Source organism: Ictidomys tridecemlineatus, chromosome 5, assembly GCF_052094955.1.
Source record: "Ictidomys tridecemlineatus isolate mIctTri1 chromosome 5, mIctTri1.hap1, whole genome shotgun sequence".
In the NCBI taxonomy this organism is placed as follows: Eukaryota; Metazoa; Chordata; class Mammalia; order Rodentia; family Sciuridae; genus Ictidomys; species Ictidomys tridecemlineatus.
In genome coordinates this window covers 199,870,246-200,114,038 of record NC_135481.1, presented here as the reverse complement: position 1 = coordinate 200,114,038, position 243,793 = coordinate 199,870,246, and the positions used below count along the sequence as shown (strand labels likewise).

The 243,793-nt window shown below is 55.0% G+C and overlaps 14 protein-coding genes, 2 long non-coding RNA genes and 2 pseudogenes across 68 annotated transcripts in view; 8 read left to right on the top strand and 10 right to left on the bottom strand.

Moving 5' to 3' along the window:
- Positions 1–3,238: 3,238 nt before the first annotated feature.
- On the bottom strand, positions 3,239–4,936 carry LOC144378225 (uncharacterized). The gene is made up of 2 exons (XR_013439930.1): positions 4,801–4,936; positions 3,239–4,382 (listed from the first exon to the last, which is right to left on the bottom strand). It is a non-coding gene; the product is annotated as an uncharacterized LOC144378225 (long non-coding RNA).
- Zbtb46 (zinc finger and BTB domain containing 46) lies at positions 4,868–79,765 on the top strand. Of its 6 annotated transcripts, XR_013439926.1 has the most exons (6): positions 5,409–5,603; positions 23,075–24,044; positions 39,965–40,246; positions 41,497–42,408; positions 43,067–43,111; positions 44,690–53,062. XR_013439926.1 is itself a non-coding variant. In XM_005325337.5 (5 exons), exons 2-5 carry the CDS (start codon positions 23,108–23,110, stop codon positions 58,920–58,922), a joined length of 1,797 nt encoding a protein of 598 aa, XP_005325394.1. In that variant the 5' UTR covers positions 4,868–5,003; positions 23,075–23,107; the 3' UTR covers positions 58,923–62,197. The 6 variants fall into 6 exon arrangements, 5 of the variants coding, with proteins under 5 accessions (XP_005325394.1, XP_077908331.1, XP_077908332.1 ...); XM_005325337.5 differs by lacking the exons at positions 5,409–5,603; positions 41,497–42,408; positions 43,067–43,111; positions 44,690–53,062 and adding exons at positions 4,868–5,003; positions 54,246–54,421; positions 58,521–62,197; XM_078052206.1 differs by lacking the exons at positions 41,497–42,408; positions 43,067–43,111; positions 44,690–53,062 and adding exons at positions 54,246–54,421; positions 74,879–75,228.
- Positions 34,892–39,968, bottom strand: LOC144378224 (uncharacterized). The gene is made up of 2 exons (XR_013439929.1): positions 37,694–39,968; positions 34,892–36,186 (listed from the first exon to the last, which is right to left on the bottom strand). It is a non-coding gene; the product is annotated as an uncharacterized LOC144378224 (long non-coding RNA).
- Positions 62,348–65,996, bottom strand: Slc2a4rg (SLC2A4 regulator). Its single transcript, XM_021726324.3, has 7 exons — positions 65,671–65,996; positions 65,229–65,374; positions 64,264–64,373; positions 63,659–63,846; positions 63,492–63,592; positions 62,993–63,415; positions 62,348–62,909 (listed from the first exon to the last, which is right to left on the bottom strand). The coding sequence occupies exons 1-7, from the start codon at positions 65,830–65,832 to the stop codon at positions 62,798–62,800; spliced, it is 1,242 nt and encodes a 413-aa protein (XP_021581999.2). The 5' UTR covers positions 65,833–65,996; the 3' UTR covers positions 62,348–62,797.
- Positions 66,577–69,807, bottom strand: Lime1 (Lck interacting transmembrane adaptor 1). 4 transcript variants are annotated; one of them, XM_021726424.3, is made up of 6 exons: positions 69,672–69,807; positions 68,027–68,140; positions 67,795–67,852; positions 67,642–67,693; positions 67,155–67,528; positions 66,577–67,058 (listed from the first exon to the last, which is right to left on the bottom strand). In XM_021726424.3, exons 2-6 carry the CDS (start codon positions 68,122–68,124, stop codon positions 66,855–66,857), a joined length of 786 nt encoding a protein of 261 aa, XP_021582099.2. In that variant the 5' UTR covers positions 68,125–68,140; positions 69,672–69,807; the 3' UTR covers positions 66,577–66,854. The 4 variants fall into 4 exon arrangements, with proteins under 4 accessions (XP_021582099.2, XP_040131531.2, XP_040131532.2 ...); XM_040275597.2 differs by lacking the exon at positions 69,672–69,807 and adding an exon at positions 69,410–69,548; XM_040275598.2 differs by lacking the exon at positions 69,672–69,807 and having other exon boundaries at positions 67,642–67,690.
- Zgpat (zinc finger CCCH-type and G-patch domain containing) lies at positions 69,574–85,106 on the bottom strand. Of its 2 annotated transcripts, XM_005325405.4 has the most exons (6): positions 84,426–85,106; positions 71,923–72,056; positions 71,526–71,681; positions 70,662–70,781; positions 70,173–70,578; positions 69,574–69,994 (listed from the first exon to the last, which is right to left on the bottom strand). In XM_005325405.4, exons 1-6 carry the CDS (start codon positions 84,938–84,940, stop codon positions 69,856–69,858), a joined length of 1,470 nt encoding a protein of 489 aa, XP_005325462.2. In that variant the 5' UTR covers positions 84,941–85,106; the 3' UTR covers positions 69,574–69,855. The 2 variants fall into 2 exon arrangements, with proteins under 2 accessions (XP_005325462.2, XP_077908337.1); XM_078052211.1 differs by lacking the exon at positions 71,526–71,681.
- Arfrp1 (ARF related protein 1) lies at positions 84,762–93,946 on the top strand. 16 transcript variants are annotated; one of them, XM_078052215.1, is made up of 9 exons: positions 84,762–84,901; positions 85,697–85,794; positions 86,210–86,297; positions 86,513–86,595; positions 90,561–90,662; positions 90,770–90,851; positions 91,097–91,167; positions 92,151–92,251; positions 92,321–93,946. In XM_078052215.1, the coding sequence occupies exons 2-9, from the start codon at positions 85,702–85,704 to the stop codon at positions 92,406–92,408; spliced, it is 708 nt and encodes a 235-aa protein (XP_077908341.1). In that variant the 5' UTR covers positions 84,762–84,901; positions 85,697–85,701; the 3' UTR covers positions 92,409–93,946. The 16 variants fall into 16 exon arrangements, 14 of the variants coding, with proteins under 14 accessions (XP_077908341.1, XP_077908342.1, XP_040131515.1 ...); XM_078052216.1 differs by having other exon boundaries at positions 84,771–84,901; positions 85,701–85,794; XR_013439927.1 differs by lacking the exon at positions 84,762–84,901 and adding an exon at positions 85,155–85,332 and having other exon boundaries at positions 91,057–91,167; positions 92,321–92,528.
- Positions 93,947–95,573: 1,627 nt separating this feature from the next.
- Positions 95,574–128,884, bottom strand: Rtel1 (regulator of telomere elongation helicase 1). 16 transcript variants are annotated; one of them, XM_021726409.3, is made up of 35 exons: positions 128,582–128,875; positions 127,634–127,861; positions 126,754–126,952; positions 126,314–126,407; positions 125,574–125,655; positions 125,286–125,346; positions 121,621–121,696; positions 120,847–120,931; positions 118,565–118,630; positions 117,385–117,538; positions 108,569–108,607; positions 108,424–108,502; positions 107,394–107,491; positions 105,893–105,948; positions 104,343–104,417; positions 104,171–104,252; positions 102,490–102,622; positions 102,273–102,386; positions 102,146–102,186; positions 101,904–101,989; positions 101,676–101,753; positions 101,312–101,389; positions 100,873–101,019; positions 100,676–100,791; positions 100,357–100,480; positions 100,094–100,244; positions 99,844–100,004; positions 99,240–99,332; positions 98,171–98,369; positions 97,830–97,970; positions 97,071–97,187; positions 96,580–96,804; positions 96,332–96,475; positions 96,067–96,208; positions 95,574–95,840 (listed from the first exon to the last, which is right to left on the bottom strand). In XM_021726409.3, the coding sequence occupies exons 2-34, from the start codon at positions 127,733–127,735 to the stop codon at positions 96,090–96,092; spliced, it is 3,615 nt and encodes a 1,204-aa protein (XP_021582084.2). In that variant the 5' UTR covers positions 127,736–127,861; positions 128,582–128,875; the 3' UTR covers positions 95,574–95,840; positions 96,067–96,089. The 16 variants fall into 16 exon arrangements, 15 of the variants coding, with proteins under 15 accessions (XP_021582084.2, XP_013214103.2, XP_021582083.2 ...); XM_013358649.4 differs by having other exon boundaries at positions 98,171–98,372; positions 128,582–128,874; XM_021726408.3 differs by having other exon boundaries at positions 98,171–98,372; positions 128,527–128,615.
- A 3,846-nt stretch (positions 128,885–132,730) lies between these two features.
- Stmn3 (stathmin 3) lies at positions 132,731–139,559 on the top strand. 3 transcript variants are annotated; one of them, XM_078052221.1, is made up of 6 exons: positions 132,806–132,885; positions 135,305–135,400; positions 137,149–137,244; positions 137,510–137,685; positions 138,686–138,877; positions 139,174–139,559. In XM_078052221.1, the coding sequence occupies exons 3-6, from the start codon at positions 137,163–137,165 to the stop codon at positions 139,231–139,233; spliced, it is 510 nt and encodes a 169-aa protein (XP_077908347.1). In that variant the 5' UTR covers positions 132,806–132,885; positions 135,305–135,400; positions 137,149–137,162; the 3' UTR covers positions 139,234–139,559. The 3 variants fall into 3 exon arrangements, with proteins under 3 accessions (XP_077908346.1, XP_077908345.1, XP_077908347.1); XM_078052220.1 differs by lacking the exon at positions 135,305–135,400 and having other exon boundaries at positions 132,731–132,885; XM_078052219.1 differs by lacking the exon at positions 135,305–135,400 and having other exon boundaries at positions 132,772–132,885; positions 137,068–137,244.
- A 1,938-nt stretch (positions 139,560–141,497) lies between these two features.
- LOC144377683 (small ribosomal subunit protein uS10 pseudogene) lies at positions 141,498–145,034 on the bottom strand (annotated as a pseudogene).
- Positions 145,035–145,328: 294 nt separating this feature from the next.
- On the top strand, positions 145,329–173,907 carry Gmeb2 (glucocorticoid modulatory element binding protein 2). 4 transcript variants are annotated; one of them, XM_078052208.1, is made up of 10 exons: positions 145,329–145,491; positions 153,642–153,826; positions 159,944–160,041; positions 160,693–160,820; positions 166,018–166,121; positions 167,482–167,639; positions 169,846–169,917; positions 170,165–170,302; positions 170,539–170,661; positions 171,175–173,907. In XM_078052208.1, exons 2-10 carry the CDS (start codon positions 153,696–153,698, stop codon positions 171,813–171,815), a joined length of 1,593 nt encoding a protein of 530 aa, XP_077908334.1. In that variant the 5' UTR covers positions 145,329–145,491; positions 153,642–153,695; the 3' UTR covers positions 171,816–173,907. The 4 variants fall into 4 exon arrangements, with proteins under 4 accessions (XP_077908334.1, XP_005325388.1, XP_077908335.1 ...); XM_005325331.5 differs by lacking the exon at positions 145,329–145,491 and adding an exon at positions 145,710–146,631; XM_078052209.1 differs by lacking the exons at positions 145,329–145,491; positions 159,944–160,041 and adding an exon at positions 145,710–146,631.
- Positions 164,812–165,469, bottom strand: LOC101967663 (large ribosomal subunit protein eL30 pseudogene; annotated as a pseudogene).
- Positions 173,908–185,029: 11,122 nt separating the features above from the next.
- Positions 185,030–198,997, top strand: Helz2 (helicase with zinc finger 2). Of its 3 annotated transcripts, XM_005325329.5 has the most exons (18): positions 185,030–185,096; positions 186,111–187,171; positions 187,522–187,705; positions 187,778–187,885; positions 188,361–188,878; positions 188,977–189,618; positions 190,458–191,238; positions 191,382–191,457; positions 191,606–195,260; positions 195,376–195,665; positions 195,775–195,936; positions 196,020–196,167; positions 196,260–196,376; positions 196,444–196,636; positions 196,775–197,128; positions 197,404–197,560; positions 197,645–197,812; positions 197,898–198,997. In XM_005325329.5, exons 2-18 carry the CDS (start codon positions 186,162–186,164, stop codon positions 198,020–198,022), a joined length of 8,688 nt encoding a protein of 2,895 aa, XP_005325386.4. In that variant the 5' UTR covers positions 185,030–185,096; positions 186,111–186,161; the 3' UTR covers positions 198,023–198,997. The 3 variants fall into 3 exon arrangements, with proteins under 3 accessions (XP_005325386.4, XP_077908319.1, XP_077908318.1); XM_078052192.1 differs by lacking the exon at positions 185,030–185,096 and having other exon boundaries at positions 185,144–187,171; XM_078052193.1 differs by lacking the exons at positions 196,775–197,128; positions 197,404–197,560; positions 197,645–197,812; positions 197,898–198,997 and having other exon boundaries at positions 196,260–196,515.
- A 167-nt stretch (positions 198,998–199,164) lies between these two features.
- Fndc11 (fibronectin type III domain containing 11) lies at positions 199,165–204,850 on the bottom strand. Of its 2 annotated transcripts, none has more exons than XM_005325328.4 (2): positions 204,198–204,850; positions 199,165–202,726 (listed from the first exon to the last, which is right to left on the bottom strand). In XM_005325328.4, exons 1-2 carry the CDS (start codon positions 204,357–204,359, stop codon positions 201,716–201,718), a joined length of 1,173 nt encoding a protein of 390 aa, XP_005325385.2. In that variant the 5' UTR covers positions 204,360–204,850; the 3' UTR covers positions 199,165–201,715. The 2 variants fall into 2 exon arrangements, with proteins under 2 accessions (XP_005325385.2, XP_077908317.1); XM_078052191.1 differs by lacking the exon at positions 204,198–204,850 and adding an exon at positions 202,923–204,112.
- Positions 204,332–214,177, top strand: Srms (src-related kinase lacking C-terminal regulatory tyrosine and N-terminal myristylation sites). 2 transcript variants are annotated; one of them, XM_078052189.1, is made up of 9 exons: positions 204,332–204,613; positions 206,673–207,298; positions 210,499–210,620; positions 211,010–211,176; positions 211,793–211,973; positions 212,056–212,214; positions 212,836–213,017; positions 213,104–213,260; positions 213,492–214,177. In XM_078052189.1, the coding sequence occupies exons 2-9, from the start codon at positions 206,817–206,819 to the stop codon at positions 213,683–213,685; spliced, it is 1,644 nt and encodes a 547-aa protein (XP_077908315.1). In that variant the 5' UTR covers positions 204,332–204,613; positions 206,673–206,816; the 3' UTR covers positions 213,686–214,177. The 2 variants fall into 2 exon arrangements, with proteins under 2 accessions (XP_077908315.1, XP_021581997.2); XM_021726322.3 differs by lacking the exon at positions 204,332–204,613 and having other exon boundaries at positions 204,892–207,298; positions 211,832–211,973.
- Positions 214,178–216,329: 2,152 nt separating this feature from the next.
- Positions 216,330–225,841, top strand: Ptk6 (protein tyrosine kinase 6). Of its 4 annotated transcripts, XM_040274811.2 has the most exons (9): positions 216,335–217,383; positions 219,199–219,320; positions 219,836–219,996; positions 220,354–220,507; positions 220,909–221,070; positions 222,202–222,383; positions 222,704–222,857; positions 223,197–223,365; positions 223,452–225,841. In XM_040274811.2, exons 1-9 carry the CDS (start codon positions 217,154–217,156, stop codon positions 223,462–223,464), a joined length of 1,347 nt encoding a protein of 448 aa, XP_040130745.2. In that variant the 5' UTR covers positions 216,335–217,153; the 3' UTR covers positions 223,465–225,841. The 4 variants fall into 4 exon arrangements, 3 of the variants coding, with proteins under 3 accessions (XP_040130744.2, XP_040130745.2, XP_013214040.2); XM_013358586.4 differs by having other exon boundaries at positions 223,197–225,841; XR_005729176.2 differs by lacking the exon at positions 223,452–225,841 and having other exon boundaries at positions 216,331–217,383; positions 222,202–222,857; positions 223,197–223,334.
- A 2,210-nt stretch (positions 225,842–228,051) lies between these two features.
- Positions 228,052–229,249, bottom strand: Ppdpf (pancreatic progenitor cell differentiation and proliferation factor). The gene is made up of 5 exons (XM_005325326.5): positions 229,091–229,249; positions 228,818–228,897; positions 228,646–228,723; positions 228,460–228,556; positions 228,052–228,384 (listed from the first exon to the last, which is right to left on the bottom strand). Exons 2-5 carry the CDS (start codon positions 228,870–228,872, stop codon positions 228,270–228,272), a joined length of 345 nt encoding a protein of 114 aa, XP_005325383.1. The 5' UTR covers positions 228,873–228,897; positions 229,091–229,249; the 3' UTR covers positions 228,052–228,269.
- Positions 229,250–242,736: 13,487 nt separating this feature from the next.
- Positions 242,737–243,793, top strand: part of Eef1a2 (eukaryotic translation elongation factor 1 alpha 2) — an 8,956-nt gene continuing 7,899 nt past the window's right edge. Inside the window, exon 1 of one of the 2 annotated variants that reach the window (XM_078052186.1) lies at positions 242,737–242,964. The gene's annotated coding sequence lies outside the window, so the exon portion shown is untranslated. The remainder of the gene's footprint in view (positions 242,965–243,793) is intronic. The other variant, XM_078052188.1, reaches the window with a different exon arrangement.

The following is a 243,793-nucleotide window of genomic DNA, read 5'->3' as shown; positions in this document are numbered from 1 at the left end:
TTGAGGTGAGGTGCCCTTCTCCCCACTTCACAGCAAGGGTACCTCATCCACACCCTCACCTGGTGATGCTAACCTGGATCACCTGGGTAAAACTGTGCCTGCCAGGTATCCTGGCCACAGAGGTCCTCTCTGTCCCTTTCTTGGCCCTATTCTTTAGAAGAGATCCCAAAGCCCATTCCACACTGCAGGTGTGTGTGGTGCTAATCACCTGTTGGAGGGGGAGAGCCTGCAGGTACCACTGCAGGTATCATTGGAGGCTGCAGGGAAGGTTTATTTTTCTAGCACTTCTGGCTCATCCTCTTTTCCCCACGCTCACTCCGACTTGGGTGTGGCCCAGCACAGGCAGCTCTGGCCTTTATCTGACCAGTGGGTGATCATATAAATGAAGTTGAGGCCACTTGTTGGCCCCACTCAGGCCTGGGCCTCTGTGCACCCACCAGGGGACCCCATTGGACCTCTTCTGGTGGGAGGGGAGGGTCTGCATCCCTGGAGAGAGGCTCCATCCACAGGCCTCTGGGGGCCCCAGTCACAAGCCTTCTCCCTCTCCCAGGCCCCAGCTGGGAGGGAGGGCCACAAGGGTCCTGGGTAAGTGCTTCCCCTCCCCACTTGGGGAGATTCCTGGCACACAGTAGGTTCTTAGCAAACATACCCTGTCTTTTCCATTCTTCCCAGGGCCAGCCTGACCCAACATGCTGACACAGCTCCCAGTACCTCCTCCCCTAGTGTGTCCCAGCCTGAAGGGCTGGCTGTCCCCAAAGAACAGGGACACAGGGTGAGCCAGGTGTCCCTTCTCCTGCAGTGCTATCTGCCTAGTGATCACCAGCCTGTGCCAGGAAGGCCCCTGGGGAGGCCAGGACTGAGCCCAGCCCCCATGGTCCTGCCAGTGCAGACTCAGATGGAATTTCAACCCCAGGCTCGCACCTGCAAGGGGCAGCAGTGCCTCCTTCTAACACCGCCAGGACCCATTTTAGGGTTGTAATGTGCCCAAGGCTCTGCTGGGGCTGAGGACAGAGTCTAGTGGACTCCATGAGGAAGGGGGTGGGTGTCAGGTGAGTATCTCCTCCAATGGAAGTGACCCGTCATGGGGACCATGGGATGAATGAGGAAAGGGGGCTATGAGGAGGAAGAGGGGCAGCCAAGCCAGGGCCAGCACCCCAGAGAGAGGCCTGTTGGGGATCCTCCCAGGGTCTGTGGTCAGGCCAAGCTGTTGGCACACCCTCAGAGGAGAGACCCACGCACAAGCCCAGCTCCATGCCTCAGCCTGGTCACGACCCACTTGAGGACACCTGCTTGGTCCTGCTAGGGCCCTGGCTGCTTCCTACCACTGTGCTGGGCTCAGCCACGGCAGCAGGCACTGTCAGGCTGCCCTTCCCCTCTGTCTGCTGGGCTCTGGGACCCCAGCCCCTTCACTTTCTTCCCCTACCCTCCAACACCGCTCTCTGTTCTGGGGCCCTTAGCACCTCCCCCGCCAGGCACAAGGCAGGTGTGGCCTCACCCTAACCTGGCTGGAGGTGGGGAAGCCTGGAATGCAGAGCTGTGGTGCTGGGCCGGTGGTGGGAGCAGGGACTGGGAAGGAGGGCTGACAGTTGGCAGTACTACTTTGGAAGGACGGCTGGGGGTGAGTGAGTGCTTGGAACAGAGATGGGGCGACAGTTGGCGGTGGCAGCTGGAGTGGCAGTTGGGGCTTGGCAGGGGCACAGGACTGCAGGGCAGTTGGGGTGGGGCAGCCACAGGGTTGGCAGGTAGCCCCTGGCCCAGAGCAGCTCTGGAGGGTGGTCTTGGGGAGGCCTGGGCATGAGGGCAGGGCCAGCTGGCCCTGGACCTGGCCAAGCTATGCCTAGGAGGAGGCCCACCTCACTCCAGCCTGGGTGAGGCACTCTCCCCAGCCCATGGGTGTGGCATAGCTGCAGCCCAAGGCCAACCTTCCATCCACAAGCAGGACCCAGGATGACGTGGAGTGGGCGGTCCCCTGGGCAGCCCAGTATCCTCAGCCCGCAGTGGGTGTCTGCTTCTCCGCCCTGCTCTCTGCCTTTCTCTCTGGGCTTCCAGCAGAGGCCTGGAGAGGACAGGGACAGGTTATGGGCAGTTCCCTGGGAGGGGGCAGGACTCCCAGGGCTGTTGCCATGGGGACGGCTGAGCAACACCACTGGCTGGAGAATAAACAGGCAGGTTCTCTGACCAGTGACTGAGACAAAGAAAGGCACAGAAAATCCTGCTGGAGTGGCTGGGGAAGATGGGGATGGTGAAGGCCCTGGCAATGGCAGAGAGGGTGGGGTGCCCCCCAGGACACTCGGAAGGAAGACAGGAAGGGATATTTGCTGTTTCTTTGTAATTTTCTCTTCCAAAGCTCCTCCCAGTGCGTTCTTCACAAAAGCAGCCCCTGAGAGGAGACAGGCACCTGGCACAGGGCTGTACCCCTCCCTCCTCCTCTGCCCTACTGCAGCCCACGATGGGGGTGGGAGGCAGGCAGCCAGCTGGCGGAGCGTGGCGCAGGGGTCTCTAAGCTCAGGTCTGCAAAGCTGTATGTGCAGCTCGCCAGCCATGTGACTCTCCCACCGAGGCTGGCTCCTATGGAGTCAGTCCAGGTCCCCGGGGCCAAGAGGGCACATTCTGAGGAGCTGGCATCAGCAAGCACACCGGTGGCAAGAGCAGCTTCTACACACTGCCCCACACCCTGGCTCCTCAGAACGCCTGGCCCGTTGCTGCTCACTCCTTGCAGCTTTGGGGTGTCCCTAGGCAGGACCAAACATGCTCACACAGGTGGCTGGAGTGGCTTTCCTAGATGACCACACCACACAGTAAGGACAAGAGTGATCTGCAGGGCCTTGGCTGCCCATTTGCTTGCCTGTCTTGTCCATCCATTTGTTGAGGGCAGGGACCATGTACAATCCCTGGAGGCCAGGATGCCTGGGGCAGAGTGCCTCTGAAGCCCATCACATACACCCATCCCCTCGATTTCCAGACCTGCCTTCAGGGCGGAGCGGCCTGTGTCCATGAGAAGCCTGTGGCTGTCAGGCACCAGCAACCAGGGACTGCAGTGAGAGAGGGGTGATCCAGTCTGGCATCTGTCTGCCTTGAGTCTGGTTCCCAGCAGTGCTGTGGGTGCTGGGCCTGATGAAGGCAGGGCTCCTTGGCCATGCAGCACACTGACCCACCAGAACACACATCTAGGTGGCACACAGTCCAAGTGATGTATCCCCCACCCTGCTGCCCAGAGGCTGAAGTTGCCATTTTCTGCTTTTGTTTTTAAATATAAAGAAGTTTATTATCTCTCGGAACAACAAAGGTGTGGAAATGGGGTGGCTTTAGGCATAGGTTGATCAGGGCTGTTTCTGGGGCTCGATCTTGGTTTTGCCTTTTCAAAGTGTTGACTTTATGTCCACGCTGCTTGACTTGCTGTTGGCTCTTGGCACAGGAAAGTGAAAATCTTGGTCTTTAGTCACTGGTGAAGGGTGCGAATCAGAAGTGGGGTCCCTCTGTCCTGGCTTGTCCTAAGACCCAATAAGAGCAGAGAGGCAGCCCTGGCCTGGCAGGTGGAATGGGCCTTGCAGTGGTGAGACAGACCTCATTCTCACCTGCAGCCTCTTGAGCAATGACTGAGCACCAGAATGCTCTGGCAAGGCAGCATCCACTGCTCTACAGTCCTGCATGGAACATGGACATGGCACCCAAACACTGTCATCCTCCCCACCATTTTGGGAAAAACGGGGTGTCTCTGAGCAAGGAGATGACATAAGAGGTCTCTCCCTGCTTCACTTCCTCCTATGGGCTCCAACGGAGCTCCAGGTTAGGGGGTAGTAGGGGCTGAGTGGCTATGTGCAGACAGTGTCCTCTGCCTCCTCAAAGGGAAGAGGCAGGTGACCAGTCAGAACCTCTTGGAGGCCTAGAGGCAGCCACTTCTCAGGGTGACTGTGCCCAACCCCCACTTCCTAAGGGCCAGAGACACTTGGGTTCATCCCAAGTGGGTCCTCCAGCAAAGAGGCTGGGGATGGTGTTTCCTGGACCCGCAGTGCCAGCTCAGGCGGCTGGCGAGAGAGGCTGGGGCGGGGGCGTCTGCACAGCCTTCCCCAGGCGCCGCGGAGCAGTGAGGGAGTGTCCCAGCCTTCCATCGCTGGCTGCCAGACCTCGGCTCGCCCTTGCTCTCTCAAGGAGAATTTCCCCCAGCCTGCCCTCCCACTGCCGCCGGGTGAATGCCTCCTTACACATTCAGAGAAAGCCTCCATCATGGCCCGTCGCCTCCCACCTCCCGAGGAATTCCGCGGCGCTGGCCCCGCAGGGAGGCAGGGCGCGGACCGCCGGGAGCTTTGCGATTGGTTGACCTAGCGGAGCTCGACTCCTTGGCGTGGCTGGCCGGCCACAGGCTCACCTCCCTTCCCGCCGTGCTGGGGGGGAGGAAACGAGGTGGCCTTTACCCCCGCGCAGACCAGCCAGGAATGCGGGGCCGAGCTCCCCATTCTGTCCGCCCGAGGGCAGCGGAGGCGAGAGGGGGAGGCGCTGGTCTCACCACGCCACTGGGGGCGGGGGTGGGAAGAGACACATCTGGGGCGGCACAAATAGCGATCGGATTGCCGGCTGGAGAATCCGAGCAAAACCCGGAGCAAAACCCGGGCCGTTTGCCTTCCGCCCCTTCCCAAGCCCCGCGCCCCACGGGTCGACTACACCACGAAAAGACCTAAGAGCCACTGCTCATAATTGGCCAAAACCCAGCCCCAGTGGCGGGCATAGCCACGTGGCCAGCGCCCCAAGGTGCGCCCATCCCCGGGTGCATCGAGGTCCCTCGATGGTGGGGGCGCGCGGTACCCAGGCTCTCCCGGGCATTGCGCCACCGGCGGCCTTGGAGCATCTGGGCGTCCTGCGCTCCGAGGCTCGTCTATCCACCGGTGCTGGTGAGAAAGTCGCGAAGTTTGCCAGATGCGCGCACCTCGACGGCGCGTCGGGGTTCGGGGACGACCGGTGACCGGAGGACCAGCGCGCTCCAGGAACAGGCGCGTAGGCAACGCCAGGTGCGCTGTCCCCAGGGCCGGGCGCCCTCGCCCAGCCGGCCTCTCCCATTGGGTGGTCTCCCCGCTGCCCGACACCCACGGGGAAGGGACGCGCGGGCCGGGGACCCCCACAGCGCCGCCCCAGTGCCCGCCAGCCAGGGGAGGGGGCTTCCCACAATGCCCAGCGAGCTTCAGCCGGCACTTCCGCTGTCCGGCCGCCACGGGGGGGGGGCGTGCAGACCGACTGCCGCGCTGCCCCCGCCAGCCCGCTGCGCGGAGTCGCCGGGCGAGGGGCGGGGCGGCGGCCGGCGGCGGGGGCGGGGCCGGGGCGGTGGCCGCGGCCCGGAGCAGCGCGGGCCAATCAGCGGCAGGCGGGCGCGCGCCGGGGGCGGGGTCAGGGTCCGCGGGCGGGGCGCGCGCGGGCGGCGGGCCGCGGGGCTGGAGCGGCGCGGGGGCGCGCGCCGGCCTGACGGACGGACGGACGGACCGGCGGGCGGACCGAGCAGCCCCGGCGAGCACGCAGCTCGGACCCGCCCGCACGCAGCGCTCGCCCGCGGCAGCGGCTATCACCGGCGCCGGTCCGGCGGCCCCGGCGCCCGCCCGCGCCCCATGGGGTCACAGGTAAGCGGCGCCGGCTCATTGTCCGCGCGGCCGGGCCGGCGTACCGTGGCGGGGCCGGGCCGGGCCGGGCCGGGACGCTGTAGCCCGGCCGCTCCGAGCCTGGCGCGCCCCCGCCCCACCGCCCGCCACGCCCCGCCCCGCGGGGGCGCCCTACCGGGGGCGATGGGCGCCCGGCGGAGACTATGGGCGGCGCGCCGACCCCGGCCGCGGGTCCCGACCTGAGTGGCGTGGGCGGGGCGGCGGGGGGCATGGATCCCCGCGGGGCTGAGAGCGGAGGTGGCGGCGGCCGCGGGCTGCCCGGCCCCTCGGCCCCCGGCACCTCCTGCCGCCGCGGTCCCTCCCCCGTCACCTCCGAAAGGGGAATTTTCCAGCTGGTAATTTCTGCTGCGTCAACGCCCGGCCCCGGGAGGCAACCCGGGGGCGTCCCGCGCCCCCCGCCCGCGCCGCTCCGCTCGTCCTCCGCCCGCGCCGCGGAGCCGCACCCGGACCCGCCCGCGCCGAGTTTGCCAAGAGTCGGAACTGCGGGAGGTGGGAGCAGGCAGGTCTCCGCACCCTGCGGGGCCTTGGGGGTCATTGTCTTCCCAGAAGCCGGACGCCGGCCCAGTCTCCATTTTAATCACGGGCCGAACCCGGGCACAGGGCCCTGGCGCCGGGCGGCAAGGGGCGCGCAGAGAAGACGCGGCGCGCGGAGCGCACGGGGAGCGCGGAGGGAGAGGGGTCCGCTGCGAGCCGCGTCTTTGTTTCCCTGTAAATAGACATGTCAGTTTCACCGGGTAGCGCAAGACAGTGTCTGACAACTCAATCCCAAGGGCAAATGGGGAATTTTCTGCGCCAGAGGGAGGGCTCTGGCCAATTGGGGTTCCCCCGTTCCTCCAAGAATTTCACTGTTTGAAAGATTAAAAGGAACTATATACAATAGGGCTGGACTGTGGAGCCCGAGGGCAAGCCAAATGGGGCGCAGAACAGGTAATTTCTTACATCGAAGAAATATAAACAAAAGAAAGTTTGACTGAGATTCTTAGGGAATTTCAGTGGCATTGGCGCTACAATCTCAGCGGAGCTCTTGGCGAGGGTTATACTGGCAAGATTGTTATCTGCATTGTTTAAAGAAATGCTAATTAGGAAACGGTTCACTAGCAGCCGGTGCGGACACCTGTGCTTGGAGTGCTCCTGTGCCTCAGAGTGGTATAGTTGCAGAGTGTTTCCCGAAGGCTGTGTCGTCGAGGCTAACTTTCCGTGTTTGGTAACACTGGTGGATCCACTCTGTTGCTGGCCTTCGCTTTACCAGTGTAAGGCAGTATTTCCACTCAGCAAGAGTGGAAAATAGTTTGTTCATCAAAAGGAGACATATAGACGCAAACGGTAGTATTTTATCATAGGATTCTTACATTTGTTATAACTTTGTGATAGTATTAGATATTTTGAAAACTTTGAGGTCCCAGTCTTGTTATTACCGAAAAGATCAGGTGAAAAATGGGAATATTTAGGCGAAAGCTTTTTAGATACAAGTAGGAATTTAACACTGTGTCCCCTAAAAAGCTTGTGATTGTTTCCATATCCTTTACTGAAGGGAAGAGGGGTTATTGTGGATTTCTCTTAAGAGTAGTGGAATACCTCACTGGAATGTCTAGAAATCCAAAATTCAATGTTGCCTCAGGCCTGCCTGGGGACAGCATTTAATTAAGCCTCTCACTGACAGTATCCTGCATGTAAGAGTTTTGTTTTTCGTAGAGAACTTTTGTTCAGGTTTAGCTGCTTTTGCCAGAACATAGGTTGTCCTGGTACTCAGGCTTCAGTCCCCTCCCCTTTCTGACTGGGACTGGTTGGCTGTTACATGGGGGCACTTGTCCCCTTGACATTGTATCCCCACTTGAATCATACCGGGGTCAGGTTGTCCCATGGCCTGTGGCTTCCCAGGTCCCTTGGTCACAAGTAGCACAGACATTAAGGCAAACCAGGTACAGTGGTAGCACTGCTCCACAGGTGCAGAGAAACGCCACAAAGCATGGACACTGGTTATTGTCTGGAGATGTTTTATTTACAAACACTGTTAAACCGAATTAAATGTCAATAGTGAACTTCCCAGCACTGTCCTTATGTGGGGTTCTTCAAATTAGGGAAATTGGGCCACTCTGTCCCTGTGGTCTGTGTTTCTGGGGCGGCTGCTCAGCTGTGGTGCTCTGTGCTTCATCAGAGGTCTTAGACCAGCCTCCAGGAACTTAGGAACCCACTTAGTGCATGGTGCTTAGAGTGCACCACCAGCTGGGGAATTTGAGCTGACTCTCTCACGTGCCACCACTTTCTGTGCTCAGGCGCCCTCTTAGCTGCTGGTATGAGAGGAAAGTTCTAGAAACCATTGCTCCCTTACATGCCCACACTAGTGTTCCAGCACTTACTTTGGGAAATTCTGTTTGGGGGACTGTATCTTCTTGCCCAACTATTGTTCTCATAAAAAATGTGGACTTGGGCTGGGGATGTGGCTCAAGCGGTAGCGCGCTGGCCTGGCATGCGTGCGGCCCGGGTTCGATCCTCAGCACCACATACCAACAAAGATGTTGTGTCCACCGAGAACTAAAAAATAAATATTAAAAATTCTCTCTCTCTCTCTCTCTCTCTCTCCTCTCTCTCACTCTATCTTTAAAAAAAAAAAATGTGGGCTTTATCCTCTGCTCTGATGTGTGTGCTTTACCATAAGTTCTCTGGAGTGATGCAGATTCTTAGTTCCCCTGAGACTCTGTGCCTTTCTGTGGGGGAAGAAAGAAGATCCCTGTGGTCGCTGGAGTTTCTGAGTCGCTGCACCCCAGGAAGAAGTGGAAGATGCAATAGCATCATGATCAAGGCCACAGACTTACGTCTTTGACGTCTTTGAAATACGTCCTCTTGTTCCAGTCTTGGTTTCCTGCCTCTGGCTGCAGCTCTGGTTTTGGCATGGCTGGAGCTTGTGCGGAGCCTTGGGACTGAGACTGCAACCTATGGGTCTCCTCCCTTTTGGCGGTTCTCAGACACTTTGCCTGCTTTTGCACTCTCAGGTGGTACTGTGGTTTGCTAGTGGTGGGAGAATGTACCTGACCATGTTGCTTGTAGGTGGAAAGTGGAAAGCCCTTTCTAACAGATGAGTTCTTCTATGCAGGGTTAAAACTAGCAGGTTCCTCAGATTTGATCTGAGTCTGACTTTTGTAGGATTTTCTGTTGGATGTTGAAATCAGCAGTACCATTTAACTCTAACTTAGATTTTAAAATTACTATGTTGTGTTTTTGGGGTGTTTAATTTTTTCCCTCTGGTGCTTGGGATGGAACCCAGGGCCTTGGGCATGTTAGGCAACATGACTTGGATTAAACTGGGCCTTGGGGGATGGCTGAGAACCTCAGTGTATTTTTCAGCAGCACTGACAGCGCTTTTTGTGTTTCCACAGATGTACCTTTGAGCTGTGTTAGAGATACCCAGGGTTTTCCTGACCACTCCTTGGGGTTCTTGAGGTCCTGCTGTGCACCAACCTTCAGGTCGGGTTGGGGACAGAGTGCCAGTGGTCTGTGGGCATACGGCAGGGGGCACTTAGGGACCACTGATGTGATGTGGTCAAAGAGGTGGGAGAGAGCCACCTTGAGGACTGGAAAAGGATAGAGTGGACACAGACTGTAGGGTGTGGAGGGGCATGTGTCTGTCCAAGGCACCTGAGCCAGGGCTCCAGAGAACTGCATCTGACATGTTTTATGAGTGTGGTCTGCCCATGAGGGCAGGCTGGAGGGGGCAGCTGTGGGGGTGGCATGAGAAGGGATGTGTTCTCCACTGCACCATTCAGAGCTCTTGCTGCAGCCCACAGTCCCTTCCCATGAGTCATACTGGGAGACCCCTCATCCTTTTTGGAGAGCTTGCAGAAGCAGTTCCTTCCCTGCCTAGAGCTGGGTGCTCAGGTGCCCCAGATGGGCCCAGTTTTTCTTGCTTTCCCTGTCTGCTTGTGGCTCTCTGATTTGCTAACACCTCTGTCTTTCCAGCTGCCTGCAGGTCGCAAATGATCCATGAGTGTGTGTGTGAAAGATGGGTTTTTTAAAATGTCTTAATTTGCACAAAAGTTGGACAGCGTCACTGCTTTTACGGGACACAGATCGACTTCTGTTTATGAGACAGTTTTGTTTCATTCATGGCTTTATCTCTCTCCTTCCAACCACTGCAAGAAACGAGGCCTCTCTCTCTTAGTGGGAACCCTCTCCTTCACCAGCAGCGTTCAGGTGTGCAGGGGTCTCTGTAGAGGTTTGCAACAAGGCACCGCCTGCATCTTGGGCTGGGATGGCAGGCGCAGGTCTGTGTGCTGAGACAGGCCCTGCCTCTCGTAGGTCTGTCAGATGCATACCTAAAAATGACCTTTGAAGAGAAAGTCTTAGTCTTCATAATCTTGTCCTGGTGCAGCCCTTTTTGATTTTTTTTTTTTTTGACCGAGTCTTGCTAGGTTGCCCAGCTCGCCTCAGATTTGCAATCCTTCTGCCTCAGCCTCCCGAGCAGGTGGGTGACAAGCATGGCCACTGCTCCAGCCCTGCCTGTTTGGATTTTTTTTTTTTGGTACAAGGGATTGAACCCAGGGTTGCTTAACCACTGAGCTACATCCCAACCCTTTTTTATATTTTATTTAGAGACAGAGTCTTCGCTGAGTTGCTACTTGCCTCACTAAGTTTCTGAGGCTGGCTTTGAACTTGTGATCCTCTTGCCTCAACCTCCTGAGTGGGTTTACAGGCATGTGCCACATTCACTTGAATCTTTTTTTTTTGGTGGTGCTAGGGATTGAACCCACAGCCTTGTGCATGCGAGGCAAGCACTCTACCAACTGAGCTATATCCCCAGCCCTCCTTTGAATCTTAAGATAGGTTTGTGATGTGCTGTTCTCATCGACCCATTGAGCACTGAAGCCTGAACAGCAGCATGCTTTGATTTAGGAAGTTCAAAATCAGCTTAGGAATTTTGGTAGGAAGCAGAAATTACACAGCTTCATTTAAAGGTGGAGAATGAACTGACTGAAGAGGTGACCCTGCAGGTGAGAATGGTGCTCGGGTTCGTCATCATCCTCTGGCCACAGAATGCTGCCGTCTGCTCCAGGGGAGCCTGCCTAGGTGAGTGTAGACCAGCTCAACTTCTGAGGTGTTCCTCATGCCTAGACTCCACCTGTGAGGTGGTCACCCATCCAAGGAAGCTGCTGCTCGCCTGATACCCTGCCAGCTCGTTTGTAAGAGGCACGTGTACCACCCAAGCCTCCTTCCACTCAAACCCCCACCTTTCTAGATGTAATCTGGTCATTCCCAGCTCCGGGGAGAGGTCCACTCCCTGGCTGACATGCCTATTGACAAAGAAAATGAAGCAGTCATGCAGACTGTGGACATGCATTTTTGAGAGGACAGAGTTCGGGAGAGGAATCAGGATTGGAAGATGCAGAAAGGAGAATTGCTTCGGGGAGTGTCTGGCCAGGGCACAGTGTCCAGCATGGCACCTGTCCTCCCTCACATTGGTTCCTGGATGGCGGTAGCCATGCTCCCTGTGCTTTTTCACTTTGCGTCTCCTGAGCAGCAGTTACTGGCAGGCTGGGCATCTTCCTGAGGACACCTCACAGCTCCAGGTGCTGCCAGTCCTGCTGGGGAACTGAGCCCAGTCTCGGCCGGTCAGGGGACCTGAAGAGCTCGAGCCCTGGAGGGCCTCTGCCTTCTCCTCTTGGACCCCTCGGCTCCACGCCTGGCTTTGTGTGTGCACACGCAGGTCAGCTTGGGGCCTTTCTGACTTCGGTGATGGAAACTGAGTCCCGTGTGCCATACCGCTGAGCTACATCCCAGGCTTTATTTTTTTCTTTTCTTGAGGCAGGGCCTCACTGAGTTGCCCAGGCTGGCCTAAAACTTGAATCCCCATGCCTGAGCCTCCTAGTCGCTGGGATGACAGGTGTGGTCAACATGCCCGGCTTCTGGGGAGAAATTTCTAAAGCTTCCAGCAAATTCCCATTGGGGTCTGTTTACACTTGAGAAGGCTGTGTCCCTGGTGAGCACCCTAGGTCACTTCAGGGCTCCCAACTCTGTGTGGCCCTCACGCTCCACCGGGACCCTCTAGGGCCCTTGGGTTTGATACTTCAATCTCCCTGCCTGATTCAGACATGGCGCCAGTGCTCTCCTGGTGTTCACAGCAGTAAGAATTCACAGTGGAGTGGAGTGGCAAGTGGATTTTTCCTATGGAAACCTTATGTAAGAGAGAGTCAAAACGCCGTTGTTTCTCACCTTGGCCAGTAAATAGGTGGCTCTTCCTGACCAGGAAGGCTCAGGCAGGCCACCACCTGCTCTGTGTGGTTCACAAAGTGCTGTGTGGCCGTTTGTGATTTTCCAGCTCTGAAGGGAAACTAAGGAAGTCAGGATATTGAAAACTTCAGGGGCAGCTGGGTAGCATGGTGCATACCTGCCATCCCCGATACTCAGGAGGAGAAGCCAGATTGAGCAATTTAGCAAAACCCTATCTAAAAATAAAATAAAAAGGGCTGGGGATTCAGTTCAATGGTGGGGATGCAGTTCAGTAGTGAGGCACCCCTGGTTAATCCAGTGCCCAAAGCCAAAACCAAAACAAAGCAAAACACCAAACAGAAATTCCTCCACAGTTACTAAACATGCTAATGCCCTTGTCTGAAGCAAATGAAACATTTTAGGTGAATGTCACTCTTTGCACTTTAAATGTTTCTGTTTAGCATCATGTTGTTAAAAATGTGTCTGGGGGCTGGGGATGTGGCTCAGTGGTAGAGTGCTCACTTTGCACATGTGCGGCCCTGGGTTCGATCCTCAGCACCACATAAAAATAAATAAAGTAAAGGTAAAAAAAAAAAATTAAAAGTGTGTCTGTATGTCATCCATTGTCGCTTTTGCCTTTGGTGGTACTTGGGTGGATAGGTGACAGGAGAGCTCATTCCTCATTGCTGGCTGTCATATAGGAAATGTTTGTGTTATTCTGTTGCTTTGCTTGAAGACTGGCTCTTTATGCTCAGGTGTCTTGAATTTTTCGGAAACCATCAGACCTGAACCCCTTGAGTGGCCCACTAAGCAGCTGGACAGAGGGGTTTTCCATGTCGGGTTCATGTAGACTTTTCCAGTCTTTCTCTTGTGTGCTGGTGGAGGAGACAAGGAGGCACTTCTAACATCCGCTGTGGTCAAGGCCCTTTTCACAGATGCCCAGGCTTTGGAGGAAGTAACCCTTTGGGAGGTGGTCCTGCCAGATCCTTTGCTTCTTCTCTTGGTCTGGCATCTTGATCACTATTGCTGTTTTTTAAAATCTGCTTAGCATTGTGGAAATTGCCAGAGATCCTGGGAAAGGGAGAGTGGGAGGTTCCAAAATCTCTGCTATGTGTGGCTTTGCGAGGCTGTGTCCAGTGACAATTTTTTTTGGGTGGAGCAGAGTCACAAATGCTCACCAGCACCTGTGCATGGCCTGCAAGTGCCTAGAAGTGGGGCCAGGGCTGAGAAACATGCCTTCACTTGGGTGAGGGCTGTGGCCCAGCATAGTGCCTGCCCCTGTGTCCGTGGGCTCCATGCGGCTGATGGCGAGCTCATTCTTTATTCAAGCAGGTTTCTCTGCTTCGCAAGGAAAGCACTGTGAGCACTGAGCTTGATACCTCCTTGGGCCTGTGAGGCAGCGTAGGAAACTGCAAGCTGGCCGGAGGCCATCTGTTGCTTGTGTAGTGCAGGCTGTGTCTTGGGTCTGGGGCAGCCTCAGTCCACCTTCCCCTGCAGAGCTACCCCCAGAGCAGCCGGCCAGTGTTGCATGCATTGCTTCTCAAGCAGGTGACGCGCTGCACATCTGTCCCATTGCAGCCCATTTGGAAGGGCTCTGACTCTGGGCATCCTGCACTCGGAGTGACTTTGCCACATGTTTCCTGTGTGACTTTGCATAGCACACACCTCCCTTCAGGTGAAGGTGGCCTGTGGAGAGCCTCATAAGACTCACCCTTAAAGCAGGACACAGTAGCACATGCCTGTAATTATAGCCACTGGGAGGCTGAGGCAGGAGGCTCTCAAGTTCCAGGCAAGACTCAACAACTCAGTGAGGTCCTGTCTCAAAACAAAAGTAAAAAATGGCTGTAGGGGACCGGGCTACAGCTCAGCAGTAGAGTGTTCGCCTAGCATGCGGGAGGCCCTGGTTTCTATCCTCAGCACCACGTAAAGTAAATAAATAAAAATAAAGGTATTGTGCTCATCTACAACAAAAACGTGTTTTTTTAAAAAAATTAAAAGGGCTGGGGATGTGGCTCTGTGATAGAACCCCTGGATTCAGGCCCCAGTACCCTCAAGAAGTACTGAATCAGAATGTGGTGGTGGACTGTGGCCCAGGATGAAAACCACTAGCCTCCCATCTCAGATGGCCTCTGCTGTGCTGTGGGGCAACTGGGGTGCTGCAGACCGCTGTTCATATGCTTCCTGTGGCTGACAGACCGAGGGTCCCCGGACGGTGGCTGAAGATGGCAGAGATTTACCTGGTGTCGGTCAGCTTCCGCCCTCCCGAAGCTCTGGGGAGGACCCTCCCTGCCCCTTCCGGCTTCAGGCCTTGGTGTGCCTGGCTGGTGGTCACATCTCCCAGTCTGCCCTGTCCTCCCCTGTGGGTATCCATGCTCCCCTTTCCTAGGGGTGGCAGTCATGGTGTGTTAAGTCGGGCTCATCTGAACTCACATCTGCAGAGACCCAGATTCCAAGTGCGGTCACATTGGACGGTGTGGGGTTCAGGCTCCCACAGACCCGCCTCACTGACACATTTCCATAGACCTCACTCAGTCTGCCTGGGAAGGCTTCTCTGGGTGTCATGAGCTGTTCCTTCTCAGGGCACCATGTCCCTGACAGAGCTGTTCTTTACAGCAGAGGTGCAGGTGACCACCATATTAAATAGTATGTCCCTTGGCAGGCAGGGTTCCTGGCGACGTGGCAGCCAGCAAACCGGCAAGCACCCTGTCGGGGGCAGCAGTGATGCGGAGACTGCGGTCTCAGCCTGCAGGGGGCTGTAGAGAGGCAGGGAGGGCCGGGCCTCCCACACTTCAGTGGGGGTGAGGAGAGAAGAGCCAGGTGTCTGGGCTGGCTTGGAGTAACTGTCACCGCCCCTTCTGCCTCCCTGTCTAAAGCAGGACTGTGTCCCCTCCTCCCAGCACCCCACTTGCATGGCTAATTGCCCTCGTGCCCTTCCTTCTCCCTGTGGGTTGGACCCAGAACCTTGTCTGTTTCTCTCCCTGGCCCTGGATAGCAGGTGAGACCAGTGCCCTTCATTTTTTTGGTACCCAGGGTACTTAACTACATGTCCTATCTCGAGCATGTTTTTATTTTTTATTTTGAGACATGGTCTCCTTAGGTGGCTTAGGGCTTCACGAAGTTGCTGAAGCTGCCTTTGAACTTGGGATCCTCCTGCTTCAGCCTCCCGAGTTACTGGGATCACAGTTTGCATGGCCAAATCTCAGAGCTCAGTAGTGCCTGACAGGTGGCCATGACCAGCCCAGAGCCCTGCCCTGGGAACTGGAGATGCCTGCCAACCCAGGCGGGTGGGGTCTCAGGCCTGGAGAAGTCCTTCCCTGAGGAGCCTGCAGGACATGCATGGGCTCCCACCTACCCACCGTCCGGTCTGCAGCACCCCGAGGTTTCCCACTCTATGTGTCTTGTCTGTGGCCTTGGAACAGAGGGGGGGCTCCCAGAAATGCTTCACTAGGCATGAAGTATCGGTTGTAGCCTGCCAGAGCTGCCCACAGCCCCACTGAGGAATTTCCTTCTGCTTTCAGAAGTAAGAGAACTGGGCTTTGGCTCCTTCTCTGTGAGGGGAGAAGAAAGCAGGTCTTTCCCTTGTCCTCTGGGGAGACCCCCACGGCAGTTCCCACTTCTAGGTAAAACCCACCGGTCCATGGGACTTATCACTTCTAGGTGAGGCCCCCCCATGGCAGTTCCCAGTTCTAGGTGAGACCCCCCCTTGGCAGTTCCCAGTTCTAGGTCAGACCCCCCCATGGCAGTTCCCAGTTCTAGGTGAGACCCCCCCCCGTGGCAGTTCTCAGTTCTAGGTCAGACCCCCCCATGGCAGTTCCCAGTTCTAGGTGAGACCCCCCCATGGCAGTTCCCAGTTCTAGGTGAGACCCCCCCCATGGCAGTTCCCAGTTCTAGGTCAGACCCCCCCTTGGCAGTTCCCAGTTCTAGGTGAGACCCCCCCCGTGGCAGTTCTCAGTTCTAGGTCAGACCCCCCCATGGCAGTTCCCAGTTCTAGGTGAGACCCCCCCATGGCAGTTCCCAGTTCTAGGTCAGACCCCCCCCGTGGCAGTTCTCAGTTCTAGGTCAGACCCCCCCATGGTAGTTCCCAGTTCTAGGTCAGACCCCCCCATGGCAGTTCCCAGTTCTAGGTCAGACCCCCCCCGTGGCAGTTCTCAGTTCTAGGTCAGACCCCCCCATGGTAGTTCCCAGTTCTAGGTCAGACCCCCCCATGGCAGTTCCCAGTTCTAGGTCAGACCCCCCCTTGGCAGTTCCCAGTTCTAGGTGAGACCCCCCATGGCAGTTCCCAGTTCTAGGTCAGACCCCCCCATGGCAGTTCCCAGTTCTAGGTAAAACCCACCGGTCCATGGGACTTATCACTTCTAGGTGAGACCCCCCCATGGCAGTTCCCAGTTCTAGGTGAGACCCCCCCTTGGCAGTTCCCAGTTCTAGGTCAGACCCCCCCTTGGCAGTTCCCAGTTCTAGGTCAGACCCCCCCTTGGCAGTTCCCAGTTCTAGGTGAGACCCCCCCATGGCAGTTCCCAGTTCTAGGTGAGACCCCCCCATGGCAGTTCCCAGTTCTAGGTGAGACCCCCCCTTGGCAGTTCCCAGTTCTAGGTCAGACCCCCCCATGGCAGTTCCCAGTTCTAGGTGAGACCCCCCCATGGCAGTTCCCAGTTCTAGGTCAGACCCCCCCATGGCAGTTCCCAGTTCTAGGTGAGACCCCCCCATGGCAGTTCCCAGTTCTAGGTCAGACCCCCCCATGGCAGTTCCCAGTTCTAGGTGAGACCCCCCCATGGCAGTTCCCAGTTCTAGGTGAGACCCCCCCTTGGCAGTTCCCAGTTCTAGGTGAGACCCCCCCATGGCAGTTCCCAGTTCTAGGTGAGACCCCCCCTTGGCAGTTCCCAGTTCTAGGTCAGACCCCCCCATGGCAGTTCCCAGTTCTAGGTGAGACCCCCCCATGGCAGTTCCCAGTTCTAGGTGAGACCCCCCCATGGCAGTTCCCAGTTCTAGGTGAGACCCCCCCATGGCAGTTCCCAGTTCTAGGTGAGACCCCCCCATGGCAGTTCCCAGTTCTAGGTGAGACCCCCCCATGGCAGTTCCCAGTTCTAGGTGAGACCCCCCCTTGGCAGTTCCCAGTTCTAGGTGAGACCCCCCCCATGGCAGTTCCCAGTTCTAGGTGAGACCCCCCCCGTGGCAGTTCCCAGTTCTAGGTCAGACCCCCCCATGGCAGTTCCCAGTTCTAGGTCAGACCCCCCCATGGCAGTTCCCAGTTCTAGGTCAGACCCCCCCATGGCAGTTCCCAGTTCTAGGTGAGACCCCCCCTTGGCAGTTCCCAGTTCTAGGTCAGACCCCCCCATGGCAGTTCCCAGTTCTAGGTGAGACCCCCCCATGGCAGTTCCCAGTTCTAGGTGAGACCCCCCCTTGGCAGTTCCCAGTTCTAGGTGAGACCCCCCCATGGCAGTTCCCAGTTCTAGGTGAGACCCCCCCTTGGCAGTTCCCAGTTCTAGGTCAGACCCCCCCATGGCAGTTCCCAGTTCTAGGTGAGGCCCCCCCTTGGCAGTTCCCAGTTCTAGGTCAGACCCCCCCATGGCAGTTCCCAGTTCTAGGTGAGACCCCCCCTTGGCAGTTCCCAGTTCTAGGTGAGACCCCCCCATGGCAGTTCCCAGTTCTAGGTGAGACCCCCCCTTGGCAGTTCCCAGTTCTAGGTCAGACCCCCCCATGGCAGTTCCCAGTTCTAGGTGAGGCCCCCCCTTGGCAGTTCCCAGTTCTAGGTCAGACCCCCCCTTGGCAGTTCCCAGTTCTAGGTGAGACCCCCCCATGGCAGTTCCCAGTTCTAGGTCAGACCCCCATGGCAGTTCCCAGTTCTAGGTGAGGCACCGACCTGTCAGAGCAGTCCCCAGCCCTGGAGAACCTGAAGTTCCTGTTGGCCGTCCTTTACTGGGGTCCTGACACCTGGGAGGTGGCTTGGTCTTCAGGTCAGAAGGTGTCGGAGGGCAAGCACCCGGACTCTATTGGGTTCCCAGCCTCTGCTCCTGACAGGAGTGTGGAAGGGTGCAGTTTTCCTCCTAGCTGCTGGATCTGACTTTCTGGTGGGATGTCCCACTGGAAGACTGCCACTGGCCTGTGTGGAAAGGGCTTGGAGCAGGTCTCCTAAGTCTTTTGGTGGGCCCTCCTCTTCTCTTGCCTGTCAACCTCTGAGCCACCAGGTGACGAGCTCAGGGCTCCTGTGCTTGGGTTTTCTGTTTTCTGCTTGTTGAGACTTGTGGCTTTCTTATCTCACTGCTATACATAGCATGCCTGGGATGAATTGACCTTTTGGGTTGTTCCCGGGGGGTGGAGCCCAGGAGCAGAGCTGGTGGGTCAGAGATGGACTACATTGGGAGCCTTGTTCCTGCTGCAGGCTGTGCAGCAGGACCAGGCATGGGTCTGGGTACACCACCAGCTTTGGGTACTTAGGATCTGATGTTGCTCTTTGCTACCTTCATAAATTCAGATGTTGTGGTGCTCTCAGAGTCTAGGACATTGCACTTGGTCTCTTTAAGTCCTGTCCAGAGCCCTTTAAAGTCATAACATTAAGTTAAACCAAAGCTGGACACAGGGGCATACATCATCCCAGCCCCTCAGCAAGGTTGAGGAAGGAGGATTGCAAGTTCCAGACCAGCCTGGGCAATTTAGCAAAGTTCAACATAAAATAAAAGGGCTAGGATGTAGCTTAGTGGTAGAGTGCCGCAGGGGTCAGTCCCCAGCACTCATCTCTGCACACAAGGTTGAGCCCAGCTGCCAGTGCCAGGATTCATGTTGACCTTAAAAGAATAGAGAGGACATGGGGCTGGGGTTGTGTCTCAGTGGCACAGCGCTCACCTAGCATGTGCGAGACGCTGGATTTGATCCTCAGCACCACTTAAAAATAAATAAATAAAATAAAGGTATTGTGTCCAACTACCACTATATATTAAGAATAGAGAGGACAAGGGGCTTGCTCGGCACCCCTTGACTGAGGCTGCGCCATGTGCCCCTCAGCCCCACGTGCCCCCAGATGCCCTCAGTTGCTCTCTGTGTCCCCAGGTATCCCTGGTGGCACCCCCATACCCCATCTGGGCCTCGAGGCCAAGCAGTGGGTGAAGTTGCTGAGGGAGTGGCCTGTGCTAGAGGCCTGCTGGGGGGCTGTGCTGCCCACCAGGTCACCCTGGTGCCCCCACTGCTCACCCCCCTGAGGAGTGCCATCGGTGGGTCCTCTGCCTTCCTGCTGAGCTGTGGAGTTGTCTTTTTTCCTAACTTTCTTCCTTTCTTGTGGGTGTGTATGATGCTGGAGATGGAGTTCAGGGGTACTCTACCACTGAGCTGTACCCTGTCCTTGGTATTGTGTATTTTGAGACAGGGCCTCACTGTGTTGCCGAGGCTGGCCTGGGACTTGGGTCCTCCTGCCTCAGCCTTTGCAGTAGCTGGAATCACAGGTGTGGCCCTGCAGAAAAGGGTAGTGTTTACAGAGTCACTGCTGCTTATGCCTGGCCTCCTGGGGTGCGTTGCCACAGGACCAGACAGGCTCTTCCAGCGGGAGTTTCTTCTTGATGGGTTCTGGCAGCCAGCTCTGAGGCCGAAGTGTTGAGGGGCAGCCCTCCTGAGGGCTGCAGGCCAGGCCCCTCATCTGTGGCCCGTCCTCTAGCCCAGCCTCTGGCTGTCTTCATGCAGCCTTTCTGTGCATCTGTGCCCACAATCCCCCTTTGCATAGGGACCCCTGCCTGCCTCACCCCACTCAGTTGGGAGAGGCCTAGATTCCTTTTTGGAGCCACAGTGCAGGCCTTGCACCCTCCACCCTGCTCCAGCCCAGCATGAGGGAGGGTCCTGCTCCACCTGGTGGGGCCCGGGGCATGCTGTAAGCTTCCCTGTGCTGCGCCGTCTTCCACTGCCTCATGCTATTCACCTCCAGCCCTCGACCTAGGACCAAGGACCTTGCCATCTTGTTTTATTTTTATCAGCACTTTAAAAAGGATGTTTTGAGATATTCTTGGGTTAAAAATGTACAGTTTTGGTATTGCAGGTTTAATGTGATGAAGGCATGGTAGTTTTTTGACCTGATTGTGTACATGGAACCTGTGTGGTATTGAGGCGTGGTCCCTGGGCTGAGAGGCCCCAGCTTCAGTAGCGGGGCAGGGCAGCTCAGGCAGCACTGGACAGCAGGTGTGCTGCTAGTTTAAGGACAGAGTGGCTGGGGCACCCAGGAGGGCTTCCTGGAGGAGGCAGGGCCGGTGTCTGGAGGGGTTTCTGCTGCCTCTGATAGGGCTGAGCTGCCCTTCAAACTCTGTGACCCGAGGGTGAAAGTCAGCTTTAGGAGCCAGGTTCAAGGCCAGGAGCACCTCGGAGCCCAGGCAGTAAGAGCTGGTCTCTTCTTTTTCTGGAGCCCTGCCCCCAATGGACACACCAGGCACAGGGCCTGAGCCTGGTCACTGGCTAACCCTGAGGAGGATTTTCTGGGCCAGTGCCCTGGGCTGATCCTTTTCCGTCTTCTTCACCTGAGGGCCTGGACCTGGGCCACTTGCCCATGGGGCAGAGCCCGAGTCAGGATGTGAGGGTCCTGGGCAGTGGCTGCCTGTGTGGGCAGGTTCCCCTCATAGTAATGGGCTGCGGCTTGAGCCTCACTCCTGTCCTGTGGCTCCTCATCCTTGGATGTCCCAGTCATTGAATGCTGGCCAGCTGGTGCTCTCTGCTTCCTGCCGTCCTGCCACTGCTTCCTGAGCAGCCCAGGCTCAGGGCTGGAGGCAGCCCTCGCGCTCATGCTGGGAGCCGCCAGCTTTGCTAGCTCAGCCATGTGGATTGGGCTTTTCTGCACTGAAAGGCCAGGCTGGCCCTTAGCACTCAGACTTGGTGGGCTGCCTGGGTGCCCGCCTTTCTCCATCATGGAGTCAGTCCAAACATGCTTAGGAATGCCCAGGGTCACTTCTGCCTCACATTCTTCGTTGGTGGGGAGTCTGAGGCTGCAGTCAGGCCTGGAGGCCACCAATGTCAGAGCTGAGGCTCCGTGGGGTGCTGTGAGACCACCTGTGCCCTGCAGCACAGGTGCGGTCCCTGCCTCTCCCTGTCCTCCACAGCACCTTCATGCTGACTGGGCCCCTGCTGCTCACTGGCCTCAACTGGAGTCTGCCTATAGGTGGGTGGTGTCAGGCTGTGGGCCCTGCTGGAGGTTAGGCTGAGCCCTGGGACTGGGCTGGCTCCCCGTCTCACCTGGGCTGGTGTCTGTTAATGATATCGGACTACGTCATTTAAAACAATCTGAACCCAGGGCCTTGTACCCCAGGCCAGCGCCCTGCCACTCAGCCACATCCCTACCCCTAAGGATGCTGCATGCAGCCATGAGCGGAGGCCATGTGGTGCCTGTGAATCGTACCTTATGCCGTCACGTGGCAATGCACACGCATCTCCGTCTTGAGCTTTCCAGAACAGCGCAAGCTGTGAGCACCCAGGAAGTGCCTTGAGAACTGAGCCCTGCCCAGCTGCCAGGCCGTGCCAGGGAGCTGCTGGGTGAACGGGGCATAGCCTCCCTGCTTTTCCTCCTGCGGACAGCCTGCTGGGGTCTGCTGACCCTGCAGACCAGGAGGACACATCCCAGGCTGCCGCACAGTCAGCTGAGAGGAACCCTGCATTCCCCCCCTCCTCTCCCTCCTCCCCCTCCTCCTCCTCCTCCTCCTTTCTTCTTCTTCCTTCTTTCTTCCTTCTTCTTCTTCCTCCTTCCTCTTCCTCCTCCTCCGCTTCCTCCTCCTCCTCCTCCTCAGGGTCTGGCTAAGTTGCCCACCTACAACTAAAAAATAAGTTTAAAAAAATAATGAGGCTGGGGATGTGGTTTAGCGGGAGCGTGCTCGCCTGGCATGCGAGGGGCGCTGGGTTCAATCCTCAGCACCACATGAAAATAAAATAAAGATGTTGTGTCCACCGAAAAATAAATATTAAAAAATTCTCTCTCTCTCTCTCTCTCTCTCTCTCTCTCTCTCTCTCTCTCTCTCTCTCTCTCTCTCTCTCTCCAGTCACTGGGTGTGGTAGCCTTGTAATCCCAGGGACTCCAGGGAGAGTGAGACAGGAGGATTGCAAATTCAAGGTCAGCCTCAGTAATTTAGTAAGACCCTGTCTCAAAATAAAATAAAAAAGGCTTGGGATGTGGCTTAATGATAAAACGCCCTTGGTAGAATCCCCAGGACCAAAAACAACTCCAAAGCAAAGGAACACAAAACAATGACTCTAAGAAGAATGGACTTTTTCCTGAATGTGCCTAGTGACCAGACCCAGGGAGGAGTCGGCCTTCAGGCCTGGCCAGCAGGGGGCGCCTGAGGCCATAGCTCCTTGTCCCCTGGTCTGGGCTCTGAGTGTGAGATGCAGTTTGGGTGGGACAGACCTGCATGGAGGTTAGAACAAATCACCTTCCTGGTGGAGCTGCTTAGGGCCCAAGGGAAAGAGCGCCCCCATCCTACATCTGCATCAATATTCTGAGCACACAACTCTGCAAAAAGTCCCTGCTAAGCAGTCTTCAGGCACAGTGGCCATGCTCGTCATCTTGGAGTCTTGGGAGGCCAATGCAGGAAGATTCTCAAAATAAAAATAAAGTGGGCTGGGTGTTTGGCTCATTGGTAGAGCACTCTGAGTTCAATCCTCAGTACTGGACAAAAGAAAAAAAAAAGAAGAGGGATGTCATTCTTGCAGGAAATAAAATAATGCAGCTGCGACTCCTGGGTTTGAAGCGAGGCACTGACGTTTCTGGTGTCAGTGGCATGGCTTGCGGAGCTGTGGTCCGTCCCTCCACATCAGTTAGCCTGAGCACATGGAGCCACTGGCTTAGGCCTCTGAGTTGCTGGGGTTACAAGTGTGCCCCATGGCAGCCCACAGTTGGGGTCATTTAGCCTAGATTTTCAGTTTAGCCGGAGAGTTGGCCCATCTACTTACTGAAGGGTGACCTTATTAATTCTGGGTCACGTTGGTTCTGTGTGGGGATTCTTTTCAGCACCGGTGTCCATTATGAGCCTGGAAACGGGCCTTAGATGTCCTGCTGGGTAGGGTCAGCGCCCACTTGCTGCCTGCTACCCTTCGTGGGGAGGGTGGATGCCTCCTGCACACCTGTGCTCCAGGTGTGTGGATAGCCTCGCTGGCAGTGCTCATCCCCTCTGTATGCGGGGTTTTCGTGGCCACTGTGCTGGCTGCTGGCCTGTACCGTGGCCGGCCACAGTCCCTGTCCACCTGGGCTGCATGGGTAACTCTTCTGTCTTGCCCCACAGAGTCTGTAGAAGAGGCAACACCAAGACTTCCCAATGAACAACCGAAAGGAAGATATGGAAATCACGTCCCACTACCGGCAGCTGCTTCGCGAGCTCAACGAGCAGAGGCAGCACGGCGTCCTGTGCGACGTGTGCGTCGTGGTGGAAGGCAAGGTCTTCAAGGCCCACAAGAACGTGCTGCTGGGCAGCAGCCGCTACTTCAAGACGCTCTACTGTCAGGTGCAGAAGACGTCTGACCAAGCCACCGTCACCCATCTGGACATCGTCACTGCCCAGGGCTTCAAGGCCATCATTGACTTCATGTACTCAGCCCACCTGGCCCTCACCAGCAGGAACGTCATTGAGGTGATGTCTGCCGCCAGCTTCCTGCAGATGACGGACATTGTGCAGGCCTGCCATGACTTCATCAAGGCTGCTCTGGACATCAGCATCAAGTCGGACGCTGCCGACGAGCTCGCAGAGTTTGAGATCGGCGCCCCGGCCGGCAGCAGCACAGAGGCGCTGATCTCTGCTGTGATGGCTGGCAGGAGCATCTCTCCGTGGCTGGCGCGGCGCACAAGCCCCGCCAACTCTTCCGGAGACTCAGCCATTGCCAGCTGTCACGAGGGGGGCAGCACCTATGGGAAGGAGGACCAGGAGCCCAAGGCCGAGGGCCCCGACGACGTGTCCTCGCAGTCCCTGTGGCCTGGAGACGTGGGCTACGGGCCTCTGCGCATCAAGGAGGAACAGATATCGCCTCCTCACTATGGAGGGCGCGAGCTGCCTTCTGCCAAGGACAGCACGATGCCGAGCTCTGCCTCAGAGCCGGGAGCCGGCGACGGCTGGCAGCCCACGGGCCGCAGGAAGAACCGGAAGAACAAAGAGACGGTGCGGCACATCACGCAGCAGGTGGAGGAGGGCAGTGGGGCCGGCTCCCCCTCGCCCGCCTTCCTCCCCACGCCCGGGTGGCCCTTCGGCAGCCGGGACTCAAGTAAGCGTTTCCTTTGCCACGTCAGGTCCACACCCAGTGCCCGGCGCCCGTGGCCTCGTGGCCATGGGTGGAGTGGCGTGGTCACTGGTGCATGCTGGGGGCTTTCTGCGGTCTCCCCGTCTCATAGGGAGTCAGGGTTCCCACGGGAACATAAGTGACGGGGCTCAGGCTGGGGCGACTGGTGTCTGGGAGCTGCTGCCTGTCCGTTCCCATCGTGCTCCACCAGTGGCCACCCGGGGCGGGGCTCCTCCAAGGCCGGGGACCAGGTGAGGGGTCTGTGGGTGGATCGGTGGGGAGGGTCCTGGGGAAGCTCTTCAGCCCCGTGTGGGGTGTGGGTCCAGCTGCTTCCTCTTGTTTATGGTGACTGAAGGGGTCATTCAAGGGGTCACTCGCCTGTCATCAGAGTGCCTGTGGGACCCAGGCTGTCCCCTCAGCTGCTGCAGCAGTGCTGTGGCCCTGGGCCTGCCGCAGGATGCAGGATCCGTATTTGCTAAGTGTGGTTCCCAGCCAGGCTAATAGGGGCTGCCGCATGCTGGGGGCTCCGTGACCCGCACAGGCCCTCTGCCCTGCTTTCCAGGGCCCTGCAGCCACGCATGGGAGCTGGGCTTCAGCCTGCACGGCCATGTGCTGTCCGTCTCCCAGCATGGAAGACAGTGAGCTCCCTGTTCGTGCTGGGGCTGCTCCTGGTGCCGAGCACCCCGCAGTAGCCTCTGCCTGTGCTGCATGTCCTCTGAGCGGCAGGTGGGGCTCCCACTGTCATTCCTCCCAGGCCCAGGCCAGAAGGGCACTGATCAGAGCACAGGTGGCCATTGCCTTCTCAGGGAGGCTGCCAGGATGGTTAGCATGCACCTGGGTACATGTGAGTGCACAGAGGGGTTCATGGGGCAGACACCATGGGGCCCAAAGCCTGCAAAGGTGCAGCCGGAGCCAGGCGAGCTGGTGGGCGGGCGGGAGGGCTGGCTGGGTGGGTGGACACAGGCCCTAAGCTCCTCCTCTCCTTAACGGAAGCCTCGGGAGCTGGGAGTGCTGTAGAGGGTTCCTGAGGCCAGGTCTCCACACTGGCCGGATCAGTGCAATAAAACGTACACGGCATGAACCTTACTGGGTGACCACTTGTTCTTTTTGGCATTGAGGATTGAACTCAGGGGCGTTTAACCACTGTGCCACACCCCCAGCCTTTTTATCTTTTACTTAGAGACAGGGTCTTGCTGAGTTGCTTAGGGCCTTGCTATGTTGCTGAGGCTGGCTTTGAACTCACGATCCTCCTGCCTCAACCTCTGGAGCTGCTGGGATTACAGGCTGGCGCCAGTGTGCCCAGGGACATCACAACCACTTTTAAGTGCACAGTTCACTGGGAGGTCACACTATTGTGCCATGTCATTGCTCTACATCCAGAACTTACTTCACTGGGTGCTGGGGTGGAGCCCAGGAGCCTGCTGGGCCGATGCTGTGCCCCGAGTCCCCTCCCCCCAGCTCAGTAGCACTTTTTTATCATCCCAAACAGAATTCTGTCCACCTCACAGGACCTGCCGTGGGCCCTGTCAGAATCCACCAGCTGTGGAATGCTGTTGTTCACCACGCACTCTCTGTTCCTAGCCTTCACACTGAGCCTCCAAGGCAGGGCCCAGCTCACCACGTTCAGCTGAAGTCGATTTAATTCAGGGTTTCCCTTTTCTGTGGGGATGTCCTGAGCACAGTGGATGTAGAGCAAGTCCCTGGCTTCCACCCAAGATGCCAGTGTCACCTGTCCCCCAGGCGTGACAGTGCAAGGGTTACGTGACATGGACAAATGTCCTGAGAAGGTCCTCCACCACTGGTGCTGAGCTGAATAGAGTCAGGTGAGTGTCCCTGCTGTGCCTATGGGGAGGTACCCACAAGAGCAGACACGTCAGTGACTCACTTCTGCTCCTAGCTTTGTTTTACAATCGTCTACAGCTCTGACAAAGCCCCTGGAGAGTGACTAGCCTCCATGGGCACGGTCTGACATGCACAGACGCACCAAGGCCCCCGTGGGTGGTGAGTCGCCTGCAGGTGACAGTTCTGGGGGCCTTTGTGTCACAGAGCTGTCAGCGGGTTAGGAAGCAGCACGCCCCTCACGCCTGCTGGCTGGACGTCTCCACAGTTGGGGAGCAGGTGTTTCCAGATTCCAACAAGTGACTGCGGCTGTGGACTTTCCTTTGCGTCTTCAACCCTTAGGTTTCCAAGGCAACTGTGAGCCGCTCCTGCCAGCAGATTCCCAGTGCTGAAGCGTGGGCGTGGGATGTGGGCCTGGGCTGGGCATGGGACCTGGTGGCCAGTCGTTCCTGAGCTTCTGTCCTCTGCTCTGGCCCCCCGCCTGGGATTCAGAGGTGTGAGTCGTAGTCCCTTAGGGAGGTCAGCTCATTTTCTTTGAAGGTTTATTGTATCCTAGGGAGGATTCTCCCCTCTCCCTCCACCTGGAGGAAGGAGAAAGGCTCTTTCCTAAGGAAACGTGTTGGGTGGTTACTGCAAGTCGTCGGGGCATCGGCCAGATCGTGGACGCCCAGCCCTCCTGCCAGCTCACTCACCCTTTCTGCTCTGTGTCCCCTTGGCTTGTGGTGCCCCAGGACCTGTTGGCCATTAGGAGCAGTTCTCCAAGTACAAGGTCCCATGTGTTCTGACCTAGCCGCTCTGAAGACAGAGTATTCCACTGTCCCCCTGTGAGAGCGTCTGGGACAGCACTGGGCAGGACAGAGCCGCCATGCAGCCCTGGCACAGTCAGGGCTCTGGCCAGGCCTGCCCTGCTGGCGTCAGCTTTCTGGGGCTCTGCCTCACTGCCCCGTCTGCAGAGGACAGCGACCTCAGTGGTGGCCGGTGGAGAGGAAGCTGCTGATTCAGGAATGGCGGAGGAGCAGCCCAGGGCCCCGTCCAGGGTTCTGCAAGACTGAGGTCCTGTAAGCTGAGAGCTGTGGCACACACCTGTCACCCCAGGAGCCTGAGGGACGGAGGTAGGAGGCTCCCAAGTTTCAGGACAGCTTGGGCAACTTAGCAAGACCCTGTGTCAAAATAAAATAAAAGGCTACGATGTAGCTCAGTGGCAAAGTGCCCTTAGGTTCAATCCCCAGTACTGAAAAAATAAATAAAGCCTTGAGGTTTTGTGTGTGTTTTTGTTTGTTTGATTGGTTTTTTGGTACTAGGGATTGAACCCGGGGTACTTACCCACTGAGCCAAATCCCCAGTCCTTTTTTGTATTTTGTTTAGAGACAGGGCCTCGCTAAGTTGCTGAGGCTGGCTTTGAACTCGCGATCCTCCTGCCTCAGCTGTCGGAGCTGCTGGGATTGAGCCTTTAGCTTTTTTCTAGCTAGAGCACAGTTGTGGTTCTGTAGAACACACGTCTGTGCTGAACTTCAGTGGTGTTCAGTGACGTTGGAACTCGTGGCATCGGGACTTTCATGACCACACTGGGACCACAGAACACCCAGTTGGTAGGTGGGTCCCTGGAGGCTCCCGTGTCACCCTTGTCATGGCAGCCTCCAATCCTGCTTGGGGTGGGGAGTGGGCAGCGCCAGCTCCCAGACCTGGCTCCTCTTGGCCTCTGCCAGTCCCAGCCTCCTTAGTCTCCCTTCCAAGCTCTCTTCAGCCTCCTGGTGCTCCTGCTGGAGATGAAGTGAGGGAAGCCAGGGGCATCAGAACCTGACCAGATCACACAGGCGCAGACTGACCGACTTCCAGAAGCTGTGGGCCTGTGGGTTTGTCTCTGTGTTGCATTGGGTGCAGGCTTCGCGAAGCAGCTATAGACAGGAAGGGCTCACTGAGCCAGGTGCAGCCTGCAGGGCCCGGTCAGGCTGAGCCGGCTCCACTCTGCCACCTAGGTGAGGATGCACTAATGGTGCTGAGCAGAGGGACAGGAAGGCAAAAGCAGGAGCCAGATGCTCGTGGGGTAGAGGGGGCATCTGCTTCACATGGGAGCAGGCAGGTCGCTGCTTGTGCCAACTGAGCTGAGGGTCCAGTGGACTCTGGCCTCTCATCTGGGGTGGGTGTGCTGAGCTGGGGCTCAGGACCTCCACTCTGGCTGTTCTGACTGAGCCACAGGGACTTCTGCTGCCTACCTGCTCCTTCAGGCTGAGCTCACATGCAAGGGCCTGTCGTTGCCACTTTCTAGGAAACATGATGCATACAAGGGTGAGTCCTGAGGGGTCTTGTGGGCATCAGCTCAGCTTACTAGTGGCCTGACTGCTCAGCAGAGCACCTGGCGGAGCTGGGAGGACGCCTGGTCCCCAGGCAGAGGCAGATCAGCCTGGGCTGAGGAGGGGCCAGGCTGGCCTGCTCTGGGACACCGCCTGGCTCTGGCCTGCGGACAGTGGGAGGTACAAGGGTCAGGAAAGTCGCCCTCTGCTGAGCAGCACTTTGTGGTAGTGGCTTTTGTGATACTGGGGACTGAACCCAGGGCCTCTGCATGCTAGGCGAGCACTCCACCACTGAGCCACCTCCCCAGCCCCTTTGGCTTTTTATTTTAGGACAGGGTCTCACTAGTTGCCCAGGCTGGACTTGAATTGCAGTCCTCCTGCCTGTGCCTCCCGAGTAGGTGGGGTCACGGGGTCGTGGGTCACTCCCAGCACATCTGAGAACTCTTGTCACTGCTTTCTTGGAAAATGTGAGGGTGAGAAGAGCCCAAGTTCAAGGCCAGCCTCAGTAAAAGCAAGGCGCTAAGCGACTCAGTGAGACCCCGTCTCTAAGTAAAATATAAAATAGGCTGGGGATGTGACTCAGTGGGTAAGCACCCTGGGTTCAATCCCTAGAACCCCCCCCCAAAAAAAAAAACTGTTTGGGGGGTGCACAGCGGGTATGTGCAGCCAGTGTTGGGCACCCTAGCAAATACTGTGTGCACACAGGCGGACAGAGATGCATGTCACTCAAAAATGTCTTTGAGGCCCCTCAGAGTAAGCATGCAGACTTTTATTTAATATTTATTTTTTAATTGTAGGTCAACACAATATCTTTATTTTATTTTTATGTGGTGCTAAGGATCGAACCCAGTATCTCATGCATGGTAGGCAAGCGCTCTACCTCTGAGCCACAACCCCACCCCCATGTGTTTTTGTTTTTTTTTTTTTTTAAAGAGAGAGTGAGAGGAGAGAGAGAGAGAGAGAGAGAGAGAGAGAGAGAGAGAGAGAGAGAGAGAGAGAATTTTTAATATTTATTTTTCAGTTCTCGGTGGACACAACATCTTTGTTGGTATGTGGTGCTGAGGATCAAACCCGGGTCGCACGCATGCCAGGCGAGCGCGCTACCGCTTGAGCCACATCCCCAGCCCCTGTTTTTTTTTTTTTAAGTATTTTTTTTTGGTTGTAGTTGGACACAATACCTTTATTTTATTTATTTATTTTTATGTGGTGCTGAGGATGGAACTCAGAGCCTCACATGTGCTAGGCAAGTGCTCTACTACTAAGCCACAATCCCAACCCAAGTATGCATACTTAAATATATGTTAAAATTAAAAAAAAAAGAAGTCTGAGGACTGGGTGTGGTTCGGTGGTAGACTGCGTGTTTAGCATGTGTGAGGCCCTGAGTTTAATCTTCAGCCTGTAAAATTTTAAAAAAGGTCTTGGAAACAAATGTGCCATATTATGTCAGAGAAGTCCAAACCACCAACATGACCAGCACCCACAGGTGCTCATGCCCACAAGACCCCGTCCTTGTGTGGCCTTTGTCCTGACAGGGGCACTTGGTTGAGTTTGGATTTTCCAGCCAGAGGCCAGCTGTCCTCCTAGTCCCAGGCCTGCCCTCTCCCGCTGAGCCTGCTCCTTCCTGGAGCACCTAGCACAGGGTGTGAGTCTGGCACCTCAGGACCCCAGCTGTACCATGCATGTTTTGGGGGGCAGCAGGCGGCCTGCAGGCGTGAGGCAGCTGAGCTGTGGCAGGCCTAGTGGCTTCACCCAGCACAACTCTGCCACTTGCAGAGCCCAAGGCCACCTTCACAGGCTCCAGGGAGCAGCCCGGCCAGGCCCCCCAGCTTGGCCATGGCCACAGCCCTCCTGCCTTGCTCCCATCCTCACTCCTCCTCTGCCTCACTCCTCCTCCCCACCTCCTCCTGATTCTTCTTACCTGCGGGGTCTTGTCCACGGCAGGTGATGGTGTCGCAGGCTCCGGGGACTTGGATATGAATCCTTAGCACACGGTGTGTTCACCAGCAGGTGTGCTTCATGGGAAAATGATCTCTCACTCTTTGAGATGTGACGTGGCCAGTTGCAGGTCCATGTGTACCAGTTGAAGACTTTTTTGTCTTTACCTCGAATATTGTACTGGGAAACTTGAGGAAAGGGAGCAGAGCGTACCTGCTTCTGGGTTCCTGGGTGCACTCTGTTTCGCTGTTTTTCTTTATTGAACATCCATCCGCACACCCCAGTCCACCTCATTTTCAGGGCTTTCCGAAAGGTGGGCAGCATGCACTTCAGGTTTGTCTCTGTCAGAGTCCAGTTTGCATTTGTAGGTGGATTTCATGCACAGGAATGTGCCAGTCTCAAATTCATGTTGAGGAAGTTTGTGCAGACATGGAGCCCAACCCCACTGAGGGGGAGAGGTCCTGCCTGGAAGCCTGTGGGATGGTGGCCGGTGTGTCTGGGGTGGACTTCGCCCTTGGGACAGGTCCCTGTGTGTGCCAGTGAGTGTGGCTGTGTGGGCTGCGTCTGCCTCCGGCTGGGTGCCCCTGCTGCTGTCCAAACACCCTGCCTTGCCTTCTTCAGTCTCAGGGTGACCAACATCAGAAGTGTCTTGGCTTCTTCTTTCTGTCTGTCTTTGGTGCTAGGGATTGAACCCAGGGGCTCTCTACCACAGAGCCACATCCCAGCCCTTTTCATTGCTTTTATTTTGAACCAGGGTCTCCCAGACTGGCCACAAACCTGACTTGCCCACCTCAGCCTCCTGGGCTGCGGGAGCCCAGGCCTGCACCACCCCTGTATTTTGATGGGCTCTGACAAAGGTGTGTAGACCAGCAGAGGGTGGGTGACCCCAGGTTCCCTCGGTCCTCGGGCTCTGAGCAGTGTCCTGAGCAGCCTGGAGCCACCGAGAGGCGTGTCCCAGGGCTTTCCCCTGGGTCTGGCTTTGTGTTTCTCTTCCACGCTGAGGTGCGGGTGCAGAGGAGCCCCGCAAGGCCTCGTGCAGGCCCCATGATGCTGTGCCTTGCCGGCACTGGCAGCCCCTCTCACCGGCCAGTCCACAGGCCAGGTGGGGCCTCCAGCTCTGCCTCTTCTCACTCGCTGTGTTCAGCTCTGTGTGTCCAGCTGCCATCCAGCCACACTGTGGGCAGGACCCCGAGTGGCCCTCGCACCCCTGCAGCCTGGTCTCCGTGTCAGAAGCCCCCTGTCTTCAAGGCTGCTCACTGTCTGTGTGTCAAGGAGGCACAGGATCCCGGCCGCCCAGTTCTGTGGCCTGGCTGTGGTGCTGCTGGCTCGTGGTCGCCTGTGGGTGGCCTCCATCCTGGTTTTGGCTGAGGTGGAGGAGGCTGCGGGGAGCCCACTTGTCTTTGGACACCTGGTTTGGCTCCTCGTCAGTGAACACGGAGGAGCGGGGTTGTTAGCCCCTGGCCAGGGGTGCTCCTCCTGGGAAGCAGCCAGCAGCCTCCTGCCGTTGCTTGTCGCATGCCCACCAGCAGCGTGCAGCTCCACAGGTTCCATTGGCACCTTTGGATTTCGTCCCCTCGGGGGAAGAAGCGTGGGTCTCTTCAGGGTTTCCATTTCCTTGGTGGCTGAGTGTGTCAGTCAGTTTTCTGTCACTGTGACAAAGTACCTGAGATAAAGGACTTATTTTTTTTTTTTTTTTTTGAGAGAGAGAGAGAGAGAGAGAGAGAATTCTTTTTAATATTTATTTTTTAGTTCTCGGCAGATACAACACCCCTGTCTGCATGTGGTGCTAGGATCAAACCCAGGCTGCATGCGTTCCAGGCGAGCGCGCCACCACTTGAGCCACATCCCCAGCCCCAGATAAAGGACTTATAAGGGAGAAGGTTTGTTCTGGGTTGCGGTTCACTTGGCCCCTTGTTTTGAGCCTGTGGCGGCACAGTGCATCGGTTGTGGGTGTGAATGGAACGGGGGCTGCTCCCTTCCTGGTGGCCAGGAAGCACAGAGAGACCAGGAACCAGGTCCCAACATCCCCGAAGGCTCCGCCTCCCCCAGTGTCCAGCCGGGAGACTCTGCAGCTCTGTGCAGCAGGGGGGTTGGGCTCTTTCACAGCTTCTTGGCTGTTCACAGAGCTCCTTCTGCTGTCTGTTGTTCCTCCTCGGGCTGTGAGGTGCTGAGGGCTTGTCCTGGGCTTGGTGGCCATCTGCTTGTTTGTGGGAAGTGTCCACTCGTCTCCGTCCATTCATTTTCGCTGATCCTGCTGTTCTTCATGCAAGTCCGACACCGGGTGCAAACGCTTCCTGTGTCTTTTGCTCCTTGTCTCATCCAGCAGTATTTTAAGAGCGGCAGTGTTGTTGACCCTTTTCTTTTTGGCTCCTTCTCCTTTGGTCCTAGGACCTCTGCCCAAGTCACCAACTTCTCCTGAGTTTGCTTTTTCCTAGAAGTTTTACAGACTCGAGTGCAACGTGAGCTCCTGTGACTTGAGTCACTTTCTGTATGTGGCATGAGGTTGGCTTGCGGTTGGCTTTTGGTGCGATTGTGCAGTTGTCCTGATGCCACTCACCAGAGCATTGGCTTCTCCCTGTTGGAGCTCCTAGCTGAGGTGCTGAGTGCGTGCACGGCCACCTCTGTGTCTCCAGATTTCCCAACTGCAGATCCAACATGGATTCAAAATATCAAAATCAGGAAATCAAATCTCTGCCGAACATGCACTGACTTCTTCTGGTCACTGTCCCCTGAACAGTACAGTGTCCCACCTGTTTACACTGCATTTCCGCTGTGTTAGGGATCACAAGTCATCAGAGCTGGCCTGATGGCCATGGGAGGGAGGCCCTGGCCCTGTGCAGACCCGGTGCCACTCTGCCAGGGACTTGAGTGTCATGGGCTTTCTGTCCTGGGGCTCCCAGACCAGTACCCTCAGATACCCAGGAACAAACGCACACAGGAGAAGAGAAGTCCTCACATGATGTGAAACACCCTGATAGGATTATAAGTGAGGAAACAGATCTGATCTGGACCTTCAGAAATAAAGAACAACTTAAAAAAACTCACAAGGTGGAGGTGACTTCACGCGTCTCGAGCGTTTTTCTGCAGTTGTGTTTCCTGAACCTGGTGCTCGGTGGTGGTGGGAAAGCCAGTGTTTGGCTGCTCCTGAGGCTCCATGTGGCTCGAGGGGGGTGTCTGCCGTGGGTTCCACTCCTCAGACCCAGCCAGGCCAGGGAGCCTGTGGATGGGCCCCTACTCAGGTGGGGCATCCTCAGACCACAGTGGATTTGGAGAAGTCTGGAGGGGACTCCTGCAGCTGCCCTGCACCTCATGCGCCCTCCCTTAGGCTGCCCCTGATGCGGATCTCGCTCCTGCCCAGGGCCTCCATGCAACTCTGCGCAGTGTTTCCTGCTCCTAATCTACTTATTGAACTGACCCAAATGAGCCAGTTTTATCTTTTGAAAGCTCTGATTGTGGTGGTGATTTCTTTCCATCTAGGGGTCATTTATTTATTCATTGTTGGTGCTGAGGACTGAGCACAGGGTTGCTATGCCACTGAGCCACACCTCCAGTCCTTTTTCTTTTCCTTTATTTTGAGATGGTTAGGCCCTCACCAAGTTGCCCAGGCTGGTCTGGAACTTGGCTCCTCCTGCCTCAGCCTCCCAGTCCCTGGGCCACAGGTGTGTAGGGACCTCTGTGCTAGGCTTCAGCTGGGTTTTAGTCAGGTTCCCCACACACCTGTGACCCGAGGACCCGACCAGAACAGCTGTAGAGGAGGGAAAGTTTGCTTGAGGCCTCACGGTTTCCGAGGTCTCAGTCCATGATGCCGGCTCCGTTCCTCGGGGCTGGAGGTGAGTGGAAGAGTGGCAGAGGGAGCAGCTCACATGGTGACCAGGAAGAGAGAGGCTCCACTCCCAGACACCGAGCCGTGCCGCCGTGCCCCCTCCTCCAGCCGCACCCTCCACCTCAATCGCACTCAGTTAGTCCCTGTCGGGATTCGTTCACTGACTGAGTCAAGGCCCTCACAACCCCGTCGTTTCTCCTCTAACCTTCTTGTACTTGCTCGCACGTGAGCTTCGGGATGCTCCCATCAAGATGAACAGCAGAAGACAGAGAGAGCTGTTTCGGAGGTGGGAGTCACCTCCAGAAGAGACGCTGTGCTGAGGTGGCAGTGTCGCCCACAGGTGGCCTCCAACACTCGGGCACAGGTCTCTGTGTTTGCTGCTCTCCAGTGGGAGGTGACACGGACCCTGCCCAGCTGTGGACAGTTGACGTGGTCCCATCTGGCTGCTGTGCAGGTGACACTGCTGGGCTCATGGCTGTCTGGGAAGGAGCTGAGGGCGGCCTCTGCGCCCCCTGGGGCCGTCTCCCCTCCGATTCCCAACCATCTGCACTCTGTCGGAAGCAGTGGGGCATGGCAGGGAAGCCACCGCCCCAGCCCCTCATCTGCAGCTGCAGCCCTCTGTGGGCCCAGCCTGGCTCAGCCCTGGGGTCTCTCCCCAACCCTCCCTTGTATCCCTGGGGAGGAAGACCCTCATGAAGCAGGCACGCCCCAGAATGGACAGCAGCGGGGACCGAATCCAGCAGAAGCAGGGACCCTGTGGCTGAGGAGGGTCGGGGCCTGGGCAGGCCTGCCCGGCATGGTGGGGCCAAGCAGGAAGGGCCCTAGGGTAAAGTGAGGGAGAGGCTCAGGAGCGCCCCAGAGAGTCAGGGACATCAGAGGCCAGCGCTCCTCCGGGGTCCCAGACTGCCGCGACCCCTCGCCAGCAAGGAGGACACGACACAGGATTCTTCTTTCAGCAGTTTATTCAGGCCTTTAATTATGTGTCTCTGGAAGCTTCTCTTCCTACTACTACTACTACTACTTCACCCGAGCGCCCCAGCCTTGATAAAGCACATCAAGCCCCAATGCACAACTGCCACGTGGATCTTTCTCACAGGGTGTTTTACAGCTACGTGCCAACTCTCCCAAAATAAGGAGTTGTTTATCACAGGCCACGGCGCTTATCAGCGCCACCTTGTAATGGCGACCACGGTCTGCTGACACGGCTCACCACAGTTCCCCCTTTTTGTTTCACTAAGACAATACAGGCGAGAGTAGAGGTCCAATCCCACTGTGCAGAATGGCTGCATAGTATGGCTCAGCCCTAAGGAGGGCCCTTCCCCAGATCTGACTCCATATCAGCCGACACCTTTTTTCGTGGGGCGGGGCGTGGACGCGTCAAACCCGCATGCAATAGGACATGCTCCCCTTGAGGTCCCGGTCCACTGCGGGATCACTCAAGTGCAGTGCCTTGCCTCGCATCCTGTATCGTGACGATGGTGAACAAAAGGGGGTAGCTGGGACTACCTCTGTAGGACAACCACAATTAAGTTGGCGACACCCTGAGAGAAAGGCACGGGCTTTAAAGCCATAGCTAAAGACCAGTGTGGAAACCCTTCTGCGTGCAATGGCAACAAGACCTGCAGAGTGCAAGGGCTTTCCAGCACTAGAAGAAAGACAAAAGAAGGACATGTCGAACCCAGTGCAATGTTAGAATAACTTGGGGTGCAACGACCATGTCAAAGGCCCTAGTGTGGAAACCCATCTGCGTGCAATGGCAGCAAGGCCTGCAGAGTGCAAGGGCTTTCCAACACTAAGAGAATAACAAGGAAAGACATGTCAATCCCAGTGCAATGTTATAATAACTTGGGGTGCAATGACCATGTCAAAGATTTACTGTTTAAGATGCGCAAGCCAGACCTGAGGCGAGTTGCCATTTTCTAAAGCTGCAAGAGCTTGTATGATCATAGCCTTATCGTGAGCACTGCGGGCCTTAAGGCGACAGAGAAACCCCAAACAGAGGAACATACCGAAGCAACACATTGCACCAAAAATGCCTACTCCCACCCACTCCTTAAAAAAGGAAAAAGCAGAAGAAATCCAACGGGTGAATTGTCCCAAAGTCACTGGTACGACACGGGTGTTGTTCAAAACAGCTATCTGAGTCAGTTGAGACTGGATCAAATTTTCTGCCACCATGGACCAATTTCCGGCCAAGTACTCTCCGATGATGCGGGAAGCGTTTCTGAAATCATTAAATCTGACAGAAGTTATGTACAAATGCGCACGTTGGTCAACACAGCCCAAAAGCACCATGTCAGACAATTCTTCTACCTGAGCTTGAAGTAGGTCTATTCTTTGGTTAGCAGCTAAAATCCCTGACAAAAGATGTTGGTTAACTTTATTTTGAGATTCGAGTATGGTGGAAGTTTGTTGAATAACATTATTAATAGTGGCAGCAGTTTGTACTTGGCTGGCCATGGCTACTCCGGCCGTAACTGCTGCATGATTTTGAGCAGCCTGTTCTACTGCACCCTCTAACATGAATGCTCTCCAATCTAGATATTTTCCCGGGGAGACACAGGCTCGGACTAAGCCACCCCAATCTGAGGGGGTCATGCAGAATCTAGTCAGTCCTTCCACCTGAGTAAGAGTGAAAGCAGCATCTCTGCCATAAGTACGGACGGATTCTGCCAAGGTTTTAATTATTTTAAAATCTAAAGGCTCATGATATCTTCCCCTATTATTGTCCTGAAAAACTGGGTATGCTAGTCCCATGTCTGTATTAACTGTTCTCCAGACTTGAGAATGAAAAGTCCTCCCGGAGCCTTGGACTCCTCCCACGTACGGGGGCAGAGCAATGGGTGGATCTATGGGTGGAACATCAGGTATAGAGCCCTCCTCTAGGTTCTCAACTTCCTCCCCAGAACTGGATTTATTACCCTTCTCACAGCAGGCTTTTACATCTGTTGTTTCCCGTTTTTTCTTTTTTACCTTAGTCTTACGTAATTGTTGTAATAACTTGTCCAATTCCTCAGAACTGTCCGAGCTACTTGTGTCCTTGGGAGTTTTTAACTCAGTCAAGTCCGGATAGAGCCTTCTCCTCTGTTTAACTTCAGACTCCCTTGTCTGTTCACCACTCTTACTCCTAATACTTTCTGCTACCTCGCTATGTGACCCCTCTGATTTTTCTTCATGCAATTGCTCAAGAACGGCCTGACCCTCGCTCACAGCTTTCTGGCATTTACCATCCATTATACACCCCCTCACTAATTTCCAAAGCGGAATGGTACCGCCCTTTAAAGTTCCTTGTTTGTAAGCGAAATCCAGATCTTTCCCTAATTTGTCCCAACTGGGAATCGTGAGACTCCCTGAAAAAGCAAACCAAGGAGCTACAGAGTCAGTCTCTTCTAAAAACCTCTGTAATGTGCTCCGCTTCACTTTAAGTCCCTTAGAACGCAGTAACCCGTCCAAGGCCAGCAAAATTGGGCTTGAGGAAGTAGCACCCATACTGTTCCAAGCAGTATAAAGAAAGTGAAAATACAAAACCCCGCTCTCTCCTTATTTACAGAGGAGCATCTTATTTTATTATTTTTTCCCCGCTCTCTCTTTATCTACAGAGGAGCGTCTTATTTATTATTTTTTCCCCGCTCTCTCTTTATCTACAGAGGAGCGTCTTATTTTATTATTTTTTCCCCGCTCTCTCTTTAATTACCAAGGAGCGCCCCGCTTTCATTTGCAGATTCCCACTTTACCTGGGAACTTACCGGTGCACCACCCTGACTGCTGAAAGTTCTGGATCCTGGGTCCGAGGAGGTGTTCCCCGTCCGGGCCACCAACTGCCGCGACCCCTCGCCAGCAAGGAGGACACGACACAGGATTCTTCTTTCAGCAGTTTATTCAGGCTTTTAATTATGTGTCTCTGGAAGCTTCTCTTCCTACTACTACTACTACTACTTCACCCGAGCGCCCCAGCCTTGATAAAGCACATCAAGCCCCAATGCACAACTGCCACGTGGATCTTTCTCACAGGGTGTTTTACAGCTACGTGCCAACTCTCCCAAAATAAGGAGTTGTTTATCACAGGCCACGGCGCTTATCAGCGCCACCTTGTAATGGTGACCACGGTCCGCTGACACGGCTCACCACACCAGACCACTAAGAAGGGCGTGCCGGCCCTTGCAGCGCCCTTGCTGGGACCCCGGAGGCACCAGGCGCAGCTCCAGACTCTGGCCGCGGGGGGCCACCCTGGCTGCTGTGCTTCTGGACCCTGTGGTGAGGTGGAAGATGTGCTCCTTGCTGCTTTCCTCCCTCCCTCCCTTTCCTTTATTCATTCGAAAAACATTCACCGAGGCTGTTGCCACGATCCAGGCAGATCCAGGCACCTGGGGGACACTGTGACAGAAAGGCGCAGCGCACAGTGTGCCCGCTCCGGGGGTAACCGTGACCGGAAAGGCGCAGCGCGCACTGTGCCCGCTCTGGCAAGACAGATGGGAAGCCCTCTGGGCCAGAGCCATGATCAGAGGTGCTGATCACGGGCTGGGCTCAGCAGGGCCTGCGTGAGCGTGCGTACAGGAGCGTGCACGTGCGTGTGTGTGTGTGTGTGTGTGTGTGTGTGACTCGTGTGCCACATGCGGCACATGTGTGGTGGCAGCACCCACGCTACCAGTACACGCTGCATTTCTGAGTCAGCAGTTCTCAGGGCCCTAGGATGGGCCACCTCGGCTGCCCTTGGCCCTCATCTGGGAGGCACCTGTGGTGCTGTGGGGACTCGTGTGCAGAGTGGCCTGGCAAGGCGGGCAGCAGGCGGAGCTGCTGGAAGATTTCACTGGACGTGGGACAGTGCCTAGTGCAGGCTCCAAGCCGTCATCCTGGGCCCATTCGTCAGCTGGTTCTTTGGTCATATATGTCTGCACTGGGACGGGAGGGACCCAGGACGACAGGTAGCAGGTAGCGCTCTGCCATGAGCCGCAGCCCAGCCCCAGTTTGTTAGGTTTTGACATGGCCATTAGGGACACTTGCCCCGCTTTGGCCTCCCTCCCTCCCTGTGGGTACTGGGGACTGAACCTAGGTGCACTATCACTGAGCCATACCCCAGCCCTTTTAATAATTCATTTTGAGATGGGTCTGGATGAGCTGCCAAAGCTGGCCTCGTGCTGGCCGTCCTCCTGCCCCGCCTAGTCCCTGGGATGCCAGAGTGGCCACTGTGTGGGTCGTCTGCAGTTTTACCAGGTGCACAGGGCTTCTGGCCCACGCCCTCGCTGGCACTCCTCACGTTCTGGGTTTTGGGGCCCACACCTCAGGGGTATGACGCTGTACCTGGCTGTGATGGGCATTTGATGTCTTTGGATACGTGTCTGGTCAGACCTAGTGCCCTGGTGTTTGTCTTTTGAATCGCGAGAGTCCTTTATGCAGTCTGGGTAGGATTTCTTGTCAGAACATGGCTTGGAAATATTTTCTCCCCATTTGATGGGTTGGTTGTCTTCTCACTTTCCTGAGAGCAGACATGGGACATAGGAGGTTTTGATTTTGATGAAATCTAGTGTATGTTTTTGCTGCTTGTGCCTCTGAAGGGCAGGGCAGGGGCCGTGGCACACAGGTGTGGACCTCAGAACCCTCACCAAGCCCAAGCTCCCTGGATTTCTCCTGAGCGTTGTGGCTGCAGCTCCGATATCCAGGCTGGATGCTGGTGCTGATATCTCCTCTTCTTTGAGGTGGAGTCCTGTAGCTCCGGGCATTCTGCCTGGGTCTGAGTCCTCGTCCAGGGTGGGTCTCTGAGCAGGGCTGTGGCCTGAAGCCTGGGCTGTGACGGTGAGGAGCTGCCAGGGCACAGCAGGTCGGGGTGGCAGGGTGGGGCGGGATGGAGCACTAGGCCACTACAGAGCCCTGGCAGGTGTCCTGGTCATCGGGACTGGGTCCACATCTCACAAGCCATGGTCAGCAGCAGGTTGTGGCCCTCCCCTAGACTGGCCGCGTTGTCCACTAGGAGAGTCTTGAAGATTGCCATGTCCTCTGACGTGTCCTCCTCCCACCCACAGGTGCAGACCTGACTGTCACTGAGGCCAGCAGCTCCGACAGCCGAGGGGAGAGGGCCGAGCTGTACACGCATGTGGACGAGAGCCTCCTGGGAGAGGCCAGCTGCCTGGGCCCACCCCTGACTCCTGAGAAGGATGAGGTGCTGCACCAGGCCAGTGCGGTGGCCGGTCTGCGGGCGGCACTCATGAGTCAGAGCAGCCTGCTGTCTCTGAAGGCCGACGTGCTGGGGGACGACGGCTCCCTGCTGTTCGAGTACCTGCCTAAGGGTGCCCACTCGCTGTCTCGTAAGTCCAGTCCCTGGCCTGTTGCTGTGCTTGCTTCCGCGTCCATCATCCCATCACGAGGGTCAGACCCAGAGAGCATGGAGGACAAGGGTGGGGCTGCCCATCACCCAGTGGCTGAGGGCTGTGGCTGCTGCCGTCCCTCTAGGCATCTTGGGAGGCTGCACAAAGCCCGAACTGGCCTTGGGGTCCCCTGGAGCCCTTGTGTGGTCAGGCAGCAGGAGAGCCAGGGAGGTGTTTGCTGTTCACGCTGCAGGCCTGGAAGGCTCGGGTTTCTGTGGAGCACCAGGCGCCCTCTGCTGGGCGCTGGGCCCAGTGGGGGAGGTGTGCAGCCGAGCTGCGGCTGCCGAGGAGGACAGCAGGCCACCCGCGTGCTCGTTCTTGTTAGATGATGCCGTGGCAGTGAGTGTGGGAAGAAGCTGGGTGCTGTGTCCTCCCTCAGCGCTGTGGTGGGAGGTGAGACCACGCGTGGCAGGAGGTACGGCCGCACCTTGCAGAGGCCCCTGGTGCCTGTCCCTGGTGGGCAGGAGGTGTTACCTGAGCAGCTAACACAGCCTGCAGCAGCAGCCCCAAGACTGGCAGCGCACGCGGCCCCAGGCAGTGCCGTGCCAGGAGGCTCTGCCAGGGGTGGAGTGAACAAGGGCCTGTCCAACACGGGGCGGGGGCACACCCCAGGCAGCAGGTGCTGCGCAGGGCGGGCGGGCGTGTGTGTGTGGAGCCGCGTCCTCACCTGGTGCCGAGTCCCCTGAGTGAAATAAAGGAGGGTGCCGGTCGTTTGTGGGGCTTTGGAACATGTATCTTTGTTTTATTTTCACTGTTTTTAAAGACAGTATTTTTACAACTTTGTTTTCATGAGGACTGAAATATCCTGAGAGTTTGTGTTGGTGTAAGGGCTGTGTATCGCTATGGCTAATAAATGCTGCCTGGAAGGAACGCCCGTGTCCTCTTTATTCCTGTGCACCTGTCGGGTCTGGAGGGTGGGGCGGGGCAGTGTGTGGCCACTGGGCTCTGGTCTTGGACACGCTGCTGAGAAATGGAGATGGAGCCATTTACATAGGTGCTGGGATCTGCCACAGAACGACATCCACGGGCACCGAGCAGGCAGACGGAGTGCGCAGTGGACCGAGTGTGGACTGGTCAGTGAGGAGAACATGCAGTGAGTGGGCTGTGTGCAAAGCGTAGACCGCCAGCGGTCCTGTCTGGGTGGTCCTGGAGCGTTCTAGAGAAGCTGAGTTAGTGTCCTTGTTTCATAGGACTGACCAGACGGGCAGCAGGCGGGGGTGTCGGCCTGGTATGAGGACTTCTGCATGTGAGCAGCCTGACTCAATGGCCTACCTGTTACGGTCATTGTTCCCTGAAAAGGAGCCATGAGCTGTGCCAAGTGGCCGCTGTGTACAAACAACCCACGCAGGTCCTCGGCCAGCGCGTTGCCTCCGTGGGCCTGGAGAAGGCGCCGGAACGTGGTAGCTTGGATCTCACGTGAACACCAGCCGCCGGGTACAGGAGGGTGTGGCATCGTCCCTTCCCATGGTGACACGAGAGCACAGGCGTCCTTTGGAGCACCGGGAGCTTCGGCCAGTGACACCCACAGAGCTGCATGTGACATGGTCCTGCCTCCCTGCAGGAGGCCGCCAGGCTCCTGGGGGCTCATGGCTGTGGCACTGGAACTGGGCTATGGCTCGCCCTGGGCTGTGGGCAGGAGCATCTGGAGGGCAGAGGCAGAACCTCCGTTTTGGCTTAGAGAACGCTTCCTTCAGCTGTTTAAACAAGGCATCCAGGGCCCGAGCTCGAGTCTGGATGGTGCTGGGCCCTTGCCCTGTGGGGCGTCCTGCCCTGTGGAGGAGCCGCAGCATCTGCCTGGAAGCCCCTGTCAGATCAGCCTTGGAGGCCCGAGGTCCTGTGCTGCGACTTTCTGTGATGAAACCCTCTGTTGAAATTGGTTTGCTCCTGGGAGGCTGACCCCGAGCTCAGATGAGTCACCAACGAGACCCCTGCTGCTGGGTTTGCCCAGCTGAGGAAAATGCCCACACTGGCCCTGCATGAAGACCCTGGCACTGTCCCTGGCCAGCCATGCACTCTGGGGACCTGCATGGTGCTCCTGGAACTCTGGTCTCTGGTGATCCTGCATCCCGAGCCAAGCGGCTGACGCTGCCCCTCCATCCCAGGTGAGCCTCCAGGCAGTGCCAGGTGGCCAGGAGCAGGCCAGGGCGGGCGCCGTTGAGGCCCAAGCCTGGTGCCTCAGGCGCTGGGACGTAGCCTTCCTCCTCCCTCGGCCCCTTTCAGCTCGTGCGTCCTTGGAGGTGAACCCAGCGTTAGCTATCACTAGGACCGCTCCACTCCCCGGGGACACAGGAAGCAGAACTGTTGGATTTAAAGTGTTTCTTGAGTCACTTGGGCGCCTGGGTGGGAGGACCTGTCAGGGGTCCCACGGTCAGGACCAGCCAGGCAACCCTGCGAGACCTGTCTCTGTGACCCTGTTCTGAGGATTTCTTCCCCAAAAAACATTTGATTCACATGCAGGAGGTTGAGAACTCGGATTCCCACGGCCGAGAGCAAGGCCATCTCCGGGGGGCCTTCTTGCATGGGGTCACCGTTCCTGACCATCTGCCTTGGCCCCAGAGGTCTGGTGGGTGGACGTGCTCCTTCGTGTCCCTAGCCACAGGGGAAGCCTGGAGCCACCGCCTGGATCTGCAGGTCCCCTGCTGCTCTTGGTCCTGCTGCGCAGGTCATCCCCGCAGGGTGGCTTTGGGTGCTGGTGCTCTGGTAACGGCTCTTCTTCCACGCGTCTGTCTGTTGGGAATTAATGACAGCCTTCCTTTCCAGGTGGCCGGTGACAGGTTGTCTTTGTAGCTGCTGGACGGGGACCAGGTGAGTGAGAGGGGGTATCAGTTGCAGAAGTGTTGCCCACCTTTCTCACACCACCGGTCAGTAGCTCGTGGGCCTCTGGCTCTAGGTTGGCATCTCTGTTGACCTGGACGTGGGTCTGAGCAGAGCTGTCTAGACCTGGCTCCCGGGGTCCCCTCTCGGGTCCTGAGGAGCCGCCGCCAGTACCCGGCATTCCTCCCACAGGCTGGGTAGCCTTGCCCCACCTGGAGGGCCGCACTGGGGCGCCAGCACTGTGGTCTGGGGCGCTGGGAATGCCTGTGGAGTCTGCTCAGGGTCCCTGCGGGACAGACGCTCAGCTGTGCACCATGGCTCCCAGGCAGGACGGGCCTCCAGTGCCCTGAGCCCTGAGTGGGGCTGGGTGCCTGGTGTGCGGGTCCCTGTGCCCACTCATGTGCAGCTTTGATATGTGGGGCAGTTAGGGACACGGCTGTGAAGCCCAGTCAGGGAGGGGCAGCCTGGCAGGGGTGGGCACACCTCCAGCCTCCAGGCCACCTGACCATGTGGCTTGTGGAGTTGGGGGACAGAGGAGGGGCACAGGGGCATGTGGAGGTGGAGTCCAAGAGGTCTGCCTGACTCCCCGGAGGGACCTGAGGGCCCGGCCAGCCGGGTGTTGTGCAGGCCTCTGCCCACGCACCCCTCAGTGCTGATGGGCATCACCAGATGCTCCTCTTCAGAAAGTGCCATCTGCCTTCACGCATGCGGTCGACATCACCTCCTTACTCAGAGCTGGGGCTCCCCTTTGCGCAACAGCAGGTGGCTCAGGGGGGTCCTGGAGTAGCCAGAGTGCTGTCAGGCAGGGTGGGCAGCTGTCCCTGGGAAAGGCACGTCCCCTCAGCCTGGCGGACAGCCTTCCCTGTGACCGGTGCAGACCGCCTTCAGGCCGCCGCAGCTCCCTGCTGATGTGTCTCTGTGCCATGATGGCAGCTCTGAGGACAGAGGCTGGGCCCGCCAGGGCAGGTCCCTCTCAGGCTCTGGTGGCCATCTGCACTGAGCGTGTCCTTACTTTGTGGGCCACCATGAGTCTGTTCACTGTCACACCGAGATTTTTGTGTCCCGCCTGGGCACCTTGGCTGGGGGCATGGGTGATCCCACCTGAGGTGGGGTGTGTGGTTGGGGTGGTGGGGAATGGTGTTGGAGGTTACCAGCTGACCATAGGGAGGTACCTCTTGGGACCCACACGCAGGCCCAGAGGTTTTGGTTGGTGTTTGAAAACAACTTGAAATTTAGATGGTTTCCAGAGAGCCTGAAAAAACAGGCTGTGTGATGAGTGGTAAAAATGATAAGGGATGTAGGAAGCTGTGTGTGTGTGTGTGTGTGTGTGTGTGTGCGCGCGCACTCTGGGGGCCCTGGGGTGTTTTATACTGAGCTGTATCCTCAGCCCTCTTAAAAACTTTACTTTGAGACAGGGTCTCCCTAAGTTGCTGAGGCTGGCCTCAATTTACAATCCTCCTGCCTCAGCCTTCCAAGTAGCTGGGATCACAGGGGTGTGTCCCACACTGGGCAACGTTATTCCTTCTTGGAAACAGAACTTCAGTAATGAAAGGTTGGTTTTCTCTTTAGGTCTACTAACTGTCAAGTATCTGCTCCATATCTGCAAATTCATTTTCCTGGTATTGCTGTCTCCTTCGCACAGGGGAAGAGTGTCCCCAACTCCAGAGCCTATGGGTACACCAGGAGGGCGTGTAGGTCATAAAGATCGAGACTCCACTCACCTGGGGTGTGGACTTACTAATTTAGATTTTGGGTTTTTTGTTTTTTGGTTTTTTATATTTTGTTTTATATATTTTTAGTTGTTGATGGACCTTTATTTCATTCATTTATTTTGTATGCCATGCTGAAAATCAAACCCAGTGCCTCACACATGCTAGGCAATTGCTCTGCCCCTGAGCCACAACTCCAGCCCATAGACTGCACTTTACATTGTCAACTTGGCGATTTGTCAGCTGCTATAAAAAAAAACACTTGTTTTAAAGAAAGTGTCTTTGAAGAGAAGTGGGGCTCACAGGTCCGGCCCGCCTGGCTGGTCCTGGGCTGACCTCCGTGGCGGATGATGGGAAAGTGCCCACCCAGAACTCATCACTGGAAGCCTGACCCACACAAAGCCAGACACACAGGCACTGGAGTCCTGGGGAGCAAGCCCACGTGGGGGCCGGGCCTGGGGAGGGTGGGAGGGCGCCCACCTGGGTCTCTGTGGGTGCTGGAGCTGACCCACAGGCTGAGCCCTCGGGACACAGGTGGAGGTGGTGCTCAGGCTGCCCACCACTGGGGCACTCAAGGGGCAGAACCCACATGCAAGAGACCCCCACATGCGCACACAGACCCTCGGCCTCTGAGCACACTCAGAGCCACATTCCAGGAAGTCCAGCCGGAATGTTCTAGAAGGTGCATCAGGCAGCATTTCCCCAGAAGCACAGAGCAGGAGGAAGCCAGGGTCATGTGGGCAGGGTGGAGGGACAAGGGAACATGGGGTGAGACCCACTCTCTGGGAGTAAAACTCAGCCTGCATGGAACCATTGAGCCCTCACGGGACCTCAGCCATTGCCAGGATCCACGGCAAACATCTGCCTTCACTGTGTTTGGAGAAGGACTTCTTCCCTGTGCCTCAAGTGCCCATCATCCAACTGAAGGGTCCAGTGTGTGCCAGGTCACCCACTGACCAAGCCCCACTGGGAGCCAAGAAGGTTCTTGGTTGTCAGACAAGGCCGATGGATCTGCAGCTGACCTGCTCAAGAAATCAGCCAGAAATAGCAAAAGATGGAGAATTCCAAGAGAATGGGGATCTGTAAAAAAGAATCGAGTGGAATTGTGGATTTGGAAATCCAGTGTCTGAGCTGGGCAGAGCACAGTGGCGCACGCCTGTAATCCCAACGGCTTGGGAGGCTGAGGCCGGAAGATCTTCAGTTCAAAGGCAGCCTCAGCAACAGTGAGGTACTCAGCAACTCAGTGAGACCCCGTCTCTAAATAAAATCCAAAAAAAGAAAAAAAAATAGGGTTGGGGATGTGACTCAGTGGTCACGTGCGCCTGAGTTCAATCCCTGGTACCTACCCCCCCACAAAAAAAAGTGGAAAGAGAAAATACAGTGTCTGGAATTTAAGCTCACAGATAGTCTGAGAGCAGGCAATGCAGAAGGTGGGTCAGTGGCTGGAGACAGATGTGTGGAAAACAGGAACTCAGAGGAAGAAAGAAAGGGCACGAAGCTGCGAGGCGCGGCCGGAGCTCTCGAGGTGGAGAGAGCCACTGGGATGCTCCAGGACCGAGGAAGACAGCGTGGGCTCAGGAGCTGTGAGCACCAAGACCAACCAGCCAGCCACAGAAGCAGCCACAGGTACACGCTGACAGCAGCCAGAGGAGACTTTCCCTCCAAGAGCCGCAGTGCTGGGGCTGCAGCCCTGAGGACAGGCGGCCCACCCGGAATGGCGACGGCAGGAAGTCTGCTCACCGCTGGGGGCATGTGCAGGGCCCCGTCAGGCACCTAGGGGGAGCCAGAGAGCTCACCTCCTAGTCAGGTCTCCAGAGGGAAGCACCCTCAGCCCAGGGTGACAACAGCCCAGGGTGACAACAGCCCAGGGTGACGAGATTGGGTTGCTGACTGGTTGTTCAGTCCTCGCACAGTCTAGCTGGTTGTGGCCAAAACACAGGTGCAACTGGGGACTGTGACAAGAAACAGAGCCATTCCTGGCCATGGGAAAGGGGCGGGAGAGGAGGCTCAGTGATGCCCAGCACCTCCATAGCTGGCCCTCAAAGGGGGCCCGAATACCCAGGAAAGAACTGGGTGCCTTCCTGGGCAGGAGCTCTGACCAGAGTGTGTTGTGCATGAATGGACACATCACGGCAAGTCCCTCCCGGGGGCATACTGCACTGCTCCCATCAAAGTAGAAAAACAGTCCTTGGGGGCTGCAGTTGTGGCTCATGCATGAGGCACTGAGTTCAATTCCCAGCACCACATAAAAATTAAATAAAGGTGTTGTGTCCACCTACAACTAAAAAATAAATATTAAAAAAAAGAAAAATGATCCTTGGCCTTTTTGGGGGGAGGTGCATAAGGGGCCTTGAGTGTGGCTGAGGTGGTTCTGTACTCCTGGACTCACGTGATCCTCCTACCCCAGCCTCCCGAGTGGCTGGGATAGAAGAAAGTTGTGCACTACCATACCCAACTTTCTTTTTGGTTTTAGCCTTTAAAAAAATATTTACCGCTTATGGATGACAGACTATATAGATAAGAACACAGGAAAATATAAAGCAAAAAGATAAGCCATGCAAACACCAACCAGAGAAAGCCATGCAGCAATATTAATGCCAAAATACACTTTAAGGTGTCACAGCCTGGTCTGGTGGCCATGCCCGAAATCCCAGCGACTCGGCAGGCTGAGGCAGGAGAATTGTAAGTTCAAAGCCAGCCTTAGCACTTAGGGAGGCCCTGAGCAACTTACCCAGAATACCTCTCTAAATAAAATATATAAACACACAAATGACTGGGGTGGGGTGGCTCAGTAGTAGAGTATCCTTGGCTTCATTTGCAGTACAAAAAAAAAAAAAAAGGTAGCAATTAAATAGTGAACTTGACTTTCCTATATGTGTCCAAAAATAAGTTCAGTCTTTAAGTACATGGAACAAAAGTCAGCAAGAAGCTAGAGGGAGCTGTGCACAAGTGCATGGTCATAATCGGGGGTTTCTGACACCTTGTCCGGCTAGCCAGGCTGCCCTTGGATTCAGCTTGCTGACACGTTGTGGCGAATCTTGTATCTGAATGACCAAGGAGCGGCTTTAACACAGGTGCGGGAAAGGGTTACCAAGGACAAGGCAGACCAGCCGTGTCCCAGGACTGAAACTGCAGGTGGCTGGAGCTGGGGTCAGCCAGAGGAAGATGCTAGAACTTCCCAAAGGTTCTGCTTGAGGCCACAACTGGACTGAGATCCTGTGTCACTGGACGCCACGGAGGTGGTGACATTTTGAGTTGAATGACAGTGGAAGTAAGAGCACCTCAAAACTTCAGAGCACCCTGAGACAGTGCTCAGAGCTCTGCTGCCCTGAGGAGAAAAGGAGAAGGCTCTGGATTCATATGTCAGGAATTGAAGAAGAGCTGAATACAGTGGAGTGCACCTGTGATCCCACTGGCTTGGGAGGCTGGGGCAGGAGGATCATGAGTTCAAAGCCAGCCTCAGCAACTTAGTGAGGCCCTAAGCAAGTCAGTGAGACCCTGTCTCTAAATAAAATACAAAATAGGGCTGGGGATGTGGCTCAGTGGCCAAGTGCCCCTGAGTTCAATCCCCTGTACGCCCCCGCCAAAAGAAAAGAAAAGGAATCCAAGAAGAGAAGAGTGTGGGGTCAGCACTCCACCCCGTCCACCCTGGTACCAGACACCGAGGAGACAAGTTGCTTGATTCAGGGTCTCGGGGGCTTCAGCCCAGGGTCACTGGCTCCATTGTTTCTGGGCCTGAGTGAGGCAGGTCAAGGTGGCAGCACGTGGAGGAGCAGCGCTGTCACCTCATGGTGGCCAGGAGGCAAGGAGAAGGGAAGGAAGGGGCTGGGGACAAGACGTAGTGCCCAAAGGCTCATCCCCAAGGACGGGGTCTCCACCACTCCCCAAAGTGCGTTCAGCGCTGAGCCCACCAGAGGACTCATCCACGATGGGTGCCGTGGGAGCCTCACAGTCCAGGCCCCCCAAGATCCCCTGCTCTGAACACTGCCGCACCGGGGACCAAGCCTTCAGCACTGCAGGCCAGGCCACGGCAGACACCAGTGAGACCGAGCAGGCCCTCGGCATGACCAGCTGGGCGCACTGCACCTGCCCGTGGTCCCATGGCAGGTTTGAGGCCCTGCCTCAGTAGGGTCAAGGTGGGGTCGGCTCAGTGGTGGAGACCTTGCCTACGTCATGTAAGGCCCTGGGTTCAGTTCCCAGCACCAACAGAACAGCAGCCGTGCCTTGGGGCAGGTAGGTGCTCAGAACCTTCAAGGAGCTTTTGCAAATCAGCCTATGGGACTAAAGGAGAAAAGGGAAGGGAACCTGTGATCCCAAACCCATGGCATTCATAGTAAGAATTCCCAGCCTAGTGGAATGGAGAGAAGTGATCCCCGGTGCCTAGGGAAGTCAGAGTCGCCCTCAGGATCCTCCCGACAACTGGCCCGAGCCACCTGGCTGCAGGACTTGGTCTTCAGTGGCAAGAAGCGCTGGGCTGCAGCAGAGACCACCAGCTGAACTCAGATTTTGTTTGGGGGGATCTCAGTGGTGGCGGTGACATGTGATTCTGGGCAGTGGCATCTCTGAGTCACCGTGTTCAGTAAGGGCAGACCATCAACTCCCTGCAGCGTGGGGTGGTGGCTGGCTCCCGGGGCCGGGAGGCGGGGCCCACCTTTCAGCTCACGGTGGGCTTCTGGGGATGGGGCCCTGTGGTCACCTGAGGAGCTCCCACACTGTGTCTGTGACCTCCACCAGGTGAACACTCATTGTGGTTGGCCAAGGTCCTGGGCAGGGAGGTGTGTGCAGAGTGGGCTCCTGAGGACAGGCCCTCTGGGGTCTCCTGGCAGGCCCAGTGGCCTTGGGAGCTGGTGGTGCCCACCCCCCGCCCCAGTGCAGACCTGCTGGCGGTGGGGGCAGGCAGGAGTTGGTTTTGGTTTTGATTTGGTCTTTTGCAGGACTGGAGACGGAGGTGCTTTACCATGAGCCACATGAGACACTGTTTCAGTCAGCTTTTTCACAGCCATGACCAGAAGAGCTGAGGAGAACAATTAGAGGAAGAAACACTTATTTTGGCTCATGGTTTCAGAGGTTTGGTGCACAGGAGGCCAGCTCCATCCCTCTGGCCCGAGATGAGGCAGAATATTGCTAAGGAGGGCATGGAAGAGGAAAGCAGCTCAGGAGGTGGCAAACAGGCAGAGAGCTCTGCTCCCCGAGGACCACCCAGAGACCCCCAGGCAGGCCCCAGGGACCAGCCCCCCAGCCACACCCGCCTGCCCTGAATCTCCACCCAGTTCACCCTCACCTGAGTTCCTGATGAGGTCCAGGCCTCTTAGTCTTCTCCTTGCTTTGTCTCACTGAGCTGCTTGGGGACATCCAGCGTCTGAACCAGGACAGTTGCCCAGGCGTCCTCAGATCCCTGTGCACAGTCGTGAGCCCCTATCACAGCACAAATGGGCGAACGCAGGCAGCACAGAGTGTTGGGATGGGGGGCCTCTGAGGCCGCTGCGCAGTGTACTGCTGAGTGTGTGGGCGTGTGGGTGCACAGATAGGTGAGGCCTCCCTGAGCTGGGTCCTGGGGTGCATGCACTTGCCCACGATTAAAACCTTGAAACAACTTGGATACATTGTAATTCCGCCTCATTCTAACATAAAACTGTGGACGCCTTGGAAGTCTTTGAAGTCAACTATGGTCCTTATTTGGACCTGATTCTGAAATACTGTAGAAGTGCCCTCTTTGGAAAATGATGACTAGATGAAGAATTAACTCTCTGGAATGGAACCCTGGTGTTCGGTTTGGTTTAATGGTCTTGCATGTTTTCGTTTATGCCAAGTACTCTTTTTTGGGGGGTTGGGGGTTGAACCCAGGGGTGCACCCTAGCTCTGTTTATTTTTATTTGAGACAGGATCTCACTGAGTTTCTGAGGCTGGCCTGGAACTTGGATCCTCCAGTGTCAGCCTCCTGAGCAGCTAGGAGCAAGATGTGGCTGCCATGGCAGCTTATGGCAGTGACTCTTTTACTATGTGGCTTTTTAATGTTTATGACAATGAAGCCGCACGTCTTGGTGCATTTGTGCTGCCACAACACAAGTCACAGGCTGGATTGTTTATAAAGGAAAGAATTTGGGGCTGGGGATATAGCTCAGTTGGTAGAGTGCCTGCCTCTACCATTCTGGAGATGGAAGTCCACGGGGGAAGGACTGAGTCTGAAGAGGACTGCGTTCTTTTTATTTATTTACTTATTTTTTGAGACAGCCTCACCTGTGGCCCAGGCTGGTGTAGAACTTGTGGACTTGAGGGGTCCTGCGTGCTGGGACTGCAGGTGCAGCTGTGGCCAGGCCTATTTGCCTTGTCAGCCCAAGGTGGAAGCCAGCGGGGAAGCCCTGCGTTTGCGACCAGCCCGCTCTCACGGCAGCAGACACTCCCAAGACAGCTTGTGTTTGTCCTTTGGCTTTGCAGTGCTGGGATGGAACACAGGGCCAGCACCTGCTAGCCAGGTGTGCCACGTGAGGGAGAGGCCCAGACCTCTCACGGCCCTGTGCCCGGTGCCGTGTTGTTGCTGGGACTATGATTCCAACACTGCACTTTGGGCCACATTCCAGCCTTAACACTATATGATTTGGGAATTTTCTAAGAGATGTAAGCTGTAAGTCACAAAGAAATTACAGGGGATATTAGTTGTTTCCAACTAGGAATTAATTTATCAGACACAGTGGCACTCTCCTGTGACCCTAGCTGCTCCAAGAAGCTGAGGCCGAAGGATGGCAAGTTCTAGGCCCCTGGGCAACTCACCAGGACCTTGCCTCAGATAAAGAATAAGAAGGGCTGGAGATGTGGCTCACTGGTAGAGTGTTTCTGAGGCTCTGGGTTCAATTCCAGTACTGAGAAGAAGAAAAAAAAAAGGACACTGTTGTAATCATCACTGGCTGGGGCGTGGCTCGGTGGTGCAGCAGCTCCTAGCTGGCGAGACACGGGCAGTGACATGCTGCTGACTGCACACAGCAGGTACATGGTGGCCCCAGTGCCCACTCCTAGTCTCCTGGACCTGTGACGGTGACCCTATTTGGAAAATGGGTCTTTGCAGGTATGGTTAAATTAAGTATCTCAAATGAGGTCGTCCTGGATTAGAGTGGCTCTGAATTCAGTGACACATGTCTTTATAAGAGGCAGAAGAGGAGACCTAGGCTCAGAGGAGGAGCCACCTGATGATGGAGCCATGTGGCCATCAGCCAAGGGGTACTGGGGCCCAGGAGCCCGAGGGGGCACGAGGGGCCCCCTAGAGTTCACACCGTGGTGTCCCAGGTCTGACCTCCAAAACTGAGAGGCTGAATTTACTTACTGTTTTGGGCCACCCAGAGGCTCTTTGTTACAGCTGTGAGCCTGAGATAACCTGTCAAGAAAAGACCAGAAAGCGTTGCGGCGTTAGCTTCAGAAGCCACAGGTACGGAGTGGCGTTGTGTGCCAGGCCTCTGCTCTGGGCAAGCCCTGCTTAAGCCACAGCCAGGAAGTTCCAGGCAGTTTTTATGAGAGAAGAAATAGTGCTTCTGTACAGAGAAAGTGTCGATTTAGCACGCAGGTCTGAATTACTAAATAGAAGGCTAAATATATGGTAAATCAAAATTCTAATTTTCATGATTGTAAAACCAGAATAGGAACCATGGCTGTGTTCCCCAAAAAAGTTGTTTTAAGTAAAACAGTGTAGAAATTCATGTCCTGTTCCCCTCCCACCTAGAGGGTGTGCGTCACCCACCAGGTACGGCAGTGGGGACACAGGGCTCTGAGGAAGAGCAGTCCTTCCTGGTGGAGGTGTGGCTGGAAAAGGGGAATATTTTTGTGCCTAGTTCACTGGACCACATCAAGGACAGAGCCCAGTGGTCAGGGAGGACAAAGCAGGGTGTGGGCAGTGGCTGGACAGAGGCCTGTGTCCTGTGGGTCGCCTTGCTGAGCGCCCGCTCTCTTTGTACCGCTGGTGTCAGCCTGTTGGATAGACTCGCCCTAGCTGAGGAAGTGCGCATCATCAGCAGACGCTGGGCACCAACTTCCCCCGGGAACCTGCTTTCGGGAGGGTCTTCCTGGAGTGTGCCCCTCTGGAGGAGCCCCACTGCTGCGATCCTGCCTGCACAGGCACCAGGTGGACAGGAACAGTTGCAGGGCTGCGGGTAGATGCTGCCCAGGACCCGTCTTCAGAAGGTGGTGGGTGGTACAGTCATCTCCAGGAACCGCAGTAAGCACTGTTCTCGTGGGTGAAAGAGGGAAACACCTTGAACGCCCAGCAGCCGGGTCTCTGGCGGGTCTGGTATGTGCAGACCTTTGGCAGATGCAAGTCCGAGGCTGTGCGTGGAGGTCACAGTGTGTCGAGTGGGTGCTTTGTGTGCGGAATGCCTTCTGGTCCAGTCCTGACTATATATGGGTACAACCGGAAGATGGTGCACTGTTGGCTGTGGTCATCTCAGTGCCTGTCTTACCTTAGAGGCCATGCTGAGCGTGGTCCCCCTCCAGTCCCCAGCCACCATTGCCACACCCACCAACACTGAAAGCTCCTGATGTAGGGACACGGTGTACATCTAAGAGAGAGGCTCAGAAGCAGAAGTCTTGTGGACTCCTACTCTCCAGGGGACCTGATGTTGCTTTAGGGGCACAGACAGGGACCGTGGCTCTGGGGAGTGGCTCAGCTATGAGCTATGGTGTCCACACAGCCCACCTTGGAGGTGCCAGGTGTCAGCTCAGGGCTTTCTAGGCCTAGCAGGGATGAACTCTCCCCTCAGTTCTTGGAGAATCATGTGTCCCTGGGACAGGGGCTACTGTCTGTGGGGCACAGGACTCTGGCTCACGGTGGATCTTGCAAGGATCTTCCTGATTGGACCTGTGTGAGTCCAGGGCCAGTGCTCTTGGGGGCTGCTCTGAGCTGGCCAGTTTCTGAATCCCATGCTGAGGCTGGGGTCTGAGCAGCAGAACCACACTGGAGCCTCTGAGGGTCCCTCAGCAGAGTCAAGGCCCAGGTTCTCTGGGACAGTGCAGTGTCCTGGATAGATTAGACCCCTGGTTGTTTTCCAGCAGAGGGGTGTCTCCTTTTCCCTCTGTGTTTTTTGGCCCATGCCACACTATGGTGCTGGCTTCTTATCTGCCTCCTGGGAGGTCCTGATGTCCAGCAGCATCTGAGGGCATGGGGGAACATCTGAGGACATGAGGAATGTATGAACAGAGACAAGATGGCATGTGCTGGGTTGGTGGTCCACAGGGCTTGCTGCTGCCCATGCCTGGGCCCTTGGTCAGCCCTCATCAGGGAAAGGTGGCTTGAGTGGGCCTCCATTTTGCAGAATGCTCCTGAGAGGTGGGCACCAGCCTCCCTGGGCTTGGGTTGTGGGCCCCTTTTGGGTGGACGGCACGTGGAGAGGAGGCAGCCGGGTGACCCTTGCACTGACGCCTCTGCTCTCTTCCAGTGAATGAGTTCACGGTGATCAGGAAGAAGTTCAAGTGCCCCTACTGCAGCTTCTCGGCCATGCACCAGTGCATCCTCAAGAGGCACATGCGTTCCCACACCGGGGAGCGGCCCTACCCCTGTGAGATCTGCGGGAAGAAGTTCACGCGCCGTGAGCACATGAAGCGGCACACGCTGGTGAGTGCAGGGCCTGGAGCCGCGGTCTGTGCTGAGCTGAGATGTCCTGAAAGGCGGGCAGTGGGGGTGGCTATGGGATGCCTGGACACTCTGCAGCGGGGAAGCCAAGCAGGCCACCATGGACAGCATTCGCCAAGGGGTCACTGCTGCCGGCTCCGGGCTGCCTCACTCGCCCTGTAGGGTGGGGCCAGGCTCTGCACCCAGCTGGTGGCTGTCAGGGAGCAGATGCTGGAGAGTGGACCAGCTCAGCTAAGAGCGACAGAGAGGAGGCTGTCTGGAGATAGAGAGGAGATCAGCCTAGCGAGACGGACCCCCAAGGCCCCGAGCCCTGACAGGGGACAGCCCCAGGTGTGATGCCATGGGATGCTGCCCTGGGATGGGGATGGTTTGCAGGCTGGGTCACCTGGAACTCACCAGCTTCATGGGCAGCCCTGCCAGGCGGCAAGGGCCGAGGCTGGTTCAGGCTCTCCGTTGGCCTCTGCTGCTCGAGCCTGGTGGGGTACTCTTATTTGAGGTGAGGACAGCTGGGAGCTCCCCTGAGGTTGGGGTCCCTGAATGGCTACAGAGCCCACAGAGGGATATTCTCTCGGGTCCCCCATGTGTCCCTCTGTGAGGTGGGGATGCCTGGATCAGGAAGAGCCCTTGACCATGAAGGGAGGCCAGAGGCAGACCCATGTCCACGAGAAGCCATGAGGTCTTAGCAAGCTGAGTTTAGAATTTTTTCTCTAAGTGAACGATTGCTTCTGCTTCATCTAATTAATAAGCCACAGAGATCACTTTGCAGACTGACACGAAATCTAAAAGGCACATATGTACCTATTTAGAGGAACCACATCTTGTTTCACACTAGCAAATGCTGGTGAGTCTCAATGAGGGTCATTGCATTTGTCTAGAGAACCCACGGGAGGGCCTTGAAAAATGTACTTAAAACATTTGGGGCCAGCTGCAGTGGCCATGCCTGTAACCCCAACTCTTCATGAGGCTGAGGCAGGAGGACCTCTAGTTGTAGGCCAGCCTGGGCAATTTAGCAAGACTCTGTCTAAAAATAAAAAATAAAAAGGCTGAGGATATAGCCCAGTGGTAGAGCGCTTATCTAGCATGCATGAGGCCCTGAATTCAATCCCTAGTGTTAAAAAAGTAGAATATACAAAACAAAAACAAAAACAATGAAGGTGGCCCACCTCTTCCTGAGGAGAGGGTTATTTTCTCTGGGTGCCCACTCTGAGAAACAGGGCCCTGCGTTAGGAGATGGTCTGCGGCCTCCTTGTGCACAGTAGCCCTCCTGGCACCTCTGCAGGGCAGACCCAGCAGCAAGGAGTGGGAACCCTCTGTACCTGCGAGGGCTTCAGGTCTGGATGGGGTGGGCCGGCCCTGCTCCACAGCAGCACCACCAAGGGGCCCAGCACCCTCCCCGAGCAGGAGTGTGAGCATCCACGAGTGCCTGGCCATCTGCCTTGGGGACCCCGACCCCCCGCCGGGCCTGTTCCTGCCCTGTCATCCCCATTTGCACAGTTCCTATGGTGACTTGGTCTGGCCGTTTTGTTCCCCTGTGTGGGGGGCAGAGGGAGGCCCTGAATCTAATACAGAGCAAACAAACCTACAGAATGCTGGACCCAACCCAGAGGTCTAGACCCTGCTGGTTGGGCTTTTGAGGAGGCCAGGGGGCTAGCACCCAGCTCCAAGGGCCACCACCAGCGGTTCCTGAAGGTCTCAGGTCCCATGTGATGACCTGCCCATGCCACACTCTGGACATGCAGGTTGTCACGGCAGCCTGGCAGCTGTCACTGGAGCCTTCCCCACTTGGGGTTTGGTGGAAGTAACAACCCTGCCTTCAAGGAGGTTGGGTTCAAGAGCAGTGCTCTGTGGGACCAAGGGCCTGGGAAGCTGAGGCCAGTGAGGGGCAGCTCACGAGGCATAGCTGCAGGACCGCAGTGATCGCTTGTCAGATCATTGCAAGCAGAAGAAATATGAGCTTAGCCAGGCCCGGTGGCACTCGCCTGTAATCTCAGTGGCTCTGGAGGCTGAGGCAGGAGGATCAAGAGTTTAAAGCCAGCCTCGGCAAAAGCGAGGAGCTAAGCAATTCAGTGAGACCCTGTCTCTAAATAAAATACAAAATAGGGCTGGGGGTGTGGCTCAGTGGTTGAGTGCTCCTGAGTTCAATTCCTGTTAGCACCCCCCTCCAAAAAAAAAGAAAATGTTAGCCAACTTTTTTTTGCTGTGACCAAAATACCTGACAAGAACAACTTAGTGGAGGAAAAAACAACAACTTAGAAGAGGAAAAGTTTATTGTGACTCAGGGTTTCAGAGGATTCAGTCCATGGTGGGCTGACTCCATTGCTCTGGGCCCAGGATGAGGCAGAAACACCATGGCAGAGGGCATTGTAGAGTAAAGCTGCTCAGTTCACGGCAGCCAGGAAGCAGAGAAAGACAGCGGGTAAGCCTCCCAGGGCATGCCCCAGAGACCCTCCTCCAGCCAGGCCCACCTCAGGCAGTGCGTTCACCATCCAGGACCCAGCCACTGAGGAGTCCGGATCCTCAGGGTCCACCTCTGACTACTGCTGCGCAGGGGACCGTGCCTTCAACACATGAGCCTGGGACGCTCTCAGCCACCCCAGCAGGACCCCTCTCCCCCACAGCCTGGCTGCAGTCTTTGTGTGACAGGACTTTCCTGCAGGCTGTGGAGAGCTGGCTTCAGACACCCTCTGGACAGCTCCCTCCCTGTGTGCAGCCAGCTCTCACACAGCTCCAGCTCTTGCCCATGGAGGGTGGGCGTCTGCAGGACACAGAGGGGCCGAGAGAGTCTGGAGGTCTGGGGAGGCTGCTGGCACTTGAGGGCAGAAGCCTGGCTAGCACCAGGTCCAACCAGAGGGTGGACCAAGACTCGCAGGTAGCCTGCCACATGTAGGCCCACTGGCCTTTGTTCTTGAAAAGTAGGGTCAGGGCTTGGTTGTGACCAATCCCTCCAAGCCCTCAAGTTAGCCAGGGGTGCTGTGGTTCTCCACAGACTCCAGTGCCCATGCTGAGGTCTCCTGCCCCCTTCTGCAGAAGGCATTCCATCTGTGTGTCCTCAGGTCCTAGGGTCTTTGTGTCCTGCTCTCTTGAGGACCCTCTCCCAAATGCTGTTGCTCCCTGTCAGGCATAGCCCTGGTCAGGGACACTGATCCTGTCCCTTCCTGGCCAATGTGCCTCTTCTGCTGACCTCAGTTGCTAATCTCTGTCCTAGGCTCTCAGTTGACCTCAGGCTCCAGCTGGGGGAGGGAGCTGTGCCTTTTCACCTACAAGGAAATGGTCAGGAGAAGCTGGGGTGTGGACTTGCCCCCAGTCTGTTCCCAGTCCACCACCATCTCCTGGGACTCCATCCCAATTCCCCTTCCCTCTGTCCTTCACTCTTTTTTTTTTTTTTTTTCTTTTTGATTTCCTTGTAGTTGTAGATGGACAGAATGCTTTTGTTTATTTTTATGTGGTGCTGAGGATCGAACCCAGTGCCTCACGCATGCTAGGCAAGTGCTCTACCACTGAGCCACAGTCCTAGCCCTTGTCCTTCAGTCTTGACCCACGGCTCTCCTGCTGCCCAGCCCATCAAGCCATGGGCCTGGGCTGGACTCCCAGAAGCCAGATTCAACCTAGAGCTTTTGGTCGCCGCTGTGTGGGGCTCCCCACCCTTGACCAGCCTGAGCTGGCATCGTCTTTTCCAGGAGGGGCACAGGAATGCTCCACACGCTGTCTGATGAGAACTCAGCGTGTCCTTGCAGGGACTCTGGAGGAGGGAGCAGTGTGACCTTAGAGAGAAGTATGTAGCAGGGCCTGTGTGTGTGTGTGTGTGTGTGTGTGTGTGTGTGTGACCTGGCCCTGCTGGGGCTGCGGGAGGACACTGCTGCCCCTGGTGTCAGCACCCCTAGGGACAGGGCTTTTGGGTTCTGTCCCCAGTTCTGACCATGTAGACTCTGGGCAGCACCCTCAAGCCTGGGCTTGAGGGTCCCAGCAGATCTGTCACCCCCAAGTCATGCCATGGCTATCCTTGCTCATATGCCTCTTTAGGGCCTGGCAGAGACTGCCCCTGGGGGACCTCACCCCTCCACTGACTGCCCTGTCCTCCCAGGTCCACAGCAAGGACAAGAAGTACGTGTGCAAGGTGTGCAGCCGCGTGTTCATGTCTGCAGCCAGCGTGGGCATCAGGCACGGCTCCCGGCGCCACGGTGTGTGTGCCGACTGTGCTGGCCGGGGCGCAGCCGTGCAGTTGGACCATGGGGGCGGCGAAGGCTCCCCCGAGGCCCTGTTCACTGGTGATGGGCCCTACTTGGAAGACCCCGAGGACCCGAGAGGGGAGGGTGAGGAGGAGCTGGGAGAGGATGAGGACGACGACGTGGCAAAGTGGAAGGACGATGTAGGGCTGGCGCCCGAGGACACGCTGTTGGGGGACGACAAGGAGGACGAGGACTCACCACAGGGCCCCCGCAGCCCCACTGCAGGGCCTGAAAAGGACTTCGCCTGGATCTCCTAGGCCCTGCCCCGGGGGGCAGGGTCTGATGGTGGGGTGGTGGCTGCGTCGCTCCGTCCACCTGTGTGTGTGTCTTAGTGGGTCTCAACACCCGACGGCAGGGCTGTGCCCTTCTCAGCCCCTCCTCTGGTCCTCCCTGCATCCAGTCCCACTCCCACAGACACCGGCCATGGCCTTGCGGTCAAGGGAGAGCGCCTGCTCCTGCCTGTCCTGGGATGCCTGGAGTCCCCAGCAGGTGCCTGCAGGTGTGTGCCGGGTCTGGTCTGGGGCTTGCCTCCAGAGCATCAAAGGAGCCCTGGGTGGCTGGCCAGACCCTGGATGCATGATGGCCAGGCTGGCCAGGGGCATGAGTGCATCCTCGAGGCCACAGGTCTGAGTCCATGTTGAGAGTTTTGCATACACCGAGCTGCATCCGTCCGCAGCACTGCTCAAGCCCTGCAGCCAGGTGGCTGCCTGTGACCCCGCAGTGGCCCTTTGCCCTCTTGGCTCCTGCCACACAGTGGCAGCCTGTAGAACCCAGGTCTGGTGCACAGAAAGCCCTGCGATCCTCTTACCTCTGGGCTTTGGTGCTTAACAAAGCAGCTGCAGATCCTCGGGATCCAGGGCTCCAGGTGCTCTCTCTGGTGGTCCCGGAGGCTGGGGCCTGAGGAGGCCGCAGCTCCTCCCATGCAGGACTCCTCAGTCAGGGAGGAGACCCCTGGCCAGGCTCCCCATCTCAGGCCCAAAACAGTTCTGCCATGAGGGCCTCAGCTCTGGGTGCACTTCCTTAGAGAGCCTGGGCCCCTTGTCCACCCTGGGCTTGCTCCAGGGCTCCTGCTGACCCCTCTTGGGACGGGCTGGAGCCGGACTCCTGCCATCGTTGCTGCTAACACTGGAGGTGGGTGTCCTTGCTGCAGTGTGCTGCTTCACCTCCCTGCCTGGGTAACCAAATGTTAAAGTAGTTGGAGACATCGTGAGGTAGCTGCAGAAAATTCTTATTTTTTGCATTGTTTTTCGCACTTGGCAAAACTGCATAGGGTTGTTTTTCCTTTGGCTTGTGAAGTCCTCCTGCTGTGTTTTGAAGGAGCTTCCCATGTGTTCTCCTTTTTTCCTGAGTGAAAAGCAAAGGCCCCCATGGTGGGCATCTCTGTGCATCACCCAGCGTTGAGGTCCTGGAGGCAGGCTGCCAGACCCACCCTAGAACAGACGTGGCAGTCTGGGCCCCTCCTCCGGGCTGCTCTGACACCACAACTAAGACATTCCACCCTCTCCTCCTCCTGTGCACCCTCTCAGGTGAGGTGCAGGCAGGTTGACCACTCCCCACCCTAGGCCAGGGCTCCCTGGGAGCTGAGTGTGAGCACCAACTGAGAGAGAGTTTCTAGTTTCTCCTCCAGACTGCAAGCCAGATGGCTGTTACCTTTTTCCTGTCACATCTTCCTCAGTGGAAAAAGGAAAACCCCACAGAACTATGACTTAGGTCCCAGTGGTCACCTGGAGCACATCTCCTGAGAACATTCCCTAAGCACAGCTGTCTGGCAGCTGCTGCCAAGGACACACAGGGTGGGCCTGTGTGGGCGCAGGGACATGGTGCTGCCCTTGAGGGCCTGTGTACGGGGAGGAGTTGCAGTTCTCTCTCTTGTTTTTTCAAAGTAAAATCAGCCAGTTTCTACCAGTCACAAGAGGCTGCTCCCCCTGCTGCCATCCAGCCCTCCTGCGCATACATCCCTCCTTGGCAAAGCCATGAGTTCCTGAGCCAGTCCCTGGCAGAAGCTCAGACCCTCCTACACAGAGCATGGGGGCCTTGGCTTGTCACCCATTCTCCCACTGCCATGGCGGGGTCTGGGGTGCTCCCAGTGGGGCAGTGTGGCTGACCCCCTGATCAGGGAAGCTCCAGCTGAGCTCCCAGCCCCCTTCAGGGCTCTCAGAACTTTGTACCTTTTCTCCCACTTTTTTAACACCTTTTCTATACACTGATTTTCTTACAAGTTGCATTTGGAAACCAGACCTTTGCTACCAGCCTCTGGGTTTTGTACCGGTCCTCCCTCTCAGGCCAAACTGCCCAGGGCCCCTGGCCCACCTCCCCCAGGCACCTCTGCCTGGCACTCAGGATGTCTTGCTCTCTGACTGGCTCCCGCTCTGGATGCCTTTGCTGGCCTAGGGGCATATCCTTGAAATTATACTGTACCGGAAAACCAAGGGTCCCCATCTGTCCACCATCTTCCCCGTCTGCTGTGTGGCAGGTCCGCTGTTCTCAGTTTGCTAGTTGGAGAGTGGAATTTCAAACCCAGATGAACACATCCATCTCAGGAGGCATGGAGGGAAAAGACGTATGTAATGAAGGTTTTTTTTTTTTTTTATGTGACTGATTTTTTTTTTAATCAATGTTCAAACTAATAAATATTTTTTTATGAAGAGGAAAATAATGTGTAGATTACATTTCACATTTTGTATTTTTGTTGTTGTTGTTGTTTGTGTCTGTTTATACCTTGGTGTTTGCAACACCAAAGTGGAAGATACAGTCCATGGTGGTGGGGGTATGTGAATAGGGAAACCATGATTTTTGTATGGAGCTCTGGATCCTGGCCAGGTTGTTTGGACTCTGGGTCTGGGCAATAGGATGCTGCCAGGACTCTCCAGGGCCTGACTCGGGACACAGCTATGCTTCCAACTTTGCACATCTTCCTTTTTAAGAAAGAAATCTGAGAAAATGCAAAACTGGAACTTTTTGCAATATTATGAAAGATAATCTTCGGCTCATTTTGTGACATGTGCAGCTCTTTAAGAAGCCATACTTTCTAGTGGTTGTCTTTTGTTTAGATTCTGTTGTTTCGTACGCGGCCCTTTTAGAACCACTTGTAGTGAGGGTGCTGTGTGTGTGCTTCCCTTAAATATTTATTTTTTTCAACATGCTTTCAACCTGTCATCAAAAACAGAAGAGACAAAAAAAAAAAAAAAAAAAAGGCAGTGTTTGGAGACTGTTGATTTTTTTCTTGGGATGCTCTATTATACTGACTTTATATATTATTATAAACCTGTGTTTGTACTGGAGATGTGTTTAATATTTGGGGAGGTTTTTTAGTCCATTGGTGGAAAATCACAGCTGCTGCCGCCTAGGTCTTGGTGGCCAGAGGCCAGGCCAGCAGCCAGCATCACCTTCTCTTCTCTACAGAGGGTCTGGAGTTTCCTGCTTGCCTCCACAGGCTCCAGGCCTACCTGTGGGGTTCCTTTCTGTGACGGGATTAGCATAGACATTCTTGCAAAGCGATTACTTTCAATAAATTGGGAAATTGCTGCTCCCAGCAGATGCCTCCTGTGTTTCAGATAGCCCCCTCCTCGGCCTCATCTTGGATACAGGGGGCTGGATTGGAGACCCCCAGCCCTGTGGCCTCCCCCGATCCCTGCCCACAAGGTCCTGGATCCATTCCTTCCCTCCAGGAGGCAGACTCAGCTTCTGGAAAAAACCCAATTTTTAATTTTTCTCCTCGCCTGGTGGCCCAGACGTGAGACACCTGAGCTTCAGAAACATGGAAAAAGTCAGCCCTGGCCCCTAAACCACTGCATTAGGTGCGAGTATGGAAGTCCCCTTCTCAACACCCCTCAAAGTGCCTCTAGGACGGAACCCTACAGCTGGCCTGCCAACATCTTTGGCCAGTCCTGGGCCAACAGGCAGGGGGGCAACAGTCCTGGGGCCAAGGGGACAGTGATGTTATTTGGCTTTAGTGCAAAAACGCTGGCTTCTTCAGAGGCACTTTGAATAGCAGGACCCCTTTCCCCACTGCTGGGGCCCAGGGTCACCATCTCCCCTACTGTCTCCTGCCTTAGGAAGTAGCCCCACAGCTAGAAGAGGCAAGGCCTGGTGATTGCCCAGGACAGGAGGCAGGACAGCAGGGCCAATGGGCTCAGTCCAGGAACCGCTGACAAGCCTTCTTCCAGCGGCAGGCTGTGCACCACAGGTCCCGGTGATCCGTGCCGTACACCTTCCGGCACTTCTTGGCATCACCTCGGGGCTTCCTGGGGGGACAGGTGGGAGATGAGTGCTGTCAGCTGGGACTCTCCCCACCTGGCACCTGACTGGGCCCGCAACCCACACGCACCTCAAGCTGACACCAAGCTTGGAGGGCAGGGCTGGTGCAGTGGCCCGGCCCTCAGTGGGCTGTGGGTCCACATGGACGGGTGCCAGGCAGCCCTGGGGGGAACTGCAACTTGGACTTCGCTCCTCTCCAGAATGCCCTGAGACTTGTTCCCAGCTGCCATCTGTTGCCTCCCCAGCATGGTGGGCATGGTCACCGTGGCATGTCTTGGGAGGAGCTGCAGAGCTAAGCAAAGGGGGCAGGGGCAGGGCCAGAGGCCGCAGCAGGCTAGGCAGGTCCAGGTCGGGGAAGGCAGGGGGCACAGGGGCCTCAGGGGACGTTGGGGCCAGGTTAGACAGCCCATTGGTCAGCATGTCCACACCAATGTCCAGCTCAGTGTAGTAGAAGTCCTCCTCACCATCACTGTGCTCAGGCTCTGCCCGTCTCCTGCTGGGGACACAGCAAGAGAGCTGAAGCGCTGGCCTGGCCTGGCCCCACCACCCGGCCCCCGGCCCTGCCGCACCCCAGGTGCACCAGGCGGATGTGTCTCTGAATGGCGGAGGCTGTGCGCAGCACCTTCCCGCAGCTCTTCCACAGGCACTGGAACACCACCTGGACCGCGCTCTGGGCAACAGGGTGTGTGTCAGGAGCAGCACTCGAGTCCACCCGCCCTGGGCTCCCCCAGCTCACCTTCCGTTTCCTCTGAGTGGGCTCCCCAAACAGAAAGTGGGCTGCCTCAGGGGGCAGTGGGGGAGATGGTGTGGACGGGGAGGACTGGTCGCTGGCCTGGTCCCAGACCCAGTCTCCACTGTTGCTGCTGCTGCTGTAGCTGCCAGTGGGCTGAGTCAGGGCCTCCCTCCAGGGTTCCAAGTCAGGCTCTGCAGGAACATGCACCTCAGGACCTCTGGTGGGCTTGAGCTGCTCTGTGGGGAGCTGCTGCCTGCTGTCTGCCTAATGATCTGCAGTCCCTAACTCAGCTGCCACCTATTCAGGTGAGCTTGGTGGGCAGAGTCTTGGAGAAGATGTTGGTCACAGGGGCATGGGGAGACATCCCCCAGCATAGCAGAGAAAAGGGGGTGCCTGGCATGGTCAACAAAGTGGAGGTGGACAATCCGCAAAGGCCTGGCTTCAGTGAGAGGCACTGAAGATCCATATAACCACTTCAGAAAGAGAGCTGAAGTGTGGGTGGCAGGTCTGAAGACTCTGCTCGATCCCAGAAACTGGGTGGCTGTAGGGTCCTTGAGGACTCTGTCCCAGGCCCTGCCCCCACCTGAGCACAGACTTCTGAGACACACCTGGACTGAAGGATACAGCAGGGGCCCCCAGATAGAGGGGGCTAGTAGACAGGCTTGTAAGGGCTGCCGCGGCCAGGACCTCATCTAGCCGAGCTTTTCCTGGGGGGGATCTGAAGGAGACAGGGGCAAGATATGGGTGGGTGGGGCCCAACAAGTACTCTAGGCCCTTCCCCTGACCCAGCTACACTTTCAAGGCCTGGGCACGTGTTCCAGCACCAGGCTGCCTCACTCCTGGCAGAGAAGGAGGTCTGGCTCCACCCCCAGCTCAGGTTGCAGAGCCCCAAATCACCAGGAACCACCGGGAACAGGGCTGGGGTCTCTCTGAGGCTGGTGTTCTCTACAGCCTGGGCTTTGTCCCCTGCACCTTCAGGATATACTGGGCACCATGTCTCACTGGTGGGCTAGGACTGACCCCGACCCAGCCCCCATCACATATTAACCAGCATTGTGCGTTGTGCAACAGCAGCTGTGGGCCCCGGGCCAGGCTTAGGAGGTGGGAGCAGCCAGCAGTCGGCAGCAGCCAGGAGGGAGAATGGGCTTCAAGCACAGGCCGGTCCTGGGCCTCAGCGGGATAGGACAGGGCCCGCCCTTGCTGCGCAGCCAGCCAGAAGTGTCTGGGCTCAGGAGTGGGGGAGTGGCAATAGGAGCCCCAGGGATTCCTGGACAGTAAGCCCCAAGCAAACTGCACAGCCTCTTCTGCACAGAAACTGACAGCCGCCCCTCCCAGTTCTGCGATGGGACCCCCAATGTAATTGGTCATTTATGTCCAACTCCTCCAGGGTTGGAGAGCTGGGGGAAGAGAACACAGAAACCCAGTTCCAGACCCTGACCTATTCTCTGGCGAGGCCTCCCTCGGGAGGGTCGGGAAGGCAGAAATCCGTGCCCCACCCACTGCCTATGCACACACCGACGCACGTGTGCACACACCCACCTAGGGCACGAACCCCCCCACCCCAGGGGCTCACCTCTGCGCTGGCACCGGGATGTGCACCGACGGTGTCGGGAGCCCAGCCGCCCCCGCCCACGTCCCCGGGGTCCCTAGGTCTGCAGCCTGCGGCTCCTGCGGCAGCGCGAACTCCAAGGCCGCAAAACCTCCGCCCATAGAAGGTCCCTGCAGACGGAAGAAACTCATAGAAGAGGCAGCCCAGGCCCACCAGCCTGCACCGTGGATCCACTTGGCCCCCGCCCCACCGGCTGCGGCCGATGTGGATAGCATAGCTCCGCCTCCGGTCCCGCCTCGGCGCGGGCGACCGGGAGCGTCTCCCGGCCGCACGGCCGGACCTACGGACATGCAGGGGCCGACGCGGTCACCCCTAGCTGCCACGCCCTCGGGGCCCAAAGTTTGCGCAGCCCCGACGCCATCTTTGCAGCCAGAGAAACTTTGTTGGCGCCCCCGCCCACTGGTACCTGTGGCGGCGCCGGTACCGTCACGCGCGCGGCGCGCGGGCCCGAGCCCTGTGCACTCAGCCACGGCGCCTCGGCCCGTAGCGCACTGGGGTCCCGACCGCCGGCGCGGAGCTGGGGGCGCTCACAGCCCGGACCCGGACCTGGGGAGAGCTCGGCTTCCATGGCCGGCCGGCCGCCGAGGCTGCAGCGGCGAAGGCGGACTCTCCGGAGGCGGCCCCGGGCCGGGCCGGGTTGGCGGGGCCGCCGACCCCCGCCCTGGATCCCGTGCGGCCCTCTCGGTGCCGCGCCGCCCCGAGGCCGCCCGGACGGCCACGCCCCCCGCCCCAGCGCGCGCGCCTATTGGCCGGCGGGCGTATCAACACTCGGTGGCCGGGGCTCGGCGTTCAGCCTCCGACTGGCCCGCGTTGGGATCTTGCCCTCCTCTAGCCCGCGCTCCCGCGCTGGCCAGGAGAGGTGGCCTCCCGGCGCCCGACGGACCCTAGCCTGTCCAGCTCCGGGCGGGCGCTCTAGCGCTCCGCCGCCTGGGAGGGCCGCTTCCCCACTGGTGTGTTGGAAGAGCTGCCAGAGACAGAAAGGGACCCTGTCTCCTTGGAGCAGGTTATTCTTTAACGCAAACTGCCCATCTCCCCCGACTTATGTAACTCTAGGGGTTGGTGGCGGAGCCCAGGGTCCAAGTCCCACCCTGGCAGCCGCCCAGCAGGCTTCCCTGTCCCCAGGACTGGAAATCACAGCGAGACGGTTTGCCTTCCCCCTGCCCGCCAATGGTTTTGGAAACCAGAACAGCCTCAGGTACCAGAGCTTGGGCATCTGGGTGAGACCACCTGCAAGACCAAAAGGAGCCATGGATCCTTCCAGAAGTCCTCACCGCAACCCTCCCCGCTTTCAAGAACAGCAGGCTGCGAAGCATGCATGTCCATCCTTGTTTGATGGAACTTTATTAGGATGTAGGCCTTCTCTGGAGCAGGGAGAGGACATGTGGACGGTGGAATAGAACCTCACAGGCTAGAAGCCTTGGGATCTGGGATTTGTGCTGTCAGCTGCAGGGGCAGAGCTCACTCTGGAGAAAGGAACATAGTAAATACTGGGTGTTCAGGGGTCTCCAAACCCTCCAGAGGCAGAAACGGGGGCCTGGCACCTGCACATATCCACTGTGTTACCAGGTAGACAGGAGGGGTGACTCCTGCTCAGGGCCCCATCTCCTGGATGCTCTCATACACATTTTCCAGGGGCCTGCTGTCCATGCTCAGGTCCCTGAGGGGGAGGGTCTCACAGGTCAAGTCATTCCTTGGGGCCAGAATCGATCCCCCACCCTTGAAGTCTGGCTGGTTTTTGATGAGTCCTGGGTCCCTGCTTTCGGACTTGCAGACCCTGGAGTACAGGATGTCCACCTGGAGAGAGGAGGGACCCAAGGAGCGGTAAACACCAGCCTCTCTGCCAAGAATCTGCCAGCCCCACCTGCTGTGCACAGCCCAGGCCCACTTTACCTGAGCAGTTGGGATCCTCTCAGCAGTCCCCTGCTGCAGTTCTTGGGGACCCTGACCTGTCCCCTTGAGCTTCTGGATGCAGGAATATTCAGCCACCAGAGGTCTGGCCCCAAGCCCAGGCCTGGCACAGCCGATGGTCAGCCGTGTCCCTGCCCACACCACAGGGCTCGAAGCCAAACTGGCTCTGGGGATTGCAGCCAGCCCTATGTTGGAATAAGTGTCCTCAGGGCCAATGAAGGGTGAAGGGGAGACAGGAGAGGCCTTAGGCAACTGCTGTGGTGGGAAGATGGAGGGGGCTGCCTGTGGCCTGGTGCTGCTCCTGGGCACTTCCAGCCAGTGTGGGCGCAGGAGATCCATGCTGGCAGGCCGTGGGGCTAGGGGTGGGGTTAGAGTAGAGGTCACTTAGGGGTGGGGAGCTGGCCTGGCCCCAGAACTGGGGAGACACCCTATGGCCAGACCCACCCCATTAACCCTCCTGGAGGCTCACGATGCTGCTGTGTGGGCCGCGGTACAGCTCCTGCAGCCTGGTGCCGGACCTGCTGAGGGAGCAGAAGCGAGTCTGTCTCAGCACTGACTGAGGGCAAAGGTCTGGAAGGGACCCTGTGGCCCCACCCTGGCCCCACCCTGGCCTGGCACTCACCACTTGCACTGGCATCATGCTGCCCTGCAGCCTGGCCCGATGCCTCGGCACCCGTGTCCTGGGGGCAAGAGCATCATTAGGCCAGGGGCCACAGTAGGTACAAGGGTGGTCAGCAGCTGATGCAAGACCAATGTAGAGGTTCTCACAGAGCCTCTGCACGGGCCTGCCTGTAACTCCTGTCTGCACAAGGAGGTGGTGAGGGCCCACAAGGAACCCAGCACAACAGACATACCTGTGGCAGGCTGTGCACAGCACCCACAGCCAGAGGAGCAGGGAGAAGCACCCTAGGACCCAGAGGGTGGGCAGGGCCAAGGGCACTGGTTGCCCCATCCTGTGAGGCAGGGGCCTGGGGGCAGAAGAGAGGGGAACTGGGGCTGGCTTGAGGATGGGGCACACAAATGGCAGCCCCACTTGTGCCCCTCCCTCTGTGGGTGGGCTCCTCCCCCTGTTCTGACTCAGCATACCGGAAACACCTGACCTTACACAGGGGCACCCACCCTTCCACCTCTAGCTTGGAACTCCTGGTGAAAAGAAGTACTCTGCCTGCACTTTCACCATAATTGCAGGTGGTCACGGTGATGGCAGAGCATGGCTAGGGCAATTGTAACCTGGCCAAGATCATGCTGTGGTCACTGCAGCCCAAACCCATGATCTGGGGGAAGTCCCTGCAGTTTCACCCCTGGGCCTATGAGCCACAGGTCACAGACCTCGCCTACCCACCCTGCCCAGCTGTGGCCCCCCTTGTCTTAGGTGATGCCCCTAAGCCATCATAGTAGACAGCTTGGACCTTGAAGTGGAGTAGGAGAAGAGGCCAGCTTCAGGCACTGAAATGTCCTCCCACCGCTCTGGTCTCTGCCACCTATGCTGGATTGATGTCAGCAGAGTTGCCTGGGGGATGGGTGGTGGGTGACAGGTGGGCCCACCAACTATCTGTAGGAGTTAGGGGAGATCCAAGGGGTAATCTTGGAGGTTGAGGCCAGTCTACCCAGACTCAGCAGCGGGCTTCTTGCACGGGCATGTGGGAGGGCCCAGTCTGACTAACTAGAACACAGCCAGTTCCCAATGCTTTGACCAGGCCAGTCCAAGCCCTCCCAAATGCAAGGAGCGCCCCTGAGGGGCTTGGGGAATTGCCCATGCTGGAGGGCAGAGCAGGCACTTACCAAGGCCACCACGCGGCTCCTCCACGGCCCTGTCTGGGGCAGCCAGGAAGGTCTTTGTGGGCCTGGTAGAGCTCCCCACCTCACTTCCTGTTGCAGCCTCAGAGCACCTCCCCAGCAGCCCTCAGCCCTGAGCTGCAGCTGCTGCTGCACCAGGAGTCACCCACCTGCTAGGGCCCCTCCCTTGGTCTAGTCGTGACTCAGTGTGCTACCCTGGGCACTGGGTGGCCATCCCTATATTCTGAGAGCCCAGCTTTGCACCCTACCACACCCACTGAAGTGAACACTCGCCAACAAGAAGTGGGGAGAGTAGATCAGCTAGACAATCAGTGGCCACCAAATTTGCACTGACCAAACCCACTTGACCAGGACCACCTGCCTAACAGTGCTCCTGAGGGCCAACTCCACCCAGTGAAGTAAGCACAGGGCACCAAAGGACACCCAGGGTTTTTACCCACCTCAATCAGAAAAAGAAGGGAGAAGGCCACTCTCCTGGGCCCTCTGACCCTGGCATGGGCTGTGGCCTCATTCAGGACCCCTGAAGCCCAGCCTGTGAGTTGCCATGAACCTGTGTAGACCCCTCTCTCCCCAGAGACCCCGTAGCCAGCTGAGTCTCCACTGATACTGTGACGAAATCATTTTAATGTCCTTGCTAAGGATACGCCCCAAGACACTGGCAGGTGGGCTCTGCAGGCAAGTAAGTGTCCAGAAATGACTGACCCTCCAGAAGGACATCTTCACTTGGCAGTGTCCAAATACTCCAGGCTGGTGAGGCTGATACGAATCCTAGAAGTGGGCTGTCCCCTCTTGAGAGGTATCCTAGGTGTCAGAGTGACAGCTGGTTTTCCAGCCAAGGCAGCCGGAGTTGGGGTCCCAAGACCCATCCACAGTGCATTCGAGGCCTCTAGAACTCTGTCATCTTCCTGTGGGTGTCTGCCTTCCGCTGTTCCCGCTGCAGGCCTGCCTCCTGAGCTCGGAGCTGCCCCAGCTGCCGCTGGGCTCCTGCCAGCTTCTCTTCCAGCTGGGCTGCTGCTACGCTGTGCCTAGGAACGGCCTGCTTGTCAGCATAGCTTCCTGGCCCATTGACACCACTGCTGTCATGGCCACTGCCCGACCTCTTACATCTAGCTTTCTTCAAACCAGCAGGCACCCTCAGGTCAGGTGACCTCTCGCATATGTCCTATAGGGATGGCCACCCAGCGCCCAGGGCCCCACACGTACCGGCCAGCATTCCGGGTGAGGGCCTCCTGGATGCCCTGGATGTCCCGCTGGGTACGCACAATCTTCTCCTCAGTCTGGAAGAGCCGTAGGCTCAGGGCCTGCTTGGCGCTCTTGCTGGCATGGTACATGTCCTGGCTCCTCCTTCCTGGGGGGCCCGCCCCAGCCTCCAGGGCCCCAGGAGCCTGGCTCTGCAGCTTTTCATTCAGGAAGTCAAACACGTTCCGAGGGGGTGGTCGGCCCCCAGGCCCACTCCCACTCCCCTGGCACCTTGGGGGCCTGCTGGCACCAGCATGGCTCCGCTTGGTCCTCTTTTGCAGGATCTCTGCACACTGGTCCAGCGATTTCCCTCGAGGCAACACCACAGCATGAATAGGCTCCACCCGGCCTTCAGCATGTCTGCCTAAGCCTGTGAAGAAGTAGGGCTGGTGCTGCAGCTACTGACCCTCAGCTGCTCTCCAGCACCCTTGCCCCCAGGTAGCACACACTCACCCTTGCCAAACTCATATCCCATCTTGGCGAGGAGTCTGGAGCCAATGCCACGTGTGTGTACTTCCCAGCCAGCAAAGGCAGAGCTGCAGGTCCCAGTGTCTGCAGTGCCTGATTCCACCACTGCAAGAGACAGAGGGCAATGGCTCAGCTAGGCCAGAGGACAGTGAGTGGTGACCTGTGCTCTGGCCCGTGTTCCCCAAGAGTTCAGCTCCCAAGCAGGATACCCATCTCTTGCCAGGATTCACAAACCTGCTGTGGGTGTTCCTGGCACCTTAAGCAGGTAAGTTGACTGTACTGCAGCCTATCACTGGTTGCTGAGGATAGGGGTTCAGAAATCACCAATTCATGCCATAGGTTCCCAGGGACACCTCCCTGTCACCATCCTCCCGAGCCCCTCAGGAGACTTGAACATTGCCTACCAGCTCCCTTTCCTGATACCTCCACCCAATGTATCTGGACACACACCCTCTATCTGCCAGGTTCCCTTCCACCCCCACCCACCAGGCAACAGGTCCTCAGCCTCGAAAAGCATTTGACAGAGCCACCCTTTCCTGTCCGTCACGTCTACCCATCACTCCCTGTTGTCTCTTTAGCAGCTCCAGCCCCAACAGTCCGTCCTCTCCCACAGCAAGGCCAAGACCTTGCATCTCAGAGCTTGTAACTGTTGCACATGCTCCTCAAAGCCAAAGGCCAGGTCTCTGGCCCTACCCCAGGACCTCTGCTGTGGTTACCCAGGCTGAGCTGACCTCACTTTGGCCACTCACTACAGTTGTCCCCTTAGCAGGGTGCTTCTCAGGGAGAAAGCTGCCAACCTTGCTCCAGGCCCCCACCATCCTGGCTCTGGGCACCACGCTGCCGTTGTACCTCTGGCATAGCTTGAGTCAACCGCATCACCACTGTCTGAGTCTGATGACTCTGCAGCCTCCGTGCGCAGCGGGGGCAGAATGCTATCTCCCTCCACCACAGCCTCTTTCAGCAGCAGTGAGTCAAACTTGACTGTATAGTAGCCATTATCTACATCTGAGGAGACAAACATGGGCTGCAGGTCAGCAGCTGTCATGAGCAGGCCACAGAAAGGAGCAACAAAGGAAGGGGGAAGTGAGGCAGAACTGAGGCCAGGCCAGACTTGCTCCTCTTGGGCCCAGTCAGGGTCTCAATGTCCAAAGAGATAGAAAGTGGCCACAGGAAGCAGAGAAAAGACTTTTTAAGAAGGGCTTTATTCAGAAGCACCCTATCAGGGAAGTCCCCACACCAGCCTCACCAAGGATCCGAGCTGGGTGCCAGAGGCCATCCTGGTGCTTGGCCAGACACGTAGAGCCAGCCTGCAGCAAGCTCAGGTCTGGGTCCTGGAAGGGGCGCAGTTCATCCACAGAGACCACCTGCCCATGGGAGAACCTGCAGAGAAGGCCACAGGAGGCAAGGCTCAGGCATGGCCTATGAGGGCAAACAAGCCCAGGAACACCAAGGTCATCTGCCTGGTGCCCAGAAGGGAGAAACAGACAGGGAAATAAACACACCAAAAAGAATATACTTTTTTTCCATCTCTCTCACATACCTTTTTTAAATTTTTTAAGTTGTAGATGGACAGCGTGACTTTATTTATTTTTTATGTGTTGCTAAGGATCAAACCCAGTGCCTCACACATGCTAGGCAAGGGTTCTGCCGCCGAGCTACAGCCCCAGCCCTCTCTCATATACTTTTTTAATATTTTTTTTCTAGTTGTAGATGAACACAATACCTTTATTTTATTTAATTATTTTAATGTGGTGCTGAGGATTTAACCCAGGGCCTCGCACATGCTAAGCAAATGCTCTACCACTGAGCCCCAGCCCCAGCCCTCTCATACACTTTTGCATGTGCATATAAATACACACTTTCCCACAAGCAAACACAGACTTTCACTCATGCACACACACATAAACACACACATGCATAACCATATACACTCATACTCACAGACATACCTACATATGTGCACACAAATATACAAGCACATATATATATTCCCATGTATCCATATACATAAACTCACACACTATATTTACACGTGAATAAACACACACACGCACAAACAATATACTCATACACACTAAACATGCACACTTGAAGTCTCTCAGGATGCGCCTGGTTACTCTGAGGAGCAGATTCCTGGTATTGTTTCCAGCTTGCTAGGCTAGGGTGACAATGTGGCAGAGGGCTAGTGACTTTGGCTCACCATGATCTCCAGTTATGAAGTTCCAGACCTAATAAGTACTCATAGCAAACATGGTATAGGGTGGACGGGGTGCATGCATGTCCTGGACCCAAACCCACTAGGACAGCCTAGTCATAAGTAGCAGTGCTGAGACTCATATAGATATATATATTTAAGTACTGGAGATTGAACCCAGGCATACTTTACCACACAGCTATATCCCCAACCCTTTTTATTTTTTTCCAGTTCTTATTATTTTTTGTTTTGAGACAGGGTCTCATTAAGTTGCCCTTGGGCTTGCAATCCTCCTGCCTCAGCCTCCCAACTTGCTGGGATTACAAACCTATTCCACCACATTCAGCAGTATTGCAACTTTTAGATATCAGTACACCAGTAAAATTAAAACCAAAACCAAAACCAAGTTAGAGAAGAGAATGAAGAGGAAATGTGGGGACAGACACAGGACTGCAATCTTGAACCTGCCAAATAAAGACATGAAAAAGCTAACCAGCAGCCACCACTGCATGTCATCATTTCATACAGGAAACTGTTAACCCCACAGGAGCAGCTGAGGGCTGGCATTCACGTCAAAACAGAGCCAGGGTTGTCTTCCTAGGCAGGAATCTGTGGGTGGGAAGGAGGGAGATGGACAGGCAGTCTCAGTAAGCTCCCCGAGTTGCACAGTGATGGTCTGGGGTGCTGCTTCTCACCCCTGGCTATCCTGGTAAATAGGGCATTGCCATTGAGCAAGCAATACCAGCAGCTGTGACACAGCTGCAAGAGCACTGTAGTGGAGGTACTGGCAGAAAAGTCTCACTCAACCAAGGACTAAAGGGATGCACTCGAAGCAACTCCTCGCCAGGTGAGTTCGGCACACACTCCCAATGTTTGACCATCAGTCAAACCTTTTTGGAGGATCCTTTATCACTAGTAGAGGCCTTAAAATTTGGCACAGATTGAGTGCTCCTTATCCAGAATACTTAGGACCAGAAGTGTTTTAGACTTAGATTTTTTAAAAATTTGGAACATTTACAAAGACATAACGCGATATTTTGGGGGTAGAATCAAGTTAAACAAGAAATTCATTTGTTTCATATAAACCTTATACACACAGCTTAAAGTAATCCTACACAGTATTTTCAGTGTGGCTGATTTTGAACTGCTACCTGTTCACATGAGGTCAGGTGTGGAATTTTCTACTTGTGGCATTATGTCCACACTCAAAATGTTTGGGATTTTGGAACACTTCAGATTTTGAATTTTCAGATCAGGGATGCTCAATCGAACAAGTGCTTTTATGAAAGGATTTCCAAGAATATGAAAAACCTAGAAATAATCTAAAAATTTGAAGCATGGGGAATAGTTATGGTATGTCCATAAGGCAAAAACTAAGAGATGGACAAACTGACCTGTGGAACAAAGGAGAGCAGCAAGAGCCCCATGCACATAGGAAACCTAACAACTGAGGAGTACCGCAAACATGCTAGGGAAGGATGAACTCTGGATTCAAAATCTGAGTTTTCATATATAAGACCCCCAAATTGATGACCAACATCAAAATGTCCACAGAAACACATTCCAGATGAAGTAAAGACTTAAACCTGAGAACTCGAAAAAGATCTCGAACTATAAAAAGATCTAAGCTCAGCTAGGGCCTGGTAGGGACATCACTGAACACTTCCCACAGAAATACAAGCCTAAAACTGGAAAAAATTGTCAAGACTCACTGGAAATTGATGAGAGCACACATACACTGAAAAGAGATTAGTGACAACCCGCTCAGCTCTGGTGGAAATGGGAGGAGACAGCTGCTACATTTGGCCCGCTCCTGGGTTCAGAAAACCCATGATAGTTCTTTCAGCTTGGGAAAAAACTAAAAGCTGCAGAGCAGATGGGGGCAGAGGCAAAACCCAGGCCCTGGCAGCTACATGTGGCAGTGCTGGCAAAAACCACTGGGGAAACAGCTCTAATCATGTGGGGTTGTGACTTCAGCTGCAGTGAACACCAGCTATGTGTTTAACAGGGAGATCCCCAGCTCTTGAGGGAAATGCATGTGTTAGGAGCTCCAAGAGAAGACCGGAGAAACCGGGAGAGAGAACAAGAGGCTGGGTGAACACGGAAGGTGCTCCCCAAACCACAGGGCCAAATGGCTGAGGTAAGAAGCCCTTGGTGCTAGAGGTATCTGAGTACCACTCCTGCCTAAATCACAGGTGACCATGGAGCTTTAAGAAGATGCAGCCCCCTCCCCGCCACACATATGTGCACGCACACACAAAGATGCAGCTCTAGGAAACCAGGCTAAAGAGCAAAAGCACATCTTAAATAAGCAGTGGTGACAGAGGCTGCACATTACAGGGGAGGCAGATTTTCTGATTTAAGTCCAGAAAACTTCACTAAAACAAACTTAGGAAAACAATTCAGAATCCAGGTATAATATATCACCTGCCTTCTGGCTCTGCTCTTTCTAATGAGATGTCATTGAATTTTCAACAAAGTTATGAGACAGGAAAACAGGAAATGTGATCTAAATTTATGGAAAAAAGCAATTGATAGAATACAACCGAGTGAGTCCAAATGCTGAGTTAAACAAGACCTCAAAACAAATATTGTAAGTATGTTTCAAGAATTAAATGATAATGATACTCACTCAAGAAACAGAATATCTTAAAAGAGGAAATTATATAAAAAGAATCAAATAGAAATGCCACAGTTGAAAAATATAATCACTGAAACAAAAAATTCGCTAAATAGAGGAGAATGATTGAGACAGGCAGAGCACAGGGGGCTTCCAGGACAGTACAACAATTCTGTGTGGTGCTATAGCGCCGGATCATGTTGCTACGCATTCGATCAAATCCACTGAACATGCAACACCCAGATGGAGCCCTGTGCACACTGTGTCTGGGTGGTGACAACGCAGGTGCTCTGGGGCATGAGGAGCTGGCCATGGGGGTTGTGCCTGCCTGGGGCAGGGGCATGCAAAGAAATTTCTGACTTCCATTCAATTTTGCTGCAAACTTAAAACCTCCCTAAAAAACAAACAAACAACAACAACAACAACAACAAAAAACCCCACCAAATTGGGGATAAAAAAGGCATCTCAGAAGCCCATATAAAAACATCAAGCAAGGGGTTGGGGCTGGGGCTCAGTGGTAGAGCACTTGCCTAGCATGCTTGGAGGCACTGAGTTTGAGCCTCAATACCACATAAAAATAAGAAAATAAAATAAAGATATTTGGTCCATCTACAACTACCAAAAAACCCAAACAATAACAATTTTAAAAAACAAAACAACAACAAAAAAACATCAAGTAAACCAGTACATGTGCACCGGGAGTCCAAAGGGGATGAGGCACCTGATGTGTGACTGCAAGGCCTTCCTACCCGACATCAACTCAGCTTCAAGAGACTTTCTGAGGCTAAATGGTACAAAAGCAACGAGATCACATCCAGACATATCAATAGAAGGGCCAAAGTCAGAGAAGCATAGCAAAAGAAAAGTAACTGTTTCTGTACAAAGGCACAGTGGTTCAGTTCATAGATGTCTGCTCATTGGAAACAATGGAGCCAGAAGGCGATGTGATGTTGTATGAGAATGCTTATGAAGAAAAAGAACTGTCCACCAAGAGCTCTGAAGGTGACCTTCAAAGATGAAGGTGACCATACTCCAATATTCAGATGAATCAGGCGTGAATAAAAAATTACAAGGCATGCTGAAATAAGAAAATATAGCCCATTAACAGGAACAAATAAGTTAACAGAAACTACTTCTCAGCTGTGTTAATTATACCAAATAACTGAAGGTAAGCATGGATGATGAACCAAAGGAAGTGTAAGAACAAGGTACGTTGCCCCAAGGTAACCCAACAGAAGGTACCCACAGACAGGACATCATGGATGAGCAGTGTACAATGTCCCAAACACCAGCTTCAGGGAAACCCTGAAGCTAAACAGTAGAATAGCCAGAGGAGTTGAGCTGGCAGATGAAAGAACAGAAAACCTGGAGGCAGGTCTACTGAATGAGAGAAAGGAGAGTCCAGGAGAATGAGCAAGGCCCCAGGAACCCATGGCACACCACTAGCCCCACACACCAACACTCACAAGGCAGGAGCTTCCGGAGAGGAAAGAGGAGAGCAGAAAGAGTACTCTGGAAGATGTGGAGATAATGACTGAAACATTCCACATGAGATGAAAGATCTGCATCCACAACATCCAAGAAGTGCAATAAACTCCAAATCTTTTAAACTCAAAGAGGTCCAGAATGAGACTCATTACAAGCAAACTGCTGAAATCCAAAGACAGAGAATGCTGAGAAGTGCGAGACAGGAGGACTCAGCATGTCCAAAGGATCCTCCAGAAGATTAACAGCCGGTTTCTCATCAGAAACTGCTGAAGCCAGAGGCAGTGGAACATCATTTAAAGTACTGAAAGAAAAAAAAAACACTACTGGATCAAGAAGTCCATATCCGGCAAAACTATCCTTCCAAAATGATGAAGAAATAAAAGACATTGCCATATTAAAAAAGCTAGAAGAAATGATTGTAAATATTTTTTAAAATAAATAAATGACAAATGTTACAGGGGATATCACATGGCACCCCATTATTAAGTACAATTTTATTTTTTTAATGTGTCAGTTAAAATATTAATTTAGGCTGGGCATGGAGGCACACACCTCTAATCCTAGCTACTCTGGAGATCAAGGCAGGAGGAAACCTGGGAAACTTAGCAAGACCATGTCTCAAAAAATAAAAAGGACTGGGGATGTAACTCAGTGATAGAGTACCCATGGTTTCAATTCCCAGTACTGCAAAATACATACATATATACATACAAAAATTACAGACCACTATCCTTTATGGATATAGATGCAAACACCCTCAACAACACAGTAGTAAACCAAATTTAGCAGCACATTCAATATACACGACGACTAACTGTGATTCATCCCAGGAATGTAAGGAAGAGCTCAATGCATGAAAACCATTCAGTATAATACACCACATTAGTAAAAGAGGAAGTAAAAAAAAAATAATAATCATATCTGTTGATACAAAAGAGCATTTGGAAATAGCAAACATAACTCAGGGAATGTCCTAAATTTGATGAAGAGCATCCATGGAAGACCCACAACTAATATCATATTCAATAGTAAAAAACAGAAAGCCTTCCCCCCTAAGACCAAGAAAAAAAGGAAGAAAAACACAAATACACACATACTCTTACCACTTTTATTATACAATGTAGCAAGTTCCAGTTAGAGCAATTAAGCAAGAAAAAGAAATAAAAGCCATATAAGTTGGATACAACTAAAATCTCTATTCAGAGATAACATGATCCTATAAACAGAAAATCTTTAAAAATCACAAAAACCTACAAAACCACAAAAAACTCCTATTAAAGCTAATAAACAAATTTTAGCAAAGGACACAAAATCAACATACAAAACTCAGTTGTATTTCTACACATTGGAAATGAACAATTTAAAAATGTAATTAAGAATATTAAATAAATTCTATTTATAAGACCATCAAAAGGAATATTAAAAATAAGTTAAACCCAAAACATGTAAGATCTGTACATTACAAAATATAATTGGAAGAGAATACTGCTAATACTGTTAACAATCTTATTAAGATTGGTCTATGTATTCAATCCCTATCAAAACTCCAAATGCCAGGCTGGGGTACAGCTCAGTGACAGAGCACCTGCCTAATATGTGCAAGGACCTGGGTTCAATCACACACACTCTCTGATACATGCTATAACACAGATGAAACCTGAAAATACTATGTTAAGGGCCGAGGATGAGGCTCAGTGCTAAAGTGCCCAACCAGCATGTGCAAGGCCCTGGATTCAATCCTCAGGACCACTCACATGCACACACACTGTGTTAAATGAATCCAGCCAAAGAACAAAGGACAAATGCTGGATTATTCCACTTGTACAAGGCACCTAGAAAAGGCAGATGAAGAGAGACAAAGTTGAGGTTCTCAGAGGCTGGGGGAGAGGGTCCTGGAGTTACTTACTCAATGAGTACAGTTTCTGTTTGGGAAGAAAATGTTCTGAAAATAGATAGTGGTGGTAATGACTTTTTTTTTGGGGGGGTGGAGGGTGGGTATGGAATCCAGGGCCTGCATATGCCAGGCAAGTGCTCTGCCACTATGCCACATCCCTAGTCCTGACAGTGATGATTATGATATACTGTGAATGTCAATTAATGCTACTCAATTGAAGGCTTAAAAATGGTTAAAACAGGACCCCTTGTCATACACATTTTACCACAACATTTAAAAATTAATAATGTAACATGAAAAACCAGTGAATTGTATGCTTTATATGGGTGAATTGTATGCCATGTCAATTAAATCTCAACAGAATTTTGTTTTGCTTTTTTTTTTTGGTAATGCTATGGATCGAGCCTAGGTTCTCACACACGCTAAACAATGTTCTACAACTGAACTACTATCCCCAGTCACTCAATGTAATTTTTTTTTTTTTAGTGAAGGAAAGAACAAAATATGGAAATGAAGAACAAGATAAAGAGAGAAAGCAACAAATATTAAAGTGAAGAGTTAGTATGGACAACAAGACTACACTATGTACTGTAATTCAAGAAAACTTTCCTGATGGGCTGGGGTTATGGCTCAGTGGTAGAGCGCTTGCCTAGTGTGTGTGGGGCACTGGGTTGGATCCTCAGCACATTAAAAAAATAAAGTTAGGGCTGGGATGTGGCTCAAGCGGTAGCGCGCTCGCCTAGCATGCGTGCGGCCCGGGTTCGATCCTCAGCAGCACCACATACCAACAAAGATGTTGTGTCCGCCGAGAACTAAGAAAAAATAAATAAATGTTAAAATTCTCTCTCTCTCTCTCTCTCTCTCTCTCTCTCTGTCCCCCTCTCTCACTCTCTCTTTAAAAAAAAAAATAATAAAAAAAAGTAAAGTTATATGTCCATCTAAAATATATTTTTAAAAAACTTTCCTGAAATGAAAAATATTTGTAATTACCTATGTTGAAAGACTATACCATGCTGACAGTATCACTTTAGTATGATTCACAGTGAGATGCATCTTGGTAAAACTACTGAATTTTACAGGGAAAGAAATATGTGAGCCAAAATTTATACCCAATAAAACTGGCCTTTGAACATAAAGAATACAAACACAACTTTTCCAATAAGCAGCTCTCCAGAAATGCCACTCTAGGAGCCCACCACTCACCTAGAGATAGATGAGCCTCAGATAACCAAGTAACCCAACTACCCAACATGGATTGACGGCACACACAGCATAGGCCCTTGCAGAGCTGAGATGATGGGCTAAGATGACCACACACTACATAATGGAGACCTAGTGCCATCGTAAAACACAAGAATGCAGGTCGTGAATAAGAACACTTCCCACAGTTTTCAGTCATTGCAACTAGTGCTGTTAGTCCAAGTGCAATTGCTCTCAGAATGCTGTGTACCTACAACAGGATGACAAAAAGCAACGAGAGGAAATTTGGAGTCTATGATCCCCTGAGCCCCTGAGAACCAGAACCCTGGGGTAGAGAAGGAAATTCAGATGTGATCCAAAAGAGACTGAATGAAAATGCTAGTTGTTAATTTGAATTGTGAATACCTATATGAACTCACATGTATTTTACTCTTAAAAATACAGGTGGATAGGTGGGTGCACTAGAGCATGCCTGTTATCTACAATAACTTGGGAGACTGAGAAGGATCAAAAGTTTGGGGCCAGCCTTGGCAACTGAGGAAGACCCTGTCTTAAAATAAATAAAATAAAGGATTGGGAATGAAGTTCAGTGGTAGAGTTCTGGGTTCAATCTCTAGTACCAAAAACAAACCCAAAACTGAACAGGTGCATGGTCTTGTTATCTCAGGCAGCCTATATACATATACATCCACTGTTTCCTAGCTCTGCCACCTAAAACATGTAGAAACAATGACCAGCCTGCATTCGTATTATGCACGATGAAGGTCTAGAAACACCCCCTCCCATGAAGGAAACCATCCGTCCTGGAGGCTGGGCAATGCAGGAAGTGCACTGGTGGGTTGAGTATCCTGACCCAGACAGCAAGGTGGCCATCAGCATCAGTGGAGGCCAGTCAAAAGGATGCAGAAGTCAACTTGAAGAGGGTCCTGCTGGCCAAAGGCAGGCCAATTTGCAGGTAAAAAAAGGATCAGAACAGCAGCAGATCAAAATTCATCAAATGCATTTAAATTCTTGAGTTCATAAAAATATTAAATTTTTTTAAAAGTTACTTCATCACCTTCTCATTATAAAAACGATTCAGCTCTTTATCTTCAAAACTAAGTAAACAAGACAGAAATGTCAAGCATTTATCCCTTCTCTATACTGGGTGGTCAAGTGGCACCCCAGGTGTGTGCTCTCTGCACCCCTTCCATTCATATGGCCAGCAAATGACCCTAGTGATAAAAACAGTAACACCAACAGAGGTTGGACCTGAAGCCTGCAGATGGCAGGTGCAGCTATAATCAGGGTCAGAAAATGGGCAAGACTAGATTATGGCGGTTATACCACAGTCAGACCTGGTTGATAAGCCATATAAATAACAAATACAGTTTTTGAGGGAAGAGGCTGTTTAGGATTGAGGTGCAAAGCGGGGGCTTCTAGGATTATTGACAACTGGTAGTTTTTGATCTGGATGGTGACAGCCAGTTCAAAACATTTCTTTATATTCTATTTGCTTCCCACATCTGAATTTATTTCAGAGTAATGAGCTAAAGAAAGCCACTTATGCTTGTTACTCTTCAGGTACTGTTCTATATTCTTTGTAGTCCTGTACGTGAATTCATTCTATTCTCCCAGTAACTACAGGGATACTTCTCACCTCCATTTTTTAGAAGAGAGGAGAGAGATCAAGCTATAAAAATGTGTGGAAAGGGGCTGGGGATATAGCTCAGTTGGTACAGTGCTTGCCTCCCATGCACAAGGTCCTGGGTACTAAAAAAAAAAAAAAAAGCGTGAAAGGATGCTCACCTCATTAGTAATCAGACAATACAAATTCTATCCAGATGCCACTGTCCAGTTTTCAACAGGCACAAATCTGAAGGTCAGACAGTATGACTGTGGGCAATAAGAAGAGCACTAAGAATGAGGCACTTCAGGAGGTGAGAAAGTGCGTGCTCTCTGCACTGACCCAGGCACATACTGACTCTCCACAATGCTTACATGCTGGGGAAATGTTTCTTGGGTGCAAAATAACATGCACTAGGATAGTCACCACTTGTTGTTTGCAATAAATGAAAGCTGAACACCATCAAAGCAGATAGAATAAGATGTGGCATACTCATATGAGGGAAAGTAACAGTACCTGAACAGAAAAGTTTCATAAATATCAACTTGTTCATCTCTCAAAACATACTGAAGCTGGACACAGTGCCCCATGCCTGTAATCCCAGTGGCTCAGGAGGCTGAGGCAAGAGGATTGCAAGTTCAAATCTAGCCTCAGCAACTTAGAGATGCTAAGCAACTCAGTGAGACCCTGTCTCTAATAAAACACAAAATAGGGCTAGGGATGTGGCTCAGTGGTCTAGTGCCCCTGAGTTCAATCCCCAGTAACACCCCCCCCCCCCAAAAAAAGCACAGTACATACACCACTTACAGACAGACATCTGTAGAGGATCATCATGTACTAGAAGGGTATATACCAAGTTTGGTGACAGCAGTCTCTCAGGAGGAGAGTAAAACAGAGAGATTGGGGGTAGAAAGGTACTTTATATTATTGGTACCATTTTATTTCTTTTATTTTAAAAATTACAAGCTGGGTACAGTGGTACATGCCTGTAAGCCCAGCTACTGAGGAGGCTGAAGCAGGAGGATAAGTTTGAGACCAGCCTCAGCAAAATAGCAAGACCCTGTCTCAAAATAAAAATTAAAAAGACTGGGGCTGTAGATCATTGGTACAATCCCCAATATCTATCTATCTATCAATCAATCAAGATGGAGATGCAGCTCAGCAGTAGAGCACCTCTGGGTTGAATTTCCAGTACTTCAAACCATCTTCATCATCATCATTATCATTGTCCAAAACAAGTCCAAGAAAACAACTTAGCCTGGGGTGCTGGCGAGGCAAGTGTTTGTGAGATGCTTCAAAGTCTTCAGATTGGACCTAAAGCTGACAGAGGAAGCACTGGGGCTGGTGACCTTGGGCAACTTAGTGCTTCAGAGCCCATCTCTCCATCTGTAAAATGGAGTGACTGCAGTGGGGGGGGGGGTGACGTTAGCACTGCAGGGCTTACCTATAGTGTTGCTGCATAGGTCAGTGAGCATGTGCAAATCTCTTGGAACAGCACCTGAGCCAAAGGAAACAGGCCAGCAGCAAACTAGATCTCCCATTGTAGGGTACACAATGCAGGAACTTGGTAACCCCCAGAGACAGTGGCAAGAAGATGATCTAGCTGCTGGTTACACAGACATGTCCACTTGGTGAATATAGATGACAGGCACCTTTGTGCAGGGGTGGGAGAGGAGGGTGGGGAGAGAGGAAGAGAGGGAGGAAAGGAGGGAAGAAGGAAATGAAAAAAATGTGCCAAGAGTCTACTAAGAAATATGATATCCAGCTAGGTGCAGTAGCATAAACTTATAGTCCCAGTCATTCAGGAAAACGGCAACTTAGCAAGATCATATGTCAAAATCAAAATCAAAATGGGTGAAGTACAATGTAGCTCAGGGCTAGAGTCAACTAAGGTTCAATCCCACACAGCAAAACAAAACAAAAAAGTCCAGTAGTCATCCTGAACTACTGGCTTAAAAGAAAATCAACTATGAAAAGTTTTAGTGAATACTCCTTCTAAAGATGAAGTAAAAACAAAACTATGTGTTAAGGGAAAAAAAAATAGACACCATGGCAGTAAATGAGGGCATTTGCATTCGATGAGGTGATGCCATCCCATTCCTGAGATGTAAAGATGCGGACATTATTTATTCAATATCCTCATCAAGTAGATCATAGGTGCACCCTGAAACACTTACGGGCAAAAATAAAAAAGGAACTTCTGGAATTTGCTTTAAAATAGTCCAGGGGGGAAAAAAAGGTAGAGCAAAGGAAAATAGATGTAAAATTGGAAAATGTGATAAATAATGAAGCTGGCAGTTGTCACTGCTCTAATCTTGTGCATGTTTGAAAACTCTTGTAAATCCCGGGGTTTGAGGTGCAAGTCAGTGGCAGAGCGCTTGCCCAGTATGTGGATTGATCCTCGACACCGCCAAAAAAAAAAAAAGCTAATTTTAAGGTTCACTCTGGAGAGTAAAGTGATGATGGGCAGGTATTGTTCTTTACAATATAAATCCAGACTTATTGATTTCTCCAAAAAAAAAAAAAAAAAATCCAAGTAAACATGAGGCTGGGGCTTGGTGGTAGAGCGCTGGCCTAGCATGGATGAGACACTGGGTTTGATCCTCAGCACCACATAAAAACAAATAAATAAAATAAAGGTACGTGTTCATCTACTACTAAAAAAGAAAATTAAAAGAAAAATAAAAGTCCGAGTAAACACCTCACCCCGACACCGCTGCAACTCCCCAGGCAGGGCAAGGCCTCACCTGCAGCTGTCCTTGAAGCGGCACTTCCCCTCCAGGAAGAACGGGCAGGGCTTCAGGGACTTGTGAGTGGGGTAGAGGTAGAGCACGCGCACGCCCGCCGAGCCGTCCTCGGCCGCCTCGGTGCCCACCACCATGGCGTTGTGATACTCCAGCGTGCCCCACGCACTGCGGTAGGGGGCGTTCACTTTGGCGCCGCTCAGCTCTCCCGGGTCCGGGTCCGGGTCCGGGTCCGCGCGCCCGGGCTCCGCGGGTCCCGGCCCCGCCTCTCCCTCCGGGGCCATCTCCGGGCCGGCGGGCACCCCCGCGGCCTCGGCGTCCAGCGCGGCCAGCAGCTTGCTCTTGCGGACGGACACCAGGCTGGCCTCGGTGAGCCCGATCAGCTCGCGCAGGTCGGCCTGCAGCTGTCGCAGGTCGGCCTGCTCGGCCGCCTCCAGGCCGGCCCCCAGGGCCAGCTCCACCTGCCGCAGCTGGGCGCGGTAGGTCTGCAGGGCCGTCTCCAGGCTCTCCTCGTCCATCTCGACGGCCGCGCGGGTCCGGGGAGGGGCGCGGGCGGAGCGGCGGGAGCGCGGCCAGGGGTGCCGGCTCGGCCGCTCGCCCGTAACGGCAGGCTCGCTCAGGCGCACGGCAGCCGGCCCCGCCGCCTCCCGCGCCGCCGTCCAGGGCCCGCCGGCCTCTACGCCACCGCGGTTGCGCCCGCCTTCCGCCCGCCGCTGGCACTTCCTCCCGAGCGCCGCCACCGCCGGAAGTGCCCGCGCGCGGGGGCCGCCGGGACGCGGCCTAGTCCCTGCCTCGACCCGCGTCCAGTCTAGCGCCGCGCGGGGCGTCAACGCGGGGTCGGCCGAGTCAGGACCTCAGCGGCAGAGGCTCCAAAGTCGCTGCGGAGGCTGCGGCGTCGGTGCGGGCGCAGGTGGGCCGCGGCGGCTGCGGCACCAGAACTCGGCCCCGCCAGTGAGCGCTTCGGGAACTGGCTGGCCCTGGGCCGCGGCTGCAAGTTGCAGGCGTGTTCCCAGGACGTGGTCCAGAGGGAGAGAGGCTTGGGAGGCGGAGACGGAAGGGACAGGAAAGGGCCTGGACTCTGAAAGGCCGGCCATTGCCACCCGCGGAACGAGCTGCGGTGGGAGTGGTCGGGGAAGAGCTGGGTCGGGGTCTTCCAGAATGGCCGGGAACGCCCGGACTCGAGTTGAGCTGCCCGCGGGACGCACGGACCGTAGGGGAAGCGGTGGGGAGTGGGGTGCTGGCGGTGCGCACCATGACGTCTCTCGGGTCCCCAGGCAGGATGTACACACTGCTGTCCGGGCTCTACAAGTACATGTTCCAGAAGGATGAGTACTGCATCCTGATCCTGGGCCTGGACAACGCCGGGAAGACGGTAGGTGCCCGCCTGCCCGGCCCCTCCCTGCCGGGGTCTGCTGGGGGTTATACCCATAGCTGCTGTGCACCACAGGGCCGTGATCACCACCAGATTCTTGAAGAGCAGCACACGGATCTGTTTGGTTTCTCTTTTTGTTTTTTAAAGGTTAGACCCATAATCCCAGCAATTTAGGAGGCTGAGGCGGGAAGATGGCAAGTTCAGAATCAGCCTCAGCAATTTACCAGTCCCTAAGCAATTTAGTGAGACCCTGTCTCAGAATTTAAAAAAGGTGGGGAGTGGAGTGGAGACGTAGCTCAGTGATAAAGCACCCTTGGGTTAATGCTCTAGTACAAAAAATAAGTAAATAAAAAATAAGAGTATTTGAGAAACACACGTGGAAAACTGCCTTAGCTGCCTTTTCCTTTCTCCTCAGACCTTCCTGGAGCAGTCGAAAACCCGGTTTAACAAGCAGTACAAGGGCATGAGTCTATCTAAAATCACTACCACCGTGGGTCTAAACAGTAAGATGCACCTTAAAGCTGTGGATTTAGGGGTACCCCTAAGGATGCTGTTATGGGCACAACTCAGCCCATCAGTGGCCAGAGCCCTGTGTGTTAGGCTGCTTCCCAGACCCCTGTGGGTGGCACCAGAGTGTTTTGCCCTTTCTCTAGGAGAGCTGGGACTTGGTGTGTCAAAGACTAATGTCATGAGCTTGCCCATTCTCTCTTCTCCCTAGTTGGTACTGTGGATGTGGGAAAGACTCGCCTCATGTTCTGGGACTTAGGAGGACAGGAAGAGCTGCAGTCCTTGTGGGACAAGGTAAGACATATAAGTCTGTCCCCACAGCATTTCTTTGCAGATAATAGCCCTTGGTCTTCCTGTGTGAAAGTCCATTATCCACTTTTTCCCCTGAGAGTTCTCTCTGGTTCTGTCCCAGGTTTCCCAGTCACTCCCTGTTTCATTTCAGCCAAACATGCTGCTAGAGTCATCACAAAAGTGGCAGCAGGGGATTCTTGTGGTGGTCAGCACAGAGCACTTCCTGGGGGAACACAGAGAGCTGCAACCTGTCTTTTGGCAGTTAATGATGGAAAGGGTTGCTCTAAACCAGCAGGCCAGGAATGGGGTTTACCTGGGCATTTTAAGGCATATGGCTCAGGACCACGTCAGTTCTTTTTGAGCATTTTGGGGAACAGTCAAACTAGGAATAACTTTGGGGTAAGCCAACACTTACCAAGACCAGAGAATGTTCAAGGCCCCAGCTAGGGCTCAAGCTTGCTGGGAAAATCAGGCAGCTGGCCTGGTCACAGAGTCATCAAGGCATCTGTTTCTCAGCATAAGAGAAAAAATGGGAGAAGCAGGAGGTCTCTTCACCACCACCATCGCCTGCCAGGTGAAGACTCACCTGTTTCCTTCCTGCTTAGAGTAATTTTGTTGCCGATCACCACAGGATACAGGCAAAAATGGCAAGAATCAGATGAGGGGTGGGCACAGAACCTGCATCTGCAGGTGGATCCGGCTGTCTTAATTCTAGCTCATTATACATTTTTCTCTGGTAGCTTTTTCCCCATACCAGGGAGTATCCTCAAGCAGACAGAAACTGCTTCCTGTTTTGATGTAGGTTATGGGCATTTCTGAGACCCCAGTGTGGTACCCCTCTCCATACACAGCCTAGATTATACTGTGGGTTCAGCTCAACCTATGCCAGGCACTGGGTCCGGTACTGAGCAGGACAGACCTGGCCCTTCCCTTAGGGAACTCCTGTCCCATGGGTTGGCACTGTGGGTTTAGGGGAGCCCAGTGCTATAGTGCAGATGTCTCAGCTACTCTCACACACAGTATCCAGCCAGGCATGGTGGAACATGCCTGTAATCCCAGGGAGGCCGAGACAGTAGGATTCCAAGTTCAAGGTCAGCCTCAGCAATGTAGCAACACCCTGTCTCAAAAAATAAAAAAGGGGCTGGGGATATAACTCTGTTGTTAGAGTGCTTGTCTCACGTGCCCAAGGCCCTGGGTTCAATCCCCAGCACCACTCAAATAAAATAAAATAAAAGAGTTAAGAGATGTAACTTAGTGGAAAAGTGTCCCTGGGTTCAGTCCCCAGACTGCATAAAAGAAAAGAAAATACAAAAACCTGAAGACCTGCACCTGATTCTGACCTTGGTCTCCTTTCTTGGATCCCATCAAAGTGTTCTGTCCTACCCTGACTTCCAGTCAAGAGGATGGTGTTGGTCCTGTGGCCCGAAGATGGACAGAGAATAAGCCAAGTCAGGGTCTTCTCATCTGCAACTGGGGAGCCAGAGTCTCAGGAATGGAGGCCAGGATGGGTTGGGCATAGTGTGCACATTGGGAATCTGTGCTGGGAAGGCAGCAAGGAGGGTACAGGACTGAGCAGGGGGAAACGTCACTTTGGGTGATGGGGTCAGCAGGGCCTTGGCAAGCTGGGAATACAGGAGGAGAGTTGCTTGTCACAGCTATACCATGTTGGACAAAGATGACTAGGACTCCTTCTGTCACCGGTGTGGACAGGTGTGACCTGGTAAGATTGCTCTTAGCAGCCAAAGTGGGTCCTGCAATAGCCAAAGTGCCTGCCACTGGGTAGCAAGACTGCAGTGGGGTCCTGTGGCTAGCTGCGTACCACTTGTGTTCATATCTTTGCTCTGGGGAATGGCTCTTCTCAAGAGGAGGCTGGCCCAGGAGAATGTGGGCCTGTAGTCTTGGCACCTGATCCTGGGCTGTGTTCATCTTTGTTGCCACCAAGGGTCTGAGCCCTTGTCCAGATGGCTCACTGGGTTTCCCTGCCCCTGCCAACTGGTGTCAGTTACCTTGCCAAGGTAGGGTCTCCCAGGCAGCCACGGTTTATGACTGAGCAACTCTATGGAGCACTTGCTGCTTTAGTGAGTAGACCTCCAACCCCAAAGAGCCCTCAGTTATGGGGACAGTCAGCCGTGTCCCCCATAGGTTACTGGGAGGGACAGGAAGGGGCCTATATTCCACTGTGGTCCCTGAATGCTGTGACCTCCTTGTTGGAGCCCAGTACCTCAGGTCTCTAACTGGGAGTGCTGATTTCATCCTGAGGCCTGGTCCCCTGCAGGCTGCCGCTAGGTGAATACTGTGGCTGGCCCAGCCCTGCGTGAGACTGTCCAGGTGTGGGGCCCATGCCATGATAGTGGCTTACAGGAGCCTCTGGGGCTGGTGTGACATATTGGATCATGGGCTGACATCTCATGGTGGGAGTACCCATTGCTGCTGAGATTAATTTGACTCCAGAGTTCCTCTGATTTCCTTGAGGACCACACCCTGTTGAGCTTCAGCCCTGCTGTCACTGTCAGGCTGCATCCCTGGTGGTGGTTCTCTCAGCCTTGGTGAGTGGAGCCTGTCCCATTAGGCTTGTGCTCTGCCACCACAGTCACCGCCTCTCACTCACCCAGTGCTACATCCCTGCATGGGCTAGCCAAATCACTTTATCCCCAGCAGCTGCTCTGGTGGACCTTACATAGGCACCAAGGCCTCTACTCCTTGTGCCTGCTGCTTGCCTCTGCTTCAGGCCCTGTGTCCATGCTGTCCACAAGTTGGCACACATGCATCTCAGGCCACGACTTCTCACACAAGCAGGTGAGCTGCTCTTCAGCTCTGGCTTGTCCTTACCTGTCTAGCTGACCCATGTTTGGGTATTTCCCTTTCTGGTTGTTCAGGGCTTTCTTACATGGCCAGAGGTGTGTTGCATCTGTTGGAGAGCTAATGTGCCATTCCCATCTGGCTGTCTCTGAGCCATTCATCTTGTGCGTGGTAGGTGTTCAGGGTGGCTCTGAGTTCCAAGGTTTGAGACCCAGTTATCCTATCTGTGTCTTGCTCATGCACTTCAGGTGCTACTGGGACTCACTGGGCTGGCTATAGACCCTCTGGTAGAACCTGCCAGCTCTTGAGTCTGTAGCAAGAGGCCAGCCTATTGCCCAGCCCTCCTGGAGATGGCAGCCTGTGTGCCAGGCCTAGCTCCAGGCCAGAGCAGCTCCTGTGTATGGGTCTCACTGTAGAACCCAGGAGGACATCTGGAACTGAGCCTCCTGCTTCTCAGGTGCAGTGGCTTATCTGTTCCTGGACCAGAAGCCCTAAGGTTCTTGCAGAGCTAGCAGCCTGCTCCTTCTCCAGTTATTGCCCACCTGAAGGGTGCATGTGACCACTGCCTTGTCTTGTTCTTCAAGAGCACATCCTGGTACTCGTCAATGCCGAGTACCATAGTGCTGGGACAGGAGAGTTGATATAGCCCCAGGTGAAGTGGCAGGCATGCTGTTATCTGTGCCACAAGGATATGGCAGTCTCCCAAATTGTGTTCTGCTTGGGATGAAAATACACCTGCTGAATCTTTGGCTGTTGCCATGTAGACCTGCACCTCCTGTGTCTGCCTTGCCCTCTGTCTTGCCTCAGTAGTGCTGCCCACTGGTCACCCTTGGTGAGCCCAGGACTGGCCATATCCAGCCTGCAGAGGTCTGAACTCAGTAGGGCTGACTGTCCTGGCAGGGGCAGGGCAGCTTTGTAGGTTTCTCCGAGTGCCTTGTCAGAAACATGCCTGTCCCTCTTGCATCCCCATTGCTGTGCTCCCCCTTGTGCCAAGTGCTACATAAACCCCCAGGTGCACTCCTCACGGAGACCAGGCTAAGATCTGGACTTCTCCCAGCCCTGTCTCTTTAATGCCACCATCAGCCACGGCCCCAGGTAGGTTCTCAGGATAGCACCTAGGCAGGAGAAGGATGACTCCATCATCAGGGTCAACAGGCCTTTCTCTAAAGGGCCTGGATGTGTGTCTACAACTGAGCTCCCCCAGCTCCAGAAAGCACCCCAGCAGATCTTCCCCTTGGGGCTGCACCTGTTACCTGACTGTGGCCCCTGAGGTGAGAATCTTCCTTTTATGGACCCCTCCTGATGTCCATGACAGGGAGCTTGGCCAAGTCCACCCTTGGCAGGGTGGTGGCTCCAGCCATCTTCCATGTCTTCCCAGTACTATGCAGAGTGCCATGGTGTCATCTATGTCATCGACTCCACTGACGAGGAGAGGCTGTCTGAGTCTAAGCAGGCATTTGGTGAGTGTAACCCAGATAGAGCAGAGACAAGAATCTATGTCCCAGGGCTGTGTGGGGAGAAGTGAGGGGAGGTCGGATCTAGCCTGGACATGGTCCAGTCTGGTTCATGTTTTTGGAGCTGGCTTCCTGGCATGTGAGGGGAGGGTGAAAGGAGAGTTGGTGCCACTCTCCATGCTCGTGGACTCCGGGCACTGCCTGCTATCAGGATGCAGGGTGCAAGGTGCTGCCTGTCGTACCCTCTCCAGAGAAGGTGGTGGCAAGCGAGGCGCTGGACGGTGTCCCCATCCTGGTGTTGGCCAACAAGCAGGATGTGGAGGTGAGCCCCACACAACTTCTCTGGAGTCCCTGTGTCCCAACTATAAGGAGAGTGGTGTGTGTGTACCCTCATGCTGAGAGCGCTACGTCCTTCTGGGTGCACAGAGCTCTTGAGCCCCTCTGTCTCATGTGCTCAGGACCTCCAGCTTCCAGAGCCCAGTTCCTCTCTGAGTGTCCTGGAGCTCTCATCACTAGGCAGACCCATCCTCGCTGTAGGCGCTCTCACCCTGCTGTAGGTACCACCCTCTTCCCTAGGGAAGTGCCAGGATTTTGGTGAGGGGAGGGTAGCACCCCAGAGACATATTCCTTCTGTGTGGGCATCTTTTCCCCTCTGGAGGGTGACTGTGCTCTGTCCTAGAGTGGGACTGGGGAGACCCAGGTGAAAGCTCTGAGCTCAGAAGTTGTGGGGGGCCCTTGAGTGAGAGTCAGCTCTGACCTCAGCCTGTCGCCACCATCATTGGAGCCAGTGTCTGTACCAAACCTCCCCCGAGCCTTTGGGACCCCTTGGAGGTGATGCTGCCATGGAGAGGCTCTGCACAAAAGCAGCTGCAACCACAGTGGCTGCCAGTGTCTGGAGGGCCAGGGAAAGCATCACTCTCCGGAAGTGCCTCTGCCCCTTCCCTAGCCTGTTTCACATGGCCTGTCTCCCTTGATTCCTTGCAGACCTGCCCCACCAGCCCTGCTCCTGCGTCTGGAAAACACTAATGGGGGTTGTCTGTCACGGGGTGGGGTCTTCTTTCAGGGAAGGGTGAGCGGAGAAGCCACCCCATGGCTGACACTGCCACTTCCCCCTCCCTCACCCTGCCCACCAGGGCCACTGAGACCCACTGCCTTGCTACCTGGCTTGTGTCAGCTCCCTACTTGGAGCCCACATTCTCACTGTGGCTGCTGTAGGGACTGCTGTCAGGGTGGGGGTGGTCCTTGTCATGCAGCCTGGATGGGGCAGGCATGGGGGCTGCTTCTTAGGGCCTCCTCTTCCCCCAGACTTGCCTCTCAATTCCTGACATCAAGACTGCGTTCAGTGACTGCACCTGCAAGATTGGCAGGCGAGACTGCCTGACCCAAGCCTGCTCTGCCCTCACGGGGTGAGTGGGCCTCCCCAATAGGGGCCTGGGCATGGAGGCCGACTCTGCCTCACACCACTGTCTCTACAGCAAAGGAGTGCGCGAGGGCATCGAGTGGATGGTGAAGTGCGTCGTGCGGAACGTCCACCGGCCACCACGGCAGAGGGACATCACATAGGCACGCCTGAGCCCTGCCTTGGATGGCCCTTCTGCAAGTGCTGAAGAAGCTCGCTCCCCGCCATGGGCTCCTGTGCCATGGGGCTGGGGGTTGGGTTTGCTTTGCCTTTTGCTTCCTTCATTTGCTCTGTGTTTTCTGTAAGACAAACTCCTCTGTCTGGAAAACTGTAGGCATCCAGAGGCTTCTGCCAAGAGGCGCCGGGCAGCTGGGCCCACCTGGCTCCAGGCAGGCCACCACAGGCTGGGAGCCCTTCCCAGTCCAGGCATGGAGCTGGGTGAGGCCCTGGTGGACAGGCTGCCCTTGAGGCCTGCCTGCCCATTCAAGGTGGGGTTTTTAGGGAAATGGGTTGGAAATGAGGATCTGGCTCTGGTGGGTATTCTGTCCAGCTTTCCCATGAGGAGGCAGGTATGGCTATGCCTCATATTGGAGGTGGTCTGGGGCTGGTTTTAACCTTGAGAGGATCTGGTCCACAGCAGGGCCCTAGGCTTTGGTGGAACCTTGGGTCGGAGTGGGGAACCTTCCTAGGTGGCCGTGCCCACTGGTCCATTATCATCTTGCTTTAGTCCCCAGGGAGGGATAACATGGAAATGCTGGGAGGTCATGCAGGTGTGTGTGTCCTTCTTACCCTGCAGGTTGGGTGGTGTTTCTGGAGATAGCACTCTGCCCTTCTAGTGCAGCCAGGGCAGCAATGCAGTCAAAGCAGCTCCTGTCCATCCATTCCGTGGAGCAGCCCAAAGGCCAGGTTCCCTTCTGTCTGGCAGAGTGACTGTAGCAAGGAACTGTACCATGGGCCCTCAGGGTGGGCAGGTGGCAGATGGGAACTCCCCAGGCAAGTAAGGAGCCATGACTGCATCCTGTGGGTGTGGAAAGCAGCCCAGCCACAGTCCAGAGAATTGGTGGCTCTTTGTCCCAGATCAGGTCACAACCAGACTTTATCTTGGAGGGGGTGGGAAATGGGTGTCTAGCTGTAGTCCTTGATAAAGTCTCTGTTCCCACCCTTGCAGGCCCCAAAGGGTGTTCTGCAGGTTGATTCTTAGGACCTGAGGGTCTCCAGCCTCAGGAAGGACCTGGCCACCCTGGAAGGGGAGAGGGTGGCAGACCCAGTTCCTTAGGCTCTCTGGATAGGTCTGGAGGCCACCTTGTTTCTGAGAAGACAATGGGATGCTTGAGGTCCTTGTCCGGGCTTCTCATGGGAAATCCCCTTGCACATTAGAAGTGGGTGGGACTCAAAAGATCAGGGTAAAGGGGTCCCTCTAGCACAGCGAGACGTCCTGTGGGTGCTGCCCCATCCTTCCTCTGCTACTTAACCAGAGCAAGACTTGGGGGAAATAGGTATTTCACAGACCTTCCTGTGGATGGTATGCCCTGGTGTTTCAGGTATGGGTGGGAAAGGCGGGCCCAGACCCCAAGGTCTGCTGAAGCACCTGGGCAGGGTGGAACTTCCCACCAGGTATCTCTGCCTGTCTTTGAACAGAAACATGACTTTAAAGCAACAAGTCTTACAAAATGGCTTTTTAAAATAAACCTTAAGAAGTCTCCCTTGGTGAAGTTGGGGTCTAGAGGCAGGGTGAGGGTGTGCGGCAAGACATAAATAAGGTGCTGCGGAATAGAGTGTGCCACATCAGCAGAGTGTTGACTGCAAAGCCATGCCACTCTCCCTGGGTGGCAACCTGTTTTCCAGCCACCACAGCCTCTTGGAGATGCCCTGGGAAGCCACCAAGTCAGTCATAGTATACTCACATTCCTTTGTCTCCCTGCAGGAGGGTCAGAGTGGGCACATGGGCCACCAGTTTCACAGACCAACAGTAAACTGCAGAGTACAGGACAAAGATGGAATATAAAGCCCAGGCAGCACAGGGGTGGGGCAGCCGCCCAGCAGCTCCAGGCCAGGGTAGCCAGTGCAAGGGTCCAGGGGTCTGCCCTATCTATAGAAAGAATTGGGAGGAATAGGGAGGTTCAGTCATGAGGTGTAGTAGGACAAAGGTTAGCATCTGCATCTCAGAAACCTGGGCTCTCTGGGCCTGTCCAAGGAAGCAGTGGCCTTTCCAAAGGGCAGGGAATGTGTGTCCAAGATTCTTCTGGGACTTCTCCAGTGGAGCTCAGCCTAACTTGAATCCTATTCCTCTGCAACCCTAAAAAGCTTAAAGGCTTGGTGGGAACTTGGAGTTCCCAACCCTGTGAAGCTTCTGGAGGCCCTCCCTAGCTGCTGTGCCTTCCAGGCTGCTCTCCTGGTTCTGGGCTGGGGGCAGGAGAGGGTGTAACTAGTGCTCAAGACATGTCCTGGGCACAGGCTGGCACTGTATGGTCCCAGGGAGGGACCAGAACTGATGTGTAGATTCTCATGCATCTGCCAGAAACCTGCATGCACAAAGGAGCCAGGGTGTCAAGGCACATTTATGAAATACAGCCAGGCAGCACTGCCTCAAGCTCCTGCACCTGCACTTGGTCCTGGCTGTGTGAAGAGGATAGGGTTGGGCATTGGGTCACACCAGTTCCAGCTTAGGGAGTGCCCATCAGGGCAACAGGACCAGTCTCTCCAGTGTTCTTGTCCTTGCTGGAGTGGACATTGCCAGTCCACGCCCCCCAAGCACAGGTAAGGGGCCACTGCCATGTGCTTGCTGCAGCTTGCCTGCCAAGCAACAGGAAAAAGCATGCCAACCTGTGGAAATGCTCACTTCTGTCTGGCCACTGTCCTTGTGCCTGGTAAGGCAGGAACCCTCCTGGGTGGAACCCAAGATGTGATTGGTAGGGGATGAGGGGGCTGCCCCAAAAGGACTTCCTGCAGGGGTCTGGAACCTGGCCCAACATGCACACCCTCAGACTAGGTCAGCTTGGGCTCATATTCTCTTTCCTGAAGAAATATGCTCCTGAGAGCTTGAGAGGGTCCCCAGGGCAGGAACAGGACTGGCCAGAGGAGACCAGGTCTCATCACCCTCCACAGTCCAGGGCAGTGACCCTGACTTGCACATGCTGCAGGCCCCTGGGGGAGCTGAGTACAGCCCACACAGCTGCCCTTCTGCTGGGGGAAGGGGACAGGGCTAAGGCCCTGACCAGGAGCAGGTCTGGGGCAGGTCTCCTCTGAGAGTACCAAGGGCACCCTCCCTGCTACTCAGATCTTCAGTGTATCCTCAGATACCCCAACAAGCAAGGTCACACAGACACCTCTTGGCCACTGTCAGCAGTTTTATTTGCACATAGCTGACAGAGGCCCCTGGGGAAAGTTACAGAGAAGAATTTCTAGCAGACCTATCCCAGGCCCCATGTGTCTGAGGCCTGTAGGGATGACTCCTGGACCACACCACAGCTGGGACAAGCTAGTGTGGGGGCCACAGCAGGGCACAAGGTTGTCCACAGATGTTCACTGGAGCTTGGGCCAGAAGACCTGTGTGATATGCTTCCTGGCAGCAGCATGACAGGACACCTCCTGGAGGCCTGTGGAGACATCAGGTTGCTAGGCATGTCTGCTGAACACCACAGCCTAATGAAGGGCCTTAATTTCTTCCTACCCAGCCCACCACCTGAAGTGCCATCACCAGAAGTGGAAATCAAAGGAGAGGCACTGGGTTCTCTGCCCGGAAACCTGGTACAAGGGGCCCGGGTGAGCTCACTTGCCCTCCCAGTGCCATCCCCCCACACTTAGCAGCCTCATACAGCTTACCCCACCCAGGATTTGCATGCCCATCAGGAGGCCTGGTGTTGGTCTGTGGTGGTGCCTTTGGGCACTGCACTTCCCACTGGCCTCTGTCTAAGGAAAGAGATCTTGCTTTGGGTCTTCCCTGGTTTATCCACCTGTGAGGGACCTGCAGAAAGGAGCAAGTTGGAGGGGTGCCCAGTGCTGCCCTCCTGCCTTCCCGCTTTCCCAGGGCTGCAGGTGCCTCAAGTGTGACAGAACGGGCAGAGAGAGTGCCCAAACAGGTGCCCACCTGCTTGAGGTGCTCCAAGGGTGAGCTCAGGGGAGCTCTCCTGAGGACTCTGCAGTGTTGTCACTGTGGTGGGCAGGCCCATCAGTTCTGCACAGGTCTGCACAAAGTGCTGTTTGTGGTGGGGACGCACGAACATGCTGAACCCTGCGGGGAGTTTTGCTCAGGCTGTACCTACCCTGCATGGCCAGGCCCACACCATCCTCTCCACAGCCCTCCTGCCCTGCCCACCCCACCCTGGGGCCACTTGCTCTGCAGCAGGGGGAAGTCCTCAGGCTTTGAGGTGGTCAGCGCAGCTAGCACAGCCAGAACCTTGTTGAGGTCATCATCACGTTTATATGCCTTCAGTGCTGCCAAGAGCTGGCTGCAGCCTGCAGATCCTAGGGCCTTGCGGGCATCTGCCAGGTAAGCACTCACAGCAGGCTGGCCTCGCTGTTCCTCTCTGGACATGACTTGCGGACAGCTGCCCAGGGCTCCTGATCAGGGGTAGAATGGCTCAGAGGTAGTGTTGGGCCTCTGGGGGTCCAGGGCTCCCCCTCCACTCCCTTTCCTTCCAAGAACTCCTGCAGAGCCTAGTGCTGGTCAGAACAGTGGGGGCATAATGGAGAGCAGATAGGAGACACCCCTGCCAGAGGCTCCAGCTCTGCTCCAGACTGTTCTTGCTGCAGCCACTCAAACCAAACTAGAGCACAAGCCTCTTTGAGAACTGTACACCCTACCTAGGTCTACAGGAGTCAGGTACCTGCAGGGGTCAGCCTGGCCGACAGGTGGGGCCCACCCTGGTTCAGGTGCTTTCCAGGATCCAGCTGCCCGGACACACCCTCAGACTGGGTCAGCTTGGGCTCATATTCTCTCTTTCCTGAAGAAATATGCTCCTGAGGGCCTGAGAGGATCCCCAGGGCAGGAACAGGACTGGCCAGAGGAGACCAGGTCTCATCACCCTCCACAGTCCAGGGCAGTGACCCTGACTTGCACATGCTGCAGGCCCCTGGGGGAGCTGAGTACAGCCCACACAGCTGCCCTTCTGCTGGGGGAGGGGGACAGGGCTAAGGCCCTGCCCAGGAGCACAGAGCCATAGGTGCAGGCACCAGGACCTCCACCCCCCACCAGCCCAGACTCCTATGGATGAGCCTGCTCTGAAAAACCATAGGGTGGGCTGCTCTTTGGCACAAGCAGCAGCAGGCACTGCCCCTCTAGGACCCAGCTCACCTCAGCTCGGAGGCAGGAAAAGAAGGTAGAGAAGTGCTTAGCATCTAGACCTGGTACGTGCACCTGGCTCCCCAAGTGCAGGTCTCTCCTGGGAGGCCTAGGCCCAGCCCAGTGCATAGGAACAGGGCTTGCCCACATAAGTGCTTCCATCTTATGGTAATGCCATCAGCCCCCATGTAGGAGCAGGGAGGCTGGGCCAAACAAGAGCACAGATGCCCACTCTGACCACCCAGGGTCCCAGGTACCACCCATCCTTGGGGTCAGAGGCCGAGGATCCTGCTTGGTAGCTCACCACTGTGGTCCTGGGCTGACTGTGCATGCTGCCCATGGGAAAGACTGTGCTCTGGCTGGCAGCTGCAGCTTTGGCCTGTTAGCTGGAAGCAGATATCCTCAAACTGTTGTTTGTGGTGAGGCCGCACAAACTGGTAGAACCCTGTTAGGAAGGGAAGCTGCCTGTGCCCATGTACTGTGGCTACTGAGATGGAGGTTTGAGGGGCTGTGGGTGGCCTACCAGTTCCCTTGTCCAGAAGGTAGGGACAACCTTAGGCCCTAGAAGCCCTCTGGCAAGTGCTCCCCACCCGCAATAGCTAAGGTACTCCACCCATGGCAAGAGGGCTCTGCGAGCCAGGGCACCTTGAAGCAGGGTGTGCTTCTTGGGGTCCTTAGCAAAGAGGCTCCCAAGGCAAGCTGCCAGGGCTTCGAAGTTGTCAGAGCCCTTGTAGTCCTGCAGGGCCTGGGTGAAGGTGTCAAAGCTGGCTTGACTCAGGGCCTGCTTCACGGCAACCATGAACAGCTTGGCTCTGCCCGCCTGCACACCAGCTGTTGGCTCCTCCTGCTGAGCACATGCAGAGAGGACCTATCAGGGCCAGCCCCATCCTTTCTGCCCTTGGTTACTGCCAGGAGAGGCCTGCAAGGGTCCACTGCACCTAAGCTCCCTGCACCTAAGGCCCACCACAGGTACAGGTGGAGCTGAACTCAGAGGGCAGCTTGCAATGAAAGCTGCTTCTCAGCAGGCTGTGCCCACTTGATTTTCCTCCAGCCATTTTCTATTTATATATTTATTTTGAGACAGGGTCTCACGAAGTTGCCCAGGCAACTTAGGATCCTCCTGCCTCAGCCTGCCCGGTTCCAGACATGGCCACCATGCCCAGTTAGGCCTCACTTCTGCACACCTCAGACCCACGTGGTTCTATGAAAACCAAGGCAGGGCTGGTCCAGGCTGTCCCACCAACCCTGCCCCACCCTTCCTGGCTGCACCAGCCCTCCTGGGGCACTGCTTGATTCTTCCTAGAAGCTGAGGGACATGACCAAAGCAGTTGCACTTGGGCTTTTAGCAGGCAAAGGGCCCGTCTCAGGTCTGACTTGGTGGCTCTCATCTGAGACCTGGAGCACACTGCACCTGCTCACACGAGGCAGGTCAGAGTCTGTACTCAGGGATGGCAAGGGTCTCGATGTGCTCACCACCATATCTGGAGGGGGAGTGGAATCATGGCCAGTTGTAAGACCCAAAACAAATGGGCTCAAGGGCTAAACTAGATCCTGGCTAGAAAGGAAGAGGGGCTCTCAAGACACCCACAGAAGGAACTGCAAACTCCAGCCAACTATCATCACTGCTGCCCAGGAAGTCCACCTGTTGGTGCTGACTGACCCACACCCTTCTTGGTTGGGGACCATGGGCACAAGAGCAGGACAGCTCACATACCGGGCTGACCAGCCTAATCTTCCTCCTTCCTCCTCTCGGCATGTCGGCCAGCCTCTTCTCACGCTGGAGGGCTGGGGCAGTGTGACCCGGTACCTGAGGGGGACACAGCTATGGTCCCAACCCCAAACTTGAGGGTCTCCAGGAGCTCTGACAGTGTCCTGAACAGAAGCCCTGCAGGGGGAGGCTGTCATGCTCAAGTCCTGGTGGCAACTGGATTTGGGGCAAAGGCCCCTAGGGGCCAGAACTCAAGATCCCACTCTAGCCCAGGCCCCGAGAAAGCCAGCTTTGGGTGCAGCAGGCAACAGGAGCCACTAGGCTGTGCCAGCCTGACCTGCCAGGGAAGCATAGCATGGCAGGGGGCATAATCAGGACCTCATTGCTTGGGGCTGAGGGCATAGAGTATAGCTAGGGGTGCTGAAATCCCCCATCAACCCACCAGGAAGGGGATTTACAGAGGCAGTGGGAAACATGCCAAGGTCAAATGGGCAGGACCTGGGCAGGTTTCAGAACCCCAGTGTTCACTCCCAGGCACTCCTCTGCTCCAAGCCTGCACCTCCCCTCAAGGGCAAGCCTCAGCACCAAGCACTGGACCCCATCTCCGCACCTCTTCCTCCCTGAGGTGGGCCTTATCTGCAAGTGCCTCAGCCCTCTGCTCACTGTGCTCCAGGGCAGCCAGCAGTCCCACGGGCCTCCGCTGGGCTGGGACAGGCTCCTGCTCATACTCCACGCACAAGCTGCTCTCGGGGTTCCCAGAGGATGGCAATCCTACAGAAGCATGAGAATGAGAGCAAGGCTCACAGGGCCAGGCAGGCTGTGCCTCTGCCCATGGTGGCCCCGAACCCAGCCCTATTAACCTGTGGACCCGGGCCTCAGGCTGGGCACATGCACATCCAGACTTGTGGCTTTCCTGGCAGAGAGGAGGGTGCTGGGCAACCTGGCCGTGGAGACAATCGCTTCTTCCCCACCCACACCTGGGGCTGCAGCCAGTGGGGCCCGTGTAGGCATCTGCAGACCACAGGGCAGGTGGGGCCTGTTTCTGTGACTCTTCAGAAGAGGAACCCCAACCCCTCCCTGGGTAGGGTACAAGGCACGGCCAGCTGGGCATCTGGGAGCTCACAATTTTCTGAGCGACACGGAAGAACTGTGCCACATCCCGAATAACGTGGCCAAAGTTGTTGTACACCTTGAGGTAGGGGCGCACCCAGGAGGGCAGCTGGGCTCTGGCGTCAGCACTGGCGAACCTAGAAGGCATGTGGCCTTCAGCCAGGGTCCTCTGCTCTTTGACCCACTTCACAGGGCTCCAGTTTCCAAACAGAGGCTCGCTGTCTGCCAGGAGGAGTCCCCCAGCACAGAACCCCAAGGGGCTCACACGGGGCTGAAAGGCCCAAGGCCCACAAAGGGCCTCCAGTGGCCAGGGGGAGCCCTGCTGCACGTACCTGTGGTCGCACAAGAAGACGGCCCCATAGTCATGGCGGTGCCTGATGACCCGCCCAATGGCCTGGTTCACAGCCCTGGACGCCTGCAGTCGATACCACTCCTGCCCAGAGAGGAACTGCAGGGGCAGGGGCGCCTGGTCATTGGGGCTGTCACCAGTCCCCTGCCCTAACCCAGCCCTGGCTCTGTGGTGTCTCACCTGGCCTCCAGCCCTACTCTGGCTCCTCATCTCATCCAGGAACTGCATCTTGAGAACAACCCGGGGGTCCATGCGTGGTGGGTATGGGAGGCCCGTGACAACCACACCTCGGCCATTGGTGTCTGAGAAATCCAGCCCTTCACTGGCCTAAGACACAGGCCCAAGAGCTGCCTGGGGCAGTGCAGACTCCTCACCCCCGATGCCCCCACCTGAGCTCGGGGCTCTTCCCAACAGTCCCTCTGTGCCCCAGCCCACACAGCCCCATCTCTCAGGCATGGGTGAGATATAAGGAAGCCCCCTCCTTGCCCCAGCCGGGCCCATCACCAACTTCCCCTGCTCAGAACCTCCTGTGCCCTGCCAGTGCTTGCTTGGCCTATCAACAGGTCCCAGTGGCCAGCAGGGCCCATGGCAGGGGGAGGATGCACCACAGAGGCCTCACCTTGCCCCGACATACTGCAAGGAAGGTGGCCCCACTGGACCCAGGGGAGGCGACCTGCTTGTAGTAAGCATCGATGACCTGGAGGAAGAGGCTGGTCAGCCTGAGCCTTAGGCCTGGACTCCTCTGCCACAAGGGAGACCGGGATCCCATCCTCCAAAATTGGGGAGCCAGTAGGTCATACAAACACCATCACTGCTGGTTCCCCACTGACCCATGCCCAGAACCCAGAGGCTGCCTCGTATTTCCCAGAAAACACAGGGACCCCACAGCCAGGGTGGTTGTGGGGCCTCAGACACCAGTGAAATGTCAGCGGCTCTCCAGGCAATACACCCAGGGAGGTGGCAGACCCTGGTGGAGCACAGACCTCTGAGAAACTGCCTTTGCTTCTGGGCTCCACAAAGAGAGGCTTGAGCACCTCCATCTTTCTGGCCAAGTCTCGGGCCTGTAGGAGGAAAAGCCAGGTGTGCACAGGCTCATCAGCACACTGGTCAGACTTGGGCAGTTGTGGGGCTGCAGCTAGTCTTCTCAATGCCCTGGATCTGCCTGCCACCTTGACCAGACTCCCTCCCCTGAGGATGCACAGGGGATGTACCTGCCAGAACTCCAGGCTTTTCTCCATGACGGGGTAGGAAGGGAAGAAGACCAGGAGCCCATGGGGCACCACACGGGCAATGTTTCCTGGAAGCATGGTGGCCATGGTCAAGGCAGAGGGCCCCACAGCTCTTGGGAGAGGGGACTGGGTGTGCCAACTCCAAGTGGGGCTCTGACAGCATGGGAGGGCTGGACACCAGGGCTTCCCAGAGAGGGCAGACTCCTAGGTGGAGTGGCACTTACCCAGAGCCTTCCCCAGGGAAGACAAGCACTCTTCAGAAAACCTGCAGAGCCAGGGAGGCTGCTGTAATGAGGACCAGAGCCCAGCTATACCCCACCACCCTGTGAGGCCCAGACAGGACCCCCTTACCGCTTATCAAACGCGGAGCTCAGCTGGGCTCCATCCGGGCCTTTGGGAATAACTCCCACCCACAGCTGGTGTCTGTCGATGACGTGTGGGTTCTCCAGACAAACTGGGAAGGGTCTGGAGCCGGGCAGAGGGAGCAGTCAGTGGGTGGCCCTGCGGGCAGCACCCCCACACCCAGCTGTCCCCAGCACTTTGGTCTCTGGTCAGGGGTGACCCATACATCTGCATCTCCAGGGCGAAGGAGGAAAGCGGGGCCAGTGTGCCGCTGGTGAGGATGAGGGTGTGGACACCCTGGCGGGTCAGCTCATGCATGCTGTGGCCGGGACTGAAGCACCAGTAGCTCAGCACCTTCCCTGTGAGGAAAGGGGGTGTGAGGATGGGACATCTATCATCTTTCCCACCTTCCTACAGTCACACAGGCACAGGGTGCAGAAGTCAGAACAAAAAGGCTCTCCTGAGGTTAGCTTAGCCTGAGAGCTCGGAACACGAGGGAGCAGGAGGCAGGTCGAGGCGAATGCTAGGAGACCCCTTGGGAGAGACCACCAATCTCACACCCAAACTTTTCCAAAGCCAAATGTGTGGCACAGGGCTCAGAGGCCCTCTGCTAAAACACAGGGAAGGAAGCAGGTCCAGCCTCCCAGGCATGAAAGACCTCTGCAGAAGCCAGGGAAGTGAGTTTCCAACTCTGGGCAGTCAGGACAAACAAGGTCACCACCCCAGAAGCCAGCAGCTTCCCAGAGTGCCTGACCAAAAGGCCCTCGTGGTACAACGCCACTGCTTGCTCCCAGCACTCTCCAGAACGAGGAGTGAGGGCAGACAGCCCAGGGCAGGACCCTTTCCTGAGCTTAGCAACATGTTCCCACATGAGCTGCCTCACATGGGGACCACCAGGGATACCTGGCAAGGACCCACCACAAAGGGTTGATTTCTCATCGACACCCCAACACAGGAGACTACTTTTTTTAACTGGATTGAACCCAGGTGCACCCCACCTCTGAGCCACATCCTAGTCCTTATTACTTTTTATTTTGAGACAGGATCTCACTAAGTTGCTTAGGGCCTCACTAAATTGCTGAGATTGGCCTTGAGCTTACAATCTTTCTGCCTCAGCCTCCCAAGTCCCTGGGATCACAGGCGTGCGCCACCATGCACAGGTCAGGGAGGCGATTTCTAAAAAGCCACATGATTTGAGTGGAAGGAGAATACACTACTCAGGCCCTCATTCTAGGTAACCCTTAGCTTCACAAATGCCACCCCCTACTCAGAATGCGAGAGGCCATACTTTGAGGCTGTGAGGATCAGAGCTCCTGGCCACACCATGGCTCTAGGCTACTCTGGACCCCCCAGACCTTTCTCCCCGACAGCAGTCAAACTACAGTACCCACACAGAAACACCCACTGGCTGCTTCTGCTGAGGCATTGACCCCAAATGAGACAACAGCGGGAAAAACAGCAGCCCCACACAGGGAAGGGCACAGAGGCCCAGGAGCCAGGGAGGGTTGCAGACACAGAGAGGCACACCTGGAATGTGGGCCCAACACTTCTTGAGTTAGCAGCACCCAGGGGCCCCAGGCATGAATCCACTGTTTCCTGGCCACAAGGACTGACCGTCTCACAGAGGTGGGGCCAGCTGTACCCCAGAACCCCTGTGCTCCAGACACCAAGCCAGGGGCATACTGCACCAGAAGCAGTGTGTCCTAGGAAGGTGAGAGGCCTCACTGGTCCCTGGGTTTGTCACTGTCCGCCAGCGGACAGACAGGTCATGTGCCTTCAGCCTCCTCCAAGGCCACTCTGGCTTTCAGTGAGCAAGTGAGGTGGCCACAGGCGTGGCTGACTGAGGTAGGCAGTTCCAGTGTGTCTGAGGTCAGTGGGGGAGTGGGTCCAAGCCCATAGGCTGGTACCTGGCTTTTTGGATGCACTGGCGCTCCAGGTGACTGACCGCTGAGCTGCCCTCCTGTATCCTGTGTCAGGATGAATGTGCACCTAGAGGGACAAGCATGGACAATGTCCTGACCCCTTCCTCACATCTCTGTGGCACCACCATGCTGCCCACCTCCTGGAGGGAGCTCCCACCTTGTAGGCCTGTGAGAACCCAGGCCATACCATGGAACCAGGGTTGCCCTCTGCAGAGTCCATACTGAACACGACCTAAAAGGCAAGGAGTCCATCACAGGGCCAAGGGCCAGGGCCGAGAAGGAAGCCTCTGTTGTGCTGGGAAGCAGGCCCTTGGCCCAGCGTGCAGGAATACCTGTGCCACCAGGATGATGGACAGGCACTCAGGACCTCCCTGGCTCACCTGCCCAACAACATCCCAGGATGAGGGGCAGCACCCTCCACACCAGGTTGACCGCATGCAGGGAACACACAGCAGCCCCACGGGGCCTTTCCTCTTCTGCCTTGGCTACCCTCTACCCTACATCCCAAATCAACCTAGAAACTCAAAACATTCCAGTCAAGACTATAACAGGACTCCTATAGGACATTAGTGAGCTGACCCAAAGTCCACCTGGTGGAGAACCTCAGAGCTGAAAGGCATGGGAGAAATTGTTCTGGCCAAAAAGGACAAGGTGAAGCACAGGACACCTGTGGGCGGGGCAGCTGTCTGTGTAAAGAAGTGGGCTCCGGCCCTCTGGGAGGGGCCAGCCCCAGCAGGGGCAGGCCTCCTGCTCACTGGCCCCCACCACAGAAAGCAGTCAGAAGACAAATGCACTGTGCAGATCAAGGGATCAACACTTGCAGTGACAAAGCCCTATGGAGCTGGCATGCCCAGGACAGTTCACAGAAAAGGCACAGTGAGCAACCGGCTAGCAAGGCTCCAACCAGCACACCTAGGTCAGCAAGGGAAGTGGCTTTCAAGCGGCAGGACGAACTGGGCAGCTCCCCCAGAGGAACACTTGTGCCTCGGGCTCCAGAGGATGCCACCCAACAGTCAGAAACCACAGAGAAGGAGGTAAGAGAACACCCCTGGGGGGCTTCTGGGACCTGGAGATGGAGAGCAGGCTCTCAGGCACACCAGGGAACCAGGCCTCAGCCAAGGTTGCTCAAGGGAGGCCACCTGCCCGGCACCAACGTGCCCAACAGTGCAGGCAAGGCGTCTCCGGCAACTTGGGGGTGTGCCCATGACAGCACTCTGTGGCATGAACACCAGGGTGGTGAGATTCCTTGTTCTTTGGGGCTCTGACAGAGCCCCATGCAGACTGCTCCCAGCATGGGTGCGCTGCCCTCACTTCCAGTTTCCGGTTAGACTGCAGATACCCAAATGGTCTCCTGTTGTGCTCAGCACTGCCCTTAGTGGGAGCCCCTTCTGTCTGTGGGAGAACCCCCAGGACACTGCCTCTGGCCTGATGCCCACCAGGCCTGCCCTGTGCCCACCTCCAGCAGTACCAGGGAATACCAGCTTCCCCCCAGGGCTACTCTGGACATGTCTGGCCATTCAACAGTCAAGCACAGCCAGACAGGTCCTCTATCTCTTCCCCTAGAGGCTCAGTGCATTCAGACTGAGAGGAAATGAGCTTAAGCATCTGCCAACAGAAACACGTGGTGTGGGGGCCTTCATCCAGGCTCTGACCCCCTGCTGACTTCCATCTGGAAAGGGGCCCATGCAGTCCAAAGCAGGTTCCTACCTGGATGATGTCTGCCAGCTTCTGCAACCCTACCGTGGTGGCCAGTGCTCCGGAACCTGTGGGCAGCAGGCAGAGGCACTTGTGGATCTCACAGGGCCACACTACCAAGCCCTGCCTCCTGCCCAGTGGGGAGAACAGTTTCCCAACCAGCATCAGGCACAGGACATGGGAAGAGGGCAGCTGTCGTGCTCTTCCCAGAGTGCGAGGGAGAAGCCAAAGGGTTCTGTGGAGCTCGAGGAAGGCTCTGTGGTCAAGCACATGTAGAAGCCACCCTTCCTCAGTTCCCAAAGGTGCAGCAGATTCAACAGGTCCTGCATTTCAAACTTCCCCAACACCTGCTTAAAAGGGAGTGTAGCCATGGAACCCTGGGAAGCCCTCTGCTCCTCACAAAACAGCAGAAATGGGACTTGGGTGGTGTCAGGGAGAAGCCAGCAAGGTTCCCAGCTCATAAGCCCAAGGTCTCTTGCTGTCTCTTTTTAAAAGGAGACTATCTGGTGGGTGCAGTGGCTCACACCTGTTATCCCAGCAGCTCAGGAGGCTGAGACAGGAGGATCAAGTCCAAAGCCAGCCTCAACAACTTAGTGAGACCTTTTTTAAATTATTACTATTATTTTCTAGTTGTGTATGGACTCAATGCCTTTATTTGTTTTTATGTGGTGCTAGGATCGAACCCAGTGCCTCATATTAAGACCCTGTCTTTTTTTAAATTTTTTTTTAATTTTTTTTTTAGTTTTAGGTGGATACAATATCTTTATTTTACATTTATGTGGTGCTGAGGATTGAACCCAGTGCCTCACGCATGCTAGGCGAGTGTTCTTCCACTGAGCCACAACCCCAGCCCCAAGACCCTGTCTTAAAATGAAAAATAAAAAGAGCATGGATGTGACTCAGTGATTAAGCACTCCTGGGTTCAATTCTTGGTACCAACAACAATAAAAAGGAGGGGTCTCTCTGGGATGCCCTATAAGAAGACACCACTAACAACAGTTGGAACACATCTGCAGGACAACACAACAGGCCAGGTGCAGGGGCACAGTCTGAAATCCCAGCTTGTGAGGCTGAGGCAGGAGGACACAAGTTCCAGGCCAGCCTGGGCAACTCAGCCAGAACTTGTCTCAAGACGAAAGCTAAAGACTGGGTGTGCGGCTCAGTGGTAGAGCACCCTGGGTTAGATCCCAGTACCAAAAAAATAAACAAGTCAATAAACTCGAAGTCTACACTCCAGCTGGCAACAGCACAGGAGCACACACCCTTGGAAATACACATGAAGGGTTGGGCTGGGGCTCAGCGGCAGAGTGCTCGCCTCACACCTGCAAAACAGTCAAATGGCAAGGATGCCTTCAGTCCCAAACAGAAGGGGAAGCTCCACAGGCTGCTCACAGGGAGGGGCAACAGCCTGAAGCAGGCAGCTGACTGCTGGACACAGAGCAGCAACTCTGTGAGGGCAGCCCCCATCCTTCTCTGTCTGCACCACAGGGCAGCCGGCCCTCCAGAGACTCACGCCCTGCCAGGTGCTGGATGATCTGGTCCAGTGAGTCCAGGATGCAGTCCTTGGTCTGAAATGTTATCTGGGCTTCTGCAAACAGCTCGAAGATGTAACTGCCCGAGAGGAAAAAGATGACTTGAGCCTGGCAAGGGGACCAGGATTCAGCTTGGTGAACCCACAGGCCAGAAGCTTTTTAAGTGTCCTTTAGACAGGAGCAAACTGAGGCTTCTCAGGGAGAGCAAAGCTGAAGTGAGAGGCCTCTGCCTTCAGGAGCTAGCTGTAAGTAAGGGAGAGGAGAGAAGGCCCTGGCCCAAGTGCAATGTACCCAAGAGACAGCAGGTGCCTGGGCGAGGGACCCGCCCATGGGGCTGCCAGGGCGTGCTCATGGCTCTGAAAAGAGACAGGGGAAGGGCAGCAGAAGCTACAGCAAGGGGGCCTTTGGTGAGGCAGGGAAGGTTCCAGGGCCAGCTGGAGTCCTGGACATCCAGCTGAGGAGCTAGGCTTCACCTCCCGGCAACTGGAGTCCCTGCCACGTTCAGAGAAACAGACCAGCTCTGGCAGAAGGCAGCAGCCAGGGTCTTCCTCAATAAACCCAGGCCTAGCTCCGGTAGCCACCTGTCTTCAGGAGAGAACTACCCCTAGGCCCTCCTCTGCCTGCAAGAAAGACAGCAGGAAAAAATGGAGTGCCCGCGCTGGAGCATTCAGACTCTGAGGACCTCCTGGCCTCCACAACAGGCTGCCACTGCTCTGCTGGTCCTAAAGGGATGGTCTCACTAACAGGCACCTGCACTGCCAGTGAGGGGCTGGGCCAGCTGGAGGAGAGGGCTGCAGAAGACAATGCCACCGTGCATGCTATGACTCCTGGTGTTCTCCACAACTGCTAAGAGGTGGCAGCACACAAGAGCCTTGAAAATTGAGACAGACCCAACTGGAGGACATGACCCAGGTCTGACTTTCAGTACCTGGCAGAATACCAAGGTCACAGCCCATTGTCCCCTCCAGCTCCAGGCCCTGCCTGGAGTCACAGGGTTTGCCCGTCCCTCACCTTCCCGGCTTGGTGACGCCACTGTCATCTCCAGGCAGCTGGACAGCATCGATGGCACCCTCCAGGCGAAGAAGGATCACTGTGGGTCAAGGGGCTATCAGAGGTGGGCCCACCAGTGGTGGGGGTGAGGGAGGGCAGCACTTACTCTTGAGCTTGGCGACATCCTGCAGCTCCATGTGCAGCCCTGGGTGAGAGAGCAGTACATGCACAATCTGCATCCTCCCAGCTCCGCCAGCTGCCCTGTGGAGGAGGGGACCCAGCAAGAGCAGAGCCATGTGCAGTCCTCGAAGTCTACACTCCAGCTGGCAACAGCACAGGAGCACACATGGTACACCCTTGGAAATACACGAGGGGCTGGGCTGGGGCTCAGCAGCAGAGTGCTCGCCTCACACGTGCAAGGCCCTGGGTTCGATCCTCAGCACCACATAAAAATAAATAAATAAAATAAAGGTATTGTGTCCAACTAGAACTAAAAAATAAACAGTAAAAAAAATACACATATGAACACACCACACACATGGACACCCTACACAGCCCTGTGTCTGGAGAGGCCTGGAAGCACTGGCTGCAAGCACAGGCAGTCTGGTGCTGGCTGCACCGAGTCAGGCCTCTAGCACAAGGGACAGCATGAGGCAGGGCTCAGAGGGAGAGGAGAAGGAGTGCAGGACAGAACAAACACTTAAAGGAATGACGGCCAGCTGGGTGTGGTGGCACAGGAGGGTAACCCAGCAACCCTGGAGGCCGAGGCAGGAAGATTCCAAGTCAAGGCCGGTCTGGAACACCTAGCTAGGATGTTGCTCAGTGGTAGAACGCTCTGCAACCCAGAGAGCACACAAGGGGACAAGTAACGGCCAAAAAAGCCACAAACTAAGAGTCCACGACCAACAGAAGGCCGCCACTCAGAGGATGGTTGTCATCCTGCCAGAACTGGGGGCAGCAGCCAGCAGGGACACTCCTCACCCACAGGCAGGGAAGAGCCAGGACCCCAGAATTCCAAACTCAGCAAAAATAACTTCAGATATTCTCAGAGGAACAGATTTAGAAATCTGTCACTGTGCAGTTCTCTGGAGAACTATTAGCCACACCACAAATAGCTACCATTTGTACATGCCAATTAAAAGAAGAAAAAAATGTGAAAGAACTGTTAAAGTCCTTCAAACTGAAAGGAAACAACTTTAGAAGAAAATGTGGACCATCAGAAAGAGCAAACCACTGGGTCAAATTAATGGGCAATCCTGTTTTTGAGCCTGGGTCTCACAGTCATTTCCAGCTCTTGGGTTCAGTTGATCCTCCTGCCTCGGTCTCCTCAGTGGCAGGACTACAGGCATAAGCCATGATGCCTGGTGAACAATTCTCTTTTAAATTGCTTGGTGACTGTAAGCAAAACTCACCTTGTTGCCTGGTATGCTTCCCTATACACAGAGGAGAATGAATGGACACCTGGACAGAAGGGGCTCTAGGTAAATGTAACCCTCATCAGGTTTTAAAAAGGAAGGCTAAAGACCTACACTGATGTGAAGTGACCAAAGGACTCAGATGGCTGGGCTGGTGAGCATGCCTGTCTTCTCAACAACTCAGGAGGCTGAGGCAGGAGGGTCAAAGTTCCAGGCCTGCCTGGGGACTGTCTTGAAATAAAAAATAAAAGGGCTGGAGGGCTGGGGTTGTAGCTTAGTGGTAGAGTACTTGCCTCACACTTGTGAGGTACTGGGTTTGATTCTCAGCACCACATATTAAAAAAAAAAAAAAAAAAAAGAGGTCCATCAACAACTAAAAGAAAAAAAGAGCTGGGGATCTACCTCGATGGTAGAGCACCCCTGAGTTCAATCCCTGGCACCAAAAATAAAAATAAATAAATAAATAAATAAATAAGCAACAGTAGTAACAGCCAAGGTAAGTGTGTGTCCCTGCACCTCCATCTTTCCACATAGCCTTTACAAACTATAGACCACACTCCAAGTGGGCCCCCAGCCATCACAGCTGGTGCCCTGACTTCAGTATGGCGCTTCCAGGATGCTGCCTGCCAAGCAGCAGTGACAGTTGTGTGAGCTCCTAGGTAGGCCTACCCAACAGGCTGGTGACCTCATAGAGAGGCCAGTGCTGCCAAGTGTCCTGCCTGTCTGCAGCATTGCTAGCAGCCCCTGCTGACTAACATGTAACTGCTGCTTTTCCAAAGTGGTTGCACCATGGTAGGATCCATGAGCAATGTCTCAAAGCTCCATTTCTCTTTTTTTTTTTTTTTTTTTTTTTTTTAGTACTAGGGATTGAACTCAGGGGCACTCAACCACTGAGACATATCCCCAGCCCTATTTTGTATTTTATTTAGAGACAGGGTCTCACTTGCTTAGCACCTTGCTGTTGCTGAGGGTGGCTTTGGACTCACGATTCTCCTGCCTTAGCCTCTGGAGCCGCTGGAATTACAGGCGTGGGGCACTGCACCCGGCTTTAAAGCTCCATTTCTCTACAGTCTCATCAATACTTGCCACTCCCTGTCCCCTCCATTTTTTTTTCTTGGTATTGGGGATGGAACCCAGAGGGGATTTACCCCTGAGCAACACCTCCAGCCCTTTTTTAAAGTTTATTTTTGATAGGGCCTCACTAGGTTGCTTATCTTGGCCTGGGACACGCATCTTCCTGCCTCGGCCTTTCAAGTGACTGGGAGGACAGGCCTGCACCATGCCCGCATTCACCCTGGTTTTGATGTGCATTTATTTCCCTGATGAGTGACAATGTTGAGCATCTTTTCATATGCTCACTGGTCATCTGCATATCTTCTTTGAAGAAATATTTATTTACATCTTTAGCCTATTTTTAACTGATTTGTCTTTTCATTGAGTTTAGGAGGTTTTTAAGAATTTTTACATATTTTAGATTATGATTCACAATTTCTTCCATCCTGCAGGCTGTCTTCATTTTCTTTTTTCACAGCTGGAGATCAAGCCCAGGGCCTTGAGTGTGCTATGCCTGGTAGGCTCTCCACCCAGTGACGCCAGCCCTGGTCTTTTCACCCTCTTGATTGTACCTCTCAAGCACCAAGTTTCTAATTCTGGTGACATCTAATGTATCTTTTTTGGTATTGTATCATCTGTGTTGTTTCTAAGGAACCCCTGCCTGACACTGGCCCAGGATGACAGGCAGTTGAAGAGCTTCCGCCCCTGGGCGTGGACCATGCTTAGCAGCCTCCTTCCATGTATACTGCAAACTTGGCTGTGACAACCTGACAAAGGCCACCTGGGCCAGGGATCACAGTTCTGCCATGTCATCGCTAACCCTGAGCTGGGATGCTGGGCAGGCACGACCTTCCCCAGCTCCACAACTGCAGCTACAGACGCAGACTGAGGTTCTTAACTACAAGAGCCAAGCCTCACAGCAAACCTGTCATTCATTGGTACCTGTTCTTCCTGTTGGACCTGTTGCTCTGGAGAACACCATCTAAAACAAGGTCTTATTTGGGGAAAGGAAGAGAGGGAGGAAGGAAGATCAGTCCAGGAACTACCAAGGCCCACCTCATGTGTGCATTATTGTGTGATTGTGACTTCTGGATTAATGTTAATGTTTTAAATACTTCTTAAAAACCAACAATGGGGGGCTGAGATTGTGGCTCAGAAGTAGAGCTCTCCCTCTGCACATGTGAGCACCAGGTTCGATCCTCATCACCACATAAAAATAAATATATTTTAAAAAGGTGTTGTGTCCAACTACAACTAAAAAAAAAAAAAAAAGCAATAATAGGGCTGGGGCTGTAGCTCAGTGGCAGAGCATTTGCCTAGTATGTGTTATGCACTGGGTTCAATCCTTGAGCAATGCATAAAAATAAACAAAATAAAGGCATTCAGCCCATATACAACTATAATTTTCTTTTTTTTCCTTTTTTTTTTTTTTTTTAAAGCAGTAACAGGACTGGGGATATAGCTCAGTTGGTAGAGTGCTTGCCTCACATGCACAAGGCCATGGGTTTAATCCCCAGCATCACACATACACACACACACACACACACACACACACACACACAGACACACACACACAAAAGCAGTAACAACGTCTGTAATAGGATTACAAGTTCAAAGCCAACCTCAGCAACTTAGCAAGGTCCTGACCAACAGTGAGATCCTGTCTCAAAAAAAAAAAAAAAAAAAAATATATGTGTGTGTGTGTGTGTGTGTGTGTGTATTAAGCAATGATAAAATTAAAATTAACGTGATTGGAGAAAATTGGAATAAAAATTAGAAGTAGCAGAAAGAACTGAGCCTAGAATGAACACAAAAGCCACAGTGAAGGGAGGACACAGCCCAGAAAGCAGCACAGGGCTTGGCTGGGTGCTCTCCAACCAGTGGCCCAGCACTGCGCAGACACTGTGCTCCAGCCGGCAGGGCTCTCCTCCACCACGGGCAGCAATTCACCCCTTCATTCCTGGGTGCTTCACTGGTGCTGGGGACTGAACCCAGGGGCTCTACCACAGAGCTGAAAGCCAGCCCTTTCTTAGTTTTAATTTTGAGACAGGGTCTTGCTCAGGTGCTGAGGCTAGAATTACAGGTGTGCACCACCACTCCTGGAAGAGGTAGCAATTCTTGAACAATTGTCTGGGTACTCTATAAAGTTGAACAAATCAACATGGTGAAGAAAATGGAACCAATTTCTCTCTGTCAAAAAGGAGCTGGTAGGGCTGGAGCTGGAGCTCAATGGCAGAGTGCTTGCTTAGCAGGTGTGAGGCACTGGTTCAATCCTCAGTACCACATAAAAAATAAATTAATAAAAAATGATAACAAAAAAAAGGAGCTAGAAATACGGACAGGTAGAAAACCAATGACACCAGATGCACTGGCACACACCTGCAATCACTCCTACTCAGGAAACTGAAGCAGGAGGATGGCAAAAAGGAGGCCAGCCTCATCCACTTAGTGAGATGATGTCTCACAATAAAAGACAAAAAGGGCTGTGCATGTAACTCCTTGCTTAAGCACCCCTGGGTTCCATCCCTAATACCAAAAGAAAAAAGTAAAATCTCATGGACACAGAATCCCAACCAAGAAACTGGAGCATCAAAGGGGCTAGATGACCTTTGTTCTGCAACCACTGCAGCAACCGCTGCTGTGAGGAAGGGCTGTCGGGGTGACAGCGAGCTGAGCCTCCAGGGAAAGTCTCAGAGTGCAGCAGATGGGGGTCATCTCACCAAGGGGCTGAGAACAGTCTGTACATGTCACAAGGAGACCTTGGAGACAAGCTGCAGGCTGGTGCACAGGGCAACTGGCTCTCCAAAGCATTAAGGCCACGGAAGACAGACCGAGACATCATCCTCGGGAGGCCTGAGCGTGCTCAGCGGAGGGTCAGGCCCTATCCTGTGGGATTTCAAGGGCCCCTGCAAAGTGCAGGGAGCAACACAGGAGAGAGCCCACTTGGAAAATAAGTAGTGGTGAAAAATAAAAGCAGACACTGAAAAATAGTAAAGGACGCCAGGAACTGCCCGAGACCTGGACAAAAGCCCGATACCCTCTCCCCGTCTCCTGCTGTCCAGCACAAGTGCACACCATCACACCCTGTCAGATGGCCTTAAACTCAGAAACAAAGGGACAGGACTCAAATAGATTTGGAGGGAAAATAAATCACTTTAGAAATGAAGATCAAATTAGAACACAGAGGCAGGTACGTGCCACAGACAGTGTCCTGAGAGAAAGGGAAGGAAAGGGAGGGAGGAGGCGCTGAGGAGCCCAGAGTGCAGCAGAGGAGACAGAGCAGAGTCCTGAGCAGCACAATGGACCAGGGCCCAGAGCACAAGGCCAGGCCATGCCCATCATCCCCGCTGCCTGGGAGGCTGTGAGGGGGTGCGAGCTCCACGCCAGCCTGGCAACTAGCCAGACTCTGCTGCAAAATAAGATGAAAGGGGCTGCAGACGGCCCGGCTGACATGTGTGAGGCCTGGGTTCCATCCCTAGCACCGCAAAAAAAAAAAAAAAAAAAAAAAAAAAAAAAAAAAAGAAAATTGGAACCACAACAGCCCCCTTATCTGTGATTTCACATTCTGTGGCTCCAGTTACCCTACCCACAGTCCAAAAATATGAAATGGAAAATTCCAGAAAACATGTACTCCTATTTTTTTTAATTTGCATTTTTTTAAGAGAGTGAGAGAGAGAGAGAGAGAATTTTTTAAATATTTATTTTTTAGTTCTCGGCGGACACAACATCTTTGTTGGTATGTGGTGCTGAGGATCAAATTCGGGCCACACGCATGCCAGGCGAGTGCGCGACCGCTTGAGCCACATCCCCAGCCCCTAATTTGCATTTTTTAAACGACTTTTTTGTATGTGGTGCTGAGGCTCAAACCCAGTGCCTCACTCATGCTAGGCAAGCGCTCTGCCACTGAGCTACAGCCCTAGCCCCTGTATTCCTAGTTTTAAACATCATGCCTTTCTGAGCAGTTGACAACCTTTTGTGCTGCCCTATTCCACCCAGGCTGGGGCGTGAATGTCCCTTTGCCTGGCTCAAGCACCTGTCCACAATGCCCACCCTGTCACTTGGCAGCCTCTTAGCTGTGGGATCAACTGCACCACATCACTGTGTCCTGAGACCCAGAGTGTAAGAAGAGTAATGCTGGCAACATGGATATGACACAGAGAACCCATAAAATGATCCCTCTGAGAAGGTGGATGCTCCCAACATGAAGAGGAGGAAACAGGTATGCTGAGGTCTCCAAGATCAGCAATCTCTGTCAAAGTGGAGGCCACATTCACACCAATTGTATTACAATGTATTATGAGAATCCCCGCCTTGCTTATTGCAGTTGAGCTATTACTGCACCCAACTTATGATCTAAAAGGCCTTAGCAGGTACTTAAACACACTTAACATAGGGTTAGGTATCGACCAAGGCTGCAGACAACCACTAGGCCTTGGCACATGTCCAGAGGGGATGACTGCACAGCTGAGTGTACACTGGACAATACCACTGCAGAACCGGGAACAGGGATGGCTTGCAGCAGAATCACTGGGTCTTCAAGTGAAAGAAACCCTAAAAGGGGATATGACTCTTAAAACACAACTGAAATAACAGCTCTACAGATGCTCCACCCCTAGGTCACTGCACATCCTGAGGACAGTGCCACGACAAGACAGGGTGTAGCTCAGTAGTGGAGCCTTTGCCCAGCATACATGAGGCCCTGGGTTCCATCCCCAGTTCTGAAAAAGTACATGGATGCCATGACCAGGTCCTGGAGGAGCAGACCAGGGTGGTGCAGCAGGGGAGTTCCACTTGGAGCTTTAAAATAAAAGTCCCCACCACTCAAGACACAGGCACTATCTCTGGTGTCCCACACAGCCCTGACCTAAAGGTTTTACTCACCAGCAAGGGGACAATGCCCTGCCTACCAGAAGGAAGCCCATGCCGCAGAGAAAAAGCAGTAGACTCCAACAGGCCCAGAGCCATCTCAGAGCAGCGTTGTGTCACCATCCACTCCGGTTGGGCCAGCATGGCCCAGGGCTCCAGGCCAGACCCTTCCTCAGGGGTCCTGCAGGCCAACCCTATTTCCTCTGCACGACCACTAGTGATAACCATGCATTAATGCCTCTCCTCTCTTCTTCTCTCAGGAATAGACGATCTCCCAGAACTGAGGGTGGCAGAATGGTGGCCTCCAAAGATGCCATGTCCCAATCCCTGGAACCTGTGACTCCTTCACCTTCTGTGACAAAAGAACTCTACAGATAGGATGAACTCAGGGGTCTCAAGATGCAGAGTGTCCTGATCATCCACGTGAGCCCGAAATGAGCTGACGGAGCACACAGGACACTCAGAGAAGGAGGAGTGAGGACAGGAGCAGAGGTAGGAGTGTTGTGGCCATAGCCAAGGGACGCCGGTAGCCTCTAGGAGCTGGGAGAGGCTAGAGTCTCTGCAGATATAAGCAACAGAGATGAGGCCTGTGGGTCAGCACAGCTCAACATCCAGCACCCAGGGTCCTTCCAAGAAATGGAAATGTGACAGACACACAGGGAGAAGCCCGAGTCAAGATGAGGCCGAGATGGCAGTGATGCAGCCACACCCAGATCCAGTGCTGCCCATGCTGAGGCAGAAACAGACCCTCCTTCAGAGCCCCAAAAGGAGCCAAAGACAGATACCTGGATCTGGACTGCCACTGTCTTAGTACCCCCATGTGAGCAGCTCTAGGAAGCCACACTAACATGCAATGCTTTGTTACTTGAAGGCATACATAAATACTTATTTCCAGTATCTGTCAATAGATACAACTCACAAAAATGAAGTTCAATAATTTCTAAGGTGTAAAGGGCCCTAACACTCTATGCTGAGCACACTTTCCTACCAACACACGTTAGTGTTGCATCAGAGCTAGATCAGCCCAGCAGAAAGGGCAGAGGCATGAGCCCGGTGGGAAGGGCAAAGCCAGGGCTGCCTAGGTCCTCGTGGGCCTCCATCCTTCCCATGGACAGACCTGACACACAAGACCTCAAAGGAGAGGCAGGGACCAAGGCTATGCATACGGGTCCAGGAAAACGACACAGCAGAACCAGGCACTCCCACTAAGTGCTGTCTGCAGATGCGAACGTCCTACTAGAACAGCCCACCAGGGCAAACACGTGCACCTCTGGACAAACAGCCTGCACATACGGACACTTCCTGAGTGTCCTCAGAGCACACTGTGTGACACAGCCTGAGGACATCGGGAGGAAAGCGGCGACAACACCTAGAGCATGTAGCAGATTCAAAGGACACTGAAAATGCCTTCACCGAGAGTCAGGACAAGGTAGGAAAGGACACAAGTGCTTCAGAAAACTCCAGAATCCTCGGATGTTGCCAGCCCTCCCTAGCCTGTGGGACCTCACATAGTCTTGCCCAAGAAACCGCTTGGCAAGTCAGTGTCCTGATATGCCAGCTAGACACAGTGCTGTGCAGGACTGCGGCCTCCAGGAGGACCAGGCTCAGCCTCCCTGCTCAGCATTCTGGCCCTAGGCTCTGCACTCACCTGTACCGAGGGCGTCTGCGCTGAGCTCCAGGCAGAGCTCCCCCTGCTGCACCACCCTGGTCTGCTCCTCCAGGACCTGGTCAATGGCATCCAAACCCGAAGCCACGTCACGGGGGGTCAAGTCAAAGGAGGCTGACTCCTCACATATCTTCTCCTGAGAGGCCAAGCACAGCCCCGTGAGGAGAGCAGGGTGGGACAGAGGCTCAGAAAAGCAGGAAAGGGGCACAGAAGGGACCAGAAGCTCACAGCTGACTCCCTGGAGCCATGGCCCCCGGTCTCAGAGGCAAGATGACTAAAGATGACTAAATGGCCCAAACCAAGGTTTCAAACAACTATTTCACTTGAGTTGCCAACGTTCTATAACTGGGAAATTTCCCATTCAAATCTAGATTTCTGAGCTGGGCATGGTGGCAGCAACTGGGTATTACAGGATCACAAGTTCAAGGCCAGTCTCAACAACTTAGCAAAGCCCTAAGCAATTTAGTTAGATCATCCCAAAATTAAAAAATAAAACAAAAAGGGCTAGGGACTTACCTCAGTGGTAAATTACTGGGTTAAATCCCCAGTACCAAAAAAATAAAATCTAAATTTTTGGTTTCAAAAGTCAGAAAAATCTGTTATAACATCCACCACCTCCTACAGCAAATGCCTGGAAGCTGGTGGGAGCTGGCTGCTGCACCTCAGAGCACCAGGCCCTGCCATGGGAACCCAGCTCTCGAGGAACCTCACCCCAGGTTCTGCAGCAGAAGGATGAGGCATGGATGTCCCATGTGGCCAGCCTCCAAGGCCATCCCAAGTAATACACACTCCTGAGCAGAAAACCATGGAGGGAGGGTGGAAGTGTGCTGAGGACAAGGGACAAAGAAGCCAGGAAAGACTTCAGGAGCTGCTCCTGCTGCCACAGTCACCAGAGGTGAACAGCTCTCTCCATGGCAGCTTCCCAAGGGTCAAGCCAAGCAGCCTGAAGGGCAGATCCTGCAGGACAGCATGGGCCTGGCTGTTCACCAGCAGGTGGAAGGACAAGGGCATGAGAGTGTGTCCAAGGCCCCACTGAGGTATCTGATCCCAGGAGACAGTGCAGCAGAAGCACCTATTACCAGGTCTGGCCAGATGCCCCCAGGGATGCTCAGGAAGCTGGAAAGGACAGCAGGTGCTCAGCACAGAGGCAGAGGGGACTCACCACATTGTGAGCTTCATCAAAGATCACCACGGTCCCCTTCAGGTCAATGCCATGTGCCCTGCGACTCTATAAGGAGAAGGGGAAGAAACCATGGGCTGGAGCCCAGCAAAGCAGCATCCTGAGAATGCAAGCCTGCAGAGGCAGGGCAAGAGGGTACCAGGGCACGCAGCAGCCACCAAAGGTCACAAGCACAGAACACACTCAGTGTTGGTGGGGACAGGAAGGGCCACACCCGACTGGCAGGAATAGCAGTGCTCAAGGCTGGTTCAGGATGGCAACCTGGCAATACCTTGCCCTAGGCTGATCAGTAGCTGGACACTCGACAGGTGTCTATCACAGAGAAAAACACAGCACAAAGGTGCATGCCGCAGTTGGCAGAAAGCCCCCGCAAAGCCCTAGCACACAGACAGGCAGAGGAGAAGCCTGCACCAACGGTTAAGAGTCCAGCATCCAGTCCCACCCCCAGAGCCTGAGGGAAGTGGCCTGAGCTTAATCAACCTAATTTCAAGCTAAATCTTCGTACAGTCAAATGTCTGTTTTAGGCGTACCACAGGATTCTGACAGATGTGTGCTTGTTTAATCTCTGGAATGTCATGTCAGCAGAGGGCCTCTGCTGTGCCAGCCTTCCTGGACAGCACAGCTGAGACATGGGCCTTGGGCTGACTGTGCATGAGCTCTGGTGACTTCGAGTGTATAAGTCTGGACACTGCAGCAGGCCACAGGCTTGCAGTACTCACAGAGCTGCTGCCCTTTCTTTGCCCACACCGGCATGTGAGGCTTGCAGTTGCTTCACACCTCATCCAACTCTTAGGGCTTTGGGTTTTTTGTTGTTGCTGTTTTTTGGTGAAGCTGGAGATCAAGACCAAGGCCTGGCACATGAAAGGCAAGTGCTCTGTCACAGAGCCACACCCCAGCTATTTCAGTGGAATGCAGTGTCATCTCACATGTTTTAGGCAGCACCTGTCTGTTGCTCAGAGCGCTGAGCACCTACTGCATGCTGACCTGGGTCAGCTATTCACATTCATGGCCCAGGCCTGTCACTCTTAATGGCCCTAGCTCCTTCAAGGAGTCTAAGCTTTACATTCGTGAAGGGCAATGTTTCCATCTTTTTTTTATGGCTAGTGCTTTGTGTCTGAGCTCAGAAACCTCAGTCTAAGACAAAGTTGCAAAGACCAACCCATTCCTTCTAGAAATTTCAGGTTCAGCTTTTACAAGAACATTTGCATAGTGTGAAGTTGAGTGTTGACTTTTCAAATAGATAACCAGCTATCCCATCACCTTTCAAAAGAACAACACAATAGAACTTTCCTTTCCCTTCGAATGCCTTTGGCACACGTATTGAAAATGAGCTGCTGCCTACAAGGATGGGGGCCACCATTTGCTGCACTGATCTGTGTCTATAAGCACACATTTTCCCAGACTTCACAATGAACTTCCAACTCTGCTCTTCAAAACCCTCTTGTTCTTCCAGATCACTCACATTTCTAAGAAAATATCAGAATCAGCCTTGGGTATTTGTGCAGTGCTGAGGATTTGACTCGAGGGCCATGTGCATGGTGGTAAGCACTCTACCATGGAGCAGCTTATTGATTGTGATGTGATTATTCCAGATGGGGCTTGTACCCCATATTTGCAATAGTTCTCCAGGTGGCTCCCAGGCAGCCAGGTCTAAAAGCTTCAAGTCATGAGAACCACCCACAATTTCAGAGAGCTCATTGGCTCTCCAGGCCCCGAATCCAACAACTGCTCTACACAGGCATGGCCATCTCCCACAGGACTCTGCAATGGCCTCATGGTGTGACTGGCCTCTATACCACTCACATGCCTCCGCACTTGCTCTGGGGCCCCCTTCCACACACTCTAGAGCTCTTCAGTAGCACCAGCTCCTGCGAATCTTCCTGCTGACTCCCTTTGATTAATCTATACTCCATATGAGTGACTATTTTATTCACTGCCATGCCTAGGACAGCACCCAGCACAGTGTATTCTCAAAGAACATCTATCACAGAAAATAACAAATTGGCAAAGGGATTTGGTGCACAAGATACCCAGGATGCTGTTCCCACCATGTTAAGTAAGAGGGTGCTGACACCACCTGCTAAAAGCAAATGAGTGAGGCAGGAGGCCCCTGCACCTGGCCAGGTCCTGCGCCCTTGACCTACAGCAGAGGTATCCTGCCCACACTGCTATTCTGAGGGCCTGAATCAGAAAAGGCTTGGCTAGTCCTCCAGGGAAACCACTCCCACACCAGGGTTCACCAGCTACATAGGCTGAGATCTCACCTTGGCATCCAACAGGTAATTGTACGGCATAAAGATGATGTCAGCTTGTTGCTTCAGGTTCCGGGAAAGGTAGTACGGGCACACTCTGGAGTAAGGAGGAAGAGGCAGTGAGAACCACAAAGGGCCATACAGGCTGCAGCTGATAGAACTGGGCACGCTCTGACAGGGCCTCAGACAGTGGGGAGCCCACGAGTGTTCTCAACCGTGATGGTGCTGTCCACTTTGAAACTCTATACCAAACAGAACCAACCCTGTTCCTAGACACAGGCCACGGGGACAAAGACAACAGGGGAGAGCTAAGGCAGGGTGACCCCCTAAGTGCAAGAATGCTCCTTTTGTTTTGTCTGTCTGCGATGCTGGGTGAAACCCAGGGTCCAAGGCGTGCTAGGCAAACACTGCTACTGAGCTACACCCAGCCCTGAAAGTCTTCCCTACCACTGCTCAAACCCATGCAGCCCTAAAAGAGGAAGACAGGGTTGCTGTCCCCAGAAGAATCAGGGGTGGGCTTTAGCACCCACGTAGAGAGTCCCCCAAGGTGGAGTACATGAGGACCCAACTGGAGACAGTGCACACAGACCACATGTTCCTGTCCAAGGTCCCCGGGGGGTGGGCAAGGGCCAGGAGGAGGAGGCATTTCACTTCATATTTCTCAGAACTGCTTAAATTTTTTTCACACTGAACAGTTGCTAATCTCATGAAAAGAAAAGGAAAAAAATATGTCCATGAGCCCACCATGAAGCACACAGCAGCTGTGGCCTTCCTGAGGGCTCTTACTTGTGCTTACTCCCACTCTTGACCAGGTCCTCAATGTCCAGGATGGGGGTGGCCAGCTCCTGCTCTAGGCTTTTCTCTGTAGATGACAGGAAGGGTAAGCAAGTACCTTCAGTTATCCCCAGACCCAGGAGGGACATCCAGAACAAAAGGGCTCCTGTGCAGCAGGCAGTGTGGACAGCCACCACCCATGGACTTGCCAGAAGAATCCCCACCAGATGAGTCAGGTCCTCAGGGAGGGCTCCACCTGGAGAAACCCCACGGGAGTCCTGCCCTGGACCGGAGAAGGCGGGCTCCAGTCTGAGACAGAGGGTTAACCTAGAGAGAGATGCCAACACTGTCCCTAAAGGTCCCAAGCATCCTTTCCACCTCTGGACACTCCAAGACAGGACAGGAGGGTTGCAACCCCGAGAGGCTGAGAAGAGCCACAGCCTGTCACCAGAACCCACAGATGTATCTCGTGAGTGGTGCTCCCTGGCTTCCCACCAATCACAACAGAACCAGAGTGGCCACCTGGTGGAGAGCTGCAGCTGCCAGGAGAGCTGGCACTTCCTGGGAACGGAAGCAGGGCACAAACAGGCAGGAGGCCAGGGTCACCCCAGCAGAGACCACCCTGCCCCACCCAAGCTGAGCACTAGCCTGACCCTTTCTCAGGACCGCAGCCCAGAAATGGGCCCTACCCAGATGGATACAGGGTTCAGGGCAGAAAGGATGTTAAAGGCTGCCCCTACCACAGTACAGATCCCCAAACTGGAGTCATGGGAATCCCTTGGAAGCTAAACGAGCAACTCCTGGGCCCTGGGCCCTTGTGGGCAGAACGAGGGACTTTTTCCAAGGAGCACCAGAGAGTCTCAGGGCAGACATGTAGAACTGGGCCACCCCCAACAACTGGCTTCACTGTGGCTGTTTCATTCCACCCTTTACAGGTGCCAAGTTCCCTCAGGAGTATGACGACAGCCCATGCATCAGCTGCAGAGGCCAGGAAATGCAAACACCCCGACAGTGACCCTTCCCCAAACGCCCCCTGGCAAGGCAGCCTGATCTTCAGCAGCACCGAAGCAACACATGGCCAATCGGCACACACGGCAGCAGTGAGCCAACTTGCCAATTCCTGGGCAGATCGCCAACCCATGAGGATTTGAGGGAGTCAGTACAGAAAAGAGGAATGAGAAGAAGGACAACAGGCAAGGAAAGGGCAACTAGGGCTGACCCATGGCACACCACAGGCTAATGCCCAGGTGGACGGCACCCTATGCCTCAGAACCACTCACCAGGACTGCAGCCCACTCCAAAGACAGCTAAGAGCTGAGAGGTTGCTAGAAACAGCCTCACAGCAAAGATGTGCAGGTTCACAGCCGAGGGAGCCTCCAACAGGCTAAGCAGTGAGTTCAAAGTGAGGTTGGGGGCTGGCCTGTGGTTCTTAAGACTGAGCCCAAAGTTGTGGAGAGGAGATATCTAGAGGGCCAGAGCTGTCAGGCCAGCTGCCACCACACCTCCACACTGATTCAAGGAGCACAGGGTCATAAGGAGCAGGTCATGTGGACAATCTCCAGCCAGGGGCCAGCACTGCAGTGAGCCCTCAGGACCTACGCAGGCGAGGAGCAGTGGAAGCGACAGCTGGGGCAGAGCACAGGCCTACAGGTCCCTGAGCGCTAACCCACAGCAGCTACAGAAAGTTGGCTGGAACCGTTCCCACAGGCACCGCACCAGGTCCTCTGGCACAATGCCAACAGGCAAGCTACAGAGGCCAGCTTGGCTAGGGCTATGAACAACAGAGGCAGCCAGGACGGGGCAGAGATGACAGCATCAAGCAAGCTCACATGTGCTACCAGGGACCAGGTGGGAGACTACAAACAGAGAGGTGGACAAGGTGAGGGGAAAATCACCTTCCAGGTGACCTGACACCCACAGGCTGGTCACAGAAGACACACAGGACCAGAAGGCCAGGACCAGTGACTAAGATCACCAAACACTGTTCCTGTCCAGACTACTGTTGATAGGTCTGTGTTCAATGATTCCTGTGCACACCTTCCTTCTTTCCACAGACCCCTACCATGTGGCCTGGAAATGCCCAACAGACCCTTCCTCTGAAGAAGCCAGAGAAGGCAGAAACCATGGGGAGTTTCCAAACAGCACATCTGGAGAGCAGGTCCAGATTCATGGCCTCCAGACCACTGTCATAATGCAGACAGACAGTCCTTCTCAGGACCACCCAGCAGGCCAGGATAATCACACACTGAAGTGACTAAGGGTCCTTGGTGCCACCAGACCAAAAAATCAGTAAGCAAGAAGGCAAAGGAAGCCAGGCACAGTGGCACACACTTGTAATCCTAGTGACTCAGGAGGCTCAGGCAGGAGGACAGCAGTTTGAGGTCAGCCTCAATAACTTAGCAAGACTTTAAAAAAGGGCTGGAAATGTGGCTCAGCAGTAGAGTGCTCCTGGGTTCAATCCCTAATACCCCCCCCCCCACACACACACACAAAAAAAAAAGGATCAAGAAAGAGGGAAAGAGGAAGGAGTCAGGGTCCTTGCCATGTTCTATCTCCAAGGGGCAAAAAATGGGGAAACCTGGTGCTGGGTGATGAGAGACCCCCCGTTCAAGCCTCTGACCTGACCACCATGAGAAGCCCCAGGGTCCTCAGCCCTGCTGTGCTGGGCACTCAACACACACTGAGCAGACAGCAGCTCTCAGGCCCACCAAGGCCTTGCGAGTACTCCAGGGCTGTGTCACCAGGGTCCCTGCATTTTGTGCTAGCATGGCAGTCCCAACCAAGGCAAGAAACAGAATCTTAGTACCACAGAAGTGTGAGCTCCCCAGCCACACAGCCTACACTGCAGATGTGCCACCCTTCAGGCCTCAGCAACTTTAAGGGCCCCGCCACAGGAAGTTCATTCTGTCACATTCTCTGGGGACCTGTGATAAGCCCCAGAATCCCTCAACAGACACACGAATGGGAAGTTAATGATTTGGAGAAAAAGCACTCGAGCTAGACCCCTGCCCTGGGCCCTTCAGGGGCTCCAGGCACACAGTCACCAGGGCCAGCTGTTGTCACTAACCCTGAATGCACTCACTCATCCCATATCTGAATGAGGCCATCTGTCAGGCCATGGCCACCCCAGGCTGGACCCAGGGACTCACACTTGGGGCTGTGATTTGTCAAAGCTAAATTAGTAAGAGAAAGGATGCAGGAGCAGGAATCAGGGGGAGGCAGACACACTTAGCTCCCCAGAAGCCAGTCACCTGGGAAACCTGCAGGCATCCCGACACCTGGGTTCTCCAGGGGACTGGTCACCGAGGCACCACGAGGTGCCCGCTATCTGGCAGGCAGCAGCATTCTGGGCTCCAGATGGAAGAGAAGGTGCGTGGCATACTCCCTACGTGTACAGAGAGTTAAGGTGCAGAGAGCCTCCCATCCGGCAGTGGTGAGGTCCTGAGCCACACACCCGCCAGTAGGCCTTTCTGAGACCACATGAGAACATAGCCCACACAGAGACCCAACACAGGTGACCCCTCAAGTCACAAGACAGACAGGCCTCAGCCCTACTGGCTGTACGGGGGTAAATCAAGTGGGCCGTGATACCCAGCCAAGCCCTAGACAGCTGCATGCCTCACCTTGACCCTACCATGCGACAAGCTACAGGAGCAACTTCAAGGAGCTGTTCTTACCATCCACATTGTTATAGAAATGACAGGAGCGACTGGTCACCTTCTTGCGGCACAAGTGGATCTGCAAGAGAAAGGCCCAAGCACACATCTGGAGCAGCAGCTGCAGAGGGCCCACCTCAGACCTTACCAACCCTCTCCCCACCTCCAAACACTTTTAAGCCCTGGCCCAGTCCAGCAGGGGCACAGGTCAGGGGTCAGAATGTACTAGAGCACAGCCCAGGCCTCCAGTGCCCAGGCAGCACCTGCCCAAAAGAACAACAGAGGTTGAGTAAGTCCCCAGGAACCCACCTGCATGTGGTTACTCTCCTGCTTCTTCACCTCGGGGTGGATGCACAACTGCTCCCGGGAGCCCAGCACGCATACCCTGGGCCTGGCAGAAGAGAAGTAAAAGGTCAAAGAGGGATGCCACAAAGAACACATGGCCACATAGTATAGTCCAGCAGTATAAGCTGTGGGAAGCGTAAGTATGCACTGGAGACTTGGCAGGCAGAGGGAGCAGAGTGGCTGAATGTGGCTCAGGCAGGTAAAACTGCACAGAACCTGCTGTCCAAGTTCTCTCAAACAGAACCCAGAGCAGGGTGTCAAGACTCATTTGGCTCTTGGCAAGGGGCAGACTCTATTCCCTTCACAAGCAACCCTTGGGGGGGTCTGTCCCAACCCACCACAGCCAACACAATAGAGCCTGGTATGCCAGCCCAAGGATAGCCACAGCTCAAAGCTGCTTTCTCACAAGTAATGGGCACTAAGGGCTGGGGATGTAGCCCAGAGGCAGGTACTTACTTGCCTAGCAAAGCTCTATACAAGGTCCTGGGTTCAATCCCAAGCACCAAAAAAACAAAATCAAATAATCAACCACCTTTTGCCCTCCTTCAGCCTAGCAGAGAATCACATACCCTGGATGGGTCTAGAAAGAATGTGGACATCTACCACCATGCAGCAGTGCTGCACACAGCTGGGATGTGGGCCCAGCTCCATGCAAAGCTCATCCCTCCTATGACCCTGAGGCAGGTGAGGGCTCCCTGACGCACCGGTAGGTAGTGTTCCGAAGCTCGCCAATGACCTGTGTGAGCTGCGAGTGGGTCCTGGAAGCATAGATGATCTTTGGGATCTCTGAATAACAAGCTGCCCAGATACAAGGAAGCACAAAAGGGGTGGCTCTGAGTCAGTGTCCTCATGTCTCAACAGGCAACTCTGGGCTCAGTCCTACAGGCAGCCACGAACCTAATACCCACACACTCACAACCAGAAACAGGTTCAAAGGCTACCTGTAGTGCCATAATTCCAGGAAAAAAAACTGCAACCCTGGTTTTAAACTCAGGATAGTAAGAAACAATGTGAAAGTTACAAAATTCTCCTGTTCAACTCTGCTCTACAGATGACAGAAGCCCAGGAGGACTGGCCCTGTCCCTGACCTTATCCCTTCCCTATCATCACCACAAGGCCAGGAGAGGCCAGGAAGTAGGGTCACCTATGGGATCTCCTTCAGCAGCAGTAGCGTTCCCCCAGGATGACAAGTCTTGACCAACGAATCGCTCCCCTTGCACCCTCTCAGCAATCTTGCGGGCAGAGATGGTATCCCGAAGGTGCTCCCGCCAGGCTAGTGTGGTGCAGAGCAGGCAAAGAGTCTTCCCCGTACCTGTAGGGCTCTCCAGGATGCCATTCACTTTCTGAAGAGGGTCAGGAAGAGGGGTTACGGGGATGCAGAGCAAGATGTGAGGCCACATGATATGCCCAGCTCTGCTCAAATACATAGCTCATGGTAGAAAAGCCCATGGGACATCATTAGTCCACATGACATTTCCCACTCATGCCCTAAAAAACACAGGTGAATTCAGCCCTTGTTAGTAGGAATTTGCGAAGCATTATCCAAAATGCAATAGCATTTTTAAGCATAATATAAATACTAAAATGGCTAATTAGGTGCCAAGTCTCAAAACAGGAAACTGTCCTATGATTCTGGACCCAGGCATTTCCCTGTCCTATCTGAACAGAATATGATGTCCTACATATCAGCTCTCAGATAAAAGCCTGAGCAAGAAACTCAGGGGTTAGGAGTGAGCAGGTATAAGAGGGCACTCTAAGAAATCCAGTAGAAAGTGACTGCCCCTCCCCATCCACCCCTTAAGTTCTGCTCAGATGCCAACTCCTCTGAAGCCAAGGACCTCCTAAGCCTATTATCATCTAGAATCATCTTTTTGCTCACTTGATATTGCCTCTCCTACCCTACTGGAAGCCTTATTCATGACAAAATACAGGGTCCGGCAGGAATGAAGAGTGGAAGTATGAGGCTCTTGCTAAAGCACCATCAACTCATCCCTAAGCAAAGCCCACAGTCTCTGCAACTTTACCTTCTGTAGACATTCCAAGACCTTGCTCATGTACTCCTGTTGGCACTGGTATGGCTGGAAGGGGAAATCCACTGTCACACCATTCAGGACTATCTTGGGCATATCAGCCTGTTCTCAGGCAGGCACAGAGGTTAGCTAAGATGTAAGATGTTTGAGTCTGAGACAAATCCTCTCCGAACACCTCAGGTCCCAGGCACTAGGACACAGTACTGATCTTTGCAGGAATCCCTACAGCAAAGACATGAGGAAGATAACAAGACTGTGTAGACAGGCCACTTCACCAGTCACTTCAGTAAATCCCTCCCTGTGGAGAAAGTCAGAAGGCAAGCCTGTTATATCCTGACACAAAACTTGGGAAGGGGAAGATACCAAATAAGTCGCCTTTTTCTGCCCCAAGCCACTCCGTCCTACTCTGAAGAGTCGCCTGGGTTCACAAAAACAACAGGGCCCAAGAAGCAACAATTCGGTGACTTTCACAGGAGCGAGTGAGGCTGAGACCGCAGCGGCACCGCTCCTCCCTGGGCCGGCACACGGTGCAGAATGCAGCGTCTGCGCCTCCTGCCCTCTACTGCCCTAAAGGCAGGGGCCATTCCCCATGTCGCCCAGGTGGGCACCCAGTTGCAGCCAAAGTAGCGAAAGGACATCCTGGGATGCAAATCGAGCATCCCTCAGCAAGCCGCTCAACCTCTCCAGGCCTCCGTCTTGCCTGGAAGCTGGGACCGACAAACACAAAGCCCAAGCCCCGGGCGGCGCGGCGCGGCGCGGCGCTCCGGCTGAGTACGCTCTGGCGCAGGATCCGGCCGCCCCAGGTGCCGCGCGGCCGCTGCAGCAGAGCGGCCGGCTGCCAGACCGCGGCGGGTCTCCGACCGCCAGTCTCGGCGGGGGCCTTTCACCTCCCGGGCTCCCCAGGTGCCCAGCCGACCGACTCCGGGCGAGGCTCAGACGCACCGTCACAGGGTTCAGACTTGGCGGGCTGAGGCGCACGCTGCACTTCCTCCTTCATTTCCTGTCCGCCGTTCGATGCTCCGGTTGGAAACGGTTCTCAAGTCGCAGGGTCCGTCTGCTCTTCGGCCTCGTCGCGCGGTCCGCCGCGGCTTCTTCCGGGCGCAGCACTCTCCTTGCCCGGCTCCTGCCGCGACGACGTCCCTCCCGACGTCCGGCCACCTCCTCCCTCTGCCCGGCCGCCGCCACCGCGCGCACAAATGCGCCGGCACCTTGCGTTCCCGAAGTCCCCGCCCTCGCCTCGCCGAGGCCTGCGTCGATGACTGTCAGTAAAATCCGCAAATGGCTGCCGTGGCCCTAGACGCGCTCCAGAGAGCCCTCCCCCTCCCCCCACGTCCTTACTCTCCCCTGGGTCCAGCCTCTCTTCCGTCAGTGTTCCCAGAGGTCGACACAGGCCCCTGTGAATCCCCAGCATCTGTCTCCAGCTGGTAGTCATTGGTGGTCCCAGGAGAGACCCCCCCGCCCCCCACAGGCCACCCTAGCATGTCCCAGCAGGAGCAGCAGTGCTGCCAGCTGACAGCATCTGTGTGTGCCCACGCTCTTGTGTGAGGTCTCTTTTGAGGAAGCACCTGACACACGCTGGTACCCACCCAAGGCACCTGTCTCAGATGCTCCTAGATCTCAGCAGGGATTTGGAGAAGATGAGATAGGCCACTAATAATTGAATGGGCACCAAGAACAGGTTTCAGTACCATCTATGTGTAGATTGCCCAAAGCCTGCAAGGAGCCAGGAGTTCTGTCCTTCACTTCCATACCAATCATCTCCTGAAAGCAAGGGTGTTCCTCCTGAGAAATCTAAGGAAGGAGAGGCAAAGACCCAAAGACTTGGGATTTTCATAGGCCAGAACTGGACCTCTTCTGAATTAAAACATGTAAAAGCCATTCTGCTATGGGATGTGGTGGTGTACACCTGTGATCCCAATGACTTTGCAAGAGGACCACAAGTTGGAGGCCCGCCTGGGCAACTTAGCAATATCCTGTCTCAAAATAAAAAGGGCTCAGTGATATAACACCCCTGGGTTCAATCCCCAGAACTGAGAGGAAAAAATTCCACTGAACCCAACCTGGGAGAAGAGGGGATGGGGAAACCAAGACTGACCATAGCAAGACTCACTCAGCAGGCATAGGGATCTTGACCAGGGCAACAAACCTAAATTGAGCATCTGCTCATTCAAGCTTCAAGGGACACAGCTGTGGATGACTACAAGACAAATATGAACCAGTCACATTGTGAAGAATACAAGGAAGAGACACAAGAGAGGAGGCTGCCGTGACTAGAAGTCAGAAAGGCCACCCTGTGGATTGGTTGGAAACAGCATGGGAAAAGTCATGTTGCAAGTACTGGGAAAGCCCCAGAAGTGAAAGACCCTCCAAGGTGTAAAGTGCTCAAAGGAGCTGATGAGGCTGGAACTGGGAGAGGAGGAGAGCCCAAGGGTCCCCATTCCATCCAAGAGTGAAATAATGCCTGTCTGGAATTAAAGAGGAGTAATGGAAGGAACTTGCACAGAGCTAGGAGGAAGGAAGTCTGTGTCTAGGAGGAAGGACTGCTCATGACTGGTTGCTGCAGGGGTACTCATCTAGGCAGACCTGGTACTGCCAGGACTCCTGCCTTGTGCTCTCATTGCTGGCATAGTCCCCACTCCAGCATACAGTGAGTAGGCACTTCACAGATGCTTTTTGACTGAGCGAGGGGCAGGGCTCCTCCAGGGAAGGGCCAGGGTTGTTTTCAGATCAGTGCAGGATCTTATCTATAAACTCACAGTTCACAAAAAACGTCTTTCAAATGGCTGCTTATGAACTCCCTGCAACTGACTGTGGTTGAGAAGTCCAAATCTTCTCCAAGAGTTGGGTGGGATGGCACACCCCTGTAATCCCAGCTACTTAGGAGGCTGAGGCAGGAGAATCACAAGACCAGCTAGGAATGTCATTGAGTAGCAAAGTGTCCTGGGTTTAATCCCCAGTACCACACAGAGAAAAATATAATCTACTCCAAGGCCTGGTACCATTATATTGGAGCAAACATTCAGTGTACTTACTGTGGATGTTATGTGCACCTACTGTGTACCTGGCACTGTACCAGGGACTTCCCAAACAGCTGGCCCCTCTAGCCCAAATGGACACAGAAACTCAACAGAGGACATGAACAAAGTGAGTCTGAGGTAGTACAGTCCCTTGAGTCTGCCTAGACAAGTATTCTCCATCCACAGGAGAAGACTAGAGGACCAGAAGTGGTTACTTCTCTTGATCTTACCACCTGAGTTCCAGTATCTGGAGCTGAGTCCATCTGAAGGACACTGACAGTTCCCAGCTACCACTGCTTGTGGTAGGCCACCCATGATGCTGCTTGAGTTGTCCACACAGGTTTAGGTATCTCTCAGGGAAGGATCCCAACATTCCTTTGTGTAGACTGCCCAAGGCATTAGATCTCTGCCCTGCTCTGACAACAGAACAGCTCTCATAGCTCTGGACTTGAGCGTTACCCATTAGGCTTGGACAGCCCACCTCCTACCTTATTTGGCAAAAAAACATTCCATAGAACTTCTTTTGAAGCTCCCTTTTGTATAAAAAAAGGAAACACAGGTTCTCCTGGCTCTCTTTCCAGTGTGAAAGCAGGACCCTGAAGGTCGCAAAGCCATCCTATCCTCCATCCCAAAATTATGTCTCTGTCGTGTGATTTTTTTGGTCATATCTCTCAGCCAGCACATTTCACGCAAGGGAAACCCAAAATTCTTAGGCCATGCTGGATGCGGATGAGTAGAATAAGAATCAAGAACTGCAGTGACTCCTACAGAGGACATGGTTTCTTCCACTAGGACCAACATCATTGTTAGGAATGGCTTGTGTGCTGCTGTTCTCCCAGCTCCTGTCAGAACTGAATTCCAATGTGTTTGTGTCTGTGTCTGTGTGTGTTAGTTGACAGGTCTGCCATCAATTCAGCAGCTCAAAATACCTCTCAAGGGTTAGCTCACAATTCTCAGGATCCCAATGCTAACAAGAGGTGATCAATTGGGCTGAATTCTGTCTGGAAGGTCCAAAGGCCAACCTGCTTCCAAACTCATTCATGTTGTCAGAATTCACCGTCCATCCTGTGATTGTACCACTAAGATGTTGTTGCTCAGGCTGATCTCAGTCCTTTGGCCTGTGCTTGACTTCGGCCTTTTGGAGCTGGCCTCATTTCTGGGTAGAACTTCTAAGGATCCCTGAGTTTTATTCCTGGTCCTAAGTCTTGATTGTTGGTGGAGCAAGCCTTCTCTTGGCCTCACAGTGTCCATCCCTGAAACAGGAGTAGCACTGTGTCTGTCTGCCAGCCTCTCTTTGGGGGAAGCAAGACAGATGTACTCCACTGAGTGCATGCTCCAGCCCTGGCACACTCCCTCTCTTCCACCATCTGGGGTCTGGCATCCTGGTCTCATCTTACACTCAAGAACCAGAGGTCAGGCTGGGGATGTGGCTCAAGCGGTAGCCTGCTCGCCTTGCATGTGTGTGGCCCCGGTTCAATCCTCAGCACCACATACAAAGATGTTGTGTCTGCCGAAAACTAAAAAATTATAAATAAATATTAAAAAAAAAAAAAGAACCAGAGGTCCAGAGAACTCAGAAACTTGTCCTCAGGCAAAGAAAGAATGTCAGAGCCTGCCTCTATGTTACTTCAAAGATGGGGTTCTAACCTCATCAACCCAACTACCCTGTTCTCTGCCTGGAACCTGCCCATCTTCAGGACACAGAGGAGTTGCCCTTGGGAATGCCCACCCCTCTGGTCCATGACATTCCTTTCTCTGAGCACAGACCAGGGCTCAGTGGCCATCCCAGTCTCCAGCAGCTTCTTTCAAGAGCTCTGAGTGGGTATGGGGGCTTATTTCTACACACCCTGAAGCCAGCACAAAGCCAAGTCTGGAGGAATGGCAGTCCGCGGCTGTGGGAGGGTGAAGCACGGGCTTCTCCTCTGCTTTTATCCCTGGGTGCTCCCGCTATGACGGCGGCAGCCCCTGCCTAGGCACTGGCTTGCACTCCCCATCGCCTCCCTCCTTCCTTCCTTCCTTCCTTCCCTCTCTCTCCCCCTCCCTCGCTCTCCCCCCTCGCTCGCTCCCTCCTCCCTCCCCCTCCCACCCCCTCCCGCCGCGCCCGCCCTCGCCTCGCTCCCTCCCCTCCCTAGCACTGCAGCATTCGCCGACTGCAGCTCCAGCCGCCGCCTGCGTCTCTCTGGCCTCCGCAGCCCGTCGCCACCAGCACCATGGCCAGCACCGTGTCCGGTAGGCGGCAGGGCCTCGGGTTTCCGGGGGCTGCGGCGGGTCTGGCCTGAGGCAGGGGCTGGTGGCCGTTGCGAGGCTGGCGGGACCTGCCTGAGCGCCCCAGGGCCCGGACTGCAGCGACCGCCCGGAGGCTGCAGAAGCCGCAGGGGCCGCGCCTCGGGCTGGGAGGGTGGCGGGGTCTGGCCAGGGACGCGACGTTCCTTCGGGTGCTGGGGGGCAGGTCGGGCGTCTGCCGCAGGGTGGTTCCACCAGGAGTTCGGGCACCGATTCTAGTCCCTGGGTGAAGGCGCCCGTGCTGTGTGGAGGGGGGTCACCTGAGGCGCCAGCGACCTTAGATATCGGTTCAACCGCGCTTTCGCGGGGGATGGGAGAGCGAGTGGGGCCCTCCCCAGCGGCCCCGGGGCTGTCACTGCGTCTAAGGGGCGCTGGCGGGGGCGCTGCGGGAGGCCCGGACCAGCTGGAGCCCGGAGCAAGAGAGCCGCACCCGCCCCACGCGTCGCCACCCCCCACTCCGGGACTTTGCGGGCTCGGAGACCACCCTTCGGCGACGGCGACGCCAGGGCAAGCTTCTCTGGCCGGAAAAGCCACCACCCTTTGCTCCAGGGGCTTCGGATGGTGGGGGAAGGGCTGCTGCCATTTCCCAATCTTCCCAGGATTGGCGGGGGTTTGGGGGGCGGGTCTGCCTCTCCCTCCCTACCTCCGCGGTGCTCCTCAGACCTACAGCCTTTGAAAGCAGTCCCCACCCGCGGCCAGCCATAAGTGCGGAGGTCTGGCGGAGGGGCAGACACCATACGGACATTGGATGAGGGGTGACCCTCGAGGACCACACACACACACACACACACACACACCCGGACCCTCTGCCCTGATCAATGCCCTAGACCAGCTTCGTCTTTCTTTCTTGATGCCAGCGATGACAGACAGCAGGCCCCCACTCCCTCTCCTGCTCTTCCCTCCACCCTGGGGTCGGATCACTGTGGTCAACGGTCTTGCTGGGTTTTCTCCCACGCGCTCACCAGGCCCCAGGCACAAACTCCGCCCACCTAATGCCCCGCCCTGACTCCGCCCCTCATGCCCATTAGAGGAGGGGGCTTGTGTGTCACTGATCAAATGTATCCCCAACCCTGTCGAATCTTGTCCATCTGGGCTTCATCCATTCTTGCCCTGCAGAGATACTGGGACAGCTAAGCTCAGAATGGTACTCTCCCAGGACACCCGAGGCCAACTCTTGACCTTCCCATGGCCAACAAACTGTTCCAATCTGCCCTGAGTCCTGGCCACACGTCTGAGCCTTACTTTGGAAGGCTTGGCATCTTCCAGCCACCATGCTGCTCATGGCTTTTGTAGATTCTGCCTCATATTTAGCTCCTTACGCAACTCTGAGACTGACCACCTGAGCCATGCTACCTAACCTCTCAAGGCTTCTGTTTCCCAATCTAAGGGAGACATGATCTTTAAACCTTCCAGCTCTGAATACACAGGTCCAAACACCTGCCTGTGTCCTATTTCCACATTCACAGTCCTCCCAATTTCTAATCAGCTCATTTTTAAAACATTACCATGGGACTGGGTTTGTGGAGTTGTAGAGCACTTGCCTAGCATGATGAGGCACTGGGTTCAATCCCCAGCACCACATTAAAAACCAAACAAACAAACAAAAAGGTATGTGTCCATCTACAACTAAAAGTATTTTTGAAAAATTATCATGTGTGAAGTTTGATCAGAAAGTTTCTTGTCCACTAATACTGAAGCAGGAGGATCACAAGTTCAAGACGAGACTGGGCAATTTAATGAGACCCTTCCTCAAAATAAAAATTTTTAAAAGGTGTGGGGATATATCTCAGTGGCAGAGCATTTGCCTAGCATGTAGGAGGCCCCAGGTTCAATCCCCAGGACTAGGAAAAAAAAATTTCTTGGGGCTCAATGGTAGAGCACTTGCCTAGCATGTGTGAAGCACTGGGTTCCATCCTTAGCATCACATAAAAATAAATAATTGTGACCATCTACAACTAAAAAAAAAAAAAAGAATTTTAAAGAAAGTTTCTTGCCCATCTAAGTATTATACAAGTTCTTGTCTGTTCCTTTGAGGGGTGCTGATATATAACATGTATGGAAGCTGGATCACCTCTTCTGAGAGGGTCTCTCCAGCCAGGAAGGGTGAGGCAAGGGCCGCAGAGCCTCCCAGACTGGAGTGGGGGGCAAGAGCACAGACACCCAGGACTACACTCTGACATTCTCACGTCACTCCAGCAAGCTGGGTCCTGGAGTTGTGTGGAACTGGGTGACTATAGGGTGCTTACAGGATTGTTGATCATTACTGAGATAGTGGGCCCACACTGGAGTTCAAACCATGTGAAAGGACCTGAAAGAGTTGAATTATTCCATTCTAAGAGTGGATGTGTTTCCCTTCCCCCAACAGGAGCCAGGGCCACAGTTGCCCTGACGAGCTCATTTTCTTTTCTGGTCAGACGGCAGGGACACTAGTTGGTGGCACTTGATCTGGAAGGGCAAGAAGGTGAGCTGTGCAGGGCTGGGGATGTGGCTCAAGCAGTAGTGCGCTCCTCTGGCATGCTTGCAGCCCAGGTTCGATCCTTAGCACCACATACAAACAAAGATGTTGTGTCCACAAAAAACTAAAAAAAAAACCAAATAAATAAATATTAAAAATTCTCCCCCTCTTTAAAAAAAAAAAAAGAAAGAATTCCTTTAAAAAAAAGAAAAAGGAGGTGAGCTGTGGTGCTGAGTGGACAGCTCCTCCTGTCCTTGTCCAACCCTACCTGGGTGGACAGTATGTATCTGCTGAGGGTGTGGATTTATCTCAGGGTGACCACACTGTCCTCAGGATGAATAGAAAAGACACAGGAGAATCTGAGGGCTTCACCCAAGTCTATAGTTCAGAAAGTTTACAGTTCAGCCAGGGTGGCACACACCTGTAGTCCCAGCTACTAGGAAAGCTGAGGCAGAAGGGTCCCTTGATTTCACCAGCCTGGGCAACATAGTAAGAGTATGTCTAAAAAAGATAAAAACAAAGAAGAGAAAGAAGGAGAGAGAGCTGTGGTGCTGGTCCCAGTCGTGGGAGTGGGGGTTTGGCTAGGCTTTGTGGCACAACTCCTGTGATCCCAGATATTTGAGAGGTTGAGAGAGGAGGATTACAAGTTCGAGGCAACTTAGCAAAACCCTGTTTCAACATAAAAAAATAAAAGGGGCTGAGGATGTAGTTTAGTGGCAAAATGTCCATGGGTTCAATTCCCAGTACAAAAAAAAAAAAAAAAAAAGTGAGGCGGTAGTTGGTTTTGTCTGCCTGAGAGGGAGAGGAACAGGAGCTAGTGGGGGATGGGAAGTATCAAGGGCAGAAAGCCACACACCAACAAATAATCACAGAGAAATACTCAGAAAGAAAATGGGAGGGATGCACTGTGAGAGAAAGGCACAAAGACAATGACAGAATCTTAAAGAAGGGTGAACAGAGACCCAGGCTGTGTCCCCACAAAACACCTTTGACTGGGTGGCTTCTAAACAAGAACAGTCCAGGAAGCTGGGAGTTCAAGATTCCTGAAGATTTGGTGTCTGGTGAGGTTGCTTCCTGGCTTATAGATGCATCCTCACTTCGACCTTACCTGCCAAAATGGCTGGTGGCCCTCACTGGGTCCTGTTCTCTAAGGGTACTAGTCCCACTGGAGAGTTTCACACTCATGACCTATTCACCTCCCCACAGCCCCACTCTTTTTTTAATATTTATTTTTTAGTTTTAGGTGGACACAATATATTCATTTTATATTTATGTGGTGCTGAGGATCAAACCCACTGCCCCGTGCATGCTAGGCGAGTGCTCTACCACTGAGCCACACACAGCCTCCAAAAGCCCCATTCTTAACACCAGCACACTGCCTTAGGATTTCAGCACGTGAATTTTGGGAGGACACAGACATTCAGACCAAAGCAGGCAGAAAGGGACATATAGAAAGAATAAGGCTGAGACCAAGAGTGATGCAGAAGAGTAAGACGGGCAGAAACACCTGGAGAGAAAAGGACTCCAGGAAGGGAGAGACTGAGAGACAGAAGCACAGAAAGAACAGTGTTGGGAGATACCACCAGAGTCCAAGCTTGGAGACAGGAGGGGGAGAGGAGGGATGGAAGTCAGAGAGGTGGGTACATAGTGTGATGAACAGCTCTGTCTCACAGGGTGGGAAAAATGGGACCCTGATCAGCAGACTCAGGGGTGGGGCAGTGATGGTACCGCTCACCATGGCCTCATGCCCACAGCCTACAAGGAGAAGATGAAGGAGCTGTCCGTGCTGTCACTCATCTGCTCCTGCTTCTACTCACAGCCTCACCCCAACACCATCTACCAGTATGGGGGTGAGTGGGCCCACGTTGTTGTTGGCCTGCTGGGCCAGGCTTGCCCACCTTGCCTTTCCTGCCTCCCCTGGACTCTCAAGCACCCTGGCATGGCTGGATTCTGCAGAGGGTGGCTTTGGGAGAAGGGCCTAGGCCTGAGAGTCTTGCATGAGCATCTTCCCCCTTCCCTCAGCCCCTGATTGGCATGTTGCCCCACACAGTCCCCTCACCTTGCCCCCGTCCTCTGGCCGGCCCTCTTGATGCCCTGTCTGGTCTTGCCCTGCAGACATGGAGGTAAAGCAGCTGGATAAGCGGGCCTCTGGCCAGAGCTTCGAGGTCATCCTCAAGTCCCCTTCTGACCTGTCCCCAGAGAGCCCTGTGCTCTCCTCTCCCCCCAAGAGGAAGGACGCCTCCCTGGAGGAGCTGCAGAAGCGACTGGAGGCAGCTGAGGAGCGGAGGAAGGCAAGCAACTCTCCCGGCACAGGCTGCCCTGGGCCTTGCCTGGTCAGGGCATAGATCCGGGGCCCTGGAGGACTCATGATCCAAAAAGGGTCTTATCCAGGGCAGGGGAGTGTGAAGGAAGGGCCTCACATCTGAGAACCCTCAGTTGGAGCAGTCAGGGGAGCTAAATGGGGTCCTGAGAGAAATGGGTGTGGGCTCCAGGTTCCTTCCCCATCCCTTCCCCTACACCAGCACTTTTATGACTGAAACAGAGAGAAGGACTTGGTTTGGGAATGCAGCCCAAAAGCTCAAGTCCACTGGCTGTCCAGTGGGAAGTGGCTATCTTAGGCACAGTGACCAGGCTAAGCAGGACCCAAGTCTACTGGTTAACCAAAAGTGGCTAGTGCAGGGGTGAAGCCCTCTGCAGTCAATCAAAAGGCAAGAAGCATGTAATTATCCTTGGGAGCCTGGAGTCAGTCTGCCAAGGAGACCCCACCCAGGGTCACCAGGAGATGTTCTTTCTCGCAGCAGGAAGGCTAGGCAGTGTTGCTTGGGAGGGATCAACCCCAGGACAGGGCTTGTCTTGCACAGATGCTCTCAGCCCAGTGAATAGAGCGGCAGTTCTGGGCACAAGGGTGAACCACTTCAGTCCCCCAATAGTAACTTTCAGTGCCAAAGCCAGGAAAGTCCCAGGCAAACTGGGCGGTACAGTGTAGGCCCAAGCTCTTAGGATGTGTCCATGAACAACACGACAGTAGGACAAGGCGCGGGGTAGGGGCAGTCAGATGAGAGCAGAGGAGGCACAAAGTCTGCCCTTTGCAGCAGAACCGTGACCCCCTTCTCCCTGCCCGACCCAGGCCTGGAGATGGTCAGACTGTCCTCAGGACGGCGCCCGCGGTCCAGCACCCGCAGGCCCGGGGCAGAGGAGCCACTCAGGGTTTGGCTGGCTGTCTAGCGCCAGGGAGGTGGGCCGGGGCGCGGAGGGGCCGAGGTCACCGCTCACGCGCCCGGCCCCGCGCAGACACAGGAGGCGCAGGTGCTGAAGCAGCTGGCGGAGCGGCGCGAGCACGAGCGCGAGGTGCTGCACAAGGCGCTGGAGGAGAACAACAACTTCAGCCGCCTGGCGGAGGAGAAGCTCAACTACAAGATGGAGCTCAGCAAGGAGATCCGCGAGGCGCACCTGGCGGCGCTGCGGGAGAGGCTGCGCGAGAAGGTGCGCACACCGTGGGGGGGCGGGGCAAGATGACGGAGGGCGGGGAAGTGGGACGGGGCTGGGGTCCTCACGCAGGAGGGCGAGGCTGAGGGGCCCCTCCGGACTGCGAAGCACCACACCCTGGCCGTCTGTTAAGTGCTTCCAAAGCGCACTGCCCCGCCGTTGCTTTTGTCTCCCGTGACACACTGTCCTGCTTGAGAAATACCTGAAAGTATTTCTGTTCCTCGAGTCAGAGAAGACCCTGGGGGCCAGCTCCCTCTCAGGCCACGCTTTAAGGGTACCTCTTGTCTTCGCAGGAGCTGCATGCGGCGGAGGTGCGCCGGAACAAGGAGCAGCGGGAGGAGATGTCGGGCTAAGGGGCACTGGACACAGCGGTGACAAGAACGAGTTTTTTTGTTTGCTTGTTTTGTTTTGTTTCAACTCTGCCTAGATGCAACTTTTGTTCCTGTTCCACCCCTCCCCGCCCCCGCACCCCCAGCTTCATGCTTCTCTTTCCGCACTCCGCACTCCCAGTTGTCCAGTCCTGATGGTGCGTCTGACCATGGGCTCTCCCCGGAGGGGCCACCAGGGTATGAGACATGGTCCCTCAATTCAGATACAGGACCAGGTGTGGTTAGGTCCCCTCTCGGTGGCTCCCTTAGTGGATATGGTGGCAACCTTAATAAATCTAATGGCAGTGTCATGGGTCCTTGTTTTGGGTTGTCTGGTCACATGAAGGCATGTCCTTGTGCCAACTCCCCTCTGCCAGCAGACAAGGCAAGAACATCTTCCTGTCTTCCCATGGGTGAAGGTTCCACAGGGAGTAAATGGCAGAGGAGGAAAAAATTGGGCTGGGTCTGTGGAGCCCCCTCCCTCTGACACTTTAGCTAGCCCTGGAACCTGTGTGCAGCATAGCTGTTTGGAACTGGTGGGAAGGTTCTGCAGCATTCCTTAATGTGGTAGCATAGGGTGTGGGCACCCTAGGTGAATCGTAGAGTCTGTGGTCATGGCATAGGGTCCTGGGTTGGGTAGGCATGACCTGAGTCTGCTGGGTGCATGAGCATTCTCCTCCAAGTACTCACGAACAGACTGTTGTGGGCAGTGTGGATATACTGTCTCCACCCACTCAGAAGTGCAGGCACTCAAAGATCCCAAGCCACGGCCCATATCCCTCTGGGCTTTACAGATGCCCTGAAAGAACCTAGTCCTTAAAGCCCTTTGGAGTTTAGTGTCTTTCTCTGCTCTCTGCTCTGGTCCGATTATGCTCCTGGCCATTGGACTTTTAGGTTCCCCTCCAGGGAGGTGTGGCCAGGTGTGAACATAGTAGTAGCCACAGGTCCTCAGGGAGCCCTTTTTGAGGGCTGAGGGTAGGTGCCAGGACATGAGGGTGGGGGGTTCAGGACCAGCTGTCTTCAGATTCAGATGTTGGAAGGGCAGGGTCTGGGTTCCCAAGCCAGCCCCCATGCCACATGCATCCTCAAGATTCCTCACCAGAGGGTTGGAAGCCTGGTTCTAGGCCTCTTCTGTCAACATCCTCCTAGGTTGGGTCCCCTCTTCTTCAGCAGCCCCAATGCTCCAGTGCTGTTTGGGATTAGTCACCTGTCTATGTGCCACAGCTGCATCCCCTTCTTATCCATGACAACTCCACCCAGTAGCCAAGTGTGAGGGCAGGATCCTGCTTAGTGTGAAGTATGAGAACAATGACACAATTCTTTCACAACTCAGAGCTAGGGCCCCAGAAGCCAGGTTGCAGCCTACAGGGGCCTTGGCTTTTATCAGACAGAAGACCTTTGGAGGACTGCAGGTGGTCATCCGGGTACAGCTAGAGATGGGGGCACCCTTGTCTCAGAAAGCCCTCCAGAGGGAGCAACAAGCCAGGATTGGAACCCAGTGGTATCCACGTGTGGCTTTTGTGGGACTGAGAAGGGGAAGTGGAAAGGGAGCTAAGGTTGGATTTCCCTGGCAAGTAATAGCTATCTTGTAGCCAAAACCTAATGCAGCATGCACCTGTCTTATCCATGAGTGAGCTTAAAACTAATTGAACAAACACCTGTGTGTTTAGAAGTGGCTGACTGCCCACTCAGAGTGTGTCCTGCATCTGGAACAAGCACCACAGGGGGGGCTTAAAACAAAGAAGCCTCATCTCTCCCAGCTCAAGTGGGCCTCATGGCGAGGGTGGGATAAGAGATGGGATGACTTGAGCCATCAGTGCAACCTGACCCTGATCATGCAGAGGGCACTGCAGGGCAGGGAGTAGGCACTTAAGTCACTGTCTCTCCATGAGGCCACTCCACCTAAGCCTTCACTCTCCTCCATAGCCCCCAGTCCTCCAGCTGCGGCACTCTGCTGACACTTCCTGTGGGTTTCTACCATCTTATCAACCTGAGCCCTAAGTGCCTGGCTCAGGTGCTCATTGCTTTCTGGAGGCTGGAGATGCAGCCAGTGATAGACTGAAGCCTTAGCCAAGGCCAAGAATTCAATTCCCACTACCAGAATCCCTCACAAACCCAAAATCTGTTTTTGTTTTTTTTTCTTTTCTTTTTGAACTGAGGTCTTTCCAAGTTACCCAGGCAGGTCTCAAGCTTTTGGGCTGAAGCAGTCCTCTTGCCTTAGCCTCCTAGGTGCTGGGAAAGGTGTGCATCATTGTTCTAAAAGCTAATCGTCTCGTGGCAAGTAGAATAAGGGCCTCTGTGAGACAGTGGCCATCTCCTGGACTGAGGGTCCCCTTGTGGGCCTCTGAAAGTTGCCACTGGTGTGTTACAAACCCAACCAAAGCCAATGTGAATGTTTTTCCATTAATGTTGCCAGAAGCTCACACACTGGTGTTTCCTCAGCCTCCTCAGCCTGTGGCAGTTCATTTCCTCCTTTTACTACCTTGTGCTCTGAGGAGTACCCATTAGCTACTTTGCTGACTATTCCTCAGTTTCTCATGACTGGACTGGGTTGTGCATTTCTGGCAAAGAAAACCAGAGAAATGAGGTGTGTCTTTCAGTGTATCATCTCACAGTTTCCTGGGATCAGCAAGTCTCATTGGTGGTGATCTGATCTGGTTTCTCCACTTTAAAATTACTAGTTTTCCCTTGGTAGCTATTAAATCTTGTGGAAGGCAGAATGATGGTTCCCAAGATGCCCAAGTCCTCACCCATGGAATCTGTGATTTGTCTCACAAGCGAATGGAAGTTGCCAGTCTACAATTGTAAGAGGTGCTTCCTGCATTATCCCCATAGGCCTAATATCATCATGAGGGTCCTTCAAAGTGGGAGAGAGAGACAGGTGTGCAAAAGGCAGGAAAGGATTCCCCTCTGGATCCCCCAGGAGTCGTTAGCTGTACCAGTACCTGGATTTCAGCCCAGCAAGCCTGAGGTTGGACTGCATTTCTCACCTACAGAGGAATAAGAAAATAAATTCATATTTTGAGCCCTTGATTTTTATTTTTGGCTGGCAATTGAATTCAGGGGTATTCTACAACGGAGCCACACGCCCCCAGCACTTTTTAAAAACTAAAATTTTTGAGACAGGATCTCATCAAGTTGCCCAGGCTGGCCTTACACTTTTTTCTTTTTTCAACAACTAATAATTTATTAAAACAGTTGACTTAGGCATCTGCAATGGTGACTTCCACCTCCACTCCTGGCTGGTGGAAGTAATCTGCTTAACAATCGCAGAAGGGCTGTGCAAGTCAATGAGTCCTTGTGGATTCTCATCTGCAGACAATCCTGTCTTGGAGCCTTCACCACAAGGTGTTTTTCTTGTGGTGCTTCTCAAAGTGTTATTAGGCATGCAAACAGGTTCCCTCACTTTGAGATGATGCTTCTCCTTTGAGCCTCTGATCAAGTCGGCACACATTTTCTCAAGTGATTTCACATTACCGCTGGTGAGGGTAATTCTAATTTGGTGAATTGCCATCTCTGGTTCCATGGGTGTCTTTAAATGCCATGGCTGTGGCACAGTTTCCTAATTTGTTGCTTGGCGAGCGAACAGCAGTGAGTCAGGAGCAGAAGCAGGCAGCATGGTGCTCTGTTGTACCCACAACTGTGTAGCTCTCAAAAAAGCTGGCCTACGGGCTGGGGATATAGCTCAATTGGTATAGTGCTTTCCCTGTGTGCACAAGGCCCTGGGTTCAATGCCCCAGGGGAAAAATAAAATTGCTGGCCTTAAGCTTGTGATCCTCCTTCCTCAGCCTCCCAAGCAGCTGGGATCACAGATGTGCACTTCTGTGCCCAGCTAAACCATTAAATTTGAAGCAATCTGTTGGAGCAATAATAGAAAGCTAGGAAAATAAGTACTTTAGGGGAGACATTCAGAAACCATGCAAATACTATTTCACCTCAAACTTTTGCTACTTAACATTAGCAACTATCAGTGGATTCATACCTGTCACAAATAAAGGTGACTGCTTCCTTCTACATTTATTGACTTGTTTTTCCCCCCAGTATTGGGGATGGAACCCAGTAACTCACACGTGCTATTTTTATTAATTGGAATTCAGGAAGAATTGTGCTATTTTCCCACTTACTTGGCGACCACTCACACCCACACGGCAGACTGGCAATGCCCCGTATTGTGGCCATAATCCAGCAGTCAGCACTTACTAGTGCTCACATAGTCAGAGCTCTGGCTCGGGCCAGTGAGACCCTTCTGGCTAGTTCTAATGCCTGTTCCACCAAGGCCCATCTTTTTTTGGAGCAAGTTCCTATCTGGGGGTGGGGGGCACTCACTTAACACTGGCTTAGTCTGCTGCAGCAGAAATACCCATATGGGTGGCTTATAAACAAATTTCTCACAGTTCTGGAAGCTGAAGCCCAAGGCACCAGCAGAAACTGGTATCTGGAAAAGTCTGACTGTTGGCTCAGTGTTGTGTCCTTGTGTGTGGGAAGGGGCACATGGCCTCTCAGTGGTCCCAAAGACCCCACTTCCTATGGCCATCATCTTGAGGGTTAGAACTCTGAAGCAGGAGCACTTAGTGGCACTGCTGATGAAATAAATCCATCCCAAGAGCACTTTCAGTCCCCTCTGCCACAGGGATCATTTCTGGCCTTGTAGGAAACAAAAGTCCAGCTCCATGGCAGGATGGAACAGAGAGCAGAACCTAATTCACCCTTATCCTATAGTGGTCTGGTCTTATTTCCCTCTGATGCCTCTCTGGAAGCTGAGGTGGGCTGGAGTGATAAACAGGGGGACTGGGAGCCAATGCCCACTCTGGCCCAGCTCCCTAGCCTGTCCAGCAGCAGGTGCCAAAATTGCATGAAGTCAACAGCTGTAACACCATCTGTGTCTGTCCCCGCAGGCCTGATCTTGTCCTTAGGGTCACTTCCACCACTCCCCTTTAATCTCATTGGCATTTACTTCTACAACGACAAACACGGAATATTACCAGATAATAACCAAAATAATTGCACGGACAAAAGTTCAACAATTTAACATATATATATTTTCAACACATATACAATACATATATTTACAATATATACTTACAAATTCTAAATATATGTATATTTTTACATATACATTATGTGTTCACAGTTAGCTTTATCTTATTTACTTATTTTTATGTGGTGCTGAGGGTCGTTAATTTTTGACGACTTTCCTTCACTGGCTCGAGTAGGTGGATGTGACTCCTCAGATGAAGCACTACTCTCCTTGTTATGAAGTCCTGCAATTAAGTCTGCTGGACACGGCCCACCCCGGCAGCCCTTCTCCGTCTGCTTCCTGTTCTCGCTTCACCTCGGGGACCCTGCCGCCTTTCGTCCCACACCCAGACCCCAGAGAGCCCGGGGCACGGAGGCGCCACCAGCCTCATGCCCCGGGGCGAGCGTCATCTGCTCGCCAGGGCCCACTGCGCCCGCCCGCGCCGGGGAAGGAGCCCCGCAGGCGCCCAGGGACGCCTCCCTCCCCAGCGCGGCACCGGCCGCTCTTGCCGTCGCGGAGAAGGGAAGGAGCGGCGCCGGGGCGTGCTCACCGGCTCGCGGAGACCTCCCGCTCCCCCGACCTTCCGGGCCGTGAGCGCGCCTCTCGCGCCGGCAGACGCAGAAACCCAAAACCCGAAAATGTGCAGGTCCGACGCGGGCGGTGTGCGGGCGAGGCTCCCCTCCGCCCGGGCCGCCAGGCGGCGGGACCCAGTCCCCCCCGCCCCACGCTGCCTCGAAGGCGGGACCCCCGCGCGCGTCGCGGCCACCATTGCGCACTCCTGGGGCTGGGTCGCAGATGCGAGGGAGCTGCCGCGTCCCCGTCATACACGCGCAGCCTTCCAGGCGCCGTCCCCTCGCGGACCGTCTTCCCCTGACGCGTCCGCCCAGCACACGGCGCCAGAAGGTGCCCGCGGAGGGGAAGCCAGCGACGCTAGGACCGACAGCAGGCCGCAAGCGCACGCGCGTCAGGGCCCTCCGGGCCTTTTCTCACAGCACCTCCCGCCTCCGCGGCGAGCGCCAAATAAGTCTCTGAGCCCGCCCGGGTAGTGCGTGCGCGGCCCCGTCGCCTGCGTCACTAGGAAGCGCGCGCCCGAACTGCCGCCGCCGCCGCCGCCGCCGCCGCCGAATCCCCAACAAGGAAAGAAGCCCCCGGCCGCCGCCGCCGCCGCAGTTCTCGCCGCCGTCGTCGCCGCGGCTGGGCGTCCGAGCAGGCCGGCGTGGCCCCAGGTAAGCGGCGCCGGCGCTTCCGCGCCCCCCCGCGGCGAGGCCTCTCGCGCCACTCACGCGCCGCCGTCCAGTCAGGGGTCCCTGCGGAGCGTCAGGACGTTACGGCGGGGGGAGGGGAGCGGGGGAGGGGCGGCGGGCGCGCGAGGGCGGCGGCGGCGGCGTCGGCGCGGCGGCGTCAGGCGGGCGGGCGCGGGCGCCGGGCGGTCGGGCGCGTGAAGCGGCGGCGCTTCCGGCCTCCATCTTGCCGTCGCGGAAACGGGCGAGGGCGGCTGGGTGCGGGGCCGGGCGGGAGCGGGCTCCGTGAGCGCGGGGTCTGAGGGGCTCGTCTGGGCGCCGGAGCTACGAAGAAGAACCTCACCCACGAGAACGCCGAGACCCTCCGGGTGGGGACGGGTTGACAGGAATGAGTCCATGGTGGGAGCCACGTGAGTGGCCCAGCGGAGGGACCGCGCTGGCCGGCCCAGTAGTCGGCCAGACCCACCGGCGGAGTCGAGTCCGTGGCAGTAGATGGGTCGCTAGCACCGCGTTGATGTGGACCCAGTGGGAACTGCACTGCCAGGAGCCCCACCAAAGGGACCCAGCGGTGGGACTCTGTGGTCAGGAACCTACCATGGGGACCCAGCAGTGGGGACTGTGTGGCCAGGAACCCACCGTGGGGACCCAGCAGTGCGGACTGTGTGCCCAGGAACCTGCCATGGGGACCCAGCAGTGGGGACTGTGTGGCCAGGAACCCACCGTGGGGACCCAGCAGTGGGGACTGTGTGGCCAGGAACCCACCGTGGGGACCCAGCAGTGCGGACTGTGTGGCCAGGAACCTGCCATGGGGACCCAGCAGTGGGGACTGTGTGGCCAGGAACCTGCCATGGGGACCCAGCAGTGCGGACTGTGTGGTTAGGAACCTGCCATGGGGACCCAGCAGTGGGGACTGTGTGGCCAGGAACCCACCCATGGGGACTCAGCAGTGGGGACTGTGTGGCCAGGAACCCACCGTGGGGACCCAGCAGTGCAGACTGTGTGGCCAGGAACCTGCCATGGGGACCCAGCAGTGGGGACTGTGTGGCCAGGAACCTTCCAGGACCGCGCAGTGGAAACCCCATTCATAGAGACCCAGTGGTGAGAACTGAATCAGTGTGGCTCACGGTTAGTAGCTGTTAGTTCATCTAGTCGATGGTTGCTGACTCTTCAAACACTGTTTTGTCCTACTCAGTTAAAATGAGCTGGGTTAAATAAAAACTACCTATAACAAGATCAGCAAACTCCCTGCTCAGAATTTGTTTCTAAAGGCTTTGGGAAGACATCCCTGAGGGATTTGTGTGCCTGCCTTGAGCACTTGCAAAACCAAATGCAGACCCAGCCTTGGAATAACTGCTGTGTCTGGGCTGTGGAAGGAGGTGGCGGCAGGTGGCACAGGACTGACTGCCTTTGGGTGTGAGCAGCTGGCTGGTGCCTGTCTACCTGACACTGGATGCCTCCAGAGCTCACTGCTGATGCTTTTGAAGAAGCTGGAAACTTCACATGTTTTAAACTAATTAAAATGTTTCAAAACACTGAGGATCAAAGGAATTATGCCTGTGGACGGGTGGTCATATCCTCTGCTCTCCAAGATGGCATTTCCTTTTTTTTTTTTTTTTTTTGAGTTTTTGTTTTTTTTTGAGTTTTTGTTTTTGTTTTGTTTTGGGTACCGGGGATTGAACCTAACCAATCTACATCCATCCCTTTTTATTTTTTATTTCGGGACAGGGTTTTGTTGCCCACACTGGCCTCCAATTTGTGAGACTCCTGCCTCAACCTCCTAGTTGGAATCACAGGGGTGCACCATTATGCCTGGCTTGTTTTTTTGTGACGGGGTTTGCTGTGTTGCCTAGGATGGGCACAAACTTGTCATCCTCTTGCCTCAGATTCCCAAGTAGCTGGGATTATAGGTGTGCAACTGTACCTCTGCTTCAAAGGAAAATAGTTTTGATTTGCCAGAAGAAAATCAAATCTTGGAATGGGATATATTGGCCAACTGCACACTAGCACTTTTATCTTGTTTTTGTACTTACACCCAAGCATCCCATGTCTGTCCCCCACCCCCACCCCAGTAGCTGGGGATTGTACCCAGGGCCTTGTGCAGGCTAGGTAAGAGCTCTGGCTCTTTCATCCTTTTGTATCTGGCTCCTTTATTTGGTATAACGTTTTCAGAGTACCCATATACTAGTAGGTATCAGAATTTCATTCGGTTTTGAGGCTGAGTAACTGTGCCGTCTTCTTTTTCTTGGTTCTTGTGTGTGTTTGGGTGTTTCTACTTTTGGCTGCTGTGAGGGCTATGTTACAAACACTGGTATATAAGTATCTGAACAAAGTCCCTGCTTTCAGTTGCATATCTCCTAGTTACTCTGTGTAACTTTGTTGGTGGGAGCAGAGATGAACCTAGGATCTGAGGCCTGCTGCGTGCCACATGTTAGGCAAGCACTCCAGCACTGAGTTGTACCCCACCCTGTTTTCTCTTTGGCTGTCTGAGCTTTTCATCCCCAAATCCAGTGTCATGAAGATGTTGCCCTGAGTTTCCCTCTAATTGTTTTATGGTTTTATTCTTAGGTTTGATCATTTTGAGCTAATTTTTGAGTGTAATGTAAGGTGGTGTGAATTTATTCTTTTTTTTTTTTTTTTAAAGATAGAGTGAGAGAGGAGAGAGAGAGAGAATTTTTTAATATTTATTTTTTAGTTTTCGGCGGACACAACATCTTTGTTTGTATGTGGTGCTGAGGATCAGACCCGGGCCGCTCGCATGCCAGGCGAGCACGCTACCGCTTGAGCCACATCCCCAGCCCTCAGCTTTTATTCTTTCGAATGTGGATGAACAGTCATCCACACCTCAGTTTGAAAGGTGTCCCCATTCCCTATTAAATGGTGTTGGCAGCCTTGCTGGAAATCAGTTGACCATATATGCAAGGGTGCAGGTGTCTTTTGCTAGTTTCAGTTTTAAGAAGATTTTATTATTTTTAAAAATATTTTTTAGTTTTAGGTGGACACAATATGTTTTATGGAGTGCTGAGGATTGAATCCAGTGCCTCATGCATGCTAGGTGAGCACTCTACCACTGAGCCATAGCCGTAGCCTCAGCCCTTAAGAAGATTTTAAAGTGGTAAATCAGCATCCTGGTTTTTGTGTACAGTTGCATGAATTGTTTCATGAGTAGATTCATGAAGCTATTCTGTGATTAAAGTACAGAGAGACAGCACCCTGGAAGCCTCCCTGGATATCCCGTTTGGTCATGTTTGCTGTGGGGTGCACCTGTCCCTGCATTTGTGTGGCCTTGCCTAATAGGAGTCCTGGGGTCCTCTCCTGTGGCACCTCCTATGGGGTTGTCTTTTCTACCCACCTGGTCCTTAGAGATTTATCCAGGTTGTTGACGAATCCATAGTTTATTTCCTGCTGCTTGGTGTTCTCTTTTGTGATACTCTCACCTCCTGAAGGACCTTTAGGTTGTTTTTAGCTTTTGATAGGAGTAATGCTGTCATAAGAAATTGTGTACAGGTTTTCAAGTAGATGTAAGTTTTTTTTTGGGGGGGGGAGGGTACCAGGGATTGAACTTGGGGACACATTCAACCACTGAACCACATCCCCAGCCCTATGTTGTATTTTATTTAGAGACAGGGTCTCACAGAATTTCTTAGCTCTTAGCCATTGCTGAGGCTGGCTTTGAACTCTTGATCCTCCTAACTCAGCCTCCCAAGCCACTGAAATTACAGGTGTGCGCCACCATACCCCAGCCCCATCCTTATTTTTTCTTTGGTGAAGTATCTAGTCAAATCTTTTGCCACTTTTAAAAATGGATGCTGTGTAAAAAACCAATAACAACAAAAAATGGGTGCTGAGTCAGGTGTGGTGGTGCACATCTGTAATCCAGGAAACATTTGGAAAAATCCAGGAAGGCTGAGGCAGGAGGATCACAAGTTCCAGGTCTTCCTGGGCGATTTAGCAAGACCCTGTCTCAAAATAAAAAGGACTGGGGATGTGTCTCAGTGGTAAAGCACCCCTGCGTTCAATCCCTGGTACAAATGAATAAATAAGAAAGTAAAAATAAAGTTGGTGCTGTATTAGTGTTATTTATTTATCTCAGATGCAGGTTCTTTATCAGACATATGATTTGCAAATAATTCCTTCCAGTCTGTAGTCTGACTTTTATTCCCCTTTATATTCTTTATTAATTCTATTGTAATATACCTACTTAACTCCACCCCCCCCAAATACTGGGGATCAAACCAGGGCACACTATCACTGAACTGCGTCTCTAGCCCATTTAAAAAAAAAAATTAAGACAGAGTCTCACTAAGTTGTTCAGACTGACCTTCAACTTGGGATCCTGCTGCCTCAGTTTCCTGAGGAGCTGAAATCATAGTTATGTACTTTCTGGCTATATACTTAATTTTTAAAAATTAGTAGCTAATCTCTTAGGGTTGTTGTAGGCTCCTAGCACAATTGAGCTGAAGGTATGGTGGGGTTCCCAAAGCCCTTCTTCTCCTCTGCTCTGATTGACATCCCTAGAGTGGGCTACTGATGAAGCCCATGAGCCTGCTGGCCATGCTGTCCCCAAAAGCTCCCTCCCATGTGGACACCCTGTGGGTTTGATGGATGTAGTGACATCACTGTTGTAGCCAGAGAGCCCCCTGCCCCCAAGCCCTGTGTTCCCCTCTCTCCCCCAGGCCAGTGAAAGTGGATCTTTTTTTTGGGGGGGAAGGGGAGTTACTGAGGATAGAACTCAGGGGCCCTCAACCACTGAGCCACACCCCCAGCCCTATTTTGTATTTTATTAGAGACAGGGTCTCACTGAGTTGCTTATAGCACTTTGCTAAATTGTTGAGGCTGGCTTTGAACTCATGACTCTCCTGCCTCCGATTCCCAAGCAGCTGGGATTATGGGCATGTGCCACTGTGTCCAGCCTTGAACACAGGTCTTTCTACTGTCTCCGTGGTTCTGTCTTTTCCAGAGTGAGGCAGCATGGAATCCTGGTGGAGCCTCCTCTGCCCTCTCTCGAATCAGTAAATGCATGTACATTTCCACCGTGTCCTTTAGCACATTGGTAGCTCATTCCTTTTTTTCTCTGAGACCTGATCTGATGTCTGGAACATGAACAAGTTGTCTCTTCTGTGGAGGGGAGAAGCAGGGGTCCACATATATTCTCCCTCCCTTTGGATCCTGGCTATTGTGTGCCTCCTGTGTTGAAAATCCCATCAGGCAGTGTTACAATTGTTGCATCCAGGGTTGCAGGTGTTTAGAGAACTCCAGAGACAAATGGTGTATTGTATTAATTACTTGGTTACTCTTCCCTCATTCCTGAGGTTCCAGGCCCCTCTTCATTGGTCCTGATTTTTTTTCTGAATTTCCATTGCTCTCTCTTGGAGAGCAGATGATGGTGACTACTTGTTTTAATTTTCCTTTACCTGGAAATACCTTTATTTTGTCTTCATTCCTGAAAGATCTCACTGGTATAAAATCCTGGATTGGCAGTCCCCCGCCCTTTCCTCATTACTCCTCTCACTTTCCTCATCACTCCTCTCTCTCTCCTCTTTTCTCTCTGTGTTCTGTGGCTTGATCCCAGGACCTTGCACATGCTAGACACTGAGCTACATCCCTAGCCCTTCTTACATTTTTTTATTTTTATTTTTTAAAAATATTTTATTTTTTTGTTATAGTTGGGCACAATACCTGTTTTTTATTAATTTATTTTTATGTGGTGCTAAGGATCCAACCTAGGGCCTCACATGTGCTAAGTGAGCACTCTACCCCTAAGACACAACCCTAGCCCCTATATTTTTTATTTTGAGACAGGGCCTTGCTAAGCTTCCTAGGCTGGTCTTCAACTTGCTGTCCTCCTGCCTCAGCCTCCCTGAGTTGCTGGGATTAGAGGCGTGCTCCACCACATCTGAAAACAGTTACTTTAATACATTAAAAATACTGTTCCCTGCGGGCTGGGGTTGTGGCTCAGTAGTAGAGTGCTTGCCTAGCATGCATGAGGCCCTGGGTTGGATCCTCAGCACCACATAAATATAAAATAAAGATGTGTCCACCTAAAACTAAAAAAAAAAATATTTTTTTTTTAAAATACTATTCCCTGGGCTAGAGTTATAGCTCAGTGGTAGAGTACTTGCCTAGCGTATGTGAGGCACTGGGTTCGATTCTCAGCATCACTATAAATAAGTAAAATAAAGGTCCATCAACAACTAAAAAAATATTTAATCAACTACAACAAAACACCATTCCCTGCCTTCCAGCCCTTGTGATTTATGAGGACTACTCCATGTTGTTTGAGTTGTCCTGTATGGTAATGCATACTTTTTTTTTATCTGTTTCAAGATTTTTCAATGTTGTCTTTGGTTTCTGGCTTGATTATAATGTGGGCGTGTCCATTGGAAGTGTACTGAGTGTTTCATATGGGCACGTTTATGTCTTTCTAAGTTTGGAAAGTGTTCAGTACTTTATCCTCTCCCTGGAACTCCAGTGTCACAGTGCTCAGCCTCATGGCTGCTGCTTGACCCTGAGACTCTATGTGTTCTAGTATTCTCTGCTGCTCAGTTTTTTTTTTTTTTTTTTTTTGTACCAGGGATTGAACCCAGGGGCACTTAACCACTGAGCCATATCCCCAATCCTTCTTACATTTTATTTAGAGACAGGGTCGCTAAGTTGCAAGTTTCTTAAGGCCTCACTGAGTTGCTGCAGCTGGCTTCTAATTCACAGTCCTCCTGCCTTAGCTTCACAGCTGCTGGGATCACAGGTGTGCACTGCCACACCTGACTGGATGTTTTCTTCTGTCTCATGTTCTCTTTCTCTATCCTCTCTTATCTACATGCTGCTATAGTACCCATCCAGTGATCTTTTATTTTACTTTGGCCACTGCTTATTTTTCAGTGCTGGGGATGGAACCCAAGGTCTTGCATGTGCTGTGCAGTTGCTCTGTACTGAACTGCATACCCAGCCCTGGTTACTCTACTTGTTGATTCTCAGTTTGGTGGGTGAAAACTTGGGAGTGCTTGCTTACCCTTGGACATGATGTGGCACCTGCCTCTCTCTTGTTGACACTAACATAAACCTCAGAGTGAGCAGCTCTTGAGTGTTTTCCCATGAGAGGCGATAGGGCTTTCCTGACCTCTCTGTGCTAAGCAGTTCTGGATCACACCCTGGACACTTGGGTGTTCTGCCATGAGGTCAAGGCTGTGACCCGTCCTCCCCGAAGGTACAGATGCTCTCACTGCAGCAGGAGCTCCACCTGAGCCTGGAGTGCATGTTTGCAGGCCGTTTGTGGCCATACTCGGGTCACTCAGTCAGTCTGCAGTGCCCCATCTGAGGCCTGGTCCAAGGCTGAGTGGTAGTCTGCCCTGAAGGGCAGACTGTCTTGGGATGACCCAGGCTTTCCCTCATGGCTGTGTGTAACCAGTCTCACCTCCCTCCTGTCTACTGTGCCACTCTGACTTCAGGACCCCTTCCTTGTCCTCTGTTAGAAACTTAGGACTGTCCTGTGTGCCACCACATCTTGTTACTGAGTCTGTCCTATGCCTGAGGGAGAGCGTACAGTGTGGGAACTCATGCTCTGGGGACTGTTGCCCCTAGTGGGACAGGGCTTCCCTTTCCTGGGAGTTTTGGTGCTTGCCAGGCCTCTGCCATCATTTTAGGGTTCAGGTAGGGGCTTGGGTTTTGTCTGAGGGTGAGACTGGTGAAGACAAAAGATAGTAATGGTAGAATAATAAAAAGCAGGTCATCCCTCTTTCTTTCTGTCCCATATGGGTTTCCCTTTTCACAGCCACAGAGAGGACTTATCAGGTGGCTCTGTCTGTACCTGTGCTCAGTCTTATAGTTTGGGCTGCCCTTGAGATCAGCCAGAGATAGAAAGGAGAATAGCAGCTGGATACCCTGCATTAGAGAATTCATACCTGGAATTCTGGTCTCCCTCCCTGTCCTTTGGGGGAGTGTGGCTCCTGTAGGGGAAAAAGAGCGGCTTTTGCCCCTGCCAACCTCAGACCCTGCAGAGTTCCTGCATTGCTACTGCTGCTTTTCAGAGTAGCAGTTAGGAGCTTGGAGGAGATCTTTGGAGAAGCAGAGAGGCTGTTTGCTGGGTGTTCTTTTGAGCAGACCTGGAGACCACCCTGCCACCTGTGTTCTGCCTTGTCCAGGATTGGGAACCTGGAAGAGTGACGCTGCAGTCCGGGCGTCCTCTCCTCAGAGCCATGGCAACGCCAGATGTGAGTGTCCACATGGAAGAGGTGGTGGTTGTGACGACCCCAGACACTGCAGCCGACGGCAGTGGTGTGGAGGAGGTGAAGACGGTGCTGGTGACCACGAACCTGGCCCCTCATGGGTAAGGCCTAGCCCTGCGCCTGCTGAGGGTGGTGGGGGCTGGGTGGGGCTGCCTGGAGGTTTCTTTGAATGTGGTGGTTCTCAGCCTGGACTCAGCCTTTCTTTAAGTGCCAGCTATAGAATGAACAGCATTGAATGTGAGGATGAGTGAAAGCTTGGGTGGCACAGTAGCTCCTTGGTGTAGCTACCATGTTCCCAGAAATACCTGGCATTTCTCTTGATTAGTGGAACAGTGGGGACAGCTGGAGACTTTTTTAAAGAGGTGAAGGTGAAGCGCCAGTGTCTGCCTTGATATTCCTCATGAGACTGAGTACTTTCCCACTTCTTGGATCAGAGGTCTGCCTTGAGCATTGGCATCCGAGTGAGTGCTGGCTTCCGTTTGCCACCCACAGGCAGGGTTGTGAGGACGGGTAGATGGCTCCCACCTGACTGGGGATGAGGCAAGCAGGGTAGTCAGCCTGGAGAGGGCTTCTGAGCCCCATGCTCTTCCCACCAGAGGGCCTAACTCCCAGGCTAAGGCTCACCTTGCCCAGCTCCCAGGGGGTGTGGACATGCTTTTGTCTCCTCACTCTTCTTTAGCTTGTTTTTGCAGTGCTGAGGAGTGAACATGGGGTCTTGTGTGTGCCAGATAAGCTCTTCACCACAGAACCTCTCAGAGGGAGGCTCTAGACCATTCCCTTTTGCTTCGTGCTGCTTGTGTGAGTGGCTTGCTGGCAGCTTTGTGGTGGGGCTGGCCTCAGTCTGCTTTCTTCTGCTAGACACTCCAGCATTGGGCACCGTGCATCCATCTCCCTCCTGGGGCAGAGTGGAGGCTGGTGCCACAGTTGAGCAGGATTGGCCCCAGAACTTGTGAGTCCTGGGTGCATGATCCTCCCTGTTCTGTGGGTATGGCCAAGGCCCTGGCAGGCTTCTGGGAGGGCCTTCCTGCAGAGTTACCCGTGAGGTTCTCCTTTGATCTTTGTCAGTGCCTTGGCACATAGCTTAGAGGTGTCTCGCACATGCTCTGCTGCTTCCTCCCCAGCCTGACCCAGAGCAGTGCCCATATCTCCTCACCTAGATCGTGAGTAGCTTGATAAGAGTGGCAGAAGTGGCACTGGGTCAGGGAAACCTGTGTGGCTTCCTTCTAGCACCTTGGGGCTGCTGTGGGGAGCCCATTGCTACACCTTCCAGCTTCAGCACTTCTCACCCAGGAACTTGGGGAAGGAGCCTCCAGGGAGGGCCAGCTCTACATGGGAAGTCTCCAGCTGCTGGGGATGATGCCATGTAGCCCGCGTCAGGGGCCTTCAATATTATTATCTATAGGCCTTTCTTCTTGGGCTGTTATCTTCTTATGCAGTTGTGAACTTAAAGACCTGTGTCCCCTGTGAATATCCTGCACTCTCTGTAAGTTCTGTGTGCAAGAGAATGGTCATCTGGCTGCTGGTGACAGTGACTGACCCCTGGGTCTCTCCTGAATGTGTACTTCAGCTGGCACAGGCCCTCAGAATTAAGGTGTTATGTTTGTTTCCTTTATTTCCTGTCCTCATTAGAGAAAGTGGCTGCTGTGGACCAGCTTTGCTCTGTCAACACCCAAGTTCAGGTCCTTTTCTATGTTGGTCACTTTTGTGGTGTAAGGAACCACTTCAAACTTGGTGGCTTAGGACACAGATATGGATTCTTGCAGTTGGACAAGGGCTGCTGCTTTCTGTGGTCTGGCTGCCTGACTGCCCCACAGTGAGCTGGGGTGGTCCTGGAGCCTCAATCACTATCTGGTTGACAGGCTGGTGTCCTGGTGGCTGTCGTGATGGCTCACCTCTGCCTGCCAGCCTCTTGTCCTCCATCTGGTGGCCTGGACTTCTTTCCCAGGTGTCTTTCTTTCTCTTTCTCCTATACATCCCATTGCTGAAGCTTGTCACACAGCTGTGCCCAGGTTCAGGGTGGACTAAGGCTGCCTCTGGATGGGAGAGTTGCAGGATGCTGTGGCTGCTTCTGTAATCTGCCACCATCCTCTGCATAGCCATTCCATTCCTCAGGATTCAGCAGGGTCTTCTCCAGCTGTGGCACCTGGCTTCAGTTCCATAGCCTTGCAGGCCACCTCAGGTCTAGGTGCAGCTGAAACATCTCTTGATCCAGAGATTCTTGAACTGAAACTATAGTTGCTTCCCCTTCCCATACCTAGCATGCAGGGTCAGGCAGGTCAAGCACCAGGTAGACAGTCCTGCTCAAAAGCCACATGGTGAGATCTTTGAGAATGGCCTGTCTTTTGGGGCAGAGCCTTCTGCCATACATGGCCTTGAAAGTCCTTGAACCAAGGCCCTCAGCCCCACTGTGGTGGCATTTGCTCAGATGCCGTTTACTTGGATAGTTGTTGTCAAGTGAGAAATGGGAGATGTGAAATAGTTTGACCCCTGGATTCCCTGTAAATTCTGTGTGCAAGAGAATGGTCATCTGGCAGCACTGCAGCTTGGGAGCCCTTTCTGCAATGTCTGGAGGTGTTCTCCCTGAGAATCTCCCATTTTTAGGCACGTGTTCCACCTTCTGAGTTACCTTGGTGCAGGGTTTTATTTCTGCACCACGTCACAGCAGCTGCAGCTGCCTCTGCCCCTTCTTGCTTCTGCTGATGGTTCTGTGCCACTCACAAGACTTGAGCATCCACCCTGCACGTCCCTGCATTAGACACTTTCTGCATAGTAAATCACTACAAAACTTAGTGGCTTGGCCAGGCGTAGTGGCATACCTGTGATCCTAGTTGCTCAGGAGGCCAAGGTGGGAGGACCGCATCCTCAAGGCCAGCCTGGCAACTTAGTGAGACGCTGTCTCAAATTAAAAAGTAAAATGAGCTGTGGAGTGTGGCTCACTGTTTATCTAGCGCATCTGAGGTCCTGGGCCCAATTCCCAGTACTACTAAAGAAAAAAAACCAACTTGATGGTTTAAAGTAACTAGTGTCTGTCATTTCTTATGTCTTGGTGAGTTGGTCTAGGCCTGGCTACTGGATGTCTGAGTGGCCTCGTTGGGACACTTGCCTGAAGTGTTTTCATAGTATAGTAGCAGGAGTGGGGACTACAAAGCCTCTCATGTCCCCTTGTTCAAAGCTGGTCAAAATTTGTACTTAGTCAAGTCCGGTGAGGAGCAGGAGCTGTTCATTCGATGCTGTTCATTCTCCATCATATCTCTTGATGGAGATGGAAGAGCCATGAGGATCAGAGGCCTTTCCCGCCTGTGGTCCTCCGGTGCCAGATTGCTCTGTTCTGCCTTGATCTTCTCTATAGGTTAGGAGGGGTCCTCTGCATGCATCTCCTGGGGAGGTACCACATGGCCTCTGAGGCAGGTTGACCTACATGAAGCTCTTCTTTTTTAGTGGGACTTACCTATTTTCTATTAGATTTGCTTTTTTTTTTTTTGCTTTTGCAACTGCAGATTGAATGCAGGGGTGCTCTACCACTGAACTACCCCCTGCCCTTGTTATGTTTTATCTTGAGACAGGGTTTTACTGAGTTGCCCAGGCTAGTCTGGAACATGCACCCTCCTGCCTCAGCCTCCTGAGTCCTGGAGAAGACAGGTGTATGTGGATTTGTCCATCTGTGTGCGTGTGTGTGTGTGTGTGTGTGTGTGTGTAAGAAGATGGAGCAGAGCTAGTTGGCTGCATTGTGGACACTGCTCTCTTCCCTGGCAGGTGTTCAGGGAGAACTTAGGAGTGCTCCACCTCTAGATCCTGGCAGGCCTGTCCATCAGCCTGCTATAAGCACCCTTGCTGCAGAGAATGGAGCGGCATGTGTACTGTAATGGACATTTTTCAAGTGAAGAGTGAACCAGAATGCCTGTTAATTAGCGTCTTACCCAGGGGCCATGGAGGAGTCCTGAGGGCTGTCCTGTGGAAGGCCTCATCCTGTCTGTAGGTGTACCTCTGCCTCTGTTGGCACCAAACCTGATTTCCTCTGCCATCTCCATCTAATAATGCTTACTCTTTATTTGCTTGAGGCCCAGGGTATGTTTCAAAGTGACCCCCAGTAGCCTGATAGAAGCTTCCTGCTTTTCTTCCCTCTCCGACTGCCTCTGAGGAATGTGTTCCGCCATCTGCCATGCAGGGCACATGTTCCTATTTGGCCATGTCCTACCCCTGGCTCAGGAACACTGCTTCCTTTTCTGAGTTCCTGCAGCCTCTTTGGAGTTCTGGTGTTTCCAGTAAATGTTATTCTTCATATTGGAGTCACTCTTGTGTGAGTATGTCGTGCTGAGGTGGAACCAGGGCCTTGGACATGCTAGGTGGGCAAGTGCTCCACCACTGGGCTACATCTCCAGCTGGAGTCATTTTTTTTTTTTTTTTTGAAGATGTTGACGGTCCTTTATTTTATTCACTTACTTATGTGCGGTGCGAGAATTGAACCCAGCACCTCACACATGCTAAGCAAGCGCTCTACCCCTGAGCCACAACCACAACCCCTGGAGTCATTCTTAACTGCCTTGAAAGCAAGCTTCAAATTTGTATTTTAATCAACTCCCATTTCTGACCTGGTTTGTGGTGAAAATAAAACCCCTGAGCCCACTCAAGCTTCATCTAGCCTATCCACATTGCCTCCCCAAGGCTTCAGAAACCAGAGGACTTCCTGCCCCAGACTCTTCTGCAAGGACTGTTTGAGTCCCATTGTTGTGAGTGTGTGAACTGATTGCTGAGGTGGGGATGTTGGGTCCAGGGCATGTGCTTTCTAGCTGTAGGCATAACCCCTCACAGGTTTTCCTTTGCAGTGCTGGGCCATTGCTGTGCCACATCCTTGCAGATCAGTGGTGCTGGTCTGCCTCCTCTCGACCTTCCCCATGTACCAATTGGCCATGCTTCCACGCCAGGACTGTCTGGGTGAAGGAAGCATCTCTTGTCCTTATTTGCACTTCTTAGGAGTAACGAGAGGTCTTTTTGCAGATTCTCCAAGGCTCTGGTTGAGGCCTCCAACCTCTGCCAGGCTGTGGGGCTGACTGTGGCTCCTCTGTGTGGTAGGGAACCAGCCATTTATCTTACCAATATTGTGGACATTTCTTTCAAGTTCTCTCTTTTATTTTTTCTTACCAGGGATTGAACCCAGGGATGCTCAACTGCTAAGCCACATCCCCATCCTTTTTTGTTTTTCATTTTGAGACAGAGTTTCCCTAAGTTGTATATGGCCTTGCTAAGTTGCTGGAGTTGGCTTTGAACTTGTGATTCTCCTGCCTCATCCTCCAGAGCTGCTGGGATTATAGTCATGTGCCAGTGCCCCCAGTTTACCTTTACTTTTGATTTGTCCATAATTTATTTTGGGTATAAGATGAAAGTTGACTGTGGTAATTTTTTTTTTCTCTTCCAAAAATTTTATATTTTGTGGGCTGTAGCCTCTTTGGAGTTCAGGTGAGAGTGGCTTGTTGGTAGAGGCCCTGGTTCAATTCCCAGCACTGCAGGTTAAAAAAAAAAAAAAGAGAGAAAAGAAAAGAAATTATATTTTCTGATAATTTGTATAACTGCATGGGATCATTATGATGAAAACAAAAACTTTAGTAAAGAAAGAAATGGAGGTTTAGAATTCCTGCTTTGAGCATTTATGCTTCCATTACACTGGCCTTGCTTTCCAGCGCTGTTCTGGGCATTAGACAGCGTAAGGAGAGCAGAACACTAGGTGTGTGTCCTTGTGGGAGCAGCAGGCAACACCTCTTAGCACACTGGCCCAGACCTGGCAGCAATGCATCTCTGGAGGAGGCCAAGCTGTTGGCACAAGTGTCCTGAGCACATGTGCTCCAGGTATGCTGGGGCTGTAGGTCATGATTGGTGCCCTCATGGTCCCTTTCCTTTTTAAAATATATTTTTTTTTTAGTTGCTGACAGACCTTTATTTTATTTATTTTTTAAAATATTTTTTAGTTGTAGTTGGACACAATACCTTTATTTTAATGTGGTGCTGAGGATCGAACGCAGCGCCTTGCATGTGCTAGGCAAGTGCTGTACCGCTGAGCCATAACCCCAGCCCTATTTTATTTATTTTTTATGCAGTACTGAGAGTCAAACCCAGTGCCTCACAAGTCGGGCAAGTGCGCTTCCACTCAGCCCCAGCCCCAGCCCCTGACTGTCTCTTTTTTCTCTCTCCTACCCCCCCCCCCCCCCCCCCGCACTGCTCACCAGGGGTGACCTGGCAGAAGACAATGTGGACACAGAAAACGCAGCTGCTGCTGCCGCCGCAGCCTTCACAGCCTCCTCGCAGCTCAAGGAGGCCGTGTTAGGTAGGGAGCCACGTAAGGTGGGCAGCCACGACAGTGGGGAGCTGGCCTTCTGCCTCCTTTGCAGATGCAGGATGGAACAGCCGGCAACTGAAATGGGTAGTAGCTAGGGCTCATGAAGCCCTTTTTGGGCTGGGTGGGGCCCCAGGTCCTCCTGGGTGTGGCCAGGCATATGTGATGAACCCTTTCCCTGCTTGTGGCTGGTGGGAGGGCAGGAGGGGTCACCTGTGTCTTGCAGCACTCTTCTTTGGGGATTCTCTGTGCCTGTTGCTGAGCCTGGCAGTGAGTGGCAATAGATGGTCTTTTAGCACCCGTGGGACTCGGTGTTACCAGATAAAAAGCCCTCAGTTTCTAAGGTCTGGTTTCCGTAACATGGTTCCAACTAAAGCTTGATTCATCCCTGTAGGTGACTCTTGAGTCCAGCCACAGTTACTGGGGTTCCTGAATACTGCTGTAGTCTGATGTGCTCTGTGGATCCCTCTGGAGTGCTGATGGGCTGATGAGAACCCTGCCTTTTTGGCTCACTTGGGTCTTCCTGGATTTAGTGGGTTTCCAGGTTGACAACCAGTGCTTTCTGCATTGTAAGAAGTACTTTGGAGAGGTCACAACTGATTTTGTGTTTCTGCCCTTCCCTGTCCATGTGCCTGTGAGAAGTGAAGATGGCCGAAGAGGGGGAAAGCTTGGAGGCTGAGATTGTGTATCCCATCACCTGCGGAGACAGCAGAGCCAACCTGATTTGGAGGAAGTTCGTTTGCCCTGGCATCAATGTGAAATGTGTTCAGGTGAGAGCCACCACAGACATTTGTTGGACCCCTATTCCGGATCCTGTGCCTGGGAGGAGGAGGAAGAAGCTAGGAGCCAGCCTCAAGGACAGGATTGCAGCTGTGGGCACAATGGGGAATGCCTCCAGCAGGAGTAGTTCTCATTTCTGGAGGGATGCAGGTGGAAGGCAGCACTGTGTGCAGTGTATGGTCCTGTGGTGGAGACCAGTTGAGAATGGCTTTGTTTGGCAGACTGAGGTGTGTGCTTTAAAGAGGCTCATTCACTGGCAGGGGAAGATTATGAGAAAGGCATTCTCCTCTGGCATCCTGCTTGTCCCTTTCCCAGATGCACCTTATGTTGAAAACAGTTAAAATGTTCATTAAGATTTTCACGAAGCAGAGCCAGGTGTGGTGACACACAGCTGTAGTATCAGCTCCTTGGGAGGCTGATGCAGGAGGATTGCTTGAGCATAGGAGTACAAGTCCAGTCTAGGTAACATAGACATTCTTAAAAAAAAAGTCATCTGGGCATAGTGATACATACCTATGATCCCAGCAGCCCAGGAGGCTGATACAGGAGGATCGTGAATTCAAAGCTAGCCTTAGCAACTCAGCAAGACCCTGTCTGTAAATAAAATATTAAAAAGTCTGGGGATGTGGCTCAATGGTTAAGTGCCCTTGTGTTCAATCCCTGGTACAAAAAACAAACAAAAACAAAACAAAGTCAAAGATATATATGTATATGTATGTATATTGAACTCAGGGGCACTTGAACACTAAGCCACATCCCCAGACCTATTTTGTACTTTATTTAGAGACAGGGTCTCATTGAGTTGCTTAGTGCTTCGCCATTGCTGAGGCTGGCTTTGAACTTGCTATCCTCCTGTCTCAGCTTCCCAAGCAGCTGGGATTATAGGTATGTGCCATAGCACCCAGCCCCCAAAGATATTTTTAAAAAGCATCTTCCAGATGTGTCTTTACACTTGACTAAAAGGGAGAAGTTGTCAGGACCCAGGCCTGAGTTAGGGCAGAGTCCAGCTTTTGTTGGAGAGCCTTGCATGGGGTGGGATTCTCAATCATGCAGGCTGGGTGAGAAGACCAGACTGTCCTCCACTCCCAAGGGATGTGGGGGCTTGATCCCTCTAGAGCCATCTGCCAGAGAGTTCTACTGAGTATGTCCTTCCAGCCTCACCTTGCCCACAGCAAGGAGGTACTGTCTCCAGGCTGGGCACCAGAGGCAAAGGGTGGCCTTCTGGCATTCACACATAGTCTGTGTGGCCCAGTGGCTTCTGGCTGACAGTCCTCAGGATTTGACAGAGGCAGATGAAAAGCCCTCTTTGCAGGAAAGCATCCTTATATCAGGCTTTAAGTAATTTCCACAACATGCTAAGAAAAGGAGAAGCTCACAGTGTAACAAGCCAAAACACTGGACACAAGAAGTGGTCACCCCGAGCAAGTGCCTTCAGAGAGGCTCCAGCAGGGGTTGGGACCCACAGAGGTTTCAGCTTGTTCTGTAATATTGGGTATCGAATCTAGGGCCTCATAGGAGATATGTTAGACTGAGCTAACCTCTGGCCCTAAGTGTCGGAATTTTAATCACAGAACATAAAATAATTATGTTTAATTTATTTCAAGAAATAAAGAGAAGCTTGAATACAGTAAAGAATAAACAGATTTGATGAAAGCACAACTAGAAATGAAGAATAGAATTAGAATTAAATACTTGGTTGATTGGCATCAGAGCAGATTAGACATAACTAAACAGATGACTGGTGAACTGGAAGACACAACCAAAGAATTCAGCCAGAATATTCTCCACAGAAGAAAGAAGGTGGAAAATAGAAGCAGGAGAAAATCCACCATGTCTGTTTGCAAAGAGGGTGTGAGTGCCTCATGGTTGTGGGAGGGTGTCAGTCTACAGTTCAAGGGACCTCACAAAGTCCACACTGGATTAAAAAAAATTTTTCACTGCCTCCACCTGGGACAATTTAACCTACAGGTAAATAACAGTGAGCTGGAGTGCAGCTTAGTGGCAGAACACTTGCCTCTTATATACTGGGTTTAATCCCTAACTCAGCAAAAAAATTTAAAAATGGGGCCATGGGCTTTCACTGAAGTAGGAGCTGGGCATGATGACCACACCTGTAACCCAGCAACTTGGGAAGCTGAGCAGGAGAAATGCAAGTTCAAGGCCAACCTGGACAACTTAGCAAGACCCTGTCTCAAAAGGAAAAAGTGCTTGAGTTGCAGCTCAGTTGTAGAGCACTCCTGAGTTCAATCCCCAGTGCTACAAAAGAAAACCAAAAGCAAACAGCTCAAGTAGGACAGAAATCTGTGAGTCTCTATTTACTGCAATGTACTCCATGTCATTTTCTCGCACACAGTAAGTGCACAGGGTGGAGTGGAGTGCTCATGTTAGAATGCCAGACATGAAGGAGTGACAACTGGGAATGCCAACGCTCAGTCCATCCTCATGGACCACTTGCAAAAATGGAGGGCAGTAGCTGCAGTGGGAAAGCCTGCCAGACACCGCCACGTCCAGGTGAGGGATGTCTGCCTCACCCGCATCGGGATGTGTGGGCAGGAGTTTTTGACTGCCCCCGAGAAGATCCAGACACAAATTGAGGCACCTGACCTATATGCTTGGCAATGAGAAGGCTCAGAAAGACCAAGAAAGGCTGGGGAGCTGCTCCATCATGAGGAGCCTGCAGAGATGCTGTGGCCATATGCATCAGTCCTGGGTCAAGTGACCATCAGGGAAGCGCAGTCACTGGTCTGAACATGGATTGCAGACTAGGTGGTGGTACCCCTGAGAGCTGCCCTCTGGCTGTGCTGAAGTACCTTATTTATAGGGAACATATGCAAATGGTCTGGGGTCCAGCATCAAAGGCCTAGAAGAGGGTGCACGTCCATGCACACGCCTGGATGAGGGGAGCATGGAGGGCCAGTCAGTTGCAGAAAGCCTGCTGCAAGGACAGCAGAGCTTCTTGGATTGTCCTTACAGTTAATAAACAGAAAAAATAAATAGGCTATAACATAACATCACAGTCATGGTGAAATGAGAGAAGCACAGGGATGGAGAAGACCCTCAAGATGGCTGGCAGCAGACCTTTGCCCTGAAGGAAGAGTCCAAAAGCAGTGGGGCAGAAGCCAGAGGTGGTAGGCTGGGTGCTCCCTGTGTCAAGGGAGAACAGGTGCCTATGGCGAAGTCATCTCTGGAAATTCATTTTCAGGCATAACTGAGTTGCTACCAACAGATCCTCACTGAAGGATGTTCTGAATGTGTTTCAGTCAGAGGAAAGAGATCCCAGATGGAAGTGTCCACTGTTCAAGGGACCTTCATGTGAGAGACATGTTCTGGTATCCTGGGAGGGTCTAAACATAAGCACTGGCCACACAGCAGTGCCCAGGAACCCCTGAGCTCTGATGGCCTAGGCATAGCATACAGGGCTACAGGAGAGGACAGAGCTGCAGAGAAGAACCTGGAACCAGAGAGAGCAGTCATCCCAAAGGAGGGCAAGAAGGGAAAGGGAACTCTAGAGCCCATGAGACTGGTGGACCAAAGCCTGGAGCAAAATCAGGCCAGGTGGCACTGTCCAGCACAGCCTCAGGCAGGAGAAGGCTGGTGGCAGATCCAGGCTCGCAGAGGCCATGCCTGCCTCTGAGGATTTAAGGCAGCATAATGTGGCTGAGGGGTCTTTCCATCCTGATGGGCTGCATGGGAGTGGCCTTCTCAACTGCAGCCTCGGGTATCGAGAGAGGAGTGTAGAACTCATGGGGTGTGGAGCACCATCCCCACCAGCACTGCCTGCCCAGGCACTCTGCTTGGGTGGCAGGTGCCAGGATAAGGCAGCCCCAGGACCCAGCAACTCCTCCATCCCCAGTTTGCTTGTTTTCTAAGGAAACAACTTTTTTTTTTTTTTTAAACACTCTGCCAAGTTTTATTAAAGAAAAATTTTACATTTTTCACTTTTCATCAGTCTTTTCTGGCTTGCTTCTAATGATATCAGAATCACTGGATCAATGATAATGTGCACACACTATAGTATTTTCCACATGCTGTGCCCAATTCAATATTATTGCCACTGTAGTGATGGACACCAGTTTTGGCCAACATGGCAAAGTATTCTATTTCAGATTTCCTGAAAGCTGGACAGTTGTTGGCGAGGATGACCAATTTCGCTTTGCCCTGTCTGATCATCTTCAGAGTTTGCTTGTACCTCAGTACATACTTTCCACTTTTCATAACAAGCTGGAGCTGAGAGTTCATTGACTCCAGAGACTTTTTCATCTGTTTTGTGGCCACCATCTTCCTGCCATAGAGCTAGAAAGAGGAAACAACATTTTTTTTTAAAGGAGAGAGAGAGACAGAGAATTTTTTTTTTAATATTTATTTTTTAGTTTTCAGCGGACACAACATCTTTGTATGTGGCTCTGAGGATCGAACCCAGGCTGCACGCATTCCAAGCGAGTGCGCTACTGCTTAAGCCACATCCCCAGCCCAGGAAACAACATTTTTTAAAAAATATTTATTTTTTCAGTTGTAGTTGGACACAATATCTTTATTTTATTTATTTTTATGTGGTGCTGAGGATCGAACCCAGGGCCTTACACGTGCTAGGTGAGCGCTCTACTGTTGAGCCACAACCCCAGCCCCAGGAAACAACATTCTGTTTTCATCCTTTGGTTCTAATAATTGCTTACTTACTAGGATTAAATAGGATATTTTACCTTCTCAGCAGGGAGGACAGTCCCCTGACTTTGAAAAGGTCATGTGTGAGCCTCATGCAGGATGGGGTGCTGTTTCTTGATCTCTGGCCTGGCCTGGCAGCAGGGGTCATTCATAGTGCTTGTGATTTTTTATTAACATTACATTTTTATGATGTAAGGTGTGTATATTATTTTTAAGGTTTGCTCAGACTGTCTGGAGGAAGAGTGTGCCACAGGCTTTTTTGCATTTGGTCAGCTCAGCCCTCCCCATTCCCAGACACATTGCACTTGTGGGCAGCAGCATGCCAAGTGTGAGTACAGGGCTGGGCCTACTCCACTGGAGCACTCTGTGGAAAGGCTGGGGCTTCAGAGCCTCAAAGAGGCTCTCCTCCCTACCATGAACCCTGGTGCAGGCTCCAGCAGCAGAGCAGAGCAGGGGAGGACAGGCTGTAGCTCTCTCAGATCAGAGTCCAGGCTGAGTTGACCCTGACCTCTTTGCTTTCTGCAGTATGACGAGCATGTGATCAGCCCCAAGGAGTTTGTGCACCTGGCGGGGAAGTCCACTCTGAAGGACTGGAAAAGAGCCATCCGGATGAATGGTATCATGCTCAGGTGGGTGCCTGTAGGTGCACATGGGGGTGGCTCACAGTCCTTGCTTTTCCCCTTTGGTTTTGGATTTTTGAAAAGCTGTGTGTTAGATGTGGTGGGTGCATATAGCTCTTTTCCGCTCTGCTCACGCCTTACAGAGAATGGATCCACTCAGCAGGGACACTGTCAGACTTTTAGCATTGTTTTTGTTTGTTTTTTGCCAGATCTCATTTTATTTTTCACCCATTCTTCACTTGGGGGCTCTGGTGACTGTCACTGTTAAAAAGTTAAGGGCTATCCTGGTGTCAGGTAGGCACCCAGATCAAGCTCAGCATGGTCTTTATTTCTTTTTGTCCTCATTTAAAAAAAAATTTCTAGGGGCATTAAAATCATACACAGTGGTGAGATTCCTGATGCCATGTTCATTTGTGCACATAACACAATTGGTCAGGCTTGTTCCCCAGCAACTTCCTTTCCCTGCCCTCCTCCCTTCCTTCTCCCCTCCCTTTATGTGTGTGTGTGTGTGTGTGTGTGTATGTGTGTATGTGGACCACACAGATAGCTGGTAAACCTTGCTGGCTTGCGTTCTTTGTGACCTGTGAGCCATAACTGGTCTGTGTACCTAGAGGTGTGGGTGTTGCAGAGAGGGGGCCCCCAGCTAGTATCCACCTTGCCTCCTGGGAAGGTGCTCTTCTCTGTGCAGAGTGAGAGTTTGGCTTCAGGGCCTGCCACCAGCCCCAGGACATTCCCCACACCTCTCAGCCAGTCCCACCCAGGAGCCTCTGGTTTTCTTGAACATGGTGGTGGGCTAGGGAGGTGTGTTGTGAGCTGTACATGTGTCTAAGGCCAGGTCTGCCCAAAGGCTCAGCATGGTGGGAGCCCCTGACCTTGTTTACAGTCGTGGCAGGCTTGCTGAGAAATGCCAGACCAGGTTCCAGGACTTGGGAAGGCAGGTCCTCAGGATGTGCAGTGGTCATGAGCACTCTCCTGCAGTTGCTGGCCTCCTTTCCTGTCTGCCTTTTGAAGGCCCAGGCCTCTCCTGAGAGAGTGGCTCCCATGTCTCTGACCCAGAACTGGCCACAGGTGATGCAGTGGACTGAGCCATCTCCCCTGGGTCTTCAGTCACAGCATGGACTGGGCACCTCCAGATGTCTGCTGGCCAGTGCATATGTCTCCTTCCTATGGACAGGGCCCTGAATGGGTGGGCAGAGCCCTGCATCTGCAGCACGTTCTCATTGGAACTTCATAACTTTATGTTCCCAGGAGAGTGCAGTTCCCCTCCCACCTCAAGAGACCCTGGTAGTTTAGCTGGACGGCCCAAGTCAGGGTGGGGAATGAATTGTATTGGGCTGGGTCTCACCTGGGTTCTTGGTCCTCTTCACAGGAAGATCATGGACTCAGGGGAGCTGGACTTCTACCAGCATGACAAGGTCTGCTCCAACACCTGCCGCAGCACAAAGATAGACCTCTCGGGGGCCCGTGTGTCCCTGAGCAGCCCCACGGCCACAGAGTACCTCCCACTCACACCTGCTGCAGCGGATGGTAGGTAGAGGAATAGGAGGAAGGTCTCATAGACTGACCCTCTCTGGCTGCCTTGGTGCCTCCTGCCCCTCCCTCTCTCACAAAGGAAGTCTGGTGATTGCTAGGTTTATGGAACCGGAGATGGTCACCTTTGTCTTGACAGGAGTGTGTGGAATCCTGAAGGGACTGCCTGTGTCCCGGCCTCCTCCCTCTCCCAGCCCTTCCCACATTTGGAACAGTGCCCCTCAGTGCTTGTGGCTTTTAGAGCAGCTTGTAGCGCTCTCTTCTGGCAGCTTGGATGCTGGTGATGATCTGGATTGTTCTTCCATGTTGAAGCTCAGGACCATAGAGATAAGGTGTTCCTGGGATTCCTTTCAGCTTCTTTTTTTGAAAAATATTTTTAGTTGTAGTTGGGCACAGTACCTTTATTTTATTTATTTTTATGTGTTGCTGAGGACTGAACCCAGCGCCTCGCACATGCTAGGTGAGTGCTCTACTGCTGAGCCACAACCCCAGCCCTTTCTTCCAACAACAACTTCTCCTCCTCCTCCCTCCTCCCTCCTCCCTCCTCCTCCCTCCTCCCTCCTCCCTCCTCCCTCCTCCTCCCTCCTCCCTCCTCCCTCCTCCCTCCTCCTCCTCCTTCCTCCTCCCTCCTCCCTCCTCCTCCCTCCTCCTCCTCCCTCCTTCTCGTGCTTGGGGATTGAACCAGGCCTCTCAGCTACATCCCCACCCCAAGCCCTTTTTATTTTATTCTGAGATTTTATTTTTCTTCATTCCTTTTTTTTTTTGGTTCTGGAGATTGAATACAGGGCATATCACTGAGCTGTCCTTTTTATTTTTAGACAGTGTCTTGTTAAGTTGCTGAGGCTGGCCTAAAACTTGTGATTCTCCTATCTCAGCCTCGGATGACAGGCATAGCCGCCGTGCCTGATTTGAGAAAGTCTTCTTAAACCAAGGCTGTATCAAGGTTGGGTCCCGAGTCCCCATCATGTTACCTAGCAATGTCTGGCAGTGCTTTCTTTCTAGCACTGTCTCTTGCTATGCCTAAGTTGTCACTCCATGGCATTGGGTGGAGTAAGCTCCTGTGTGATGGGGTGGTCCTGTCATTCATTCCAGATGGGCTGATGGTAGGGGCTTCAGTGGTCCCTGGTTGGAGAATGGGGCCCATGGTGGCCTGAGGCCTTGTTGTTACCCACCTCCTTCTCTATGTTCTGCCTGGTAGATGGGCTGAGTCCTGAGCAGCACAGGGACGCTGCTTGTGGTGATCGGGAGCTGGCTATTGCCAGCCTTTCCTTGGTTAGTGGCTACAGTTTGCAACATTCTGAGGGTACCTTCTGCTAAGCCCTTTCCTGGACCACAGCTCCAGGCCAGATGTTTGAAGTCTGGCAAGCATGAGGAAGCATGTAGTCAGCATCCTAGGCAGCATACCCAGGGCTTGGCTCAGACTCTCTGCCCTGCCTTATTAAAGTGGGCTGTGGGTGATCAGCCAGGATAGGTGGGCACCCCTTTACTTATGTCTGTTCCACCCAAGAAAGGCACAGTCAGGGACAAGGTATATCTGGGCTGCTTTAGCCTGAACCTCTGAGAACCTTTGGCTTGTCTCTGGGTAGTCAGAGAAAGGTGGTACACCTGCCCAAGCCATGACAAGTGTTGGCTCATGCCTCACTTGATTCCAACATATCTTTGATGAGGGCAGAGCTGGCATAGGCTGGAAAGTTACCAAAACATCCGTCTGTTTCTGGGTCTGCTTCTTAGCCAGGCCTGGTCCTGAAGCCTGTTGGAAACTCCAGGACGCAAATACAAACTACAGACAGTTAGGGTTTGTAGCTACTGGAAATGTACTTGGGACAAGCCAGAATAGATGACTTGTCTTTCTTGATTTAGAAAAGTAGAAATATGATTGATTCATGTTAAGATCATGGTGGCATAATGAAAGATAGACAGTGGTAAAGAGAAAGCTAGGGTGACTGGTTCCACACCCATCTGTGGGGCCAGATGGGCAGGAATCTCCACCAGCCCCTGCATCGAATCACACAGTGATAGGTGGAGGGCTGTTTCCTGTTCTTTGTCCTGTGTGTATGTTCAAAGAAGTCATTCAAGTAACCCGGACATAAGGCAGGGGGTCCTTTGGTTCCTCTAGTCAGGCACAGCCTTGGGAGGGAGGCAGGACCTCCAGGTGTGGGAGCTGCCCCACGTCACACTCACCATGGCTCCACTCTACTCGTAGTGAATGGCTCTCCTGCCACCATCACCATAGAGACATGTGAGGACCCCAGCGACTGGACCACAGCCATTGGAGGTATGTCCCTGTAGGCTTTCACAAGTGCACATAGTGGGGAAGCTGTCATCCGTACTCTGGCCATTATTGTCCCAGCGGGGGGGTGGGGGGTGGTGGTTAAGACAGAGTTCAGCCACTGGCCTGTTAGACATGGGCTGTAACATGCCCTGACCTCCCTGGGCAGTGTCCTTATGGCTGTCCAGGGCAGCAGTGCTCTTACTACTCACCCAACCTCTTCCTGCTCACTCTACCTCTTCTTCCCCAACAGATGACACATTTGCCTTCTGGCGGGGGCTAAAGGATGCTGGCCTGCTGGATGAGGTCATTCAAGAATTCCAGCAGGAACTGGAGGAAACTATGAAAGGCCTGCAGCAGAGGGTACAGGACCCTCCCCTGCAGCTCCGAGGTAAGGGAGATTGAGCTGCCCCCTTGCTGGTTCCCCCAGGCCCTGCTGTGTAGCTGGGAGAGGCCCAGCCTACACACAGGACCTGCTGTGCTGAGGGGACTGGGGCGGGGGGTGCGCAGCCTGTGTTCTAGACATCTGTGGAGCTGGCTCCTGCCAATGCAGCCCTGAGGAGCTGGCCTCTGAATGGGCTGGATGGGGCCTAGGTGTTCACCAAGTGCCTGCATTGCTCCTTTCAGATGCTGTCCTCCTCAACAACATTGTACAGAACTTTGGCATGCTGGACCTAGTAAAGAAGGTGCTGGCCAGCCACAAGTGTCAAATGGACCGCTCTCGGGAGCAGTACGCCCGGGACCTGGCAGGTACACCAGCAACAGATGGGGGGATTGGGGTCTCCATGGCTACCTCTGGGCTTCTCTCTGTCATAGCTGTGCATGTGAGCTTTTCTTCTGGGGCCTGGCAAGTGAGGACATAGGCATCATACAGGAGTCAGTAAAACTCAACAGCCATGGTCCTTAGACCTCCAGACTGGAGGCAGAGGTCACAGCGCCTACCGACCTCCTGCAAGGCCAAGTGGCTATTTAAGAGAAGTGGAGAGAAAAGGGCGGGCCACCCTGCCACCAGCAGATGAGTCTTGGGTCCTCTGCATCTGCTTCCAGCTCCTGCTCTTGTGGTCCTTTGTGTGTACACTGCACATGAGTGTGAATAGGCTTACTTGGCCCCAAGGGCAGCTTTGCCTGCAGAGACTGCCTGGCACACAGCCTTTACCTGGGAGCAGTGGCCCTGGTTGTCCCCTCTGCTGGCCTCACCTTAGGCAGGGGGCCCTGGGTGTCTGGCTCCTGGGCTACCTTGTGGTGACATTTGTGTCCCTGCAGCCCTGGAGCAGCAGTGTGACGAGCATCGGCGCCGTGCCCGGGAACTGAAGCACAAATCCCAGCACCTCAGCAATGTGCTCATGACACTCACACCTGTGCCCCTGCCACCCCCTGCCAAGCGGCCTCGGCTTGCACGAGCCACGTCTGGACCAGCTGCTGTGGCCTCGCAGGTGCTCACCCAGTCTGCGCAGATTGCCCTCGGCCCAGGTGTGCCTGTGCCCCAGCTGGCCAGTGTGCCACTTGGTAAAGTGGTATCCACGCTGCCCTCGGCTGTCCTGGGCAAGGGCTCTCCTCAGGCTCCACCAGCCAGCTCGCCAGCCTCGCCGCTGCTCGGTGGCTACACAGTCCTGGCCTCCTCGGGCTCCAGCTTCCCCAGCACAGTGGAGATCCACCCGGACGCATCCAGCCTCACAGTCCTAAGTACAGCAGCCATGCAGGACGGCAGCACCGTGCTGAAGGTGGTCAGTCCGCTGCAACTGCTCACGCTTCCCAGCCTGGGCCCCACCCTGCAGAATGTGGCTCAGGCGTCACCTGCAGGCAGCACAATAGTGACAGTGCCCACTGCCACGGCCCCAGGGCCTGAGGAACACACAACCACCATTGAGGTGGCTGCTGTGGCAGAGGACCATGAGCAGAAGTAGCCAGGAGCCTAGGCCTCTTGCAGGGTATGTCCTGGGAGGGTGAGGCCCCTCAGGGCGGGTGGAGCTGGCTGCCTCTCCTCAGGCCGCTGCAGGCAGAGGCCATGGGGCTGGCTCAGCACAGGCAGGTCTAGTGGGCTGAACCAAAGAGAGGCATCACTAGGCAAATGAGAAGACAGATGCCAGCAACCTGGAAGATGGGTCTTCAAGTCCAAACTTCCTCCCCTTTTCTCTTGGGAAATAGACTTTCCACCTGTTGCTTGTTGATACTGTTTACACATTGGGCCTTGAGCAGGAGCCAGGGGAACAGTGGCCAGGAGGAGTGCATCTGGGTGCAGCCAGGTGCAGGCAGCAGAGTCAGGGCTGCAGGTGCCTGAGACCCTGAAGGTGCTGGTAGTGCCAGAGCCCGCCAAGTCACTGAGGTCCTGGTGCCCACGCGTCGTCTCGGGGGACATTACTAACACATGTCTTGGGAACTGTACCCAAGTGTGGAAACCCATGGATCCTATGGATTTGGTTTCTTCCCACAGTTTTCTGTAGGGTTAGTGTGGCCACGCCCCACTCCTCTGCCTGTGTGGGAATGTGCACCCTGGAGGCCAAGATGCAGGCCCCGGGCAGCACCTGCCCCCACCCCAGGTGCTTAGATGGGGCACCCAGGCGTACCAGGCAGGGTCAGGAGCCATTGATCACGTGCTACAGGTGTTTTTAAGTGAATTGCTGAGTAGGCTTCCAGGAAGAATCAAATTTGTAGCATTTTCAACCAAAACAATGCTGAGTGCCTAGGCTTCCCAAGGCAGCTCTGGAATGGGCCTGGAGCACTTGTGTATGCACCTGGCCAGGTGCTGGAGTTCCTGGGCAGTGTCCCTCCCCAAGATGAGGCTCTTTGTGGGATTTGACAGGGGTGTTCCTTCAGACTTGGGGGTGCTGAGATGGCCCCTGTGTGCAGTCAGCTGTTGGGACCCCCAGAGCATAGAGCAGGCCAGTTGGGGGACATGGGGCCCAAGATGTTCCATGAAGGGCTGTCTGTTGACAGTTTGCAGATCAGTGTTTGGGATCTCGAGGAAGACCAAGCAGGGGGCTGTCCTCCAGGCCAGAGCCTCTGGAGCTAGACATTTCAGGAAGTGGGATAATCCCTGGGGCCAGTTATCCACAGACCCTTCTAGTGGTTGTTGGCCAAGAACCCCACAGCAGGAGAAGGCTGCAGTCCCTCTTTGCTGCTTTGAAAGGAACTAGCTGTCCCTCTCTCTGTCCATCCATCCCACTAAGTGCCCAGACCCAACCTTTACACCTTTGTTTTGACCAGGGCCCCACGTCAAGCTACAGTTCTGTTTCTTATTTTCTTTCTGTTACATCCTTGTTTGCTCTTAGGAATCAGCTGGTTTTGGCGTGATGTTTATCTATTTGTGTACATACTCCTTTTTTTAAACTCATTTTTATTTGAGTTTCAAGTTCTGTGACATGGGGCAGCATGACCTTGTGGGCCTCAGGAGGATGCAGGTGTGGGCATGGCCCAGCAGCTCAGGCAATGTGAGACATGGTGTCACTGGTGGGGACCTATGGGACTTCCCTTGGCCGGCATCTGCCATGCTCTCTGCCTGCCTTTCCGGCTGTAGAGCATTTTCCCTCTGTAAGATTCAGGTGGGACTGTTTCAGCCCCTGCCTCTCCGTCCACGGAGGCACTGGAAGGTTCAGTTACCTTCAGAGCCATATACATAAGCCCCAGACCAACTTCCCTTTCTCATGGTGCCCCAGACTGCCCTCAGCCATCTGCCACCAGCCCCTCCCACAGGAACCCATCTCACTGTGGGTGGAGGGCTTGCTCACCCCCCTGGCTCCTGCAGGGCCTGCTGGTTGCTTGGGGGGTGGGAGGGTGTTTGGGCCTCCCACTGCTCCTCAAGGCTGGCCAGGGTGTATCCAGTGGCTGCCTTCAGTTTAGTTTTCTGAGGAAATGGGACTGGATTTGGTTTCTGCAGAGGGCGTGAGCTCAGTGCATGCCCAGAGGCACCTGGGGAAGGGCATTGCTTGAGTTTCACTTTCTATGTTTTGCAAGTATCTGCTTGGTACTTTGACATAAAATAAAAACCTTTTTCATTAATTCTGTGTCTGGCTCTGGGAATGGCAGGCTGTGGAGGGAATGAGTTTATGAAAATGCCCCCACCCCCATGGTGGACAGGGCCATCCTATCTTGGGCTCCTCACAGACACCTGCTAAGTCCTTTCACATGTGGTCAGGGGTTCTTGAGTCAAGCATTTTCATAACAACACCAGGCGCCATTTGGTGTCACCCTTCCTGTGGAGCGGGGTGGGTTTTCTGCAGGTCTGACATGGACCAGGACAGTCTCTGTGCCAGTGTCTCTGCTGCCTCAGAGGATAGCTTTTGAGCAGCAGGGCTGCGCTGAACACAGCAAGGGTCCTGCTGGAGAAGCCATGTCTCCACCAGGGGCCCTTCAAGCTGGTCATCTCCTCCTTGCTCTTTCTCCAGTGCCCCCACACCTCCCTGGCCCCGTGTCCCAGGGCTCCACAGGTTCACACCCCACCACCACCCAGAAAATCCCAACACCACCCATAAAACCCCTGTGTGGAGAGGCCAGTGCTGTGGGAGACAGAAGAGCATGTGCCTTGAAAGTGGGCAGTCCCTCAGGGTCCCAATCCAAAGACCTGTTCTCCAGACCTGGAGCTTCTCTGCATGCACATGTCTGCAGCAGCAAAGTGCTGGGCACAGTGGCACATATCTGATCCCAGCTGCTAGGGGGTGGTGGTGCTGGGGCTAGGAACAGAACTCGGGGGTAGAACACATGCCCGGTGTGCATGAGGCTTTGAGTTCATTCCCAGCACCACAAAAAAGGTGTATACATAAAAAGTAAATAAAAAGGGCTGGGGGTGCAGCCCAGTGGTAAAGCATCCCTTGGTTCAATCTCCAGTACCAAAAAAAGCTAATGAATGTGCTATGGCCTTGGTGGCCTCCCTCCCCATGACATCTCTAGGCACCTTGGATTCAGTGGCTCTAAGACAGAAGTGCTGCTTTATTTTCTACCCTGAATCTGCTCCTTCTTGTTGCTCGTCTCTGGGGAGGGCAGCACCACTTGCCCAGCTTCAGGCCCCCTCTCTGCCAGTGCCCTTGGAGATGCACCCTGCTCTGCCTCTTTTCAGGCTAAGATGACCTCTTCCCTGCTCTAGCCTCTAGCGCACACTCCCCACTGCCCATTCTCCATGTTGTGGCCTCTCTTTGTCATTCAAATGCTGACCCTGCCAGGACTGTACCCTTAGTAGTGCCCTGTGATATCTACTTCTGATACTCAGGGTTCACAGCTGCAGAATGTGAATGTATAAGCTCAGAATTGTTGGCTCTGGGCTTGTTCCTACCAAGGGGACGTCCCTGGGGATCACTTCAGCAATGGCCACTCAAGGTCAAGGACACAGGAGTGGAGGACTAAGCAGTAGCTGCCTGTCTCACCAGGGCTTCAGAGCCATAGAATACAGAGTCCCCATGGGGCTGGCACTGAGTGAGGGTCCACTGTCTGGGTGGGCCACAGTCTACTTGTCCATGCCCTCTCAAAGGACACCTAGGCTGTTACCAGGTTTTGGCTGCTGGGAATAAAGCTGCTGTAAACAACCATGTGCAGGTTTTTGTGTGGCTGTGGTCTTCAACTCCTTGGAGTAAATGCCAAGGAATGTGACTGCTGGCTTGCAACCTACCTTCCAGAGTGACCGCACTATGGTGCACCCTCCCAGATGCAGATGCCATGCAGTGGCGCTCCCAGGAGTGGGGGCCATGTGTCAGGTGTGGAGGGGGCTCCTGCTGCTGCTCTGCTCTGCATCCCCAGTGACCTTTGTGGAGGCCTCTATGTGCTACTCTGCACGCTTCTTTATGGAGGCCTCTGTGTGCTTGCTGCTCTGCACACCTCTGGGAGGTGCCTGTTCAGGCGGGCCTTTTGCCTTTTGTTTATATATATGTTATAGTCGGACACAATACATATTTATTTATTTATATGTGGTGCTAAGGATCGAACCCAGGGCCTCGCACGTGCTAGGTGAGTACTCTATCACTGAGCCCCAGCCCCAGTCCCCAGTTTCATTTTCTTATTGCTGACTTGTTTTGTTCTGGGTTGCAGGTTTTTGTTTTTAATCTTGAGATGGGGTCTCCCTGTACCTCCAGGCTGACCTCAGACTCCTGATCAAATGATCCTCCTGCTTTTATCGTTGAGTTTTTTAAGTTTTAGGAGGTTGGTTGGTTGGTTTTAATTCATGTGTTTTGTATATTAGTACTTTATCAGCTATGTCTTTTACAAGCATTTTCTTCCAGGCTGTGGGTTGTCCTCATTCTCTTATGAAAGATGTCCTCATCTTTCACAGGGAAAAATAAAGTCCCATCCCTTTTTTGTGATACTGAGGATCAAACCCATGTCCTTGCATTTTCTAGGCAGGCTTTGCCACTGAGCTAACCCCAGCCCTCTTCTTGGAGCTTTCCAGTTTGGCGTCTCACACTTGGCTGCATGGCCCATCCTGAGTGATCTCGTGGAAGGCCAGGTTTGTGCCTATGTCCTCGCCATTGTGGGGGTTTTTTTAAATATATTTTTTTAGTTATAGGTGGACACAATATCTGTATTTTATTTCTATGTGATGCTGAGGATCAAATCCAGTTCCTCATGGATGGTAGGCGAGCATTCTACCTCTGAGCCACAACCCCAGCCTGCCATTGTGGTTTTTGTGGATGTCCACTTGTTCAGCACTCTTTTGCTAAAAAAGGAGTCTTTTTTTTTTTTTCCTATTGCATTTCTTTTGCTCCTTTGTCAAAGATCAGTCAACTGTATTATGTGGGTCTGTTCCAGGAGTCTCTGTTCTACTTGACCATGTATTTATGGTCATGTATTTATCTATTTTTTTACCATACTGTTTTGATCACTAGAGCTTTATATTAAGTCTCAAAGTTGAGTAGCTTCTGTCCTCTGTCTTTTGTCTGTGTAAAGCCTATGATCACTTTGTTGGCATACTCAAGACAATTTGCTGGGATTGCCTCAAATCTATAGATTAAATGAGTGCTTTATACATTTAATAGGATACTAGCCTTGTGCGGTGGTCATGCCTATAATCCCAGCAGCTCAGGAGGCCGAGGCAGGAGGATTGCAAGTTCAAAGCCAGCCTAGGCAACTTAGTGAGGCCCTAAGCAACTTCGCAAGACCCTGTCTCACAATTTAAAAAAAAAAAAAGGCATGGGGGATGCTGGGTATGTGGCTCAATGGTTAAGTGCCCCTGGGTTTGATCCCTGGTACCAAAGGAAAAGTTAGGACACTAGCTATCAGTGATCAGTGCAACTTCTTGCTTAGGTTTACAAGTAAGGGTAAACACATTTAGTGGGTTGAGCAGTCAGTCAGGAGATGGTGGCTCATGGTTCTGTATACATGGAGAAGTAGAATGGAAGGTTCAGAGTTATTACATGCAGTAAAGATGGTATTTTGGGAATTTTTTTTTTTTTTTAATTCTGGAGGTTGAACACAGGCACATTTTTAATTCTGGAGGTTGAACACAGGCACATTTTACTACTGAGCTATATCTCCAGCCCTTTTTTTTAGGAAAAAATGTCTCCCTCTTGCAGAGCTGCATTGACTTATTCAAGAACAACTGATCTATCTGCCTTTTCTCTGAAGGAAACAAATGTGAAAACTGCATCACTTGCACTTAAATCATTACCATAGAATATGATTAGCTTTGACTTTAGTTTAAAATTATGTGAATAAATATTTTGATTTCTAAAAATCTTAACACTTAAAAAACAAAACAAGGGCTGGGGATGTGGCTCAAGCGGTAGCGCGCTCGCCTGGCATGCGTGCGGCCCGGGTTCGATCCTCAGCACCACATACCAACAAAGATGTTGTGTCCGCCGAGAACTAAAAAATAAAGATTAAAAAAAAAATTCTCTCTCTCTCTCTCTCTCCCCTCTCACTCTCTCTTTAAAAAAAAAAAAAAAAAAAAATTCTTTTAATTGTGAGACAGGATCTTGCTAAGTTGCCCAGGCTGGAGTAGACTTTATGATCCTTCTGCCTCAGTCTTCTGAGTTGCTGGGATCACAGGTGTGCATTACAGGTGTGCCTGGCTCAGGAAACTGATTGCAGATCCCAGTTCAATAAGTAAAAAACATTCTTTTTTGGTGGATTTCCTCTCATTAAGCAGTGTCTCTTCTTTGATTTATCTTGTGTTATTTGGTTTTGCCCTAAATTCTAGTTTGATGTTAATATTGCTATGCTAGCATTTATTTATTCATTTTTGATTGATAGATGCCTTTCATATTTTTTTTCTTTTTTATTTGTTTTTTATTGTATCTATGGTAAGTCACAAGTACTGTATTCTCTTTATTTATTTGTTTTGTGGTACGGAGGAGCAACACCCAGCGCTTCACCCCTGAACTACATCTACAACCCTATTAATTTTTTTTTTTTTAATTTGAGTCAGGGTCTCAATAAATTGCCCAGGCTGGCCTCAAATTTGGGAATCCTCCTGCCTCAGCCTCCTGAGTAGCTGGGATTACAGGCATGGATCACTGTACCTGGCTTTTCTTTTTAAATCCATCTTGTGATCTTTAGTCTATTACTAGGATAATTTAATCCTTTTACATTTATTGCAGTTATTGGTTTATTTGGATGCATGTCTTTCATTAAGTTGTTCCATAGGCTGAAGTATTTCTGCAGAATTTTCTCTCTTATGTGCCTGTCCGTGCAGTGCTGGGGGTCAAACCCAGGGCCTCACACATGCTGGGCCAGTGCTTTACCGCTAAGCTACACCCCTAGACCAGGAATTTTCTTCACTTATGTTTTTTTCTGCGTTGGACTCTGCCTTTTCTTTCTTTTTGACTTTCTTCTTTCATGTGATGGCTTTAAAAAATTTACCAGGTATGGTGGTGCCTCCCTGTTAATAAGTAAATAAATAAATAAAATGTTCATGAAGTCTATGGCATGCCTCCTACAAAAGTTGGGGGTCTAATTCCCCACCCCTTGGTTTTGGACCAGCCTGGTGACTCTTTTTTTTTTTTTGGTACTGGAGATTAGACCCCAAGCCACACTGAGCCACATCCTGTGCCCCTTTTATTTTATTTATTTATTAGTACCAGGAATTGAACTCAGGGGCACTCAACCACTGAGCCATATCCCCAGCCCTATTTTGTATTTTATTTAGAGACAGGGTCTCACTGAATTGCTCAGTGCTTCACCATTGCTAAGGCTGTCTTTGAACTTGCGATCCTCCTGCCTCAGCCTCCAGAGCCTCTGGGATTACAGGCATGTGCCACTATGCCTGGCTTATTTTTAATTGTTGATACAGGGTCTCACTAAGTTGCTTAGGGTTTCATTAAATTGCTGAGACTGGCTTTGAACTTGTGATCCTCCTGCCTCAGCCTCCGTAGGTGCTGGCATTACAGGAGTATGCCACCACACCTGGCCTTGGGACTCGCTTTTGAGGACTAGAATGTGGCAGCAATCAGGCTGGACTGGGAGAAGATGGTGGAGTTTCCATTCACCCTTTCTCCCCTGCCCACTATTTTGGACTTCAGCTGTTATGTTGGGTGATCTCGTAGAAGTGGAGGTAGGTGCTTAAGGAGCCTCAGGTGCCTCCTACTGCAGAATCCACCTCTCTGGCTGAGGATCTGGGTATCATAAGACCAGCTGACATTTTGAGTGTGTGCCTGTGTCTTTAGTGGCCATCACGGAGGGTTGTTTTATGTCTGGGTTTTGGGTCACTTGTCATACTGACTGGAACTTGCTGTCTTAATCAACTTTCCTTCTGAGCCCAGGTCCTGCTCATTGTTTGGTACCTGAGGGGATGCTCCGTGGTGTGTGGTGCTGGACCCTCTCTATGCAGAGAGGTTGGCATGGGGCAGTTCCACTTGGGCCGCTTGGTTCTATGTGCAGCTCCTGCACCATGAGGGTAGAGTGGGTGTGTACAAGTTCTGATTGCTGCCTCTGGCCTGGGTGGATGCCTTGCTTGGTGGGCAGGGTGGGCTGCCCAAGGCCCTGTCAGATCCATCTGGCTCCAGCTCCTGACTCCATGAGGATGGGGTAGGTGGCACCTTGGGCTCCCCAAGCAACCAGAGGCCAATATCGGCTTGAGACCGGCCTGCTGAACTCCTGGTGCACTGTTCCTTCTTGATATCTGGGTAAGCAGGAAGTGCATAGCCACACATGCACACACACAAATTGTGCTGTGGTGAAACCTACGTTCAGTGAAACACAGCACTCCGGAGGACTGTGGCTGAGTCTCGGCGATGGACAGGGAACTGTGGCCCTGGCTGAGGTAGGGCATTCCCTCCTTCCCCTCCCAGCCACTCCCCACTCTGCCACCATGACCTGGTTCACAGCTGCTCCTTAGCGTCGTGTAATGCAACCATATATCGAAAATGTCTGTGTGTCGTTGGGCTCAGTGGCCAGGTCTGCATCTCAGCTACCAAGGAGGCTGAGGCAGGAGGATGTAAGTGCCAGGCAGGCTGGTAACTTAGCAAGATCCTGTCTCAAAATAAAAAAGTAAAAAGGGCTGGGTGTAGCACAGTGGCAGAGTACCCCTGGGTTCAGCCCCCAGCACCATGAAGGAAAGAAAAGGAAAGAGAAAGTGCAGATGTGTGTCATCTCCTTGGGCAGGTGTGGTAGGCATGCAGTTGTTTAGTCATGAGGTCAATGTTCATTTGACTTTGCCAGAAACTTCCAAACTGGTTTCTGAGCTGGCTGTACCATCTGGTGCCTCCTCCATGCCTGGGAGGGTCCAACTTCATCCAGGTATAGGGCCTCACCTCAGGAGCTCTGGTTTGTGTCTCCAAAGGACTTCATGTGGAATGTCTTTTTGTGCTTTTGGTCATTTTTATATTTTTTTATGTGAGGTGTGTCTCAAATATTTTGTTCATTTTTAGAAACCAGCCTTTAATTTTTGAATTTTAAAATTTTGAAACAATCTCAGGCAAGGAGTTAGCTCAGAGGCAGAGCTTGTCCAGCATAGCAAGGCCCTGGGTTCCATCCCTAGCACCCAAAAAAAACAAACAAAGCAAAACAAAAAACCAAAACCTGCTCTGGATTCCTTAGGTCTGTTTATTTGTTTTTTTATTTTTTTATTTTTTTGAATTTTTAATATTTATTTTTTAGTTCTCGGCGGACACATCTTTGTTGGTATGTGGTGCTGAGGATCGAACCCGGGCCGCATGCATGCCAGGTGAGCGCGCTACCCCTTGAGCCACATCCCCAGCCCAGGTCTGTTTATTTTTAATGTATCTCCTCTGTTGATAGTTTACCTTTTCATTTTTATCACTGATGTCCTTTAAAGTGCAGGAGTTCTGATATTTGTGGAAACAATTTATCAATTTTTCCATCAGTGCTTCCATGTCCTTTCAGAGAAAGGGCTGCCTCCCCAGGCTGTGAGGAGCTCTGGTTCCCACCATCTCACTCCATGTTCAGTTGGCCCTGGGAGCCCTTGAGCTGGGGTGCAGGTCAGGCCTGGCTCCTCCCGCTTCCCCCCCCAGCTTCAGCTCAGTGGTCCTAGCACTATTGTTGAAGACGCCCTTGTGCTTGGCCCTCGAGGAGATTCTAGCTGCACACCTGGGTCTGGGCTGGCTCCCCACACTGGCAACTGTGTTCCATCCAGCTTCTACAAGCTTGGGGTCACCCAGGCAGCCACACTGGCCACGAGTAGCTACACAGTTCTTCCTGTCCTCTGCACACTGGCCAATCCCCAGTCACAACCACAGGTCCTAGAGGTGCCTGGTATGCACAGGGAGTGGCAGTGGAGCAGACACCCTGGAAGGTAAGAGGCAGGTGTCTCAGTGAGGGCTGAGGCCAGAGGCCAGGAGTATGGACTTGACCCTCTGGGTTCCCAGAACAAGCCATATCTAGGTGTCAAGGGAGGAGCAGCACACAGGGAGGCTGTGGGGGAAGGGAGGGTGGACTGTGTCCCCTACCTGACTTCTTCCTCTGGCATGTCATCCCACAAAGCACGAGGGGAGCCAGGCTCTGCAGGACCAAGTGTCCAGGAATTTGGAATGGTCACCCCCCAGCCCCAACAGAAGGGATCCTCCATGGCCTCGTTGGGCCTGCAGCCGCAGGCTGATGTGGTGGGATACTCCTGCCCACCCCCTCCTTATACTGAGCGCATCCCCTCTCCCAGTCATTCTAGAGAGTTGGCCATGGAGTGGAGCACTCAGAATGACAAGGCAAGATGCCACTTGGGGGCATGGGCCCTTGGGGACACCCATGACATGCTCTTGATCAGGCTTTGAGTCTGATGGGGGTGGGGCAGCCCAGGTTGGCCACTGTGGGTGGGGACTAGCAGGGAAGTACAGCGCCCCCCCCCCCCCCCCCCGGCCGTACTGGGGACTGATTTGAGGCATGCAGTTTGGGGAGGAGTGAAGTTGGGTTGGAGGCCCTGCAGAGATGCTGAGGGGGCAGGGCAAGGGGGCATCTGGGAGCACTCAGAGCCTAGGCGCTTCCTTGGCAATGTCTGTCTGGTACAGATGCAGCCCCTCCCCTGATTCCAGGGGCAGGGGATCTGTGTCTTTCCCTGGCTTAAGTCAGGATCCCTGGGTGCTGACAAAATCTAGACATTGCCACACCACCGCCACCACACTTGGCCACCTGGTCACTCCTAGATGAGCTTCTGCCAGAGCAGAAGTTCCTGGGTGGGGGGAGGGAGACAGGTGTTGGGTGCTGCTTAAGTGTCACAGCCAGAGCTGCTTAGAGCAAAAGATGCCCCTCAGAAAATCTGGGCCTTGCCCCCAGACCACAGGAGACCTGGGCTGAATCTCCTCCATGGCTCCTAGCACTGGCAGAGGGCAAAGCCAGGCTAGGCACCGTTGACTCTGGGAACAAATGGTTCAGGAGATGAAGCTGAGTGGGAGATGGGAACGCACTTTGTTTCTTTTTAATTTGATTTTTTTCCCATACTGGGAATTAAACCCAGGGCTTCACATGTGCAGATAGGCAGGTGCTACACCACTGAGCTATACTCCCAGCACCTCCTCTTTTTTTTCAGTACCAGAGATTGAACCCAGGAGTGTTAACCCCTGAGCCACATCTCTAGCCCTTTTTTATGTTTTGTTTAGAGTCAGGGTTTTAAGTTTCTTAGGGCTTGGCTAAATTGCTGAAACTGGCTTTGAACTCATAATCCTCCTGTCTCAGCTTCCCGAGCTGCTGGGATTACAGGCGTGCACCACAGTGGCCAATTTCTAGTTCCTTTGTGGTGCGTGCAGTATTGGAGCACATGCTTTGCCTACTTTTCTCTTAGACTGGATATTTTTCTGAATTTTTAAGATCTTTAAAAAACTAAAGAATTGAGAATCTCACTGTGACATGAGCTAGGCTTGCTTTGCTCATGTGTGGCTGGACCTGTCAGCAGCACACTGGTAGATGTTTAACAGCTGGCTCTATGAGAAGGAAAGAACTATTGAACACTGTCCCTCATAGTCTGCTTGGAGTACAGAGTCCCTGAGTCCTGAGTGGGAAGGAGTATGCCCAACATGCTGGCTGCAGGGATGGGCCCTCCTTCGGAAGGCCAGTCATATACAAGACTACTGACTGGCAGACACGTTCTGCCTAGGTTTCTTCCAGGGTCTCTGTGGTGGTTGCGTTTCCTGTTTTAATCTTCTGCCTGTCACTATTTGCATCAAGGCCTTCCCCACTCTGCTGTTTTTGTTTCAGGATGTGACAACTGTTAACCAGGCTTGAACAATCTGACTTCCCCTGTGGTCTGAAGCGCTGCCACTCTTCACAGGTGACACTGGCATGTGCTTGGGTTGGCTTCAGGGCTCTCTGCTAAGCCTTGAAATCTGCTGATGTGCTTGTGCTCATGCTCTTCCTTCAGGGGTTTGTAGTGGCACATGCTCGGAATACTCTTTCTAGTGATTGTCCTGCCTGTTCTTGTTTATGAGATGCTTTCCCCAAAGAATCTTACAACCAGCATGTCTACTATGCCCCATTTCCTTTGGCACTTCATTGTAATTTGCATTATTCAGACAGATTTAGGGTTAGGTCTTCCTGTGTGAGAACAGAGCCCTCTTGCTGTCTCAGCAGTGCCCCATGATCCCCAGGAGTACCCGAAGATCTTCTTGCATGTTTCTCAACTTCATTTCTTGTGCTGCTCCTGTTTGGGAATCTCTTTCTCGTCCTCTTTTCTGGTATCTGTGTGTTCAGAGGCTCCTGGTTATTGGTGTGTGCCCAGCGGTAGAGCTTCTGCTTTTCACTTGCCTGGCGGGAGGGAGATTGGAGACAGATGTGCCTTATTGTTTGAGGGACCACAGTGCTGCAGTAGCTGTCAACTGCTGTGTAACAAGCCACCCAAACATAGTGCTTAAAACCACAATAAACATTTATGATCTCGCTGCTGGAAGTGACAAGGTGTGGTTCCGGCTTGGCGTCTACTGAGGCTGCAGTCAGGCTGTCGACCAGGGCTGGAGGTTGGCAGGAGCCTCAGTTCTCCCCAATATGGCTCCCCTCTGGGAGGAGTGGTCCTGGGGTGTCCCCTAACATGTGTGGTCAGAGAGAGCAGGGAGGGAGGAAGTTGGCAGTCTTTTTTGATACCCAGCCAGTTTTGTACCAGGCTCCCTGGTTGCTCAGGTTGGCCTTTGCAGTGGGCGAGATCAGGATCCTACGCCCACAGTTTCCTGGCTCAGCTGGGGATCAGCTGGCTGTGTAGGCTATGGGGTGACTGCTGTGCTCAGCTGATGGTGGCCCTTCTCCACAAGGCCAGGAGGTTAGGCACAGCTCAAGAGAGGTTGTGTAATGCTCCTGGCTCTTCAAGTCATAGCTTGGACCTCTTCATTTGTTTCAGGGGGTTGGATGTAGTCACTAGAGCCTCAGAGGGATATTTCCTTTTAGGAAAGGGCCCCTCCCCCTGCAGAACTCTCAGCCCATTCCCCCTCCCCAGTACTCCTTCCTAGCCAGAGTGCACTTGTGCGGGCTCCCGGGTCTGCAAGAAAGTGCTCCTCACCTCCAATAGGAATATCTTTTAAACCCCAAATGGGCATGGCACCATTAGCCATCTGCCCAGGTTGAAACTCCCCCTCCGTACACCCAAGGCCACAGAAGAATGTGTGTGTGAGGCTGGGGCCAAGAATGGCTGACCCCAGGGCACCCCAGGACTCTTCCTACTTTCTTCCGCAGTCCAGGGAGCTCCACCAAGGCTGGGAGGGGAGGTGTCACTCGAGGGCGGGGCAGGGGCGGGGGCGGGGCAGGGGTCAGTGAGGTAATTTCCGTGATCAGGCATCTGAGGTTTGAGCCGCCCCAGGGGCAGAATCGAAAGTGATCACTGCTGGAGGTTGGTGCTGGTGAGTGCTGGGTAAACCCCTGGTGGTAGCTGGAGCCGAGACCGGAGGGCCTGCTGGGGAGGGGAGGGATGCCAGTGCTCCAGGGCCTGCTGGGGAGGGGAGGGATGCCAGTGCTCCTGAGTCCCGGGGAGTGAGCCAGCTGCCTGGAAGGCCCCCAACCCCACCCACAGCAGCACAGCCAGACTCCCTTGCATCTCCTACTGGATCCAGCACCTGGTTGGCTCAGAAATTTCCACTTGGGTACAGGGTTTTTCAGACCCTGGGTGGGGCTACCCTAGTCATTTTTCTTTCTTTATTTTTATTATTTATTTTTTAGTTGTAGTTGGACACAATATTTTATTTATTTATTTTTATGTGGTGCTGAGGATCGAACCCAGGGCCTTGCACGTGCTAGGCGAGCTCTCTACAACTGAGCCACAACCACAGTCCCAGTCATTTATTTTTAAAACATTGTTTTTGTATTACCCCAAAGTTTCCTGACCAGCAGAGTGTGCAAGGAGCTGTCACCTCCCTCGTCCCAGCTGGAGTGGCCCCAGCTAAAACTCTGAGTCCTGGGCAGCCCCCTCTCCTGGCATCCCTGTAGGAACTCTGTTATCTCTCCTACCTGGAAAGGGTTGGTCCTCTGCAGGGCTGTGTCCTCCCCACCCTGGGTCCCCACTGCCAAGACTAGGGGTACAGTCACCCTAAGAGACACTGTGGACTCTCAGAAAAGAGGTATAGTGTCTGTAAAGGAGACGGAAACCTGGGAGTCCCAGGCCTCACTGGGCCCAGCTTCTGTAGCCTCCAGGGTTCTCCTGTGTCCCCAGCTGTCACTTCTGCTTCTCTTGAGCAAGCTGGAGACCCTTCAGGAGGAAGGGGTTTGGTGGGTCAGGCCAGTAGTCTTAGCTTCTCCATCAGTCAAGGCCACTGCCAACAGTTCTCTCTGCGTTGGGTTAGGCAGGATTCTTCACCCTGGCCTGGGGGAATGTGTGGGTGACCCTCTGACCTCTGCCTGACTTGGGCCTCCTGTCCCAGTGGGCCAGGGAGTCTTGAATGCCGCCCTGAAGAGCCTGGTCAGCTTCAGACATGGCATCCCCGGGGCGTGGTCCGTTGCCCACCAGCCCTCTGGCCACCAAGGGGCTAGCCAGGCTCTACGCCAAAGTGGACCTCTATCTGGGTTGCCCTCGCTGTGCCCAGCGCCTCAACGAGACCACCTATGTGCTGCAGAAGGTGGAGCATGGCTGCCCCCAGGAGATTCTGCTGGCCCGCTGCAAGTGCACTGCCAAGAGTCAGGTCTGGCGCAGGGTGGGCCGCAGGCCCACCTTCCCAAGGCCTCTGTACTACAAAGTCTGTCGCTACTACAGCCCAGAGCTGGGCTGCCGGCGCCACAGGAACCGGTGCACTTTCGCCCACAGCCGAGAGGAGGCACTGGTCTGGACCTTCGAACGCAAGCACAACCTCCCCCGACTGTGGCTGAAGGCTGCCTTGCAGGGCAAGAGGGCTCAGGGTGGGCCACCTGGGGCGGCTGACACCATCTGTGCAGAGTTCGGAGGCCACTTCCAACTTCTGTGTGCCCACTGCTTCAGGCGCTGCCCCCCACACCTTAGCCCTATGGACCCCCAGGGACGGTGCCCCGAGCATGGAACCTGCCAGTCACTCCTCATCCATGTCAGCACCGAGGGCCGCAAGCGGCAGTTTGTAGAGGTGCGGCCACTGCCCCAGAATCGCCCCCTGCTGAACTACTGCATGTTCGTGGAGCGTGGGCAGCCGTGCCGCCATGGCGCTGCCCGCTGCCAGTATGCACACAGTGCTGTGGAGATGGCCGTGTGGAAGGCTGAGCAGCTGGATGGGCTCCAGCGGGAGGACCTGCTCACTCACCCTGCCCTTGGGGAGGCACAGTGTACAGCGCCCCAGGGCCAGCCCCCTGGGGTCCAGCTGTACTGTCACACCTGCCTGGTCACCTGCCACACTCAGGAAGCCTTTGAGAACCACTGCTCCTCCCTGGAGCATGCACAGATGGTGGCCTACGACCAGGCTGTGCCCTGGGAGTACCGCAGCCCACCCATGGGGTTGTCTACATTTGAGCTTTGCCCAAGGTAAGGACAGCTGGGTGGGAACCTGAGGTGGGAGACGAATCCCCACCAGCCAGCACCAGGAAATGCAAGACTCATGGTCCTGGGGCTCCCTGCACCTGCCTCATCCTCTCCCAGTGGGTCAGCACTACCTGGCCTCTGAGGACCTGGGTAAGGAAAGTCCCTTTCTTGGAGCTGCGTGACAGGCCTTGTCCTCGGGGCATGAGAGTAGACAGCAGGCAAGGCCCGTGCATGCCCCTGGCCTGGAATCCATCCTGCTTCCCATACAGGCTAGAGTGGGCACAGGAGGCCTGCCTTTCAGCCCACCTTTCGGCTGCACCTCCATGTAGCCCTGATGACCTCCCTGCCCCCAGGCCTGACCTCTGTGAATATGGGGACATCTGCACCAAGGCACACTCAGCCCAGGAACTGCAAGAGTGGGTCCAGCGGGCACAGGCCCTGCAGCTGCGGGAGCAAGAAGCCTGGAAGGATGGGTTGATGCCCTACCGGGCGCGGCTGCTGGCTGAGTACCAGCACAGCAGCAGCGAGGTCCTGGTGGTAAGTGGGGGCTGTGCCAGGGGTAGGGGGAAGGTTCAGGCTGCCCTGCTAAAGGCCAGGTCTTCCCTGCAGCTGGCTGAGACTGTCCCTGGAGTGTCTATTACTTGCCACCAGCCCCTAGTGCATAAGGCCCAGGAGAAGAAGACCCAACACAGCTGGACGTTCACTGTCCACTCTGAGGTGAGGGCTTAGCACAGATCCAAGGCCTCAGGCCTTGTGGGCTAGTCTATCCCTGGGTGAAGGATGCCCCAGGAGGTGAGTACCAGAGATGGGTAGATGTCAGGAGCCTGGGATCTGGACCTGGGCAGGTTCCTTAGTTCTCTGCCTCAGTTTCCTTACCTACAGACAGGGCATCTCAAGAGCCCCCACCCTGAGGGTCCCTCTGCAGCGTTCATGGGTTAGCAGTGTCTGGTTCCCCAAGAGGGAGGGTGAGGTGGGCCCAGGCTGCCCATCCTGCCTATGCTCACATCCACAGGGCCTAAGGCACGTCCCATGACCCCACCATGCAGAGGAGACCAGGGAGGTTAAGCAGGCTTAGGTTCTACACCCAGAGAGTGGCTGGAACTGCCTCTTGGGAGGGAAGGAGACTGGGATGATGCCCAGAGGGTTGGGTCAGGGCCTGGGGGTGCACCTCACATCCAGTCTCTTCTCCTAGGACCCCCTGCTCCACGTGGCCCTGCTTAAGCAGGAGCCTGGAGCAGACTTCTCGTTGGTGGCCCCCTCCCTCCCACGGGGCCAGCTGTATGCGCAGGGGCAACACTTCCGTGTGCCTGACACCTCAGCTGAATTCCAGGTGGAGGTGCATGTGCAGGCTGCCTCCTTTGGTACCTTTGAGCAGTGGGTGGTCTTCGACTTTGGCCGCCGGCCAGTTCTGCTTCAGAAGCTGGGGTTGCAGCTGGGCCAAGCACAGAGCCTAGGATTCTGTGGAAGGCCAGCACCTACCTTCCTCGAGGAGCGGGGCCGCTGGCACACAGGCAACCGTCACGTGGTTCCTTGCGTGCCACGCACAGCTGAGCAAGCAGCCCTGGTGGCCAAGTACAAGGCGCCGGCCCTGGCCTTGGAGTTCAGTCACAGCAGCCTGGCCTCAGGCCCCATCTCTCTTAGCAACTATCGGCAGAAGATGCACAATTTCCTCTATGAGGAGGAGGCTGCTCAGCAGCAGCTGGTGGCCAGGTGAGGCAGGCAGCAGGCGGGTGGGCAGCTGGGAATCTGAATGTGAAGCCAGGTCTACAGCTGTGGCCTGGGAGCTCACCACCAGGTGCTCCCACCAGGCTGACCATGCAGGTCCAGGTGTCCCTGAAGGCGGCTCTGCAGACACCAGCACTGGGCATGCTCTTCGCACCACAGGGAGCCCTCTACGCCGAAGTCCCTGTCCCCTCCTCTCTGATGCCAGATACAGACCAGGGCTTCCTGCTGAGTCGGGCAGTGAGCACGGCCCTCATAGCCCCTGTGCCCGCACCTAATGACACAGTGTTCGAAGTGCAGCTGGAGACACGGGCCAGCTCAGAGCAAGCTCTGTGGCTACTGCTGCCAGCACACTGCTGTGTGGCCCTAGAGCTAAAGCCTGAGGACAACCCCCTCTTAGAAGTGCAGTTCCAGATTGACCCAATGCCATTCCGCCTCTGGCACCAGGCAGTGGACGCACTGCCCAAGGAGCACCTGGTGATACCGGACCTGCCCAACTGCACTGTGCCCCATCTCAGGCCCATCCCACCCTCACTGTGTGGAAACCGCAAGCAGAAGATGGCTGTGCGGCTCATTGCAGGCAGCAGCCCAGGAGGCATGAAGCCTGTTCCCCCGCTACTCATCTATGGGCCCTTTGGCACTGGCAAAACCTACACACTAGCCATGGCCTCTCTGGAGGTGGTTCGGCAGTCCCACACCAAGGTACTCATCTGCACACACACCAACAGGTGAGCCCAGGCCTGCCCAGTATCCAGCCCTCTGTGGGGACTCTCCTGAGGGCCAGCTGCCCTGGGGTGATGGGTATGTTGTTGGCTGAGGGACTGGAGAGCCACCAAGAGGTCATGTACCATAGAAGGGTGGCAGAGGTTGGCTTGCTCAGCTTTACATGGCAAGGCCCTTGATTGATTGTGTTTTCTATAGAAACACAGATTTCTCAATAGGGAAGTTCCCCTCTGGTTGATGTGGTTTTCTTGGTTCTCCAACAGCATACGCTGGCAGGTTTCTGGGGTCTTCCTCAGCCCGGCATCAGGAGGGAGGATGCACAGGACAGGGCCACATGTCCTGGGCCAATCTTTTGGGTTTAGGGTGGGGATCACTGGGTCTTGGCAGTGTCTGGGGGGCTAGTGGGGCCAGGTATGGCTCACCTGGAAGGTGCCAACAGCCTTTCCTTTGCCTCTTGACCCTTGGACTCTGCCCCTGAGAGTTAGGGTACCAGTTCTTGCTGCCCACTGCTGACAGAGCCCAGGAGCCATGCTCAGGTCAGGCCAGCCTCTGGTCACCCTGGGCTGCTGCAGGCCATGGCCAGCTCCTTCACCTTCCTCCCTGCTTTGCCTTAAACCGCTCCCCCTCTGAGCCCTCCCTGACCCCGCAGGAGCTTCTGCTCCTCCCATTCCTTTCTGTCAGGCTCTGACCTTCCTGCATCTTCGCCGTGTGTCTGTTCCCTCTGGGGATGCCAGCATGCCTGGCAGGACTCTGCCCACCTCCTTCCAGGATCTCCAGGTGGGGCCAGGTACATGGGGCATTTTAGCAGACAGTGGGAATAGCTGCATGCCTTGTGCTTCCGCAGTGCTGCAGACATCTACATCCGGGAGTATTTCCACGCCTATGTCAGCAACCACCCTGAGGCAGCTCCGCTCCGGGTGATGTACACAGACCGCCCGCCCAGCCAGACCGACCCTGCTACGCTGCAGTACTGCTGCCTGACAGAGGACGGCCGGGCCTTCCGCCCACCCACCAGGGCAGAGCTGGCACATCACCGCCTGGTGGTCACCACCACTTCCCAGGCCCGAAAGCTGCAGGTGCCAGTCGGCTTCTTCTCCCACATCCTCATCGATGAGGCTGCCCAGATGCTGGAGTGCGAAGCCCTCACCCCACTGGCCTATGCCTCACCCCACACCCGTGTGGTGCTGGCGGGGGACCACATGCAGGTCACGCCCAGGCTCTTCAGCGTGCCCAGGGCTAGGGCGGCCAGGCACACACTGCTCTACCGCCTCTTCCTGCACTACCAGCAGGAGGCCCACATGGTTGCCCAGAAGAGCCGCCTCATCTTCCACGAGAACTACCGCTGCACCGCAGCCATCATCAGCTTCGTCTCACGCCACTTCTACACGACCAAGGGCAACCCCATCCAGGCCAGCGGCAAGGTCCCACGCCACCCCCAGCACTACCCGCTCATGTTCTGCCATGTGGCGGGTACCCCTGAGCAGGACCTGTCCAGGACGTCCTGGATCAATGCAGCGGAGGTCGCTCAGGTGGTGGAGAAAGTGCAGGAAGTCTACAACACCTGGCCCCGCTGCTGGGGTAGCCGGGAGCAGAGACACATCTGTGCTGTCTCCCATGGTGCCCAGGTGAGCCCAGCCTCTGGCCTCCTTGGAAGTTTACCACCTGAAGTTCCAGAATGGGTGCTGCTTGGCGGCTGAGGGTGCCCAGGTCTCTGGGGCCCATCGCTGGCAGGGCACCAACCCCTCATGCTCTGACCTATTGTCTCCAGGTCGCTGCCCTGAGGCAGGAGCTGAGGAGAAGGAAGCTGGGCGAGGTGTCTGTGGGCAGCTTTGAGATCCTGCCAGGTGAGTGGTCAGTGGCATGGGCAAGGGGCACCTGGCTGTGGGGCAGTTTCTGGCCTGTTCCTCAGTCTTGCTCCAGTGGGGGGTGAAGCTGAAGATGGAGGTCTGTCCACTGTCCTGACTAGCAGTTTGACCCATGTGTCCCCTGCAGGGCGGGAGTTCCGGGTGGTGGTACTGAGCACTGTGCACAACTCCCTCAGTCTGCTCGGCCCCAGGGCACTGGCCTCCGAGTTCTTCACCGAGGCCCGTGTGCTGAACACGATCATGACCCGAGCCCAGTCCCAACTGGTGGCTGTGGGGGATGCAGTAGCCCTCTGCTCCTTTGGAGCCTGCAGCAAGCTCTGGAGGAGCTTCATCCACGAGTGTGTGGAGCACCGCAGCATCTGTCCCGAGAGCCTGTCGCTAGAGCAGATCGAGCAGAGTGTGGCTCAGAGGCGGCATTGGGCCCCTGTGGCCCCCAGAGCAGAGGCAGCTGGGGCAGCAGTGGCTAGGGACACTGTCACAGAAGAGACAGCTGGAGGCCCAGCCACAGAGCACGTGGCTGTGGCAAGGGTTCTGCCCGAGCCCGTGGCCAAGGGGCGTGAGGTCGCTGTGAAGGTGGAGGCAGGGGACGCAGCCCCTGGGGATGCAGCAGCAGGGCGGACCCTGGAGGGCAGGAGGCCTGCAGACCCCGAGGACTGGGAATCTGACTTCTGGCCTTCCCACGGGGAGCTCGACGCCGAGGATGCCATCCTGCAGGAGCTCTTGGATGAGAGCCGACAGGTGACAGTGACTGTTGGGGAGGATGGGTTGCTGGACACCGTAGCCAGACCCAAGTCTCCACAGCAGGCCCAGCAGTACACCAACCTGCCCCCAGCCATGCTGCGGGAGCTACTTCACTCAGAGCCCGAGCTGTACCGCCACTGCACGTTCCTGAAGGAGACCTTCCAGCGGGCGTCCGCCATGCCGCTAAGCAATGCAGCCTCCAGCCCCATCCAGATCAGGGGCCGTCTGAACTGTGGGATGGCCTTTACAGGGGATGAGGTGCTGGTGCAGGTCCTGGACCGGGAGGCTGGTGATGGGGACATGACAGGACGGCTGCAGGGCCGTGTGGTGGGTGTGCTGAAGAGGAGGAGTCATGCGCTGGCCTTTGTGTGCCGGATGGACAAGTGGGATCCCCGGATCATGATCCCTGTGGACAGCTCTGTGACCAAGATCTTTGTGGCTGAGCTGAAGGATCCGCTGCACATCCCCATTCACCGCCTGCTCCGGGGCCGGGTGCAGCGTGTGGGGCACAAGACCCTCTCGGCTGAGGCTCGGCACACCCAGCTCTTCTGGGTCCACATCGTCCTGTGGCGTGAGCGTTTCTACTACCCACTGGGCATAATCCTGGATGTGCTGCCCGAGGCCACCACCTGGGAGCAGGGCCTCCGCATCCTGGACCTGGAGCATGGCCTCAGGACCCCCATGCCTGACCCAGCCTCCATCACCAAGGTGCTGGAGAGATACCAAATGGAGCTGGACTCTGCTGCTGGTGACCGAGAAGATTGTCGCAGCCTCCTGACCTTCACTGTGGACCCCCAGGGTGCCTGTAACCTAGATGATGCCCTCAGTGTCCGGGACCTGGGCACCAGGTGTGAGGTAGCTGTGCACATCACTGATGTGGCCAGCTTTGTGCCCAGGGATGGGACCCTGGACGTGGAGGCCCGCCGGCAGGGCATTGCATTCTATGCTCCCGATAGAGAGCCAGTGCTCATACTGCCAGTCACAGTCTGCCAGGAAGTGCTCAGTCTCCTGCCAGGCCGGGACCGCCTGGCTGTCTCCCTCTTCCTCACCATGGAGAAGGGCAGTGGCCAGCTCCAGAGCCTGCGCTTTGCCCCCTCTGTGATATGCTCTGACCACCAGCTGTCCTATGAGGAGGCTGAGGCGATGATCAAGGGATACCCAGGCGCCGGCCTGCAGCTGCCAGCCCACCTGGGCTCAGTGGAGGCCTGTGTCGCAGCTGCCTGCTACTTCTCCCGGGTGCTGCGCCGACACCGCCTGCAGACTGCCTGTGACTATGAGCCCCCGCAGGAGGACAGTGAGCTGGGCTTCCGCGTAGCCCACATCATGGTCAAAGAGTACATGATCCAGTTTAACAGACTGGTGGCTCAGTTCCTGGTGCAGTGTGAGCACACAAGGACGGTCACACCCCTGAGGTGGCAGCCCACACCTAGCAGTCTCCAGCTTAAAGCCGTTCGTGAGCGGCATGGAGAGTTGGTGGCCCTGTCACCGCGCCTCCAGCACTATCTGCATGACCACAGCACCCCGGGCAAGCAGTTGCATGTCCTGGCCTCCCTCTGGAAGCATGTCCAGCTCGCTGCCCATGCCCAGGACTACGACCGGATGGTGGACCTCATTGCCACGGATGACATGCACCCTTCTCTGGCTCCTGCAGGCCTTGCCTTCCGAAAGGTCCTAGGTCGCTCGGTGTTTGGCCGCTCTAGCCAGGGTGAGCAGCAACTGGCCAGCCACTACTCACTGCAGGTGGACTGGTACACATGGGCCACATCGCCCATCCGCAGGTACCTGGACTTGGTGGTGCAAAGGCTGCTGCTGCTGGCGCTGGGCCATGGGGGGCCTGAGTACTCCACCAGGGACATCGATGGACTCTGCCAGGACTTTGGCAGCCAGTATGCATGTTCCCGGAGCTATCAGCGGCGGGCCCGAAGCCTGCACCTGGCCACCCAGCTCAAGGCCCAACCCCAAAATAAGCTGGGCTTTGTGGTGGATGTGGAGATGGGCACCCACTGCTTCAAGCTCCTCTTCCCAGTCAACCAAGAGACGCTGCCTGATCCCTACCCTGTCCACTATAGCTACCTGCAGCTGGCTGACCACCCCCGCAGCCTGGAGAGCCGGCCAGGCCTGCGGCTGCTATGGCGACGCCGCATCTACTCGGTGCAGAGGTCCCGGCCATCCTCCCCACTGCCTGGCACCTTGCACGACCCATACACCCGGGTTGTGGGTGCAGCCCAATGGAAGCAGCTGTTGGTGCTGATGGAGGAGCAGCGCTGGCCGGAGGCAGCTGCCCTCATCCAGGAGCAGGGCCAGGAGGAGTCCCCAGGGCGGGAGCCTATACACGTGCGTCAGAGCCCCTGTGGCCATTTCATAGAGGTTGTCCGGGAGCTGGGCAGCGGGGACACCCTGCAGGTACAGCTCAGCACCAGCCTGCAGCGTGGCTTTCTGGCACCAGCCCTGCAGCTGTGGACTGTGGTGCCCGGCCTCAGCCTCTGCCTGGAGCATGTGGAGCGGCCTGGTGACTGTTTCTCTGGGCGTGTGCTCCAGGCCTCGCAAGACTGGTACCGCGACGAGGATGAGTACTCCCGCGTGTGGGAGCCTCTCTGCGGCCTGGAGTCGGCCACCAATGCAGTTGCAGAGAACAGCTCCATCACGCTGCAGCATGTGTGCATCAACTGGGACGCGGAGAGCACCCCCCAAGGGCACCTGCGGGGCACCTTCCTCCTGGACGCTGCCTTCCTCTGGGAGAGCTGCATCCATGTCAATTTCAGCTGCTGCTATCTCTGCATCCGGCTCGAGGGGCTCCAGGCCCCTTCTGCCAGGCCCAGCAGCCTCAGGCCCATCCTGAGCATCGATCCCCCTGGGTATGCCTGGGTAGCGCACGGGCTGACTGAGGACTTGGACCAGGAGGACCAGGAAGACCGGCAGGAGGCCTTTAGGAGGGTGCACTTCTTCATCCACCAAATGGCCATGGAGAAGGTTCCAGAAGAGGTGCTGAGGCCCGGCACTCGATTCACTGTGGAGGTGATGCCCAAGCAGCTTCCTGACCTGTGAGTGGCTTCGACCAGGCTTGCCCTGTGAGGCCAGGGCAGGTGTGGAAGGTGAGCATGGTCTCTTCCTGGGTGGGGGGTCCTCTTGACTTCCCTGTGTCCCTCTCACTCCCAGGCGCAAGGAGGAAGCCGTGCGTGGGCTGAAGAAGGCGTCCCCCCTGGTGGTCAGCATTGCTCTGGGCCGGTCCAGCCCCAAGCCCCACCCCAGCTCACCCTCCTGCCCCCTCCCTGTCCTGCATGGGTGCTTAGGGAGGCCTGGTCCCCAGCTCCCAGTGGCTGCCAGCAGGCTCCTGGAGCTAGAGGCCTATGACATCCCCGGAGGTCACCACAAGTTGAATTCTGGCCAGAACGAGGCCGTCAGGAAGGCTCTGGAGAAGCCCTTCACAGTCATCCAGGGCCCACCAGGTGGGCCCACATGCAAGGGGAGCAGGGCTTCCCTGGGCAGGCTGGGCCATGGGCCACGGGGATCCTGGGAAATAGGGTGGGCTCTGCTTACCCTGTGCTCTGACTGAAGGTACAGGGAAGACCGTGGTGGGCCTCCACATCATGTTCTGGCTGCATCAATCACACCAGGAGCAGGAGTCCACCAGCAGTAGCCCTGGTGGGGCAGGGCAGCCGAGGGGCCCACACATCTTGTACTGTGGCCCCTCCAACAAGTCAGTGGATGTAATGGCAGGTGTGCTGGGTACAGTGCATGGGGTGGCCAGGGGCTGCCTGCACAGAGGAACAGCCTAAGCTCACACCCCAAACCACCCCCAGAACTACTCCTGAGCAGGAGAGCAGAGCTGCGGCCCCTGCGAGTGTACAGTGAGAAGTCCGAGGCCACTGAGTTCCCAATTCCAGGTGTGGGCCGCAGAGGCCTGCTCAACAAGGCCCACCAGGAGGGGAGGCCAAACGAGACCCTCAGGTGCGGCCTGTCTGTCCTTCTGAGCATGGGTGGAGGCTGGGCCTGAGTTGGCCTTACAGTGGACTGTGGTTTACTGAGGCTCTACCCTGCAGGAGCATCACCCTGCACCACCGAATCCGACAGGCTTCCAACCCATTTGCACCAGAGATCAGGGCATTTGACGCCCGGCTGCAGAGAGAGGAAGTCTTCTCTAGGGAGGACCTTGCCTTGTAAGTGGTGGGCTGGGAGGTAAGCCTCCTGCTGGGGCATCAGGATGACAGGCTGTGGCCCACACAGGTACAGGAGCATCCTGGGGAAGGCGCGGAAGTTTGAGCTAGACCAGCACTCCATCATTCTGTGCACATGCTCCTGTGCAGCCTCAGCCAGCCTCCAAAAGCTGGACATCCGGCAGATCCTCGTGGACGAAGCGGGCATGGCCACTGAACCGGAGACCCTAATCCCCTTGGTGCGCTTCTCCAAAGCTGAGAAGGTGAGGGACAGTCAGTGGAGAGCCTGTGCCCCGGGTTGGAGGCTGAGGTGTGAAGGACAGCACTGAGCAGGGTCTGGAATGGCCCACAGGGTGGGGTACCTCTGGGCCAGGTCAGGACCATGCCCCTTGTGCCTCCAGGTGGTCCTGCTCGGGGACCACAAGCAGCTACGGCCTGTGGTCAAGGACAAGCAACTGCAAAACCTGGGGATGGATCGGTCTCTCTTTGAGCGGTACCACAGGGATGCCTTCCTCCTGGACACACAGTACCGCATGCACCAGGCCATCTGCACCTTCCCCTCCATGGAGTTCTATGGGAGGAAACTGAGGGCCTGGCAGGGCCTGAGGCGACCAGCCAGCATTCTGGGCTATGCTGGCAAGGAGAGCTGCTCTATCATTTTTGGCTATGTGCAGGGCCAGGAGCAGAGCCTGCTGGTGTCCACAGATGAAGGAAATGAGAACTCCAAGGCCAACCTGGAAGAGGTGGCAGAGGTGGTAAGCATGAGAGAGACCCTCCCTGGTGCCCCCATGGGTCAGGACTGGGGTGTCTTCCTGGAGGAGGAGGAGGAGGAGGAGGAAGAGGAATGAGGGAAGACTTCCTGGAGGAGGAATTGGGGTTAAGAAGGGCTCACTGGATGAGGGGAAGGAGGAGGAAGTGTCAGAGAGGCCTTCTAGGAGGAAGAGGGGCCAAGGGAACTTGAGGGAAGCTCATGTGCCCTGGGCCCAGATGGCACCATGGTCCAGCTCCACCTGCCACTCTGTCCGCTCAGGTTCGGATCACCAAGCAGCTGACCCTGGACCGGACAGTAGACCCCCAGGATATTGCTATCCTCACACCGTACAATGCACAGGCTGTAGCCATCAGCAAGGGCCTTGAGAGGGAGGGTGTCACTGGAGTAACTGTGTCCTCCATCACCAAGAGCCAGGGTGAGATTGGATTTGGAAACCCACACCTGGGGGTCAGAGTGCACTGGGTGTGGGGAGCACCTACAAGCTCACCTCTCACCCCAGGGAGTGAGTGGCGCTATGTGCTGGTGAGCACCGTCCGCACGTGCCCCAGGAGTGATGTGGACCAGCGACCGACCAAGAGCTGGCTCAAAAAGTTCCTGGGCTTCGTGGTGGACCCCAACCAAGTTAACGTGGCCATCACCCGGGCCCAGGAGGGGCTCTGCCTGATTGGTGAGGGTGTGGGGGCCCAGGAGAGGACTGGGGCTGCTCCCTGTGGGCACTCCGATGGGCTGGAGCTGCTTTCCTCTGCCCGCAGGAGACCACATCCTGCTGTCCTGCTGCCCTCTCTGGCGCCGTCTCCTGGACTTCTGTGCAGCCCAGCAGAGCCTCGTGCCTGCTAGCCAGGTGCAGGTCCGAAGGAGGCCAGCAATGTCTTCCTGAAGAGTCCCTCTCTGCCTAGCTCAGGATATGCTGGTGGAGAGCATGGCCCTCTCCCTACAGTGGACTGGAGCCCAGGGCAGGTGGCCATGTCAACTTGCCACCGTGGCTGCTGGGAAGGCCCAGGCGGCTGGCAGCAGCTGGTGTTGACCTCTTCCTGGGGGTGATCTTCCTGTTTGTGCCTGAACTTGGAAAGAGAAGAGGGACTGGAGTGAGCCCCTCTCTCTCTCTGCTGTGCTGCTCTCCCGGGATGGGACGTTGGTTGATAGGACAGCCTCTCAGCAGCTGACCATTGAGGCCATATTGGCAGGAGACACCCCTGTCACCGGGAGGCCTCAGGTAGGAAGGAGACCTCTTTGAGGCTGCATTTTGACCTTCAGACCCTCTGGGATCACCCTGGCATGGCATCTGCCTTCTTTTCTAGTTTCAAATACACCAAAGCCAGCGTCTTCTACTGGGACCACAGGCAGGGCCAGGACCTCCCTTGAAGAGGGGCCATTTCTCTGCCCTCACTGCCACTATCCTGTAGAGACCTCTGCCTATCGGGGGAGGCCAGTCAAGCCAGACGGCATACAACACTCCTGCCGGTGGGTGGGCCAAGGGCCAGGAGCAAGGTGCCCCAGACACTCTGGGCTGCCTCCACCCCAGCCACACTTGTCCAGGCCCAGAGCCCTCAGGACAACTTGCCTGGGGCCCTTTCTCTGCAGGGTTGAGTGGGTGCAGTCTCCCTGCTTGAGCTTGCCGCCACCCACCCACCCACCTGGAAGTAGCTCTCCTTTGTTCACCCCCTCTCCTGAGTCTTGAGGTGCCGCCAGCAAGTCAGCCGTCCAAGGAGGAGCAAGAGGCCTCCCCTCGCCTCTGCAGAGCCTTCTGTGGGAGGAGTGCCTGTCCACTGGGGTTTTCTACAAACCAGGTTTCTGTATTCCAATTTTCAACCTTTTCTCAGATTCCACCTCATGATTAAATTTTTTAAATATATTTTTTGTTGTTGATGGAACTCTATTTTATTCATTTCTATGTGGTGCCAAGAATTGAACCCAGGGCCTCACACGTGCCAGGCAAGTGCTTTGCCACTTAGCCCAGCCCAGCCCCTCATGATTAAATATTAATGGTGTTATAAAGACCCCTCTGAAAGCTGCTCTCACTTCTGGGTGCTTTGAGGTTGGGCAGGGGCAAAAAGTGTTGTCCTTCATCTTCCTTAGGAGGTGGCTGTGGAGGTCACCAGGGGTTCCCAGTGGACAGATGCTGGACCTGGGAGCAAGTGGAGAGGATGGCAGCACCCAGCTTTATGACCAAGGGCACCAGCTGTACCGCCTGAGGTCATCTGTGCAGGGACAGTGGAGGAGGGGGACCAAGTTGGCAAGGATGGGGAGCCTTGTCCCGAGTTGCATGGCCAGCCTCATGCTCGGTCCCCAGACTGGGCTGACCCAAAGTAGCCCATGAGGCCAGGGGCCAGGTCCCTGCAGCTGTGGTCTGCATAGCACCCTGCCTTGTCTGAAGTTGCTCCTCAGGCCGTGGGCACCCCCAAGCAGACCTGGGCTGTGAGCATCCTGCTGGTTTGTGGCTGGCTCTCCCTGGCCTCCCCTGCACCCTCTGTACTGCTCTCCCTTGCCAGCAGAGAGATCAGATGGGTGGGATGTGGCAGAGAGAAGCTGGAGGGAAAGCAGGTCCCCTGGAGGGAGGTGCCGTGGGAAGTGCTGCTTAGAGAATACTTCTAGGGCAGCTGTAAAAGAATTGCAGAAGCCGGGCACAGTGCCTAGGCCTGTACTCCCAGCAACTGGGGAGGCTGAGGCAAGAGGATCACAAGTTTGAGGCTAGTCTCAGTAATTTATAGTGAGGCCTTCAGCAACTTAGCAACTCTGTTTCAAAAATAAATAAGTAAGAAAGGCTGGGAATGTGGCTCAGTGGTTAAGTGCCCTGGTTCAATCCCTAGTACGACAACAACAACAACAAGACTATTGCAGAGTTCTGGGGTATCTCCTGAGATTCACAGGTGCCCCCAGGCAGAGGCAATTGGACCTCACCAGCCATGAGTTGGGCTTCCTGGGGAAGGGGTCTTGAAGACCAGGGGGAAGCCAGGACTGGACCACTGCCAGCAACAAGGTTTAAGGAGACCATGTTGGAGTGAGAAAGGCGCTCAGCCCCTGCGACTTTCTCAAAGATACAAAGGTGGGAAGCCCCATGGAGTGAGTCTGCCGGAGGGAGCAGCCCAGGCGGGTGTACCCAGGGGCAGGACCTACTCAGGGTGGCTCCGCTCTGAGCTGCTGCCTCTGGGCCTGCTGGGGGCATGAGGCTGGGCCAGAGATGCCAGGACCTGGGCAGCCCTCCAGTGGGCATGCCAGAGTACTGGACCCAAAGACACTTCCCTTGGCCAGCCCCTACCCAGGCCTCCCCTCTCCAGTGGGTTGGGTGTGACACAGCACAAACCCCAGTCCTCACTCCACAAGCAGCACAGGAGCAGTGGCATGCTGACCCTGGACATCTGGGATGGCCTATCCCGTAGGACGGCCAGAGGCAAGTCCCCAAAGCCACATGATGCCAGAGTGACAGGCATGGAAGGCTCACAGGAACCATGGGTGGGCCTGCAGCTGGAGAGCCCTGGGAAGGGAGCTGGGCTGCTGAGGCCTTTCTGACCCCACTGGGAGCTGACCATCCTTTGCAGCAAACCATCCCTTTGCCAATGGAAAAAGGGGTCCCTGTCCTTTACCATTCTAGCCCCTGCCAGACCTGAGAGCACTGATGTGCGTGGTGGGTGGAAAACTGGACGTGTGTGTGCTGGTGTGGCTCTGGTCCATGCAGTCCGCCCCCGCCTCGCCTGGGTGCAAGGTGCACCCTGTGGCCCTGGAGGTGACCAGGCCTGCATCCACGTCTCCTGAGTCAAGTGGGCTGTGTTTGAGACCATCTTCTGGCTGCACCAGAGTCACATGACCAGGCTGGAGAACATGGCCTCTCGAGGCTCCTCGGGTAACATAGGGGTCTGGTCACCTGCATAGGGAGAGACCACCAGCAGCTGGCAAGGAGGGTTGGTGGGCAGAGGGATGGCCACCCCACAGGAGCGATGGTACTGGCTAGCATCTTGGGGAGGCTCCTGGTCAGGCTCCCTTGCCAGGACCCTCACCCACTTCGTGATGGGGGTACCGACGAACTTCAGCTTTTCTTGGGGAGAATATAAGACGTTTATCTTTTATTTTAAAAATAAAATGTGGGCTGGGGATGTAGCTCTGTTGGCAGAGTGCTTTCCTCGAATGCACAAGGCCCTGGGTTCAATCCCCAGCACCACAGAAAATAAATAAATAAAATAAAATGTCCTCTTGGTCTCGGGCACCCTGGCTCCAAGGAAGCTGCAATACTAGCGTGGGGGCTCTGACTGCCCCCGTGGTGTCCAGACAGGACCCCAGGGTGTCACCCTCTCACGCAGCCCCAGCCTGCCAGGCAGGTGAGAAAGCAGAGACTGGTGTGGTGGTGGGGATGGCAGCCAGGTGCCAGGGGCTGGCACTTCTTGCTCCAGTGGCCATCTGTCCTGGAGGTCCAGACTGGGGCTCCCCTGGAAAGACAGCAGGACTAAGGGGGTCCTGGGGCTTGTGGGGTGCTGGACCATCAGGAAAATACTCATGGCTGCTGCTGCCTTAAAACCTAAGCCGGCTTGTTTAATTCTCTGTGTATACTCCTCTTTATTAGTGGATAAATATTAGAAAATCATCTCTCAGAAGGTGCGGTCAGGGGCGAGCTGGGCTTGCCCAGCCGACTGGGGGCAGGCCCTCCCGGGGGCCCTGGAGTGGTCTGCAGGGTAAGGCTGTCCCGCCATGGTTCATACACCAGTGTGTAGCTCTCTGCCCTCTTGACAGTGAACTTGTAGGTGCGGTTGGGCAGCAGGTTGTGGACATCGAAGGTGCAGGTGGCCACAGGGATGATGCCACACTGCGTGCATTCCTGCTGCGTCCGTGGCTCCAGCAGCTTGAAGCGCAGCTCAAACTGCTCTGGCACCGCTGGCTGGATGGTGACAAACCAGCGCAGGCTGACCCAGTCCTGGTGGGCCACTGACTCCTTTCGGTCAAACATGACTGGCATCTTGGTGCTCAGCATGAGCCGGATGTGTGGAATCTTTGTGGCCCCAATGTCAGATACCAGGCGGTGCTTGATGTGCAGGCGCCCTGGCACCATCATGGCCAGGAAGTTGTCCATGACGGCCGACAAGTCTGCCAGCCGCTGCTCCACAAGCCCCCAGCCAGCCAGGAAGGGCCGCGGGTCTGGGGACTCGAGCAAGGCATCCAGCTCTGCACGTCCATGGTCCAGCTGCTCCAGCAAGTCTCCCAGCAGCAGCAACTGGATCTTGGTCTGTGCTGTGCCCACCTTCTTCATGCGCTGGAACTTCCAGGGGTCAATGAGCTGGAACATGGTGTTGGGAAGCACCAGTGGGTTCTGGTCACCCAGGGCCAGGTGCTTGGGGAGGACCTCAATGTAGTAGGAGCACTTCTTGAGCAACTGCATGCGGGCATGGTGGCGCTTGAGCAGATGGGGGCTCAGGTCTGAGGTCAGGAACTCACGAAGCACATTGCGGTGCTCCATATAGGTCCTCCACGCTTCTGGCTCCAGCAGCTGCTGATCCTCCCCCTCTTCCACCTCCTCCGTGTCCAGGAAGGACTGTGGACTGTCCAGCCTCATTTTGTCCAGGCCCAGGCCCGTGACCTTGAAGTTCATGATCTGGAGCTGGGGGTAAGGGCTGACATGAGCTGCAACAGTCAGGCTGGATTAGCCGCCCACCCAGGCCCTCTGCCCTCTGCCCCACACTGGGCTTCTGCCCTTCCCAGGGGCACTGCTTTTTGAGCAAAGGCTATCTCAAGGGCCTGACAGGAAGTCTGTGTAGCTGGACAAAAGTGGATGTTGGGGGCAAAAAACCTCTTACCAAGGGGGCAGTTAGTTGTCCTTTGAAGTGAAGAGTCAAGTCAGGGCTGAGAGAGTAGGCTGGGGTCAGAATGGCCCAGGCGAAACCCCTGCCACTGACCAGCTGTGGGTCTGGTATGAGCTCAGCTCCTCATCTGACACAGGGAGGGTGCCCTAGGGCTGTAGAGAGGACTCAGTGACCCTAAGCAGTCCATGACTCTCTCTTGGGGCATTTGTGGTGCATCCTCACCTACTGGTTCTCCCTGAGGTTGCAGAGCAGAGGAGCAGGTCTCAACGAGGAGAGTGCACTGAGGAATCAGCACTGTATTAGTCCTAGTACTGAGTCTTCCCGTACTGAGGCTGGTGGCACAGAAAAAGACCCACAAAAGGATAGGTCCTGTCACCAGCTTTCACAGACGGGAAGCCTGAGGCTAGAAATCTTGGTAGTTTAGTCTCCTTCCAGGTCTTAAAAAAAATTATTTATTTATTTTGAGATGGGGTCTCATTATGTTGCCCAGGTTGGCCTTGAACTCCTGGGCTTAAAGTATCCTCCTGCCTCAGCCTCCCCAGTAGCTGGAACTACAGGTACTGCTCCTGGCCGCTTCCATGATCTGAACCATCAGCCCCAGAGTCTGCCCTCTGCTCCTCCCAGCTCAGGTTCCAGCTCTGTGTTGGTGGGGCTGGTGTACCCCATGGCTGGGTGCTGCCACAGGCTGGCCCTGCTGCCAAAGCTCTCTGGAGAAGAGGCCAATATCCCTGGCTACCCTCAGCTCCCAGCAACCCCTGGGCTGGGCCAGTGGCTTCAGCTGGCATCCCTGATGTCATAGCCTTCTGGGGTGAATGGATTACCTAGGAGCGAACTGACCCAAGGCCATACAGGTCTGTGGTCAGAGTGTGACCCGAGACAGCCTCAGTCCTTAAAGGCCTACCTTGCTCTTCCTGGAGCAAAAGAGCCAGAACAGACCCCTGGAGACACAGGGAGGGTTTCTGGGGTGAGATGCAAGCTGAGATCAGGACCCCAGGAGTCCTGGCTAGAACCCTGCTCTGGCTGCAGGCCAGCACACCTCACCACCTCCGTGCACAGCAGCCTCCCATCTGGAAGGCTGCATAGGGCTGCCCATGAACTCTAGGAAGGGGCATCCCCAGACCTATCCTTCCCCAGCATCCTGACCCCATTACGCCCCTGGCCATAGGCCACTTCCCTTAAGCAGACTACCGGCACTCCTGGCATCTCCACCCTTGCGCACTCCCCTCGCCTCCCAGCCCCCGTGCCCACCTCCCGAGTCCCTGCTCCTACCCCTCGTTTCCCAGAGTCCTCAGCCCTCCTCTCCAAGTGCCGCTGCCTCCCCAGCCTGCGCCTGGCTGCCCGGCTGAGCGAAGCCCTGCTGCCCACTGTCAAAGCCCTCCGCGCCGCCTTGGCCCCGCCCGCCAGCGGGTTGCCATAGGGACTGCAGGTCATTGTGACACCCCGCGCGACGGGATGCCTGCGACGCGACGTGAGGGTTGAGCGTAGACGCTGGCTGCGGGCGAGGGTGTTCAGCGCCCAGCGGACAGAGAGCAGCGGCCCTCAGCCCCGCCCCGTGCGCAACGAAAGCCAGGCTTGGCGCGGGGTGCCGAACGCGGAGCCTGAGGCCTACCGCCTTCAGCCTTCAGCTCGAGTCCCTGCTCACTGCCCTCGGGGGGATCAGCACTGGCACCTGCGGACCCTTTTTGGTATGGGGAAGGGCACCTGCAGGAGGTCCCAGCCCTAGCACCGCCCTGGGGGTCTCCAAGGAATTCGGTGGAGATGACCAGGAATTGGTGACGGGGTCACTTTAGCCAGCCGTCAGCAGGGCCAGGGGTGACCACTTCTCCCACGCAGGCTGCCTCTCCACAGGGTTTGCTTAGGCCATGTCTGGTCTGGATAAATGGGGTCTCCATTTAGCTCTAGGGAAGATCTCAGGTCCCATCCCATCTGTCCACCCTACACCCCCCACCTCCCCCACCGCCCCCCTCTAGCCTTCAGACCTGTGGGATCACCACCCATCCCCCTATTGCTGGGAAGACACCCTGGGGTTTTTCTGGCCATGGTCTCAGACACCCAAAGGTGCACTTCGCCACTTCCCGCCCTCACAAAGGAGCAACCCCTTCCAGGATAAGACTTTGTCCCCAACTCCTCTTAGCCTGTTCTGTGGCCACAGCCCTTCAGCTCCAGCTGACGCTGTTTCCTGGGGGTAGCTTTTCTGTCCATTGGTTTGCTGTGCCCTCCCGGCCTAAGGATGAAAGCCCAGGAACTGACTGGACAGGGGTGGTGGGTGCTGATTCTGTCGTTGCCAGGACACTAAAGAAGTCGGAGCAGGGGTCATTGCTGATTTAGAGATTCAAGGGAGATCTAGATTATTTGAAGAAAAGGCACTGTCAGAGAGGGGTGACTGCCTCTGGGAAGGGGAAGTGGATGAAAACCAGCAGGAGGAAGACCTTCTAACCCCAGGCCTGCAGCTCTCCCCTGGAGGAGGAATGTGGGGACAGAAACCCCTCCTCTTCAGGCATGTCCTGATTTCTGTCTCCTTGTCCCCCCCTCTTTTAAAATATTTTTTAGCTTTAGGTGGACACAGTATTTTATTTTATTTGTATGTGGTGCTGAGGATGGAACCCAGTGCCTCACACAGGCTAGGCAAGTGCTCTACCACTGAGCCACAACCCCAGCTCTCCAAAAACGCTTTTTGCTATTCCTAATTTCCCATCTAAATTTTTCCCTAATTTCCCATCTACTTTTTAATCAGCTTTTCATTTGAGATATGTGGATTGAGATATGTGGTTAGTAGGGACTAACAAATCCCACATACATATACCCAGTGTCCACAGAAGGAGACCTTTTGGAAAGCTGTAGCACAGGATCACACTGGGACACTGATATTGACCGACACAGGGAGATCCACCAAAGGAACTCCTTTGTGACTCACCCACCCTTCCTTAGCCCCTGCAACCACTAACTATGATTGTGTCATTTTAAGAATGCTGTATAGGGGCTGGGGTTGAAGCTCAGTGGCAGAGTCTTGCCTAGCACACAAGGCCCTGGACTGAGTCACAGTACCTGCAGCCTTTGGGGTTAGCCTCTGAGGTTCAGCGTAGTTCCTGACTGTTCGGACTATCCTGTGCACTAACAGTTGCTCTATCTCACTGCTGAGTGGCGTTCTGTGGCCGGGATGGCCCAGTTTGCTTACAGTCTTGTCTAACCTTGGGTGGGCAGTGAGCTGATGCTGGTGGAAAGTTTCCCTGGGTGCACTGAGGTTCCACTCCTGGGGAAGGGGGAGCACACCCCAACCATAAAGACCCTTGAAGCTGTGCCCTCTGGATATGGATGGAACTCTGAGCTCCTGCAGCCAGCCTCAGCCAGACACCCAGGATGCTGCCCCTCACACCAGCACACTGATGATGAGCAGCTTTTGCCGCCTCCAGGGACCTCCATCTCGAGGGCAGCAGGGCAGGAGCTCCAGCCTTTCTCTTGTTGCACTTGCAGGGCGTGGCAGGGAAGTGCCGCTCCCTCCGGCTGAGCACGACTGGGGCCGGCGCCTGCCGCGGCACCGCCCACTCAATCACCTGGAGCCTGTCCTCTGCTGCAGCCCCGCCCAGCTGCTCTCAGCACAACTGGACATCACAGCGGTCCTTGAGAGGGGCTACGGGTGCTGCCCTTCGCCCCACTAGTCATTTATCCAATCTAGGAAGCAGGCGGGGAGCTGTGTGCCTTGTTTAGGGACCCTCTGGAGTGACCCTGTCTGTCACCCTATACCAGGTGCCAGCTAGGGACCTGCGCAGGAAGTCCGCCCAGCGGTCCCACCGGCCCTTCCAGTTTCTCCTTCGCACTCTGATGGCTTCAGCACTCGGCCTCCTCTGCTGGGGGGCCCTCTGCCGGGTGTGCTGACCCTAGGGCTGCCCCATGCACCTCCAGCGTCAGCCGAGCCCGACGCCCCCCAGGGGCGCGGAGCCCTTCCTCAGGAAGCGTCTGGCCTTCCTGTCGTTCTGGGACAAGATCTGGAGGCGGGTGAGCCAGAGGCCAGCATCCCCGGGCCCCAGGGCCCTGACGCCGCCGTCGCCGGCCCAGAGCCATAGCCCCCCGCCAGCTCAGCGACCGAGCCCCCGGCCAGCCCAGCGCCCTAGCCCACCGCCGGCTCAGCGACCGAGTCCCCGGCAGAGCCCTGAGTTGCGCTCTGCGCCCCCCGCGCAGCTCTTTCATGCGCTCTACGACTTCACCGCGCGGCGCCCGGAGGAGCTGAGCGTCACTCGCGGGGACAGGCTCTACGCCCTTAAGGAGGAGGGCGACTATATCTTCGCCCGAAGGCTCTCCAGCCCGCCCAGCACCGGGCTGGTGCCCATCAACTACGTGGCCAAAGCCACCCCTGAGATGCTCTCAGACCAACCGTGAGTACTTGGGCCTGAGCCCCAGAGTCTGTATAGGTCTGGGGAGTGGAATAAGACAGGATTTTAAGTGGGAATGTATGCATGTTCTCTGACCCTCCGTGAGGTGCCTGTTGCACCAGGAGGAGCAGGCAGGTGAGCTGGCCACTGTGAAACAGATTAACCGCGCTTCTTAGAGGGAAGCACAGGAGTAGCTTCCTTGTGATGGACAACAGGTCAGGTGCTGAGCATGGCAGCACTCCAGGACCCTGCCCTCATGCAGGGATCCACTTCACGAGTGTTTACTGAGTGGCCTCTGCTTAGAGGGAAGGGCTTGGGCTCTGATATGTGCCAGTTGATTCAGGCCTCACACCATTCCAGGAGCTCTTCGGAGGGCTTCAGGTTCCTGGTGTCCATGCAGGGACCCCTGTACTGTAAGGGCACTCTACCACCTGTCCACATTCTCCAAACCACCCAAGCGGGGTCCAGACATGCCATGCTTGTTTAGGAAGAAGGTGCGGGGGAATGGATGAATTCCTGGGGTCCCCAGGGCTGGTACAGACCACCAGTGGCAAGTGGCCAGTGTGGATACCTGGTTGTTTGTACAACACTCTGGGATTTGGAGGGCAGGTGCTCTCCTGGTTGGGTCCTCAGAGAAGCCCAGGCTGAGGGTTCACTGGGCTGCCTAGCCTCCTGGGTTGCAGGCAGAGACTAAGCACTCCTGTGTGCCAGCTCCAAACAGGGCCTATGTGATGGACACAGTGCTATGGCGTCAAGTATTGGACCCAGGTCCTAGGGTGTGGTTCCTGCCTGCCTTTCCCCTAAATGCAGTTGGTCAGCCCAGATTTTGTGGCTATTGCAGTTGCCATTATCAAGATGTGGCAAGCTCTGGCCCAGTCTGGGGATCCTGGGAGGTTTAGATACCTCCTTCAGCACCAGCAGGTGGGGAGGGTCTTTCATCAGGCACATGCTGGGATGAACAGGTGGAGAACTGGTGGGAAGCAGGTCCTGCTGGGCCTTGGGCAGCTTCCCCTGCTCCTAGGCTCAGCTAGTCTGAGCCCTGGGCCTGGTCTCTGCAAACCAAGTTGTGTCAGCATTGTCAGCAACCTCCAGCCTTCTGGGGGGCCCTTAGTGTTCAGTCTCCTGAGAGATTTCATGTGACTGGTGAAGCTGGAGTCACAGGAAGGTGCCTGATGAGGGGCTCCAGCCCTCACCCATGCCAAGGAGGCAGGTCCCAGGTCTCCTTGTTCTGAAGGGAGAGGGTTCACAGTCAGTGGATATGGAAGACAGATCCTGTGATCAGCTCCTGGAGGCTGCTGGCACGGCAGGCAGGCAGGGAAGGGTGCCTGGTGGGCAGGGCTGCTCTTGGGGAGAGCTAATGAGTGCCTGAGCCTGGAGATGAAAGGCCTGACCACACTTGTGGCATCATTACTCTGGCACTTGGCTCCGTGTCCCAGGGAGAGAGAGACCTTTACCTCTCAGGGTGCACAGGGGAGTCTCAACTGCATTTGCCAGGGTCCTGACGCAGCTCCTGGAGAAGGCTGGGGACACGTTGGGGAGACCCCCTTTCTCCTGGCCCCCACATCCTTCTGTTCTGGAAAGGAATGCCAGAGGCCCTTCACCCACAGAAGGTCTTGCTGGCCTGCTGGTGGACCTCCAAGGCAGGGGCTGTATTCAGGAAGCATTCAGTAGAACCAGCCAGTCTTGTGGGCTGTACCTTTGGCTTCTCAAATGAGTTTGTGGTCTTCTCAGAGCCTGCTGCAGGGCCAGTCTCAGGAGGGTCCAGCCCAAATTCCAGCCTTGTCCTTGATTCTGTGCCCTTCCCTCTGACTTCAGCCCAGCCCCTTGCCCTAGCCAAGCCAGTTCCCTCACCCATGGCTCCCCAGGGTAGGGGTGCAGGCTGCTCTGGTCCCATGTGGGCTGCTCTGAGTCGCACTACGGGTCCTCCAGGATCCCTTCTGACCCTACTCTCAGAGCTGGCCCCCATGCCCCTGGCTCACTGTGCTTCCTGCATCTGGGTGAATGAGATCCCGTGCTCACAGGACTGTTCCCACGGGCTGTGCTCCCACGGGGCAGGGCAGCATGCTTCTCTTGGCTGGTCCCTGGAAGGTCCCAGAAGTAGGAGGTCGAGGTGGGAAGCTGAGCCAGGTGTGGATCCCCACCTGGACCCTGGACAGCAGAGACACCCAATGGGGAGGGGGGCTGGGAGCTACTTCTCCCTCCCAAGGATGTCACTGGCTCCCAGGAATGAGGGGACCACACGGCGTGACTTAAACGACTTAGGAGATGGCCCCTGACCTCTAAACTCAAGTTGGTGGACTCCTGTGTCTAGAAATCTGAGGAGTGGGCTGGGATTGTAGCTCAGTAGTAGAGCACTCACCTAGCATGTGTGAGGCACCACATATAAACTAAAGTCCACCAACAACCAAAGTAAATGAATAAATAAATAAATCGAGGAGTGGGTGCCGGGGAGCCCCTGTCCCCTGGTGTTCACAGAGGCCCAAACACCTACCTGGCTCAGAGGGGAGCGTTCTACGGACAGAGGTCAGGTGCTCTGGGCCATCTTCCCTAGGCAGCACCTTGAGAGTGCAAGATGCTGTGAGCTTCTCCTAAGTCCCTCACTGGTTGTCTCTCCCGACCTGCACACCCTGGCTCAAGTCACCTGCTCTAGGAGCTCCCAGTCCCCATTAAGCCCCCTCCCAAGGCACCATGCCCTGTCAGATGGCACCTGTGTTCCTCTCCGGTCATACTGGCAGCCCAGAGGGTGCTACTGGGGCAGTTTGTTGGGGACCTGTTCCTGTGAACCCCCAGAGGGGATCATCAAAGTTTCAAGTTTGGTGCGTTCAGCCTGTGGCCAGGGCTGATGGTTAGCCTGTGGCAGGGACTAGTGGTCACTTGATGGGCAGGGAATTGGAGGTCATTTGTAGCAGAGTTAACTGAGAGCTAGTGGTCCAGGTGAGTGAACAGTCTCTCCTGTGGGAGTCAGTGTTCAGTTCACCTGTGGTGGCTGAGTTAGCCCTGTGCCAGCCTTAGTGGTCCCCTTTCCAGCTCTGAGGACTCTTGAGGTCAAGCAGGGGACAGGGGCTGGTGGAGACCCTAGTTGGGACCCCAGATTGGGCACTGGTTGTACCTTGTCCCCAAGAGATGTCAGGACAACTGTGGCCTGAGGCCTGGCTGGGGTCACACAGTGTTGGACTTGCAGTGACCTTGCCCACTGCTTGCAGCTGGTACTTCTGCGAGATCAACAGGACCCAGGCCCAGCAACTGCTCTTGTCCCCTGCTAACGCCCCAGGGGCCTTCCTCATCCGGCCCAGTGAGAGCAGCCTTGGAGACTACTCACTGTCAGGTACAAAGGCAGTGCCTCATGGCTGTCCCACAGTGGGGTGCTGCTCAGCCCCATCAGCTAGCACCTTGGAGCTGGGGTGGCGGGTCCCCAGGCAGTACCAGCCTCTTTACCCATGCCTGGTGAACGCCTGTGTCCTCCCCTCTCTCTTTCCCTTCCTCCTCCTTCCCTTCACTTAATCATGGACTCCTTCATCCAACAAGAATCTATCAAGCACTGGCTTGTGCCCCCAGAGCTCGACACTGCCTCTGCCCTGCAGCTGCCACACCCACCCCTGCACCCAGGGCTGGCCACCTCAGGAACCCCCCCGGACTGGTGTGAGCCAGGCCACAGGAGAGGTTGAGGTGGGGACGCCTGCAGCAGAGACCCCAGTGTCCATCTCTGTCTCCCAGTCCGGGCCCAGGCCAAAGTCTGCCACTACCGCATCAGTACAGCCCCGGGAGGCAGCCTCTACCTGCAGGAGGGCCGGCTCTTCCCCAGCCTGCAGTCTCTGCTTGCCTACTACAAGGCCAACTGGAAGCTGATCCAGAACCCACTGCTGCAGCCCTGCGTGCCCCAGGTGGGCCTCACTGGACCCTATTCCTGGGAGCCACCAGGACTCAGTCTCAGAGTCGCTCAGCTGGTTCCTGGGCCTGCCCCACCTGGGGGCAGTGTGAGCCCAGTGGCTTCTGTGCCCTCCACTCGGGGTGGCACTCTGGCTGTTGGAGGAAAGATGTGGGGGATCACTGTGGGGGGTAAGGGTGCACCCCATTCTGCAGGGCAGGAGGCAGTGGCAGTGAGCAGTCGAGGAAGGCACCACAGCTGTCCCAGGCCCTGAAGGCAGAAGTGTCGGGAGGGAGTGCTAGCCCTCCCATGGGGCTGCCTCCTGTGCTCCAGGGCAAGGGTCTCATAATGACAGCCCAGTCAGAGCAGTGATGAATGTCTATGGACTGATGTCCTGCCGGCTCAGGAGAAGGTGCCACTTAGGTCCCCACAGCAATTAGCTCCTGCATCTCAGGGCCAGTCTTACCAAAGGCCAGCGTGGGTTTCCCTGGGTTCTAGTCCAGGCCTGGGGCGAATGAGTCTGGGGAAAAGAGATGCCCAAGACCTGATGTGGGGGCTCTGTGCAGGAAAAAACAGGAGGCAGGGCCCTGCCAGAAGCCCACCCTGCCCAGCCCTCCTGTCCACTTTGCCAGGGGAGTGGCTGGCAGGGCACTGAGCTGCCTTCCCTGCAGAGGCCCCCAGCACAGGACAAGTGGGAGCGACCTCGCTCAGAATTTGTCCTTGGGAAGAAGCTGGGTGAAGGCTACTTCGGGCAAGTGTGGGAAGGCCTGTGGCAGGGCTCTGTGCCCGTGGCAGTCAAGACCATTAAGTCAGGTGAGGCCCTCCGTCTGAAGCCAGCCTGGGGCGGCAGTGGGGGGTGGCATGGGTGGTCCTGGTGCAGTGTCCTCTCCTGCAGCCAACATGAAGATGGCTGACCTGGCCAAGGAGATCGAGGTGCTGAAGACCCTGAGGCACGAGCGGCTCATCCGGCTGTATGCGGTGTGCTCGGATGGAGAGCCTGTGTACATTGTCACGGAGCTCATGTGCAAGGGCAGTCTGCAGTCCTATCTGGGCAGTGAGTACTGCCCTCCAGGCTGGCCATATCCTTCTGGTTGAGTGTGGATGATGCCCTCCCCTCTGCATGGAGGCTGTCCCTGGGGCCCTTGGTGGCAGGCCATTGGTGGTGGGCCAGGCCTCTTTATTGAACATGTGTGGCCCAGGCTGCAGACACCAGTTCCTGTTGGGTCTCTGGCCAGCAGGGAGTTGGGAGCCAGGATCTGGGCTGGGGCTGGGCTTTGCTGAGGGACAATCAGAGACGTGTTTCTGAGGCTGGGCCTGGAGTCTGCCGGGAGCAGGGTCCCGTATGTGTTACCAGCTCTGTATAAGGCCTATGGACCCAGCCCAGCCCCTGGGCACCCCATCCTCCTCTCTGAGTCTCCTCTACCCTGGGGTCTCAGGGTTTTGACTCAGTGGCCAAGAAACAGCTTGCATTGAGCAGTCACATGGAGGCACAGGACCTGCTCTTCCTGTCCTGCTCACTGCCCACTTTGGCATTACTGGGCTGTTCTCATGCCATCTTAGAGAATAGGAGACTGAGGCACAGAAGGGTCAAGAGGCTTGAGCAGGCATCTGCCGGCCTGACTCTCTTGGGGCCCGTTCTCTAGCCTTTGGTCCCTGAGCTGCTTTCCCTTTGCAGGCCCCGAGGGCCAGGCCCTGAGCCTGCCGCTCTTGCTGAGCTTCACCTGCCAGGTGGCCGAGGGCATGGGCTACCTGGAGGAGCAGCGTGTGGTCCACCGGGACCTGGCTGCCAGGAACGTGCTCGTGGGCAATGACCTCACTTGCAAGGTGGCCGACTTTGGCCTGGCCCGGCTGCTCAAGGTCAGTGGGGATCCTGGACTCCTGGGCCCACGGGCAGGGAGGGCACTTCTGCGCCTGCCCCACCACTGGCCTCCCTCACCCCCCAGGATGATATCTACTCCCCAAGCAGTGGCTTCAAGATCCCTGTCAAATGGACGGCACCTGAGGCCGCCAACTACCGTGTCTTCACCCAGAAGTCAGACATCTGGTCCTTTGGCATCTTGCTCTACGAGATCTTCACCTTCGGCCAGTGTCCCTATGAAGGTGTGCAGCCTACCCAAAGAGAGCCAAGGCCTCTTCTGGAAGAAGTGTGATCTGAGGGAGGAGGCTCCTCCGGCCCTGGGAGGGCTGAACCCCGGAGGGCACCTGGCTTCAGCCTGTGCTCTGAGGGATGGAGGGGCTGGTGGAGGGCAGGCTGCTAGGCTGGGCAAGGTCTCCACAGCGAACCCAGACAGAATCAAGGAAGCTCCCACTCCATATCCACCCCCTCCCCAGGAATGTCTAACCAGGAGACACTGCTGCGGATCAGCCGAGGATACCGGCTGCCGTGCCCAGCCGCCTGCCCAGCGGAGGTCTACACACTCATGTTGAGGTGCTGGAAGGACAGCCCTGAGGAGCGGCCCACTTTTGCCATGCTGTGGGAGAAGCTGGGCACCATGCACAGGCACCTCCACCTGGCCCTCTTGTGACCAGGGCTCTGGCCATGGGTGGTGGCCAGGGCCAGTGCTCTCTGCAGGGTGACCCCAGGTCAAGGCTGCACAGCTGGGAACCAAGCCAGCCACTCCAGCTGTGGGCCTCCTGTGCTGACATGGAGGGACCTGGACACCTGCAGACGGAGCTCAGCCACCCACACCCACCCAGATGGCAGAGTGTCCTTTGCCTGGTGTGGCCTGTGTGCTTGGTGTCTCCAGGACAGAGGAGGCACAGAGTAGAGCCTCAGAGACACTGGGTGGAGAGGCCGCAGCTGGCCTTGTGCGGGTCCTCCTTGACTCCCCCCCAGGGTGAAGGAGGGGAAGATTCCCCCACGTCCCACCGTGAGCTTAAGTGGCCAGTGCTGGGCCCCAGGCAGACCCAATGGCACATGTGTGCACATAGGCTGGCACGGTCTCCTGCCCCCTGTAGGCACTGGCAAACCTGGCACATGTGGCTACACCCAGTAAAGATGTTCTCATTGACTCAGACATGGGCATGGATGTGTTACACGCTGACCCCCAAGCCCAGAATCAGGCGCTGGAGCTGAAGGAGGTCCATCCTGCTAACAAAGGTGGAAGAGAGAGCGGAACCCCCAGGACACCCTGGTGCCCCAAATGAGCAGCCACAGAGTGAACTCTGTGGATGTTGGCAGGAACTGACAGGCTGTAGGTGTCAGTCACAGCCCTGCTCTGGGCTGGAGTGGGCTGGGCTTGAGGTGGGAAGTCTCAGGACCCAGGAGGACAGGCTGGGTTGCTGGTGGACAGCATGAGACTGTTTCTAGGGCAAGCGACCTGTACTTGAGGTCTGTTCCCAGGATGGGCAGTGGGTGGAGGCGGGGTGGGCGGGGTGGGGCAGGTGCTGTGTGTGTGCTAGCTGCCAGCCCACTCCAGGGAAGACCAAATCCCAGATGGGCATACTCTTGTCGGGGGTGGGATTCTTTGGGAACGAGGAGCTGGGCAGGGCCGTGTGGCTGGCCCTTGGTTACCCCACACCACAGGATACCAGGGGTGGCACACAGAGGCTGGGGGTTTCATCCAGGGTCTCCAAAGATCACCCTCTGTCCCTGGGAGCCCAGGTTTGCAGCTGTGCCCCTAAGGCTGTAGGGACAGAAAGACAGCTTCAGCTCACCATCTCCTAGGGGGACGGAGCTCAGGCTCAGCTCTGAGGCTGGTTTGCTCGTTATCACTGATCACAGGCCATGCCCATGTGCTGGCATAGAAGGGAGCTGGGAACAGGAACCCCTCTGTGCGAAGTGACCACCCCCTAGGCAAAGCAGTGGCTCCACAGGGCTGGCACAGTTGGCCTCCTGGAGGGAGGCAGAGTGGTCCCGGGGGACCAAGGGCAGGGCAGCACGTGCAGAGGAGGGCCCTGGAGGCTTGTCATTCTGGGGACGCAGCTGAGCCTGGCTGTGCTGGGTGGAAAGGGGAGATCCAGGTGCCTCGGAGGCCACATTGGGTTCCAGCCCTGTGGGTGGCGGCAGCAGCAGAGGGGTTTGGGCTGAGCTCTTTTGGGGCCCCCACTCCTGACCTCTGGGCCATACTTCTGCCTGGGCCTGCAGCTCCCCCCCCACCCCCCCACCCTCCCCAGGAGGGTGGGGCACTGGGCTGGAGAGGCCAGGCCCTGAGCCAAAGTCTCAGGCACCTCCCCAGCACATAGTCAGGGTGGCCTGGGCTCTGGGGTGGCTCAGCCTGTTTCTGGAGTTTGGGGACCTGGGCTGGCACCTGTTCTGGGACGGGAGGCCTCTGCAGGAGGCCATCCCACAGAGGCAGGTTTGTGTGTGGCCTGGGCACATTCCTGGGTGTCCTGTCAGCCATGGGTTGGGCAGGTTGACCCTTCTGGGTCCCCAGCAGGGACTGAGGATTCCTGCTTCCTGGTGAATCTTGGAATCACCCACACATTTGCCCAAGGACTCGCAGAGGCTTCCGGACACGCCTCAGGTCCCAGGCTTGAGGGCACTGGAGCAGGCAGGGGCAGAGGCCGGTGTGCAAAATCTGTGTTCCCCGGGCCAGCCGGACACCCAGCTGGCCTGACCCCTGGCCAGCCGGACATCCAGACACGCCTCCCCTTGACGTCCTTCCCCTCCTCGTCTGACCTCTGACTTCAGTCCTCTGCAGCCCCTTCCTCACCTTGGAGAAAAGTGGGCTGCCTGAGCTGTCCATGAACCAGCCAAATAATCCACATTCCTCCTCTTCATCTCAGATGAAGTGGGGTGGAAGTGCCATTATTTCTCTTAAAAAAATATATGTCTAAAGGCTGAACTGTAGCTCAGAGCACTTGCCTGGCACAGGTGAGGTCCTGGCCTTGATCCTCAGCACCACCAAAAGGAAAAGTTCCAATCAGCTTAGCCCGGGATTCCCCTGGCCACTCCTCACAGACTTGGTGACTTCCTCTCCCCACTCCCTCCTGCCCCCTTCACAGCTGTCCTCCGAACCCCTTTTTGGGAGGTGCTGTCGGAGGAGTCAGGGCAGGGTCCGCAGGTTAGGAAGATGGTCTAGGTCGCCCTGGGGAAAGGGAGCAGGGGCAGAGTGTCAGTTTGACTGCGGGGCCGGGTGGGGGGCTGGGTAGTGGGAGGCTGAGGGGTCACAGGCAGGCTGCTAGGAAGGGGGAGGTGGGGCCAGGCAGGGTTGGAGGGGGGTGCAGGGAGGGAGGAGGGTTCCCTGGCAGTGAGGTGCTTCCAGGCCGCAGCCCATGGTCTTTGGACGCCCCCATGTGTCCTTGTCGGGAAGGGCACAGTGCCTGCTTGCTCAGCTGAGGGTCTAGGGTTGTACCCTCCTGGTCCCTTGGCCCTTCCTGTCCCCATCCCCTGTTGGTCTCCCAGCTGCCTGAGCCCTGGCCCAGCCTTCCTTCCCAGGGTGGCTCCGCAGGACGGACTCTCTGAGTGTCCTCACAGGGCGGGCCAGAGCTGCCGGCACCCCCACTGACTGTAAGGACACCCGGGCCCTGGCATGCTGCTCTTGGCCCACAAGCCTCACCCCTGGGCCCCTCCCCGCTGGCGGCCTCTTCCTTGAGTCCACCTCAGGCCCCTCTTGCTTCCTCCCAAGGGTGACCCAGACCGTGGGGGCTGCCCACGGAGGTGCCCCCTGCAGCTCCCTGCGTTAGTCTGTGGTGAAGAGGCAGCTGGCCACCTCCAGCGATCTGCCCACAGCCCTCACTGATGCCTTCTCTGGCCCCTTCCTACTGCCCCTGGGACCCAGGACTCACCCCCAAAGGTCCCTGGCTCTGCTGACACCTGCATGAGATGTCCTGGTCCATGGGTGGCTCCGCCTCTCTCCCATGTGGCTTCTGGGCCAGCAGGTGGGCGTGTGAGACGGGTGGGGCTCCAGGGTGGAGCCCGGGATAGGCCAGCCCCAGTGGGTGCCGTGTGGCTGGCCTGTCTGGTGATGAGGAAGTGAGTGGGGTTGGCCTGTCAGGGACAGCTTTCTGCCCTTCCCAGCTCACAGCCCTGACCTGCTACTGTGCCTGCTATGGTGTCCCGGGACCAGGTCCACCTAGGCCCCAAGTATGTGGGCCTCTGGGACTTTGAGGCACGGACAGATGAGGAGCTGAGCTTCCGGCAGGGGGACATCTTCCACGTGACCAGGAAGGAGGAGCAGTGGTGGTGGGCCACCCTGATGGACTCTGCAGGTGCGGCCCTTGCTGAGGGCTATGTGCCCTGCAACTACCTGGCAGAGGAGGAGGCCGGGGAGTCCGAGCCGTGAGTGTCCCTGGGCTTCGAGGGCTTGTGGCAGGGCAGGCAGCTATGTGCAAGAGTGGGCAGGGGCACTGGGGGCCTGGGGCAACTGGGAGTGTGAAAGACCCTGGCTCTGTCCTTCCTGCATCCCATGATGGGCCGTGTGTCCAGATGGGCCCTGTCTCTGGACCCTCCTGTCCTGGCACTTGGGAGAGCTGGGGGTGTGGCTCTGTGACATTTGGAGACCATGCTTCCCTAGGACACCCCACAGCCACTCTCTGGTCATGGGAACTGCTCTGCTGGACCTGGAGAGGAAAGAAGGGTCCAGGGTGGGCTTTTGGGGGACTGGTAACCAGTGGCAAAGTCTATGAGGGAGTCCAGGGCTCTGGGTGTGAAGTCTGCTCACTTTCCCGACAGCCGGAACCAGACATGCAGCCTAGTTATGGGAGCGGGAAAGCACCTCGGCACACCCATTGGCCTGCCAGGGCCAGGTGTGGGAATGCGTCTGTGAGGTGTCCCCTCCCAGCAGCCACCTGGCTGTCCCTGTTCCCACCACAGTTGGGTGCCCAGGAGGCTTTGATGGATGACAGGGCAGCTGAGGTGGGTAGGTCCACAGTACCTGAGGACCATGGCTTCTGGGGTGCACTGGGGGCCCCTCCCTGAGCAGGGCCAGGCCAGAAGTCTCCATTGGCAGGGCTGATGGGAACACATGGCAAACAGAGCCCCCAACTGGATCCACTCACCTTGGGAAATCACCTTAAAGGCCACTTGGACCTGGTCTTTCCAGCGCCCTTCAAAGACCTCCCTAACAGGACGGGTCCCTGCTGCCTGTGTTTCTGAGAGCCCAACTCTCCTCAGCACCCACATTGAGCACCTACTGCATGCAGAAGATTGGGAGTATGCATAGGGAGATGCAAAGCAGTGCATCGAGCTGCAAGTGGGTCATCTCAGAGGCAGAGGGTGTGAGACGTGAAGGGTTGTAGGGTCCAGGTGGCCAGCACACAGGTTCAGTAGCCCTTAGGCCCAGGACCCAGCATGCATGAGGTGTGCAGAAGAGGCAGGGTGGGCAGAGGGTAAGCACTGAGGAGATAAAGTTTCATAGCAAATGAGCGGTCGACCCCTCGGGGCTCTGGGCCAAGGGTATCCTCAGGGTGGGCCATGGCTCTTGAGGGAGTCAGTGTCGCCCAGGGAAGGGCAGAGGTCACCTGGGAACTCTGAGGGCCCCACCCTGCAGTCCACAGTCCAGGGCTTGTCCATGCCCTCATGCTGAGAACCAGTATGTGCTGTGGGAGGGTGCATGTGAGCAAAGCTACAGCCGTGTCAGTGTGTCTGCTTGTGTGTGCTTACGTGTGCGTGAATGTGCAAGTGCATCTGTGTACACGTGAGCTGAGCACACACACTGTCGCATGTGTGCGTGCCCTGGTGCACTGTGAGCACACTGTGGTCACATGTGCACATGTGTGAGTGCAATGTAAATGTGTGTGGTGCTTCAGTGTACTTGTGCCCATGAGTGTGCGTGCTCAAGTGCTGTGTGCCTGGGAGCCCTGCTGCTCAGCTGAATTCCTAAGGCTGGGGCTGTGCCTCTGTGCCCTAGTCCTGCAGTAGAAGGACCACAAGCCTACTGGGGGTTCTGACCACAGACAGGGCCTTGGGACAGGATGGGAAGTGCCTACCCTTCTCCTGCCTGGGTCATTGGTATCCAGAACCAGCTACTGGGGACTGCATGGGTAGAGGCCTCTGCAGGGTCCAGGCAGCATGGGAGGGCAGCTTGTTCAGGGCTGGGATACGGGGTGGGTGGGGTTGGGTCAGCTGAGACACAGGCTGTCTCCTCCCCTGCAGGTGGTTCTTTGGCCAAATCTCCCGCTCAGAGGCCGTGCACCAGCTACAGGCGGAGGGCAACCCCACTGGTGCCTTCCTGATCCGGGTCAGCGGGAAGCTGGGAGCAGACTACGTTCTCTCTGGTACAGCCTTCTTAGCCCTCCATTCGCCTGTGCCTGCTTGCCAGGGCTCCTTGGCTCTAGGCCCTCCTGGCCATACACACCCAGCTGCCCTTGAACTTCGAGGTGTGGGATATCTGGTGCTCACCCAGGCAGCTCCGAGCCTCTCCACCTGCCTCCTTCGGGGCAGAAGCCAGAGTGACTCTCACTGATGGGAGAAAGCTCTCTTGAGGGCCTTTCCTGCTGGCCTTGCCTGTGGCCGTCCACTGTTGGGAGCATCGACCCACAGGTGTCTGGCTCTGCAGGGGTGTGTGGGGAGATTAGTCTCCGCTGGCTCTGGAATCTTAGTGGGGCTGGGAGTGTGGGCAGCCATCATCCAGGCAGAGTTGGGAGGTCATCCTGGGGCAGGGCCCAGCAGGGCCCAAGGAGGGTGAGTGCTGTCCAGCAGTGACCATTAGACCCTAGGCCCTTGGAGCAGGTGGGGTGGGGAGCACGCAGGGTGGGGACGGGCTGATGGCTTCCTCTGTCCTGCCACCCAGTGCGGGATGCTCAGGTCGTGCGGCACTACAGGATCTGGCGGCGCTCTGGCCGGCTACACTTGAACGAGGTAGTGTCCTTTCTCAGTCTGCCTGAGCTCCTGGACTACCACAAGGCCCAGAGCCTGTCCCATGGCCTGCGGCTGACCGTGCCCTGCTGTAAGGTAGGCCCCTGTACTTCCATGGTGTGGTTGCTCAGGGCCAGGCAAGGTACAGTGCAGAGCACGGGTAGAGAGGGGCCAGGAGATGCCCCCCTCTCCTGGTCACTTTTATAACCTGACCCACCAGAGGTCAGCTGAGCTCCTGCTGGGTCCTGGCTCTGGGAAGCCAGGAAAGAAGGGTCACCCTGGCCACTGGCCTCAGGAGAGTCACTGGTGGGGGCAGGAGAGAGACATGTGCATGGGCCACTCAGACTCCTGAGCTGCCCCAAGGTTAAGGATAGACCAAGGCTCTTCCTGAGTGCAAGCCAGTGGCAGGGCCAGTGTCCCCTCCCTTCCTGTGCCTCCTGCCTGTCCCTCCAGCATGAGTCGGAGCCCCTGCCCCACTGGGCCAACTGGGAGAGGCCACGGGAGGAGTTCACGCTCTGCCGGAAGCTGGGCGCTGGCTATTTTGGGGAGGTCTTTGAAGGGCTCTGGAAAGACCAGGTCCGAGTGGCCATCAAGGTGATTTCCCGAGGTGAGTGGATCCAGCTGGGGGTACCTGCAGCATGCCCGAGGGGTGCCACCTGTGTCCTCACCTGAACACCCTGATCACAAGACAGAGGGCTGAATTCTCCAGGTAATGGAGAGCCACTCAAATGCATGACTGAAAATCTGAAAAGGTCCACCTGAAATCTGCCACAGTCCCTTTGGACCCCACCCTGAGGAATCAGGGCCTGACACAGGAGGACCTGGGAGTGTCCAGCTCTGAGGCTCTGGCTCAGGCAGGGAGGGACGGAAGCAGATGAGGCCCTCAAGGCCTGGGGTGCTCGGGGCCTGACTGTGGAAGTCGGCGTTTCCTGAGCGACCCTGTGGGGGCTGGGCCTCTTGCTGGGCGCCTCTATGAGGGATGTGCCCACCAAGGCTGTGCGTCCCCAGACAACCTCCTGCACCAGAACACCTTCCAGCGGGAGATCCAGGCCATGAAGCAGCTACGGCACAGGCACATCCTGGCGCTGTACGCCGTGGCGTCCCTAGGGGACCCCGTCTACATCATCACGGAGCTCATGCCCAAGGGGAGCCTGCTGCAGCTGCTGCGGGGTGAGTGGGCAGGATCCTGGGCCCTCTCTTCCCTGCATGAGAGTGACACGGGCTTGCTGGAGGCCCTGGGCAGCAGGTGAGAAGCGACCCCAGCCAGACACCCAGGGAGCTCTAAGACACACATCATTGTTTTCTGGTTTAAGAAATGACCCAAGAGTGGCTATGGCTCAGAGGTAGAGCACTTGCCTAGCCCGTGCGAGGCCCTGGGTTTGATCCTCAGCACCACATAAAATAAACAAATTAAAGATATGTGTCCACCTATAAGTAAAAATTAAATATTAAAAAGAGAAATAACCCAAGACACAACAAATCTACCATTGTGCTCCTTGTGAAAGTTTCACTAAGTACAGACAAGAAAAGCTGTGTCAACCGAGGCCATTTCACAGAACATCTGGCACAGCTGGCAGCCCTCACAGAGACCTGCTTCAGTCCCCAGCTCATCTCTCCTCCTGGACTGTGGTCCCTCCTGCTGGTGTTTCAATGTGCACAGGCACTAATGTGCCCCCCATGTACGCATGTGTGCACACCGACCCTGCATTCTTACACACATGCACATGTACATGCATGGACATGCCCACACGCTTACACGCGTGCACACCCACAGCCAATGCATCATACACGTGTATACAAGAGGACGTGCCCACACAGGGACACGTGCCCACACAGGGACACGCATCTTGCTATCCCAGGTCGTTGTCAAAAGCTCCTGTTTCCTTCAACACAAAAGCCAAGCCAAATGCTGGCCACTAAGATGGCCTAGCTGGACAATGAGATGGGAGGAGACTCCCCAGGGTAGGGTGCCACCCAGCCGTGTGCACCTGGGGTGGATATGTCTAAACACCACAACTCTGAGACACTAGGCCCACATTCTCAGGCAGGAAGTGATCACTGCAGGTGGTCTCCGTGGGATCCAGTGTTCTTCAGAAACAGTCTGGAGTGTGGGGAGCCCTGCTCCTCCATCTGGAGCAGCTGAGGCAGAGCCGAGCTGCCATGGTCTCCGCCTCTGGAAAGGCTGCCCACAGCTACACTGTCAACCAGGCCAGCTGTCCTTGGCTCCAGCTGAGGAACAGCAGCTGCAGAGCCTCACAGCTAGCAGGTGAGGACTGACCTTGGCCTCCTGTTGCCCCACAGACTCTGATAAGCAAGCCCTGCCCATCTCGGAGCTGGTGGACCTTGCATCGCAGGTGGCAGAGGGCATGTGCTACTTGGAGTCACAGAACTATGTTCATCGGGACCTGGCTGCCAGGAACATCCTCGTGGGGGAGAACAATATCTGCAAAGTGGGGGATTTTGGGCTGGCCAGGCTCATCAAGGTAGGGCCCTCAGTGGGCAAGGCCCAGGGTAGGGACCCCCTTTCCCATGGGAACCCAGAATGGGCAAGACGAGTTGGTTACCAATGCTGTGACCACAACTGGCAGGGGTTCTGTCCACACAGCATGGCCTTAAATCAGAGCTTCTCACACTCGGGGTCTGAGCCCTCTGGTCTAGCAGCAGTGGCCACCAGTGGCTCAGACAGTGGTCAACACAGTGTGCTGTTGACTTGCCCACCCAGACCTCAGCTCCTACGCCTGTGTGCTGTGGGGAGACGGTGCAGGCAGTCCTCCATGGCCCACCCTACCCTGTCTGATTGCAGGAGGACATCTACCTCTCCCATGACCACAGCATCCCCTACAAGTGGACAGCCCCTGAGGCACTCTCCCTAGGGTATTATTCCATCAGATCTGATGTCTGGTCCTTCGGGGTCCTCCTCCACGAGATCTTCAGCAGGGGTCAGACACCTTACCCAGGTACTGGCCCCAGTGTTCCTGACTGGGCTGACCCTGAGTGGCCAGCGGGGGTGGCGGGAGGTGCTTCCTCGACAGCCTCACCTGGAACACCACACCTGTACACTGGCTGAGCATCCAGGAATGTCCATCCCTGTGCCTGGGGCCACTTCCTGGAGTCACTGTCCAGGGGGAGGTCCTTAGAGGCAGACTATGCTGGAAAACGTCCAGGACACAGTGGTGGTCATGCTTCAGAGAAGGCTTCTGGGGAGGGGCGGCAGGCCACGGGGTGTGGCTTCCAGGTGGTGGAGGGTAGGCACTGGCCTCATGGTTCTTCAGCTCCTCTTGTCCCACTGGCAACAGGCATGTCCAACCACGAAGCCTTCCTGAGGGTGGACGCTGGCTACCGCATGCCTTGCCCCCTGGAGTGCCCACCTCCCGTGTACGGGCTGATGTGCTCCTGCTGGAGCAGGGACCCAGAGCAGAGGCCTTGCTTCCAAGCCCTGTGGGAGAGACTCTCTGGCTTCACCAGGTACGAGAACCCACTCTGAGCTGCCTTGGGGGCTGCCTGGCCAGGTCCTGGCTGTCCTGAACCTCAGGAGAAGTGTGATCCTTTAGCTTACTGACCTGATGGTGGGCACAGCAAACAGCACGAGGGGACCTGAGGAAGCAGCAGAGCAGCTACATGACTCTGACAAGCAGCAGGCTGCAGGCCTGGCCCAATGCCCTCACTGGCCATCTCCCCAGCCGCCAGCCTCCAACGTGGTCCTCTGGCCACAGATGAGCATACCCAAGACCTCTCAAGAAAAGCATCCTTTTGCCTTTGAAAGTTTTCTATGCCATCTCCTCTACAATCTTAGTCGTCGTCCTAAACAGACTTCAGGGAAGTAACCATGGACACAAGAAAACTGAGATGAAGTCTAAGAAGTCTTTTTCTCCAGAAAAGCAGCACAGAGCTTTATCCAGTCTGGGCAATCGGAACCTCTCATTTTTGACAAAAACACAATTTGGTTAAAAATACGGGTGGAGAAAACCCACCATGTTTGTCTCTGGGTCACTGATGGTCTGAAGGGAGAGCCTGGTGCGGCCTCCCAGATATGAGTGGCACTGCCCCTCTAAGGGCGTCCCCACGCTGGTCTATAAAACCCCTGGGGGGGAGTTCTACCCAGATTGCTTGGAGAAAGTGAGTGTTCATATAAGTATCCCCAAACTCAGAAACACAGCAATGATTCTCTTTTTTGTACCAAGGATGGAAGCCGGGGGTGCTTAACCACTGAACCACATCCCCTGCTTTTCTATTTCTTTCGTTAAGTTGCTTAGGGCCTCACTAAGTTGCTGAGTGAGGCTGAGGCTGGCTTTGAAGTCGTGATCCTCCTGTCTCCACTCAGTGGTCAAGTGTCCCTCGGTTCAATCCCCAGTATCCCCCAAAAACAAAGCAACAACAAAAACCCACCGGTCACCCTATACCCAACACCTGGGTGGCTCCCCTGCAGAACACCGGTGACAGGGAGACGCATGCGCTGGAGCTCCCACTTGGTGTTGGGGCCTCAAGAGACGTGGAGCACTTGAGTGCAAGGGGTCTGTCTGCAGGTGCAGCAGCTGTACTGAGGACGACGTGACGTGCTGGGAACTGGCGTCCCTCCAGTGGAGGCTGGCGGGTGTGGTTCAGTAACTTCCTGTTTTCCCTGAGAATCTAGGGTTTCTGAGTTTGAAATCATGGTTTATAGTGGTTGAAACCATTAGAAATAACAAGGAAACAAGACAAGTATGATGCTCTTTGATTGGCTGAGAGAGGTAGCGATCAGCCTGTCCTAAAGCAGAGGGACTGGCTGTCACAGGGGCATGCATGGAAACAGACCCTCCCCTCCTGTAACCAAAGCTCACTAAGTCAGCCTCAGGGGTGACTGCACAGAGGTGCACTGGAGCTGGCTCTGTGAAAGGCCCTTTGTTATGCCTTGGTGACTGGCCAGGAGACAGGACTTTGCTTAAACACAGCTTCTTGGGCTTCACTGTTTTTTACTAGGTCTTCGATTACTGAAAAGCATCTTCTCATGATCAAGAGGGCCAAGTATGTAAACTTCTAAGTTTGTCTTTAAAAAATCTTTTGTCAATTTGATTAAATCAATTATCAAACCTTTTGGCATGACTGACAACATCTAAAACCAAAGTTTAAATTAAGTCCCTTTGATCTTGAACTTTGACCTTGAGTTTCCAGAATGCCCCCTGGACATAGCCAGAAGTGGAGGTGGTGTACACCAGCAACCCAGGAGGCTGAGACAGGAGGACTGCAAGTTCAGGGGTACCCTCAGCAACACAGTGAGGCCCTCACTCTGAATAAAATATAAAAAAAGGGCTGGAGATGTTGCTCAGTGGTTAAGCGTCCTCCACCCCGGGTTCAATTCCTGGTACCAAAAAATAAATAAATAAAAATAAAAAGGGCTGGGGATGTGGCTCCGTGGTGGAATGCCCTGGGTTCAACCCCCAGTGTACAGAGGGGTGAGAAAGTCATCTCAGCTTACACAGGAGAAATTAGGTTCATCAGGCTCATTTGTGCTCTCCAACACAGCCAACCCTTCCCCGGGCTGCATTTACGTAGTCTGTGCTGCAGTTGGTGCTGATGAGGGCTGCAGAAACCTGCTGTCATGTCAGCACGTTGTTGCCATAGAAATAACCACATTTCCTTGTCAACTGCATAACTGATGTAATCAACTCATCAGATCTTTAATCATGGCTTTCTTAAGTTCCTTCACATTCACCGACATCATAAGGAAAGCATTTGCAATCAGCTACGGTGCAAATACTTCTCCTTCAAGGTCCCACGGAGACTGACAGGTGCTCTAGTACAATCTTCTGGCAGTGTCAGGGGGACAAAGGACCCTGGAGAGAACTGAGGGCTCAAGGCTGCCCCACGACGAACCCACAAGGATCACCAACCCAGAACAGAATCAACTGGCGACCATTTTTTTTTTTTAAACTATTTTAACATTGCTAGTCCCTTACTATAGTTTTCCTGATTTGAGGACCCCGCCTGCAGCAACTTGGGAAACACTTGTGAACAAAGGCAAAATATTTGTGCTTTTTCCCCTGATCCTTCTAGAAGTCACAAAGTATTAGCAAGCATCCCTGCTTTCAGGGCAACATAGCCATCTGTGTGCCAAGGCCCTGCTTTCCCTGGGACAGACACAAATGTGGATGCTGGCTGTTGCCAAACTTGGGCTGTGGTGTCCTGTTTCCAGCTGCAACTAGACACATGGACCTCATGGTCCTTGGGAAGAACTGGCATGGGACCTTGGAGACATAACGGCCTCAGAGTGAAAAAGGATGTTGCTTCCTGCAGGCCTAGAAACTCAGAGATGCATTAGGGAGACTGGTAAGAGGACCCACCCCACCCGACCCCTGCCACACCCAGGCCACAGGGGCAGGCCCAGGGCTTGGCTTCCTAAAGCAGCAGCATCATGTCCCTGTGTTCTTTTGATCCTGTTATCTGACTGCATCCTGAATACTTGTCTCCAGTATATGGCTACCTCTCCCCACACCAGCATTTCCAAATTCCAAGATTATAGCTTAGAATCACTAAACATTAAATCTGTCCCTTTCCTGAAGCTCTAGAAACTGTAGCTGGATGACTTGGTAGGGACTTAAATCATGACTCATGTGTGGAACACCTTGGTGACACCCCAGTAGCAGACCAGAAAGCCGGCCAGGTGCCACCTCAAGATGCTGCAGGCCCAAGGAGTAGAATCTCTGGGCTCGACAGGCCTTTGAGCTACTCTTACCACAGCCTCTTCCTTGATCCCTGACCCCATGGGGCACGCACAGAGCCCAGCTGTGGGGAAGCCAGCACCTCCGAGAGGGGACAGACTGTGTGCTCCCACTGGATAATGCTCCCTGCTCTAAACTGTTAGATCTTTGGCTCTTCCCAGGAAGTTCCCACATGGGACTTATGCAGCTTGGAGAAAACTGAGAGGACAGTGGCAGCAGGAGGCCACAGATCCAGGGGCATCACTCTCTGGCTTTCTCTCCCAAGGTTCTCACAGGGTGGGCGTCTTGTCCTATACTGAGTTGGAGCTCAGAGCTTCGGTCCTGAGCACCTAGGATTTCAGATCACGGACACTTGGCCAGTGGTCTTGCAGACATCTCAATCCAAAAAAATGAGTTTGAAATCAAAAGCATTTCAGGTTAAGCTTTTCGGGATGATAACACCCAGATTACTGTTTTGGGTCTTCCTTCTTAAGGATTCCGTATCACATAAGACTTGAACTGTACGACTCTGTATGCTTTTCTCTCGTTAACCTGTCCACTGTTACAGTGTCTCAAGAGATGAAACTTGGGGAGGGTTTCTACAGCTGCCTCTGAGGGCCTTGTCCAGATGCTGTGGCTAGAAGGACTTAGTGGGGCCCAGGCTACTCCTTGGAATACTCCCTCTCCTGGGTCCATCTGAGGGGGAAGGAGCCCCCACCTGCTCCAGCACTAGCCGCCTGGCCTGGGAGTCTGAATGAAGCTGCATCCACACTACAGGAGCCTGGACTCCTACGGGGAGGCAGGAGGGAGGCTCAGCTATCAGGGACCAGAGGCCACTGAACTTCCATGGACTCTTGTAGTGATTTATAGCACAGGGGACAGGAGGGCCTGCTGAGTCCATCCACAGCTCTGTTCCCTACCTGTGGGGGCTCCCTGACCTCTGCTGGCCTTAAGTTACCCTGCCTAGCTCTTCTGCCCACCAGCTACACTGAGGCTACCTGTGGAGCCTCTCCACCCCACCCCTCATGCCTGCAGCCCCCAGTCTCAGCCAGTCCCGAGCATTGTCAAGGTTGGGGACAACACCTCTGCAAAAAGCAACTGAAAAGGCCAGCCTCAGTCCTAACTACCCCACCACCCTCCCTGGCATTAAGGGATGGCCTTGTCAAACTCTTCCCAAAGGAGTTCTTCATGGGACATCGAGTTTCTCTAGCAGAGGGGTCACACAGCCAGGACCCCAACCTCCCACAGTGGCCACAGCAACTGCCCTGAGTTGTCCTTGTCCAGCTCCAGAACTGCCTGCCATTCTGAAGCAAGGCACCCCATCTGCTTGGGCCCACTTGTATGGGACATCTCATCAGACCTGAGATGGGGCCTCACGGTGAGGTCCCTGAGAAAGGCCCCCAGGAAGATCTGGTAAACAGGACCAGCCTCTAACAGAGGGACCAGGAGAGACTAAGAAACCTCTCAGACACACCACTGGGGCTGCCCGCTCTTTGGAGTTTATTTTCTGCTTGAGCAAGGCACAGTTATGTGGGTCAGAAAAGCCCACTGTGATTTGGAAAGAAGGGGTCTCTTGCCTGGCGCCTGCCATCTCCATGTGGAAGAACCCAGCTGGTCTCTGCTTGCTGTAGCCCATCTACCCTACCCGCTGGAGTGGGCAGGATTTGACCTAGCACCTTGGAAGCCCCAATCAGGTCAGGACTGAGACCCAGTGCTGGCCTGACTCGGCTGGTTGACTGGCTGCTGCTTCGTGGTTTCTGGAGCCAGGCCGCTGGTGACCATGCTGGTGGAGGCCTGGGTGGATTCCGAGCTGGGGGAGAGCAGGTATTGTGTCAGAAGCTGACTTTGTTTTTGCTGCCCTCCCACCCCAGGAAGGGAGACTCACTGCTCTGGAGACTCCACCACTGTGGCCATGAACGGAAGAGTGGACTTCCCGAAGAAGAAGCTGGCCCACCAGTGACCTGGGTCGGCCTTGGGGAGACCTGAGAGAAGCAGAGTGGGTGATGAGCCTGCTCTGGACTGGACCCCTCCCCATGCTCCGCCTGGCTGTGCAGGCTGGACCTGCTCTCACCCGGGTGGTGGGGGATGGCCTCCCCAGGGTACTCGGCACTTCCGCAGGAGCTGTTGCTGGACGCGGAGCCCAGGCGGCCTGGGGAGGGGAGGACAGTCAGCAACAGGGGCTTCGCCGGCAGCAAGGGGCAGTGCTGGGCTCCGTCGGCAGAGGTCGGCAAGGGGCTACTTACGCCGGTAGTAGTCGTGGGTGGCCACGAGCGAGCCGCTGGAGGGGATGGCTGCCATGCTTCGCCTGTGGGCTGGTGGAGACCTGCATGGGGCGCGGCCCTGGTCACGGCTCCCAGGAGCGCTCGCTCGCAGGGCCGTCCTCCACCCGCGCCCAGCGGGGCTTCCGGGCGGCTCCAACCAGTCCCGGCCGGTGCGAGGCCGAACAAAGGCGCCTTGTGCACCGCCCAGCTCGCCCTGGCCCAGCACCCGCCCGCCCTCCGCCCACGCGCCCGTACCTCGGAGGCGACCCCTCGCAGCCCCCGGTGCCCGGTCACCGGTGGCGGGGCCTAGGCGCTAGGCCGCGGAGCCCATCAGTAACAGAGGCCGTAGGACGCCGCTCCTCCGTCCAGTCCCGGGCGCGAGGTACGCACGCGCGGAGCGCTACGGGGCGGGGACTGGTTTGGGCCCCGCCTCCCAAGGCCCCGCCCTCTAATGTTAACCCCTTCCCGCCCGCTGCTAGGCCCGATCAGCCCCACCCCGTTAGGCTCCGCCCCGAGACCCCACCCAGCCTGTTTGGCTCCGCCCCGGGCTCGCCTGCTTTAGCTGGACTCCAGTCTGCCTGAGGCCGTCGGGGGCGCGTCCCGGCCTGGCCTGGGACTGGAGTGGTTATAGGATAGGCCCTGCCCCAGTACTAGGACTGGTCTCTGTCCCCACTGTCGCCAGCGAAAGAGAGGGCATTTGCCCATGCATGTCCCTGATGCTGCATCTCTCTCCCCAGGTGTGCCCACTGCGTGGTGCCCAAAGGTGCTTCAAGTCCTCCAGCTCCATCCTTCTGGGGCCGCCTGTGTGCAGCTGGGGAGCCTGCTGTGTCCCTCACTGCTTTAGAGCCTGCGGCCCAACCCGTTCCCCAGACCCCGTCTGCATCCAGCTGCCCATGGGGCCGGGTGGCAGTAGGGCAGTGGGGCAGTGGGGCAGTGGGGCAGCAGGGTAGGAAGTGGAGGGCACGGAGGGGAGGTCATTCCTGTGCCTGAGGCCTTCATGCTTGGAGAGGACCAAGAGCCAGTTGGAGCCCCTGGGGGCTCGAGAGGCCTGTCTTGAGAGGTCTGTCTTGAGAGGCCTGTCGGGGACTTGACAACACAAGCCCTCAGAGAAATCCTTATTTTGTTGGCATACAGTAGGTGCTCAAACACAAATGCCTAATGCTAATGTCCATATTATCTATGCCCAGCCTGCTCCTTAACAGCACAGGCTCCTGGAGATGGAAGGAGAAACAGCATGTCCCCATACCAAGCTAGAGACAGGTGTGTCCCCCAAGCCTCAGAGGTGGCCCCTTGGCAGCCTGGGCTCTTTTCTGTGATGAGAGGTAGGGGCTCCAGCAATGGTGAGCTGGAAGACTCTTCCTTGCCCATCTTCTCCCCAACATCCTCTAGCTGTGAGGGCCCGAGCCCACATAGGAGGCCAGAGGAAGGACATTCTCAATGCTACTGAGGAGCAGATGGGGAACCCCAGGGCAGGCCAGGCCTGAACCGCACATGGGAAGTCACTGAGGGTGTAGCCTTTGCACCCCCTAGCTCTGTACCCAATAGAAGGACCTGGCTCCAACCGTCCCATGCCCATAGCCCAATGTTCCTTCTGCCGCAGGGCCTTGCACCTTCTGGTCTTGCCACCTGGAGCGCCCCTGCCCTCCAGGTTCTGAGTGCCAAGAGCAGGAACTGTGCTCACCCATTTGGTGAACTTTGACTAGAGTGGGTCCTGCTCACATTGATCTTGCATTTCTGGCTGCCCAGACCCTTCCTCAGCCACTTCAGCCTAGGTGACACTGGCCCTCTCTGGGTGCAGATGTGTGCCAGGTGTGGACGCTGGGAAGAGCTCCTGAACCCATCCTCTGGGTGGGGGTCAAGGCTAGCTGTGCCCTGGGGTTGGCCTGTAGCAGGCCAGGTCTGGGACTCTGTAGAGGTGCCGAGGCCACCTCCTGTCAAGGTCTCTTCCTGTGGAGTATGGTATTCAGGCCAGAGACTGAGATGGAGTTTGGGGTGCAAAGGGCTGCGGGCCATAGCTTTTACCTGATGGCCAGGTGTGCCCACTCATGGGGAAGTTGTTGAGTGGAGGAGACCATGAGCCACTGCTGACCATGCCCAGCATCAGCAATGAAGACTGAGTGGAGGGTTTCTTCTTCCCTCCCTGCTTTCCCCCCTCCTGCTCCCTGTTTGCCTCACTGGGTTGCCCAGTCTGGCTTCCAGCCCCCTCCTGCTCAAGGAGCCCCCGGTGCTAGGACTACAGGCTCTCACCTGGGTTCAGGACACTCTTCAAAATGGAGAAGTACATGCCACCCAGAAGACTCTGAGACCCTGTCCAGAGCAAGCTAGAGATGCTGGATGGTGACCCTGGTGCTTAGGGTAGAGAGGGTAGAGAAGGGTCCTGGGGCCTCTGTCCCCGTCCGGCCCACCCCAGCCTCCACGGAGACTACATGGCAGGCAGGAGGGCAGGGTGGCGCTCACCCCTTTCTCATAGCTTCCGAGGAGCCCAGAGGAGGCTGTTCCAGCTCACTGTTCTGCGAAGGGGCTGCCAGCCTGTCCCAGGGAGGGGCTCACACTGGGAGAGCCTAGGTGCCCACAGGCCCCAGGCTGGACCTGTTCTGCCTGTTGGGCAGTGTGACTTTGGCAGCAGCTGGCGCTCTGAGCTTAGCTTCTCCAGTGACTGTTTTCATGGTCAGAGGGGACCCACACCAGGTGGGAAAGTTGAGCTTCGGAAAGGTCAGTGTGTCTCCACTGCTGGGCATGTGGGGTGTTGTCGGGTATTCAAGGTCTGCAGGCTGGCACTGGGTGGGCTGGTGCTGGGTCAGACGCAGGAGCCAGGAATGGACATGTGCCTGAGCCTCCACTACGGGGAAATGGGGACAGAACTACACGGGACAGAGACGGTCAAGCACATGCTGTTGGAGGCTGACTGGCCCAGGTCGCTGTCTGGATGCAGTCATGAGTGGGTGGCATCAGTAGAGATGTCTCTCCTGGGGAAAAAGTGGCATAGCTGGTCCAACACAGTGCTGCCTGTGACTTGGGAGCCTCAGGCTTCTCAGACAGGGTCAGGGAGGCACCAGCCTACACAGAGCATTCCTCAGTCACCAGGAACTGTTGCTGCCACCTGCATGTCATCCCAGATATGTGGGGAGTGAGGCAGGAGGTTTGCAAAGCCTGCAGCCAGGGCAGGAGCCCTCAGAGCCTGAAAGTGTGTTTGCTGCTATGCTCTCAGTGGCTGAGTCTCTGCTCTTTGTCCTGGTGTTGGGAGGCTGTGCCCTTGGTGACTCTCTGGCAGGCGCTGGAGCCTCCCGTTTTCAGGAGAAGGTGAGATGCCTGAGTAGCAAAGCACTTCATGAGTGCATAATGCAGGAGGCACTTGTGTGGCCACATGAGGTCCTGGGCAGCAGCCTCTGTGCCCTTCAGTTCCTTGTCTGTAAAGTGGGGACTACAGAGTCACAAGGCTATTTTGAGGTGAGGACACACCCCACAAATGCTCAGATAAGTACCTGGCACACAGTAGGTGCTCAGTTAAAGTTAGATATTATAATGGCTTGTATACTGTCACTACTGGAAATAGCCTAGTGTGTTCACTTGCTGGTTAGGCAAGATCTGCGGGGCAGAGACTGCATCTCCATCATCTGGGGCCCAGTGGCTAAGAGAGAATCCGCTAGGCTTTGGCTGAACATGCTGGATCAAGAGTGAATCATGTAATAGAAGATGGGTGGCGACCAGAGTGCATGGTAAACTTGGAAGAACCATGATTTCAGAACTCTGACTTAGAAAGCCAGAGAGGGCTTATTCCTCAAACTGACTAAACTCCAGGATAGAAGCCAAAATTACTCAGCATACAAGAACTAGGGAGACCTCCATTCACACAGAAAATGGCAGCCAATGGACGCTAACTCTAGGTAACTCAGGCATCAGGCTCATCTCTCAGACTGTAACAGCAGCTATTATAAATAACAATTAGTAAGCAATTGCAAACCCTCTTCTATCAAAAAGTGGAGAGTTAGCATTGGATGAAATCCAACATCCAGGGCTGGGGATGTGGCTCAAGCGGTAGCGCGCTTGCCTGGCATGCGTGCGGCCCGGGTTCGATCCTCAGCACCACATACCAACAAAAAGATGTTGTGTCTGTCCGCCGAGAACTAAAAAATAAATATTAAAAATTCTCTCTCTCTCTCTCTCTCTCTCTCTCTCTCTCTCTCTCTCTCTCTCTCTCTCTCCCCTCTCTCACTCTCTCTTTAAAAAAAAAAAAAAGTAAAAAAAAAAAAATCCAACATCCATCATGACAAACTCTCTCCAGGCGCAGGAGGAACATCACAGCCAGCAGGAGGAGGATGGGGGTCCACGCTCACTTCTGTCATCAACAACAAAGTAGTGCAAGGAAAACACAAGGCACGGAGCCTGGAAATGGAGAGCTGACAGGCCCTTTCACGACGACAGAGAAACCACGGAGCCTGGGAAGAGCCACCTGGATGAACACAAGGTCAGCAGGACCCAAGGGTCCCCGGCCATCCATAAGCCATTGCGTGTCTGTAAACCACTTCTGGTTCAAGGCAGAAGAATTTCAAATGACATAAGAAATTGAAGGAGATGGTGAGTGCTTAGGCAGACAGTGTCTGTGGGCTGCAGATGGTGGGGCAGGCTCGGGGGAGCACGCTAGTCCTCACCAAGTTCACCTCTGGATTTAACAGGGACACTGAGAATCTCAGTGTTTGAAAGATATAGACAAGTAGGTCCTGAATTTAAGTGGAAAGATGAATAAACTAGAGCACCATAACAATTTTTAAAAATAAGAATATAGGGAACTGGTGCTTTTCCAGTTTTGGTGGGGGGTACTAGAGATTGGACCCAGGAGGGCTCTGCCACTGAGCCACATCCACAGCCCTGTTTTATTTTTTGAGATAGGATCTCGCTTAGTTGCTGCAGCTGGCCTTGAACTTGTGATCCTCCCACCTCAGCCTTCACGGTTGCCATGAAAACCCCATTTTTAATTTTAAAACTCCAAGTAAAATTCACCTATCGTGCAATCCACCATGTTAAAGTGAGCAGTCCAGCTTCGCCCTCCTGCCTTCCCTCTCCGTGCAGGGCCGTCATCACCCCTGTCGAGTTTCAAAGCATTTTATCGCCCCAAAGCAGCCCATGCATGAGTTGGCCTCCCGCCTGCCCTGCCCAGCCTGGGCAGCCCCTGGCCTCTGTCTCTGGAATCACCACTGCACACTTCATGTTGATGGAGTCACACCATCTGGCTGCTTTGACCAGGTTCACCTGCGTCCTGCCCGGTGTGGGAGGTCCCTTCTCTCTCGAGCTGGCCGAGCCCCCATCTGCAGCGCAGCGGTCTCTGCTCAGCCCTGGGCTGCCCAGCACTTTCACCTCTGGTTGCTGGGACATCCCACATTCCAGCTGTCATCAGGACGCCGGTTTTCGGCCCTTCTGGGTCTCCTCCCAGGAGAGGAAATGCTGGGCTTTGTGGTGATTCGAGGTCTGCCTCTCTGAGGAACTGCCCAGTGTGGTCCGCGGGCTGCACCGTCCTGCGGAAGGCTTTGCTCTCCACACCTCTGCCGGCTCGCTGTTTCCACGTGGCCATCTTGGTGGGGAGGCTGCTTCTCACTGGGTTTCAGTTCGCGTTTCCCCCTGGACTAATGATGTCCAGCATGTCCTCAGGCCCTTTATTGGTCCCTTGCACGTCTCCTTTGGAGCAGCCTTTCTTCAGAGCCTTTGCTCTTTAGTTGGATGGCCTCTAACAGTTCTGTGAGCGCTTTGGTGCTAGGCTGGCTTTTTTTTTGAGTACCAGGGATAGAACTCAGGGGCACTCGACCACTGAGCCACCCCCAGCCCTATTTTGTGTTATATTTAGAGACAGTGTCTCACTGAGCTGCTTAGCACCTTTTTTCTTGCTGAGGCTGGCTTTGACCTCAAGAGCCTCCTGCCTCTGCCTCCTGAGCGGCTGGATCACAGGTGTGGGCCAGTGACTCGGCTGATGGCCGAAGTAGCTGGCGGTAAGGGTCCCACTTAGACCTTTTCCAAGCACCACTTGTTGAAGAAGTGCTCTTTCCTGATTGTGGGAATTGCAACAGTGCAGACATGTGGTGCTGGAGAGGGGAATGCCACAGGTCAGCATGGGCCAGTGGAGCCCACAGAGGGACCACACTGGTGACCGCGTGGGAAAGGACATCTTTCCAACAAGTGCTCAGGGAGAGCAGGATGTCCGCAGGGGAAGAGAGTCTGACTAGCCTACCCTCAAACCGCCCACAGATGGAGGCCTGCCACCACATAGGACAGCCAGCGATGGCCGTGCAGGCAAACTGTGACACTGCTAGAAGCAGGCTCAGGAGATGACCTTTGGGACTTGGTGTTAAAGGTCAAAAACAGGATTCATTACAAAATATGAATATATTTGACTTCATCAAAATTAAAAGCTTTGGGCTGGGGATGTGGCTCAAGCGGTAGCGCGCTCGCCTAGCATGCGTGCGGCCCGGGTTCGATCCTCAGCAGCGCCACATACCAACAAAGATGTTGTGTCCGCCGAGAACTAAGAAAAAAAAAAATAAAGGTTAAAAAATTCTCTCTCTAAAAAAAAAAAAAAAAAAAAAAAATTAAAAGCTTTAGTGTTTTTATTTCTAAATTGTCATCGCTTTACTCTCAAGCGGCAGGGTTTCACATGCTGCTCAGGCAGGGCCCAGTCTCCCTGGTCCCGGGGATCCTCCTGCCTCAGCCTCCTGAGACTTCTGCACTGGGGTCCGACAAAGACCTCCCCAGGGCTGCGGGCACACTCTCGCCCGGTGAAACTCACGGAGTGAGCGACCTCTGTACAGTCTTCTCCAAGGAGGCTCAGCATGGCCGGTCCTCAGGGAGCTGCAGACCCAACCCAGAGGGCCCTCAGACCTGCCGCAGGCCCTATCACAAGCACCTGCTCCGCGTCTGCTGGGAGTTCAAAGCCCCCACCCCGGGGACCAGCCATGCTCGCCGATCCCTGATTAATCGCCAAGGGAAAAGGCACAACCATACCGTGAGGAGCCCGCAGGCACAGCCCAGCGAACCACAGGATATGGCGTCAGCGCTGCTAGGTGGGCAGCTCTGGTGCACAGGGAGGGACACGCCTGCCAGAAAGGACCCCTGACCCCGTTAGTGCAGAGGTGTCAGAACACGGTCCGCGAGGTCCTGAGAGAACTCCCAGCCTGCACACTGAGGTGGACGGTGCTGCTGGAGCCCCGAGAGGCGGGTCCCCGAGGCTGAGTGAGAGGGCGCAGAGGGCTCAGGGGGACAGGGCTGAGCCCAGCCCTCATCAGCGCAGGAGGCCCCTGACAGGGACCAGGGGTGTGGCTGGAGGAGCGGGGGCCACTGGGGGCGGGCTGCGGGCTTCGGGTGCAGCGCCTCTCCCTCCCAGGGCGTGTCCTGAGCTGCTTTCCTCCTGCACAACCTCCCGCCACCAGGTTCTGCTCCGTTTCGGCCCAGAGCAGGGCAGCTGGCGACAGTGGGCCGAGGCCCTGAAACTGGCCAGTGTCCACGTCTAAGTGGCTCTTGTCCAAGACAGGAGCCTGCTTGAGCTGCTTGGGCTTGGTCTGTCCCCCAGGGATCATGGGGGGACTGGTCCCCAGTGTGGCGGGACCTTGAGAGGCGGGGCAAGGGAAGGTGACGCGCTCACTGGGGGCCGGTGCTGCTCTCGCCTGTCAGGGCAGCAGTGCGTGACGTGACCCTGGTCACTCAGGAGGCTGAGGATCACAAGTCCCAGGCTGTCTGAGCAACTCTCTCTCTGGCTTGCTGTCTTGTCTTGTGGTCTTGCCCTACACATGCATTCCCAATACAACGTGGTTGACACCGCCAAGGTCTGTGTCACCAGAAACTGACCTGAGGGGGCTGCCTGACTTTGGACTTTTTCAGCATCCAAAACTGTGACCCTAATGAACCTCTTTTATTTATGAAGTACTCAGCCTCAGGTACTTTGTGATAGCAACAAAAACACCAAGACAGTGAGACCAATATGGGATCCAGAATTGGGAGAAAATAGAGCTCTGCAGGGTCACTGAGGTAATTGGGGTGTAACTCGAAGAGGGAGTAGAGTGTTGAGGACCAAGGCAATGACTTTTGCAGGTGCTTCTCACGTGCTTCAAGAAAGAATCCACAGGTAAAGATGAGGTAAGGCAGGAGCAGCAGCCCGTGCCCTTGGGTGAAGGGTGGGGTCTTGGTATTGTTCTTGAACTTTGTCCTCAAGTTTGAAATTATTTCAAAATAAAACATCATTTCCCTTTTGATGTGGAACCCACCTCTGCTGGTGACTCCACAGGAGCTGCAGGTGCCGGCACCCCCTGCACAAAGAACCGCGGCAGTGGACGCAGCCCAGCCCCCTCTGGAGCACAGCTTCTGACTTTGACTCTGCAGTCCACCTCCGCTGAGCACGGTGCCCCCTGGGCTGAGAGGCAGGGGCCAGGGCAGGGGTGGCTGGGGGCTGAGCTGTGCCTGCTGCAGGCTGATTGTCGTCTGTCACTGCCTAGCAAATGACACTTAGTGGCTTTAAAAAAATATCCCAGCTTGGGGCTGGGGTTGTGGCTCAGCGGTAAAGCACTCACCTAGCACAGTGAGGCCCTGGGTTCCAGCCTCAGCACCACATAAAAAATAAAAACAAAGATATTTTGTCCAACTAAAAAATACATACCTAAATATATGTATATATCTACACACAGCAGCTGGACGTGGCGGCACACGCCTGACATCCCAGCAGCTTGGGAGACAGGCAGGAGGACCACAAGTTCAAGGCCAGCCTGAACAATTCATCAAGACCCTACCTCAAAATAACAATAAAAAGGACAGGAGATATAGTCAGTGGTAAAGAGCCCTGGGGTTCAATTCCCAGGGTCTCAAAACAAAAGAAAAACACGTCCTCTCCTTCTAATCAGCTCCCGTGGGGGCAGGGTCCAGGCTGGCTGCACTGAAGTGCTCGGTGTCTCCAGGGTGCCACCGAGGGTGCCACCGAGGCCTCCTTCTGCAGCTCCGGTCCTCATCCCAGGTCACAGGGCTGCTGGCAGAACACTGTTCCTCTCGTTGCCACAACTGGGGGCCCTGAAGTCTTGCTGACCGACAGCCTGCACCCCCGGCCACTGGCCCCCTGAGGCCTTCTGACCTGGCAGGGCCTTCACGGCCCACTCTCAGCACAGTCCCGAGAAATGGAGTGGTGGTCCACCACGGCTCCCGCGTTCCCTGGGCAGACTGGCCACAGGCTCCCTCTGCACCCAGGCCAGGAGACGGCTCTAGGTGGTCCACAGGTCCACCTCAGGTTGTGTCCCGTGAGGTGGAGGAGATCCGAACCCTAAGACAGGAAGTTCTGGGCAAGGGGAGGAGGCCTTGGCTCTCAGCCATCCACGGAGCCCCTCAGAGGCTGCAGGAGAGACCAGGGCAGAGCTTCTGCAGAACGAGGCCCCCCAAGCGGGAGAGTAGGTCTGCGCAGGCCCAGGAGGGGACGAGGAACAGGAGCCCCGGCGTCCACAGCGGTCTCTACTCTCGAGTCTGCGAAGGGGGAGGAAACGCCACCGGCGGCGGCAGAGTAAGGCCTCCCAGGCTGCGTTAGAGCCAAGAGGCCATGAGATACTGTGTATGGCCCCGACTCAACCCGGGGATAAGCCCGACACCCCTGCACGGTGACACACACGAGGGCTGGTGGCAGGTCTGCTGTGGTGACGCGGACCTGGAAGTGGGTGATGCACAGCCACGAGAGCAAGCCAGTGCTGCTCCATGGGACACAGGGTCGCCACCCGCAGAAGCCACCGGCAGACGCCACGGAACGTTTGGCTTGGACCTGGCACGTCTCCACAGGCCACGTGTTCCAGGGTGGCAGGACTGGGAGGCGGGACCCCAGCCCCTTTGCTCTCTGCTTCCTGGCCACGAAGTGGACACCATGTCTTTGTGTCCTCCGTGATGTCACGCCCTGGACCCTGGGCCTTCCCAATGAGCCAGAGCACCTTTTCTTCCACCTCCGTGCTCCGTGCTCCGTGTGTTGGATACAAAGCCACTAGGGCGCCTGTGGGAGGAGCCAGAGGCCGCATGCTGCTGCTCCACTCCTAGGTCAGCTGGACACCACGGTGGGTTGCAACCAGGGCTGAGGGCATGTTCCATCCTAGTAACTCAGCAAGTGCAGCTGCCCAGGTACCCTCTGGTGTGCTCACCCAGGTTGCCAAAGGGCAAAAGCCCCCTCGTGTTTCTGGTCCTCTCCCTGCCACGGCTCAGTCTCCCACTCTTGGTACCGTGGGGAAGGCTTCCAGGGCAGGAAAGCTCTGGGTCTTCCCACAGATGAGGGAAGCTGCCTCAGTAGCTCATCCTGGCTGCTGGAGGCCAGTTACCCCTGCTGCATCCCAGCTGACTGTGGAGGGCAGCTCTTAGAAGGGAGTGAAGAGGGCCTGCAGTGGCCAAGCTACTTCTGGGTCGTGTCCTACCTCAAGAGACCTCACCTCTCCTGGAAACTGTTCCAGGCCTACAGTCAGAGACTGACCTCTCCCCGTAGGTCCCTGGGAGGAAGTCCTAGGGGACCCACAGGACTTCTCTGTCCCATGCTGCTCCACAAGGAAACGCAGCTGTTGCCCTCTCCCCTCCTTCTGTGCAGGGTCCAGAGGAGACTGAAGGGCAGTGGGCCTGCAGATGCTCCTGGAACTCCCGTCTCTGGACTCTGGAGGGTACAGCAGCCCTGCTCCACCCTGAGCTGCCCCTCCACAGGCCGTCAGTGGGTGCCTGGGTTTGGCTTCCCAGGCCATGACGGGCTGAGTGGGGCCCCCGCCAAGCCCAGTGGACACTCCTCCCCCTGCTGGGGGGACAGACAGTGCCCCGAGGGGGAGCTCCTCCCCAGGGCTGGCCCCTGCAGGGCTGGGCTTCCCCACACTGAGCTTCGGGATGGCGTGTTTGGGGGGCCTGGCTGGTCTGGCTGCTCTGGGAGTGGCCCTTCTGATTTGGGAAGACTGGACCTTGCTCTGAGGAGGGAACCCCAGAGCCAGAAGCTCTTCTCTCCCACGGACACAGTTTAATCTGCTGCCTCAAAGGTCTGTTCAGTCCCCTGGGTGCCCCGCCCTGAAGCTGGCCACGGGGAGGGCCTTGTCCCAGGGGCCGTCCCGGATCCTACTGCCCAGCTTGGCTGGTGGATGAGAGGCTCCGTGCCCAGGGACTAGAGTATGCAGACAGGCTGAAGCCAGGGGGCGCCCCAGCCTGACCCACCTTGCCCCCCAGCCCACCCGGGCTGTCTTCTGGGCCCAGCCGTCCGGCTTGCAGCCTCCACCTGCGGGCAGTGACTCCCATGAGCAGCACAGGCCAGGTGGTTTGCTATGCACTCTGGGCTATTCTTATCCTGACAGTGATGTCACCAGCAGCCAATGGGAGGCAGGTTTATTTCCAGGGCCGACAGATTGATAATGGTTAATTTTAGCTGGGTCTTCATTGCCGAGCCAGCGGGGAGGGGGCAGCCTGTGCCTCTCTGACAGCTCGAGGATGGGCTCCAGGCTCCCAGAGGGGCTGAGGGGGCAGGGCCTGTCCCTTTTCCTTCCATCTTGCTCCACAGAAGCAGCCCTCCTGGCCTGCCCTTCCCCCACCCTTGGCTGCTCCCCATGGCCACGGTGACCAGTGACTCAGATACAGAAGGAGGGCTACTGAGGGGCCTGGGGCTGGCTTGGGGCAGGGCCAGGGGAAGCACAGTCCATGCCATAGGGCTCCTGTCTGGTAGTCACAGGGGTCTGACTCAGGCCTTCTGAGCACCTACTTGCAGTGTGACCTGGAGTAGGATCTTAGCCTCTCTGTGCCCAGATACCTCATGGGTTCACAGTGTCCTGAGGCCTGCCTTGCAGCCCTTACCCCACAGGCGAGAGTGATCAGGACTTGGAGATGGCTGTTCCATTTGGTCTGTGATGGAGTTACTCAGCACTGCTCAGTTCCTGGTGGGCCAAGTGCTGCTGACCATTCAGAAGTTAGAGTATGTCTTTGTCTTAGTCTGGTGCTATAACAGAGTTCCTGAGATCAGGTGATTTATAAAAGACAGAGATTTGCTCCTCACCCTCTGAGGCTGGGGAGTCTGAGATCAAGGTGTGAACATCTGGTCAGGCCTTCTTGCTGTGTCATCTCATGGAAGGAGAAGGAAGAGCAGAGGAAGACCCCCTCCCTCAAGCCCTTCTCACAGTGGACCCCTCCCAAAGGCCACCTCCCAGCTGGGCTGCTCTGGTCAAGTTTCCAGCCCTAAACCTGGCACCTAGAGGCAGGAGCGGCTATGGGAGTTGTCCAGTGCTACTCTGAGGCCAGCAGCTGCTCAGCGCTGCCAGTGTGGGCAGGCGCTCAGCACCGTGAGCCTGACGCTGCAGTTACCTTGTGTGGACCCCCTTTCTGTGCATTCTGAACATCTCCAGTGCCAGTGGGGGCTCGTGCGCCCTGCAGGACTGTACAGCGGCATGTCCTGGAGACCCTGGGGGACCCCTGACCCACTCCCCTAAGGTCAGTGCTCAGGTATTTTGGGGAGGGTGCCATGTCCTGCCACTATGGCCATGGCCCTGGGCCATTCCAGGCCTGCTCAGGGCCTTGCTGTCCAGCTGCTCCCCAGAAATGCACAGTAAGAGCAGTGGCTCAGACCCTAGCCGGGACCCTCTGAGGCTGGCAGCATCCCAGGGACCTTGACCCCTTTGTGTGGCCGGCCAGCCTGCAGAGCCCTAAGCCCGCCTAGTCTTCAGGCAGGAAGGGGGCATGGAATAGAGAGACTGGCAGGGCGGGCGGGCAGGAGGTCTCGCTGTCTGCCAGGCGTTTATTTTTAATTCCTGGCTCCCAACAGACAATATCAGCAGCACTCGGAAGAGTCCGGTCATCTGAGAGAGCAACCGTGACTCAGGCCAGTGTGAGCCCTCCCCTGCTGGAGGACCCTCCCCAGCAGCTGGGGAGGCAGCCTTCACCTTTGCTTCCTCCTCACACTGCCTGCTCCAGCGCCTCACCAGACCTCACCCAGCCGGAGGCACTGGGCCCTGGTCTGGACCTGCCTTGTCTAGACCTCAAGGACATTCAGGCATAGAGTGCTGTCACTCACTCCTCTCCCAAGACCCCCTTGCTGTGAGCCTGTCTTCCCAGCCCCTGCAGCGACAAAGACCAGTCAGATGGGGATGGGGAGGCAGCCTGGGGGTGAGGGTGGGAAAGAAAATGCAAATGCCTGGGTGAGATGACCAGATGGACGTCTTCACATGAAGAGGCGGTCACTTCCTCTCCTTAAAGCCCAAGTGGATACCCATACCTGGCCATGACCTCCAGGACTCAGTCTTACCGGGCAGGCCGGCTGTGGGGGGCCTAAGGCTGTCTGGGCTTGCTGCCCACCGCCTGGTGCTCTCTGCCTCCCTGCCCTCGCAGGGCTTTCAAGGGAAGCACATCGGGGAACAGGGACCAGGTGGAAAAAGGCTCTTCCCTGGGTCTCAGAGGGAGGAGGCTCTGGGCTGGGCCTGCTGATGGAGCCTCCTGCTGAGGGGGCCATGCCAAGCCCATGTGGTCAGGCTCCCGGGACAGAGGTCCCCGCAGTGGGCCAGCACACCCAGGACCACCACATCAAAGGTGCCCCTCAGAACGGGACTTCGTCAGTTCCTTGGGCCTCAATCATGAGCAGGGCTGCCGGGCTGGAGACACACAGACCCCGACCTGACGTGTGGCCTCAGCATCCCGCCTCCCCTCCGCACCTGCGGCCCACGTCCCCGCGTTCCTCCTCCTCCTCCTTGGAAGAGCCTTTCTCCGCTCTCCAGCCTTGGGTCTCCGGTCACCCGCCCCCCCCCCCCGCCCGCGCCCCTGGCGGTTCCTCCCGGCCCCTCTCCTAGCCTGCCCCTCCCTTTCTGGCTCCCGCTCCCAGCCCCCAGCTCTCCGCGCGCCGCGCTCCCGGTTTCTCCTTCCCCGCCCGCGCTCGCTCGGGTGCGTCTTTGCCGCTGGCTCCTCGCTGCACCCTGAGTCCGCGCCGCGCCCGCCCGCGCGTGCGTGGGTGCGCGGCCCCTGCATCCCGCTTCCCTCGCGCCCGCCCGGCCCCGCCCTCCCCCCGCCGGTACCGCATTGCCGTACTGCAGGGGCGCAGTGCATTGCGCCCGCACCGTCAATAGGTGGACCCCCTCCTGGAGAGATAAAACCGCCGGCGCCGCCGCCGCCAGTCCCTCTGGCTGAGACCTCGGCTCCGGGTAAGGACGCTCGGGTCTGGGTGCCCGGCTTCGCCCCAGCTTTCCGCAGAGGGACCCCTCCCTGGGGACCGGTCCTGGGGCCGAGAGGGGCTGGCACCGCGTCCGGCGAGCTGCGCAGCTAGACTAGGGGATAACCACCCGCCGCAGCGGGATCCACACGGGTGGACCCCGAGGGCGGCCGGGCGGTGGGTCCCCGCGGCACTTGTTTACGCGGCGGCGGCCACCGTCTCCTGGGCCGCGCGCCGTGACCTTGGGGCCCTGAGCGGCCGAGACTAAGGTTCTTGGGGCTAGGGACTCTGCCGGCGCCGCGCGATGCGCCCGAACAGGGCGCGGGGGTGGCAAGACCTGGGGTCTCACAGCCCCACCCGGCGGAGTGCCAACCCTAGGCACCCGTGTTCCTGCCCTTTCCTCCTCTTGCCTCCGGTCCCCTTCCTGGGCTACCTGGGCTTCCCGGGTGAACTCGGGGACCTGTCTGGGGATGAGACCCAGCGCAGGGACCAGAAGGAAGTGGGGGAGGGTGGGGGGCCCTGGTGCCACTGTTGGGCTGAGGGCATCCCTGCAGCATTTGCTGAGCTTGGGGGGTGTCCTTTCTTTTCTCATCAGAGCAGCACCCCCCTCCTGCTGTGCCCCCTGTCCAGGTCTGGGGGAGGCCTGGGCTATTCTGGGCGCTACCTGGGCACCACATCTGTCTCCCAGTGCCAGCCTGCAGGCAGGGACAGAGAAAGATGGCGCCCTCCCTCCGAGGAGGGGAGTGTGGGTGCTGACCATCTCTCCCCCGTGGCAGCAGGTGGGGGTGGGGTGCAGTGTCCCTGGCTGGGGCTGGGGCAGG

Excerpts from the sequence above, each read along its gene's own strand:
- Zbtb46 (XM_005325337.5), top strand. The coding sequence starts at position 23,108 with ATGAACAACCGAAAGGAAGATATGGAAATCACGTCCCACTACCGGCAG. Across the intron at positions 40,247-54,245 it reads GGGTGCCCACTCGCTGTCTC|TGAATGAGTTCACGGTGATC; the intron begins GTAAGTCCAGTC and ends GCTCTCTTCCAG. Across the intron at positions 54,422-58,520 it reads ACATGAAGCGGCACACGCTG|GTCCACAGCAAGGACAAGAA; the intron begins GTGAGTGCAGGG and ends CTGTCCTCCCAG.
- Slc2a4rg (XM_021726324.3), bottom strand. The coding sequence starts at position 65,832 with ATGGAAGCCGAGCTCTCCCCAGGTCCGGGTCCGGGCTGTGAGCGCCCC. Across the intron at positions 65,375-65,670 it reads CGGTACCGGCGCCGCCACAG|GGACCTTCTATGGGCGGAGG; the intron begins GTACCAGTGGGC and ends TTCCGTCTGCAG. Across the intron at positions 64,374-65,228 it reads ATCCCGGTGCCAGCGCAGAG|ATCCCCCCCAGGAAAAGCTC; the intron begins GTGAGCCCCTGG and ends TGTCTCCTTCAG.
- Lime1 (XM_021726424.3), bottom strand. The coding sequence starts at position 68,124 with ATGGGGCAACCAGTGCCCTTGGCCCTGCCCACCCTCTGGGTCCTAGGG. Across the intron at positions 67,694-67,794 it reads GCATGATGCCAGTGCAAGTG|CAGGTCCGGCACCAGGCTGC; the intron begins GTGAGTGCCAGG and ends CTGCTCCCTCAG. Across the intron at positions 67,529-67,641 it reads GCGGCCCACACAGCAGCATC|CCCCACGGCCTGCCAGCATG; the intron begins GTGAGCCTCCAG and ends CCCCACCCCTAG.
- Zgpat (XM_005325405.4), bottom strand. The coding sequence starts at position 84,940 with ATGGACGAGGAGAGCCTGGAGACGGCCCTGCAGACCTACCGCGCCCAG. Across the intron at positions 71,682-71,922 it reads GCACCCAGCTCGGATCCTTG|ATGTAGATAATGGCTACTAT; the intron begins GTGAGGCTGGTG and ends TTGTCTCCTCAG. Across the intron at positions 70,579-70,661 it reads GGGATATGAGTTTGGCAAGG|GCTTAGGCAGACATGCTGAA; the intron begins GTGAGTGTGTGC and ends ACTTCTTCACAG.
- Arfrp1 (XM_078052215.1), top strand. The coding sequence starts at position 85,702 with ATGTACACACTGCTGTCCGGGCTCTACAAGTACATGTTCCAGAAGGAT. Across the intron at positions 85,795-86,209 it reads TGGACAACGCCGGGAAGACG|ACCTTCCTGGAGCAGTCGAA; the intron begins GTAGGTGCCCGC and ends CTTTCTCCTCAG. Across the intron at positions 91,168-92,150 it reads CCAACAAGCAGGATGTGGAG|ACTTGCCTCTCAATTCCTGA; the intron begins GTGAGCCCCACA and ends CTCTTCCCCCAG.
- Rtel1 (XM_013358649.4), bottom strand. The coding sequence starts at position 127,735 with ATGCCCAAGATAGTCCTGAATGGTGTGACAGTGGATTTCCCCTTCCAG. Across the intron at positions 100,792-100,872 it reads AGAGTAGGGCTGGAGGCCAG|TTCCTCTCTGGGCAGGAGTG; the intron begins GTGAGACACCAC and ends CTGCCCCTGCAG. Across the intron at positions 96,209-96,331 it reads CCTTGGAGCACCTCAAGCAG|GTCCCTCACAGGTGGATAAA; the intron begins GTGGGCACCTGT and ends TCCTTTCTGCAG.
- Stmn3 (XM_078052219.1), top strand. Across the intron at positions 137,245-137,509 it reads CACCATCTACCAGTATGGGG|ACATGGAGGTAAAGCAGCTG; the intron begins GTGAGTGGGCCC and ends CTTGCCCTGCAG. Across the intron at positions 138,878-139,173 it reads GGGAGAGGCTGCGCGAGAAG|GAGCTGCATGCGGCGGAGGT; the intron begins GTGCGCACACCG and ends TTGTCTTCGCAG.
- Gmeb2 (XM_078052208.1), top strand. The coding sequence starts at position 153,696 with ATGGCAACGCCAGATGTGAGTGTCCACATGGAAGAGGTGGTGGTTGTG. Across the intron at positions 153,827-159,943 it reads ACGAACCTGGCCCCTCATGG|GGGTGACCTGGCAGAAGACA; the intron begins GTAAGGCCTAGC and ends ACTGCTCACCAG. Across the intron at positions 160,821-166,017 it reads TCAATGTGAAATGTGTTCAG|TATGACGAGCATGTGATCAG; the intron begins GTGAGAGCCACC and ends TGCTTTCTGCAG.
- Helz2 (XM_005325329.5), top strand. The coding sequence starts at position 186,162 with ATGGCATCCCCGGGGCGTGGTCCGTTGCCCACCAGCCCTCTGGCCACC. Across the intron at positions 189,619-190,457 it reads ATCTGCACACACACCAACAG|TGCTGCAGACATCTACATCC; the intron begins GTGAGCCCAGGC and ends GTGCTTCCGCAG. Across the intron at positions 191,239-191,381 it reads CTGTCTCCCATGGTGCCCAG|GTCGCTGCCCTGAGGCAGGA; the intron begins GTGAGCCCAGCC and ends TATTGTCTCCAG.
- Fndc11 (XM_005325328.4), bottom strand. The coding sequence starts at position 204,359 with ATGACCTGCAGTCCCTATGGCAACCCGCTGGCGGGCGGGGCCAAGGCG. Across the intron at positions 202,727-204,197 it reads AGGACTCTGGGAAACGAGGG|CTCCAGATCATGAACTTCAA; the intron begins GTAGGAGCAGGG and ends CCTTACCCCCAG.
- Srms (XM_078052189.1), top strand. The coding sequence starts at position 206,817 with ATGCACCTCCAGCGTCAGCCGAGCCCGACGCCCCCCAGGGGCGCGGAG. Across the intron at positions 211,177-211,792 it reads TGCAGCCCTGCGTGCCCCAG|GGGAGTGGCTGGCAGGGCAC; the intron begins GTGGGCCTCACT and ends CCACTTTGCCAG. Across the intron at positions 213,018-213,103 it reads GCCTGGCCCGGCTGCTCAAG|GATGATATCTACTCCCCAAG; the intron begins GTCAGTGGGGAT and ends CTCACCCCCCAG.
- Ptk6 (XM_040274810.2), top strand. The coding sequence starts at position 217,154 with ATGGTGTCCCGGGACCAGGTCCACCTAGGCCCCAAGTATGTGGGCCTC. Across the intron at positions 219,997-220,353 it reads TGACCGTGCCCTGCTGTAAG|CATGAGTCGGAGCCCCTGCC; the intron begins GTAGGCCCCTGT and ends CTGTCCCTCCAG. Across the intron at positions 220,508-220,908 it reads CATCAAGGTGATTTCCCGAG|ACAACCTCCTGCACCAGAAC; the intron begins GTGAGTGGATCC and ends GTGCGTCCCCAG.
- Ppdpf (XM_005325326.5), bottom strand. The coding sequence starts at position 228,872 with ATGGCAGCCATCCCCTCCAGCGGCTCGCTCGTGGCCACCCACGACTAC. Across the intron at positions 228,724-228,817 it reads CACCCACGACTACTACCGGC|GCCGCCTGGGCTCCGCGTCC; the intron begins GTAAGTAGCCCC and ends TCCCCTCCCCAG. Across the intron at positions 228,385-228,459 it reads GTGGTGGAGTCTCCAGAGCA|CTCGGAATCCACCCAGGCCT; the intron begins GTGAGTCTCCCT and ends GCTCTCCCCCAG.